The following is a 288,358-nucleotide window of genomic DNA, read 5'->3' as shown; positions in this document are numbered from 1 at the left end:
AAGCTACATTGCCAGGGGATGGAGTAACTGACAAAGACATTATGGCCTTCCAGATGGAAGCAAAACTGACAAAAGTGCTTAGCCGTTTTGCAAGAGACAACATGCAGAGCGGGGCTTTGAAGTACAACATGAACACTGCACATTAGCCATGATCCAGAAGCCACACGGCTTAGTGCAAGAATGAATGATTTGTTGAAGCAACAAAAGAAACTGACTCAGACTATCGCACTCAAAGGAGTGGTTCAAAAACAGCAAACGCCCTTTGAAAAAATGACAAGTGAAAAAACCAGAGGCTTGAAAAGACACTGCTAAGAAAAGAAAGATAAATAAACAAAGCTGCTTGTACAACTGTAAGCGGTATTGGACTGAAAGACTTTACCTTTGAAAAATGGAGTGATGCCAGCAGGGCAACCTAAACCAAGATCATGGGACACTGGAAGCAAGTTGGCGCCTGGCATTTGTGATCGCTTTGGTGAAAAAGAAAAGCATTGTGCGACCTGGGTACTTACTATATGGCTTTGTAAAAGCACAGATCAGTCTGAGGTACCATTGACCAGCTATGATTGCATTGCACAAATGAGTTTGTGATTAGGCAGTTACACCCCGTATGGTTGAGTGTAAATAAGCCCCCAGAAACATGCAGAAAGGTGATAAATAATTGCAGTAGCAATGACAAAGTGTGTAGTTACCTGATGAGACTTTTTGAAGATGGGGGTGGTATTATGGGAAGGGGTGGATAACGCTGATATTGAAGTTTTGATGACATCCTAACATTTCTGTTTGTATTTTGCCTAGACAAAGCACGACATTTTCCAATATCAGAGAGTGAATATGCAGTTTGTGGGTGACACTGATCAAAGAAGGGTCAGACGCATTCTCAGAGAAAGCGAGCCACTGCGACATGCTATTTCAACTTTAACGTGCCCTGCACCGCACTCAATGCTGTAACCTGCGAATAGTGTCCAACAGAGTAATAACTTTTGCTGAACTGGCACGGTGCAGACTTGGCTAATTATCAAGTATTTGATGCTACACATTTAAATGACATGTTTTGCCCTTTCTTGTTTAAAGGACTATGGACAATGAATTGTGGACTGTAACATCAGGCACCACATACAGCTGTGTGACACAGCAATTGAATGCTAACACATTGAAAAATGGTTTTTAAATGCACTGTTGAGATGAATCTGAAAAAACCAAATGGTTTTACTCTTCCAACTGAATGGCTTTAACCAGAGATGTTTTGTTTTTTGAAAAAAAAAAAATATTCTACATTGCACGTAGGCAGGAGAATGATTTATGAACTGTTGGGGCAGCAGAATTATGCAAGCAGGAGTGTAATTAATTTTGAGATAAGATGAGTGCGCACATCAAAGTCACCTGTGCGTAGGTTAAGATTCTTAATTGAAGTAATGCTGCCAAGTGTATGAGCTATAATTTGAAATGGTAATCTTTGAAACACTGGATACTTTTACAGCCAGCTTAAGGCAGGTAAATGAAACCATGACTGACTTGATGTTTGATTTTATGACACAGAGTGTGACACGGTTTTTTGTTAAACCAACCAGTTTCATGTTTTTGTGGGGACAGCTGTCTCCAGCACACTAATGCAAAGAGTCACCTTTTGATTGTAAACATTTGGAATAATTCTTTGGAAAAGCGCTGCAAATGAGTATCCACATGGAATTGCTAGAGTACTGGCCTGGCACATTGTCAGGCATCTTTTGTCACTGAATGGATACCATTTGTTTAATTTGTCTAATGTGATGTTTTTCTGACCAAGAACTGCAGCGAGTGTTCTCGCCAAGATTTAATGAACTATAACTTGACTAAATGAATTTTTTCCATGGTGTGATGAAACAGCCACTGCCGGATAGTAGTATGGTGTTTGTGGCTAAAGTTATTATTGTATATGGTAGATATCCCACTTGAAGAAGGGTATTCTCCAAGTCACAGAAGGTAGACACTGTGAACCTGTTAGATTTTCCAGTAGTAAGACAACATGTAAATTGTAGACTGGTAATGCACACCTTCATTATTACAGTGCTACACTTAGACATAGATTTATCATGAGGCAATGTTTCCTTAGTACTACCAAGCTGCTACAAATGGAGTCCATTTCTATGGCCCATCACTAGAGTGCGCGTAGCTAGGGAGCTAGATTCATTAATTGCAGGAGCTTTATATGCTTGTGACATAGAAACTGTGCACAATAAGCTAGCCACTATGGGTTCTGATGCCAGCTCTGCTATAGAACTTCTGGCCTAGTGGGGCCCATTGATATGCCCAGCACTGCTACAAGTATTGACAGCCAATTGAAGATAACAGAATTTTAGACATGAAGACATTTTTGTCTGCCATAGGGCAGGTCAACAAGACTGCTAAATACACACAATGCATTGTATGGCAAACATTGTTAAATCAGCAGGTGTTGGCTTTTTACTGGGTGGGGGCGACCATCCTCCACACACTGGCACGCAGAGCTACAGTTACCAGCATACATATGGATTGAATTGCTTGCTTTTGATTGCATGAATAACACATGCCATGCTTTGATGTAAATTAGTAGAATTGTTTTTATTTAGACAACCTGGTGCCCATGGGTTCACCTTGTTCACGAAATTAGATGGTTTCTGGTTGGGTTCCACCTACCTGGGGGAAGTGTCTAGTCACACAGCCCATAGTCACGCTTGAATGCCCTGGGATCAGGGGGAGGGTAGGCCCTTAGGGTGAAAGGCTGCCAGGTTTTAGAATTGGTAACCATACATAAATGCAATAGTGCATTGTAGATTAGACTACACTGGATTGCCTTGACATTTTAACTGCATGCTGCTTTTTAACTGACAATCAGTTATACAAAATTGATTTAGGTATTTTTGTGTAGGCCAGGTTTTGGCTAGAGTAAATGTCCATGTTCACTTGGCGTAGGTATTTTTGTGTAGGCCAGGTTCTGGCAAGGGTATATGTCACTGTTCACTTTGTGTACATTTTTGTTTAGGTAGTGTTTTACCTTGCATGCCACGCTAACTAACCGCTAGAAGATAGTTTGCTTAAACCTCTTGCAAAGCCCCAAGGTCTTTATCACTGCACTAAATACTATATTAATAGGTATTAGTCAGCATTTGTCGCACAAACGTTGAATAGGGGTGGAATGTAGTGATACACGAAATTGCAACCTTGCCAATCAGGGCTTTAGATGACAGCATTAGCCGCTGAAAGCCAATAGTGTATTCAAAGTATGTGCTAAAAATGCTGACAGTAGTACAGGCAGGGAGGGCCCCTAGCCATGTAGCTAATAGGTTTTTGGAGTGTTTGGAACATCATGGCACCTATATAGCGCTTAGATAGCCAGTCTTAAGCGCTATAAACACTAAGCTATGAGTGCATGCCTTTTAGAGCTTGCAGATGGGGTTAATACATCCCTGCTTCCCTTAGAATATTCAGCCTCACTAACGTTAGCCCTGGCTCCAAGCTAATCTTCCTTTTCTCTGGGAAGGTACTGATAAGACATTCCTCAGCCAGCGCAGATGGGAACAAGGGAGGGGGTAGGAGCGAGCAGGGAGCATCTCAGAGAGAGCTGGGTTTTTTCCATGAACCAGCCTCACAGAGAAAGTTCTGGAACTATGCGTCATGGTGACTGACAGCAAGAGATTATAAAGTATCCATGCACACATGGGATCAGGGGGAGATCGCCTGTGGACTTGATTCGTGTACAGTCAGGTGCCCGGAATTGGCTCTCACGGTGTCCTCCAGCCTTGTTTTTCTATGAGCGGGGCTTGTTTTACAGCTAGCTTATGAGAAACCCAGGTCTCCCAGGGCTGAGATTAAGGGACGTAAGACTGTGTTTCTCTATGTTTCTCTATATTTCTCTATGTTTCTCTATGTTTATCTAAGTTCCATGTTTCACTATATTTTGCATTGCTCTTTGTTTTATGCTTTGTAATATTCTCTAACTTGAATCCCAAATGTATATGAAATTCACTGCTTAGAATAAATATGCTAAAGCTTTGAGGGTGTCATTTGTCACTTGCATGAGATCACTGCTCAGCACAATAGAACCTGTATTTTGGGCTGAATTGGGTATTTTTGCTCTCAAAGGGCTGGCCCCGAGGAAGATTTTGCCCAATATCAAGACACCTGCCTATTCTATGCAACTGGCCACCAACATGGCTCCAAACTCACTCATCAGACCACTCATCCCGCCCTGCACAAAGGATTCCTCCTACATCCTTCCCCCCCTGGACTCACTATAGGTGAGCCCAACCTTGCCACCACTAAGGTCATCTCAGCTCCAATCTCAGGCGCTCCCCCACTTAAGCCAACACTAGGAGCTCAGGCTCATACTCTCCCTCTACCATTACACTTAAGGAACCAAAGACTAGGAACCTGCTCCCTCATTGTATCCTCTACCATGAACAAGCACCCAGTAAAACCTCCTCAGGCGCTTTCTCCCACAACTACCTCTATGCCGAGAACTTGTGAACTAATCACCGAGCGTCCCAATGTCACAACCAAACCTAAATCTAGTAACAACTCTACTACCCAAATCCAATGTGCACTCATCAATGCAAGGTCCGTGCAAGACCACGCCACAGAAATCCATGACCTCATCAGTGGCCTTGACGTACTAGCCATCACAGAAACTTGGCTAAACGAAGCCTCCGGACCAGCCATATGCCAATCACTACCAGCAGGATACATCCTCGGCCAGGATAGATCTACGCACAAGGGTGGCAGAGGCCGCCCTTATTGTCAAAGAAACTCTCAAGGCCAGACAAATTAAGTCTGACACCTCAGATAACTTTGATGCGCTCAGTGAAAATCTCCTTCTCTCCTGACGACACCATGACGCTACACTTAGTATACCATCCCCAATGCCCCCTTCTGGACTTTCAAGCCAATCTCTTACACCTCGTAGGTAGTAACCTCAAAACCAACACCAGAGCCATTCTCCTAGGAGATTTCAATCTTGGTTTCAAGGATGTGAAAGACAAAAAAGGTAAATCCTTTGCTAAGGCTCTCCTTGATTTGGGCTTTATTCAAAAAGGGGACACCCCAACCCACACCAAAAGACACATACTGGACTGGTTAGTTGATCACAACTGTGGAGTTGACATCAGTTCCAACACCTCATGCTCATGGACTGACCACCATCTTCTGCATTTCCACATGCCTTACAGAATAGCTGCCCAACAAACCCCCTCCCATGCCTGACGCCATGGCTAGACCAAAAAAACTGCTCACCAAAGACAGATTTCTCCCCCTCCTAGAAGCATCAGCATTAGCATTACCACTCTCCAACAACCCCACAGAATTGGTTGAGCTTTACACCACCATTCTTAAAGAATGGGTAGACGCTATTGCCCCAGTAAAGAAAAAGAAAAAAAAGCTAAAAGTATTAAACATGCCAACTCTTGGTACAGCCAGGACCTACTCTACTTAAAAGCACTCAAAAGGCAAGCCCTGAACAAATGGCAATCCTGCCCCTCGGCATCCACACGTGACTGATACATCACAAGTGGCAAGCAATATAAAAACGCCATTGGTGCAGAAAAAGCTGCTGCCTTCAACCTCAGAATTGACAAAGCAAAATGCCAGTCCAAGGAATTGTTTGCCATTTTCAATGAACTGGTGTCCACCCCCCACCCACACGTCTACACATCAGACTGTGAAGTATGAGAAATGGTGTAACGACATCCAACACGCTAGGTTAGACAAAATTAACCTACTCCAGAAGAAAATTAAGGCTAATTTCAACAACCTACCCAAGGCTGTGCCCCCAAAACACATTGGCTCCGAGCCAGATCCATGTGCCCCTCATGACGCAAAACCCCAATACGCTTTGCCTTCAGGCAAGTAACCACACCCGAGGTCTTACTAATTATGAAGCATATAAAACTGTCGCTGTGTAAGGGCGACATCTGCCCAGCAAGCATAATCAAAGACTGACCCGGAGCATTAGCTCCCTTCATTAAAGCCTTTATTAAAGCCTCGTTCACCTCTGGCATGGTACCCTCCTCCCTTAAGGAAGCTTGGCTCAGGCCTCTGCTAAAAAAGCCCACATTGGACCCAGAATCCCCAAACTACTACAGGCCAATCACCACTGTGCCATTACTGCTGAAAATTATAGATAAGGCTGCATATTTACAGATCCAGTCCTACGTGGAAAAGCACAACATCTTGGGGAAAAGGCAATCAGGTTTTTGCCCTCGGCATGGTACAAAGTCAGCTCTGCTATACTTTAAAAAATCAGCTACTAGAAAACATGGACAAAGGCAAGTCTGTGCTTCTTTTGCTCCTCGACTTGTCGGCAGCGTTCGACCTGATTGACCACAAGATTTAGGGAAACACCTTACAGACTCCGCCCATTTCTCCCACGAAGCCACCACTTGGATAACATCCTTTCTGGAGGGCCGAGCCATGAGGGTCTTCTCACACCAGGCATCTGCCACTCCACCCCCCATTGTTTGTGGGGTGTCACAAGGTTCGTGCACTTCCCCTACCCTCTATAATCTTACCACTATTCAATGACCTAGAAGAATTCGGCATAACGTTCACCAATTATGCCGATGATGCACAAGTTCTTCTCCCACTATCTGGTGACTATGAGCAGGAACTCAAATACAATCATTCAGGTGTGGATGGCGGCCAATGGCCTTTGTCTCAATGGGGACAAAACGGAAATCCTACTGGTAGGCCCCAAGGAGACCCTGAACAAACTAGACAGCAAATACAGCAACTTCAGCATAGAGAGCACTGTAATCACAGTCTCTGCTGCAGTACAAACACTGGGAATATACCTGACTCCACCCTGTCTATGGATAGACAAGTTAGTTATATGTCATCATTCGCAGCACTCACAACTAAAATCATCAATGCTATAAAACCCCACCTCTCCTCCAAAAATGGTCTCAATATTGCTAGAGCTACCATAGGCGCAAAATTGGATTACTGTAATGTCCTCCTCCTAGATACGTCCTCCAAAAACATCAACAGATGACAAATCATGCAAAATAATGCTCTCAGAGCTGCTCTCAGTATCCCCAGGATAGAGCATATATCTCACGCTAGATAAAACGCCCACTGGCTCCCCATCAAAGAACGTATAATGTTCAAGGCACTCGCCATCTCACACCGATGTTTATCAGCACCCCCCTACTTAGCAGATCTAATATATCAAGCACAATCCCACAGACATAAACGTGACCTATACTCACACCACCTTACAATCCCCGTCTTTAACAGTGCCAAAGCTGGGGGTGGAGGGGGGGGGGGGGACCGGGCGAGAGGGTTCCAGTTTTGATGTGCTAGCACCAAAATCCCGGAACTCGCTACCACTCAAACTTAGAAAAGAAGCCTCTCTTATGGCTTTCAGAAAGGCGCTGAAAACCAATCTATTCAAGTAGACTGTACTCTCTCTGCTATTCCCCTGTAACCATGGAACACAAATATTGTCTGTGCTGCAATTATGTGAACTTGTACCCAAGATCTGTACCTACGTTAACTTGCACCTAAGTGAATATTCTGTAACAGCGCCACAATGCCTGAGGGCAGTTGTGCGCTTTATAAATGGAAATAAATAAAATAAAAAATAAATAGGCACTGGTGTAACATTCTGGGGAAAGGAGAAGCAAGATTCCACTCCTCCTTTGCACCCTTTCGCTCGGCACAGAAATAAGCCTGTTGTCCTTTAATTTCCCCACTAAGAAATGCCAGGCCTTTCGTCTTGGTATACTGGCTTTATTCTGAGAATAGATGTACATATTGAAACAACTTATATTCTTCTACCCTAACCCTGTCAGAGTGGAATAGTCTCCCTCACTACAGTGCCTAGGCTAAAACTCAACTGGGAGCTATGATGCTGTAGGCAATGTGCTCTGTAAGGGGACTGAAATCACCCTAGAACTCTAAGGTTTGGCTTCCTCTCCGAAAATTGCTTGTGATGGTAGGAGGCAGTGGAGCAACTGTAACAATTCCACTTCCTTACTCACCCTCTCTTTCCGACCGCAACACTACTTCTGTCCTTCTCACTCGTGCCCATCCTACTGCTTTACCTTCCGATCTTCTTCCTTATTCACCAAATGTACCCTCACCTTCTTTCTCATCTTACCTCTCATCAACTGCTCCCCCAATAATTTGAGTTTTCCTTCTCTCTTCAAACATCCGCTCATTCTCCCAATCTTGAAGGAAAATGTCCTTCCCTTCTCTCCCAGTGCTCGCAATCCGGGTGCAATCTTTGACCCTCTTTCTCTACATATTTTTCTACTTCTAAATCCTGTCGCTACACTCTCTTTAGCATCCATTGTGACCGACCCGTTCTTTCTTTCCATGCCACCAAGCTTCTTTCCTGTCTAGTTTTCTCCTGAATTGATTACTGCTTTACTCTTAACCTTGGTCTTCATGCGTATCTTCTCCCCCTTTACTCGGTAACTCTTCTGTTCATCTCCTCTTTTTTCTTTCTTCTCAATCTTCCATCATACCCAATCTACTCTCAATATCTCTTCTCCCCTTCTTTATCATTTCCTCTCTATCGTCTTGAAGTGTATCCATGGTCTTGCTCCTCTTTACCCTTCCTCTCATCTCATTTTATTCTCCTCCATGTACCCTCTGCTCACAGAATCCATTTCTTCTCTCTGTCCTTAACCCCCCCTGGCGTCGTTCTCGCTCCTTTTCCCTTCTTGCCCCCAAGCATTGGAATACGCTTCCCTCTCTATTCGTTCGTCCTCCTCTCTTTGTCTCTTCCAGACCAATCTTATCTTCTATCCGCTCTAACCAACAATTAAACTCTATCCTCTCCCCCCTCTTCTGCTCTGATTTACCTGGATTGTACTTTCACTTTGATTGTACTGTCATAAATTAAATACAAATAATCCAGCAAAACGGGTATATTTAAAGGTCACACGTTCACCCCAGAGGGGCGGGGGGCGTCTTGGCACTGATATGCTGTTAGTTCCCCATCACACTGCTACTCATTGTATTGACCTCTAAAGGATCATCAGCTGAATGAACCTGTGGGTTTAGAACCGTTGGGAATGAGGCCAAACAGAGCCCTTTACTGAATCCATTAGTCCACTGAGCCATAGGCCCAGCTTGTGCTAGTAGTGTGCCACTCTACCTTGCTGCACTAGAATGTAGTCTCTCCTCAGCCTACAGGATGCCATTTGTTTAGTGTTCACATAGGACTAAAGTTGCATCCCAGGAAATGGAATGTTCAAATGCTGGTTCGCCATCAATGGACATTTTAACGCATTGGACTGGAGTCCAGTTTTGGGGGGGGCTGCAGTGGGTAAGTGCATTGTTTGTTTTCTTTTCATACTAGTATTGAGTGTAAAATGCTGGTCAGTTTAAAGGATTGGTTTTGTGGTAATTTCCGACTACAAGTGTCTTTAGCTTGGAGGGCTGTCAAAAGGATGGGAAGTATTGACGCAAAACTAGATGAACATAAAAACAAGTGCAGAAAACTGGGACCAACTTCTAGGCAAAGTTCTGCAATGAAAAAGGGCTTCATTGGGATTCGGTTGAGTGTCTGAACAAGTTTGTAGGCTTTCTGTCTTAGTGTATTTTCAGTGTCTTCTCTTGATCTTTGGTTCCCTTTGAGTTTTCTTTTCCAGGTTTTGAGGCCCCAAGACTTTAGGTCCTGTAGAAGGGCTGACTAAAACTGGTGTAGGCTTAGGAGTGGAAGTTCCATCACGTGGGCTGTTACTGTCTTTCCTCTCTTCTGTCCACGAGTTCTCCACCACCAGTCGTAGTCTGCCTCCTTGATGTTTTGCAGTATGCTTGTGCTCAAACGGAATCCCAATTTCTTTTCCTACCTCCTCCACCACTTGTCCATTCTACTTCTTTGATGCATCGACAGGTCTCATATCTCTACCCGTCCACTTGAACCCCTTTAATGTTGGGCTTCTTCCCTTCTGCAGCCTTTCCACCTCTTCCTTCTCAGTCTACTTTTTCTGAGCCTCAGCCCCCCTCACCCTGTTCGCTGATGTATCAACTTCCTTCCCACACCTCCCTCCTGCCCTTCCTTTCTCTGTTATTGCCTCCCTCTCCCTCCCCTCCTACAGCTCACCAACTCCTTTATCGTTTGTCTTCAGAGAGGCAGGAGGCTTTTACCTTCAGGTGTGCTGCTCCAGGTGCTGCTAATTAGCCTGCTGTAGGCAAAGTGCAGGTCAGTATTTAAGCAGCTGCCTGCAGGAGCATAGGAATCTTGCATCGAATTTGCTCCCAGCTCTTCTTGCATTTCTCCTCACAATTCTGCCGTTTCCTGCTGCTGCCAGAACCAGCTCCTGCTCCTCTTCCAGTGCCCTGTGCTCCCTGCCTGGAGAAGGCAGAGGAGACGGCCCAAGATTAGACTGGGGAGAAAGTTTCTGTGGCCATCTGGGAGGGTGACCCAATAGCTGTTATGTCGGTCAGAAAGCACAGTGAGCCAAACACTCGCTCCCGATATCTGTGTGTAGCCTGCTGTGGCAGGTTCGAATCCCATCAGCTTCAACTCAGCCTTTCATCCTTCCGAGTTGGTTGATAAATTGAGTACCACTCTGTGGGATAATAATGTCTTGTTATTTCAGCACTCCGGGAGCTACGGGTGTGTAGAGCTATATAAGCAATACATTTATTAGTAGTAGTAACTAAGCAGAACTCCCAGAAGCTGCAGCCAGCCACTTTGCCACCTTAAGGGAGGCCCGTTTGCCAGTGGGTAGAGCAGCATCGTCCTTGCCACGAGTGGTAGTGGAGCAGCAGAGCCTTACTGACAGTGAGGGGCACAGTATCCCCTAGAATTGGGCCAGGAGCCAGCCTGCTGCCTGGATTACAAGTGGTGCCATCTCATGATGAAGTGGGGCAAAGAAGCAGGAGGGCGCATATCCTTTGGATGGCTTCATTTAGAGAACACAGAGGGAGGGGTACGTTGGAGGGAGCGGAACAAGCCCAATAGAAAGAGAATCCCAGCACTGTCTTCTTTAACCCATTCATACACTTAGTTTGGACCCATTCCAGAGGGAAAGCCTAGTTATGTTTCAGATGAACTGCTGGTCCCTTTAGGCAAGCATCAAAAACTTAGTGAGTAAGAAAGGTGTGCTGTATGCACGTGGAGAACGCAGGGGCAAGTGACTTTTTGACTGGCTAATACCTTGCAACTTCAACTGTCTCCCACCCAACCTTTGCATGCACAAATAACACGTTTGAACCTTCAAAGTACATTTCATGTGCTCTAATGATCCTCCGCGCTATATGACAAAATATGTCCCTTTTCATTTATTGGAATTGCTAGCTACACAGAATGCTTAGATTATAAGAAAAAAATAATATTTTTAGTTGCCTAAAATAAACATGCTGGGAGTGAGGAATCTACACAATGCTGCCCTACTAGCCTGACCCGGTGCCATAGGAAGGACATTCAGGACCAAGTGCTGCTCCTAGACCAGGTGTGAAAAGGTTAAAGATTCTTTTTTTTGTGTTTATTTGTTAAATAAAACCTCGTACACTTTATTAACAGGTCACAAAATTCATATCATGAAAAGAAATATTAAATACATAATCAACTAATATCCAAAATCTCTAATAACTTTAATTTCTTTCCACAGTTCATATAAGGTAACATTAAAAACTAAGTTATCTCCCATATACACACACACACACACACACACACACACACACGACCAAAATTGGTCAGTGTGAATAAAAAAGCGCAGTGCATGTACCCTGGTCCCTTATGCTTTTTCATATAGAGTAGTCAGTTTATATCAATTAGTAAGCAGCTGGCATGAGGTTTCCATTTCCAATTCACAAAATGTACAGCTACGTTCCCCATAAGGTTTATTTTTCCCAAGCACCACAATTTGCAAAAGTAGGGGGTTGGTTAAACCTTAACAGCATTAGAAAGCATCCAATGTCCTAGTTTTGCACATTTTGTATATATGTACACAGAGTTAACAGGTAAAGCCTGTCTTGAGAATTCTGCATAGCTACGTTTCCTGGAGAGGAAAATCCATCTTTCATTACTTTCCCAAGTAGCAGCCTTACTTTTTATCTCTTTAAATTTGCTGGCAAGTATTTCAGTAGCTTCACACGTACATCCTACATTAATCAGAAAGGTATTTATATTCTTTCTCCATCCTTTCAAAGCTGCTGTACTTACAAAAGTGCCCTGCTGATTTAAGAAATATGAATATAGTTTCGTTCTATCCTGACTCATCAGGATTCTGATATAAAGGTTACATGTTAACATAATTGTCCTAGTAGCTAGGGAGAGAATGCCTAGTTCTCTTTTTATGGCTTTTACTGGGACACACTGCGGCAGGCCTAATCATACGCCATAACCACACAAGTTTTATACAATGCTACCAGGCCCTCAATGGATTGACCACCCGATCCTTTTATAAAAGGTTTTAATTGCTTTAAACTTAGTTGCTACCCGGAGAGAAATTGATTTGGAGAAGGTCTCCTTGTTCATGTTATTAGCAACAAGTATACCAAGTTATACATAACAAAACCTCCTCAATTTTTCCCCTTGTAAGGTCCAGTTGTATCTTTTTATATTTAGTCAATGAGACTTAATCGTCATAATCTTGGTTTTCCCCGATCAAACCATTTTCCAGGGTGAACCTCTCAAGGACCTTTAAACTATTCTGTAAGCCCAATGCAGTTTGGTCATAAATGACTATGGCATCAGCATGTGAAAGGCAAGCCATCAGGCACTGGCAATTCGTGACAGATTGTATTACAATTCTGCAGGTGAAGTCCTAAATCGGCTGAATAGATATTGCAAAAGGTGGAAGCCAAGGTAAAACCTTGTTTTAAACCATGATCCCCATTTAAGTCCCCTTCCTGATTTATTCTGACTATTCACTCTTTAGCAGAAAATAAGAGCTGGTTGTGCAATTTCCCCAACCTCATTTTTCCCCATAAAATGTGACGGTCAACAGTGTCAAAAACTTTCTTTAAATCAATAAAACAAATATAGAGGGTCTAGCTTCGATCACTCAAAGTGCTACGAATAAAATACATTCAAATACATACATTTGTAATAGTAATAAAACTATTTCTAAAACCATATTGTTGGATGCCGATGATATTCTCTTTCTCTAGCCATGCATTAATATATTGGAGGAGTAGCTCATATAAGATCGAATCTGGTATTTGGCCCGTTACCAAGATATTCTGAAAAATAATAAACAAAATGTGGGCCCATATTTGAGAATGAACTTTAAATAGGACGTTCGGCAGGCCGTCTGGACCCGGAGCTCTTGAGGGTTTCCCATCTTTTATATAATTATTTCAATATCCTCGAGTAAACTTTAAAAAAAAAACAGGTTTCATAGGACAAGTCTCTTTCCTTTAAGTTCTCTCTAAAATAAAGAGCTAATATATAGCTCTTCCATCCTTCAGACGATATTGGGTTTATTTCTATCACTACAACATGATTATCATTACATTTATGGAAGGTATACCAAAACTTTTTGGTATATTTCCCCCTCCCCCCCCCCCGACTGCCCACATCGTTTTCCACTGAGCAGAGGCAATAGTAGCTTTTTTCTCATGCTTTCTGGCCTTCCTTTGAAGCATCATAAAACCATCTAAAATCAAATCCTGCATCAACCAGGTTTCTTGTAAAAGAAAGAAAACTGCTTTATACCCTGGGGATTATCCAAAAAGGAACTGTAACCCCTAAAATTCCAGAACCTAATCTGTAACTTCTTTGGGCACCTTAGTCACGCAACCCCCTCCATATTCGAGGAAACCACGGTTTTAAAAAGGCATGTGTTACACCCGCTTGGTTTTTCAGTTGGAGAGAGAGGCACATCATTGCTACTATATCATTAATTGCATGTTCTGGTACAAAATCGTCACTATTAGGATCTTTTAACACACTCTTTACCTAAGGTTTTACCTTTATCTCCTTAATTATCTCAGATCCTAATTGCATAACGTTGTTAGCGTGTGTCATAATTATTTCAGTGATAGGTGCCCAATTAGATTCCCAGCTTTGGCGCGGGATTGCAACATCATGGGTAGTGATCATTTTCAATGAGGCCACTTCATGGAGTAATTCGAATACATTTGAGCGATTTTAAAAACAGGGGCTTGCAGATTTGGTATATAAATCAATTAGTTTTATCTTACATGAGGCAACATTAATTGTTTGAGAAGAGAGATGATCGAGATCCATTACGATGTTCCTCCTCTATCAAAGCAGAATTATCTAGGTCATCAATATCATCCCCATCATATTCACACTCTGGTCTCTTATGCACAATCCCCACCGGCGAGGTAGGCAGCTTATTATCATCATATTCATACTCTGGTCCCTTATGCACAATCCCACCGGCGAGGTAGGCAGCTTATTATCATCACCATCATATTCACACTCTGGTCCCCTATGCACAATCCCCACCGGCGAGGTAGGCAGCTTATTATCATCACCATCATCCCCATCATATTCACACTCTGGTCCCCTATGCACAATCCTCACCGTCGCGGTAGGCATCTTATTATCATCCACATCATCCCCATCATATTCACACTCTGGTCCCTTATGCACAATCCCCACCGTCGAGGTAGGCAGCTTATTATCATCCACATCATCCCCATCATCTTCACACTCTGGTCCCCTATGCACAATCCCCACCGGCGAGGTAGGCAGCTTATTATCATCACCATCATATTCACACTCTGGTCCCCTATGCACAATCCCCACCGGCGAGGTAGGCAGCTTATTATCATCACCATCATATTCACACTCTGGTCCCCTATGCACAATCCCCACCGGCGAGGTAGGCAGCTTATTATCATCCACATCATCCCCATTATCTTCACACTCTGGTCCCTATGCACAATCCCCACCGACGAGGTAGGCAGCTTATTATCATCCACATCATATTCACACTCTGGTCCCCTATGCACAATCCCCACCGACGAGGTAGGCAGCTTATTATCATCCACATCATATTCACACTCTGGTCCCCTATGCACAATCCCCACCGGCGAGGTAGGCAGCTTATTATCATCCCCATCATTCCCATCATATTCACACTCTGGTCCCCTATGCACAATCCCCACCGTCGAGGTAGGCAGCTTATTATCATCACCATCATATTCACACTCTGGTCCCCTATGCACAATCCCCACCGGCGAGGTAGGCAGCTTATTATCATCACCATCATATTCACACTCTGGTCCCCTATGCACAATCCCCACCGTCGAGGTAGGCAGCTTATTATCATCCACATCATCCCCATCATCTTCACACTCTGGTCCCCTATGCACAATCCCCACCGGCGAGGTAGGCAGCTTATTATCATCACCATCATATTCACACTCTGGTCCCCTATGCACAATCCCCACCGGCGAGGTAGGCAGCTTATTATCATCACCATCATCTTCACACTCTGGTCCCCTATGCACAATCCCCACCGGCGAGGTAGGCAGATTATTATCATCACCATCATCCCCATCATCTTCACACTCTGGTCCCCTATGCACAATCCCCACCGACGAGGTAGGCAGCTTATTATCATCACCATCATCATCCCCATCATCTTCACACTCTGGTCCCCTATGCACAATCCCCACCGGTGAGGTAGGCAGCTTATTATCATTACCATCATCCCCATCATATTCATACTCTGGTCCCTTATGCACAATCCCCACCGTCGAGGTAGGCAGCTTATTATCATCACCATCTTCACACTCTGGTCCCCTATGCACAATCCCCACCGGCGAGGTAGGCAGCTTATTATCATCAATATCATCCCCATCATATTCACACTCTGGTCCCCTATGCACAATCCCCACCGGCGAGGTAGGCAGCTTATTATCATCACCATCATATTCACACTCTGGTCCCCTATGCACAATCCCCACCGGCGAGGTAGGCAGCTTATTATCATCACCATCATCTTCACACTCTGGTCCCCTATGCACAATCCCCACCGGCGAGGTAGGCAGCTTATTATCATCCACATCATCCCCATCATCTTCACACTCTGGTCCCCTATGCACAATCCCCACCGGCGAGGTAGGCAGCTTATTATCATCACCATCATATTCACACTCTGGTCCCCTATGCACAATCCCCACCGGCGAGGTAGGCAGCTTATTATCATCCCCATCATATTCACACTCTGGTCCCCTATGCACAATCCCCACCGTCGAGGTAGGCAGCTTATTATCATCCACATCATCCCCATCATCTTCACACTCTGGTCCCCTATGCACAATCCCCACCGGCGAGGTAGGCAGCTTATTATCATCACCATCATATTCACACTCTGGTCCCCTATGCACAATCCCCACCGGCGAGGTAGGCAGCTTATTATCATCACCATCATCTTCACACTCTGGTCCCCTATGCACAATCCCCACCGGCGAGGTAGGCAGCTTATTATCATCACCATCATCCCCATCATCTTCACACTCTGGTCCCCTATGCACAATCTCCACCGACGAGGTAGGCAGCTTATTATCATCACTATCATCTTCACACTCTGGTCCCCTATGCACAATCCCCACCGGCGAGGTAGGCAGCTTATTATCATCACCATCATCCCCATCATCTTCACACTCTGGTCCCCTATGCACAATCTCCACCGACGAGGTAGGCAGCTTATTATCATCCACATCATCTTCACACTCTGGTCCCCTATGCACAATCCCCACCGGCGAGGTAGGCAGCTTATTATCATCAATATCATCCCCATCATATTCACACTCTGGTCCCCTATGCACAATCCCCACCGGCGAGGTAGGCAGCTTATTATCATCACCATCATCCCCATCATATTCACACTCGGGTCCCCTATGCACAATCCCCACCGACGAGGTAGGCAGCTTATTATCATCACCATCATCATCCCCATCATCTTCACACTCTGGTCCCCTATGCACAATCCCCACCGGTGAGGTAGGCAGCTTATTATCATTACCATCATCCCCATCATATTCATACTCTGGTCCCTTATGCACAATCCCCACCGTCGAGGTAGGCAGCTTATTATCATCACCATCTTCACACTCTGGTCCCCTATGCACAATCCCCACCGGCGAGGTAGGCAGCTTATTATCATCCACATCATCTTCACACTCTGGTCCCCTATGCACAATCCCCACCGGCGAGGTAGGCAGCTTATTATCATCCACATCATCCCCATCATATTCACACTCTGGTCCCCTATGCACAATCCCCACCGGCGAGGTAGGCAGCTTATTATCATCACCATCATATTCACACTCTGGTCCCCTATGCACAATCCCCACCGGCGAGGTAGGCAGCTTATTATCATCCACATCATCTTCACACTCTGGTCCCCTATGCACAATCCCCACCGGCGAGGTAGGCAGCTTATTATCATCCCCATCATCTTCACACTCTGGTCCCCTATGCACAATCCCCACCGGCGAGGTAGGCAGCTTATTATCATCACCATCATATTCACACTCTGGTCCCCTATGCACAATCCCCACCGGCGAGGTAGGCAGCTTATTATCATCACCATCATATTCACACTCTGGTCCCCTATGCACAATCCCCACCGGCGAGGTAGGCAGCTTATTATCATCCCCATCATCTTCACACTCTGGTCCCCTATGCACAATCCCCACCGGCAAGGAAGGCAGCTTATTATCATCACCATCATCATATTCACACTCTGGTCCCCTATGCACAATCCCCACCGGCAAGGTAGGCAGCTTATTATCATCACCATCATATTCACACTCTGGTCCCCTATGCACAATCCCCACCGGCGAGATAGGCAGCTTATTATCATCCCCATCATATTCACACTCTGGTCCCCTATGCACAATCCCCACCGACGAGGTAGGCAGCTTATTATCATCACCATCATCATATTCATACTCTGGTCCCTTATGCACAATCCCCACCGGCGAGGTAGGCAGCTTATTATCATCACCATCATATTCACACTCTGGTCCCTATGCACAATCCCCACCGACGAGGTAGGCAGCTTATTATCATCACCATCATATTCATACTCTGGTCCCTTATGCACAATACCCACCGGCGAGGTAGACAGCTTATTATCATCACCATCATCCCCATCATATTCACACTCTGGTCCCCTATGCACAATCCCCACCGGCGAGGTAGGCATCTTATTATCATCACCATCATCGCCATCATATTCACACTCTGGTCCCTTATGCACAATCCCCACCGGCGAGGTAGGCAGCTTATTATCATCACCATCATATTCATACTCTGGTCCCTTATGCACAATCCCCACCGGCGAGGTAGGCAGCTTATTATCATCCACATATCTTCACACTCTGGTCCCCTATGCACAATCCCCACCGGCGAGGTAGGCAGCTTATTATCATCACCATCATCCCCATCATCTTCACACTCTGGTCCCCTATGCACAATCCCCACCGTCGAGGTAGGCAGCTTATTATCATCCCCATCATTCCCATCATATTCATACTCTGGTCCCCTATGCACAATCCCCACCGGCGAGATAGGCAGCTTATTATCATCACCATCATCCCCATCATATTCATCATTCATCATATTCACACTCTGGTCCCTTATGCACAATCCCCACCGTCGAGGTAGGCAGCTTATTATCATCCCCATCATATTCATACTCTGGTCCCCTAGGCACAATCCCCATCGACGAGGTAGGCAGCTTATTATCATCACCATCATCATCCCCATCATATTCACACTCTGGTCCCTTATGCACAATCCCCACCGTCGAGGTAGGCAGCTTATTATCATCCCCATCATTCCCATCATATTCACACTCTGGTCCCCTATGCACAATCCCCACCGGCGAGGTAGTCAGCTTATTATCATCACCATCATATTCTCACTCTGGTCCCCTATGCACAATCCCCACCGGCGAGGTAGGCAGCTTATTATCATCACCATCATATTCATACTCTGGTCCCTTATGCACAATCCCCACCGGCGAGGTAGGCAGCTTATTATCATCCACATCATCCCCATCATATTCACACTCTGGTCCCCTATGCACAATCCCCACCGGCGAGGTAGGCAGCTTATTATCATCACCATCATTCCCATCATATTCATACTCTGGTCCCCTATGCACAATCCCCACTGGCGAGGTAGGCAGCTTATTATCATCACCATCATTCCCATCATATTCCCACTCTGGTCCCCTATGCACAATCCCCACCGGCGAGGTAGGCAGCTTATTATCATCACCATCATCCCCATCATCTTCACACTCTGGCCCCCTATGCACAATCCCCACCGGCGAGGTAGGCAGCTTATTATCATCATCCCCATCATATTCACACTCTGGTCCCCTATGCACAATCCCCACCGGCGAGGTAGGCAGCTTATCATCCACATCATCCCCATCATCTTCACACTCTGGTCCCCTATGCACAATCCCCACCGGCGAGGTAGGCAGCTTATTATCATCACCATCATATTCACACTCTGGTCCCCTATGCACAATCCCCACCGGCGAGGTAGGCAGCTTATTATCATCACCATCATATTCATACTCTGGTCCCCTATGCACAATCCCCACCGTCGAGGTAGGCAGCTTATTATCATCACCATCATCCCCATCATCTTCACACTCTGGTCCCCTATGCACAATCCCCACCGGTGAGGTAGGCAGCTTATTATCATCACCATCATCCCCATCATATTCATACTCTGGTCCCTTATGCACAATCCCCATCGACGAGGTAGGCAGCTTATTATCATCATATTCATACTCTGGTCCCTTATGCACAATCCCCACCGGCGAGGTAGGCAGCTTATTATCATCACCATCATCCCCATCATCTTCACACTCTGGTCCCCTATGCACAATCCCCACCGGTGAGGTAGGCAGCTTATTATCATCACCATCATCCCCATCATATTCATACTCTGGTCCCTTATGCACAATCCCCACCGGCGAGGTAGGCAGCTTATTATCATCACCATCATATTCACACTCTGGTCCCCTATGCACAATCCCCACCGGCGAGGTAGGCAGCTTATTATCATCACCATCATATTCATACTCTGGTCCCCTATGCACAATCCCCACCGTCGAGGTAGGCAGCTTATTATCATCACCATCATCCCCATCATCTTCACACTCTGGTCCCCTATGCACAATCCCCACCGGTGAGGTAGGCAGCTTATTATCATCACCATCATCCCATCATATTCATACTCTGGTCCCTTATGCACAATCCCCACCGGCGAGGTAGGCAGCTTATTATCATCACCATCATATTCACACTCTGGTCCCCTATGCACAATCCCCACCGGCGAGGTAGGCAGCTTATTATCATCACCATCATCTTCACACTCTGGTCCCCTATGCACAATCCCCACCGGCGAGGTAGGCAGCTTATTATCATCACCATCATCCCCATCATATTCACACTCTGGTCCCCTATGCACAATCCCCACCGGGGAGGTAGGCAGCTTATTATCATCACCATCATCCCCATCATCTTCACACTCTGGCCCCCTATGCACAATCCCCACCGGCGAGGTAGGCAGCTTATTATCATCATCCCCATCATATTCACACTCTGGTCCCCTATGCACAATCCCCACCGGCGAGGTAGGCAGCTTATTATCATCCACATCATCCCCATCATCTTCACACTCTGGTCCCCTATGCACAATCCCCACCGGCGAGGTAGGCAGCTTATTATCATCACCATCATATTCACACTCTGGTCCCCTATGCACAATCCCCACCGGCGAGGTAGGCAGCTTATTATCATCACCATCATATTCATACTCTGGTCCCCTATGCACAATCCCCACCGTCGAGGTAGGCAGCTTATTATCATCACCATCATCCCCATCATCTTCACACTCTGGTCCCCTATGCACAATCCCCACCGGTGAGGTAGGCAGCTTATTATCATCACCATCATCCCCATCATATTCATACTCTGGTCCCTTATGCACAATCCCCATCGACGAGGTAGGCAGCTTATTATCATCATATTCATACTCTGGTCCCTTATGCACAATCCCCACCGGCGAGGTAGGCAGCTTATTATCATCACCATCATCCCCATCATCTTCACACTCTGGTACCCTATGCACAATCCCCACCGGTGAGGTAGGCAGCTTATTATCATCACCATCATCCCCATCATATTCATACTCTGGTCCCTTATGCACAATCCCCACCGGCGAGGTAGGCAGCTTATTATCATCACCATCATATTCACACTCTGGTCCCCTATGCACAATCCCCACCGGCGAGGTAGGCAGCTTATTATCATCACCATCATATTCACACTCTGGTCCCCTATGCACAATCCCCACCGGCGAGGTAGGCAGCTTATTATCATCACCATCATATTCATACTCTGGTCCCCTATGCACAATCCCCACCGTCGAGGTAGGCAGCTTATTATCATCACCATCATCCCCATCATCCCCATCATCTTCACACTCTGGTCCCCTATGCACAATCCCCACCGGTGAGGTAGGCAGCTTATTATCATCACCATCATCCCCATCATATTCATACTCTGGTCCCTTATGCACAATCCCCACCGGCGAGGTAGGCAGCTTATTATCATCACCATCATATTCACACTCTGGTCCCCTATGCACAATCCCCACCGGCGAGGTAGGCAGTTTATTATCATCACCATCATATTCACACTCTGGTCCCCTATGCACAATCTCCACCGACGAGGTAGGCAGCTTATTATCATCCACATCATCCCCATCATATTCACACTCTGGTCCCTTATGCACAATCCCCACCGGCGAGGTAGGCAGCTTATTATCATCACCATCATATTCACACTCTGGTCCCCTATGCACAATCCCCACCGGCGAGGTAGGCAGCTTATTATCATCACCATCATCTTCACACTCTGGTCCCCTATGCACAATCCCCATCGACGAGGTAGGCAGCTTATTATCATCCACATCATCTTCACACTCTGGTCCCCTATGCACAATCTCCACCGGCGAGGTAGGCAGCTTATTATCATCACCATCATCCCCATCATATTCACACTCTGGTCCCCTATGCACAATCCCCACCGGCGAGGTAGGCAGCTTATTATCATCACCATCATCTTCACACTCTGGTCCCCTATGCACAATCTCCACCGTCGAGGTAGGCAGCTTATTATCATCCCCATCATATTCACACTCTGGTCCCCTATGCACAATCCCCACCGGCGAGGTAGGCAGCTTATTATCATCCCCATCATATTCACACTCTGGTCCCCTATGCACAATCCCCATCGACGAGGTAGGCAGCTTATTTACAGAGCAGAAAAAAGTATCTTTGATTGACTTTATGCCCAAACTATCATGTTTGAGCGCGCAAGACACATTCTCCAACTGGAGACCAGGAATATATCCCTGCATAGTTTTCTTCCCGTTTACTTGAACCTTCTAATGGATAATATTGAAACCCTTTGCAGTTTCTTGACAGGTCAAGTTCTTGGGGAAGGTTGCTGTCAGAGCTTGTCGGCTACTCCTGTTTTACAAGGGGCCTTCTCCTTGGCAACACAATTCTTTGTTTTTGCTAGGCGCCATCTTATTTACACGCCTATCAAGCTCCCCTGTTCTTTGCGATAGAGTGGCCCCACTGTTGAGATCTTGGTCCTCAGTGTTCTCGATGCATTCATTGTCCTGCGTATTTTGGATGGTAATAGCTGGATTATTATTAATAGTCTGTGCATTGCAGGCTGGCTTCAGTGTGGTCTGCAGCAGGAGTAACATCTCTGCAATCTCATTTAGATCTTGGTTTATAATTTGCTGATCCTCGTACATGGAGTTGCAGAGAAAGAACAAAGCTTTAAGCAAAATCAAGAACTCGGGTTCGATGGTTGGGTCATCCAAAGAGGAAGCATCACTTGAGGAAAAGCGCACATGGCGTTTTGGGTGAAGATGAAAGCGTTGACAGCAATAGCAGTTAGGTTAGGAGATTTTTCTAAATCCGTGGATGGAATAGGGCATGGGTCTTTACATCCTATCGTTTGCTCCGCCATGCTAGTTGCCCGAGTTACACACTGCCTGTAAATTTAAACGTAAATGGAGCAAGGAATTATGGTCAATGGGATATTCCTTGGACTCGCTAGATTCAATACAGATCTTTGGAAGCAGTGTGCTCAGTCAGCCCCTCAGGAATCTTTTTTTTTTGTGGGTTTAAGAAACACTGAACTTACCACGTTCTAAAGCTTCAATTTCATTCATATGAAGGATCGAATCAGCAATGCCCACCAATGCTGCCTTAGATTGCTGGTCTCGGCTAGTGGCGTTTCCCTTCTTTTTTAGCACTCGGCCAGCTGTAAGAACCTATGAGCACGCTGCACAATCCTTTGTGCGAAGAGAAGAGGATCTCTTCCATTTGCTGCCAGCATTATAGTACAAGCCTCGCCATCAACACGGTGGAATTCAGAGGCCTCCCACTGCCCACAGTCACTTCCTATGAAACAGGTGAAAGAACAAAGCATTCAGTGTAATGTAGTAAAAAGCTACACTGCACATGTAGTAAATACACCAAAAGAGTTCCGGGCTGAATAGAATAAGCTTACTTACCAGAGGTTCAAAGGCCATCGGCCAGCAGTCACCTCTAGGTTTATGTAAGAGTATTACACGTTTTATGTGCTTAAATCACCAAAAACTGTTTTCTGAGATAGTCACCGCTCCATTCTCAGAGCCTCAAAGACCACCGGCCCACAGTCAGCTCTATGTATGGAAACCATAACTCTCTTATTTGAAAAAATAGAAAAAGAAAAGAAAGAGGTAGGATCCAGTTTCCCGTCTTACCGGCATGTAATCCCAACTTGTCCATTGTCCATGCCGGTAAGTAATTTCGAAGAAGCCCCCAACTTTCAAGAGGCACAAAAAAAGCAAAAAACACACGAAACACAGCGCTGCACAATGCGCCGCACTGCGGTGTGGACTATTTGTAAAGGTAGGGACTGCCTCCAGCCAGCAATGTATACGTACTAGGGACTGTATACAGGGGATGGCCAAGTTGAACCTAAGCAGGGCCTTCCACCAAAAATAACAAAAACATAGGTCGGGCCTTCTTCCACAAATGTTTCCAACGATGGCTTTCCCAATCTCAGGGTGAGATGTCTGGCTTTAGAGTATCAGCCGTCACTGTTCTTAAGTCCCAGAGTAGTTACCTCACTCCTCACTAAAGAAGTAGCCCTTCTTCTGCCCCTTTGAGTTTAGGTGCTTGCTTACCAGGGCCCATATTCCAAGACTTAGCCAGTCCTTGATGTTATACACGACCCAGGGGGTTATCTTATAGATGGCATGGGGGTCAGTAAGGAGAGAGGTAGAAGGACCAATCCATACTAGCCTTCCTTCCCGACTCTGTTCTCCCCACCTCCTCTCTTACGGATCACTAAACTCCCAGACCCTTGCTGGAACCTCCTTCCACTCGTCAGACCTGCTTAGTGCCTGACGTGGCCCTCTGGAACTAACAACCTCTAGCCGACCAATCTTAACCACTTAATAAAGTCCCAATCTCTTTTCTCTAGTGCTTTCTTTTTTCTTCCATTCCTAGTCAAACCCTGACCCATCTTCTTCACTCTCCTCGTCTGAAGATGTATTGTACTTGGTTTCCTCACTCCTTCCTCCTGCTGATTTATAACTGTGTCCTTATTACCACCTTGGCCTGTTCCCGCCACCTTTTCTCTTGATCTTACAGCAGTCTTCCTATCTGGTCTAAACACCTCTTTCATCCCATTCTCCTGACTGCCCCTCACCTCTACTTCTTTAGTTATTGTTGCCACCTTCCACTCAAGGTTTTACATCCTCCCTCTAGCCTTCTAAAGTTACTCCTTCCTTCAACTATTCCAGGTTGTATTTCTGCCCTCCTCCCCTCTGCGGTTTTATCTTCCTGGCACTTTCCTGGTTTTACTTCTCCCTCTTGTCCTACAATCGCTTTCTACTCCTTTCCTGGTTTTACTCCCTCCCCATTAACTCTCACCACTTTCTTGTCTTCTGTTGAGATCACCTCCTCCTCTCTTTCACCACCACTTCTCCAATTCCTGTGTGCAGCACACGCCAGTCTCCCAAGACTCTGCAGCACCTCTCCTCCAGTAGTCTTCCCTCTCCAGCCTTCTCCAAACTGAAGACACTTGCTCTTGTCAGCCACTAAACTGAACTGGGCTGTCTGGCTTATATAGTTACATGACCCCTTCCCCCGATTGGAACGGGTGATCTGCAGCTGTGAGTGTGAAATCTTAAGAGTCCTGCTGGCCATTTGGAATATTTGTGTGCATGGAGAGGCTGAACATGCTGCTTGTGTGGGGGATAGCCTGCTGTGGAGTAGGAAAGTGTTTTTTTGGGGGTGGGGGCACTCTAGGGGTGTTATGTTCCCCCAGGGGCGTGCCACCAGGCAGGATACTCTGTCACACCTGCACACTTCAAGGCCTTTTAGGAGCACCGCACGGTCCATCACAAAACTATGCTTTGATTAATCCTGGTACCTTGCCGAGGTACTACTTCCATCATGGCAAAATGCTTGTAACCACAACTGGTCTTGTTTTCCAGCTTTCTAGATCAGCAGTCCATCTGATCCACTTACTGACATTGAATATGGACCCCTACTTGTTTAATAACATTCCCTCCCCTAGCTCAAACCAATATCATCTTCCACATATGTTCATTCTGTGCTTCCCTTTCAAAAATCCTGCTTCTCCCTTCCCCCTCACTTTTGACCTTTTCCTCCATAGACGAATTAGTTACCCCAGATCGGGACATAATACACCAATATAGTGGACTAGGTACAGGTGACGACAGACTGCTACTGTGGTGAATGAAGCAGTATAAAAGCTTTATAAAATAGGCTGCATGGCCTCAGGTTCATTCTAAATGAAACCACTGCACTTTGGCCATTGTGTAGCCTGCAGGATGCAATCTTCCAATGGCAAATTGCAATACATCGGTGTTGCATCAGGACTCAGCCAATACGTCTAGTCTTCTATTACGTAAACACAATGAACAGTCAGAGCTGCAGCTTAAATCAATCTTGGATTGACCATTGCTGGTTGCAACGAGGAATAGTATTACACTTATTAAGAACCAAAAGTGAATAGAATGCAGCACTACAATAGATACTGTAATAGCATTCTATCAAGGCTTAATCAGAGACCATCTAGATAGTAGGCCCAGAAAACAAACCAAAAAGTCACAACGAACGAGCTGGAAAATAGGTAAATCCTCAAGGGTGAGCAGAGAGAGACTGCAAAACCTTCCCTTCAAGGCTGGTGGGGGAGTGGGGGTAAGGGGGGAGTTTCCAATTCAAGCCTTGCAACAGCAGAAAGAGATATGGGGAATACGAACCACAACACTAGCTAACCTGAGGAGAAGGACAGTCTCTCCTGGTACAGAACTGGAGGAAAAAAACTATAGGGGATGGGAGGAGTCCATGGACAATAAACAACCAACTTGTTACAACTTTATAGAAAAAAGCCAATTTGAACTTCCAGAATAATATGGGACCAAGGACTCTGCTTCCTCTCAGTCACAGCAAAGGAGAGCACAGAGGCACCTGAAAATGCAGAGATGAGAGCAAAGAAAACCCCAAAGCAAATGAGGGCACAGACACGTGAAAAGGCAGTCATGAAAGCAGAGAAAAGGCAACACAGCCAGGGAGAACAAACAGACCTGGGAGTAAGTCCCCGAGAAGGTACGTCAACAAAGAGAGTAACTAGTTCCTTTATAAGGTCATCAAACTATAAGGTGGCTTACAATAGCCTTTGTATGCATGGTAGGGAGCATTTTATTCCTTATAACAAATGGCCATACATACTCGGTCATCCCCTTTAGTAACAGGTGCTTGCTTAAAGCTGCGCAATACAAAGCGACACGCTTTTATTTTGTACTTTAAAATAATCTTGCTATCTCATGTGCCAAACTACAGCAGTGAATAAAATAAACATACTACCATATACAGTTCTGTATCAGTTAATTGCTCTAAAGAATCAGAAAGGCTTCTTTTATAGGCGTGTAATGGCTTAAATCAAGTCACCCATGCTATAAAATGCCTACATACAAAAAGACATGCGTTTTAAAAAACATTTCAGTTCGAAATTGAGGTGAGCTTGGAGCCATGTAGCTGAGGGATTGAAGAGCCTAATTAGCTTGGTACCAATGTCAACAGGGACCTGTGGCTGGCTCCCCAGGCTCAAACACCTTTGTGAATTTAACTGTGCATTTGAGACAAGTGATAAGTAAACATAAGAACACATCTGTGCTACATTTAAAGCATACGAGGTTATGAATAATGGACAGAATTATATGTTTGCATCTTATGTGGAAGTTAGATTTGCAGAATGCTATGTGCTGGCTCCTCATTCCACAGTGGTAGCTCCTGGTCACTGGTTAATGCAGAATAGCCAGGAGCCAATCCCTGCATTGTTTTTCCATTATTTTTGCAGACATTAAATGAATGACAAATATTAATAACTAATATTAAACATATTTGCAAACATTTGAACCTAGTAAGAGCATATACGCAATATTCAAAATGGCTCTATTCTACAACAACAACTGTTTCAACTACAACCAATTCTAACCACTGCCAAGCTTAAAACCAATTGTGTGCCAGGCATCTTCCTTTTCCATACATTTAACAATTTATAAACACTGGATTATGAACGAATCGATTACAAACATACTGTTGATTCAAGAGGCGAGTACATTCAAGTTTCATGGACATTTATTTTACATATAGATGGTCCATTTCCTTGCCAATTCCTAGGTTAAGGCCCAACATTTCTAAAGGTTCTAGCTGATTCAGTCTAAATAGCATACAAATCCTATTCTACTTATCAGGAAACCTACTTATATAGTTTTGGGTTTGCATAAAAACCTGTGGGATAATTTTGAGAAATTCTTCCACTAGTGCTTTAGTCGCAACCAGTGTTTTATTTCTTACCCAATCCTTAAATTTAGCTTTTCTCCTTACTTTACAAACAAGACAAGTTTTGATGCTGAGACAGTCAACCATTACCCGAATATAATTTGAAAAGAGCTCATGGTTTAATTCTACAATCTGAACTTTTTATATTTATATATTTAAAAAAAACTCATACTTGCTTTAGTAAACAGGGATTTTAAACTTAGCTGAAGACATGCATATTTAAATAAGTGCACAATTTGAGCGCTGTTAGCTGTCTTGCTTGTCCCGCTGAAGCTCTAATAATAACAATAATTTAGCATGTATACAGCGCTACAAACCCTCAGGTATCTGAGCGCTGATTATTACCCACGGTGTGCGGTGCTCACTTATCGACCTCGGAAGGATGAAAGGATGAGTTTGGCCCTGCCGGGATTCAAACCTGTGTCAGTAGGCTCTGCAAGGATACCAAAGCGAGCGTGCTGGGCTATTTGACCGGCTCTACGTGAAGTACACACCTACGCAATTTTGAAAAGCTTGGAAAACCCTGTTTGGACTATAAATAGTACTAGGAGTAAAAGCATTTGATGATTACAATACTAACACCTCTATATATTCTGTAGGACTAACGTCCATCTTGTTTATTTTTTAGTACGATTAGCCACACACCCTAGTTGACCAGGAAGTACTGAAGGCCAGCACAGCGAGTGCACCATTGAGTGCTGTTGGCTGGTTTAGGCAAGTTGTTTTGCTGGCTGCATCCATACCCGTGCTTCGACCTAGCTACGCCCCTCCTTTTACCAGTGTAGGAGTCGCTACATGTATCTGGATCTATTGACCGCAGCTGTGCCGCTGGCCTGCATTACCCCTACCCACCCCCCACTTGTTCTCCAGGCTAGGTTCCAGCGTGAATTTGCCACGTTGCCCCACTGGTTGTTAGTCTGCTCATCCAAGCAGGTCGCACATGTGTAAGCTTCTAACGATGGAAACTATGCCTGCCGTTTCTCTCTCTGACCACCCAGTCGACCCAAGGATACTCCTTGACTGTACTCATCTAAGCAGGCAGCGTAGAACATGTATTCCGAAATCCATGGTAAAACCGGACATAGTTGTAATGGTTTCCTCCATTACATCACGCCAGAATTACGGCGAGAGTGTATCTCCCGAGTTCCAGGAGGTTTGGACTATCGGCGGCAGTGACAGACTAGTGGTTACGGCGCCCGTACCGGAAGCAGTAATCCGCCGAGAAGGTATGGCCCCGCCCTTGAACGGAAGGAGCTACACTTTAAAAGCAGGAAGAACTGACAAGTCGTCGCATTGCTACTCTCTCAGAGATTGCGAAACGCTTCGTAAGTACGCTGTAGGGATATTCTGACTTGTGCTTACTTGTGCTTGTATTGTATTCTTTACAGACTGTGTATACTTATTCGGGAACCTTTTTTCCCTTCTTTTTGTCTCGTTGGATCAGCACGCCTTTCTTTCCTGTAGCGTACCATCCAGCAGTCACTTGGGGTCGGCAGCTTCTTTGTCAGTTCGGTACAACCTATGTTCTTTGCTTGAAGGTAGGCGCCGATACAGTCCTTTGGTCTTCCTTAGTTTCTTCCAAGTCCGGGATAGGAAATAACATAATTATTCATCTTGCTGTTATTTGTTTAGGAAACAAGACTGATTTAGGGAGGTACAACTTCAACTTTCTTATACCGGAACTACCGGTCCCAGAATCCTCTCCAGAATTCTTTTCAAGTTACCCACAAGTTTGAATACTTGTCAGCCTTCGTCCAGCCAGGTTGGGGAATCCTCTTATTTAAGGAATCTATTAGTATCCACCGTGTGTTATTATTTCCACTCTGATAAATCTTTATTATTTGGTGTAGTGTTAAGTACAGTACTTGAAGGCTCTTTGGTCGGGGACCTTATCCTTCTCCACTGAGCGCCCAACAGTTTAGCACTCTTGGTAAGGGTTGAGGATTAGTCCTTTTTCTATTCCCTTTCTGATTTTTCACTTCTTTCTAAAACTAATCTCCCTTGTTTAACACATCTATAGCTGGGCTGTTTTGGAACAATCGATTACCTTCAGATTCCGAGAGGCAAGAGAGAGTCATACGGCACCGGAAAAGGAAGACATTTTATCTACGCTCTCTTGCAGCTCAACCCAGGGTTTTTTCTCCCTCGGGAGGGTTTCCCTGGGACTCATTCCGGGGTTAGCCTTAATTGAGCTGACTGCGCAAGGGGTACCAGGGGGATTCCTTTTATATTTCGAATCCAGACCGGGCTACACTCCTTGGTGTCTTTCCGAGACAGATCTTTGCAAAATAAAGGTAGGAACTACCAGCATATTGTGGGTGTTTAATTGTTGTTGGCCACCAGGGTCCTTTAGGGGCTTCTCACAAATTGGGCTAGTTCCGTAGATTACAATAGTGTCTAAATCGAAGACCACCTACTTCAGTAAACACAGTGCACTGACGCTGGTAGAAGAACAGCTGCAAATAATGAAATAGTAGCCGACTTGAAAGTAGCATAAGGACGTGTGGGCACTGAGCTCTTAACAGGTGTGATCAGCCTCGAAACTGAGCAAAATGTATCATGTATTCTGAATGACGAGATGAATGTAGAGGAAAATAGGAATTAACCAGTTGAAACACCCTGAATACATATAGAAAGAGCACTATAACTTCCACGGTAGCAAACAATGATTGTGAGCTTCTAAATAAGAACGATTTTTGACGTCACCATACATCTGGTAACTAAATACCCGTTTGCGAGAACCCCAATCGGCTAGTGATAGACATTGCTAAGGTGCCTGACAATATAAATAATACAACACTACATGAGACGCACGTGCAAGCTATGATTCATTAGGCTGAATCAGACGTGACATTAATATAAGTTATTTATAATGCGCTTAATACAGAGAGGTTTCTAAGCGTGGACCCGGGGATCGAACCAGTGTTGCTTCGTGTCGTCTTGCTTCCAAGGCGAGTACGTTGCCGCTGAGCTATCCTCCTAGGACGTTGAGAGACACATTGCCAGCAGTAAATGCGCAAACAGCTGATCGCATCACATGAAGCACCCAACTCCAATAATAACTCCCTGCTCGCTATAAAGGACAGAAATGAACCAGTAGAAATCCCTAACATTTATCAAGTGGATCTAAACGATCTTCCCTTCACCTCGATATCTACACATGTAGCATCATCTATCAACAACGAAGAGATAGGGACTGGGTCAAGTGAGGGGGTTAATTCTCCCAACCCCAACGACACATATGTAACTTAAGAGCAGATAATTAAGAAGTGTCGTCAACAGACATTGAAACCGATAGCATGTCATCAACTGAGATGTTCAACATCTTTGAAAATCTGTTGACTATGCTAGTTGAAAAGTGTGAGCAAATGGACATCCAATTGATTTTACTACATAAAAGTATCCATAGAGGGAGGAAAACCTGTAGCGAGCAAGGGATTAACACAATGGTAATTGAATGCCCCCAGGTGGACGAAACGAGAAGTGAAACCTAAAATTCGAATCATTCTGCTAGTATAATACCAACAACAACCCTTAATAACAACCACCCGAAAAAACCTATAGCTCAAGGGATTATGAATAGTAATCTAACGACTAGACACAAGAATGCCTGTGTATTACTAGATACTGATGCTAATTTGTATTACACTGAATGAAGAGCATGAGAATAATAAAAGCAAAACTAAAAATAGCAACGGGAATATGGGAATTAAAAACACACAAAGTACCGTGCAAAAACAGACAACAAAGAAAGGCAAGCGAAAAAGAAGACCTAAAAACAATGCTGAAGCGATACTTAAAGATATAGAATGCCGGTTCATTAGTGAACAGGGTCCTAGTAAAAATGACGATAATCAGAGAGATTTAACTAGCAAAAAGCACCTGGAATCTATTGTTTCCCAAACTGGAACTGTGAACCCGGTGCAAGCTCCAACTAAATGAACTATAAAAGAAGTCTGCTGTGAAAACTTAATTAATAACTGGCCCACAGAGAGTCTTGAAATTAAAGCAATACAACTACAACCTATGTCAACTGCAGACTATGTAACTCCCTTGAATCGCACCCATATTCTGCAGCTGCTCCATTCAGTAGTGGCTCTCAGAGTAATCTGCTCGGAGGACATTAAAATAGTTGACCCGGTAGATTACTCACCTGTATCAAATATCTGGTTCACATCAGATACCACCTTAGAGTACATCATGAAAAATGAAACAGAATAAATTATGCTATAGTTGTAAAATAGTGTCCATTCATTCACAGAAAACAAGGCCGACTATAAATGGGCGACTGATACTTCGCAGTAAGGAGTTGTAGGACCAGTATCCAAACTAGAAGGGAAGACACAAACATGAATAAACAGCTGAAATCTAATATGATGCCCACTAAAAGTGGAAATAAAGAGAAGGCTACTGGTAGTGGTTGCCAGTGGTCTTTATGATCCACATCCTACTGACCTAATTTCCTTTGCTAATGGAATGCGCGAGATCACACTCATTTAACATCAGAGGATGGCCTCGTAGTCTACATTAATCTGTTCTGGATAGTTGCCCTGCAGGAAAGCTGGCGGTTAGAAAATCCTAACATAGATGGCCGCAGCACGATACATCGGGCAGCAATCGAAGGCCCAAAGGCTAAACCCAAGGGAGGACTTTGTATCTCAGCTTGCCATCCGTGGTCTCTGAAAGATTTAGAATGCACCTCGCCAATGCACGACTCACCAGGAGCAGTGGCAACTAATCAGAATGTGAAAACAGTTAAAAATGTACTTAACTCATGTAATGCCAATGTTCCGCTTTTACTCGTGGGTGACTTCAATGCTAACATTGGTAACGGGGAAATGATATTTAAAACATCGCAAGGCTCATCACCTATAAGTCCAAGTTGAGGGACCGTCAAGGACTCGCCTGGGCACAAGTGTTCTTTGCGAATGCGCTTAGTCGATTCAATGGAAACTGTAAAAGTGATGTGATGAAAGTGCTGACGTGAATAAGTGGCAAGAGTGCCTCCACGTTAGATTATATATTTGCCAACACTGCAGCAGTGAGTCTAATAATAGACATGGGAATAGTCATACATGAGGAAAACAACCACATGCCTCTGTCTATCCATTGAATTAGAAAGTCTTGATAGAGACAAGACTGAATTTGATGAAAACTGCTGACATCTTTGTCAATAGCATGAATCGCATCCAGTGGAATCCCAAGTAGCTGGAAAATGGAATAGATTAGTGTCAACCCTAGTGCCGAAATTCATTGATTAACATATAAATGGTGTAATTAGAGTGCAGACAACCATTGTTGATGATTTCTTAGAACTCACGAACGAGATTAAAAGTAGCACTAAAAAACAAAGAGCCTATAAAAGTTGCCATTAATGTTGGGGTATGATAGGCAAAAGGAATATGCGATTCGATAGTAAAATACAGAGTGTTAAACTACGGAACCAAATCTCCTCCAGTGTGAAAACTGCCCATAAAACAGAGCGAATGTAGTAGATCTATTAAAATAGTTTAAAAGGTTGCATCGGAACTGGTTAAAATTCCACCGTATCACATGGAACCAACTAGCACTACACACCTGCAATTATAGGTACTGCTAAAAGGACCCATCCCATACAAAGTGTGCTTGGGTTGAACACATTGGGAAAACCTTAAGTTGTCAATTTCCACAGGATGCGGACCAAGAAATCCAGAAAATAATTTGGGATTGTAAAGCCACGGTTGACGATGTAATACCTATTATTACCAAACTAAAAGCCTCTTGGGCCACTGTTACAGCTTCTATTAGTTGAAATAAGGAAACGCGGCACAATTCCGCCTTCTTGGAGAGCGAGCCACATCGTGCCGGTACACAACAAGGGACGTTGAACCAATCCGGCCCATTACAGGATGTTGGCTATGCTCGACATTCCGACTAAGCTATTTGCAAAAACAATCTTGATCGAGTTTACTGAATGGATTTCCACTAATAAGATTCTTCCCCCAAACCAAATAGGATTTAGAACAAATTCCAAAACTATCCACAACCTATTGATACTGGCATCAGCAGTCGAATACATGAACCAAATAAAAAAAAAGTCTGCTATATATGAAGCGTACATCGACATTAGGGTGGCATTTGACACTGTGCTGTGGAACAGGCTGTGGTCTAAGTTAATGGATTGGGGCATTCCGGGTGGACTTCTAAATATAATCACTCTGCTCTTTCGTGACACTTCTATTAAAATTAGACTGAATGTTGAGGGTAGACTTTCTAAATCTCTTCCGGAGGGCAGAGGTGTTAAACAGGGCTGCATGTTGGCAGCAAACCTGTTTAATTTATATTTAGCCGATCTACCGTAGGCATTTTCAAACTCTGCCACTTGCCCAGTTAAGATAGGTAACCAGTATATCAACTGGTTAAGTTATTGTCATGCCTGCGCCATGGGCGCACACATTGGCGACGATCATGGACTATGTTATTCATTTACCTACAGAATACTCTTGGACAACCCCTATTCACACTTTGGTCCTTAATTCTCATTTGCGTGACTTTGGTGCTTTTTTATTTTACTCAACTAACTACACCAACCACAATGCACCTTGCTACAACTATCAATTCCTGGCCATTCCCATTCGTCAGCATCGGAACCACAATCCCCAGTAGCCCTAGGGATCAGTGCTGCTTCCACCATCTCAGGACCAGAGAGGGAGGAGGCAGATTGTATTCAGGTATGCTGCTCAAAGTGATGCCAATTAGCCTGCCTCAGTACAGGGCAGGTGGTATTTAAGCAGCTGCCTGCAGGAGCTCAGTCTCTTGCATTAAGAGTCCTTCCAGCACCTTTTTGCTTTGAGCCACGATTTGTGTATGCTGTTCCTGCTTTATCCTGCTTTCATCCAGTGCCCTTCCGGGCGCTCTGCATTGCAGCCGATCACAGTCCTCTGCAGCCTTCTACAGTCAGCGGCCCTGCTCCTCTGGGCTCACTCCTTGCTGCCCTGCTCTTCTGGGCTCCTTGCCTTGCAGCCTGCTACACTCCACTGCCAACAGCCCTTGTCCTCTCGGCTCCCTGCCTTGCAGTTTGCTTCACTCCACTGCCTACAGCCCTTATCCTCTGGGCTCCCTGCCTTGCAATCTGCTTCACTCCGCCGCCTACAGCCCTTGTCCTCGGGGCTCCCTGCCTTGCAGTCTGCTTCACTCCGCTGCCTACAGCCCTTGTTCCCTGGACTCCCTGCCTTGCAGCCTGCTTCACTCCGCTGCCTAATGCCCTTGTCCTTTGGGCTCCTTGCCTACAGCCCCTATCCTCTGGGCTCCCTGCCTTGCAGCCCTGCTCCTTTGGGCTCGCTCTTTGCTGTCCTGCTCCTCTGAGCTCTCTGCCTTGCAGCCTACTACAGTCCACAACAGTTTACCTGCACTTTGTGCCATCGGTTATTGCAGGCCCCGTTTCCTGGCTGCAGCTCCCTTGCTTTCTTCCTTGTTTTCAACCCTCTGTTCTTGATCCCTGTCCATTTCAGTTATACTGCTTTTCCTTCATTTCCTTCTGCTAGATTTCTCATCGACTTCCTTTTCCCTGGATATTTCTGTTTGTGTCTTCTCTTGTATCGTATGTAGATCCTTTTGTACAGAGCTTGACTGTTGGTTTCCGACAGGCAACCTCTGCCCCTTCCCTTGTCGCGTTTCAGTGTTACAGACACCCACAGCTGTTGTTCCTAGCCATGAGCATAACGCGTGGGCCTCTGTTATAGCAATCTGTGCAGTAGGCTGGAGTTTCCTAAGGTCCGTGGAACACTCTATCCCATTTCTGCATACACCCCAAGAGGGATTCCAGTTTGTTTGTACCTTTTATTTTCCTGCTACACTTGCCTACTCTTCGTTCTGTTTGAACTTCCCGCTGTGTGTGTGTACATATCTGCCAACCTTACATCACCACAACCACCCAAACCCTACCTGGGTGCCCGGTGCCACTCTTGACATAGTGCCATCCTTGACAGATATGCAGATGACCTATTGCTATTAGATCAAACAGATTGGACTGCAGAACCAATTGGACTGCCTCGATAACTATGCAAAAAACAATGGACTTAAAGTCAACATTTTAAAATCTAAAACCATGTCTTTTCGGGGTAAACATCGTCAGGATGGGCCAAAATACCATTGGAAATATGACTCAACTAGTAGAAGAAGTTAATCAATATAAATATCTTGGGGTAATAGTTGGTGACACTACAACAAAATGCAAGAAAATAATTAATTCAATAAGTGCATTTATTAGTCGTAATGGGTGAATTTCTATACAAACAGTACTGCTGCTGAATACGGCGAAAGTCACTCCAGTTCTCATGTATGGGGTGGAAGTATGGGGCCATAATCTGATCAGTGAAATAGTTTTGAAGCTAAAATGCTAAGAATATTGTTCTGCATGCCTACGAGTCTACCAGCTGAATTCCTACGGTTGGAGTTCAATATTAAGAACATAACAGCAGTATAGATAGCGAAAACTATGGCACGAGAAGCTATTGGTGCTAAACAATGATACTATTATAGTTCGCTATTTGAAAGAATATGCGCTAGAAGCTTTTGCACATTTGGGCACTAGTGCCAAAATATGGAAGACGCATACGTGGTTTAAAGGCAGAGAACAAAAAGGCATCCAATAGTGGTGCAAGTAAACATTGGATTAAGCAGAAAATTAGGATTTTTAGCTATGAAACTGATTCAATTCAATTAGCAACTAATAGAAATAGTGGTCAATTTATATCTTATATTATGTCGCAAGATTCATTGCCAAAGTATGTAATGGCATACCCTAGTAGCTGGTGTAAGGGAGGAAGGGTCTCCCAGGCCCCCCCTTCATTCCTAATAACGCACATGATATGCTCATTCCACGGTTGACAACGCACCTCTGGCCAAGGTGTGAGATTACCATTGAATGACCCATAACTGTGTGTAGCCTATGAGCCGCGAGACTCCATTTTGTGTTAACTGCCAACTCTATTTTCTACTAGGCCGCATGTAAACGCTGAATGCAAGCCTTCACCTCTCCCCTTCCTCCTCCGCGCACAGCCAGCATGACAACCCCCCACCTCCTCCCATCTGCCGTCTCTATGGCTGTCCTGTTCTCACAGAAGCCTGGGCACGAAGTGTAGCAAGCTAGACACTGTATCTCTCCTCTTCCTTTGACATCATTGCCCTGTGTGTGACCGGGCCGGAGCCTGGTCCTGGATAAAACCATCAGTCTACACAAACCTGCCTCTGCACTAGCAGACCCCTTGTAAAGAAATATAGAATCCAACCCCCCTAACCCCACACCTCTTAACAATTGCAAGCCTCTCGCCCCTGTGCCACTCTAGTTCACCACCATACTAATCCCATGTGGCCATATAGTCTTCTTGTACTAATAAAAAGCACCCGCGTTAGATTTAAAGAGATGCTCGATTAATGTGTTTTTGAAATGCTGTTTTAGATAAGGCACCTGGGACAATGTACCCTCACTCTTGGCAGCTCAGGTCAAATGCTTAGATGATTATAGATATAAAGAAATACTGTGCTGCCAGGAACCACAGAGGTCTTTTTGGTTCCTCTTAATTGCTGCAGGGATATCTATGAAATACAGCAACGCGGACATCGCCTGACCCTGCACCCCTCCCAGATGAACGCAGCTGACCCGCGTGCTCCAAGAAGGTTCAAGTCCGGAGCTGACCAATCCTAAAGCAACATCCCTACACAAAACATACTGTCCAGTCCCCTTTGCCCAATGAAAACTACTTACTGTATCCCCTATAGCACACGTCATATGTGATGTGTTTTTGTAATATAATGTGTATTTTCTGTTGTTTGGGCAGAGCGCTCCCGGGGTAGCAGAGTCCTGTGAGTGTCCCATTTTAACTTTAGACTTGTCTTTTACCTCACTCGCAATTGGTCCTGGTCTCATTCCCTACTGGGGTGTGTCCATTAGTGTCTCTTATTTGGTTATTTCACTGTAATTGTGGGGAATGCCAGCTTTCATTTGGTGACCCCGACGCAATAGCGTTCTTTTGTTCCTTTGTCCCCCCGGCCACAGCGGCGAGATCCAGGGCGCCCCGTCAAGGCTGCCCCCCTACGGCAACTGATACCCTTAGAAGTGCACACAATTAGGACAGAAGGTTCCACGGGTCCCGGCTTTGCAAAAACCCGGCCGTACCGCTCGCCGGAGCCGGGTGTGGCCATTGAGTGTAGGGCGGCACCTTGACAGACAGGGTGCGGAGGCTCTCGGATCAATACGGACATGTGAGTATCAATTGCGAGAGATCCTAAAAGAAGGTGGGGGGAAACGGGAAGGGAGCCAAAATAAGGTGTGTTGAGAATATCTGGTGGGGATAGAAGCAGGGATCTTTTCTTTAATGCTCTTTCTTTCGCATATGGCCATTAGGATTTTCTAAGAGGTTAAGAGGTGAACAGTGGTACGGGAACCTAGCTCCGCAAGGGGGTTTAAGGCGGCGCCGCCGTGTAGTACTATCTCGACTAGTACAGGGATTAAATAGTGAAAAAATGAACAAAGTAGGAGTCTTGTATAAGGAGAAGACTTGGAGTAATGTTTTAGAAACACTTTATTTTTCTTCCTTTCTGGTTTTTTAGAGGGTGTTCCAGGAGGGACCAGGACAGGGGTGAAATAAGGGGAAGGGGAATAGGGGCAGGCAGGGTCCATGTTTTAATGTTCATGTATCACGTTTTGTTCAATGTTGCATGATCTATGTTGTATATGTCAGCACATATGTTCATAATTGCAAGAATTGACTGCCTCTGTTTCACTTTTTCACTTTTTTTCTCTCTCTCTCCCTCCCTCTCGTTTCTCTCAAACTGAAGTACAACGGCATAAAAGTGATTACGTACTAAAGTGGTTTTATGAAAATGAACGTAACAAAGTAGAATGAACAGTAAAAATAAAATGGTGTGCGATTAACCCAATTATATCTCACTGTATGTTCAGACATGGCAGAAACGAGGGCCCTCAATGCCAGCGACTCTACAATAGATAATAATTGGAGACATGTTTACAGTACTAGGATGTATTCTTTAGAGTGTGGGCTTTGCTTTTCTGCAATTCTGTTTTTTACACTATTGTTTGGCCTAACACTGTATTGAGCGATTTCTTTTATATCTACTGATATAAAAGAGGGGGGGGGGGAGTAAAACTCATGCAAGAAGGATCCCACTTAGTGTGGGACGGCTTTAAGCTAATATGGGCCCACAATGTTCCTACAAACCTCACTACACTACCCAAGAATAAAACTGTTAGAGCCCCACTGATGAACTACTCAATAACTGACTATCCTGAGGATGAATTTAACGTGTACGTGATAAATGACCCCAACCCTTATGCAATTACTTTGCCATATGATGATCTCTATACAACCACACAAAAGCTACCTCAAGTGGTGATTATGTAAATGAGAAACAGACTCCCGCCCGGCTCATGGTAAAATGGATGGACAACAAAGTGATGGAAGGGGAGCAAGGGTAATAAATGGAATATTCCCAATTGGATACCAGGAATTATTAGAAATCCAAATTGGTCCAGTGGGGAGCAGGAGGCGGAAAAGGTATGATGAATATCACGGCCTAGGTTTAGATACAGTAGAAGATCCACGTCACCCAGACCAGTCCAACAAATGGTACGCAGACATGAGCATAATGGTGAAGGAAGCTAGCAACGAAATCTGCTATGTGTGCTCCTTGATTCCCCATGCCTCAGGGACCCCTAAAGTGTTGTTACCACAGGAAGCACCTATTGCAAAGGCCCAGTGTCCGATTCACCTTGCACTGTGTAGAATTAAAAGCACCTATCAGGCACACACTGTTTCTCTACAATTGCTGCAGAATGAAAATACTTGTTACAACAAGCCACAAGGAGTGATCTGCATCAAGCAACCGTTTTTTTTCGTGGTCCAAGGCACAATGTTTTCTGACAAGTGGCAGGAGGAACAAATAACGTGCAAGGCAGAGGCTTTGCAAGGACTGTCATACGAGAAGCTCCAGTGGATCAAAAACACATGCACTCCAATCTGGTCTCAGCACATCACCAAACTAACGTGTGTAACGGCTCTCGAGAAACCAATCAAGGTGCAACGTACGAACTGTGCTTCCACAGAGAAGGAAAAGTGTCCCAAGGAACAAACAAGAACTGTAGCAAAACGCTCATTATACCAGATAGGAAGAAAGGAACGGCAGCGTTAATGGACACTTACTGGGTATGCGGCAAGCAGGCGTATTTGCACCTTCCGCAGTCATGGAGGGCCACCTGCACTCTGGCAACGCTGCACTCAGCCCGGATGGTGATATCAGAAAGCCACATCCGAGGGGAGAGGGTGCCAGCAAAGATGTCCCATGCACCCTCGTCAATGACCGAAGAACCTCCTGCATATGACGTCTTATCGGAAAAGCAGCTACAAAGCACAGTATTCCAAAAACAGATCAAACTATATCTCTGCAGAATCCTCAGAACTTTTGGCGCAAACACCTAACAAATATAAGTTATTTACTTCAGCAGAAACCTTCTTCGCGTCCCTCGTTCCAAGCATCCAAGCGCGAGCAAATGCGAAAGGGATACAAATAATCTACTGGGAACTTATCCAGCTAGCCAACTACACAGAAGAGCAATTCAATGTCATCAAAGTAGAACTGAGAGCCCTGTGGCTTATAGCCATGCAGAACCCCTACGTCCTGGACCTCCTAACTGCAATGGACGGCAGTTTGTCGAAAAATCGGGAGTGCCTGTTGCACTTTCGTATCTTCTGCTGATGCGGACAATGGAACATTATCACATGTGATAGCAGCAGTACACAATCTTGGAGAAAGAATGAAGGAAGAAGGAGGAGAGCAGTCCAGCACATGGCTCGACAACCTGTTTGAGTGGGTCCCGTCGTGGCTTGGGATGGCCGTGAAGCTGCTGATACCCATCATCGTCTTTTTCTTACTCATTTTTTGTGTGCGCCAATTGGGACTCAGGGACTGTGCAGTCTATTTCCAACAGTGCAATGATGATGGCGACAATGGGCAATGCAGCAGGGTAGTACAGGTAACACATGAAGCCCATAGTAGATTCAGAACCAAAATATATAATGACTGCTATATACAACACTGGATACATTGTAGATCCGCTATGGCACACCACAATTGAAGAGCCCCGTGAATTAGATTGGTATGATGAAGTATGGGTAGATCTGGAAGGGGACGGGGGTTGCCTATACATGACATGTACCCCAGATGAATAGGCACAGAGGGAGTGGGAAGGGGGAGAGAGCCTGAGGGCGGTGTGTCGGGCCTGGATGCCGAGAAAGGGAACCCCGGCTTAGGATGAAGTGGTGGCTGAAGAAAATGAACGGAAACGATTGGGAGAGTTACAGTATTCGTTGCTTAAGTAACGAAAGGGGGGAATGTAAGGGAGGAAGGGTCTCCCAAGCCCCCCTTCATTCCTAATAACGCACATGATATGCTCATTCCACGGTTGACAATGCACCTCTGGCCAAGGTGTGAGGTTACCATTGAATGACCCATAACTGTGTGTGGCCTATGAGCCGCGAGAGTCCATTTTGTGTTTACTACCAACTCCATTTTCTACTAGGCCGCATGTAAACGCTGAATGCAAGCCTGCACCTTTCCCCTTCATTCTCTGTGCACAGCCAGCATGCCAACCCCCCACCTCCTCCCATCTGCCGTCTCCATGGCCGTCCTGTTCTCACAGACGCTTGGGCACAAAGTGTAGCAAGCTAGACACTGTATCTCTCCTCTTCCTTTGACATCATTGCCCTGTGTGTGACCGGGCCAGAACCTGGTCCTGGATAAAACCCATCTGTCTCCACAAACCTGCCTCTGCACTAGCAGACCCCTTCTAAAGTAATATAGACCCCCAAGACTCCTAACCTCACACCTCTTTGATGTAACAATTGCAAGCCTCTTGCCCCTGTGGCACTCTAGTTCACCCCTTATCACTAATCCCACATGGCCATATATTCTTCTTGTACTAACAAAAAGTAAAGCACCCGCATTAGATTCAAAGAGATGCTCGATTAATGTGTTTTTGATATACTGTTAGATAAGGCACCTGGGTCAATGTACCCTCACTCTTGGCGGTTCAGGTCAAATGCTTAGATGATATATATATTGTGTAGTGAGATTTATGTAGAATACTAAAATGCGTGTGGCCAAAAGGGCAAAGAGTTAGATAGAATGAAATACAGCGACGCAGACATCGCCTGACCCTGAACCCCTCCCAGGTGAGCCCAGCCTGCCTGCGTGCTCCAAGAAGTTACAAGTCCAGAGCTGACCAACATCCCTACACAAAACATACTGTACAGTCCCCTTCGCACAATGAACACTACTTACTGTATCCCCTTTAGCACACATCATAGATGACGTGTTGTGTTTTTGTAATATAATGTGCATTTTCTGTTGTTTGGGCAGAGCACTCTCAGAGTAGCAGAGTCCTCTGCGTGCCCCATTTTAACTTTATACAAGGACTTGTCTTTTACCTCACTTGCAATTGGTCCTGGTCTCATTCCCTACTGGGTTGTGTCCATTAGTGACTCCTATTTGATTATTTCACTGTAATTGTGGGGAATGCTAGATTTCACTGTGTAGCCAGACAATACATACTGATGGCATGTAAGAGATGTGCTGTGCTTGACTTGATGGGTGCTCAGTTTAACATAAGGCGGGACTCAGGTTATGTGGCAATAATATAGTTGAAAGTGTTGAGCATCTATTAACTGAATGTGAAAGTTTAAACTGTTTGAGAGCGAAATGGATTCAATTCTATAATAATAAGTGCGACCCAAATGAGACAGCACATTTGTGGATAAAATGGATGGAAGGAAATTACAATTTTATCCACTTCCAAGTGAAATGTTTTATGCAGTGCTTAGTGATATTAGAAGAACTGTCGAGAGACATATTATTCTAAAGTTTTAATATTTTAAATTATTATATGGATTAATTATTTTTAAGCTTAAAGTGCTGCTACAGGTTGTTGATTTAGGCTACCTACTATGTGTCTTTGATTAAATGTAATGCCACATGTAGATTGTTTAGCAATATGTTCATGTAATTATGTTTTATAAAGTATTGATGAAAATATACAAAGCCGACTGGGCTAAAAGTATATTGAATAAATAAATGTAAAGTATTTTTAGGTAAGCATGGAGGCGGTCAGAGATAACCAGCCATCTACAATATCCGACTGGCTTTTGACACCATATAATATTACAAGGTACCATATGTTTGTACGCTTTTATTACAGGCTACAAAAGAAAAATGCCATGCTGCTGATCAAAGAAATTGGTTTTACACGATAGAATTTTGAAAAGCTAGTCACAGTGCTTTATTGGCTTGTTCAAGAAGCGGGGATTGTGATGTCACAACTCAGATGTAATAACTGATTAGCAGGCGAGTAGGACTGATGTCATTTTCTTATTACAGGTGATGTCAGAACCACTCTCAAAAATGAAAACGTACAGTCTTTGAAACTAGCATTGCAGGCAGCCACGTATTATAAATCTAGAACTGTAAACTTTTGCTCAACAGGTTGCTATACGAGTTATAGGCAGGTTCGTTTATCATGTGATTTGTGTAATGGTCACTGCATCTTCATGACATTTTTTTAATTCTTGCCTCCCAATGCTTAGAAAATATACATATGGTGAAGTGCTTAAGTCACTGACTTGGCCCATGCCATGCCCCGTTTCACCACTTAAACTAAGTGAGTGATCCCGACAAATCATTTAATCACACTGTACCTAACATGGCACAACTGGGAGTTCATGGAATTTGCAGCTTTTTCTATTAAAAAAATAAAAATTCAAAAACACGCCTCATCATTTAATGCACTTTAGCGTCGTTCCTGGTAACAAAGCTGACATTTAATCTATTCCTCACCAAGAAGTTACTGTGCTTTGCTAAATGTGTCAGTAACCTCTGATGATGTTAATGCACCATTGCTACCCACTTCTGATGTTCAATGTAAGTGGGAGGAGTGAAGAACGGTGTCAGTCAAACCCAGGACCGAAAGTTCAGATAAAGACTCCAACTCCCAGAATGCACCATGCCTGGGTGTCCCTTGAGATAGGGGCCAGCTGGCCACACTAGGCACGCGGCCCAGCTGATGAGCCCGGCAGAGTCCGCAAACTTCAGGGAAAGTTAGTAGCAGAGGGGAGGGAGAGAGAGAGGCGGAAGCCCACCCTCGGAGGATGAACCGCTCGTGAAGCTGACATGAACCTGCTCGAGACCTTTCTCTGTTCTGAGCGTGAGGGGCGGGGCCACGCGCTGAGGATGCTACTCCAGTTCACCGAGCGCCCCAGACGCCCGGAGAAATAAAAACCAGGGCTCCCTCCCAAAACGGCTCAACCCCTCGTACCTCACACAAACTCCCCCAGCCGCCATTTTCCCGGCTCCACGCGTGTCTGCAAAGGGGACCAATCACAAGCGAGCCGGGAGCCCGCGCAGCGCCACATGACAGGAGCGCTACGGAGGGCAAGGGTCACGTGACCAGGAAGCCTCTGATGACCGCCGCGCTGGGAGCAAGAAGGGGGCGGAGGGATGCGCGCCTACGTCACGTGAGAAGAAAGCGCTTCTGCAGTGCAGGCCCTCTGTATGAACTCTTCCGGCTTCCGCGCATTCCACCGTCACGTGACCAAGGCATCCAAGATGGCGCTGCCCATGCAGGTGAGGTTAATAACAGGATAATATCGTTTAACGAGCACCGCGAGCTGATGCTGCTGCTGCTCCGTAGGTTTATTATATAGTCGGACCCAGGTGTCCGCATCATGTGTTTATGGTGCGCAGCGAGGCCGCTATTTGTACAGGCAGCGTTTTTAAGGCAGTAAGGCGCTCACCCAGAAAGCTTCATGATCTTGCTGAACAAAGGATGCAGCAGCCTGCTGTGCTGTGCCGGTGGGCCCTCCCGTGGGATGTGCGGCTGCTGCTCTCTGCCCACTGCATATTCCAAACGCAGCGTGTGAGGTGCTCTGGAGTCATATACCCTGCGCCCCTCATTCTTTGTGGTGACAGCCTTTCAAGGGGGGCAATTTATACGTGATGACTCATTTAACAAGCCATTGTTTTTACACAGCGTGTGCTTAACATTTCACAGCACAAGTATCAGTTAGCCAACCAAACTGAAGTAGGCCGCGGTACGTAATATGAATGCGGGAAGCAGTTATGTGGTTAAATATATTTATTAGATCAAATGATACAATAATAATAGTATAGTGATATAAGTATATAGGAATGGAGGAGGAAGACAACTGATAACCTCGGGAGCTGGACAGTTATGTTTCAATTGCAGTGCTTCCTTCTAGAACTTTATCAACACCTGAGTTCCAAGTGTTCCAATGCTACCCACCATACAATGATCAGGCATGTCCCATACAGATCAGGCAGCTTCTGTCAGAATGGTAAATACAGCACAAGTATCAGTTAGCCAACCAAACCTATGCATTCTTCAAAGAGAATTAAAATGCCACACAGAAAAAGTTTTAACTATTTTCTTTATTTTCATGTCTCTTTATTTGAAACCTCAAAACGTGTTTTATATATTACTTTTAAGTTATGGCACATCCCTGTGACTGTTAAGTGTAATTTTCTTGCTTAAGTAGTCTAGTGGCTGCTTTGGGGCATGGACTAAATGCATGCCCTCAGCATCAAAGGTCTTTTAATGTTCAAAACTAGCCAGCCACTGCCTAGCTTGCACACCAGTTGGCAACGCAACGTCACTTGACACTTTGATTAGGAAAGTAGAGTTAATTGTGTGTCACCATGCAGTGTTCATTCTGGGTCACCATAGCAAATCAATGCAGTGATGTGTGTACCGCAATGTTTTGTGCGCTGCACAAGCCACCACCCTGTTGGTTAATGGCGTCTGTGTTTTTGTCTGATGTGTCCAAAGTGCACACAAGAGCACACTGGAACGTTTTGTGTATGTGGCTCTGACAAGCATGCCATACTGTGCCCACACTCAAACGCATGAAGCAATCAAAGAGGTTGCCTCAAATTGTACATCTACTAGGCCAAAAGCCCTTTCTGCACTGCCGCACCATGATTTTCACCAGCTGCAGGCCAGCACTAATAAGAGATGCTAATGCCAGCTCTGTTAGATAAAGCATAGGCTTGCTAGTTTTTGCAGAAATAACCCCTGAGGCCTGCGTAATAGCGAGGAGAGGGTGGCCGAGCAACTGTGGACCCTTTGCCATGCATTAGAAGCCGTTTTTCTTTAAAACGCTTCATCAGCTTATTACTGGTAAGGCTAAACTTTGTAAGAGGTACAATCCTTTCTGTGTAGCCTTTCAGTGCATTGTTTATTGGGTCTCTCGTCTACGGTATCCTGTCCTGTCTATAGATATATTTCCCAAATGATGTTTCTGTATTGGGGGCTGGGCATGCTCACACTGAGACCCAGCCCTTCCTCATCTAAAATTCTTCAGCAGCAAGAAGCGAAAGAGCTCTTGTACTGCATTTGATGTTGCAGCCATTTTATACTCTCATCCAAAAACTTAAGCTGTCCAAATGAGTATGTATGTTTTATGGTTTCCAACATTTTAATGTTGGGTTGAGTGTTGTCAACAGTGATGTGAGCACCAAGCCATGCCTCTGTTATGAATTTAGAGATTCACACATTCACTCCTTTTATCACAGCCTTGTTTATCCAATATAGAGATTTCTGTTCACTGTTATTGTCCTGAAAGGCTCTGTGATTTAATGCAAAGCATACAGAAACACCCACTTGTGCTATTTGCCCCCTTTCCCACTCTCATAGAGGTATTTTGAAAGAGTAGAATAAGAGTGTACCAGACTGTCCATCTTGGAATAATCTTCCATCGGAAAATAATTCATATGGTTAGTTTAATATTGACCCTTGCGAAATACAAGTGAGGTGGTATCAACAGAACTGCAACACAGGGCCAGAGGTCTGTGGGCCCTCAGACCCAGGTAGGCTGGTCACACCGCAGTGTGCCAGTATGGACAGTTTGCAACTGCATTCAGGAAATGCCTTCACTCAGAGCAGGTGACAGAAAATCCATTTACTTGGACAACAATAGCTGTGTTTTCACATTAGAGTTCTTCTGTAAAGTAATTGCATTACACTGGAATGAAACCAGCTTCATTTATATAGCAATTATTTATTCATATTGAGGAGGGGTTTTGTCGCACGACACATAGCTGTAGTTTGGGAGTGATGTGTGCCCGGGGGGGTGGGGCATTTTGGTGTTTTGCCCTGGGCACCAAGTTGGCCAGAAACTGCTGTGCTGGTGACTCTCCCCTTGCCTCTCGTTTCCTGCTCTTTGTTGGTCCTTTCTTCAATCTCTTTGGTTCTCTTCGGATCATGCGTGTTTTTATTATATTTTTTTTATTTTTTTTTATTTGTTTGTTTAATTGTATTACAATTTTTACAAAAAGAAAAAGGATTTTTAGCCAATTCCATACGTTCCTTATGTTTTTTCCTTCTTTAAGCTCATTTAATCACGTTTGTTCATTTTTTGTTCATTGTTCGTCGTGTTAATCTAACATCAGAGAGCAGAATAAAAGAGCTACCCCTGTAGCCCATCTTGTGTTTGACCCGCTTGCCATTGCGTTCCACCATGTCTCTGCATTGTAAGAGTCTTTGCTTGCCAACATTTTTGACAGATGTTGTTCTCTTTGTAAATTGGTACCTGGGCAAGCCAATAGCAGATGGCGAGAAGTTTCAATTATGTCATTTCCTGCACAAAACCGACAGTTGTTTGTGGCTGCTTGGTTCCTTCTTGCTTTTACTTCGTTTGTCAGAAGTTGATTTAATCTGGACCTCAGGAATAATCTAATTAGTTTTTTATCTGGAAATTTGGCCAGAAAGTTTCTTACTGTGTTCACTTTTGCAGGGAAGAGTTGGAATGTCTCTGGTTGTCTTGTTCTGCTCTGCCTGATCCAAGGTCGCAATCCAGTCAGTTTCCAGAAATTTTTTTAGTGGCTTTATTGGGGTTCGTAGACAATTCTTGGATTGAGATATTTATGTCTATGAGCATCTGCTTGTTTTTTGTTGCCCATTGTTACTCACCACTCCGAAATAAGCCCAAGATGAGGATGAGTGACCTTGGAGATGATGGTTGTACAAGAATCGATATTCAGCCTTCCATCCCAGCTCCCCTAAGTACAAGACTCGGGCTTCCTCAGAGGGGCTCTTTTCTACAATGTACCTCTTTGCTGTTTCGATTGGGACAGACAGAGGGGTCAATTGAATAAAAGAGCGGGGAGAACACACACCGCCAATACCAATGCTGCAAGGGAATACAAAGATATTAGACAGTGTTGAAAATAAATCAAGTAATCAGAACAGCAGTATTTATAGGAATATACCTAGATAAGTATTGGAGTGGAGCTTCCCCGGGATGAATCTACAAAAATATGAATAAGCACAATGAGTGGAAAATAATTCTAAAGAGACTTCCTAAAGTATCGAACCAATAACAACTAACTTGAATATGGATATTTTGAGGATGGAAAGTAGTCCATACAAGACAGGAGACAACGAAAGGAGAAAATAACAAACAGGAATGTTAGTATAGGGAAATAGCCCCGAACGGCACAAAGGTCGCACTAGTGCCGGGTTGGTGCAGTATCAGCAAAGCGTTTATATGCACTTGAAGATAATTTCACAATATAGTCACTCAATGTCCCAGAATCCAACAAAAGGTGAAGATCCAAACAAGGTTGAGGAGAAAATAAACAGCAGGGATGGAATTGCCAATTATAAGTATGTACCGGAGCGCACACACATCCAGGTAAGGCGTAGAAAAGTTCGAGATGAGTGATAGCAAGTCACCTGCAAGGAAGGTAAGGTGGTTCAATGGAGTACCTCAAGAGACAGCCGGAAGCAGGGTCCAATAACGTTCCCGGGTCAAAAGCCAGGCGAGCACGACAGGAATAAAGGAGGAGGCAAGCCAATCCAGAAGCCAAGCAAGGGTGAGAAAACCAGGTAAGCAGATTTAGGAAATCGTGCGGAGAAGACACGAAGGAGTAAACAGACGTAACCGCTGTAGCTTGCTAATGTTAATTAGCAGCAACGAGCCCCTTGGATGACGGTGGTTTTACAGCCGTATGGGGGGCGTGTCTTGCCGTACGTCTTCCACGTACAGGACGTGTCAGCTGACACAGACTCCGGCGTAGTTTGTACAGGCGCCATGGCAACCTGTATCTGGTCCACAGAGGAGCTTGTAAAGGAGTCGTATTCCGCAAGGAAGCCCGAAGTGTAACACCCATGTGCTCATGACGGCGTTCTTTCCACTTTCCATTTCTGCCTTGATGATTTCCATTATCTTTGTTTTGGGTTCGGTGAGCGTTTTCCCGAAAAGCATCAGTCTTGCCCTTAATGATGGTAAACAGAGTTCTCTCCGGATTAGTGTTGCAGATGTGGTTTTTGTTAGGCCAAGAATCATCCTCCAAAAAAAGCTCTCTATTTTAACCCAAATGTGTTCAGGGAGTTGTGGCAAAGCTCGGTTCCGTATAATAAGCTTGTTGTTGCTTTCGATTTGTAAAAATCCATCACTGGAATTGGAGAGAATCGGCCATATTTGTTATGAATGGCCTTTGCCTGCGATGTTAGCATTTGTACTTTCGAAAAGAGGACTTCCTGGATTGGTTGTTCCAAAGCTCTGGTGCTGAGTGTCACGCCTAGGTATTTAAACACCTCAACTTTTTTCCAGCGCTGTTCCATTCGCAGTCCATCTCTGCTTATTTCCTTTTTTTTTGTTTTCTCCAAAGACTAAGATTTTGGTTTTTCTTTGGTTTATCTCTAGCTTATTTCTCTCCAAGTACTTTGTCAAGTTGTTTATTTGCCTTTGTAGGCTCACCAATGTCATGTCAAGCAAAATAATATCATCAGCATAGATGATTCTAGAGACCTTTACACCGCCAACTGTTGGAGGAAAGGTTCTTAGCTCTTTCTCAGTGTCTCCAAAGTCTGCAATATAAGCGTAAAGCAGGGGCCAATGGGCATCCCTGCTTCACGCCTCTGGCCGTTTTGATCTCCTCGGATAATTCCTGCTTTATTCAGTCTTACTCGCATTGTGGTGCTATGATATAGTGCTTGTATTGACCCTGAAACTGCCTCTGGACAGTTGTTGTTTTCCAGTTTTTTCCATAGCCTTTCTCTACATACTCGGTCAAACGCTTGCACCAGATCTATTAGTGCTAAATAAACGATCGGACCTTTCTGGAGTGTTTTTGCTTTTAGAACACTCACCAGCAAGATGTTTGTTGTGGTCCCCGTGTTTTTTGTGAAACCAGATTGGAAAGGATCGGCCACATCGGCTGCTTTTAGCCATGTCTGAAAAGCGTCCAGAGACCCGACTACCTTGCCTATTACATTCAATAGTGCAATCAGCCGATATTGGGCTGGGTCGTCCCTTGCGCCTCTTTTGAAGAAAGGAATTACTGTGGCTTCTCTTCAAGAGGATGGAATTTCTCTTATGTTACATTGTTTAAAGATTTTGCTCATTAAGTTTGCCCAGGCTTCCAGATTTTTCTTCAGTTCTAAATTGGATAACCCGTCAGGGCCTGGAGCTCTTGAGTTCGACAATTTCTTGATTTTTAATAGGATTGTTTCAAAGTCCTCCGAGATCCCCCCCCCCCCCCCCCCACCCCATTTTACCTTGCTCCGTGTCAGTCTCCTCTTTTCTTGGCACGGGAGATTTATATAGACTGGTAAAGTGTGCGACCCATTTTGCTTCCCCAACAGTGTTCATCAGAACATCGTCTGTTGAGCTATTGGTGTTTCTGATAAGGGACAAGAAAGCTTTTGCATTTTTTCCATGTATGGCTATGAGCATTTCTTCAGCGTCTTTTTGATAGAGAGCATGTTTTCGTTGTCAGCCAGTGTCTGTACTGTATCGTGGCCTGCTTCAGCCTTATTTTGTTTTCCAGCGACAGATTTTTTGGTGATTCTGGTTAGTCGCCGCAGGATTTTTCTTTTCACTACCAGCTGAATGTCCTAGCTATGATGGTGATGTTTCTTTCTTTCAGGATGGTTTCCTATTTTTATTGTGTGGTTTTGAAGGAAAGCAGTGTAGTCTATTGCTTTGTTATCTTCGGTATTTTTATTTTTGCTTGTCGAGTTTTCAAGATACTTGTTTGTTATAGACTGGATTGCTCTCTCGGAAAGCTTTACTCTATTGCCTTGGTTTGCCGGCTCTATTTCATGTTGCATTTTTGCTTTCCTGTCTCTTAAAGGTTCTCCAGCTTGTTTTTAGAATATTGTGGTCGCTGTTGGAATTTCTAATAACTGTAAAGTTTTCTATAAGCCCCAAGATTTCTGTGGACACGTATGTATGGTCTATTGTACTGGTTTGCATGTTACGTTCCCAAGTAGGCATGTTCATGTTCGATCTGTGACGGGTCCAATGGAGATTGTGGAGATCTTTTCCCGCCATCAGTTGTTCTAGCAATTTGCCACTTTCCAGGATAGGAGCAGTTCTTGCAAGATGCTTTTTTGGTCTCCTATGTCTGCACTGATTGCGTTGAAATCCAGTGACAATAATGTGATCCAAATCGAAGTTTGCAGCGGCTTCGTCTGGAGTATCAGTTAGTGTGGTTAGATATTCTTTATTTTGATGGCCTCCGGGTTCCAATATGTGTTTATTAGGAAGCTAATTTCCTTGGCCATGGGTTCTTCCATATTCTTTCTTCTGTTCCATGACAGTACTGCGGCTTGGATAAATGGCGAAAGTGATATCTGTGCACGAATTTTAATGTCAACTCCCGAACGAACTGCAATTAATAGGCCTGCCATTGGCCGGCCTGTCAGGCCTTTTAATGCTGGAGTTGACATTGTGACGTAGCCATCCAAAAGGGGCCTTGACATGAGCCACGTTTCCTGAAGACAGATAATATCATTTGAGCCCAAATCCGCTTCATTCGGGATTGTCAGATGGCTAAATCCTCTTGTATTCCAAGATATAATTTGAATGGCTGCGAGGGTTCCCTGTTCAGCTATACTTAAAGGCATGGTCTAGTAAAATAATTTTATTGTCCCTACGGGTCGGCCATGTTTTTTTAAGCCTAAGTGGCTCGATTTTAGAAAACTTTCCTATGGACCTTACCCGAGTTTTCGTCCATTAAACGCACGCGAAAACAAGCACCAGGGAGCTGCCATTTTCTGATAATCCTATCTTTTCCCCCATCGCCCTGGCTGACCTGCTTTTGCGGCACTAAATCAATTTCCCCCGCCCCTGAGCCTGTCATCAGCAGACTCGTACCGCCCATTTCCCAACGCCAAAGCACGTCTCGTGTCAACATTCGCTGCACTTCAGCTAATGACGTGTCACCATGGAAATGGCAGGACGCCTCTTTCCTCAATAAGTATAAACGGACCGTTTCACAACACACAGCAGCAGATTTTCGATTCCATTCCTCTCTCTGTGTTACTTTGAGTATTCTGTGACTCATTTCAGTGCTCTGGTCAGCTACCTTCAACGCTTGTAGCCCGTGTGAACACCTGTACCATCTCGGTAAATTATTTTACTCTGTTTACCACACAATGCCTACAATAATGCCCTACATGTACGAGCCAGAGTATACCGAGGAGGAACTACTGGAAAGGGAAGCACGCGAAAACGATGGGGATTCGGACGGCAGTTGGCAGGACGAATCAACAGATGAAGAGCCTGGGCCTAGTCGAATGGACGGCGTCTCCACCTGGTGCACATGCAATCGGTGCGAGCTAATGCCAACTGAGGACGAGAACTGCTGCTGCCGAGAAAACTCGGGATGCCTGGCCTACATTTCAGAAGGCGAGCCACGACCGCAATGCATCACCGAGCTGCCAGACTTCAGGGCAGCCTGCCTCACACGGGCCGTGTTGAGAATAATGATGGTGCTTATGCACGAACTTCGCGCAACTGTTCGTCCTCGTAATCCGAGTAACGAGTAAGTATACTCTGCTTGTCATGCCACTCCTATTTCATGTTCTTCTACTATATCCAAAATTACATCTACATATCATTGTAACGCATGTAAGTCGTTCAATAGTGTGCATTGTCTAGATAGCATTTGTCCGTGCAGAATGCCATTAGTTACAAGAATTGTCATTGACAACAAACGTTTATTAAACTTATCTTGGTCATTTAAAAACAGTTTGTTTCATTCCTTTTCACAGGTGTTACAGGCTGGTGGCCTATCGTTCCTTTACATCAGGGGTGCACAACTGATTTTGACAGAGGGCCGAAAGTACCTTACATGAGGGCTATAGTGGGCCGAAAAGTAAATGTGGGCGGGGCGGTAGGCAGGGCGTGGCAGGAGGCTTTTTAAACCCCCAAGTTGTACTAAACACATGGAAAAATAATGTTTTTGAGGGGTAACGATTTTTATTTGCATTTCAAACTTACATTTTGTACTACACATTTTCCATTTTTATAATTTATTTCTATTTAGTTATTGTATCTCGCCTGTTTAATCAACTTATATATATTTTATTGACCCTAGAGTGGACATGCCTTTATTTTGGACTGCTACAGTTTGCTATTTGGGTTGCCCAAGAGGAGTATGGCCTTCGTTGAGTCAGGTTTCCTCAAAAAGCCAAAGATGACCATCTCCTAACTGTGCCTGTTTTAGCTTTATTATTGGGTTCACTCTTGGAGTGCAACACTATGCCCCATGGCCCCCTCACCCCCAACCAAACACTATGCCCCATGTCCCCCTCACCCCCAACCAAACATACTCCCCAACTCAGCACACACTCAAGCATGCACCCATACAGACCCAAACCCCCAACTCAGCACACACACTCGAGCATGCACCCATACAGACCCGAACCCCCCCAACCCCCCAACTCAGCACACACACAAACATGCACCCATACAGACCCGAACCCCACCAACTCCAAACCCCCCACCCTCCAACTCAGCACACACACTCAAGAATTGCACCCATACAGACCCGAACCCCCACCCCCAACTCAGCACACACACACATGCACCCATACAGACTCGAACCCCCACCCCCCCAACTCAGCACACACACATGCACCCATACAGACCCGAACCCCCACCCCCAACTCAGCACACACACAAACATGCACCCATAAAGACCCAAACCCCCCACCCCCCCACTTCCAAACCCCCCAACTCAGCACACATACTCTCAAGCATGCACCCATACAGACCCGAACCCCCCACCCCCCCAACTCAGCACACACACAAACATGCACCCATACAGACCCGAACCCCCACCCCCCAACTCAGCACACAAAAAACATTCAAATCAAAACTTTCATACACATTCGACAACCCCCCCCACCCCCGCATCTCAACATACACACAATACATTCAAATCAAAACTTTCATACACATTCGACAACCCCCCCACCCCCGCATCTCAACATACACACAATACATTCAAATACAAACATTCATACACATCCGACACACCCCTGCCACCCCCGCATCTCAACATACACACAAAATACATGCAAATACAAACATTCATACACATCCGACACACCCCCCCACCCCCGCATCTCAACATACACACAAAATACATTCATATACAAACATTCATACACATCCGACACACACCCCGACCCCCGCATCTCAACATACACACACAAACATAAAGCAAAGCAAACCCGACACACAAACAGAGCACTTACCTGAGACGTGCTGGAAGGCAGGTAAGCTGGAACGCTGGAATCGTACTACGGCTGACGTGGTCCAAGGCTGAAATGCCTTCCGGCATCAAGCCTTATGGACCACGCCAGCCGTAGTGCTGGCCCTCCATTGGTGCAGCACACACGCATTACGTGGCTCGTAGGAGCGACATGGTGCGTGTGTGTGCTGAGCCAATGAGGGCCAGTGTTTTGTCCGGCCCAGAAGACAAAAAAAAGCCTTTCCTAATGGAGGGCGGCCCGCGGCCGCCCTCCATTAGGAAAGTCTTTGTGCCTCGCGGGCCGGACAAAAGAGCATGGCGGGCCGCAACTGGCCCGCAGGCCGTATGTTGTGCACCCATGCTTTACATGGTGGCTCCACGGGAGGCTTGGACACCGCGTTCGAAGAGTGATACCCGCCTGTGCCGTTCGTGCCATTAGAGAAACGTTCCCGAGTGACAGCGGTCAGTACAGGGGATTTTCTCTCGCTGTGCTGCAACCTGACCTGTATAATCTTTAAAGTCTTGTATTTTTGTGTCATGAAAATAAGATACAAAATAAAACACCACATATATTTTAACAACGTTTGTTTCGATTTTTTAAATGAATCAAGTGTGTCTCCATTCAAGGATGGACGTCAGACATCTGTGCTCCAAATGGGTGAAGGTCTGGTCGCTGTGAAGCAGGGTGGTCACTATCTATCTAAGCTAACATAACATATTCTCGATAATGCATGCACTAAATAACACTTGTTCAAAGTCTTTCAGTAGGTTATGTCTCTATAAAAGTCACACATTTGTACTAACAATTACCATTGGATTATACAGGCCTTAGGGTCTTGACCACTATAATACACCGGTTGAAGTGTGGGTCTGTGCTCACAAGAATCTCTGGTATGTGGCATTTGTTATTGATAAGCAACGATATACTATCATTGATATAAAGGCGGTTCGCGCCGGTGGATGCGCGCTGGCATGGGGGGCTGTGACGGGCGCAAACGGCCAAGGTGCCAAACTACATGTACACTTCAAAAGGTGTCCCACGCCAAGGGGCCATTGGTCACATGGCATCCTCAGACCCCGTGTCTCCATGCAGGCCTCCCCTTCAAGCAGGCCGCCCCCCTAATACCACAACATACATACGTCATTCATTCACAAACACACCCCAGTTTCTAATACTTTAAAAACCACTCGATATGTCTCATGAGAACATCTTTGTGCTTTGCAAGTCAACTCCTGAACGTGCTACCTGGGAACCACTGAGATCTATGCAAATCTGCTCGTCGTTGTGCTATCCGTGAACTTCTGTGACCGCTTCGAGCATACCCATCAGTGTGCTACCTGTGGCCATCCACCTATTCTCCCGCAACATACTGCTCTGCTTGCTGAATCCAACTGTTTGTTGGTCAAGGTAAGGCCATGTATCCTGGTCATATTTCGCAGATTTTTAAATTTCTATCTATTTGCGAGTAGAGTACCCAATAGTGCTATGTTCATTGGTCTCATTGCTATTGACTTGAATTTCCATTGCTATGCTATCAATAGATCTATTTATTTTCATCTGTGTCAATTGTCATCGAATTGCATCCTTCGGGGGTCCGTCTATGATGTAAGAATGTTTCCTTCTCGTGCAATACAGAACATCCAAGGGATGAGTCACATGTTCAGATTTTAGTCACATCATTTATACATTTCTGCAACTTATGCAAATACTAAGCCGCACATAATGAACTGGTATAGTTCCTGCGACCAAAACAAACCTTGCATTGATCATTGTATGATTCATTTACTTTTGTATCAAATCTTTATTCTTGAAGATTGTATAATAGTGTCGATATTTACTTTTCAGATTTATCAACAATGCCTGCCTGTTCGATTAGCGGTTGCCCTTCGAAGACGCATGCGAAATCTGAAGGCACTACAATGCATGTATTCCCGAAAACTGTTGATCGAATAAGAGAATGGGTCAGACATTGCGGATATCCACTGGATGAGCTGGAAAGTAGAGTCCAACAAGTCTTACAGGACAAGAGGGGTGATCGATACCGCATCTGCAGCCGGCACTTTTCCTTGGACATCTTGGGTAACAAAGAAGAATAAACGGCGAACGACACGGAAATTGCTCAAACGCTATTCCCACTCTATTCGTCCACATTCCGCCACCGGTGAGTCAAGTGTCCGGATTTAGCTTTAGGCCTTGCGGTAGTGTGTAGGTATCCGAACGGATTAATTGATATTGTAGGTGTTCTATCCCTTGTAATAATTTCAATATTGATATGATTGTATAGTTTTTTGAATGACATTTACCAATATATTCTTTTTTCGATTTCATTACCCACAAACGCAATGTGTATATATATGGGAACAGGGAACTGTGCTGTATTGAGCATTTTACAAGTATTCTGTCACCTTACATGGCTATTTTTGATATTGGCATTTCATTATCAATCATTAATTTACCTTTACAACTTCTTGACTATCCCTTGAATCTGAAGCAAGAACATTCTACATCCTTGACGTGGTCGCAGTTATCAACCACTTCTAGCGCGTATCAGGTAATCTTACTAGGCTAATCCGCTACAGATCTATTTTATGCATGTCAAGTAATAGTTTTATTCTATTGTGTAATCATTTTACCGAATGTTTGGTTAGTGCTTTCCAATTGATATACACCTTAGTTATCGTCCACTGTGTTTGTTTTCGGTTATAATTAGTGTTATCCATACTAATGCAAGTACTGTGTTTCAGGGAGATTCTGAAGCGTCCGCTACATCTACAACATTTCTAGATGTTCTTCAACAGCAGGAGGTATGGATACTGACCGCTCCATCGAGCATCATCATCAGAGCTGGAATTCTTGTCGTTTGATTGTTCTACACAATGTTTCATTCGTGGTTAGCCGTTGATATGTACCTGTGCTGTCGACCCCAGGTGTGTGTTATGTTTTCACTATTGTAATCCTCACTAATGCAAGTGCTATGTTTCAGGCAGTTATTGGAGCGTCAACCCCTGCACTTGATGCAGAGCCTGACATTCAAGTAATTCCAGGGGAAGTGGAAGCGGGACCATGCATATACGAATCGGCGCAACAGCTTTCGGAAGTGTGCACTACATTTGTAACATCCATAGATATTCTTTAGCAGCATGAGGTATGGATAATGACGGCTCCATCATGCGTGATCATATAGCGTGATTCCATTTGCTATACTTTCTTCCCTATTAACGCAAGTGCTGTGTTTCAGGGAGACGACGAAGCTTCCACCACAATCACAACATCTCATTTAGATGATGCAGATGTAAAGGAATCGTTGAAATAAGTCGATGAAATGTGATCATATTTGAATTTTCCTTGATTCTTTTGGACAATGCATCATTTGTGGTTATCTCTTTATATGTACCTTTGCCGTCGACCCCAAGTGTGTGTTGTGTTTCCAATATTGAAACCATACTAATGCAAGTACTGTGTTTCAGGGAGATGCGGATGACTCCTCTCCAATACAACCATTCATGGCAGTCCATGCAGAGCCAGAGGTATGGATACTGACAGTTCCATCGAAATAGATCATCACTGGTCGAATACTTGTCCTTTGATTGTTGCACACAATGTTTAAATCGTGTTTGGCTATTGAGATGTACCTGTGTGTTCGTCCTCACGTGTGTTTTATGCTAACAATATTTTGATACATAGTAATGAAAGTACTATGTTTCAGGGAGACGATGGAGCCTCATTCCGTGCTGTCTATGCGGATACCGAAAATATAGTCGTTGCAGCGCAAGAGGAAGGGAGGACATGCGGAAACGAATCGGAGCTACAGCGTGCAGATGTTGAAGGTCGAGTCAAAAAAGTTGCAAAGAAAAAAAAACAAAAAAAGGTTAGTTACAAACAGTTCATAACTTTAAAAAAATGTTTGTGCTGGGGACTATTTGTTTTTTTCCAGTCACTTCTACTACACTCCATCTTGTGTTTAAACTGAACATCCCTTTTCCAATCTCTCCTCCAGTTACCCGTGGGTGTCAGAACTATACACACACAGACAGTGAAGCGAATGAGAGATGTGGCTTGCCAGACCGTGTACACCATGGAGGAACTATTAATTGAGGCGAGGCGTGTTCAGGCTCGAGATGCTCATGTCCAATGGCCAGAACATGAATTAACTGTGTTTGGAGACTACAGCAAAGTTGCATTGGACCATAGCTACAGTGCGACCGCACCACCACAAGAAGATGTTATTGAATGTATTGAAGATAGCTCTGAAGTAGTTGCAGATCAATTTACACAATCTACACCCGCCAAAAATTTGCCACCAAAAAACCTGTCGACATTGTTGTGTTCTCCCATCAATGTTGAAGTAATAGATGTCGAAATGACAGAGAATGAACCAGCCGCAGCATCCATAGACGCATCAGAACTTGATATCAGCGATATTACTTTCCAATGTGTTGCAATCTCCACAACGTCACAGGCCGAAACAACGTTGATGCAGGATGACAGTCTAATGAAAGAGAGCAAATACATTGTATTCGACAGTTGTTTGATGGAAATTCTAAGTATGCTGAAATGTGTGCATTCCATTAGAGGGAAAGTATGTGGGAAGCCATTGATTAATGTGACTCGTCAAATAAAAGGCAGTAACATCAAAATGAATGCCGCCTGTAGATTAAATCATAGGTCCTCATGGTCTGCACAACCGATGCTGGGGAAACTGCCAGCAGGCAATCTACTGTGTGCAGCTGCATCACTTTTTAGTGGCTCCAGTTTTAGAAAGTTAGAGGCTTTCTTTCAGTTTGTGGGACTCCATTTAATTTCTAAAGCGCTGTACTACATATACCAACGTGATTATCTGTTTCCGGCCATTAGTGATGCTTGGAAAATTGAGCAATTGTCTCTAGCAAGTACATTCGAAGGCAAACGATTCAGGCTAGCCGGCGATGGACAGTGTGACAGCCCTGGATTTTCTGCCAAGTACTGCACCTACCACTTTCAGGACATGGATAGTAAGAAAATTGTGAGTTCGGTGGTCGTGCAGGTAACACAATGTACATCGTCAGTGGCCATGGAGAAACTAGGATTTATAAAATCAGTGGAATATCTACAATCAAGGGGAATGCACATCGACCTCATAGCCACGGATAGACACGTTTCAATTGCCAAGACAATGAGAGAGCAGTTCCCACATATTAAACATCAATTTGACGTATGGCATCTTGCTAAATCAATCAATAAGAAAATCTCGGCTGCAGGGAAAAAAAAGGTTTTGAAAGTATTTTGCAGTGGTCACATTCTATCACCAACCATCTTTGGTGGAGCTCAAAAACTTGTGAGGGGTCAGTGGAAATACTACTTGAAAAATGGCGGTCACTGATGCACCACTGTACCAACGTTCACCGCTGGACAGCAAATTAACATTTCCACCAATGTGAACATGGCCCTTTGTCCCCAGAGGAGGTTCGGAAGAAGAAGTGGTTGATCCCATCTTCACCGACACACAAAGCCATTGAGAAGATTGTTTTCGACAAAACTCTATCAAGAGATTTGAGAGGACTGACGGAATTCTGTCACACAGGAGATTTGGAGGTGTTCCACAATATGTGCCCTAAAGTACAGGCCAAAGCGCTTGCATTTTAGCTTTTGGGGCATGAAACATCGCACTCTACTAGCGGTCTTGGCCCATAACAGCAATGTCGGACGTGAACAATCATCTAGGACTAGGGGTAAAGTAAGGATGCCTCACTACACTAAGGTGTTTTCAAAACGAAGCAATGGGTGATCAAACCAGTCTATGATGAAATGCAGTTCGACTTTGTGAAAGGCCTTATTGTTGCTGTGTTAGAGAAGCACAGATATGGAATTTTGGACGTTTCTGTGCAGAGCAGTGATCCATTGCCACCGAACATTGTGACTGTGCCATGCCCACCCGAAGCACAGCTGGTTGTGAAGTACAAATCCCGGTTTAAATAATTGCAATACGATTGTCTTTTTGTAAATAAATGTTATTGTACAGTGTACCTGTAAACCTAACCCCTACCTTCACCACCATGGGTGGCGAACAAGCTGGGTGTCATCTTTGAATTCTCTCTATTCACCTCACATATGTGTATGTATATATTTTTCTCATGTCTCATCTCATGTAAATGTAAATGCTGCGCACTGTTAACGGAGGGGAGGCTTGCGTATTGCAAATAATAAAACAAACTATAAATCTCACTTTTAACTCAACTCCTGTGGTACTTTATACTTTCCCTGATCTTCCGCAAAAAATTAAATGTCTCAATTTGTGCTGCAAAGCTCGCAGACAACGGGGACAAAATTGGGGCACTTAGAACGCGCCAGCCAAGCGGGCCGTGGCATTTGGGAGAGAAGCCAGTTCGCATTTGCACATTGAGGCGCACTACATAGACGGATTCTAAACTTGAAGTTCTCACAGATGCCTATACTACGTGATGTTGCAAATAAAGAATGCGAAGGACAGCGCCCAGATGAGGCCCACAAGTCGCACTGGAAGTATAAGGGTCTTTTGTTTTTTGACCTTGAGACAGGGACCATGCCGAAAGAACTACATTTGAAGGGAGTGCGCAATAACGTAAGAAAATTCAGAAACTAGACCGAGTTTCATTTTAGTTCAGTATACGAAAAATCGTTGTCAAGAGCACGGTCCGTTTTACAGACTGCATTACGAAGAGACACAATGGAAATTTCAAATATAATGTAAGTAAATCTTTACACGCTTTTATACCGGAATGAAGATTTAATGAATGGATGCATGAATAAATGAATGACTGAAGAGCTAGGAAAAGCAAGTAAAACCTGTTCGTAGTGGACACATGGGCATGCAGGTCCACTGGTCTCACCGATCTCGGTCCTTGGCCCAGCCACTTTTCCCTGCACTGCCTACCTGCACTATGGGACTGTCTCTGTATCCTTCAGCCACTTCTCCCGGCATTTACCTTGCACTTGCCACCAGCTGGCCCTATTATTTAATTTGTATTCAACTAACCATGTACAGCCCTTCCCCATGCACGATCAGAAAGACACCTGGCCTAGTAGGATCGTTGTCTGTCTGCCCTTGTTCCCCACCTGCCTCGTCACGCCTAGAAACACTTGAGTATAGGCGCGTTACAAATGCCATATCATATCATTACTCGCGCATGTAGACTAACTGTCGTTTATCATTGTGTGTTTGCCTCGATTTATCTCTTTACTTTTCGCATTGATTTTAGAGACGAACGTACTCCATTGAACTATCCTTGCAAGCAAATAGTTTCTGATCGGCCGTAATAAATAAAATGAGTAATATTAATGAAGTTCGGCTAGCGAGACTAATTATAATTTTTTTGTTTTCATAACAGGTATTTGATCCCATTCTGCCACTGCCATCTGTTTGAGACACCGGCGGATGGATTCTTCAGCAGACACCTGCAGCTTCGTGTCAACAACTGGAGCACGATCACCATATTATGGGACGATCGCCAAGGGCCCACATGCCCTTACGCTGTACTAGTGGCTAGAAGCAACATATCAACCTTTAGGCTGGACTAGTGCCTAGTTGATGGAACAGCCTTGCGGTTCACCGTGCTTCCAAAGTGATTCTTTTTACGAAAATGAACACCCTGTGTACCATAAAGGAATCGCGCGTGACTCAAGATGAAACGGAACAGTTATTGCGGATACAGATAAAAGAAAATAAATGGCTTTCGGAGTTCATATGGCAATTGCTGAATATTCTCTAAACATTGAATGTTAAATAAATGTACTTTACCAAATGTACCGTGTTGCTGTTTCATTTTAAAGTACAGTTTCATATTCCGAATTGTGGCGCGCTGTGTTGTGAGTTGATCTGTGTTGGTTTCCGGGTTCTGTGTGGAGTCGCGCAGAAGACGACTGGGCGCGTTTGCCTACGCAGCACAGTAACGTCACAGAGAGAGGCGGGGAATATGAATGTTTTGATAATGTCAGGCTCAGGGGCGGGGGAATTGATTTAGTGCCGCAAAAGCAGGCCAGCCAGGGCGATTGGGGGGAAAAGATAGGATTATCAGAAAATGGCAGCTCTCTGGTGCTTGTTTTCGCGTGCATTTAATTGACGAAAACTCGGGTAAGGTCCATAGGAAAGTTTTCTAAAATTGAGCCACTTAGGCTTAAAAAAACATGGCCGACCCGTAGGGAAAATAAACATTTTTACTAGACCATGCCTTTAACGCACCCTCCTCCGAGGTTTTCTGATGGCTAGTTGCCTGCATTATTTCTTGTTTGGGGTGCAGTCCATGTCCATTTCTCTGGATCAATCTTTTTTGAAAGGTGCCTGTTTTCCCTTTCCCTTGCTGCCTCGCTTTCCTTGTATTTCTTAATTGAAAGCCTCCTTTTTCTGATCTTGACGGCCCTACTGGGGCTAGCCTTCTTTCTTTTTTTCCTTCACTCCTTGTCCTCTCAAGTGGTGATTCCGAGCGATTTCCGCTGAGCAGATGTAAGTTCTTCCTCCTTTTTTTAATTGATTTTGAATAATTTTTGATTTGATATGAAGATATGAGCAATCTCGTCTGCCTGTTTGGCAAGGTTCGACTATCCAAATATCCTCGTTTTTCAGTTGGCGAAGGTTTGGAACTTGTTGGAATAAGTCCATAATTGTCCTTCTATTCAGAGTCAGCCTATCATCTGATGTATTTTTTTTTTTGTTTTATTTTATTTTTTTATTTTTATATTTTTTTTTTTCGCTGCAACTTGAAGATGCATTTGCTCTGAATTTTTTTCGACGTTTCAACTTTAGGACTGTGACCCCTTTTTTGCCCATCTCTTTGTTTTTTAGGTGAACTGCTTCTCTCTTTAATAGTTCGCCCTTTGCTTCTTGCTCTCTCATCACAAGTGAAGTCGCCTGGGGATCTTCTTGATATTTTCCTTGTCTCCCTTGTCAGTCTTTTTGCGGCCGGTGTGAATTTTCGATCCCTGATTATATTTTTGGCTGTTTTTTTAATTTCTTTTGGTGGTCTTGGAAATGGGGCCGCCACCTTTTGTGGACTTCTAATCTCTTGAGGGCTTTTTACTTTATTTGGTTGCTTCGCCTCCTTTTCAGATGGGGCCGGTTCGATTATAAAAACTTTCTTGTTTGGTTCTTCATGTGCAAAAGTTTTTTCATTGGGGTTTGCTTTCCTTTTCAGTTCTGGAGTTTGATTTTGTTCAAATTCGGCCTCTGGGACTGTATACGTACTTAAATTCAACAGGTCCATTATGGAAGATGAAGAATCATCCACCGTGACCGCTGAATGGTTTTCATCATCTTTACGTTTCAGGTCATTTTGGCTGTGGCTTTCAGATTTGTCATTATTTTTTTTTAGTTGTTGACTCTTTTTTCCTGTGTCCTTGATCTCGTGATGTTTTTTGCAAATGTGCCCGGTCCTTTTGCCATTTGGTTCGACTAAAGATGCCGTAGGAAAATGGATTCTGCGTGTTTATTGTTTTATTTTTTGTCTGATCTTCTAGAGTTTCTTTTGTTATTTTGTCGACCAAGTCTTCTCCCCTCGAGATACATCCATTTCCTTTTCTTGTTTTTATGATAATTTTGTTTTTGATCTCCATCTTGGCGGGGCATTTTTGGTGTTTTTTTTTAATCCAGGCGTGCTTGCTATTTGGGAGGCTGAGTTTTTCATATTTCCTTCCAAGCTTTCCGGTATCGTGCTCAAATTAGTTGTTGGGACTTGTGGGCTAGTCAGGTTTGTTTGCGTTGCAGCTTCGTTATGATCCTTGGTTGCCTTTCCTGATGCATTCTGCGGAAAATTCTGTAGTGGTGTTCCATTTCCAGGTTCTGCATGATTTTGTTTTAAAATTTCAGTAGTACCCCACCCTTTGCCATAATGTAGCCCTCGAGGAAATGCATCTTGGTGTGCATCAAAGCAATCATCGTTGTTTGGTCTTTTAATGTATCGTTGATGCTTTCATACAGTTTGCTGAAAGGCGCCAGTGCAATTGTAACTGTGGCCATTATGTTAAGAAGATCTGATTTTATTTCCCCGGGGTATCTTTTAGTTGAGAGGAGTCGCTTAGTCCACATTGCTTCCTTTGAGGCGAGTAGAGATCTTCTTGTCTGTGCAAGGCTTGTTGCATATTTCTCCCCGCTGGTTTTTGACTTGAAGGAGTAGTTTGCGGGACATCTGTTTTCTCTTTAGTCCCGGGTACTTTTTCCCTTGCCTCAGCTTGGGGTCCTCTTTCCCCAGTTATTGTTGCCACATCTCTGGCTCCTACATGATCATTAATTCCCGCGATGTCCTACGGTTCTTGCCTTGTCGGTAGATTCCGAGGTGTTTTCAGTTCTTTTTGCACATCAATGACATCTGCCGCTTTTCCCTGTTTTTCATTTGAAGATGTAAAAGTTCGATTTGTAGAATTTGGATGGGCCGAAAGCTTTGGATTTTGTCCAAAGTGCCATCTTATCAGTGTTGATGTTGGATGCAGTTGGAAAACCTTTCTTGATTCTATTGCTGATTTTGTAGCTGAGATGTCCTGCTGATTTTGATTGTTTTCGACTGACAGGATTCGCTGATAGTGTATTGACGCTCTCCAGCATATCGCTATCCGAAATATCATTGGGCGTTTTGTTTGACTCTGATATTTTCTTCTTAAATAATTTCTCCATCATATCATGATTTGATGGTTTTGATGCAATGTTTTTCCTTGTGCCGCTTTTTCTAAAGTTCCTGTTGTTTGACAGAAGTATCCGGGCCGTCTCCATCTTCTTTGTTCCGTCAATGTGGTTTTCTAGATCTTTCCTTGCCTTGGACTTAGACTGGGTTTCGTTCCATTTTCTTTTTGCTGGCGAAGTCTATTCATCTTCGCTATCCAAAATTGAGGTGCCATGTGAATCCTCGCTGTGTTTTGCTATCTCAGTTGCTTGAGGCTGAATTTCTTTCTCTCTTCTCTCTTTATTCGCCGGGGGGCTCATTATATTCAATGATAGTACGGGCCTTACTTCTGGTTTTTGTTTCTCTTCTCGTGGAGGTGCTTTATATATGTTGTTGATGAATCTGACACTTCTTGCTCCTCAATACTTAGGTTCGTGTTGTCTGTGCAGTGCGAGTTGTTTGTAGGTCGTCTGCCAGACTTATCTATCGGGCGATACCTCAAATCCTCCACATCATTATTTGGGTGTACATCGATCCATACATTTTTTCAATTTGGGGTGGGCTTTTCAGGGCTTTATGGCAGTCCGGGAGGGATGGCGCTTCAGGAATATCTTGGTCAGAGACTATAGGCATGTTGGTGTCTAACATTGGGGTAGGACTTCCTGCTGTGACGGTTTCACTGGATTTCCCCTCATTCAGAAAGAAGGTACCCCCAGCCTTCTCCTTGGGATGGGCCTGGGTTGGCCCCATCATTGAGGGTCTATCTTCTCCCTCCTCTCCTTTCTCTTTCCCCAATATCCATGGCCCCCGGCTATCTACGCCTATATTCTCCAGATCTGATGATTTCTCAGTTGATGTTTTTGGAGTGCCACCGATGTCCCTGGCCGTAGCCACGGGTAGGGAGTTATCTGATGATTCTTTTCCCTCTGCATTCACTGCAGGGCTAGGGCTGCCTTTCATGCCAACTGACTGCTTCCTTCCTTTCAAGCCGGTCGATTCATGCTCTTGATTTATCAGGGCGGGCACAGGCTCTCCGTCTTCCAACTCGGATGCTGGTGACTCGGGGGGGGGGGGGGGGGCTTAAGCAATTTGTTTGGGTCGTCGGGTGCAATCAATGTTTTTTTCGACTCCAAGGTGCAATTCTGTCTCTCTTCCGTTTCTTTCTGTCTGCATTCTTGTATCGGAGCACTGTATTTGGATATTGTCCATTTGTCTTTTTCTTTATTGCCTTCCTCGCATCATGCACATTCCTTCTGCACCTTCGTTTCTTTCACTCCACTTTCTGCTTCTTAATTTCTTCTCCTTTGTTCTTATGTTTTTCTTCCAATGCGGAGGTAGCCTTGTATTTGCTAGCCCGTTCCTCATCTAGAACGGGTAAACTCCTTTGATGCTGTTCGGGGTCATCCCCTGTGCTGCTATAATTTTACTCACTTGACAATCCAGTCCTCTTCTGTACACTGCTTGTATTATTCCTTTTACCTGTCCAATTCCTTGGGGGTGATATTATGTGGGCTTCTTTTGTCTCATGTCATTCTTCCACAGGTACTGCTTTAATTTCTTCAGAGGAAAACTCCAATGTTCGTCACTATGGTCTTTGGCGTTCTTCTCTCCTGAATACCTCCTCGAAACAGGTTATAGCAGAGCTCGTCGTTCTCTCTGCCATGAAATAAACCTCTAACCATTTGGACGCGTAGTCCACTATGACTGTAGCATACTTTTGCTTAGCTGGGAGGTGTTCCCTTGCTCCTATGAAGTTTACACCTACTTGGCCCCACTTTTCTTTGGACCATTCTACTGTTCCCAACAGTGGTACTCTTGTCACCATTCGCTTGTGTCCTTTCTAGCAAAAGGTGCAGTTCTCTTGGTTTCTGGGTCCATTTAAGGCGATCAACATTATTCACTTATCCTTCTTTTGGTGAGCATCATCTCTGTGTGTGCTTCATGACCCAGCCATATTATCTTACCCTTGAGGCTGGTGGAATATATCGACAGTTTCCTCTCATTAGTACTCTTTTGTGCTAGTGTAGTTCTGTTTGCAGCTTCCATTAACTCTGCATTTCTGGTACTGGCATTCTTTCTCCTAACCACTTTTTCAGAGTTTACTGCAATGCTTTCAATGTGTTTTCAGCTTTTCCTGATTCATTGTACCATTCTTCCAAAATTATTTGATTTTCCTCATTCTCCAGGATGTTATGTTATAGTTTTTCACACTCCAGGGGGTGTAGCGCAACCAACACCAAAAGGCAACCTGGCGCTATAGCTGACAACCAAGTATCATGAGAAAAAAAGTACAGAATTAAAACAGTAAAGTTTTAAGAGGCTTCCTAAATTGAAGACGGCCAGATACCACATGCATGGTAGCGGGAAGAGTATTCCCGAGAAGGGCAGCTTTGACCGAAACGGAGCAGCCTCCCATCCTAGCAAGACGAACCCTAAGGGCAGCCAAAAGAAAGCGGATCGTAGACTGCGGACAGGAGCATAAGGTTAACATTTTGGCTGCAAGTAATTTGGGCCGATTAGATTCAGAGTGTGGAATGGAAGTATATAAACTGTTGACATCCATGGTGAACAGAATCAAGTTGTCCTGTTTGTAAAAATGTTAAGAAGTGAGTCGTATCTTTGAGATAGGTTGTTGTAGCTTGTACCAGTGGCTGAAGTGCTGTGTCGAGATATATAGCAAGAGGTTGAAAAATGCTTTGCGTCCCAGCCACAATAGGGCGAAATGGTGGATCCTGGAGATTTTTTTGGGTATCTTTGGCAAACCGTAAAACACCGGGGTTATAGGATATTTCTGTATCAGGAATTCAGCTGTTTTTTCTGATATCCAATCCATTGTTAGTGCTTTATCCACAGTAGTTTTGATGATGTTTGTAATCCCAAGAATTGGATCACTATCTACACAACGAAACGCGTTGGGCATATCAAGATGCAAATAAAAAGCAAAAATAGTTTTTTATAAACGCAAACTCTCTATTGAACTCTTTATTGAAATTGTACTCACATGAGATTTCAAGTGATCATAATTACTTGATCTCCATTAGGCCATCTCTGGCCTTTCAGAAAGTGTGCAGGGGACGTAGCTATCCTCAATGGATTCCTCTCTTGTTCTCTATTTAATTTAAGCCAGTTTTCGCTCATTCAACAGCCCACGGCCGAAAAGCAGTTTCGCAGCTGAGTGGCATGGGCTGGATGAAGGAGATCCAGCCTAACCAAGATCTGCGTATCATCAGCGTACGAGTAGCATCTAAAGCTGTGGGCGCGGATGAGAGCGATCAGAGGCTGAATGTAAATATTAAAAGGAATAGAAGGCCGAGCCCTGCAGGACACCACACATCAGAGCCGAGACCACAGAAAGGAAAGGTTGGAGCAAAAGGAGCTGTGAATGGTCAGACAAAGAGTGAAACCAGGCGAGGATCAGACTTGAGATGCCCGCAGCCGCTAACCGACGAATCAGGGTGGAGTGGTCGATGGTATCAAAAGCGGCTGACAGATCTAACAGGATCAGAGCCTCTACTCCACCCCGATCAGCAATGAGCGTAAGAACGTCAAGCACTGAGACCAAAATGGTCTCTGTACCCTCGCCAGGTCTGAAGCCTGACTGGAAAGCATCAAGCAAAGATGTAGACTCGCAGAACCTCACCAACAGTGGAAACACCAAAGATTCAAGTAGCTTCATACTAAAGGGCAGGAAAGAGATGGGGCAAAAATTAGCAAGGACTAGAGGGTCGAGAGCCGGCTTCTTCAAAAGAGGGATCACTGTTGCACATGAGGAATGATCCCCGTGGAGTAGGAGGGATTCACTGCAGGTGTCGAGTGGGGCAGAATCTGGGGGAGAATATCCTTCACCACTGACAGCGAAAGAGCATCTGCAGGAGAAGCTAATTTCATGCTAGTGACGGCGGTGATGACAACAATGTCTGTAAAAGATGAGAAGATTCCCACAAAGCAGCGGAAGAGGGCATAGTCCCCGAAAAGGCAGCAGCGAGAGAGACAGACCTGCTGACCAAAAGATTACAATCCATTGAGATAAGACCCAGAAGTTTGTCAATCTTGCAGATAAAAAATGTACCCAAAGAATCACAGCGATCTTGAACTGCAGGAGTAGTATCATCAACATGTTCTCTAGCCGACAGAGTGCAAACCACCTTTAAAAAGCTCTTTAGGCTGTGTGATCGAATTTTCAATTTGGAGGGTGAAATATGTTTGTTTAGCTTGCTTAAGGGCCAAATGGTATAGAGAAGTAATAGCACAGAAAGCAGTCCGATCATTAACTGAGTAGGAGGAACGCCATTTGCGTTCTGCTTGCCTATGTTTAAGGCAGAAAGCCTTTTAAGTCCTCATTAAACCAGGGTTGTGAGGGCCGCCTACAAGCTTCAATCTCCCACAGTGGAGCAAGTAAATCAGCCGTAGTGGTGAATACTTTATCAAAATCAACAGAGGCTAGAACACTGCAACTGGTATTAATAAGTGCGGCAATCATAGAGGTATCAACCGCCCGCCAATTACGCTTCTTGACTCTAGGTTTATCAAGAGCCTAGTGGATGGACGCAACCACACATTATTCTTTCAGATACGTTCCTTCCTCCTCCTTTGTTAGTGGTAATCTCGATAGACAGTCTGCTTGGCTATTTTCCCACCCGGGTATGTGCTCTATCTGAATGTTCTACTCTTGCATTTTCGACGCTAGTCTTTCTAGCCTTGGTGTCTGATTTCCTGTTCTGCTGGGTTACAATATATTCACCAGCGGCTTGTGGTCTGTGTGTTATTTAAACATCCTTCCCCGTAGATATGTCCAGAAATGGTTTACCACCCACGTGCAGGCTAGCATATGTTTTTCTATCACAGAATAATGTTGCTTCGTATTCGTCAGCGCTTTTGATGTAAATGCTGCCGTGTATATCTCCCGTTTGTGCCTGTTGCATCAGGGATGGTCCTATCCCATATTCACTTGCACCTATGGCTGTGATGTTTCCATTTCTTCGGTCAAATGGCTTACATTTTGGTTCTTCTTTGATATCATGCTTTATATCATTGAATGACGATCTGCATCGATATGTCCACTCGTATTTCTCTCCTTTTCTCAGTGGCTTCCTCAACTCTTACATTTTGTTGGAGAAATCTTTGCGTAATATCCACCATCCCCATGAAGGACTTTAACTGTTTGTTTGTCTGGCGTTCTGGGGCTTGTGCGATCGCTTGCACTAGGCTCTCCTTCAGTTCATACCTGCTCTGCGACTGTGTATCCCAGAAAATCGCATTTATTTTTGTGCAGCGCAGGATCATGCTCCTTTTTTCGTGTTTAAGTTGTCCTGAAAGAACTTTACGTTCACTATGCCCTGCAACATTTCAGTCATTATTCTTTGGAAAACCCATGCCACTGAGCGGAAGCCAAAGGGCATGCATTTGTACTGATACATGCCATACGGAGTTACGAACGCTGTTGGGTGTCTTAATATTGGGTATAGTTTGACCTGTTGTTGCGTGCTAGTTATGGCCAACTTTGAAAATAAGGCAGATCCTTGCAAGGACTGCATCATCTTAGATATATTTGGCAACTGGACGTTGTCGCTCACCACATCCTGATTCAGCGCTCTTAAGTTATTACCACCGGAATAAGCTATCTTTCTAGTATGTACTGCTCATCTGCGTTAGTTACCACTACTACTTGTTCTTTGGCATTCAGATCTAGCTAGATGTCAGAGTCGGCTTAATGCGGCCGTGCCAGGAGTGCCTCTACTACAGACGTGAGATCTACCCTTGTTCTGTCTTTCTATCTTTGAAGTGTGTATCTGTCTTGAACTATCCTAATAATATCTTTATTTCTTTGCCTCCGTAGGCCCCTGGTTTTCGATCTGGATGCCTTTAGTGCCGGTACTTGCTTTTTCCATCTCTGTTCATACTGTTCCTCAGAAATTATTATGCAGTCCGATCCTAAGTAAGCCATCATCCTTATGTACTTGCCTCCTACTCGCTCATCACAGTGCGGTTTTTCTTTCTTCCCCTTTTTCTCAACAGCGTGGATGCTCAGTATTTTGACTGGTTTAGGTTTGTGTTCTTCAGAGTCATCACTTTCGCTCCTTTCTCTTTCCACTTCTTTCATGGCTTTCTTTCCTGAACATTCTTGCAAATTGGGTTATCCTTTTGTGCACTTTATTCCTTTGCGCGGGACATTCTTTGTCGTGCATTGCATGTCTGCGCATAACACATTTGGAGCAGTCCCTAGGATTTCTGGGTTCTTCTGCATTCTGTTCTTTTCAGTGTTCTCCACTCTTCTTTACCTGTTGCTCTTCTGTTTTACTTCGTTGATTTGCATGATCTTTCACAGCGCTTTGTTTTTGTTCCTATTGTTTATGCAGCATGCTTTCTCTCGCGCTGTGTGCTATGTTTAGGTTTTTGTAGCATTGTTTTTTTGCATTGCAACATTGTTTCTTGTATTTTGAACTCCTGCATCCCACCACCAATGAATCTCTCAGCATGATTTCTAATGTGTCTCCAAAGTGTCAATCTGTCACTGACTCTGCGCCGTTATCAACTGGTACATTCACTCCTTGCTTCCTTTCATAGCAGTGCAACTTGTACCTCAGTTAGTTTCCTCTGTTCTCAAACCTCTTCTTCAATCTTATAAGGGCTCTCTATATTCGATGGATCACTTTCTTTTTCTACAGGGAGTGTCTGCAATATGCTCTGCTCTTCTACTCCCAAAGCATTAGTCAATATGGCTGCCTTTCTTTTTTCAATCAGTTATTGGAGCCCTGATGCCTCCATATATACGTTAAAGTTCTGTAACTATTGTTGCCAGGCTATAGTTGGCCTACCTGGATTTTGCACGTAACCCTGGTGTTTCTACATGCTGAGCCATTTACTTTATCCTTGCATCTTCTTTATACTTCTTTCCTTCCTTAATTTTTCTCTGCTCCTCTGACTCTTGAATTCTTCTCTTCCTGCGTATGTGGGCTGCTCCTTTCTTTTCTTCGTCTGCATCCCATCCTCCTCGCCACTGTAGGAGCCCTTCTCAATGACACATGATCACTCTGAATGAATTATCAATTGACCTCTTAATTTAAGATATGCTGCCTCATGTAAGATCTGTTCATGAAATAATGCTTTTATATATATCTATATCCTTATGCGCAGGCATGCGCTTCCCAGCAGCCGCATGTGGGGCATACCTTTCCGTGCTCCGTTTTGCAGGCTTTATATTCCCAGCACGTCACACCAACTCCCGGTGTGATGGCGTTGGCATGCAGTTGATGAGGGGGTGAGGTGGGCCGTATCACTCTGAAGACTTGTGGCATTTGGTAATTGGAACCATGTGCTGTTACTCGTGTCTCCACTGCAAAGTACTTCTGTCGGGCAGGTGCCAGCACAGGCTGTGTGGAATGCTGGAGTCAGTTTGACACGTTTTCGGCTGGATGGTCACGGTGTGGTGGAAAGGGTGCAGTTTGTTTTCCTCATTGCCAGATGTCTGGACCACAGTGCAAAGTAGATTCACTGGCACACGGAATTGATCTTTACTCCCTATGCTCAATAAACCACGGGTCAGAAGGCTTCCTCTCTGGATCAGTTTGATTCTAGGGAAGCAACATCCCTTTTCTCATGTTCTTGCACAGCCCTAAAACATGGTTTCTGCTGGTCCCATGTTGGGTCATTTCACCTACACTCCCTCCTCAGTGATGCTTGGGGACACAAAAGGCAGTTCCAGCCAGCGTGCAAGTTGTGGTTACACGCATCTTGACAAGAGTCTACTTTTAGAGCGAGAACTCCGCCCCTCTGGGTTGTCCCATTTACAAATAAGTCTTTGGAGCCGAGCACACCATCGGCCTCCTGCTGGGCTGCAAATACTTGTCATCCCTACACTTGTTTTTAGCCACATTTATGTGCTCCTTTCGACCCTAAAGCCAATGCCTTACACTGCCCACAACTGGCAGCCCAATGTAGAAGGGTAACTCCAGAATCCAATATGAAAAAACAGCCCCAAGGAGAGTGAATACGCTTTGTCGGAACAAGCGAGTTTCATGCACACAGCGGTAAAGGGTTAGTCGGCTTTATGAAGCTGAACATGAACAGTTCCTTGCCACGCTCAAAACATGTACAGATTGTATACACATAATTGCATGATTTACATAATTACTCATTCTAACCCTATACATGCAATCTAATTATCCCTTACATTCTCTAATCCTAGGGTCTCCAACCAGTAGATTGTGTGCGTCTGGTAGCTCCCCCGAGGCTTCCCAGTAGCTCCTCATAACACACACCAAAATGAGCATGATTTGTTTATTTTGGTGTCTGAATACCCTGGGCATCTTCTTCGGCCCCTTCCCTCTCGTCTCCCTGCAAAGCAAACAGTTAAAAGCCATGTGCACAGTGACAGCGTTTGGGCCACATCTGAGCGTGAGGAAAACAAATGTACTATTGTAAAGGGTGCATTGACTGTGTCCCTCCTTACCTGCTGCTCTCTGGCCGGCCTCTCTTGGCCCTCTTCCTGCTCTCACCTGCAAGGCTAAAATCTTTGCTGTCATCTTCGACTCCACACTCGCCTTCTCTCCTCACATCTCTGACGTCTCAAAGAAGTCACATTACCAGCTGCACCTCTTGAGAGGTATTCTCCCTTTGCTCACATTCCCCCAGAAGCTCACTGTCTCCAGAGCTCTGGTTCTCTCTAGGCTGGACTATTGCAACAGCCTTTTTCTAAATCTGCCCGCTTTTACTCTCCGCCCTCTGCAACTTATCCAGAACAGGACTGCGAGACTTGTCCTTCGCCTCAAGCTCAGGGATTGTATCTCTCCAGGACTGGAATCTCTGCACTGGCACCCAGTGTTTGTTTGTTTATTATTTGTATTGCACACCAGACCCGAGGGTATCAGGGCGCATTGCATAAGACAGCTTGCTTGGTTACAGAGAGTACATTTGCAAGTTATGTTTACATGAAACGGGTATACAATCTGGGGTAAGATGATGTTGCATAGTCGGGATACAGATAAAATGCTATATACAATTATGGTAAACATTAATACAGAAAGTACATTTGCAAATGTACATTTACATAATCCAAAGTATACCATCTGGGATACGATGGTGTTGCATAGTCAGGGTACAGAAAAAATACTATGTACAATTATGGTAACACATTATTATGTACAAGGGTAAAGCAGGAGGTAGAATGGAGTCATATGCCAGATTACTGGTCCGAGTCTTTGAGCCAGCTTATGAGGTTCTGCCGGAATTGTGGGTAGGATTGATCTTCTCGCAGAGGAGGGGCTAAGGAGTTCCACAGTGTCCGCGAGGATTAAGTTCAAAACACTCTGCATTGTCCACAAGGCCTTCTCGGGCCTCTGTTACACTTCAGACTTCCCCGCCGGCATCCTTGCTGAGTACAACTTCTTTACAGGCTCCACTATGGTCCAGGTACAAGCTACCATGGCGTCTGTACAAACGTCGATGCACTCCAGGTCACCTGACACGCCTTGTACGTGGAAGACGTACAGCAAGCCACGCCCCTCTTACGACTATAAAACCACCGTCTTCCAAGGGGCTCGTTGCTGCTAATTAGCGTTACCAGCTACACGCGGTTTCATCCGTTTCCTCTTCGTGTCTCCCTACACGAATCCTTATCTGAACTCCTGGTTTTGACCTTTTGCCTGAATTTTGGATTGCTTCGTCTCCTCCCTTGTTCTTGTTGTGATCGTCTGGTTGTTGGACTCGGAACGCTACTGGATACGCCTCTCTTCTGTGTCTTGCGGTTCTTCCCTGGTTACCGCTCTGCACATCAATTTTGCTGTTTACATCCAGATCATCTCAACAGCTATTCAACTATACTCGTGTACTCAGGTACATATCTCTTGTCTTCCATGGACATTGTTTTCTGTTTGATTCTGGGACATTGAGTGACTTTCCTGTGAGATTGCTCTTCAGTGCATATGAACGTTTTCCTGAACTGCACCAACCTGACCCTAGTGCGTCCCTCGTGCCGTTCGGGGTTACTTACCTATGCTAACTTCCCTGTTTATTTTCTCCTGTCGTCGTCTTTAGAATCTTGAACTCCTCTTACAATCCTGGACTCCTCTTACTCCATTTATCTTTACTCAGGTCAGTTGTTAACAATTCTATAGCTAAAGTGGGAAACGATACTGATTTAGATTTATTCCACTCATTTGTGTTATTCTTTGTAGATTATCCCGGGGAAACGCAATTCCACTCCAATATCCATATAGGTAGTTGTCCAATCATGTTTAACTGCTCTAATCACTTGTTTTACATCAACACATCAACACTGTCTAATATCTTGGTATACCTTTGCAGCATTGGTATTGGCTGTGTGTGTTCTCCCCGCTCTTTTATTCAATTGACATCTCTGTCTGTTCTAACTGAAACAGCAGAGAGGTACATTGTGGAAAAGAGCCCCTCTTTGAGGAAGCCTGAGTCTTGTACTCAGGGGAGCTGGGATGGAAGGCTGAACTCGGAATTCTATACTACCAACATCTCCAAGGTCATGTTCTCTGCATCTTCGACCTATTCGGAGTGGTGAGTAACACCTCTATACCTTCAACTCTCTCTTCCTAAATATCTTCCTTCTCGAGCTCTTAGCTCATCCGCCTCCAACTCCCTCAGGGTTAGTCGCTTCTCCAAGCAACGAGTTGGTGGTAGAGCTCTTTCCTCGGCTGGTGCCTCCTTCTGGAAAAGCCTCCCTCAAACTTGAGGAGAACCATCTCTGGTTCCGAAAGCACCTCAAGCTTCTGCCTTTTCTCCTCTCCTCTGCTGACATCCTAGCTGTAACTGGAACTGCACTGGCTACCTGGACACCCTCTAATCTCTGGTCCAGGTCCTCCCACGCCAGCGTTTAACACCTGCACTGCCCTCCTGGCAAACCCCACTCTTGGGGACTATTTCTGTATCCCTACAGTCCCCCCCCCCCCCAGCTCGTGACACCTGTTGTCCGCACTTATCCGTGCACTTGCCACATGCTGGCAGTTACTGACTATTGTTATCATCTTTGCCATGTACTGCGCTGTCCCTTCCTCCTTCCCACGCACTTGAGCGATCTGAATGACACCTCGCCTATTAGGATCGTTGTCCGTCCTCCCTTTGTTTCCCCTCCCTTGCCTCCTTGCGCCTTGAAACACTTATGTATAGGTGCGTTATAAATGCCATATCATATCATAAAAGATTTTAAAAACTGTCCTGAATTTGTGGGCCAAGTTCGGTGAAAACACAATGACAAGGAGGCTATCTGCACCATGAGCCAATGTGATTGCCTATCTCTGCGAGTCTGCGTTTTTCAGGCATGAACTTCCTGAAATCCAACCTTTTGATCCCATGTGGGAATTCACGACAGGAGCCGGTATTGATGCTAGACAACACTTTATTCAAGGAACTACCAATGTTCAATAGTTGAGAAACCACAGGCTTTTGCATAGTTACTTCACTGTGGGGCTTTTAAAGTCTGGGGCAAATACTCCTTGGGAGGCTTCTCCTACTCACTCGAGCCCAGATAGGCCCACCAGTCGCTTCCACTCTCCTCTCCTTCTCCCTGCAATGAGCAACAAAATTATCATTAGTCCAGTCCCTTTATCCTCTGTCATAGGCTTGTAAAAGGGCCAATCTGGGACCAGTCCTCTTCCCCCCCCCCCCCCCACCCTTTGATTGGCTGATAGCCTGGGAGCCCTGCCCCTAGAAAAAAAGAGCTGCTATCCCCCTTCCTGTTCCCTTTGTCCTGTTGCTCATAATGGGACCACCCACCAAGCCCCCAGTCTCCATGTGGCTGATGCGGTCCTCGTGTGCACCACAGCGTTTGAGTCTCATGCAGGCCCCACCCCCAGCGTATGGCGTCTTGGTGTGGTTCCCTCGGCTGAATCGCTGCGCAGTATGTCCGGGGCCCGTTGGCCGTGCAGGTGAGGAGAGCTGCCTGGGGCTTATGGTGGTGGGTTGCTGGGTTACATTCCCCCCTCTGACGTCGGTCGGGCGGGCCGTGCATGGTGCTTGGGTTCCTGGGGCCGGCTGCCGACCAAAGTCGGAGGGTAAGAGGTCTGCTTGTGATCTATAGATCACTGAGCCTGTCCAGCTCTGCCGCAGCATCGGCGAACCGGACCAACCTGAGAGCGGCCGGCGTTGCGACAGTGCAGGTGGTTCAGGTGGCGGTGTCTGAAAAAGTGTCTTTGGCACCCGCCGGCACACCAACGCTTCTACCGCAGCACCCTGTTCTTCCCCCCCCGACCCTGCACTAACAGTGTCTCCGGTGCCCTTCCACAACCCCATTCCCACATACCCCCACCACGGATCCAGGCCGGTCGGGCTGGTTCGAGCACCTGGACAGGTAGTCCACCACCAACTGAAACCGAAGGGCTGGAGGGATAAGAACCAACGTAACACCCGCTGGTTGGTGTCCTTGTACCTGGCTAGCCACTGTAAAGGGGCGTGATCGGTATACAGTGTGAACCGCCTCCACAGCAAATAGTAACGCAAGGAGTTAACTGCCCACTTAATTGCCAAGCACTCCTTTTCAATAGTCGAGTACACAACCTCATGCGGCAGGAGTTTCTGGCTTACAAAACATACAGGCTGCAGGACGCCCTCGTATTCCTGCGACAGGACAACACCCAACCCCTGGCCTGAGGCATCAGTTTGCAAGTAGAAATGTTTCAGGAAATCGGGACATTTTAACACCGGATGCGATGAGATGATGTGTTTCAGTCCTTCGATGGCCTGTAGTGCAGCGAAGTTGCCAAATAGGTCATTCTTCAGAGCATCGGTCAAAGGGGCAGCCAGTGTTGAGAAGTTAGGAATGAAGCATCTATAATACCCAATAACCCCCAAGAATGCCCTTATTTGCTTCCTGGTGGTGGGAACAGGTATGGTTTGTATTGCCTCGATTTTGGATACCTGGGGTCTAATAACAGACCCCACCCCCCGGGCCCCTAGATTGTTTTTTTTTTTTTTTTAATTTATTTTTTTATTTTTTAGGATTGATATGTAGGCCACCATGGGTTAAGGTCCGAACCACTTCTTGGAGATGGACCAGATGCTCTCTCCACAAGGCACTATACACCACAATATCATCCAGGTATGCAGCCGCGTAGTTGTCGTGTGGTTGTAGAAGAATGTCCATCAATTTCTGAAAGGTGGCCAGGCCCCAATGTAACCAGAAGGGCAATACCTTGTATTGGAAGAGCCCCTGAGGTGTTGAGAAGGCGATTTTCCCTTTCTGATTTTCGTAGTGGGATCAGCCAGTACCCATTGGTGAGGTCTAAAGAGCTAAGGTAACAGGCAGAACCTAGCCTTTCTAGAAGTTCATCCATCCTAGGCATGGGATAGGCTTTCTATTGTGAAATCGCATTGAGCTGTCTGTAATCCATACAAAACCGGATTCATCAGTCTGTTTCGCTCACAAGTACGATTGGTGAGCACCAAGCGCTAGTCGATGGTTCTATAATGTCCAACCAGACCATTTCTGCTACTTCCTTCTTTATGACCTGTCTTTGGGCCTCTGGGATCCTGTACGGTCGGAGTCTGACCGTTTGTCTGGGTAGGGTCTCAGTCCATTGCTCTATAACCTTTCTATATGGGTTTTGAGTGTTTCCTGGATCTCGTTCTTTATTAGGTCCGTCAGGGTTGTACCCCACTGTACCCTTTCTATGTGGCTGTGTGGCGCCGTCGCCTGGGAGGGTTCCTCCTTTATCCCATAAGAGGCCATGACGGCTCCAGGGGTGGGTTCCGTCCATTGTTTTAGGAGGTTTATGTGATCTACTTTATCAAAAGAAGTCCGGTTGCGTTGATGTTTCCGATAGTTTACTGGTCCCAGGACGTCTTTCACCACATAGGGTCCTCTCCACCGGGCCAATAGTTTATTGTTTCTGGTGGGTAACAAGACTATTACCTGTTCTCCCTGGTTGAAACTTCCTTAAACAGCTCCCTTTGTTATACGGTCTCTCTTGGTTGTCTTGTGCGTTCCCTAGATTGGCTCCGGCCATTGTTCGCAGGGTGGTTAGGTGTTCCCTTAGTTCTTCAGCATATTCCGTTAAGGAGATTTCTTGATTGTTTTCCCAGTCTTCTTTGACCAGATCCAGAATCGTTTGGGGCTGTCTGCCAAATAATACCTCAAAAGGTGAGAACCCAGTGGGGGATTGGGGCGTATCTCTCAGCACCATCAGAATTAAAGGTACTGCTCGGTCCCAGTCTCTTCCTTCAGGTCCCGTCACCCTCCTTGGCATTTTCTTTATGGTCTTGTCATACCTTTCCACCAATCCATCCATCTGGGGATGGTAGGCCGAGGTGCTTAATTGTTTTATCTGTAATCTTTCACAGACCTGTCGCATGATGGTTGACCTAAAGTTTGTTCCTTGATCAGTAAGGATTTCAGTAGGCAGGCTTACCCGTGCAAAGAAGGGGATTAGCTGATTGCATATTTGTTTTGCTGACATCCCCTTTAGGGGAAAGGCCTTGGGGTACCTAGTGGCATAATCAAACGATAACCAACAAGTACTTGTACCCCCTACTTGCCCGGTTTAGTGGTCCTACCAGATCCATACCGATGCGCTGGAAGGGTATGGTAATCAAAGGCATGCGTTGTAACAGAGCCTTAGCCGATTTCTCTCTGCTTGTCAGCTGACGGGCTTCGCATTCCTTGCAAAATTTGGCCACGTCTCCATAAATTCCTGGCCAATAGAATTTCTTTGAGATGTTTTGTTGAGTTTTCAGGGAGGCCATATGGCCCCCGCATGGGTAGTTGTGGGCCAGTTGGAAGATAATCAGGCGATGGGGTTTGGGTAGAAGCCCTTGGTCCCCTGCTGTATGTGTGCTGCCCCCTCCTGGTCGCCCATTGTATGTGTGCCCCCCCCGGTCGCCTGCTGTATGTCTGCCATAACAGCCCCTGATTGGATGATGTCTTGGTTTTACTGGGCACTCGGAGCCGGCAGGCTTGGCCGGCCCTCCCCAAAGGCCTGATCCTAAGGCCCTGTCTACCCCTGTCCACCACGGTACGCTGCTCTGTCGCCCCCCCACAGCCCCTGTGCTTGCCTGCTGTATGTGTGCTCCCCCCTGTCTCCCCAGTCGCCCGCTGTATGTGTGCCCCCCCCCCTGGTTGCCCGCTGTGTGTGTGCTCCCCTCCCCAGCTCCCCCCTGGTTGCCCGCTGTATGTGTGCTCCTCCCCCCCCCATCCCCTCCTGGTTGCCCGCTGTATGTGTGCTGCCCCCTCCTGGTCACCCGCTGTATGTGTGCTCCACCCCTGCCCCCCCCCTGGTCGCCTGCTGTATGTGTGCCCCCCCCCCCAGGTTGCCCGCTGTATGTGTGCTTCCCACCCCCCCTGGGGTCCCCCACTGTATGTGTGCTGCCTCCTCCTGGTCGCCCAATTTATGTGCGCCCACCCTGGTCGCCGCTGTATGTGTGCTCCCACCCAGCCCCCCCCGGTCACCCCCTGTATGTGTGGCCCCCCGGTCGCCCGCTGTATGTGTGACCCCCTATGTCACCTGCTATATGTGTTCCCCCCCCCTTGCCCCTGCCTGGTCGCCCGCTGTGTTTGCCCCCCCCCAGTCGGCCGCTGTGTGAGTGCTCTGACCCAGCCCCCACTGGTCGCCCGCTGTATGTGTGCCCCCCCTATATCACCTTCTGTATGTGTGCCCTCCCAGCCCCTGCCTGGTCGCACGCTATGTGTGCCCCCAGACCCCCACTGGTCGCCCGCTGTATGTCTGCCCCCCATATCACCTGCTGTATGTGTGCCCCCCCCCAGCCCCTGCCTGGTCGCACGCTATGTGTGCCCCCCAGGACCCCCTGGTCGCCCGCTGTATGTGTGCTCCTCCTGATGGCCTGCTGTGTGTGTGCGCGCCCCCCCTTCTAGTCACCCGCTGTGTGTGCGCCCCCCAGACCCCCGCTGTATGTGTGCCTCCCCCCTGATGGCCCGCTGTGTGTGTGTGTACGCCCCCCCCTCTCTGGTCGCCCGCTGTGTGTGTGTGTGCCCCCCTCCAAGCCCCCCTTTGGTCGCCTAAGGGTCAGCTACCCTCTTGCCCATGCCACCTACCTCTGACTAAAAAGTATCATATGCTACTGCTGCCCGTAGCCAGGGGCTGACGAGCATATTTTACACCTACCCCGTCCTACCTGTTGTCGCCACCATTCAAGACGAGGTTTGGCTCCCCTGTTCTACGCCACCCTTTTTTTTAAAGATTTTTTTTTTTTTACCCTGTGCATGACCTGTTGTTACCACCCCTCAAGATGGGGTAAGCTCTCATCTCTTATTCCTCCGACTTTGACCGAACGCATTAGCTGTTGTGCACCCTTCAAGTGGGGTTAGCTCTTGTACTCTGTGCCACCGATTTTGACCAAATGCATTACCTGTTGTTACCACCTTTCAAGATGGGGTTGGCTCTCCAGTTTTATGCCACTGATTTTGACCATATGCACTTATCTAACCAAGCAAGTATTCTTAACAGCGCCACGATTCCCGAGGGCAGTTTGTGCGCTTTACAAATGTAAATAAATCCAAGAGTTTGGGAAATATTCTGGTCTCCGCTTGAACAGTAGTAAGTCAGAAATATTTCCGTTAACAGACAATACGAGTGGTCTGTGATGGTTGCCCCAACAGCTTTAGGAGTTGAGATGGCACGCTCAGCAAATCTGGTACGGTTCCTCAATTATGACACATTGGTCAGTGAAGTGTTTGCTAAACTAGAAAGATGGAGGCAGCTCCCTGTCTCACTAATGGGTCGTGTGGCGCTAGTGAAGATGATCACCTTACCCAAACTATCTCTTTAGCACTATACTGCTATGGCCGGATAGAACTGCGGCACTCTCCACGTTCGTGTGGAAAGGACAGGTAAGGGCCAGCTGGAAGCGTCTCGCAATGCTGTATGAACAGGGTGGACTAGCAGCCCCGGATTATGAATTGTACTACGTGGCAGTGCAGGCATATTATGCGATACACTGGACTGAGGGTGGGCTACACACTTCCTGTGTGGATTTAGAAAGACAAGGGAGGAGCAAGGCTATAATATTGCACAGTGTGCCTATGGGAAGGCGGGGGGAATGGTAACCAACTAGACCCAGTGCTAGCCACACAGCAGGCATGGTCAAGCGTAGTTCAGCATCCAAAAAATACTATAATGTACATGTCAATCTGGGAAGCGCCATATCTAGACCCATCCAGGGACGCAACCATGGCAGCACATTGGCGAGGAGCAGGCATAATGAATCTCAGTGATCTATACCGGAATAGCGCGTTTGTGTCCTGGGATGATATTAAGATGCATGTGGGGGTAAGCCCCACTGCAGAGACTCCAGTGCTATAAACTCTGCTCAGCGGTGGCGTCGGTTTGGGATGGGTTTCCCCAAGAACCGCCCTCAGACCAAACTTGAACTATGTAATTTCCCCAAGTACATTGAAAAAAAAACTGCTTCAGTGATATATAAGTTGGCATTGTCGCCGAAGAAGGTGCTAATACCAGACATTGTGGGAGAGGGACCTAGGTATCACTTTTACGGAAGCACACTGGCTGCAACTATGCAGGCTAACGAAACTGGTCAGGAGAAACCTGAGCGGTACGAAAGTGCTTGCGTGCCAGCACTGAGCAGAGTCTGGCTGCTTAGCATCCTGAAAGAGTGAAGAAACGGGAGCCAGACTGCGACGCACATCGTCTCACTCTTCAATGCGAGAACTGAAGCAGGATGCGCTGCATTCCAGAAGTGAAAAGATTATAAGAAATTATAAGAATGCTCCCACTCGTCCTAGTACAAAAAAAAGGAACAGCATGGGGTCTGGCATGGATTCACATGCTCATGAATATTCCCTGCCGTCAGGTTGGGAATCCTCGATAAGGAAAAATATCAGTATCAGTTTCGTTTCTGATCTGTCTTTCTTAGTAGTAACCAATCACTGGTCTCTGGGTCATACTGCCCCAGCCAATGACTGCCCTCTCCCTAAGCCCCGCCGCTGGCAGCCATCCTCAGATTTTTACTGCACGCTCAAGTGTTGGGAGTCCTCGTGCTACAGCTCTCGAGCTTTTACTGCGTTTTGCGCTTTTTCAAAGAGATTTATCTAATTGTTTGGTTTAATCGAGCCTCAAGCTCCACCATTTCTACTTCCGATCAACAGGGACCCGTTTCAGATTTCTCTACGCCCCTCAAGGGTGAAGTTTTCGTCAAGTTACGCTTCTTGGAGGATTCCAGAATTTTCTGAGGCCTACCTCGTGGACGAGAAGAACATGGCCCAGGAGAAGGGAAGCTCGACTCCCGGCAAGCTGTTCAGGATCTGCCCGGGATGCAACCTACAAAATGTGTTCAAGGAGGACGAGCATTCGAAATACCTTTACTGCCTCCACGAGGACAAAACGCACGTGGAGAAGGACTGTGCGTTTTGCTTTAAAATGTCGGATCGGACGATGAGGGATCGCCGGACCTGTCTCTCCAACTGGCTGGAAGGCAAGAGCCCAGCAGGTGAGGAGGAGAAGAAGAAGTCCGAGCGGTCTTCTAAGTCCTGTGAGGGCGCCCCGGTGATGGGGGCCCAACAGAAGGCAAAGCACTGCGAGTCCGCGGGCACCGGGAGCGCTGAACGGTCGGGCTCTTCGGATGCCAGGCAGGGCGTACCTTCACCGACGCCATCAACCGCGAGCCAACGCTCTGGCTCAGGGAAGAGAAAATCTGAGAACCCAGCTAAGCTTCTGGAGAGGCCCCGGTCGATCTCGGAGGAACCGGCTGAGGGGGAGCAAGGTGGCGACCCTCCCCCTAAGGTGAAGGCCTCAAGCGTGCCCAAGGTGGTGAAGGCCTTGATTCACCCGGCTATGGCCTCTATCGAAGGAGTCGCTGTGGCCCTGGCGAAGCCTGTGGAGGCCATCCCAGTGGAGGCGACCTCGGGGCCCAGAGTTTCCCTGCCTCTGTGGAGGGAATCCTCTTTTAGGCCCATCGAGAAGACGCCCGTGAAGACCCCGGTGGAAAAAGAGGGGGGGAGGGGGGCGGTGGCCATCGCGGACACAACCTCCGAGGAGGAACTGGCTGAGAATTTGGGAGAGGCCCAGCCCCACGGGAGGAATCCCGAGGAGCGGGACGGTGAGAGCGAGGGTGAGGGTGGCAACGACGACTAGGTTCCCGTGGAGGATCAACTGTCACTCCCGGCACGCCCGTCGCAACCCAAGCCTCAGGACAACTTGCTGGCCATTTTGACGGCAATCCAAGCCTTATGCATGGAGATAAGGACGAGACTGCCCCTGCCCCCGACGGACGACCCAGCTGTACCGGGTCCGTTGGTGAAGCCCTCCGAACAAAAGGAGGAGAATTCATCCAGTGCCCCTTTAGCCCTCACGGCCCTCTCAGCCTTTGTTACCTTCCTCGATCCCGATGGACGACATGGGAACGGAAACGGCCATGACGGATGACGACGGCGGTGACGACGGGACAGGCCTCCCGTCTCCGATTCCTCGGGCATCCCCGCCCGACGAGATTGGCTCCTTCCACGCCATGATTGCCAGGGCATCCAAGCTTTTTCAACTCCGCCCTGAGAAGGAAGGCTTCCTCTACCGAGGCCAAAACAAAGACTGTCCTTGTGGTGCCGTTGCTGGATGACATCTGGGACGAGAGACTTGTCCTCCTCAAGAACCCATCCACGACACCTGCCAAGAGGGACAGGTACGAAAAGAAGTACCGGGTCCCCGACGCCGCCTCGTTGTGCCTTTTTAGGGCGCAGCCGACCCCAGATTCGGTCGTCTCAGTGGCAGCCAAGAAGAAAGGGGGGGGCATCGGCTTTATCCTCAACTTCCCCACCAGACGGTGAGGGAAAGAAGCTGGACGCCATGGGACGACGAGTCATCTCGTCGGTGCCGACGACGATTAAGGCGGCTAATGCCCTAGCGATTGTGGCCCGCTACGACAGGAAATTGTGGTACAAGATCACCCCCCTGTTGGATTTCCTCCCGGACGACAAGAGGGCAGAGGCCCTGGCGATCTTACAGGAGGTTGAGGTGGCGTCGGACCACGCCATAACTGTGGCCACGGACATTGCCTACACCTGTTTCCACCAGTTGGGCAACGCTGTTTACCTTCGACGGCGGGGGTGGCTCAAGGTGACGGATTTCCGCCAGGACGTGCAAGCCAAGGTTTTGGACATGCCCTTCGATGGGAACAATCTGTTTGGAAAGACTGTGGATGAGTCGCTGCAGGCCATCAAGACCGACATGGAGACGGCTCGGGCCTTGGGAGTTCTGCAGCAGCGGCGGCCGCCCTTTCGGAATACCAGACACAAGCAAGGTGCCTCCAAAGGATTCGGCAGCGTCTCCTCGACCTACAGTCGGGCAGCCCGTTCCTCGTCACAAGAAGCCTACAGGGGACGAGGCAAGTCTGGGCGATCTCGCAGTCGGCGGCAAGGCTGCTTCCAAGCAAGACTGAACCGGCCGTCGCGTCGGGCCCCCACCGAAGCACCCCGGTGGGAGGCCGGCTGACCAGGTCCGTCAGCATGTGGAAGTCCATCTCCACCGACCGTTGGGTGCTGGATGCCCTGGCCCACGGGCACACTCTGGAATTTCTAAAGAAGTGCCCCCGAATTCCTCCCGTGGCCAGGAAGAAAAACCACGTCCCTCAACTACAGAGGTAAGGGCGATGCACAAGAAAGGAGCCATCGAGCTCGTCCCAAAGAGGCTCCAGGGCTCCGGAGTATACTCAAGATACTTCCTCGTCGGAAAGAAGACAGGAGGTTGGCGTCCCATCCTGGACTTGCATCGGCTAAACAAATAAATCAAGGCACAGAAGTTCCGGATGGTCACCCTCCAGCACGTGCTGGGCCTGCTGGAGGAGGGTGACTTCCTATCGTTGTTGGATTTGGAGGATGCGTACTTTCACATCCCCATCCTAAAAGGACACCGAAAGTTTCTTGGGTTCGTAGTCCAAGGGCGGCACTACCAGTTCAAGGCCCTCCCATTTGGATTGAAGTCGGCACCTAGGGTGTTCACCAAGTGTCTAGCACCAGTGGCGGCGCGGCTGCGCCTGCAGGGGATCCACGTCTACCCCTACTTGGACGACTGGCTCCTCCGAGCAGGGACAAGGGAATTCGCCGTAGGACACACCGCAAAGGCCGTCCGGCTGCTCACCGACCTGGGATTCTCCATGAACTTCCCCAAATCCCACCTGGTTCCTTCGCAGGTCACGCTGTTTCTGGGAGCCAAGCTTGATGCAGTAACGCAGTTGGCCTCGCCATCGGAGGAAAGAACGCAGGCCATCCTGGGCAAGGTACGGCGTCTGCTGGCCACGGATGTGGCCAGAGTGAGGTCCATCAAGTCCCTTCTGGGGATGATGTCCTCTTGCATCTATCTGGTGCGCCTGTGCAGGCTTCGGATGCGCCCTCTGCAGGAGTTCCTCGACGCCCGTTGGACGTAAGCGACAGACCGCTTCGAGGACAAGATCTTGCTCAACAAAGCATTCCGCCATGTAATTCGATGGTGGGGCACCCGCACGCATCTCACCGCGGGCACGGATTTTCAGACTCCAGCATACCAGGTGACAGTGACGACGGATGCCTCCCTGGAGGGGTGGGGAGCGCACACCGGAGATCTTCACGCGAGAGGACTGTGTCTCCCGGAGGAGAGACCGCTCCACATCAACATACTGGAGCTCCGAGCAGTGTTCTGGGCCCTCAAGTCATTCCTCCCATTCCTCAAGGGCAAGGTGGTGAGGATCTTCACCGACAACACCACCACGATGTTCTACATCCAGAAGCAGGGAGGAACCAGATCCCCAGCCCTGTCCAAGGAAGCCCAGGATCAATGGCACTGGGCCGTTGCCCAGGGGATCAGGGGATGTTTCTGGTACCTTTTCATCTGGCAGGGATAAAAAACACCATCGCCGACTCTCAGCAGGGAGCTGTGCTCGTGCCATGAATGGAAAGTACGCCGGGATCAAGTGGATCATCTCTTCCGGCGATGGGGCAAACCCCAAATCGACCTGTTCGCGACGGCGGCGAACTCCAAGTGCCAGAGGTTCACCAGCAGGTTCCCCCAGCCGAGGAGCATGGGCGATGCTTTCTCGTTCCCCTGGGACGGCCTGTTCCTGTATGCGTTCCCGCCGTTGCCGTTGCTAATCAGGCTCCTCTGCCAACTCAAGAGGTCCCGGTGCAGAATGATCCTCGTCGCACTGAGGTGGCAGAGACAGATATGGTTCCCGGACCTTCTGGACTTGTCGACGGACACAGATCTTCTCTCCAGAGAAGGAGGCGCCATTCTTCATCACCACCCGGAGTCGCTGAACTTGCAGGCCTGGCTCCTGCAGCACTAGAGTTTGGAAAGTACGATATCCTGGCTGACTGCAGAGAGGTTCTTGCAAAGGCCAGGGCGTCCTCATCTCTCAAGTGCTACGGACACAAGTGGAAGAGGTTCTCTGTCTGGTGCTGTGCGCAGAAGATCAACCCTCTACGGATTACAGCCCCTCAAGTGCTAATGTACTTACTGTCGCTGGCCAAAGCTGAACTAGCGCACGCTTCCATCAAGATACATCTGGCTGCGATTTCCCGATACACCAGAACTGCAGGACGGTCGTCCTTGTGGTCTCATCGCCTGGTGAAAGAGTTTATGAAAGGACTGTTCCGTTCGTTCCCGCCGGTGAAGGCTCCAGCCCCGGCGTGGGAGCTCAACGTGGTGCTGACCAGTCTCATGGGCCCGCCATTCGAGCCCTTGCATTCGGCTCCGTTGAAGTTCCTGTCATGGAAGACAGCGTTCCTGTGGCCATCACCTCTGCACGACGCGTGGGAGAGATTCAGGCCCTTTCCTGCAAGCCTCCATACTTGACTTTCTATGAGATGAGGGTGGTGCTGAGGATGCACCCCTCCATGTCCAAGGTGCCGTCGGACTTCCATCTCAACAAGCCCTTGGTGTTACCAGTCTTTTTCCCGTCGCCGGCCGAGGAGGACTTTGCACTCGCTGGATGTAGCTAGAGCGCTGAAGTTCTACGTGGACCGAACGAAGAGTTTTCGGAAGACATCACAGCTGTTTGTGAACTTTGGACCTGTGAACCAAGGGAAGGCTCTCTCGAAGGCTTCCATTTCCAGATGGCTCTCCAGCTGCATCATGCACTGTCATCGGTTGGCAAACCGACCATTGCCCGGCCGTCCGAGAGCCCATTCGACCAGAGCGATCGCTGCTACCACGGCGTTCTTGTCTGGTGTGCCCCTGCTGGACATCTGCAAGGCTGCTACGTCGAGGTAGACGCACATCTTCTCGAGATCCTACTGCGTCGACCGGGGTTCCAGGGAGGAGTCCAGAGTCGGCCAGCCAGTGCTGCGCAACCTGTTGGCTTAAGGTGAGCCTGGTGAGGAGGTAAGAGATGCTTAATGTTGAGTTTTATGTAATGCTTAATGTTGAGCCTTGCCACCTCCCGTGGTTGTGCATGTGTGTACTGCTATGTATTCTTATATTCATGAGCATGTGAATCCATGCCAGACCCCATGCTGGAGAAGGAACAAGTTACTTACCTGTAACTGTTGTTCTCCAGCATGGGTCTGGCATGGATTCACATGCAAACCCTCCCTCCTACCCCTCTGCGGCTCTTCACTTGGTCATACTGCCACTTTACGTGCTACCAAATCTGTGGATGGCTGCCAGGGGCGGGGCTTAGGGAGAGGGCAGTCATTGGCTGGGGGCAGTATGACCCAGAGACCAGTGATTGGTTACTACTAAGAAAGACAGATCAGAAACTAAACTGATACTGATTTTTTTTCCTTACCGAGGATTCCCAGCCTGACGGGGAATATTCATGAGCATGTGATTCCATACCAGACCCATACTGGAGAACAACAGTTACAGGTAAGTAACTTGCTCCATAGTACTAAAAGCAAGGAGGTAAATAAAAGGTTGTATGGGAATACTCATTCTCGTCCCAGTGTAGAGAATCTGACTCCAACGTCAAGAACCAATGACGCCGGTAAGAATCTAGCAAAAACCCTACTAACCCAATTCTAAAACCTCAAGTTCTACATACACTTCTAAAACGCTAAACAACACGACCACCTCCCTGCACAGCAATCCGCACGCACTGCACTGCACCACACCACACTTCAACGACAAAACAAACACATAGCCCTGCACAACAGCACACAGGAATCTACTGTGCCGCAAATCGCACCAAGCTCAGCGAACGGTGCAAACCGAACTGAAGCTGTCAACAGGACATTACAACTCTTGCTCTACCTACTCCCGCTACACCCTACTAACCCATCACTACTAACCCACCCCACACTCTTACCTTTCAGATCCGCCAGAGCACGACTTCGGTGGTGATGGTGCACGGCACAAATTATCTTTAACGTTAACATTAGTGGAGTAATCGTACTCGTCCCAGTAACAAAGAAGAGTATAGCAAATTGATGTTCAGTAGAGTGAATGAGAATCATTATAATAGCGTTCAGACTCGTCTCAGTGATGGAGAGGAAGACCACATAAGAATAACCAGAAGAGGAAATCTTCACGTTTACGTCCAGAGGAAAGCATCACAGGAAAGACGTGGGAATCCCTAGCAACCTTTTCCTAATAGACCAGGTTATAAGGGAAAACGAGCAAGAAGCTGAGAGTTGTACTACAAGAGGCAAGAAAGGCAAGCCCTCAAACAAACTGTATGAATTAACAAAAGCAGTCACCAGACACTATTGGGGAAAATATATTGAACTGGAGTGTACAAGAACTGAAAACACCAGCAGAAGGGAGTCATTCTCCTGGGCCTTACTCATAGTGGTAGTCAGATAAGGTTTGTTTTGGACAGTGGACTGATTACATTGGACTTTCATTGACTGGCGAGCGCCCTAGTTCGTTTTGTTAGGTAGGGACGCCTCGTAGCGTAGGGGGAGAGAGAGACTGTTATTTTAATAAACCATTCAGTGTATTGAGTCTGCGTCCTTCTGTCCCGCCATAGTACATTACTTATTTTTAATTTCTTTTTCTGGATTTAGATATCATGTGTGACGGATCATTCACAGAGATGTGTTCGTTTCTTCTGGTGGCAATGTAATATGTATTTAAGGTTTAATGCGTGTTCTGTAGAGTCCTCCCTGATGAAGGAACTTCGGGTCCGAAATGCATCGGCCACGTTTCATCGGTCACTGAAATATGGATGGTGAACAATAAGAAGACATGATCATAAATAACACTTCACATGTTAGTAGTGCAATAATGTTTTGAAGAATCAGTTTAAATATTACCAGCATATGCTGTTTATGTATAAGGTGCGCTGAGGAATCCTTCCTCTGTCTTTTTCTCAGTTTGACTTTTCACATTGTGCAAGTGTGGTTACTAGTATTCACCATTGAAAAATCTATGCGGTTTTGACAAGTCAATTAATGTTTTCATATTGACTAGAAGGTGGTGCCTACCTTTTCTCCCTATTATAATTGGTGGCCCTTGGCCAGCTCCTGGTGCCTACCCTTCACCCTCCACCTCACTGCTCGGTCACCTGCTCCTGCCACTTCCCTCCCACGACCTGTGCCCGCCCACTAGCCCAACTCCTGGCCCCTTCCTACCACTATCCCCCTGTCTCATTCCTGACCTCTTTGCTCCTTGCCCCATTCCGCCTGTCCCACTTCCCAGTACTGTGTCCTGTGAGGAACCTGAGGGCATCCTCACTTTTCTCCCCGATATCCTCTGCTCGGGTGGCCAGGGAAAGGCCATTGCTTTTGTATCCTGACCCTGGGGGTGGATATGCAAGGGAGGATTACCAACTGAGTGAAGGAGATCTAGGGAGTGGAGAGAGGATGTCCTTGGGCGAGAAGCTGTATCCCCCATTCCCTTTTCACAATGAACCTTCAGTCCCCGAAGCCTCTATAGGGTACTGTCAAATCCCCTCCCCTTTTCTTCCATCCAAAATGACTCTTGGAAATAAAATCACTATAGAGGGACAGGGAAGAGATGAACTAGGATGACATCTCCTTATATGGGTAGGTTAAACCTATGTCAGCCTCCCCTTGGTAATACAGAGAAATGTCAGAGCCATAACAAAACAGGGAAGAAACAATTGGGAATTGGGCCCTATTCCATTCAGAGTCTCCCTCTTTCTTTCTTTGTCTCTTTTCTCTTTTTTTATTATTATTAAAATGTTTTAGTTTACATTGAAAGTTTTCATTTTATATTTATCATACATTTACTGAATCCTTTTTCAAAATGTACACTATACTTTTCTGGTCAAAAAAAATATTTAAAATGTTGCAGAATTGATGATCTTAGTCCAAGATTTGATGACAATAAAAATAATTTTTTTTGTCCTGTCCCAAGAGTATCTGGGCCAATTTCGCTTCAGGGTTAAGCGTTTCATTACTAATATTGAAAAAGGTCCTACACAGGGCTCTTTCTTCTTGTAATCCCGGCCATATCATAATTAAATGGTGTATGATCTCAGTGGTTGCTTCATTTTTGCAAAGCGTACAATATTGAAGTTTGGGTTCTTGTTTAGTTATTGCCAATCTAGCTCTTGTAGGAAAGCTATTAAGCCGAAGTTTCTAAGCCGAAGTTTCATAAATGGTGACCCGATTGGTTTATCTGGAAAGATCCTCAGATATGAAGGGAGTTGATTAACTGGTCTTACATCCATTTCACATGTTAAGTTCTCTTGATATCTTGCTTTCTCTTTCATTACGCAGAATGTTTCTCTTTGCATTTTGTGGTCGATTGGTCAGCATTTCTGCTGTTGGATCCTCTTGTGCAAGTATTTGTGTCATCTGTTCGTTCCATTTAATCAGAGCTTTCGCACATATAGGATTGGATTTTAACCTCAATATATCAATTGCTGGGATCTTTTCTTCAGAGATTATCTTGCAATACAGATCCAATTTCTTCCAGGTTACTATTGACGTCAAGGATTGAATGGCTAGCTCAAAACCTATTCTTGCAGTAGGAAATGATAATGGCAAATTCATACTTTTCCTCAAAAAATAGTTTGGGCCAGATGTCCCAGGGAGTTTTTTCAGTGATTCGCTTCCATACACTATTGCTGGAATCACTTTACTCCTGCCATCATTCTTATCACTTTACTCCTGTAAAAGGTTACAATGGGGGTAAAGGAGAACTTATCGTATTTTTCGTGCATGGCATAACCTTGTCTGGCGAGGGAGTGAATTTTCTTTTGAAGCTGATGTACCCATTCTTTTTCATCAATTGTTTTTTATCATAATCCCCAGATATTTGAAGGTCGATACTACAGTAAGTGGAAGTCCATTGATGTTAAATGTTGGAATCTTATTTTTTTATTGTTTTTTGTTCTGGGCATGATTTTTGTATTGGAGGTATTTATTTTTAGCTAATTTTTGTCCATAAATGTTCCCATCGCATCCAATGTTGTAAACCTTGTGGTGTTTTATCAAGCCGTATGATCTCGTCTGCAAACATCATCGGCGGCAGTGGTGTAGAATTTAATCTGGGGTGGGGGGCAGGCAACATCATTTCCTGTTCCAACTCTGCAGTGAACAAAGCGTTGCAGCCAATGGACCACCTTGCTTGAGTCTGTTTCATGTCTCGATGAAAGCTGTTTGCACGCCCTCTTTAGTCAACCTTATGCGTATTTTAGTACATGAATAGAGTATTTTAATAGGTTGTAGTATGTGTGACGGGCATTTCCATTTTTCCAGTTTGTTCCACAATAGTTGTCGATTTATCGTGTCGAAAGCTAAATGAAGATCGACAAAAGGCATCCAAACTGTTATCTTTTTAGAGATGGCTTCTTGTTTTTTTTTTTTTTGAAAAGCATATTTTATTGGCATTTTTTGGTTATTACATCATGCATTATGTTCATCAATTATCACCTCAAAAACATTTTAACAATAACCCTTATCCCCCCACCCTCAGCCATGGATCGAGCACTGGGCACTGGTATATAGTTTGTCCGTTGAGCTCACGGAAAACATTCCAAGGCACAGTCTGTCAATTCCTTGCACACTGGTGTCTTGGGCTCGGCTTTTTGCGGCCCCTGTAGAATGATTATCTATCTAGTGCCTCATATCTTTGGGGCGTCATCCCTGGTGTTCATTGATGTCTGAGTAGGCCCACGGACGTGCTTTTGTTTCTTCAGGCCAGGCGCTCGAACTTCTCGAAAAAGGGGAGCCAGAGTTCTTCAATGTTAGATCTAGATTCATCAAGGAGGTGTGTCAAAAACCCCATGTCATAAATGGGCCGGACCTTGGTGACCCAGTCTTTTTCCCCTGGCATGTGTGGGCTCTTCCACTTTTGGGCTAGACAGCACCTAGCCACCATCTGCATGACTTGTAGCATGTGGCCGTGGGTTTCCTTGGGGTCGTCCCCTACATCAATCCCAAAGAGGAGAAGCCAGGGGCACAGGGACCTACACACTCCATCGACTCCTTTAATCCAGGATAGAAACTCTCCCCAGTATGTCTGCACCATGGGGCATTTCCACCACATGTGTATGTAGTCACCTTTTACTTTACAGCATTTCCAACAGTGCGGGTCATATCCCGCTCTCATCCTGGCGGTCCCCTTGGGGTGGGGGGGCACCTATGCAATACCTTTAGGGCCTGATGTCAGTATTGAAGCGAAGTTGTTGATCGGTGGGCTCGGATGCACATTTTAGACCATCTCTTGTTGTCAATTGCCCCTCCCAGGTCCCTTTCCCTTTGTGCCCGGGCTGGTGGGAGTTCCCCAGGGGCCGAGAGCAAGAGGAGTTTATAGAGGCGAGATATGACCCCCCTGGAGCCCCGGGTGGAGATTAGCAGTTTCTCAATCTGTCAGGTCTCTCCTGAGAGTGTTGCCCCATGAAGGTTCGGTGAAGACTCCCTTGAGGAACTGTGATAATTTGCCCAACCCCAGGGCCTCCTCCAGGTCTATTAGAGGCATGAAGGATCACTCCACCCCCAGCTGGCCTGCCCTGATAAGACCTGCCTCGTACCACTTTGGAATGCGGCTGGTTCGGCTACTTTGTCTATAAATGGGGGGGCCCAAATGCAGCTCAGCGGGGAGGGCCAGGTGGTGAGCCATCTATAGTAGCCTCCTTCCCTCCAGATCGACCATAAGACCCCCAGCACCGGGTGGTGTAGGACCCGTCTTGGAATACGTGATCTTGGGACCCATAACTATTCATCCAGCATGACCGGGGCCAGTACCTTGTTGTCGATTGCCACCCACTGATTTTCTGTCCCATGGTTGAAGTGATCTGTCAGGACTCCCAACTGGACAGCCTTGTAGTATGTTCCAAGGTCTGGGAACCCCACCCCTCCGTCCTCCTTGGGCCTCGTTAGAACATCGTATGAAATCCTGTGCTTCTTGCCCACCCAGAGGAATCTCAAAAGGGTACGTTTTGTTGCCGTTAGGAAGGTCTTGGGCCCCTGGACAGGAAGCATCTGAAACAGGAATAGGAATATAGGGAGGACCACCATTTTAATCAGGTTGAGACGTGCCATCCATGAGAACCCCAAACCTGCCCACCTCTCTATATCCCTCTTGACTTCTGTCCAGAGTGGGGTAAAATTATTGGGGAAGAAGTCTGCAGGGTCACCTGTGACCTGGACTCCCAAGTACCGGAACCCGTCCCTCTGGAGTCGGAAGGGGAGCTCTCCCACGTACTCTCTCTGTGTCTGGTAAATGTCCCCCTATGAATGCCACCGACTTCCCCAGGTTAACCCTGAATCCCGAGAGATCTCCGTAGCGCGCTAAGCCCTCCAACAAGTGGGGAACCGTCTGGGATGGTCCAGTGATATAGAGGAGGGCATCATCAGCAAATATGCTCATTTTACAGTGGGAGTCACCTATCCGTACTCCGTTGATTGCTTCATCATTTCGGACAGAGATCGCCCAAGGCTCCATAACCAATGCGTATATTAGGGGGGGGGATAGTGGGCAGCCTTGTCTCGTTCCTCTCCCTAGGAGAAAAGCCTTTGATTCTGTCCCGTTTGCAACCACCTTGGGTGAGGGAGAGGAATATAATGCCGACATCCATCCCAGCCATCTCCGTCCCATCCCCACCGCTGAGAACCTCCCCCAGGTATCCCCAACTAACCCTGTCGAAGGCATTCTCTGTGTCAAGTGCCAGCAGCAGAGCCCCTTCACCACGGACCATCCTTGAATTTAGTACATGGAGGGTTTTGCGCATGCTGTCGGAGCCTTGCCTGTTGAGGATGAATCCCGCCTGATCTGGGTGGACCAGGCGGGGGAGGCAGCTCTCTAGTCGGGTTGCTAGAATTCTGGCAAAAATCTTAGCATCTAGGTTCCGGAAGGAAATGGGCCTGTACGATCCGCAGTCTGCCAGGTCTCTGCCCGGTTTGGGTATTACAGCGATGAGGGCCTGCAGGAAGGTGGATGGGTTTGTGTCTTGGTTTCTAATTTGGTTGAACAGTTTAGCTAGGGGCTTCGCTAGGATGGCTTGGCACGGTTTGTAGAAATCTGCCGTATAACCATCTCCTTTCCCACTTTTAGCCTCTTAATGGCGCCTTTCACCTCTTCCACTGATATATTCCCCTCCAGCTCCTGTAATTCCTGCTCGGTCAGTCGTGGTAGTGGGTGTTCTGCTAAGTATGCCTGGATCTCCTCCACTGATTTTGCCCCCCCCCCCCTGTTTTGTATAGAGTTCCCTGTAAAAGTCAGCCAAACATTCTACTATTTGTTCCTTCTTGTTGCACACATTGTCCCCTCTGTCCCTAGTAGGTCCCACCCGCCTCTCCATTCTGCATCCCCTGGCTCTGTGCGCAAGTAGAGTCCCCACTCTGTTCCCCCCCCCTTTCATAATATCTTTGTCGCGTGTATCTCAATTTCTTAACCAACTCCCCTATGCGGACTGTAAGGCAATGCCCGTCTCTTCTCTTGCATCTCTACCAGGAGGCTTTCCCTATCTTTCCCATTGAAGCCGAGCCTTGCGCGCAGGGCCTTTAATTCTTCTCGAATCTTGTTTTCAATGAGCCCTCTCTCGCTTGCGCCTGGAGCCCTCGGCTATCAGGAGACCCCAGAAGGTGTCCTTTGCCACTTCCCACACCATCACCATGTCGGATTCCCCATTAACGTTTGTCTCAATGTAGGCTATCATCTAATTCATTAGGAAATCTGGTTCTCTCAGGAGTGTTTCATTACAGCGCCATCGGGAGGATCTCGGGGACAGGGGCAACGACCAGTTTGCCACCAAGAATTTATGGTCGGACCATGTTATTGCTTCCACCTTGGGGAGCGTAGACACCCTTCCTCCGAGGTTAAGAGCAGGTCAATTCTCGTATAGGTGAAGTGTGGGGGAGAGAAGAAAGTGTATCCCCCTGAGCCTGGCCACGCCATGCGCCACACGTCTGCCCAATAGTGTTTCCTTAGAAGGGTCTGTAGAGCTAGATTGTCTTTGGTGAAACCTCTTGACCCCGCTCCTCTTGCCGTCCACCAATCCAGTTTGGGGTCCATTATGAGGTTGAAGTCACCTCCTAATATCATGGCCCCCTCTGCCCATTCGTCCATTACCCCGAAGATCTGGGTCAGGAACTGTATCTGGCCTTAATTGGGCGCATATAAGGTGGCCAGAGTGATGCATTCGCCCTCACAGGTGCCCTTGATCCCCAGGAATCGCCCCCGAAAGCCCCTCTTGATTTCTATGCTTGTGAGGTGGAATGTCTTGTTCAGAAGAATGCCTACCCCTTCCTTCTTTGAACTTCTGTGGGATGCCCAGAAGTTGCTGCCAATTTCCTTTCCTTTAATCAGCAACTCTTTCCCCTGTTTATAGTGGGTTTCCTGTAGGAAGAGTACCATTAGCTGTTTGTGGAACATGTTGCTAGTCAATGATCTTTGTTTTGAGAGTTTAAGCCCTTGACATTGAGTGTGCCTATCCTGCCTTCAACCATTGTCGTCTTTGTGCGCCTTCATTTGGTTCCGATATAAGGCCCGTTGTGAAGCCAGGAACCCTGGCTCGATCTGGCTGACCCCCTTTCCCTTGACCCCTGTGAGTGCCTTCCCGCACCCCATTCTTTGGTCGTAATCCCCCCCCCCACCCTGTCCCGTCCCCTCCCCGTCCCTTGTTACCTCCCCTCCTTTTTCCCCCCATTTTAAGGCGTTCGTCTACATCCTCCAACACTTGTCAGGGTTAGTCAACGAACCACCAAGGACTCTACCCCAGCCCCGGGTAGTTCAATGATCGGGGTTCCCATCTCTATCACCATGTCTAGGATGATCCCGTTCTACCCTTGGCACAGGTGCACAAAGCAGGATCTCTCATTTACGTCCCTCTCCCTCCGCTTATGTTATTGAACTTGCGCCCTGGGCGTGGGCCCATGAACAATTTGGTTACCAATTAATGAACAACAACTAGTCCCGTAACCTTGGAAGCTGAACATGGCGTCAACGTGGCATGCGGCCATAGTGCCTGGGGGCCCTGGCCCTCATTACCTTTGGTGCCCCCATATAGCATTGTCGTTAAGAAAGAGACCTTGCCCATTTCTTAAGTAATATCAGAGTCACTTCAGATGTCCCTCGGAGGCCGTTGAAGGGTGTCTCGTTTTTTTAAAATTGCGGGCCCCTTTCACCTTTACTTTACTGCTGAGTTTGTCCGGTCTGCTAGGACCCCCTGGTGGGTCCCGAGCGTCTCCTTCTTGGCCACCTGAATAGCCGGTCCGGTGACCGACCAGGTCCTCCGTGACCCGTTGGAGGTCCTCCTCGGACACCAGGTGGTGCCTCTCCTCCATCCACTCCAATGCCAAGTAGAAGGGGTGGCCCCAACGGTATCTGACACCTTTTCCTCTGGAGCCATCTGGTGAGATTGCCACACTTTTTCCTCATCAGCAGTATGAGGGCTGACGGGTCCTGAAAGATGGCCACCTTGGAGTCCCCATATTGTATGTTTCCGAGACTCTTAGCCTTTTCCAAGATCTTGGCTTTGTCCTTGTAGTAATGCAGCCGAGCCAACACTGAGCGAGGGCCCCTGCCACCCCCTCCAGCGCAGTGGACTCTGTCCAATTTAATCTCCCCACCAGCATCCGCCCCCAAGACAATCCGTATAATGTCATGCACCTTGCCCTCCAAGCCTTGTGGGCTTTCGCCGTCGGATTCTACCAGGCCAAAATGCGTAAATTATTTCTCCTCTCCCTGTTTTCCATGTCGTCCACCTTGAACCGTAATTCCTCCTCGCAACATTGCACCTCTTCGAACCTTGCCTCCATTTGAGTTTCCAGGAGCACTGTGGAGAGCTGTTTTCAACTCCCTCCATGCGGTCCTCCAGGGTAGTCCCTCGTTATGAGGTCTGCAAGCTTGCCGCCCATATCTGTTCATATCCTGCAGATTTCCTCTAGGATCATCTGGATATTGTTTTGGATGGCACCCAGGTCGGGGGGTGGTGTGGATGGTCCCCCGGCAGTCATGTCTCCCTCGCTGGCGCGAAATTGGTGCTTTGTGAGGGCCTCCTTCCAACTCATGGGGTTCTTGCTCAGGTCAAATATAGCAACTGCCCCGTGTATGGCATGCAGCAGCGAGGACCATGTGTCTAAACTCGTGGCTATCAGTGGTGTTGCGATGAGGCCAGCGGGAGGGATGCTATGGTTGCTGGCTCCAGGGGCGAATTGGGTCAGTGAGAGACAGGCGAGTACCCCTGAGGCGGCAGTCTTTGGGTCCACAGATGGGGCTCCCGGGCCCTATGCAGGTCCGGTGAGACAGTGGGTAGGAGAGTTGGCCTGCCCGGAGATGGGAGGACCCTTGGGCAGTGGTCTCTGGGTTCAGTACAAGGTGGGAGAGAGCGCCCTCCACAATGTTCCTCAGGGCAAGGGTGTCCCCTATCCGAGTGGCGCTCCCCCAGGGGCCCAGCCCAAAGGGGTTGGTTTTACAGATCTTGGCCTGTCAGGCCCCTCACCTGTAGCGTGGGTCCATGTGTGCCCCCCAGCCAGCTGTGTTAGGCGCACGCTCCTAATGTTGATCCTTTGTGCCTGTGGGCTCCCAGGGATTCCCCCCCCTGGCGCAGGGTGAGCAGTGGGGGCGTGTCTGTCCCCCTGCGGCTCCAGCCCCTCAGCAGCTTGACTCCCGAGGCCGCAAGCCGGGAGGTTTCACTTCACCCCCGGCTCGCACAGCACTCGCCTGTAGAGGGAGCAGGACTTCCACTGGGCCCGGGCTGCCCTGCAGCACTCCCGAAGGGCTCCGGTCTGCGGTGCTCCATGAGTGTCCTGGTCCACTGGCCCGGGCCGTCCCAGGGCGCTCCGAAAGTGTTCCTCTGCTTTCTCCCTCCCCAGGATGGCCACTTTTCGTGGCCCGCTGTGGTTTTCTCAGTTTCCCTCTCTCCGGCCAGTCAGCGGCCTTGATGGTTCCTTCAGGCGTGCAGCTCGCGGTTGTGGGGGAGGTGCACCGAAGACTCCCGGCGATGTATCTTGGCTTAGGGGCCTCCGACAAACTTCTGGTTTGGACCCTTCAGGGGGCCACAAGTTCCCATGGCACTATTTAGCTTCCATGTGTGGGGTGGAACCTTTCCTCTGCATTAACTCTGCCGATTTCCCGTGGCTGGGTATGGAGCTAACGGCTCAGGTGGCCATCTTGCCTGCGCTCCCTGGTGGCCTCCATGGCTTCTTGTTTGATAAGATTCAGGAGTAGAAGGTTTATGTTTGTCCCTACGTTGTGGACAGTCCGTCTCTTGGCAAATCGATTTTCTGCAATGGCCCAAGCAGATAGATCCTGCAGCAATATTGTAGCTAATATTTTCCCGAACAGGTTTCTATTTCTCTTTCCCTCTGACACACCAACTGTCCCACATTTTTAAGACTGGGACGAGGAAGAGGCAACTGGGAGTTATGCACACTTGCAGTCATTCACACCACTTTGATACTGAAACAAGGAAGAGGACTATGGAGTACCATTATAATAGGCAGGCATGTCCCAATAATCAAACTATTCTAATGCACCTGTAGCCTCTCAATTGGTTGCAGATGCAAGTCCTTTGCCTGACCATAATTTAGACCGGCAGGAGTGAGAGAGAAACACGCCTGCGAAGAAGGACACAGCAACCAGACTTGGAGCAGGCTGGTGAGGGGGCCATTGAAAAGGAGGCTGAACATTGCAGAGGGACAAGAGAGGCACGGGGACCTGAGCGAGCCACTAGAGAGTTGCGACCCATGCAGTCCACTGTACCGTGGGTCCGGAGCTGTGGCACACAGAAGACTCCAGTGAGCCGCAGTTCGCTCAAGCAAGGTTTAAAGGAGGCGAGCGCTGCTCGCTGGAGCGCCTAACAAGCACAGGGGGAGCGAGAGGGAGCCGGAGAAGAGAACGAAGACACCCAGAGGAGCGGCCAGACACCAGCGAGTGAAAGAAAGGGAACAATCTTACTGGGGCGCTCCAGGGGCTGGAAACCAAATGGAGGAATATTGAATACTGAACAAGCTGCCCGAAATAGAGAAAAGATAGGAAAGTATATGGAAATACCGCACAAGTGAAAAGAAAGTAATGTGCATTTATGAACTCATTGAAAACAAGCAATGAGCATTGATGGACAATGTGAAAGCAAGAACAAAGTGAAAGCCAGTAATGAGCACTTAAAGTGAAAAGCAAGTGATGAGCACTAATGGACAAGTTGAAAGCAAGGTGGTAGAAAGGAAGAAACACCAGAGTGAGTCGTGTGACAGTCAGTGTGGCATAACCAAGAGACTGCCATGGAGGAATGGAAGTGAATGTGGTCTAATGACACAGGTTCAAAGAGGGAACCTGAGTTGGCAAGGAGAGCCAAGAGCATCACAAAGTGCCAAGGGTTATTGGTTGCGTGACCTGTAATGGGTGATTGTGTGGTCCGAAAACTGTGCCTAGACTGAGTAACCCTTACTTTGGAGAACATAGAAAAGTCAAGATACAGAAGCTGTCTTGTTTAAAAGGTGTTGAAGCGATTGAGGAAAGGAGTGTTGGAAAACCTGGAAGGTTACAAAGATGAGTTGGAAACCTTATTGAAAGCAGAGAGATTTGAATTGATTGTGGTTTTTAAGCTGGAAGAGCTGCCTTCTTGGGGAAGGGCACCCCGAGACTTTCTGAACTCTGTTGTCCTTGGGGAAGGGAATGCCAAGGTCTTCTAGAGTTGTTTTGAACTTGGGCAAGGGAACCCCCAAGGCCTTTTTGGAACTGTTTGAACTTGGGGAAGGGGAAGCTGAACAGTAAGCCAGGATCTGTAAGAGGCTCAGAACTTTGTTAGAACACTGTTTCTTTTGATGCCGACATACCTACACATTGTATATCTTTTGTTGTGAGGGCAAGTATAGGTTTTGGACACAGACTTTTGAGTTAAACTTAATGACACACGGCCTAATTCACAGAAGCGTTTTATAATGGCAAAACCCCATTGGAAAACACTCTGTGAATCAGGGCCCTAGAGTGTCCTTAGTTTCTTTAGGTAGGGAAATTCCACCTTAGCATAGGCAAAGTTAGGTCTTAATCAATCCTGACATCTAAGAAAAATAAACCATTGCTGTAGAAAAGTGAATCTGTTGTCTGTCTCTTACTTCATGATGCCTTCCCAGTCCTTTCCTGCACCCCCACTAGCGTATCTCGTGTCTTCTCCCAAAAGCCCCCTGACGACTTCTGGTGGCTTTTGGGAGAAGCCACCATCATAGCTTCATGATCTGGAAGTAACTGCTGCTTCTGGTGCTGTCTGCCACCCGTGCATGTCAGTGCAATGCAAGCTGCTTTATTGTCATGCCAATTCACACAAGGGAATGCATGGAGTACAAAATGTGCACTTGCCGCTAGTTTTCGGCTAGATGTATGTATATAATTGATGCAGTGTGTGCATTTCTTTATGGCTAGCTAGTAGTTTCCCCCCTGGGGTATGTGTTGCATTAATAGAGCACAGTGCCTGCCATTTGGGCAATCCTTTGGTGCTGGCATCTGACTGACATGCATTGAATGTTGCTGGTAGCCATCTGTGTACGATTTGGGGTCTTTATTCTGAAATGTGTGAGTAGTGTGCTGAAGGCCCTGGATGTGTATGGTCTAGCATGGAGATGCTGAGAGTGTGGAGCGTATTTCCGGTTACATGATCCTCTCCTTCTTCAGTTGCAATACCTGGATGTGTATGGTTTAGCATGGAGCCTGCTCCATGGAGATGCTGAGAGTGTGCAGCGCATTTCTGGTAACTGGAGTATCTCCTGCTTGAGTTGCAATACTTGGATGTGTATGGTCTAGCATTGAGCCTGCTCCATGGAGATGCAGAAAGTTTAGATGGCATTTCTGGTTACAGCAGCATCTCCTGCTTGAGTTGCAATACTTGGAAACGTCCAGTACTCTGTCCTAAGCTGATTGCAGGACCTGTGAAGGGCAGCGGCTGCCAACCTGTAAATGCTGCATAACTTTGTAGATTTACATGTGACGTGTGTTCGTTCAGTTTGTGCCACAGGAAGCCTATGTTTCTGAACAATGTATGCAGTGTCCTTTCAGTTCATGAAATTCTGCTGAACACTGTGTCCCCAATACTGCAGACACTTCAGTTACATGCATTGCGTTTCATTTTTACATGTTTTTCCCATTTTCTGTTTTTATCATGAATAGCAATCTTGCCTTTTCTAAGCTTGCCCTGTTTTTGTTGCAGGAATGACTGTGCTGTGTTTGAGGTTGACTGCTACAGTGTTTCGCTCTGAAGTAACATTCCACTGGCGGGCACAGCAAGCGGAAGAGAACTTCTTCAGGCAGAATGCTGAATAAACCGGTGCTCTTGGAGTCGCTTATTGTGTTTGCGGTCATTCTCTGTGTACATGGCGTGGTCTGGAACCGCCTCTCCTGGTGTGTTGTGGCGCTGGCCGTTCAGGCATTTTATGTCCAGCACAAATGGGACCGTCTCCTGCAGTCCGGTGGGGCTGTCTTTCAGTTCCGTGGCTCGGCCAACAGTGGCCTCCTGCCAGCTAGTGTGGTTATTCCTTTGCTGGGTATTGTGATGAGCGAGCGGTGCAAGGCTGCAGGAAATGTTCCCTTTGAACGCTTTGGTGTTATTGTGGCCGCCACTGGCATGACTCTGGCTTTCTTCCTGTCCGTCATTGCACTGGGAATCACCAAGCCAGTGCCACGGAACACCTGCATCATCTCCGGCATTGCCGGCAGCGCCATCCTCTACACCATGAAGCATTCTCTGGTGGTCTCTGAAGTGATAGAAATTTTGGAAGTGCTTCTGATCTTCGTCTACCTCAGCATGATCCTGCTCTACCTGCTGCCCCGCTGCTTCACCCCCGGGGAGGCCCTGCTCGTCCTGGGAGGGATCAGCTTTGTTCTCAACCATCTCATTAAACGTTCCTTGAATACAGTGGACAGCAAAGGGGATCCAGTGGATTATCTCCTCCTCGTGATGGTGGTCGGCATGGTCCTCCTTGGAATTCTCTTCGCTGCCCTCTTTTTCTTCATGGACTCTAGCACCTGGACCTCTTCCTTGTTTTTCCACACAATGACTGCAGTCTTGGCACTGGGCGTCCTTCTTCCCTGGCTCCAGTACCTGACCTGGAAGAACCCCCTCCTCTGGCTGGTGGGGTTCCTAATTCAGACTCCGACCAGGCTCGGCCTGCTCCTTTACTGGTGCCTGCTAGCTGCAGCTGCCTGCGGTGTTGTTTTCTACCAAAACTCAAAGCGGTCCTCAGAGTGCAAAAAGCATCGGGTCTCGACCGTTACCAGGAAATATTTTCACTTCATTGTAGTCGCAACCTACGTCCCTGGCCTGATCGTGGACAAGCAGCTTCTGTTTGTGGCGTCTGTCTTGTGCATGGCAGTGTTTGTTTTCCTGGAGTACATTAGGTACTTCCGTATCCGGCCGCTGGGCCAGAGCATACGGCACCTGCTTGCACTCTTCCTGGATGAGCGAGACAGTGGGCCATTGATCCTCACTCACATCTACCTCCTTCTAGGCATGTCCCTCTCCATCTGGCTGTCTCCTAGGCGCTGTGCCCCTAAGGGATCCATGTCTGGCGCTGGCGCTTTAACCCCTTATTGTGGGGTGCTGGCAGTGGGCGTGGGCGACACCCTGGCCTCCATCTGCGGCAGCACTATGGGGGAAATCAAATGGCCCGGCACCAAGAAGACCTTTGAAGGGACAATGATGTCAATTTTTGGACAGGTCATTGCTGTGGCACTAATCCTGATCTTTGACAGCGGCGTGACCCTGAACGCTCACTACGCCTGGATCGTGGGGTCCATTACCCTGGTTTCTCTTTTGGAAGCGTTCACCCTCCAGATCGACAACCTCCTCCTGCCGCTTTATCTCCAAATACTGTTCATGGCCTGAAGCTGCGTCGTTCCAGATCTGCTCTGTTTCTTATTGGGGAGCTGTGGCAGGCGCATGAGTGATCCAAAAATCCACTGGAGTTGTCATTTAAACCCATTTGTTTTACAGCAAAGACATAATGCACACACACAATGCATTTTAGCATCTTTAAAAATAAAATGATTTTTGCTTTTTCAACAAAAACAATAGTCTTTTTCTAGAGCCAGACTCTCCGGAGCCTACTCTTCCGGGTCTTCAAGGGGTGCAAGAACGTCTCCAGATGAAGGAGAAAGTGATTGAGATTCTTCATATTTCCAAGATGTCTTTTGTATTCTTTTTTTATTCCTTTATAACCTAGAGACCAAATCAACTTTGTGTCACATCAAGTTGACAAAAAAAGAGTGATCTTCTGCTGGTACGTGGAATTGTGTTAATTGTTACATGCAGCGTTACAAAGACGATTAAAAATGGTGACATAAACTGTGTGCAGAGCTCCTTCGTGTCTACGCGGCATTACCTGGCGGAAGGAATCGCTGATGCCGTGATATCAAGTCCCCTCCTGCCCACCCTGGCAAGGGGCAGCGGCTTGTCTGCCATGCATGGGGAAGAGGAGAATTCGCTCTCACCAAATGGGAAGGCTAAGGGGTAGGTGCCATTTCCCATTACGGTACTAGGCCGGTTTGGCTTGTCGGTCATAGCAGCCTCTTCCTGTGCAGAGACTGGTCAGGTGGCGTTTCTTGGCCATGGTTGACAACGACCGGCCATGGTCAAGCATTATGGTCATTGCATGGTCTGCACTAGTTGGTAATGGGCTGGCCAGGGTGCATGCCTATGGCCTGACCCTGAAAGACCTATACCAATCTGAATGATACTAAATGCCTGATTCTAAAATGGCTGCCCACTGAGACTAAACGGAGTACATCCAAATGCCCATTATCTAGATCTGCCTCAATTTGCCACAAATGGGGAGTTTATCATGTCTCACCATACAGTCAATGGGGAACTCCTCTTTGGTATCACTCCGATAAGAAATGATGCTCCTAATGGAGATCCTAGCACACTATCACCAACCCTATCACCCACCTACAAGTGCTTTCTTTGACACAATGCATGTGTGCACCATCAAGTGAACCACCAAACTAATATTTGATGCACTAATCATTAGGCATTTGGGGTGCTTTACCTAATCCATACTAGAGTTGCCAACTGACTGTTATTTGTCGCCTATGGTATTCGACTAGGTGGACTAAAGGAATAATGGGCCTTAGGCAGGATAACTAGCTAAACGGCTGCTTTTCCCATGTTTTGTTCGGTTTCTTCTCCTTCTTGTTTTCCTGTCCCCAAACTAGGAACCTGGTATGTAAATGTCATTTCACACTGGTCCAGTTGACGTTACAATGTTTGAATAACAGTCTTTGGATATCTAATAATTGTACAGACCTATCTGTTGATCACACTCATATCTGATGCTAATTGCAGTAGCAAGCGCGATTAACTATTATGGGGACATGCACAGATCCTAACTTGGGTGGCAATGCACTGTCATTGCACATCCCATCCAGGGGACATGCACAGATCCTAACTCGGGTGGTAATGCATTGTCGCCTGCACATCCCATCCAGGGGACATGCACAGATCCTAACTCGGGTGGTAATGCATTGTCGCCTGCACATCCCATCCAGGGGACATGCACAGATCCTAACTTGGGTGTCAATACACTGTCATTGCACATCCCATCCAGGGGACATGCACAGATCCTAACTTGGGTGTCAATACACTGTCATCTGCACATCCCATCCAGGGGACATGCACAGATCCTAACTCGGGTGGTAATGCACTGTCATTGCACATCCCATCCAGGGGACATGCACAGATCCTAACTTGGGTGGTAATGCATCGTCGCCTACACATCCCATCCAGGGGACATGCACAGATCCTAACTTGGGTGTCAATACACTGTCATCTGCACATCCCATCCAGGGGACATGCACAGATCCTAACTTGGGTGGCAATGCACTGTCATTGCACATCCCATCCAGGGGACATGCACAGATCCTAACTTGGGTGGCAATACACTGGTCATCTGCACATCCCATCCAGGGGACATGCACAGATCCTAACTTGGGTGGCAATGCACTGTCATTGCACATCCCATCCAGGGGACATGCACAGATCCTAACTTGGGTGGCAATGCACTGTCATTGCACATCCCATCCAGGGGACATGCACAGATCCTAACTTGGGTGGCAATGCACTGTCATTGCACATCCCATCCAGGGGACATGCACAGATCCTAACTTGGGTGGCAATGCACTGTCATTGCACATCCCATCCAGGGGACATGCACAGATCCTAACTTGGGTGGCAATACACTGGTCATCTGCACATCCCATCCAGGGGACATGCACAGATCCTAACTTGGGTGGCAATGCATGGTCGCCTGCACATCCCATCCAGGGGACATGCACAGATCCTAACTTGGGTGGCAATGCACTGTCATTGCACATCCCATCCAGGGGACATGCACAGATCCTAACTTGGGTGGCAATGCACTGTCATTGCACATCGGGACATGCACAGATCCTAACTTGGGTGGCAATGCACTGTCATTGCACATCCCATCCAGGGGACATGCACAGATCCTAATTTGGGTGGCAATGCACTGTCATTGCACATCCCATCCAGGGGACATGCACAGATCCTAACTTGGGTGGCAATGCACTGTCATTGCACATCCCATCCAGGGGACATGCACAGATCCTAACTTGGGTGGCAATGCACTGTCATTGCACATCCCATCCAGGGGACATGCACAGATCCTAACTCGGGTGTCAATACACTGTCATCTGCACATCCCATCCAGGGGACATGCACAGATCCTAACTCGGGTGTCAATACACTGTCATCTGCACATCCCATCCAGGGGACATGCACAGATCCTAACTCGGGTGTCAATACACTGTCATCTGCACATCCCATCCAGGGGACATGCACAGATCCTAACTCGGGTGTCAATACACTGTCATCTGCACATCCCATCCAGGGGACATGCACAGATCCTAACTCGGGTGTCAATACACTGTCATCTGCACATCCCATCCAGGGGACATGCACAGATCCTAACTCGGGTGTCAATACACTGTCATCTGCACATCCCATCCAGGGGACATGCACAGATCCTAACTCGGGTGGCAATGCACTGTCATTGCACATCCCATCCAGGGGACATGCACAGATCCTAACTTGGGTGGCAATACACTGGTCATCTGCACATCCCATCCAGGGGACATGCACAGATCCTAACTTGGGTGGCAATACACTGTCAATGCACATCCCATCCAGGGGACATGCACAGATCCTAACTTGGGTGGTAATGCATCGTCGCCTGCACATCCCATCCAGGGGACATGCACAGATCCTAACTTGGGTGGCAATGCACTGTCATTGCACATCCCATCCAGGGGACATGCACAGATCCTAACTTGGGTGGCAATGCACTGTCATTGCACATCCCATCCAGGGGACATGCACAGATCCTAACTTGGGTGGCACATCCCATCCAGGGGACATGCACAGATCCTAACTTGGGTGGCAATGCACTGTCATTGCACATCCCATCCAGGGGACATGCACAGATCCTAACTTGGGTGGCAATGCACTGTCATTGCACATCCCATCCAGGGGACATGCACAGATCCTAACTTGGGTGGCAATGCACTGTCATTGCACATCCCATCCAGGGGACATGCACAGATCCTAACTTGGGTGGCAATGCACTGTCATTGCACATCCCATCCAGGGGACATGCACAGATCCTAACTTGGGTGGCAATGCACTGTCATTGCACATCCCATCCAGGGGACATGCACAGATCCTAACTTGGGTGGCAATGCACTGTCATTGCACATCCCATCCAGGGGACATGCACAGATCTTAACTCGGGTGGTAATGCATTGTCGCCTGCACATCCCATCCAGGGGACATGCACAGATCCTAACTTGGGTGGCAATACACTGGTCATTGCACATCCCATCCAGGGGACATGCACAGATCCTAACTTGGGTGGCAATGCATCGTCGCCTGCACATCCCATCCAGGGGACATGCACAGATCCTAACTTGGGTGTCAATACACTGGTCATTGCACATTCCATCCAGACGACATGCACAGATCCTAACTTGGGTGTCAATACACTGTCATTGCACATTTCATCCAGACAACATGCACAGATCCTAACTCGGGTGGCAATGCACTGTCATTGCACATCCCATCCAGGGGACATGCACAGATCCTAACTTGGGTGGCAATACACTGTCATTGCAAAATTCCATCCAGACAACATGCACAGATCCTAACTTGGGTGTCAATACACTGTCATTGCACATCCCATCGAGGGGACATGCACAGATCCTAACTTGGGTGTCAATACACTGTCATCTGCACATCCCATCCAGGGGACATGCACAGATCCTAACTTGGGTGGCAATGCACTGTCATTGCACATCCCATCCAGGGGACATGCACAGATCCTAACTCGGGTGGTAATGCATTGTCGCCTGCACATCCCATCCAGGGGACATGCACAGATCCTAACTTGGGTGGCAATGCACTGTCATTGCACATCCCATCCAGGGGACATGCACAGATCCTAACTTGGGTGGCAATGCACTGTCATTGCACATCCCATCCAGGGGACATGCACAGATCCTAACTCGGGTGGTAATGCATTGTCGCCTGCACATCCCATCCAGGGGACATGCACAGATCCTAACTTGGGTGGCAATGCACTGTCATTGCACATCCCATCCAGGGGACATGCACAGATCCTAACTTGGGTGGCAATGCATCGTCGCCTGCACATCCCATCCAGGGGACATGCACAGATCCTAACTCGGGTGGCAAAGCACTGTCATTGCACATCCCATCCAGGGGACATGCACAGATCCTAACTTGGGTGTCAATACACTGTCATCTGCACATCCCATCCAGGGGACATGCACAGATCCTAACTTGGGTGGCAATGCACTGTCATTGCACATCCCATCCAGGGGACATGCACAGATCCTAACTTGGGTGGCAATGCACTGTCATTGCACATCCCATCCAGGGGACATGCACAGATCCTAACTCGGGTGGTAATGCATTGTCGCCTGCACATCCCATCCAGGGGACATGCACAGATCCTAACTTGGGTGGCAATGCACTGTCATTGCACATCCCATCCAGGGGACATGCACAGATCCTAACTTGGGTGGCAATGCACTGTCATTGCACATCCCATCCAGAGGACATGCACAGATCCTAACTTGGGTGGCAATGCATCGTATCCTGCACATCCCATCCAGGGGACATGCACAGATCCTAACTCAGGCGGCAATGCATCGTCGACTGCACATCCCATCCAGGGGACATGCACAGATCCTAACACGGGTGGTAATGCATCGTCGCCTGCACATCCCATCCAGGGGACATGCACAGATCCTAACACGGGTGGTAATGCATCGTCGCCTGCACATCCCATCCAGGGGACATGCACAGATCCTAACTTGGGTGGTAATGCATCGTCGCCTGCACATCCCATCCAGGGGACATGCACAGATCCTAACTTGGGTGGCAATGCACTGTCATTGCACATCCCATCCAGGGGACATGCACAGATCCTAACTTGGGTGGTAATGCACTGTCATTGCACATCCCATCCAGGGGACATGCACAGATCCTAACTCGGGTGGTAATGCATTGTCGCCTGCACATCCCATCCAGGGGACATGCACAGATCCTAACTCGGGCGGCAATGCACTGTCATTGCACATCCCATCCAGGGGACATGCACAGATCCTAACTCGGGCGGCAATGCACTGTCATTGCACATCCCATCCAGGGGACATGCACAGATCCTAACTCGGGCGGCAATGCACTGTCATTGCACATCCCATCCAGGGGACATGCACAGATCCTAACTCCGGCGGCAATGCACTGTCATTGCACATCCCATCCAGGGGACATGCACAGATCCTAACTCGGGCGGCAATGCACTGTCATTGCACATCCCATCCAGGGAAATGCACAGATCCTAACTCGGGTGTCAATGCACTTTCATTGCACATCCCATCCAGGGGACATGCACAGATCCTAACTTGGGTGGCAATGCACTGTCATTGCACATCCCATCCAGGGGACATGCACAGATCCTAACTTGGGTGGCAATGCACTGTCATTGCACATCCCATCCAGGGGACATGCACAGATCCTAACCCGGGTGGTAATGCATTGTCGCCTGCACATCCCATCCAGGGGACATGCACAGATCCTAACTTGGGTGGCAATGCACTGTCATTGCACATCCCATCCAGGGGACATGCACAGATCCTAACTTGGGTGGCAATGCACTGTCATTGCACATCCCATCCAGGGGACATGCACAGATCCTAACTTGGGTGGCAATGCACTGTCATTGCACATCCCATCCAGGGGACATGCACAGATCCTAACTTGGGTGGCAATGCATCGTCGCCTGCACATCCCATCCAGGGGACATGCACAGATCCTAACTCGGGCGGCAATGCATTGTCGCCTGCACATCCCATCCAGGGGACATGCACAGATCCTAACACGGGTGGTAATGCATCGTCGCCTGCACATCCCATCCAGGGGACATGCACAGATCCTAACACGGGTGGTAATGCATCGTCGCCTGCACATCCCATCCAGGGGGCATGCACAGATCCTAACTTGGGTGGTAATGCATCGTCGCCTGCACATCCCATCCAGGGGACATGCACAGATCCTAACACGGGTGGTAATGCATCGTCGCCTGCACATCCCATCCAGGGGACATGCACAGATCCTAACTCGGGCGGCAATACACTGTCACTGCACATCCCATCCAGGGGACATGCACAGATCCTAACTTGGGTGGCAATGCATCGTCGCCTGCACATCCCATCCAGGGGACATGCACAGATCCTAACTCGGGTGGCAATGCACTGTCATTGCACATCCCATCCAGGGGACATGCACAGATCCTAACTTGGGTGGCAATGCACTGTCATTGCACATCCCATCCAGGGGACATGCACAGATCCTAACTTGGGTGGCAATGCACTGTCATTGCACATCCCATCCAGGGGACATGCACAGATCCTAACTTGGGTGGCAATGCACTGTCATTGCACATCCCATCCAGGGGACATGCACAGATCCTAACTTGGGTGGCAATGCATCGTCGCCTGCACATCCCATCCAGGGGACGTGCACAGATCCTAACTTGGGTGGCAATGCACTGTCATTGCACATCCCATCCAGGGGACATGCACAGATCCTAACTTGGGTGGCAATGCACTGTCATTGCACATCCCATCCAGGGGACATGCACATATCCTAACTTGGGTGGCAATGCACTGTCATTGCACATCCCATCCAGGGGACATGCACAGATCCTAACTCGGGTGGTAATGCATTGTCGCCTGCACATCCCATCCAGGGGACATGCACAGATCCTAACTCGGGTGGCAATGCACTGTCATTGCACATCCCATCCAGGGGACATGCACAGATCCTAACTTGGGTGGCAATGCACTATCATTGCACATCCCATCCAGGGGACATGCACAGATCCTAACTTGGGTGGCAATGCACTATCATTGCACATCCCATCCAGGGGACATGCACAGATCCTAACTTGGGTGGCAATGCACTATCATTGCACATCCCATCCAGGGGACATGCACAGATCCTAACTTGGGTGGCAATGCATCGTCGCCTGCACATCCCATCCAGGGGACATGCACAGATCCTAACTCGGGCGGCAATGCATCGTCGCCTGCACATCCCATCCAGGGGACATGCACAGATCCTAACACGGGTGGTAATGCATCGTCGCCTGCACATCCCATCCAGGGGTCCTAATGCACAGATCCTAACTCGGGTGGTAATGCATCGTCGCCTGCACATCCCATCCAGGGGACATGCACAGATCCTAACACGGGTGGTAATGCATCGTCGCCTGCACATCCCATCCAGGGGACATGCACAGATCCTAACTTGGGTGGTAATGCATCATCGCCTGCACATCCCATCCAGGGGACATGCACAGATCCTAACTTGGGTGGCAATGCACTGTCATTGCACATCCCATCCAGGGGACATGCACAGATCCTAACTTGGGTGGCAATGCATCGTCGCCTGCACATCCCATCCAGGGGCCATGCACAGATCCTAACTCGGGTGGTAATGCACTGTCATTCCACATCCCATCCAGGGGCCATGCACAGATCCTAACTCGGGTGGTAATGCACTGTCATTGCACATCCCATCCAGGGGACATGCACAGATCCTAACTTGGGTGGCAATGCATCGTCGCCTGCACATCCCATCCAGGGGACATGCACAGATCCTAACTTGGGTGGCAATGCACTGTCATTGCACATCCCATCCAGGGGACATGCACAGATCCTAACTCGGGTGGCAATGCACTGTCATTGCACATCCCATCCAGGGGACATGCACAGATCCTAACTTGGGTGGCAATGCATCGTCGCCTGCACATCCCATCCAGGGGACATGCACAGATCCTAACTCGGGCAGCAATGCATCGTCGCCTGCACATCCCATCCAGGGGACATGCACAGATCCTAACACGGGTGGTAATGCATCGTCGCCTGCACATCCCATCCAGGGGACATGCACAGATCCTAACACGGGTGGTAATGCATCGTCGCCTGCACATCCCATCCAGGGGACATGCACAGATCCTAACTTGGGTGGTAATGCATCGTCGCCTGCACATCCCATCCAGGGGACATGCACAGATCCTAACTTGGGTGGCAATGCACTGTCATTGCACATCCCATCCAGGGGACATGCACAGATCCTAACTTGGGTGGCAATGCATCGTCGCCTGCACATCCCATCCAGGGGACATGCACAGATCCTAACTTGGGTGGTAATGCATCGTCGCCTGCACATTCCATCCAGGGGACATGCACAGATCCTAACTTGGGTGGCAATGCACTGTCATTCCACATCCCATCCAGGGGCCATGCACAGATCCTAACTTGGGTGGTAATGCATCGTCGCCTGCACATCCCATCCAGGGGACATGCACAGATCCTAACTTGGGTGGCAATGCACTGTCATTGCACATCCCATCCAGGGGACATGCACAGATCCTAACTCGGGTGGCAATGCACTGTCATTGCACATCCCATCCAGGGGACATGCACAGATCCTAACTTGGGTGGCAATGCACTGTCATTGCACATCCCATCCAGGGGACATGCACAGATCCTAACTTGGGTGGCAATGCATCGTCGCCTGCACATCCCATCCAGGGGACATGCACAGATCCTAACTCGGGCGGCAATGCATCGTCGCCTGCACATCCCATCCAGGGGACATGCACAGATCCTAACTTGGGTGGTAATGCATCGTCGCCTGCACATCCCATCCAGGGGACATGCACAGATCCTAACTCGGCCGGCAATGCACTGTCATTGCACATCCCATCCAGGGGACATGCACAGATCCTAACTCGGGCGGCAATGCACTGTCATTGCACATCCCATCCAGGGGACATGCACAGATCCTAACTTGGGTGGTAATGCATCGTCGCCTGCACATCCCATCCAGGGGACATGCACAGATCCTAACTTGGGTGGCAATGCACTGTCATTGCACATCCCATCCAGGGGCCATGCACAGATCCTAACTTGGGTGGCAATACACTGGTCATTGCACATCCCATCCAGGGGACATGCACAGATCCTAACTCGGGTGGTAATGCATCGTCGCCTGCACATCCCATCCAGGGGACATGCACAGATCCTAACTTGGGTGGTAATGCATCGTCGCCTGCACATCCCATCCAGGGGACATGCACAGATCCTAACTTGGGTGGCAATGCACTGTCATTGCACATCCCATCCAGGGGACATGCACAGATCCTAACTTGGGTGGCAATGCATCGTCGCCTGCACATCCCATCCAGGGGACATGCACAGATCCTAACTCAGGCGGCAATGCATAGTCGCCTGCACATCCCATCCAGGGGACATGCACAGATCCTAACACGGGTGCTAATGCATCGTCGCCTGCACATCCCATCCAGGGGACATGCACAGATCCTAACTCGGGTGGTAATGCATCGTCGCCTGCACATCCCATCCAGGGGACATGCACAGATCCTAACTTGGGTGGTAATGCATCGTCGCCTGCACATCCCATCCAGGGGACATGCACAGATCCTAACTCGGGCGGCAATACACTGTCATTGCACATCCCATCCAGGGGACATGCACAGATCCTAACTCGGGCGGCAATGCACTGTCATTGCACATCCCATCCAGGGGACATGCACAGATCCTAACTCGGGCGGCAATGCACTGTCATTGCACATCCCATCCAGGGGACATGCACAGATCCTAACTTGGGTGGCAATGCACTGTCATTGCACATCCCATCCAGGGGCCATGCACAGATCCTAACTTGGGTGGCAATACACTGGTCATTGCACATCCCATCCAGGGGACATGCACAGACCCTAACTCGGGCGGCAATGCATCGTCGCCTGCACATCCCATCCAGGGGACATGCACAGATCCTAACTTGGGTGGTAATGCATCGTCACCTGCACATCCCATCCAGGGGACATGCACAGATCCTAACTTGGGTGGCAATGCACTGTCATTGCACATCCCATCCAGGGGACATGCACAGATCCTAACTTGGGTGTCAATACACTGTCATCTGCACATCCCATCCAGGGGACATGCACAGATCCTAACTTGGGTGGCAATACACTGTCATTGCACATCCCATCCAGGGGACATGCACAGATCCTAACTCGGGTGGCAATGCACTGTCATTGCACATCCCATCCAGGGGACATGCACAGATCCTAACTCGGGCGGCAATGCACTGTCATTGCACATCCCATCCAGGGGACATGCACAGATCCTAACTTGGGTGGCAATGCATCATCGCCTGCACATCCCATCCAGGGGACATGCACAGATCCTAACTTGGGTGGCAATGCATCGTCGCCTGCACATCCCATCCAGGGGACATGCACAGATCCTAACTTGGGTGGCAATGCACTGTCATTGCACATCCCATCCAAGGGACATGCACAGATCCTAACTTGGGTGGCAATGCACTGTCATTGCACATCCCATCCAGGGGACATGCACAGATCCTAACTTGAGTGGCAATGCACTGTCATTGCACATCCCATCCAGGGGACATGCACAGATACTAACTCGGGCGGCAATGCATTGTCGCCTGCACATCCCATCCAGGGGACATGCACAGATCCTAACTCGGGCGGCAATGCATCGTCGCCTGCACATCCCATCCAGGGGACATGCACAGATCCTAACTGGGGTGGTAATGCATCGTTGCCTGCACATCCCATCCAGGGGACATGCACAGATCCTAACTTGGGTGGCAATGCACTGTCATTGCACATCCCATCCAGGGGACATGCACAGATCCTAACTTGGGTGATAATGCATCGTCGCCTGCGCATCCCATCCAGGGGACATGCACAGATCCTAACTTGGGTGGCAATGCACTGTCATTGCACATCCCATCCAGGGGACATGCACAGATCCTAACTTGGGTGGCAATGCATCATCGCCTGCACATCCCATCCAGGGGACATGCACAGATCCTAACTTGGGTGGCAATGCATCGTCGCCTGCACATCCCATCCAGGGGACATGCACAGATCCTAACTTGGGTGGCAATGCACTGTCATTGCACATCCCATCCAAGGGACATGCACAGATCCTAACTTGGGTGGCAATGCACTGTCATTGCACATCCCATCCAGGGGACATGCACAGATCCTAACTTGAGTGGCAATGCACTGTCATTGCACATCCCATCCAGGGGACATGCACAGATACTAACTCGGGCGGCAATGCATTGTTGCCTGCACATCCCATCCAGGGGACATGCACAGATCCTAACTCGGGCGGCAATGCATCGTCGCCTGCACATCCCATCCAGGGGACATGCACAGATCCTAACTGGGGTGGTAATGCATCGTTGCCTGCACATCCCATCCAGGGGACATGCACAGATCCTAACTTGGGTGGCAATGCACTGTCATTGCACATCCCATCCAGGGGACATGCACAGATCCTAACTTGGGTGATAATGCATCGTCGCCTGCGCATCCCATCCAGGGGACATGCACAGATCCTAACTTGGGTGGCAATGCACTGTCATTGCACATCCCATCCAGGGGACATGCACAGATCCTAACTTGGGTGGCAATGCACTGTCATTGCACATCCCATCCAGGGGACATGCACAGATCCTAACACGGGTGGTAATGCATCGTCGCCTGCACATCCCATCCAGGGGACATGCACAGATCCTAACTTGGGTGGCAATGCATCGTCGTCTGCACATCCCATCCAGGGGACATGCACAGATCCTAACTTGGGTGGTAATGCATCGTCGCCTGCACATCCCATCCAGGGGACATGCACAGATCCTAACTGGGGTGGTAATGCATCGTCGCCTGCACATCCCATCCAGGGGACATGCACAGATCCTAACTTGGGTGGTAATGCATCGTTGCCTGCACATCCCATCCAGGGGACATGCACAGATCCTAACTTGGGTGGCAATGCATCGTCGCCTGCACATCCCATCCAGGGGACATGCACAGATCCTAACTTGGGTGGCAATGCATCGTCGCCTGCACATCCCATCCAGGGGACATGCACAGATCCTAACTTGGGTGGCAATGCACTGTCATTGCACATCCCATCCAGGGGACATGCACAGATCCTAACTTGGGTGGCAATGCACTGTCATTGCACATCCCATCCAGGGGACATGCACAGATCCTAACACGGGTGGTAATGCATCGTTGCCTGCACATCCCATCCAGGGGAAATGCACAGATCCTAACTTGGGTGGCAATGCATCGTCGTCTGCACATCCCATCCAGGGGACATGCACAGATCCTAACTTGGGTGGTAATGCATCGTCGTCTGCACATCCCATCCAGGGGACATGCACAGATCCTAACACGGGTGGTAATGCATCGTCGCCTGCACATCCCATCCAGGGGACATGCACAGATCCTAACACGGGTGGTAATGCATCGTCGCCTGCACATCCCATCCAGGGGACATGCACAGATCCTAACTTGGGTGGTAATGCATCGTCGCCTGCACATCCCATCCAGGGGACATGCACAGATCCTAACTCGGGTGGCAATACACTGGTCATTACACATCCCATCCAGGGGACATGCACAGATCCTAACTTGGGTGGTAATGCATCGTCGCCTGCACATCCCATCCAGGGGACATGCACAGATCCTAACTTGGGTGGTAATGCATCGTCGCCTGCACATCCCATCCAGGGGACATGCACAGATCCTAACTCGGGCGGCAATGCATCAGCTTTCGCGGGTCCTTCGTGACATGAGCGATATATAGTTTAAATAATGTAGGGGCTGATGCGCACGTCAGTGGAAGGCCCATCCTAGTTTCGTAGCTTTTGGAATACCCCCGTTGTTGTCTTGCCATATTCTGACAGATGTTTCTTTATACAATCACATTTAATAATACTTGTGGGATCCCCACTTATTTAAGTTCTACCATAAAAGGTTGCGTGCCACCTCCTCATGCAGCAGAATAATCCAGGAAGGCTACATCGAATGGTGGGGGGCCCCAGGGGCACCCACACTTTTGGTCTTTCGTATCCGCACTATTCTCTATAGTGGAGGATCCACTGCAAAGGCCTGCCTGAACGTGGGAACAGAGTTGTTTTTCTTTTGCCCATTGCTTTAATTCATAGAAGAAACCCTACTGGGGGCACCTATCAAAGCCAGAAGGCGATCGCTAGTAGGATGTTTCTTTTGCCCTTTTTAAAAACCAGGATTTCTTCCATGGAGGTGGAATACTATCCCTTTCTGAAGTCTTTAAGAGCTCGCTTAGGAGCTTTGGCCATGTTCTCACAGGTTCCTTAAGTGCTATATTTGCTAACCCACCCATGCCAGCAGCCCTAGATGGGTTCATTTTCTTAACGTTGGACTGTTTTATTCCAGGAATAAATATGCTGCTTATTTGACTCCTTGTAATAAATGATTTCTATTCTTGATCTATTCCTTTCTAACATCCTCTGGTCACTTCTCTCCATTCATAGGATTTATTCCTGGATTCTCCGGGTCCCTTCTTACATCTGTTCACTAAATACTATAACTTACTTGTTCCATTAGTCTTTTATTTTTTACAATTCCTACCATACCTTGCCAGCGTTCCCATAATATATCACTGCTCTTTATGCTTGTTTTTGATTACATTCTTGCTTAGAATTGAGGGCATTCCTTATCGCCCAACCATTTTGCTAATCTTTCATATACTGCTGTATCATTCGGCGTAGTTTTTTTTTTAATTTATTTTTTAATACCACTTCGGAGTCAAAAACGTGTCCATGTCAATTCCCTCAGAATACCATGCAATGTGGTCAGAGTGTGTCCCCCCAAGGTCGAGTTTTCAGGGGAGTCCGTGGTAATAATATCCAAGTCCTTAATGCAATTCTCTGGAATTTGCAGTTTAATCATCGTAATATTTTCTCAACCCTCATCTAATGCGTGTACCCACAGCATTGAATCCTATTTAGTCATTTTGGGGGGGGCTCTCCCGCGCAGGGTGGTAGTATTGCCTAGTCACTGCATTTCAACAGCATAATCTGTAGTTGCTAAAACATTTTAAAAATTGGACTATTAGCAAAAATATAGACTATAGTACTCTATGTTCTCTACCTCGGTATAGTTCCTGTTATATCCCCCCGGAATCTTCCATTCAACATATACAGTGCCTTTACCATGGGTATTGCTTATGGGCTGTGTATTCAACATATACAGTGCCCTTACCATGGGTAATGCTTATAGGCTGTGTAGGTCTCCTACCTACTTCCCAGGATCTCCCATTCAACATAAACAGTGCCCTTAGCCATGGGTATTGCTTATGGGCTGTGTATTCAACATATACAGTGCCTTTACCATGGTTATTGCTTATAGGCTGTGTAGGTCTCCTACCTACTTCCCGGGATCTTGCATTCAACATATACAGTGCCCTTACCATGGGTATTGCTTATGGGCTGTGTATTCTCCTACCTACTTCCTGGGATCTTGCATTCAACATATACAGTGCCCTTACCATGGGTATTGCTTATGGGCTGTGTATTCTCCTACCTACTTCCCGGGATCTTGCATTCAACATATACAGTGCCCTTACCATGGGTATTGCTTATGGGCTGTGTATTCAACATATACAGTGCCGTTACCATGGGTATTGCTTATAGGCTGTGTATTCTCCTACCTACTTCCCGGGATCTTGCATTCAACATATACAGTGCCCTTACCATGGGTATTGCTTATGGGCTGTGTATTCAACATATACAGTGCCGTTACCATGGGTATTGCTTATAGGCTGTGTATTCTCCTATCTACTTCCCGGGATCTTGCATTCAACATATACAGTGCCCTTACCATGGGTATTGCTTATGGGCTGTGTATTCAACATATACAGTGCCGTTACCATGGGTATTGCTTATAGGCTGTGTATTCTCCTACCTACTTCCCGGGATCTTGCATTCAACATATACAGTGCCCTTACCATGGGTATTGCTTATGGGCTGTGTAGGTCTCCTACCTACTTCCCGGGATCTTCCATTCAACATATACAGTGCCCTTACCATGGGTATTGCTTATGGGCTGTGTATTCTCCTACCTACTTCCCGGGATCTTCCATTCAGGTGGCTAGTGAAGGGTGATCCCTTTTGAATCCTGCCCCTGGGGGTGGGCACGCAAGGGAGGATTACCTGAGTGGAGAGGCTAGGGAATAGGGAGGGGAGTGCCTAAAGGCCAGACATGGTATTCCCAATTGGACATCAGCACACTCTCCCTCAGCATTTACAACATGTACTGGGACGAGGAAGAGGCAACCAAGAGAGCGATTACCCGTGTGAAAAGTGCTGGGAAGAAGATGATGAATGGAGAGGCCTACATTGTACCTCTAACATGTCCCCTTAAGAGAGTCCAACAGGGCCTGGCACTTGCAACTAAACATACACACCTGACTTTGTGTCCATGGAGCCGGATTGGGGAAAGGTGTGGCTGATTGGCTGTATTCAGGCCAGTGCTCGTTGCCGAGGGAGAGAGAAAAAACGCACAAAAACAAATGCCCTGCGTTCTTGAAAGTCTCTGAGACTGCCCCAGTGTTGACCAAAGAAGGAGTATAAAGCCTCTTGATAGAGGGTGGGAAAAGGGGGAGTTACACTGACCGTGAAGAAGGAGCGAAAGGCTGTTGCAACCTCACCAGAAGGAACTGTGCTATGAGAGGTGCCTCCTGACAAGGTGAACATTTGGTGTTTTGTGTTTGTGAACTTTTTGAGACAAGGGGTAAGGGAACCTGAGAGGGCCAAAGGAAAACTACGAGAGACATTGTTGAAAAAAAAGAGGCCTAGACTTAGGGAAGGGAACACTGAGAGGCCTAAAAGGAACTGTGACTTTCTCTTTTGGAACTGTAGGGGTCTGTGCTTGGGGAAGGGAACCCCTAGAGACACATACACATTAACTGCATTCTCCTGCTACAAGAGCCCTACCTGGAAGATCCTAAGGACATCCCTTTTGCGTTGAACTATTTTTCGACTGGCAGAACTAAACCGGACGGTAAGGCTACCTGAAGCCAGCCTTGGTTTGCATTTCTTTTTGATCGACCATTTTTCTTTAAGAAGACATAACTTCACATTTGTTTTAGGAGGAGGGAGGGCAAGCATAGGTTTCACCGCTCCTGTTCAATCTGCATATGTGGCCTCTAATTGATATACTGAGACGTGAGGTGGGATACCAATCCTACGCCGATGGCACCCAGAGTTTTGTGAAGCTGAACAATTTTAAGGACTTGCCGGGCAGTGCTTGGAAGAAGTTTAAAACTGGATGTCTCTGAAGTGGCTCCAACTTAATCCTACCAAAACAGAGGTGGTTTTATTTCAACAAAAACATTTTATTTTTTGGACAAGGACCACCCACTCCCATGTTTTTTGGCCTCTAGTCTGAATTTTGCTTCAAAGATAAAAAAAAATGTTGGTTTATCTGGCAAGACAATTTGGGAATGCGAAAACCAGGTAGGAGCAAAGCTTCAGTCAGTCTTGCGTGTATTGCGGCTTTGCCTGCCTTACATTCCCTCTGAAGACCATGCCTCCATTGTTGGGGGCCTTTCTCAATTTGCATCTGAATTATGGTAATTTTTTTTTTTTGTTTTTTTATCCGGCATCCCGCGTTGACACCTGAAATGGTTCCAAAGAGCACAAGACGTGGCGGTCGGATTGATTTATGAAGCCTGGAATCGGCACCTACTTCTGCTATGCATCGTTCCCTCCATTGGCTGTCCGTAGGCGATGGAATTGATTTTAATATCCTCTGCCCGATATACAAATGTTTGAATATCTTGACCCCATTCTATTTGGCTGAAACACTATTACGATATCAACCGCCTCATTCATTGCCCTCAGCAGTTTAACTATTGCTAGCTGTTCTGCCCTTCAGATGCGTTTTTTGCAGGGACAGACGATTTGTGGTTTACGGACCCAAACGTTGGACTAGTCTTCCAGAGGTGCTCAGGAAGAAGGAACCCTTTATCCAGTTCCGCAAATCTTAGAAATGTTTCTCCTTACTAAACGATGCTCGACTGTCAATGGCCGGATTATTTCTCTATCTGCGCTTAGATGCAGTTCACTCTACTCAGCCTGCGCGTTACAAATAATTCAATGAATCAAGTTGCTGGTTAACAAGGCATACATAGTCTGCTGCTCCCACAATGTTCCCAAAGCGCCCAGCACACCATTTACTTGCCAATCATCACTCGCCAATAGCTGTTGACGAGCGCATATTCTCAGTGCTGTTTAACGTACCACTCTTAGATCAACTGCATGAAGGCAATGGTAATGATATTTATATAGTACTTTTGCCAAAGCACTTTAAATAGAACACATATACATTTAACGTCACCCAACTGAAGTTGGTACTCCTTTATCGACTTAAGAAAGATGAAAGGCTCAGTTGGCCTTACTGGGATTCAATCCTACGACCTGCCGATCGCGCACAGATCGCAGCAGCGAGTGCTCAATTGCAAATGCCTGATCAAATTTTACACGACTAGATCTGTTGTTTTAATGGTGAGTTAATGCTCCATCTGTGTGATTGTTACATCTCTAGATTTGTTTGCATCTCACCTTGATTAATCGTTAAAACTTGGTTTTGTATCGCTCGATCTACCGTCCAATTGTTGGCTTAATTGCACTCGGGTTGGATTACCTGTGGCATCATTAAACTAGATTTATTTGAGCACTGTTAATATTTCTCACCAGTGCTGGGAAGGAGAGAGGGTCTTCCCACCCCCCCTAGGCGATAGCAAATGAGGAATAAACGCTAAGAGTAAATTAAGGGAGCAGGGAGTGCACACAAAGGGGTGTGTGCAATCACCTTGCTGACAGTAGATGCGGGTGTGAACGCCATCTTGGCAAGCAGAAACCATCTTAGAAGTTAGACCCAAGCGTGGGAAACAGTATTTTGTGCGCTAGTATTAGGCCCCTCGCATGAGCGAGAACACCACCACCCCCCCCCCACCTTGTCAAAGTCTGAGAGATCCACAACCTCCACCATTCTTCAGAAAGTTACAGGCCCCTGTGCCCTGGGAAGAATGTGCCCTGCAAGGTCACGAGACGGAGCAGAGTGGCTCTTGTCAGTACCATCTCTGGAAGCCGATAGCAAGACCCTCCTGCCCCAACGATCCCCAGATGAGAAATAAAGCTTTCTCATGCTTTCATCCCATGAACCTGCATGCCACAGCATCACCCAAACCCAGACCACCGGCCATAAAACGTTTACACCCCTCGATAGATGACTAAGATCAGAAGGCAAGGCTATCTCACCTTCAGGAATGGGTCACATGATTTGTGCAGCAAGGTGCATGGTGGCATCCAAATTATAGCCCAGATCTAAGGTGGAGGACCTTGGGGGTTACTGATCTGTCTGGGAGCAAGTGAAGTGTGTGAGTTAGTGTGACCTCGACTCTCCTCCGAGCCCATCCTTGTATCTTCCAGGTGCATTGTTACAATCATAAGAATAATATTGTGTCAGAGTAGCTAATTGTTAGGTCAGCTCACCACGGATGATGAGCCCAGCAGCTCCCTCATGAAAAAAGATGGACAAATGAAGACGGACCAATGGCCTGGCATCCCATATGAATCAGGCTCTACATCTATAGATCTCCAATCCGTATTGTAGAATTGTGCTATATATGATTACCTCATTGGTGACACTGTTTGCTTATTATATACATGCCCACAGACCTCAGAACATTCTGCGTCAGCGGGGTTCTTTACGGATGCATCCCAGAACACGGTTACCCCACACTGACACTTGTACAGAGGAAACAGGAAATGATATCCGCCTCAGAGACACACAATTGAAAAAAGAGGGAAGAGCATAAACTGATCTCAAAAAGAAGAGCAAAACCAAAAGAATTTACAATGAATGAGGTCCTTGTCAAAGAGAGAAAACAGACTCCTGGTATGTAGCCACTCCACTAATAGGGACTGACCAGAAAGGAACCATGATCACAGCACAATCGTATCTGCAATAAATCATCAGAAATGCCTCGGACTTCAAACATCTGAGAAGGCCAAGAGATGGAATGAATACAGCAGGTGAAAATGGCCAAGAACTCGAAGCACCTGAACTCTGAGGCCCAGGACGAACCTGACAGTGTAAGGAAGGGGTGGTATCAAACAGTGAAGACAGACGCATGTGATCAAAGATCAAGGGTGTTTATTGAACTTTAAATGGGTTGGTTAAACACCCATCTAATCCTAACTCTAAAGACGAGAGCAAGCTACGACCATCACATAATAACGCAGTCCTAGTGGCGTCTCTGTCAAAATAAAAAAGGGCCTATACTAATAAACCTATTGCCAATCCTTACTTCTAATAACAAAGGGTGTGGAAAACAATTTTATGCAAAAAGAAAAGTGTTAAACAAATATGTCAGGGTAGTTGACCAGTTGGCTTCCCTTCCCCACGTTTTCAGCACGGGACAAGGCGGCACTTTCGAGCTCCGCACACACTCTGGCTTCTCGGCCACAAGGATGCAGTTCCAAACACAAATATCAGGGCCTTCTGCTCCAAAGTCTCTTTGTAATCCAAATTCTCTTATTACAGAGGGCCTGATGCAGCAAAACATCAAGGTTCCTTTCTTCTTAGGAGTTCCGCATTCACAAGTTCTCGGGTGATTCACTATTCACCATGGGTCCCCGTCTGCTGGGCTCAGGCCCTCCTTTTATTACCACAATGTTTACACTTGATCTCCCGCGATCGTGCTTGGACCATGTAATCTCTCTTTCTACGTTTCCTCTTGAAATCCAAATCGAAGACTTTCGATGATGTGATGGGTTTTGCTTTAACGGTCGCAGGACCACTTCGATTTACTTCACACAATGTTCTTAGCACTCTTCTACTTTCGTTTCTTTAACTTCTTGGTGGGATACCTTACGGAGACCTTTGATTGGGCACATTCGCGGTGCCGGACCACTCTGTCAACGGTATCGTATCTTTCCTTCTCAAGTTCAAACATTCATCAGCAGTTTAGCTTTACTTGCGTCTTTCATCACACGCGTTTAACAATGTTAATTCCAGCACTCATTATACAATGTTGCCACTTGCAACCTTGACTTCAACACAGACAGGTCTTGCATCGGTCTCCCCAGCTCGCCGGCTGTATTGATCTCTCTGGCACTGCTTTGTTCTTGGAGTCAAGAACGATACCACGCCGGCTGCTGCTGCCCCTCCCCGCCTTGGTCAGTTGCGCAGGAGGGCCTATGGTCCCTCTGACACACAGTGCAGGAATTTTCAGCCTGGTTTCCTGGCCTTATGCTTTCACCGTCAAAGGTTTATTGAAAGAAATGGTTCTTTGCTGAAAAGGTCAAGGGTATTTCCCTCCTTGTGAACCTTTGTTGTTTGGCCATCTTTCTCCCCTCATTCAGCTGCTGACTCGAAACTGCTGTTCCTTCGTGTACATTGCCTCACTCAAAGTGTGCTCATGTGCTCTGACTTTTAGCCGTGTGGGGAAGTTTAATGGAAGTCGTGTGTGGGTAATTGCCTGACCTCACCTGACCATTGTAGTGGGACATGTCAGGTATACTACGCAGGTGTTAGTCTGATTTCTCCCAGAGTGGGCTGTCTGTGTGCAAGTGTAGGAAGGGGGGGTGGGGGGGTAGAGTTCCCACGTATCCAACCTGGTAGGATGGGGTAAAGATATTGCAGGGGGAGGAGAAATACTGTGTCCCACCATGTGGTATCCCACTCCCCGAAGACCCCTTACCTGCACCTCCACTGCCAGGGGTGTGGGGGGTGGCTCGAGTGAGAAAAATAAAAAATAAACACACACTAGCGGGTGAAATGCCTGGTTTCTAACAGGAAGAGGTGATGGGGATGATCGGAACAGGGAGACCGTTTGGAACTACCACAGAGACTGATAGAAGAAATGGAAACATTAAGACATCAGATAATGAGGGAGACTGCGTTATGCCTATAAGGGAAGCGAGATATGGGACTTGACACGATCATGTGGAGGCGGGGGACTGCGAGAGAGAAAGTGGAAAAAGCAGAAGTAGCACCTCACTGATCCTTTGTGTTTGTTATTAGGTGTGTACCTTCTATTCCATACACAACACTATGTACAGATATAATCCCAGTGCACCTTACAGCAGGCAAGGCCGGTGCTGCACCTCAAGAAACACGCAAATGTTAATAGTTCCTGAAAATATATATTCATGCTGGATATAGCTGTCCCTTCCTCGTCAAGTATCGAAGAAAGATACAGTTGACCAAAACAGTGCATCCTGGATATTGGAGTCCCAGAGTTCTCAGGCACTGGAGAAAATCAATTGTTCTTTTTTTTTTTTGTGCAAAATATTTTTTATTGACATTTTGACACATAAGCAAGAGATTACGAAACAAAAAATTGTTCAATATAGGTACAATGCGATGTCGAAATCGCTTTTTAACAAACAAGAACCCCCCCCAAATGAGAGGGGGTGTTAGGCAGAATGATATGCAGTACCCTTTGAGAACACCCCACACAATTAAGACTACAAGTGACAGTACAAATTCACCTTTGGTACAAGCCTGTACTACACAGTTAAAGTGGTAACGATGGTTGAGCAGCCAGACTTATCTCAAGAGTAAGTGAGCATTATCAGATAGTTACACAAATGACAGCAATTACTGTGATTCCGGCAAACACTGACTCAAGGCTTTCAAGTAAAAGAATATACATTTATTTCAATCTTCAGTTGTATAACATTACACTATTATAAGCAGTCTAAAAATCACACTCTTAATACACCACACCACATCCCTTAAATTCCAGACAATGTAAACTCACAAATTAAGTGGGAGTCAATGGCACTCCAGCAATTTAAAAGGGGGAGGGAGGAGACAAAGTTATTAGAAATTAAATCAAATCAACAGGTAAGTACTCAGGGCAATTGAATAAGAGGAGGAACTACAGTGATAGAATCAGGTAGAAAAGGCTTAAGGCCAAAGTCAATGGGTCAAAAGTCTTTTGCTCAAAATCACAAAGTTCAGGGTCGTTCGCGGTAAAGTTTGTGGCACGGTTTCCAGACGAGGTTGGTTGATAGAAAAGTTAGTTCAAAGAGATGAGAAGAACAAGCCCTCGGATTGGGGAAAGATTTCACACACTTTCACTGCGGTTGAACGAAACGATCAACCGGATTTGCACAGTACCTTAAAACAGAGAGGAATCTAGCTGAGGCGGACGTTCATGGTAGCTCCTGCAGGCTCACGGTTCCTGAAGCGACTGTCGGACTGACAAGAAGTAGGAAGACTGGAGGGTCCTGCACTACCCAGGGAAGAAAACAGCAGCAGAACAAAGCAGCGAATAAAAGGTGCGCTCCTTAAAACCCAAGCAGGGTCTGACCTTCCTGGCTATCCAGCCCACTTTAGCTCTGTACAGTGAATTCAACCAGAGATGGGGTCCTGGCTTGCAGTTTGGGTGAACTGGTTGGTCCCACCAGCTCAAGGGAAGAAGTTTCCTGGAGGATCTTCTCTGTCGTTGGATTCTGAAGATTCGGACCTGCGGCAGGGCTTCACCGGGCGGTTCAGTCGTTGTAGGGGTCCTCTTCTGCCAGCTCTTCGTTGGTTCTTTTGTTCCAGTGGTGACTCTGCCTTTCCAGTCCCAGAGACCTGCTTTTTATGCAGTTTTCCCCAATTCACACAGCCTGGCTGTCAATTACACAGCAGGGTGGCTGTCCTGGCGAGGACGGTCCCCTCAGCCAATCAAACAGGAGTGCGAAATGAGTTACCAAGGGAACCCATGGCAGGGGTCTGAAGATCCCTCCCTCACATCCTGCCTACCTAGACTTTCAGGCGTCTTAAGGAGGGCAAAACCCGAGAAAGACTAACAAAAAGAAATGGCAAATAAACCCAGCCGGAGCCAAAATAAAATGCATTTGGTCAAGCAGGTTTATGTTCGAGGCTAATATAATAGCCTGAAACAGTACCATGGTTATGTAAGATAAACGCGGTAGAAAAGTTAGGGTAGTTGCCACTGCCACCAGCCAAGTCTTGATGTAAAGGGAGCGAAACAATGCTCCAAGAGAGACAGAAAAAAAAGGGATAAGAGTTAACCCCTTCCAATACTCCATGTAAGATGGGGTGTACTGGGTCAGTGGTTTAAAGTGACTAAAATAAAGTTAATGGCAACTTTACCTTTTCTGGGGGACAGTAGTCAGCCCCAGAAAAATTGAGTAGGGTGGAAGTCTCAAAGACAACCCTGTGTCACTGCACTGAAGGTGCTGTGTAACACACATGAAAATATGATGCCATGGAGTAGGTGAGGCTCCAGTGCTCAAGATCACACACAAAGTGAAAACGCACACAGCAAAACACATGTAAGAGTGAGAAAAAGGCTCACACTCTTACCAGGTGGAAAAAAAAATCCTAGAAATCCAGCAAAGCTGCTGAGGGACTCATTAGGTAAGGGAAATCAGCCATTTGAGAATTCTCCCTAACGGGGACGGGGGGGGGGGGGATTCACAATTGAGTCTGCAATATGTACATTTTACTAAGCGGAGTGCAGACGTCACCCTCCAAGTCAAACACAACTCCACACAGAGTAAAGCATGACGTTGTAGATTGCTGTGGCCACCCTGTTCACCTCACTCCAAAGACGCGTCCTGAAGAACATATGTTCCCTCTCCCTAACAAAGTTCATAAAGGGGGCCCAGATGAGAGCGGAAACTGGTTCCACACCCGGGCCCACCAGTATGCCATACATGGCCCCTCAGTGGCCTGCCAGAACATTGCGCAGTTTATTCTCGCTGCCATAAGCAGGTGAGTTAGGAACTTTGCTCTTTTAGCCAGCACACCCTTTTGTCCTTCCGGGGTTAATGAATTGAGTACCATTAAATTAGGCAATAACACCTGATAGCACAGTGCTTAGGTAAGGATCCGGCCTGAAGCGCTACATCTTGTGCCCCTTTTATTCACTTCCTACAAATATTTGGGGCTTTTAAGCAGCTTCCTGGCAGCGTTGAGCTCTACACAAAATGCACATGATGGCAAACGTTTTTCCAAGGTGGGAAGCATGGAGCACAGGGGAGTTGCTAGGTCTGGAAAAGACCCGGGGCTACGCTGATGTCGGAACTGTTGGGACTCGGGGCTAGCTAGTCTTTTGGCTGTAGCTCCGGAGATTCTATCCGGGGCTACAACCAAAAGATCAGGGGCTATAGACCCTTTAGCCCCCCCCTAGCGACGCCCCTGATGGAGCATGCGAAATGTGTGCAGCCGGGTTGAAACTATTGGAGCGCACTGTCTGTCCAGAGGTATGGGGACAATGTACACATATGTTGTGTAAAGTGGCAAAAGGGGTAGGGAGGGTGCACACACGTGTGTGTGTGGGGTAGGGAGGGTGCACACACGTGTGTGTGTGTGGGGTAGGGAGGGTGCACACACGTGTGTGTGTGTGTGTGTGTGTGTGTGTGTGTGTGTGTGTGGTGCTCGTTTTGTTTATGGTAGGGAATGATGCACACAATGTGAGCAGCAGGGCGGCATGTGTGGTGCACACAAGGCATCTGCATAGCTAGAGAGGTAGGTCTGTTGCATAATGTCTGTATAGAATGATGGGTATGGTGCAGGTACAATGTGGCAGGTATTGTATATATTTGGTGTCTGCATAAATGTAGGTATATGGCCAGTAAGATAGCTCAGCGGGTTTCACACAAGCTGCTGAAATCTGTGTAGGATCTGCAGGTCGCAAGCTGGAATCCCTGCAAGGCCAACTCAGTCTTTCATCCTTCTGAGATGGATCGATGATACCAACGTCGGTTGGGTGATAGTAACTGCATGTAAATGATCTGTGTGCAGCGCTTTGGCAGAAGCGCTATATAAATAAATATTATTTTTGTATTGTGAGCAGAATGGGGCCTTTTGATTTTTGCATCGTGGTAGTTATGATGCACACGCGGCGAGTGTACTAATATCAGTATGGTGCACTTTGTGTACATAGAGTAGTAGTAGTTGGGTATCAGGCACACAAAGGGGTAGATATGGTTCGGACTTAGATTGCAGAGCAGCTGAAGTGTTGCACATAATGTGTGCAGAGAGCTCAGTATGTTGCATGCACGATGCTGCTTGCAGAGCAGTTGGTGTGCTGCCCACATAGCGTATGTACAGACTGGTTGGTGTGGTGCACACTGTGTGTGGGGAATCGTAGGTATGGGGCACATGATGATTGTCCAGAGATCTCTATGTACCAATCACATAGGTTCCAGCAGAGGCGAGCGCTGTTTGCAATAACGAGTAGGAATCATGCACAAGGTGTTTGTAGAGCAGTGGGTATAATGCATACATGGTTTGTGCTGTGAAACGGGTATGTGCACCCGATGTAGATGGCGCAGATACAACAGCGTGTGTAGAACTGTAGTTGTGGTGCACAAAAGGTGTGTGTAAATCAGTTATGTTGGACCAGTGTGCGCAGAGCGATAAGCTTTATAAATGTGTGAAAAGCAGTTGGTATGGTGCACGCTCAATGTGTGGAGAGTCGTAAATATGGCATGCACATGGTGCGTGCAGATTGTATGGTTGTGTAGTGCCCACACAGAGTGTGTACATGGCAGAAAATAAAGAACAAGTGCCGGAACTAAGTACCAGTGAATTGAGCAACAGTAATGTCATTTATTTGTAAGGCTTCATGCCTTATGTTGGTTTGAATATGTGTTAGTTTGTGTCTGTAGCAGAGTCCCCAAGGTGTCCTCTGTCCCTAGCCCATATTTTATGCGTCAGGGTAGTGTACATCCCCGTTTGTGGAGCCCTTGGGACTCCATTAGCATTTTTAGCAGATTTACTGTGAGAGGAAGGTAAATCCTCCCCTTTACCTCCAGTGTGGTAATGTGGCTCTAATGCAATTACTGCTACTTTACAGTCGTACTTGTAGTGAGGCCCCATGTACTGGTTTAAAGATCCTGGGCCTGGCTCATAAAGTGGCAGCCTGTTATCTCACTGAAGAGCTACCTTTCTGTCACAGGTGGCATAGTCACACCAAACCACCAAGAGAGTTCAAGGGGGCTTAATGTAGCTTGGGCAGGGTGGTGGGGGGCTTTAGATCCTCACTCTCTCTCAGCCTGCGGTGGCATCCTTAACCTGTGTTGGTAACTATAGCCAGGTAACGCACTGGCTAGATCTTCCTTCTCCAAGGATGGGCTCCCTAAAGGCAGGCTATCTTATCTCCCTCAGGGAACCAGGTCTTGGTATTCTAAAGGGGGCTGGGATAGTGCCTTTTACTTACTCCGTGGGGTGCAGGGTGGTTCTTTCAACAAGGGTTTGATTAACGCCTATCTAATACTAAATCTACAGATGGGAGCAAGCAATGACCATCAAATAATAATAATGCAGTCCTGGTGGAGTCTCGTCAAAATAAAAGGGCCTATACAAATAAAATGATTGCCAACCCTTATTTCTAAATACAAATAGTGTGGGGTAGTGTTCATGAAAAGAAAGAAGTGTTCACAACATGATATGTCAGGATGTTCAGGCCGTTGTCCTGTGCTGAAAGCATGGGGAACGGAGGCCAGGGTGGTTCACTCGAGCATAGCGCACTCTCTGGCTTCTTTAGCACGAGGGTACAGTTCAATCATTAACATCAGGGCCTTCGGTGCCCAAGTCTCTTTGCCCATCAACATCTCTTCATGCAGAGGGCCTGATACGATTAAAGAAACGCAAAGTTATTTTCTTCCTTCAAAGTTTTACTAGTACTCAATTCAGGTGATTCACTATTTACCCCTGATCCGCGCCCCCTCAGCTGGGCTCAGATCCCTTTAATACAATGATCATCACTTTGGATCCCCCTCTTCCGGGCTCAGATCCTCTTTCACAATGTTTGTAGGATATTCTCTCTTGGGTGACGCACGTTTCACCCCGGATCCACCCCCCCCCCCCACTCATCCGGGCTCCGATCCCCTTCAGCCAGATTTGGACCAATTTCAATTAGCATCAACTATCGAAGACCTTCGAATGTGCATGGGGTTTGGCTTGACCCGGTGCAGGACCACTTTGATTACACAATTCCTTTTTACATTTGCTGCCTTTCAGTTGGATACCTAACAGAGACCTTTGAATGAGCACCCATGTGGTGCCAGACCACTCTGTTTACAGTATCTATCTTGGCTTCAAAAGTTCAGTCACTCATCTGCTGTTTAATTATATTTGCGCCTCTTGTCACATACGCTTCACGCACTGTTTTCTTCAGTTTTCTCTATACAATGTTGCCGCTTGCAACCTTGGCTTCAACACACACTGGTCTGGTATCTATCAGTCTCACCGGCTGTGCTGACTTTACTGGTGCTGCTTTGTTGTAGGAGCCAAGGGCAGTACCACAGCGGCAAACTATCCCCCCCACCTTGGCTATCGAAGCAGGAGAGCCCCGGGTTCCTCCTATACACAATACATGTTTCTTCTGCTTTGATTCCGGGTCTTAGGTTTCTTATTCTCAAAGGATCATGAAAGTAACGGTCTTCCTCTGAAAAGGTCAAGGGCACTTCCCTCCTTGCAACCCTCTTCGGTCTTGCCGTCTTTCTCCTTGTATTAAACTGCCATTTTAGAACTTCTGCTTCCTCGTGTGCTTTGCCTTGTGTAGAGTGTGCTTTCGTGCTCTGCCTTTTATCGGTGTGGGGGAAGTGTGATGGAAGTCAGGTGTGTGTAAAGAGCGGTAATTGCCAGACCCTGCCCGACCATTGTATTGGGACATGTCAGGTATACGGCTCGGGTGTTAGTCTATTTTCTCTCACAGTGAGCTGTCTGTGAGAGTGTTTGTTTCGGAAAGGGGGGGGTTGAGTTCCTAGGTATCCTACCTGGTAGGATGGGGGAAAAGGTGTTACAGGGAATGGGATACTGCATTGTGACCCACTCCCTGAAGACCCCCCTCACCCTGGTGATCCTCCCGCACTGATCCACCCCCAGCAACTAGATCCACAAGCGATGGCTGTGTCCTGGATGTCAGATCCCCAGAGACACCTTCAGGTTTCTCACATCACTTATGAACTTAATCACTGACCTGCAGATATACACTATGCTATCAAACCAGGAATTGCCTCACTTGCTAACCCTCATGAACTATAGCAAGAAACACCCTGGCACTTATTTGTTGCTAATCACAACTATCCAGGTATATCCAAGTAGACATACCTACCAAGGATCCAATTTAAGAAATTGTCGACCGAGGATAGTGCTAGCAGCTATGCAATAAGAGCATGAGTTTTGGGACTGATTTCCCCCCCCCACCTCAACCCCCCAGTATCCACGACACCAAACAATGTGACCCACCAAGATGCAAGAAGATTCACACCCTCGATAGGGACTGGAAGCTGAACAGAAACGAGGTCCCCCTGGAAAACACACCACTATGCTAACTCTTGCCTCTGCACCAACAAACAATTAGAATGCAGCTACACCCCTCAAATAATTTGGCCTAGCTGCACACATACTTGCACACCGCCACCTTCATCTCAACAGCCTTTAGAACGCAGCTATACCCATCAAATGCGGCCCAGCTGCACCCAACGTCACCCACCAGCGCCGGCAAAATGAAGGTACCATTTCCATTGGTCTTACTACACACATTCTACTGCCCTTACACAGCCACCGCACCACAGCTAATGTTAGTATGCAGCTACAAATCACCTACTGCACACTGGCTGCATACATAGAGTTCACCCATGCACGTTGTACCACACTACTCTCTCCACTGACCTGGACTGCGGTCCCCGAGGACGTTCAACACACATCGCTTTGGAATCATAACCATGGTAAAAGGCGCTATACAAATGCCAAATAACACAACATTAAGAGGGGCCATCAGCAGTTGAGGGGTGCACTGGTATAAGCCGATTTATAGCTTGGAGAAGGAGATGCCAGGGAAGAGGAACACCCGTGCAAACTGGATCCCAAAACAGAACAAGAGTTGAGACTTAGTCACTGGCAAACCTGCTCTGTGGCGTTGGTCAGGGGGTTGGCACAGAGGGTTTGATGAATGTGGAAGGCTTCTAGGCATTGTTAAGGGCTCATGGATAAAAACAAACTACAAAGGAGGCATGGGGGCTTCTGGGGCATGAAATACTGTGTGGCTCCGAAGGGCTCTGGGGTGTTTAGACATGTGGGTTCAAAAGCCTAAGGTGGCGGGGGTGAGCACAGCCTTCTCTGGGAGACACTATGAAGATTACAAGAGATTCTGGGCACAAACACCTAAAAGACACTGCTCTTGCCCAGACAGACGCAGGCTCCAGGCAGCAGCACACGTGGACATGGCATCTGTGCCAAGAAGGGCAAGGGCCAAAGAACCCCTAGCGAAGCGGGTAGCTGCCCAGGGTGCCAGTGCTTTGAAGAAGAACGATCAGCTGTTCCCGACCTCCCAGCAATCTGAGGCTAATGTCTGAACTCGGACTCATTTTCCATGTCAAGGCACAGAAAATAGCTGTCTTAACAGGGGTCCATAAATCATATTTTAAACACATCTATTTTGTTAAATGCTCTATCAGCAGAGCAGTTAAAATGGGACGCTGTTAGTGGTAGATGGCTGTAGACGCAAGAATGGGTGACTGCTGTCTATGGCAGGTCCCTTGAGAAGTGTGAATGTTGAGTAATTAGATGTGGAAGGGTGTGTGAGTGGTCTTTTATTATTATTATTATTTTTTATTTGATGCAGTGATGTCATTTGTGTACATTCCAAGTCAGGTGGGAAAATATGTGAACGACTGAAGGAAAAATCATTGTTTTCTGATACTTAAATCGAATTCAAACATCAGGACAACTCCGAGAGTGCATTAATTAGCTTAATGGAAACTTGGAACTGGACGAAATAGTCATGGTGACATGGAACAGTCTGGGCACCATGTGCTGTGCGACTTGGAACCGTCTGGCCACCATGTGCTGGGAGCGGCGACATGGACCAGTCTGGCCACCCTGTGCTGTGAGATGCGACATGGAACGGTCTGGCCACCTTGTGCTGTGAGCTGCGACATGGAACAGTCTGGCCACCCTGTGCTGAGAGCGGCAACATGAAACAGTCTGGCCACCCTGTGCTGTGAGCGGTTACATGGAACAGTCTGTCCCCCCTGTGCTGAGAAGTGGGACATGGAACAGTCTGGCCACCCTGTGCTGTGAGCTGCACATGGAACAGTCTGGCCCCCCTGTGCTGTGAGCTGCGACATGGAACAGTCTGGCCACCTTGTGCTGCGAGCTGCGACATGGAACAGGCTGGCCACCCTGTGCTGCGAGCGGCGACATGGAACAGTCTGGCCCACCTGTGCTGTGAGCTGCGACATGGAACAGTCTGGCCACCCTGTGCTCTGACCTGTGACATGGAACAGTCTGGCCCACCCTGTGCTGCGAGCGGCGACATGGAACATTCTGGCCACCCTGTGCTGTGACCTGCGACATGGAACAATCTGGCCACCCTGTGCTCTGACCTGTGACATGGAACAGTCTGGCCCACCCTGTGCTGCGAGCGGCGACATGGAACATTCTGGCCACCCTGTGCTGTGACCTGCGACATGGAACAATCTGGCCACCCTGTGCTGTGAGCTGCGACATGGAACAGTCTGGCCACCCTGTGCTGCGAGCTGCGACATGGAACAGTCTGGCCCACCTGTGCTGTGAGCTGCGACATGGAACAGTCTGGCCACCCTGTGCTGTGAGCTGCAACATGGAACAGTCTGGCCACCCTGTGCTGTGAGCTGCAACATGGAACAGTCTGGCCACCCTGTGCAGTGAGCGGTGACGTGGAACAGTCTGGCCACCCTGTGTAGTGAGCGGTGACATGGAACAGTCTGGCCCCCCCGTGCTGTGAGCTGCGACATGGAATAGTCTGGCCCACCTGTGCTGTGAGCTGCAACATGGAAAAGTCTGGCCACCCTGTGCTCTGACTTGCGACATGGAACAGTCTGGCCACCCTGTGCTTTGAGCTGCGACATGGAAGAGTCTGGCCACCCTGTGCTGTGAGCTGCGACATGGAAGAGTCTGGCCACCCTGTGCTGCGAGCTGCGACATGGAACAGGCTGGCCACCCTGTGCTGCGAGCGGCGACATGACAGGCTGGCCACCCTGTGCTGAGAGCTGTGGCATGAACAGTCTGGCCACCCTGTGCTGTGAACGGCAACATGGAACAGTCTGGCCACCCCGTGCTGCGAGCTGTGACATGGAACAGTCTGGCCTCTCTGTGCGGAGAGCTGTGACGTGAACAGTCTGACCACCTAGTGCTGTGAGCTGCAACATGGAACAGTCTGGCCACCCTGTGCTGTGAACGGCGACATGGAACAGTCTGGCCACCCTGTGCTGTGAACGGCGACATGGAACAGTCTGGCCACCCTGGGCTGAGAGCTGTGACATGGAACAGTTTGGCCACCCTGTGCTGATAACTGTGACAGGAACAGTCTGGCCACCCTGTGCTGTGAACGGCGACATGGAACAGTCTGGCCACCCTGTGCTGAGAGCTGTGACATGGAAAAGTCCTGGCCACCCCGTGCTGCAAGCAGCGACATGGAACAGTCTGGCCGCCCTGTGCTGTGAGCGGCGACATGGAACAGTCTGGCTGTTAGGGAGAATTCTCATTCTATGGCTAATTTCCCTCACCTAGTGAGTCCCCCAGCAGCTTTTCTGGACTTTTGGAGTTTATTTACTTCACTTGGTAAGAGTGTGCCTCTTTTTCCTACTCTTACCTGTGTTTTGTCATGTGCATTTCTACTTGTTGTGTGATCTTGGACTCTGGAGCACACCACTCCATGAGCCCAACTTGTTGTATGTGTCACCTTCAGTGCAGTAACACAGGGTTGTCTTTGAGACTTCCCACCGACTCCATTTCTGGTGCTGACTACAGTCCCCCAGAAAAGGGTAAAGTTGCGTTTACTTTACTTAGTCAAATAACCACAGATCCATTACACCCCATTTTACATGGAGTACGGGAAAGGGTTAATCCTTAGCCCTTTTTATCTGTACCTCCTAGAGCATTGTTTTGCTCTTTTAGCATTTAGACTTGGCTGGTGGAAGTGGTACCTACCCTAACTTTTCTACCGCAATTATACTATATAAACGTGGTATTGTTTTAGGCTATTATATTAGCCTTGAACATAAACCCGCTTGACCAAATACTCTTTTGGCTCCGGTCGGGTTTATTCGCCATTTCTTTTTGTTAAAGTCCTTCTTGTGTTTTACTTTGCGCGGCAAACCAGGTTTGCCTCCTTTGTTCACTGTTTTGTGGCAGGCTTCTGCCAAGAAGCCCTCCTCTGGGCGCCTGGGTTCTAGGTAGGCTGAATGTGAGAGAGGGGTGTAGTCACCCCCTGCACAGGGTATCCTAGGAAACCCGAGTCGCACTTTGCCATGATTGGCTGAGGTGGTTGTCCGGGCTGGACAAACCCCCCCCCCCCGCTGCGTGATTGACAGCCAGGCTGTGTGAATGGGGGATTTTTGCATAAAAGGCAGGACTCTTGGGCTGGAAGTCAGTCGCCACTGGAACGGCAAGGAACCGTAGAGAAGAAGAGAAGAAGACGACTGCTGCAACTACCCCGTCCCGGTGAAGCCCTGCTGCAGTCCTGAGCTATCTACCCTTCAACGACCAGAGAAGATCCAGTCCGGAGTCCTCTTCCCTTAAGCTTGGTGGGGTCAACCAGCTCATCTTCCACAGCCAGAGGATCCTCTTTGTGGCCGAAATCGTTGCACACTGCTGTAGTGGTCCGGATAGCCATCTGAAGAGCCTCTCCTGTTTTAAAGGAGCGCACCTTTTATTCGCCGTCGCAGCTGATGGCTTCATCCCTGTGTGGTGCAGACCCCTCCAGACGTCCTCCTTCTCGTCTCCACGACCTAAGCTCCAGGAACCGTGGGTCTGCAGGAAACTACCAGGAACAACTGCCGTGGCACCAGCTTCTTCTTTGAATAAGGTACTGTGTTCTGCATCGAGGAACTAGAGTGAATCCCTTTTCTCCTCATCCAAGGCTTGCCCTTGTCTTCCCTCCTTCTTATAACTTTTGCTTCCTCTGTTGACAATATCCCAGTACTCCTGGCAACGTTGAATCTTGAACTGCCTGACTGTGTGATCCTCGATAACAGGAACCTGGTTCCACTTGACACTGGCTCCGGCCTATTGACTTTTGTATTTCTGTCAGCGAGTGTTCTCTGATTCTGTCTGCCTTGACAAAAGTATTGCCTATGATTTTTGCCCCCAACTCTCTCTGGTTAGCCCAGGTGCTAAGGGTGTTTTGCCCTGGTAACCTTTCTTGCCGCGGATACGCGTTTCTTTAATACGACCGAGCTGTCAAAATGTGATTGCATATGTGTTCCCGGTAACGTCTTTTGTTTCACAACACCGGTCCGCCAAAACATAAGGTACTTACCTTGAGCTATTCTGTGCCAAGAGAATTGGTTGTTTGTAGTGTATTTTATGTGTGGTTTTGAATTTATAGAAATGTTGTGTTTTACAGAGGGTCAAAAAAATAAATGTACTTATATTTTTTACCTGAAACCTTCAGTCAGTGTTTGCTTGAGTCACAGTAATTGTGGTCCCTTTGTGTAATCTCGGCTACTACTCATATACTCTTGAGATAAGCCTGGCTGCTCCGCTACTGCTACCACTTTAACAGTGTAGTACAGGCTTGTACCAAAGGTGAACTTGTATTACCACTTGTAGTCTTAATTGTGTGTAGTGGTCCCTAAGGGCACTGCACAGGATTCTGCCCAACACTGGCCACCCTGTGAGCTGCGACATGGAACAGTTTGGCCACCCTGTGCTGTGAGCTGCGACATGGCCCAATCTGGCCACCCTGGGCTGAGAGCTGTGACATGGAACAGTCTGGCCACCCTGTGCTGAGAGGTGTGACATGGAACAGTCTGGCCACCCTGTGCTGTGCGCTGCAACATGGAACAGTCTGGCCACCCTGTGCTGTGCGCTGCAACATGGAACAGTCTGGCCACCCTGTGCTGTGAGCTGTGACATGGAACAGTCTGGCCACCCTGTGCTGAGAACTGTGACATGGCACAGTCTGGCCAGTGTGACGAATCTGGGCTATTTGTCCCTTCTTCCCAGGGGCGAGCCAACCCCTTTGAGGTTAGGGAGATGAGGCTGCTTCATACAACTCTCCCTCAGGGTTTGGTGAAACGGGACCTCCCTGGGAGTGACTCCCTCGAAGGGGACAAGGACTCCCATTCCTATCCGGAACTGCCAATAAGAAATAGATTGACTGCCTACATGTCAATAGAATCGACTGGTGTTATTTCAGTTGATCCAAATGCAAAACACACTAACCTTAGTTCCCTAATGTTGGCTCAGGGTAGTGCAGGAATCTTCATGAACTCAGCAGCTAAAAGAAAACAAAAACACCCCTTTTTTTTTTAGTACGTGCAGCAAGAATAAAGAGACTAGGGACCTTGAATGTGAGAAGAATCCTACTTAGTGGTGAGCCTCTGACGTGAGAATGTTCTGAAGGGGTGGAGCCGCGCTCCACTGCAGAGCTAGCAGTAGCATGGAGGAACAGAGAGCAGATAGAGAGATGCCGGCATTGGAAAGGGCGAGACAGAAGGAAGACTCTCACCTGGTGGCGTGACCATGCTGCAGCCATGGTGGGCCTGGGGTCTGCGAACCAACGCCAAGACCAGCAGGCACCGGAGGAACAAAGCTTCTGCTCTCAGGGTAAGGACCAGTGAGGGTGCCGCATTAGGCAAGATGGAAGAAGCAAATCCTTACAAGACGGTGATGGAAAGGAGAGGGGCGAACGGCCACGTCCCGGAGTGACTCCACTGCACTGGTGCACACCCGACGACAATACAGGTCCCAGGGTTGCCCAGGGTGGATGGAGGCAGTGCGATATGACAAGGGGGGTTACGGGAGCCTAGAATTCTGAATGAAGATTGGCAGAGGGCAGAGATACAACCACAAAAGTGAAACAACCCAGAAAGCCTGAGGGTCTGGAGAACCCTAGAGAATTAAGTGCCATTTTTAACCTGTGAGAAGAAGGGATCCTGGAGGGTTCAATCAGTCTAGTGGAAAGGAAACAACCAAGCTGGTGGAAAAGGACCACAGGAATCAAATACCTTGAGACATTTAATTTGTATAAAGATTTACAACTTTTCTTGAAGAGTGTAAAGAGGGAGCTGAAAAGTTTTCTTTGTGAATTATGGGGAACACTGCTTTGAACTGTGACCAATACCCCGACCTGGATCCAAGGAACATTGACCGGAGGAAGCCTGTACTAGGAGACCATTGTTCTGGTTGATTTTTATGTTGGTTTTTCCAGTAGAAGGGCCAGATCGTAAATAGGTTTTTGGATTGAGGACTCATTTGTGGTTTGATGTACGGCGAACACCGTGAGTTTAGTTCATAGGCAGTGAAATCCCTCTTATCAATATGGACAAATGGGCATTCTTTCATTTTAAAGACCCAGGAAAATGCAGTCTTCAAGTCTTGACTCCTTCCTCTGGTATGTAACATCTCCCTCTGCTGTGCACCTCAACATGGAACCGTCTGGCCTCCCTGTGCTGTGAGCTGCAACATGGAACTGTCTAGCCACCATATGTTGTGAGCTGCAACCTGGAACTGTCTAGCCACCCTAGGTTGTGAGCTGCACCATGGGACTGTCTGGCGCCTCTGTGCTGTGCACTGCAACATGGTACCGTCTGGCCTCCCTGTACTGTGTGCTGCAACATTGAGCTGTCTAGCCACCCTATGTTGTGAACTGCAACATGGAACTGTCTGGCCTCCCTGTACTGTGTGCTGCAACATGGAACTGTCTGGCCACCCTATGCTGTGAGCTGCAACATGGAACCGTCTGGCCTCCCTGTGCTGTGAGCTGCAACATGGAACTGTCTAGCCACCCTATGCTGTGAGCTGCATCATGGAAACACCTGGCCTCCCTGTGCTGTGAGCTGCAACATGGAACTGTCTAGCCACCATATGTTGTGAGCTGCAACCTGGAACTGTCTAGCCACCCTAGGTTGTGAGCTGCAACATGGGACTGTCTGGCGCCTCTGTGCTGTGCACTGCAACATGGTACCGTCTGGCCTCCCTGTAATGTGTGCTGCAACATTGAGCTGTCTAGCCACCCTATGTTGTGAACTGCAACATGGAAATGTCTGGCCTCCCTGTACTGTGTGCTGCAACATGGAACTGTCTGGCCACCCTATGCTGTGAGCTGCAACATGGAACTGTCTGGCCTCCCTATGCTGTGAGCTGCAACATGGAACCGTCTAGCCACCCTATGCTGTGAGCTGCAACATGGAACCGCCTGGCCTCCCTGTGCTGTGAGCTGCAACATGGAACCGCCTGGCCTCCCTGTGCTGTGAGCTGCAACATGGAACCGTCTGGCCTCCCTGTGCTGTGAGCTGTAACATGGCTGTGAGGTGCAACATGGAACCGTCTGGCCACCCTATGCTGTGAGCTGCAACATGGAACTGTCTGGGCACCTTGTGCTGTGAGCTGCGACATGTGCAAAGAATATTTTTGTACAACTGGAAAAAAAGTTCTATTTTTGCCCCTTGTTTTTGGTTGCTCTTCTTCAAGTTGTAGTCAAAGGAGAAAGATGCGAGTGATGAATTGGGCAATGCAGGGTTTCATTTGTAAAGGTATAAGTGCCGGGCTTCAAATATTTTCTAACGCGCCCGTGACATGGCAGGATGTGCAGCTCTCCGCCCACTGTTGCCATCACCCACGTCTGCTCCTGCTGCGAAGGAGCTAGTGCTTTTCTTCCTTCCCAAGCTTCCCAAGCGTTTTAGAATTTGGCAAGACTTCTGTTAACTGTTTTCTAAGCCCTACAAGAGTCCAGGGGGGAGGAGAGTCACTAAATGAAGATAGGATTTAAATATAAGGTGCAAATAAATATTTAGCTGAATATATTTGTAAAACTGTTAAATTGTAGTTAGCTTTTCTCAAATCACAGTGAATGCAGCCTGTGCTAAAATAAGACTACAGGCATTGTGTCACCGAGGCTAAGGCTGGCAGAGATCATGAGGTAACTCAGCAGCTGTTGGTTGTCTGTCAAAAGCCCATGTATTCAAAATGGAGAATAAAAGATTCAATGCACGACAGTGGGTACTAGTGCACACAACGGTGTGTTCTGCAGGCTATTGGACTGAAGCTGCAGATTCCCATGGCCTGCCCACACTGAAGAGTACAATGTAGAGAAACCTGCAGCAGAGTGATGAGCATTGGCGAGTTGCGAGAGAGAGAGAGAGAGAGGGGAGGGTGGGGGGACATTGATCCCCCTGGGAGTGGGTCTGTGGCTTTCACATCTACGAAAGCGGAGCAGCGACGGGACAGGTGCAATGTTGGGTAATGCATCTGCAACATTGCAGCTCTCCCTGTGTGGGGGAAAGGAAAGGAAAGAAGGAACTGGGTGGGTGTGCTGCACAATAGGGGGAATGGCTCCCATGGAAGCCAGGTTGATAACAAGTTTGTGTAGACACATACGGCACAGCAGTGATTGGCGCATGAAAGCCAGTGCCACATTTTGAACTTTAATATGTCCACTTTGCAATGAACAGAGAGCTACATCAGAGGCATTACTAAGAGCAGGTCAGCATCGAGCGAAGAGCAAGAAGCAACAATGGGCAGAGTCTGGTGGATGTGGTAGAGCACAACCCACCTGCTGAGCAATACTGGGGGATTAGAACAAGTTGGGGACATCTGGGAAGGCATTCAGCAGAGTCCATACTACCTAACCAACCGCAGTGTACAGCAATCTGTGGTCTTCTCCCTCCCACGATGGCCAATAACGGAGCGATAGCCGAGAGCGGGGAACCCACACAGGGGAAAGTGGACTCACCCACAGGGGCTACAGCCGCATAAGCACACAAGAGGGTTCAAGTGCCTCAACGAAAGGATGGTGTCAAAAACCAGGCCCCCAAGATAAATTCAGCAAGTACACAGAGAGAAGCCTGGAGGGCCACCTGACAAGGTGAAGGAGAGGGAGGATGGCGCAACATCGTACAGCACAGAATGCCAAGTAAATCAAAAGGGGGCAGAGGCAAACAGACCAGCATCAAGTCTTTCGCCAGGAAGTCTGACAAGAGCCAACCCACTCCATTGAATGCAATCATGGCCTCGTCTAGCGCCATACAGCAGGGGGAGGGCAAGGGCCCAATATTGGAACCTATAGTGGCCCTGAAGGCATCTCTGGAAAGAAAGCTGAACACATCATCCCCATTGGTTGCCGGCAGGCGAAGCTGGCCCACTCCCTCCAAGGCCCACGGGAGGAAAGGCCAGCTCCTGTTTTGTGCCTGTTCGGTGCCGTGACTGCCGTCTGCCAGACCCCCTGGCCCACTTCATATAAGGTACTCTTGCACCCTTGACTACTAAACCCTGACCCTGGGACTGCACTAAACTACCACAGTAGTCCAAATTTTGCACAATGGATTTATGTGTGACCACGTTTTTCCCTATATGAACTATTGCTCCAGCCTATGCAGCCCGACAGCTATGACCATGCCCCTACACTGAACCACCTGCATTGCCAGAACTGCATTTAGCCTATCTGTGATTGCATTGCCAGAACTGCATTTAGCCTATCTATGATTGCATTGCCAGAACTGCATTTAGCCTATCTGTGATTGCATTGCCAGAACTGCATTTAGCCTATCTATGATTGCATTGCCAGAACTGCATTTAGCCTATCTATGATTGCATTGCCAGAACTGCATTTAGCCTATCTATGATTGCATTATTATATTGACAATACGCCATTTGACCTAGGTTGTGCCCTGCGTTGCACCCTATGGTCGCCAGCAAACAACATCTGTCCTATGCTGAGCCCTGTGTTGTACCCTATGGTCGCTAATAGACCACACCTGACCTTTGCTGAGCCCTGTGTTGCACCCTATGGTCGCCAGCAAACAACATCTGTCCTATGCTGAGCCCTGTGTTGTACCCTATGGTCGCTAGTAGGCCACATCTAACCTTTGCTGAGCCCTGTGTTGCACCCTTTGGTCGCTAGTAGACCTCATCTGACCTTTGCTGAGCCCTGTGTTGCACCCTATGGTCGCTAGTAGACCATATCTAACCTTTGCTGAGCCCTGTGCTGTGCCCTATGGTCGCCGCTAGACCTCACCTGACCTTTGCTGAGCCCTGTGTTGTACCCTGTGGACGCCACTAGACCACATCTGACCTTTGCTGAGCCCTATGTTGCACCCTATGGTCGCTAGTAGACCACATCTGACCTTTGCTGAGCCCTGTGTTGTACCCTATGGTCGCCATTAGACCGCATTCTCCTGCCTCTGGAACTGGAAGAATGCTATACCTAGCATTAGTCCTCTGTATCATGGTTACAGTTACACAGGTTGTCCCTAGCAGTCAAGATCACATCGTTCAGTCACCAACACCTACCTCAAACCTTAGCCAACACACTATTAACGCTATGCAACCTAATCTTTCCACATTCTGCAAGGCCCAAGAAACAACACTTTATGCCTCCCTACCCTGTACCACTTCCAACAGAAACAACAGACTCCGTGCAAGACTAGCCAAACTACATGAACCACTCAGAAGAGCCCTTCCGGCCTCCAACCTCAAAACCAACTACAAACCCAACCCACGATTGCCCAGCCACTCTAAATGGCCTACTCAAACAACTTCCTTGAATGTGAACACCCTCCAGCTTAATAATCTCCAACCCAAAGCCTGCCCCACCGTAGACAAACCCATCCGAGTTAACAAAACTCCCAAGGACCCTCCTCTCAAGGGAGCGCTCCTTAATGCTAGATCACTAGTCGCTCACGCTACGGATATCGCCGATTTAATCACGGAAGGGAACCTGGATTATCTTGCAATTACGGAAACTTGGCTCCATAATGCAGCAGGACCTGCCCTTATGCTAGCTGTCCCTGACGGCTACACCATAATCAGACAAGACCGTGATAATGCACGAGGTGGCGGCATTGCGATTATTTCTAAAACGGCTCTTGGTCTGGGATTAGCCCCTACCCAGCCTCTACAATCATGCGAAACCCTCACTGCCAAAATGCAGATAAATAAATTGCAATCCATTACCATACACCTTATATACAGACCACCCGGCCCTCTTGGTACCTTCGAGGAAGACTTGCATAATATAATTATGAACAACCTGAAACCTACCACGCAACTACTTATATTAGGTGACTTCAACCTAGGATTCAACGACCAAATGGACAAAAATGCCACAGAAATAGCTAATACGATCAAAGCACTAGGCCTTACCCAAAAAGTCACTACACCCACCCACCTTAAAGGGAGAATATTGGACTGGGTAGTGGACCTTAACTGCTCTGCCACCATCACCTGCATCCTGCCTTTAGCATGGACAGACCATTCTCTGATCACCTTTCTCTTATCCACTATCAGACCCACTCCACTGGCTCGACCACGAGTGCCACCATGCCCAACCAGAAGCAATAAAAGTATCACGGTAGAAAAAAATCATCCCTGCCATACTGCCTACTCTTAACGCACTGCCCGATAATCTCGACCCCAGCAGCCGAGTTCAGGAATTTAACAACATTATGCTCACCACATTGGATAAAATTGCTCCCATCAAACTCAGACCGAGCAAACCCATATCCCACCTAAACAAGTGGTTCACCCCACAACTCAAAGACCTTCGTACCTTAAAGAACAAAAGCGAAACAAATTGGAGACTATGCCCCTCTAGCGAGAATAAAGCAAATTAACTGCACTTTCCTAACACTACAAAAAGGAAATCTGCCAAGCAAAATGCGACTCCTACGACGAGCGTATTGCTAATTCAAACTCAAGCATGAAAGAACTCTTCTGTATACTCAAAAAACTAGAGTCCCCTATAGCTATCCCGGATGTCTGCACCAAGGACAAATCCTGGTGTACAGATATACAACAAGCCTTAGCACAAAAAATTGATACACTTCAGAATAAAATTCAACTAAAAAAGAAGGCTCTAAACCTACAGCACTCGCCTAACACTCTCCTGCCCAACGAGCCACCACCGGTACACAATGCCACATTCCACTTCTCTAAAATGTCCATCCTAGAGGTAGAAAAAAATTATCCTATCTTTGAAGCCTTCAAACTGTAAAGGTGATATCTGCCCTGCACAGCTAATAAAAGACGCTGCTAGAGAACTCTCCCCATTTATAACCAAATTGATAAAGGCCTCATTTGCTACAGGTACCATACCTGCCAACCTCAAGCAATCATGGGTCCTACCACTCCACAAGAAACAGACACTTGATCTCCTCATTCCTACAAACTACCGGCTTATTACCACGGTCCCATTTTTACTAAAAATACTGGATAAGGCCGCCTACACTCAAATTCAGAAGCATCTAGAATTGCACAAACTCCTGGGCAGCAGACAATCTGGTTTCCGTCCACTGCACGGAACTGAGACTGCCCTAATTGACCTTAAGTCCCAGATAGACGAGTTGAGAGACAAAGGAAGGACAGTACTCCTGCTTCTACTCGACCTCTCCGCTGCATTCGACCTGGTCAACCACAAGGTCCTATGTTGGCACCTTGACTCTGCAGCTCACTTCTCCACGGACGCTGTCAAGTGGATCGTGTCCTTCTTGAGTGAGAGGACCATGAGAGTCTTCTCCCCCTCAGCATCAGCCGATCCTACACCTATCCTATGTGGTGTTCCCCAAGGATCTTGCGTCTCGCCAAACCTCTACAACATCTTCACTAAGCCACTGTTCGACGATCTGGACCAGCTGGGTATCACCTACACTAACTATGCAGATGATACTCAGATTCTCCTACCACTTTCTGGGGATTACGGTACGGACATGGGCCTAGTGAACAAAGTTCACCTTATCATCCAAGCATGGATGGCCACACACGGTCTATGCTTGAACGATGATAAGACTGAACTAATAATATTGGGCTCGCAGGCCAATATAAAAAAAACTAGGTCAAGAATACTCATCTTTCAATATTGACGGCAATACTATTAAAGTCTCCAAGGAAGTAAAAACGTTGGCATTCTACCTGGACTCCACACTATCCTTTGACAAGCAGGTCAAATCCCTTACCTCGGCCACGGCTTACACATGCAAACTTCTCAGAGCCGGTAAACCGTTCCTCTCCGACAATAGCTGTCTGATCCTGGCTAGAGCTCTTATACGCTCTAGAATCGACTATTGCAATGCCCTCTACATTGGGGCTAACAAATCCACCATTCACAAGCTCCAAACGCTACAGAATAATGCCTTAAGAGCAGCCCTTGGCATAAATAAGACAACCCACATTTCTGCCTTGAGACGTCAACACAAATGGCTCTCCACATCCAATAATATTCTTCTAAAAACACTCTCTTTGACACACAAAGCATTGAACAATGCGGCCCCTAGCTACCTTATAGACAAACTTCAGAGAAGAACTTCTCTCAGACCAACTAGAAGTGGGAACACCAACTGCCTAAATATCCCCAACTACAAACTTACTACCATCGGAGGTAATGGCTTCACCGTTAAGGCAGCCAAAAGCTGGAATTCACTGCCCCAGGAATTGAGAGCTGACCAATCATATCTACTCTTCAGGAAAAACCTATAAAACACATCACTGCCACTAATCCTTAGCTTCCCACCACCCTCTCCCTGAGGACACTATCATGTAATTAAGAAACAGTATATCCTGTTATATTCTTTCTGTATGTAAATACTGCAGCCCATGTATATGCAACCACACAAGCTCTACATCCTCAGTGCAGGTACCTTTACCTCAGTCCTATTGTTCATATTGTATATATCCTGTAATCTTGCAAAAAAATTTCATTTTGCTATATGTAAATTCTGTAACCTGTGTATACGTAACCATGTAAGCCTTGCATTTCCTTGTTGTTGCGCCGTTTTACTTACAAGTCTGGTGTGCTTAACAAATGAACAAACAAACATCCATAGCGGCCCTGAAGGCGTCCCTGGAAATCAAGATGGGACACAGTTATGGCAAGACGTGAGGTCCCTGGCAGACCGAGTGGGTACGGCGGAACAACAGGTGCAGCAAAACAGCACCAACATTGCAACCACCCAGGCCCAGATGTCAGACGTGCTCTGACGGGTGAAGATCCTGGAACAGAGGGCAGAGGACGCAGAATGGAGGGCCCGAAGGAATAATATCAGGACCCCACGAATTATGTCAAGAATCTCTTGCTGCAGTAAATTGGGGTAGGGATATTGTCCCATGGTTTCGCGGTGGAGAGGGCCCATAGGGCCCTGACCAGGAGGCCCCAACCGGGAGCCCCCCTTCCCCCCTGCGATCAATGATCACAAGAATGATGAGCTTCAAAGAACGAGAACAATTATTTACATTTTCAAGAGAAGGGGTGGGGGGGTAATAACTAGGAACTCCCCCAGAATAACGATCTACCCGGACTATACAATCCTGGTCCAAAGACAACGTGCACGCTATGGCCCTACCAAGGAACGCCTCAAAGCAACAGGTCTGCATTACATGCTGCTGTACCCAGCAAAACTGAAGGTGATAAGAGAGGGCAGATTTGCACTTTTTTAAATTTATTTATTGTACAATAGCCAAAATTTGACTTTTAACACATTTCGACATACAGTAGACCAAAATAAAACAAATAAAAATCATCCAACACTTTACATGCTCTAAATAACACAAAAAAACAGTACATACATCATTAAAAAATCAAAAGAGAATAAGATGAAAGAAAAAAAAAAGGAAAAGGGATTCAAATCAGCACTAACAATTCAATCTGTTACTAACTCTAATATCCTTAGACATCTTCCCACCACAATTGATAGAGCCATCTCATTACCAGAAGATAATCTTGCCCAAAAATCATCGGTATTAAGATGGGACTCGTCATGAACAAATCTACTAAAATGTCTTGCCCTGATACTCCAGGTCCCAAGACAATTAGATAATAAATGCTTAATAGTCTGGACTTCGCTACTAGGGCACCTGTCAGAAATTGATATAATCCCCCCCTTCCTTATCTCTAGTAGCTAGTAATTCTAGAGTGGGGAGTAGGTTTAAGCGAAATCTCAAAAAAAAGATCTAAACCAAGAATTAGGGGACTTCTTTAAATAAGCCGGCACGAATGATAAGCGTTTATCCAGCACTGTCAAAGAGGCTAATCTTTTGGTTTTTCGCATATCATCAATCGTGTCTATCCAATCACCCAATTTCATTTTTTCTTTCACTTTTAATGGGTTCTGCAGAAGCAACTCAACATGACAGTCACGGCCAGACAATAGTTCTAAACGTTTTTGGCCAAATCTATACACAAAATCATTGTTCCCATGTTGTAGCTCTATAGCTGTTTCCTCAAAAAGGGAATTCTTTGGAGGGTCTAGGATTAATCATTAGAGAGTCAACCACTTCCATTCTAGCCATGATCTGAGTGACGAAAGACCAAGTTCATAGCGCAAGCAAACAATGGGAACACAGTCTGGCAGACCCAAAGTACGTTTCCAAATCCTAGATTCTATTACATCCCAATCTATCTCCAAAGCTACAGCGTTATAGTCTAAACCGTATAAAATTATGGGAACTACCCTCCCTATATAGAATCTTAAAAGGGGAAGGATTGAACATTTGCCAAAAGTTGGAATTGATTTTTTTCATCTGAGCACCTAGTTTCACTAATTTTAGATCAATAGATGACAACAGGCTATTCTTTGTTGGAAAAGATCTTCATACAGCTCCCAGATAAGTTAATTCTGAGACAACCTCTACCGGAGACTGATCCAACTTCCAGGCAAAATTCTTCACTATTTTATTTGGTCTCTTGAATAGAAGAATCTTGGATTTTGAGGGATTTATATTTAATTTATTGCTCCTGGCATAGTATTCTAGCGTGGACAACAGACATTGCAGCCCCACTTGCGAATAATCCAGGACTACTACGTCATCTGCATACGCTAACCAATTTATTTTTGCATTGCCAATAGATGGAGACATTAAACCAATATCATGCAGCCAGTTAGCTAGATCCGCCATAAAAAGGATTAAAAGCAGGGGGGGCTAATAAACTTCCTTGTTGAACCCCTCTAGTTATCCTAATTGGATTAGAAAGCAAGCCCGATCTGCCAAGTCTGACCCGCATGTAATTATTAGAGGGCAGCTCTCTCAGAATGGAAAGTAGACCAGGAGGAATTCCCCAGGCATCAAGTTTTCCCCACAGTAAATTCCTATCAACCATATCAAATGCCTGGGATAGGTCAATCCAGGCTCCAAAAATGGCAGGGCCACCCTTGATAAATGACTTTGCAGCAAGGCAGTTCAAAACAAGCCTATTCAATGAGATAGATAAGCCCTTTCTAAAACCAGATTGCTGCTTAGGGATAATTCCCTTTGTTTTTGCCCAGGCTTCAAATTAATGATGCCCGAAAAGATTTTACTATCGGCATCTAGCAAAGAAATAGGGCGATAATTAGAAGCCAGTGACCTATCACCCTTCTTGTAGATAGGTATAACTATGGATTGTTTCCAAGAGTATGGAATTCTCTTCTGGGTAATGATGTTATCAAAAAGTAACTTTAGAACCTTCGCCCAGGTAACTGGGTCCAATTTCAGAATCGAGTTACTCAAACCATTCGGACCAGACGCTCTTGAGGCTGGAGATTTCTTCATTAGCAATTCAAGGTCCAGGACATAAAATTCAAGACACCAGTTGGATATTGTATCCACAACTAAGCACACTGGAACCTCAGAGTCATAAACCTTGGCAAAATGGTCAAACCACACCCCCTCCTGGATGACAGAATCCTGTTTCTGGTGATGGGTTACCTCATTCATTCCCACCATTGACCAAATGTTTCGAGAATTCCTAAGAGATAGAGCACAGAGCATTCTCTCTGCATCCTGCAGAAGCACCAGATGCCTATAGGCACGAAGCCAATTCCTATAGTTATTTTTTAGCTTTGCTACTCCCTCCCCATAGGCTTTCAAACATAAAGCTGATCTCTTTAGAATAGATCTGACGCCTCAATTCAATCTTTTGGGCTATAATTTGATCGTTGAAGGAATGCTTATAGATCTTGTGGGGTTTGTGCATGGGAAGCACCACCGGAGCCAAATCGGACAGAAAATTAAAAGAAAAACAGGAGTACAGGACTCAGACAATTGCTGGACAGATAAATAACTCCCCCTGTTTTTCAGCTCCTTGTTCAGCAGTTGTCCCCCTTTGGGAAACTTTCTGATGGCATTATTAATAAAGAGCTCTTGACCATAGCGAGGGGCCACTAAAGCACAATCATAAGATGAGGCTACCTTCAGCATAGCATGGTCATCATTGTTCCCATCATTGTTCTAAAAGATATTTCTTGAGGCAAAAAGGTAATCAATCGTAGAGAAAGAGGAACCTCTATGCCAGGAAGGGGAGTTCAGAATATCCCCCCAGATGTTTCCATTCAGCATGAAGAGATTCCAATCCTGCATGAACTCTACCCATATTTTGCCATTACTGGACTTCTGTTTGAAATTTCCGACCTTGGGTCCAGTGTAGAAATACATTGGGAGTTGAGATCCCCGGCAATAAGAATATCATCCGCCGGGAATCGCAAGGAACAATCAACTAAACCATCAGAAAGGGCATGCAGAAACTCAGATAATGAAAGGACACCAGGGTTCCAATACAAATCTACCACTATCCAACTTGAACATTCTATAGGACCTCTTCTTGAAAGTCTCACTAAGGATCCTCTGGATACCGCTTGAGATAATAACAGAGGATTTAAAGACTTCCTTACTAGAAGCCACCAAAATACCCCCCATTGGTCTACCAACCCCTGAGTCCAAGGCCAACTGCTGAAGAATAGAGTACCCATCTATACCCACCAGACAAGTTAGCCAAGTTTCTTGGAAAAACATTAGATCAAATGTTTTAAAAATGTCTGATCTTCTGGGCTCCTCATAAAAGGAGGCATAACCTCTAGTATTCCATGATAGCACATTAACCTTAATCGACCCTAGAGCTTCGTTGGGTCATACCCATCTTAAGAAAAACTTGTGAGATTACTTCGGGGAACATATCCCACACATTCGGTTGAATAAGTGCGGGAACATCCTTAGTTATTGCTCCCCAAGCATGATCTTGATTAGCTGCCTGGCAAGAAAGCGCAGAAACGTGTACCGGACAAGTCAGAGAAATCTTCAAACCCCTTTGATCCCAAGCCACCACCTCTCCCATAATTAAATCTAGACCAAGTTTTGACTTCAGTACTATTGCCGCCGTATTCGTATCAGAACCAAGTGGAAAACTCACTGCCTCAATGTCTGCTGATGTAAAATACTTCAAGGCTGGAATTGACTTCTTTTCCAAAAGAATTGCAGATCGATTTAAAGGAGAGTCATTACGTGCAGATGTAGAGTGTCTTGACAAAAAAACTCTCAGTTCTGGATTCTGCTTATACGATTTATCTATCCTCTGGCCTCCTAATGGGATATTTCCATTCCCTATCGGAAGTCCTGTACCAGTAGGAACTCCAGTTCCGATAACTGGAAGCAATCCTTTCTGCAGATCTTGTAAATAACCATCAGACCTGTGACGAACAGATCTGTCAGGCGGACATTTAGTTACAACAGCAGTATTTACTTGAGGATTTTCAATACTAGAAGTCACGCCCTTGGTCCAGGGACCTAGGGCCACCCTCTCGATTTTCACCAAAGGGTTGGGCGGTGTCTCTTTCTGTTTTGCCAATAATAAGATAGGTGCAATTTTCTTTGGTTGCTCTATAGGTTCGGTCTAACTTCCCACAGTTAATTTACCACTAGGCACTTAAATTTTGGCCATTACCTGGACTTTTTGGGCTTTCGATTTAGGAATTTTCTTCCCCTTTTTAGAATCTGAGGGCACCGAAACCTTTTCCTTTTGAGATTTTTCAAGGTTCTTTAAATCGTCTTTTAACTTTCGCAGATGTTGATTAGTTTCTGAAGCAATCTGCTTTTTTTTCCGTTTGCGCTGTTTATTTAGTGGAGAGATGATTTCAGCAGCTACTATCGCCCTTCTTTTTCTTTTCCTTTTAGACTTTCCATTCAGTTTCTTGCTCCGAGGAGCTACCAAATCCGAATCAGAAGAAGAGATGTTAATTGGAGGACCCACGTCCGAGACGATAGATTGAGGTTCAATGTCCGCCATCACAGCTAATCTCAAGAACTCCTCCATCACAGATGCTGAGAGAGGAGTATGATCTAGAGTAGCCTCAGATAGAATAGGGGCAAGAGATCCTGGAGGTCCTTCCTGTGTCTGGTGATCATGACGTTCTGCTTTTTCTAGTAGAATCACAGACACCTTTTTTAAATCCCTACATAATTCAGTCAAATGATCCATTTTACGGGATTTGTCCTTTACTTATTTATGAAGTTCACTCAGGAACCCTCCCAATGAGTCATTAATTGCTGATTTTAAAGCCACCATGGTTATTTCGTTTAATTCCAAGTCCTTTGTGATCTCTAGTAGTATGCCCCTTGCTGGTAAACCTCAGTTTTCAAATTTTTGAAAACCTTAACCAAAGAGGATAATACAAAATTTAGAGCCGTTATGGTTGGTGGCACGAGTTCCTCAGGGGTGTTCTGAGCATAGTCAGCAGGCCTCTCTTGTTCAGATGATACATTTTGTGGATCATATGGCGTCCCTGGGCACCTTTCTTCATCAGGTCTCAGTGCCACCCCCACAAAGGGAGCCGAAACCACCGCTTCCAGCTCCAACATGTCATCTCTAGGCTCACCAAAATCATCACAGGGATAAGCCACAGGAGCCTCTGGTTGAACTGAGCCCACCCCTGGAGCTGACAAAGGAGGCATAGTATTAGTCAAAAATGGCTCACTGGTAGAAACTAGATGGTTTGAAATCACATTCTTCATAGTGGTAGTCCTCGGGGTAAAGTCAAGATTACCTTGGAAGAGGGCACGGATGGGATGGTTTAAAGGCATTGACTCGCCCCCATCTGCCTCAACCGCGGTGATAAATCCTGAAAACCCGATCCTGTTGGTGACTGGTTATCTGAAGGATAGACACTAGGGGGTGGAAGAAAAATGCCCCCTCCTGATTTATATGGTTTGGACAAAGACGCTCTATCCCTTTCCTTCTCTTTACGCACAGGCTTCTTGCCCATTTCCACCGGGGCAAAATTTGCAATGATCCACGGGCTTCTGAAGGTAGAGCCGCACTACGAAGGTCATACATTCCCCCCTTTTGTATTAAAATAATTGATTTAGACAGGAAATCACACTTGTGATTTAAGGAAATCACACTTCCTTAAACTTAGGTCAAAGGCAAAAATGCCAGCAGTCCCTAAGTCAAGAAAAAAAAGATAAAAACACACAAAAGGCAAAAAATGGTGTAGTAAAAAAAAGGGAGAAATGACCGGAGTGCTTTATTTGTTTTCACGTAGCAATATCTCGGGTCAAAGGTGCTGTCAGCTGTCAGCGCTCAGCCCTCAGGACCTACTCAAGGATAGTAGCTCAAAACCTTCACAGCCTTATTTGAATCGTGCCAATACAGGAACTACAAGAAAATAATACACCAAGCGTGCAGAATACAACGGGCGGCCGACGAGCCTCATCCCCGCACACTTACCCACTCCAACTCCCGTCAGGGCCGAGGATTCCAAGAAGCCCCGGGAGCAGGGGGCGGAAAACGGCAAGCCAGTCCGAGGATGATTAATCAGGAGTGGATTGGAAGGAGCCTCTGCCACACTCCTCCAATCCACCGCTTTCACCCCCGCTTCCCCCACAGAGCTCAACGAAGCTCCGCTGGGCTGGGCTGGACTGCGCAGCACTGCACTACGCGCAGGGCACAAAGCTCCGACACACCCCGACTCCGGCGTAGCAGCTCCCCGCTTGGGTCGGGACGGGTCTGTAAAGCCGAAACAGGAAGAGGAACGTGGAATCAGAGGAAAGGACCTGGACGCAACAGTTCCCCCCTGCTCACAGCCTCGTAGCCTCGTAACTCATAACAGACTGTCAAGCCACACTGATCAGACGCACTCAGCCGCTTTCGACAGTCTCCTACCTTCCTTGCCTGAAGTTGTAATAATTCTGTTAAACCAAAGAAAAGTGGCACTAATAGAATTACTGACCACTGCATTTCTTCGAGACAACAGAAGAAGCCCAAGCATGGATGGACCAACAGGGTATCCCGCAAGGGAGACCCAGAAATGCCAATAATGATGGAAATGTACCCAGGGGACACCAGGAGTGAGTCTACAATGGAAAAGATGGTTCCAACATCACAGATATTACGCAAGCCAGATGGAATACAATCAAAGGAGCAACAAGTTTCGGTATTGCGGCAGAGTGGAAGGACACGCAACCCCAAGACTTTGTTTAGTTAGGATGTCAGTTTTAAGGCCTCAAGCTGCAGCGGGCCATTCCCACCTGGGTGGGCGGAGCAGGAGATGCAGTGGAGCCCGAGCAGGGGGAGGGTGGCTGGGTGTTTGTTTAATAGTTGTAGTAAGACAGTTGTTTGGTTTGTTGGTGAAAGGCACGAATAGTGGAGGAAGCAGTATACGAAGAAGTACAAGGCACGACGCGGGTGGTGATGGAATTGATATGTATCAAAAGAAGCAAGCCCGGGAAAACATCCCCAGTCTATTGTCCATCATGGCAATGAAGAGCACTACGCAAGCTGACCCGCAGAAGGACATGAAAGGGGCTGACTTACAGGGCATACCACTAAAACAGGGCATACCACTAAAATGGTTCTGGACTAAGTGACCGTAGCAACCTGGAACGTCAGAGGACTCCATGCTTATGTCAAGAGACTCCGAGTATATGCCTGGCTGAACAGGATGAAGGTCAAAATAGCTTTGCTACAAGAAACTCATTTAACGCCCGAGAAGCAATCCAAAGTGGCTAAGAAATGGGGAGGCCAAATGTACAGTGCGACATACCCCAATTATGCAGGGGTGGCCTGATATGGGTAGCCCCAGGAGTCCCATTTCAATTGATAAAACAAGATGGAGACCCGGAGGGCAGATTTGTGATAGCGCATGGAATGCTGGAGAACAAAGAATTATGCTTGATAAACACATGTGCTCCAAATCATGACGCAACTGAGTTCTTCAAGAAAATTGCACCTAAACTGGCCCGATACAGAGAGGCAACATTTATCTGGGCAGGCGACTAACTTCACCATGGACCCGCTTCTGGATAGATCGTTGACAAGTACAGGAAACCAGCTCTGCCAGAAAAGGCCCTATAAACGATCCTGAATCAACTGCATCTAGCGGACGTCTGAAGGAAGGTACATGGACAGGGGAGAGGGTATACACACTATAGCGCCTCCCCATGCGACATTCACACACATAATTACTTATTCACGGGCAGTGAATCTCTGTGGAAATTCACGAGGATACATATTAAGGCGTGGACACTATCAGACCATGCACCGTTGCTAGAGACATGGGCATGTACTTAGGAAGGCCCCTATACCAACGTGGTGGCTGAGGGCGGAGGCGTTGAAGGAGGGTGAGTTCCAGGAACACGATGCAAGACGCGATAGAAGATTACTTCGAACACAATGTGGGAAGTTTAGAGCACAACGGTATGATCTGGGATGCCTTTAACTTGGCGATAAGGGGGGCAGCGATAGAGAAAACAGGGGGACTAAGAGGAAGCACCCTGGCGGATCTGGGGGAGGTGGAAAGGGAGATAGAATTGTCCGAACACCAAGCGGGTATAACTGAGGAGGAACCCGGAGAACTCATGGAGTTCAGAATGAGATGTCAAAAACTGGGAGAGACTGGGGGGGGTTGGATTACGGGAGGTACATATAGAGATTGCATGCAGAGGGGGACAAACCCGGCTGGCTTTTGGCTTGGCTCACCAAGCAGGAAGGCAGGAGAGACCCTATAAACGCCATAAGAGATGAAGCAGGGAAGGAGGTCAGGACCCAAGAGGGCATTAATATATTCTCACAATTCTGTGAGAAATTGTATCCTCCCAATCCTGCGGTGGAAATGGGCGATATGGCTGAGATTAGACTACCAAAGATAGAGGAAGAGCAGGTTCAGATACTTGAAGCTCCACTCACGGTGGAAGAACTGGAGACTGTGATGTCTGAGCTCTCATCGGGCAAAGACCCGGAACCCAATGGGCTCCCAGGCGAGTTCTACAACGAATACAAGAGCACATTAGCACCAAGACTGTTGAAAACATATCAAGAGGCATATGAGAAGGGGCAGTTGCCTGATAGTATGTCAGAATCAGTAATTATACCCATCCTCAAACCAGGGAAGCCACCACTAGAATGTGCCGCCTACTGGCCGATCTCCCTCATTAATGAGGACTCCAAATTTCTTACGGCGGTGCTAGCCAACCGGCCTAAGAGGGTGATACCCATGCTAATCCACACCGCCCAAACGGGATATGTCCCGGGCAGGAACACGACGTGGAATCTGCGTAGACTCCACCATGTGGTAGACCAGACAAACAATACACGGGGCGAATGCGCTATAGCGTCACTGGACGCAGTTAAAACCTTTGACTCTGTGAATTGGGAGCGGCTGCTGAAAGTCTTTATCCACTTTGGGATAGGGGAGGGGTTCCTCCGCTGGGTTGGGTTGCTATATAAAAATCCCAGAGCGAGAGTCAAAATTGGGAGACCTATCACGGAGGTATGGAGTATTTATAGAGGCACGAAGCAGGGATGCACAGTGTCACCGATATTGTATATACTGGCCCTCGAGCCGTTGGCGGTCTTCCTGAGGGCGGAATATGGGGACACGGGGATAGATGTAGATGGGATTATACATCAAACATTGTTATACGCAGACTAAATGCTCCTCTTTGTGGCGAACCCACGGGTGCACTTGCCATGCTTATTGTAAGCAATAGATGCGTACACCAGACTCTCAGGAATAGCCATCAACAAAAACAAGTCCTTGCTGTTCCCCCTGGCCGATCTGAGATGGGTCCCCTCGGGCTAATTGTCACACCTGGGACTCACATGTGCACCAAAATCTTTCAATTTTCTGGGGATAGAGGTGCACCACGATACTAAGGACACACAAAAATACAACACACTGGTAGCCCTCGATAAGACACAGAAGGCATTGACCTTCTGGAAGACACTTCCGCTGGGGATGATTGGGAGAGCGGCCCTGCTGAAAATTACGATATTGCCACTCATGTTAAACTACCTCACAAACATCCCACACACCATACCTAAGGCGTTCTTTACACAAATGCACAAAATGGCACAAGAATTCCTGTGGGTTTGAGGAGGAACAGGATTGCCTTAAACACTTTGCAAAGGGACTATGAAGCAGGAGGCATCAGATTGCCGGACTTTGAACGATATTATTTTGCAGGGCAACTGCAATTTGCGGTTAGGTGCCTAGGGGATGAAACATCAATAGACTCACTACTCTTCCAGCTGGCGCTGAAGCAATACTATCTGAGGGAATTGTTATGGATCGACAAGCCCAGGACCAGGACCCTACACAACCTGGTCAAACTGGGCCTTACCTTGTGGAACAAAGCATGGAAACTCCAGGGCGAGGAGAACCCCTGCTCTGCACAGATCCCCCTCACAAGGTTTGCGGGTGTAGACACAGGGACCCTCATAATATACCGATCTCAGTGGGAAGCCATAGGGATAGCCCAGATAGGGGATCTAAGGAAAGAAGGACAATGGGTGGAACTCCGGAACTTGATGGAAGAGCACCATATACACAGTAGTCAGTTCATTTTATACAACCGCATGATCCAGCCATTTAAGAAAAGATTGCCGGAACTGCCGGACTATGAGGATTCGGAGGGGACGCTGGACACGTGGTACGATGTATCAGAAGGAGGACACACAGTCTCTAGACTGTACGAACGATTGCTGAAATCTAACAATGATCGGGAGCTGCAAACAAGATACCGATGGGAAAAGGAGCTCCAGAGGCCCTTCAGCGACCAGGAATGGTCCAGAGTCTTATGATACCCGTAGAAAGTGTCCAGGAATGCAAGATTCAGGCAAGCACAGCTATACCTCATGCATAGAGCATATCTCACACCCAGGAAGATGACTGATGAAGATCAGGGAGCTCCGGGGATGTCCACGCTGCGCCGAGTAGGAAGCCGACATGCTGCCCATGTTCTGGACCTGCCCAGTGATAAAGATCTTTTGGGAGGGGATCAAAGAAATGGTGGAGGAAGGAGGAATTCACATGCAAGCATGGTCCCCTGAGTCGTACCTATTGGGCCTCTTCCCTAGAGGAGACAAGCACAGAACACACCTGGCCAAGATGAAAGACCTGGTGTGCATTTTGGTAAAAAGACGGATAGCAATGGCATGGAACTCCAGCTCAGTACCGGACATAGGCTCATGGTGGACAGATCTCAAGAAATGGTGGGTGGCGGAGACAGTAGTGTGGACTAGGGCGGGAGAGAGGGAGAGCGGGCATAAAATACTTGCATGGAACTCTCTGATACAGGGCTTATTTGGACATATTGATGTGAGCAGTGCAAACTGACCCGGAGGAGCGGAAGAGCATCAAATGGAAACCGCCAAAGAGGAGAGTGCCCCCGACAGAGAAGTAAAGGGGATATGGATCTGATATTGGATTGGAGAGGACTGAAGGCTATCAACCAGGGCAGCATGCCATGGAATTGTGCCACGAGAAATGATGATGCAAGGCCGAATCCACGAAGAAGTGCCAGAGTGATTGTTATGTTTTGTTGGTTGTTGTTTTGGTTAATTGTGTTAAAGCAATAAAGAGTTAAAAAAAAAAAGTTTAATCAAAATAATCAATGCACGACATACAGAGTACTATGGAAACAAGTTTTCCTAGGAGAATTACTGGACCATAGAAAATATAAGAATGTTGAGTGAACTTTTGAGAGTATGGGGGAAGGTGTGTTTATATATAACTGTTTATAATGTAGAAAATGATGCTAAACAAGAACTACAATGTATTTTTGCATAGGCTAGCATTATGTTAAGTAGCCTGTCCCAAACGGAACCCCGGCCATGCAAGAAGGGTGACTGCAGAATCCCAGTAGTTTTGAATGAGCTATGCCAGTATCCAGTGACCAAGTTGAAGAGTATATAAAGGCGCCTGCTTGCCATCAGTCGGCAGGAGCCAGCCACGGAAGACGGAATGCTGTTCGGGGTGGGGGGGCAGAGGCCCCTGGCACCCCATTCGCATCTTTGTGCAGATTAAAGTTGGTTATCCTTGCAAGAGGAAGACTTGTGGCCTTAATTCCCTAGAGGGGTGCATTTACCCTGGTGTGAGCGTGATTAGGGGTCCCTGTGTTTAAGGGGTACGCCTGTAAATTGGGCTACCTTTCACTCCCCATTCTGTCAACATATATGGGGTTCCCACTGTATTGTTGTGGTTGACGGATGTACTCACTACGGCACAAGTGTGATTTGCAAATACCAATCAACATACACATAAAATAACATACTTGTTGTGTCTTGACGTGACACATGTTTAAGTGTGTCTCTAAACCCAATCATCATTGCCATTTTGCTCTGATTCTATAGGTGTTTATTATTTGACTGGCAGTTGCAGTGATAAAGCTGCCAAAACACCACATCCTAATCAAACTGTGTCTGAGACAATAAGTGCCGGGGCTCAGAAATAAGTGCCAGGGCTGAGCCCTGGCAAACACTCCCAGTAATTAAGTACTATGGCAATGGCAAGGGTAGAGGAGTGACTGGGCATTAGCGGCCATTAATGTTCGGCACAGGTGTCAGAGCGGAATTTCTGGCCTGTTGATGCACGTGCATTGAGAACCCAATGTGTTGCAACATATTCACCATCCAAAGAAACGTGTGTTGTTTCCACACTGTGGGCTTTGCTAAGTATCTTGGTTACGTTTCACACGGCTTCTGCTAATGATTCTGACGCACGTTAATAAATTACATCTGTTAAAAATGTATAACAGTCTTCAATGGCACGAAAGGTCATGGCTTTGGTTATCGTAAACCTAGGTTATGCATGATCTGGGCGAGTGCCGTTTGTTTACACATAGTACATATACATGAGACCATGAAAGTGAGTTTTTCAACATTGTTGTCCATTTTGCAGTGCCTATGGATTGCTTCTAAGCACATTGAGGATAATTACATTTGTCAGCTTTTATGATTTATGTAATGTTGGGGTTGCCATGTGGGGTCCATTCTGGTGCTTGGCCCTGATGCCCTTGTGTCTAGAAACCATGCTGTGGCTGTTCCCCAGGGAAGCTGGTGCCCCCCCCCCCCCCAGTGTATCGGAGCACGTGTGCGAGAGATAAGAGACTGTCTCCAGAGGGGACAGCGAGGAGGCGATTCACAGGAGAGGAGAGGAGGGAAGGGGAGAGGGGGAGGTGGGACGGGGTATGAAGAGTCACGCCATCCATGGCATATTGCACAACTCTGGTATGAGTGAGGCCCAGTCCCTGCCCGCATCCTTTCTCCCGGGCGCGCCCCTCCATCTTCTGCTTCTATGCAGTGCTTTGAAGCGGCAATCAGTGCTCCACGAGCAAACTTGATATCTGCTCCGTCTTCCCTTCCATGTGGCCTCTAATGCAGGTCCTTCTCAGCACATTGAAGCAGTCTTAGGAGAGCACAAGCGCTATAAAAGCAACAGCAGTGCCATACCCAACCTGACTAGTCCACACAGACCACGGAGAATCCCAACCCAGGACTGCATGCTCAACCCGACAAGTCCACACAGACCATGAAAACCCCTAGCCCAGGATTTCATACTCAAGTTCACACAGACCATGGAGAATCCAGTCCACACAGACCATGAAGAATCCTCACCCAGCACTGCATACTCAACCTGACAAGTCCACACAGACCATGGAGAATCCTAACCCAGGACTGCATACTCAACCTGACAAGTGCACACAGACCACGGAGAACCCTAACCCAGGACTGCATACTCAACCTGACAAGTCCACACAGACCATGGAGAACCCTAACCCAGGACTACATACTCAACCTGACAAGTCCACACAGACCACGGAGAACCCTAACCCAGGACAGTATACTCAACCCGACAAGTCCACACAGACCACAAAGAACCCTAACCCAGGACTGCATACTCAACCTGACAAGTCCACACAGACCATGGAGAACCCTAACCCAGGACTACATACTCAACCTGACAAGTCCACACAGACCATGGAGAACCCTAACCCAGGACTGCATACTCATCCTGACAAGTCCACACAGACCACAGAGAACCCTAACCCAGGACTGCATACTCAACCTGACAAGTCCACACAGACCATGGAGAACCCTAACCCAGGACAGTATACTCAACCCGACAAGTCCACACAGACCACAAAGAACCCTAACCCAGGACTGCATACTCAACCTGACAAGTCCACACAGACCATGGAGAACCCTAACCCAGGACTACATACTCAACCTGACAAGTCCACACAGACCATGGAGAACCCTAACCCAGGACTGCATACTCATCCTGACAAGTCCACACAGACCACAGAGAACCCTAACCCAGGACTGCATACTCAACCTGACAAGTCCACACAGACCACGAAGAAGCCTTACCCAGGACTGCATACTCAACCTGACAAGTCCACACAGACCATGGAGAACCCTAACCCAGGACTACATACTCAACCTGACAAGTCTACACAGACCATGGAGAACCCTAACCCAGGACTGCATACTCATCCTGACAAGTCCACACAGACCACAGAGAACCCTAACCCAGGACTGCATACTCATCCTGACAAGTCCACACAGACCACAGAGAACCCTAACCCAGGACTGCATACTCCAACCTGACAAGTCCACACAGACCATGGAGAACCCTAACCCAGGACTACATACTCAACCTGACAAGTCCACACAGACCATGAAAACCCATAACCCAGGATTTCATACTCAACCTGACAAGTCCACACAGACCATGGAGAATCCTAACCCAGGACTGCATACTCAACCTGACAAGTCCACACAGACCATGAAGAATCCATACCCAGCCCAAGAGGATGGAGTGATGAGGCTCAAGCCTCCTGTGAAAGCAGCCCCACTGTGACAAGTCCACACAGACCACGAAGAACCCCAACCCAGGACTGCATACTCAACCCGACAAGTCCACACAGACCATGAAGAATCCATACCCAACCCAAGAGGATGGAGTGATGAGGCTCAAGCCTCCTGTGAAAGCAGCCCCACTGTGACAAGTCCACACAGACCATGAAGAACCCCAACCCAGGACTGCATACTCAACCCGACAAGTCCACACAGACCATGAAGAATCCATACCCAGCCCAAGAGGATGGAGTGATGAGGCTCAAGCCTCCTGTGAAAGCAGCCCCACTGTGACATCTCCTCACAGACCATGAAGAACCCCAACCCGAGAGGATGGAGTAACGGTGCTCAAGCCTCGGTATACAATAATCGCCACTGATGGAGACACTCTGTCACAAGAAATAATCTTGACTCTGGGATTGGGGGTTGGGGCATGGAAATTCAGAGGGCTATGGGGAAGATGAGCATCTTTGGAGGCTTCTGAAGGGGGGAGGGGGTGGGGATGCGGGTGGGGGCTCCACATTATGCGCAGTCAGACAGCAGCCTGGTCCTGGTTGGGATACTTCGGGTGCACACACTTTCCTTATCTTTTGGGGAGCCGTAGCAAGCTGTCAGGTGTGGAGGGCAGAGTGCCCTTGTGGCATTGAGGGTCCCAGAGGCTCCAGTGACCAAGGAGAACCCCAGGGGCTTGTGGAACGCCTCCCGGGGAGGCAAAGAAGCTTAGAGATGGCTTGGAGTAGAAGCACAGGGGTTCAGAAAGCTTTGGGGGCTGCATGGGGCTCCAAGCGGTGTAGAAGGGGGTAAACGCTGAACAGGCTTCCAGGCGGTTGCAGGAGGACAGCCCGAGTCACATTCCGCAGACAAGAAGATGCAATTCAGTCTTCATCAGGAGGTGGCGCTGGCGTCAGGCATACAGCGAGGGGAAGGGCAGGTCAGGCGTGGGCTGCAACCTTGGAAGAAAAAGAAACATCTATTAAGGGAAAAAAAGGAGGTAGATCCTCTCCCCCACCCTGACCCTCGCCTCCGGCCCCCCAGTAGCCCTTTCTTACAGAAGTGAGCAAGCCAATGAAACCTGCAGGAGCAGCGCTGGGGGGAGCCTGCAAGAACTCCTGTTCAGGGTGTGGGGTGACCTTCCTAAACCTGGGTAGAGGCTGCCCTGGACACCCCAGAAGTAGCTGTGGTTGAGTAATCAAGGCCAACATGCAGTAGGGGAGCGGGGTGCCAAGAATACAAGGGGACAGGATACAAGAATGTGCACTGAAGGCATCATGCGTCAGACACGGACAACAGGTTCAGGTTCCATAACAAAGTGTTATTAACTCAAAAAGGCAGGCTGGAGTAATGCCTAACTTGCCTTCTGCTAAGGTGGCTTTTCCCTACCTAAAGAAAACTAATGATAGTCTGCACCAGGAAGTCCAAAGTAAAACATCTATCTGTGTCCTAAACCTATACACAACTAACTGCATTCAATGTGTAGGGATGTCAGCATCAAAAAGGAACTGTGCAAGTAAAGTTCAGCGCTTCGTCTAACTCTTTGGCTTGTAATCAGTGTCCCCTTCCAACAGTTCAAAGTAGTTCATCAAGCAGAGGGGTTCCCTTCCCCAAGAGTTCAAATCTTCCAGCTTTTGAAACAACACTTGACTTCAATATTGCAATATGGTCTTTGCACAACACAATCTTCTAGAGGTGTTTTCAGTGGCTTTTCCATTCAGGGGGTACCCGGTCTAGGCGCAGCTGTCAGACCACACGGTCCACCCATTACAGATCACGTAACCGGTACCCTTCCTTGACTGCTTCTCCTTGGACTCCAGTCCACTGCTTCTCCTCAGCAATGGCATTTGCCTCAGTCAAATGTATCGCACACTCTCTGACAATGTATTGTGGCTTGTTTAAACACTTTGTGCTTGTTACACTTCCTTATGTTTCCTTGCCTCTTGCCAATGCTTGCTTCCTTGCGATGTACACTTCCTTGAACTTGCTTGGCTGTGGCCAGTAGTATATCTCTCATGTTTTGCATTCAACTCTTTGTGCTCTCTTGGCTTTGCTAGCACTTCTTTCATTTAGTGCAGTTCATTATTCCCATGCAGTCACAATTTTCCTTTCAGTTAAGTTCATACTCCATCTCTCACTCCTTTCAGGGTGCCAGAGTGTTTTCAACTTGTTCTCAATTTGTTCGATATTCATGATACCTTTACTTCACTTTAATTGGCTTTCAATTCATTCAGGATTCAAAATACGTTTCCTCTGCTTTCATTGCGTTCAGTATTTAAAATACGTTGCATTCACTTTATTTCTGTAACCGCCTGCCACCCCGGTGTTCCCCCTTTCTGGTTTCACTCACTGGTCGGTCTGACGACTCCTCGCTAGTCCTTCTGTCACCACCGGTTCCTGGTTCGTTGTGCGGTCGCTTGTGTCTTCTCACGACTGGTCTTCTTTTGGCTCGAGCACACCCAGCAATGCTTCCATGGTGAAGCAGGTTACATACAACCGCAAATTAACAAGGGGGTCCTGGGAGTCTCTCTGCCAGACATTAGTCCTGGTTACGAGAGACTTACCCAGAGTCTTTAGCTCACTATCTTTCACAGAGAAGAAATATCCCAAACATATCAGTCTTTGTCCTACCCTGAGGCAGTCCAGCACCGAAATGCTAGGCAATTCTCCTCTGAACAAGAGTACCAACAGCATCCCCAGACACGTGTTTCGGTTTGGTTGGACCTCATCAGTAGGGAGGAGCTGTGCCTCTCTAAGAATAGTGAGCAAGGGGTCCACGTCTGGATTCCCCTAGTAACTTAGGGTGAGACCCAAAGTTACTTAAATATGCAAATTGACAAGGGGGGGGGGGGTCCTGGGAGTCTCTCTGCCAGACATTAGTCCTGGTTACGAGAGACTTACCCAGAGTCTTTAGCTCACTACCTTTCACAGAGAAGAAATATCCCAAACATATCAGACTTTGTCCTGTCCTGGGGCAGTCCAGCACCGAAATGCTAGGCAATTCTCCTCTGAACAAGAGTACCAACAGCATCCCCAGACAGGTGTTTCGGTCTGGTTGGACCTCATCAGTAGGGGGGAGCTGTGCCTCTCTAAGAATAGTGAGCAAGGGGTCCATGTCTGGATTCCCCTAGTAACTTAGGGTGAGACCCAAAGTTACTTAAATATGCAAATTGGCAAAGGGGGTCCTGGGAGTCTTCTCTGTGAAAGATAGTGAGCTAAAGACTGGGTAAGTCTCTCGTAACCAGGACTAATGTCTGGCAGAGAGACTCCCAGAACCCCCCTTGTCAATTTGCATATTTAAGTAACTTTGGGTCTCACCCTAAATTACTAGGGGAATCCAGACGTGGACCCCTTGCTCACTATTCTTAGAGAGGCACAGATCCACCCTACTGATGGGGTCCAACCAGACCGAAACACGTGTCTGGGGATGCTGTTGGTACTCTTGTTCAGAGGAGAATTGCCTAGCATTTCGGTGCTGGACTGCCCCAGGGCAGGACAAAGACTGATATGTTTGGGATATTTCTTCTCTGTGAAAGATAGTGAGCTAAAGACTCTGGGTAAGTCTCTCGTAACCAGGACTAATGTCTGGCGGAGAGACTCCCAGGACCCCCCTAGTCAATTTGCATATTTAAGTAACTTTGGGTCTCACCCTAAGTTATTAGGGGAATCCAGATGTGGACCCCTTGCTCACTATTCTTAGAGAGGCACAGCTCCTCCCTACTGATGAGGTCCAACCAGACCGAAACACGTGTCTGGGGATGCTGTTGGTACTCTTGTTCAGAGGAGAATTGCCTAGCATTTCGATGCTGGACTGCCCCAGGGCAGGACAAAGACTGATATGTTTGGGATATTTCTTCTCTGTGAAAGATAGTAAGCTAAAGACTCTGGGTAAGTCTCTCGTAACCAGGACTAATGTCTGGCAGAGAGACTCCCAGGACCCCCCTTGTCAATTTGCATATTTAAGTAACTTTGGGTCTCACCCTAACTTACTAGGGGAATCGAGACGTGGACCCCTTGCTCACTATTCTTAGAGAGGCACAGCTCCTCCCTACTGATGAGGTCCAACCAGACCGAAACACGTGTCTGGGGATGCTGTTGGTACTCTTGTTCAGAGGAGAATTGCCTAGCATTTCGGTGCTGGACTGCCCCAGGGCAGGACAAAGACTGATATGTTTGGGATATTTCTTCTCTGTGAAAGATAGTGAGCTAAAGACTCTGGGTAAGTATCTCGTAACAAGGACTAATGTCTGGCAGAGAGACTCCCAGGACCCCCCTTGTCAATTTACATACGACCGCAACCTTTGGTCCTGCCGGCCTCCATCTCACAGCTACCAGCTACCAGCTTCCAGCTTCTTCTGTTACCGCTTCCTACTGCATACACTCTGCACTGCTTTGCAGGCTTCCATCGCTGCTCCTGCCATGCCGCCACACCAGAGAGGTCTCCCTGCACACAGCTGACTGTGCTCACGCAGCTTACCTCATTTGTTTTGCGCTTCCAGCTTTTGAAGCTACCGCCTTCAGTTTAATTACAAAAAGGACTAGACCGCTCAACAGCAAAACGGTAGTCCTGCCGTGATCTTGTTGTCCTCCTCCTCATCCCAGTACTTGGTTGGGGCTGACAATTGGTTGTTTTCATAAAATGAAGATGTGTTGGTCTAGTTGTCCTCTTCTTCGTTCATTTTGGGGAATATTTGAGTGAATCATAGTGACTGGGCTGACAAAAGCCTATGAAGGCTTGAGGGATGGAGGGTTCATGGTGAAAAAGAAATGGCCATGTCTCACCTAAGGATGTCCTCTTCCCCACTCCCCAAGTCTCCTCTACCCAGGTGATCCTCCCTCACGTATCCACCCCCAGGGTCAGGATCCGAAAGTGATGGCCTTTCCCTGGCCACCCGAGCAGAGGATACTGGGGGAAAAGAAGTGAGGATGGCCTAAGTTACACATAGCAATATCTGAGTATATGCTTGCATTTGTATTTGCATTTATTTGTATGTATTAAGCACTGTACAAATCATCAATTCACAGAACAATGAAATGAGCACAAGGAATTTCACCAAAGTTAAAGGAGATGAGCTTTAAGAGCAGCCCGAAAAAGTTGAAAGAAGAAATAGAATGAAGAGAAAGTGGAAGCGTGTTCCAATGTAACAGAGCAAGTAAAGAAAAAGAACGAAAATGGGACTGAGCACAGCTCGTGCGAGGAGCAGTTAAAAGAAAAAGATTGAAATCAAAGAGAAGGAGAATAGAAAGAGACAAGTGCAGAAAGATGAGCTGGAGAAAGACCATACAAAGCTTTGAAAACCAAACAAAGAAAATTCAATTTAAGACGAGAATGAAAAGCCATCCCAGTGCCGATGAAATCGAATGACGAGACGCAAGAGGACAAAGCAGACAAACAGAAGCGTTGATTTAAGAGGAGGACAAAGCAGACAAACAGAAGCGTTGATTTAAGAGGAGGACAAAGCAGACAAACAGAAGCGTTGATTTAAGAGGAGGACAAAGCAGACAAACAGAAGCGTTGATTTAAGAGGAGGACAAAGCAGACAAACAGAAGCGTTGATTTAAGAGGAGGACAAAGCAGACAAACGGAAGCTTTGATTTAAGAGGAGGACAAAGCAGACAAACAGAAGCGTTGATTTAAGAGGAGCAAGACGAGAAACAAGAAAAACAAAGATAACAAAAGAACCGTAAAAGAGCAGAGAAAAGAGCAGAGGAGAAATAAGTAGATTAGCAGCATTACAAGTAAGAAAGGGTCTAGCCTTCCGTATATTATAAACATGGGTTTGACAAGAACGTGAAAGTAAAGAAATATGAAAAGAAAAAGTGAAGAATCAATTTGGAGACCCAATTTACTGGCAGAAGATGAAATGGGAAGCAAGGAAGGGGGAAAGGCAATATAGCGCAGAGGAATCGTAGAGGCAGGAAAGAACAGAACCTCTGCCTCAAAGGAATTAAGAACAACATAATCATCAGACATCCAGGTTCCAATTGTCTTGAAATTGGGAGCGGCGTTGTGGTCTCATGGGGACCTCTGCAGCCGGAGCCACCAAGCACTCTTCGCCCTTTGCAACTCATCCAGAACAGGAATGTGAGACTTGTCCTTGGCCTCAAGCCCAGGGACTGCATCTCTCCAGGACTGAAATCTCTCCACTGGCTCCCAGTGGCTGCAAGGATCAAGTTCAAGACCCTATGCATCATCCACAAGGCTGTCTGGGGCCTGGGACCTCTCTACATCCAACGCTCTCTTCCTAAGCATCTTCATTCTCGAGCCCTGTGCTCATCCAACCCCCAACTCTCTAAGGGTCAGACGGTTCTCCAGACAGGGAGTGGGGGATAGATGTCTGTCCTCGGCTGTGGCCTCCCTCTGGAACAGCCTCCCTGCCTCTCCCAAACTTGAGCAGGACCACCTCCGGTTCCAGAAGCAACTCAAGACCTTCCTTTTCACTTCTGCATTCTCTCTCTTCCCTGCTGATGCTCCAGTCTGCTGTACTAACTGGTTCCCTGGCCTCCCACTGAACCTCACGGGCACCAGTCTCCTGCACTACCTGTGACAGTAGCTCCTTGCACTGCCTCCGGGCCTCCCACCCACTTAGGGACTGCATCTGCACTTACTGAGCCACCGCCCTGGCCTGAGATAAGTTCCTTTTGATGTTTTCATGAATGCAGAGTCCATGTGATGCCAACAGGGTAGCTTGGTTGCGTTAGCGGGCCACGCCTGAGTCGTACAGCGTCATCACTGTTAGACCTGTGAAGTAACAGGCATTTCTGTGGTATTTAGTACAGCGCACACTTGTATTAGTACAGTAGCATGTTCCTACAGAGACTTCTGGTGAAGCAGATGAGACTTGTATCCATTGCTTCTTTCTTTCCTCATTTGTTGCTCTCCCTGTATATTGCACATCATGCTATGTGTGGGCCAGTGCCCACGTCCATCCATGTATATGTTGCTATGTGTACACAGGGGCCATGCTGTAAGGACAGGCATGTACAATGGGGCCATTCCGTAGTGACAGGCGTGTACACAGGGGCCATGCCATAGGGACAGGTGCGTACACTGGGGCCATTCCGTAGTGACAGGCGTGTACACAGGGGCCATGCCATAGGGACAGGTGCGTACACTGGGGCCATTCCATAAGGACAGGCACGTACACTGGGGCCATGTCATAGGGACAGGCGCATGCACTGAGGCTATGCCATGGGGACAGCTGCATACACTGGGGCCATGCCACAGTGACAGGTACGTATACTGGGGCCATGCCATGGGGACAGGCGCATACACTGGGGTCATGCCATGGGGACAGGCGCATACACTGGGGCCATGCCACAGTGACAGGTGCGTACACTGGGGCCATGCCACAGTGACAGGTGCGTACACTGGGGCCATGCCACAGTGACAGGTGCGTACACTGGGGCCATGCCATGGGGACAGCTGCATACACTGGGGCCATGCCATACGGACAGGCACGTACACTGGGGTCATGCCATAAGGACAGGCGCGTACACTGGTGCCATGCCATAGGGACAGGTGCGTGTACTGGGGCCATGTCATAGTGACAGTTGCATACACTGGGGTCATGCCATAATGACAGGCGCGTACACTAGGGCCATGTGCGTACACTGGGGCTATGCCACAGTGACAGGCATGTTCACTGGGGCCATGCCATGGGGTCAGGTGCGTACACTGGGGTCATGCCATGGGGACAGGTGCGTGCACTGGGGCCATGCCATAGGCACAGGTGTGTACACTGGGGCCATGCATAGTGACAGGCGCGTATACTGGGGCAATGCCATGGGAAAAGGTGCATACACTGGGGCCATGCCATAGTGACCGTTGCATACACTTGGGTCATGCCATAGTGACAGGCGCATACACTAGGGCCATGTGCATACACTGGGGCCATGCCACAATGAGGGATGCGTACACTGGGGCCATGCCATGGGGACAGGTGCGTACACTGGGGCCATGCCACAGTGACAGGTGCGTACACTCGGGCCATGCCATAGGGACAGGCGCATACACTAAGGTCATGCCATAGGGACAGGTGCACACTGGGGTTGTTAGACAGAATCACATGCAGTACCCTTTGGGAACACTACATGCAATTAAGACTACAAGTGTTGGTACAATTTCACCTTTGGTACAAGCCTGTACTACACATTAATGTGGTAGCAGTGGCTGAGCAGCCAGACTTATCTCAAGAGTTGAGTGAGCAGTAGAACAAGTTACACATAGGACCAACAAATACAGTGATTCAAACAAACACTTTACTCAAGGTTTCTTGGTAAAAGAATATACACTTATTTACACAGTTAGTTTGAAAACATTACACTAGCAAGAGCAGCTCAGTATCACACACTAATAAACTACAAATGCACAACCAATAAGTACTGAACAAGTTCTGCTCCCCTGAAGTGGGAGCAAAATGGCACTTCAGATACTTTAAAAGGGGTAAAAAGACAAGGTTATAAGAATCAACAGCACAAATACTTTTATAGGCAGGGCAAAGGGTTTCAGTAAACTACAACCAGCAATTCAGTTCATAGACCTGGGCCAAAGTCAATGGTTCATAGTCTTTGTATAGGATAGCACAGTTCTGGTAGTAAACGGTTAAGTCTTTGCCACGGATCTTAGGAGATTTTGGCTAGACGAAAAGTTTGACGAATGTTTAGGGAAGGACAAGCCTTCGAAGTCAGAAAGTTTCACAATCTTTCACCGTCACCAAAAAGATTTCCGGACTGTGTTTGCACAGTACCTTTTAAAGTGAAGAAGCGCTGTAGCTGAGGCAGCTGTTCCTAGCAGTTCGAGCAGATCTTGCTGTTCCTGAGCTTCAGTCGTGGGGACAAGAAGGAAGACCTTGGGAAGTTCCTGCACTACCCAGGGATAAAGCCACAAGCTTGGCAAAACGTCGGTTTAAGGTGTGAGTGCCTTAAAGACCACAAACTGGTATCCTTCCCACTGGCTATCTGGTTTTCCACAGCACACTGCAGAAAATTCGACCAGGAGGGGACGGTGTCCAGGCGGCTTATGAGTTGGTTGTTCCCACCAAACTCAAGGGAAGAAGTTAACTTTGAAGGGCTTCTCTGTCGATGGAGTTTCAGGCAATTCGGACCTGCAGCAGGGCTTCACCGTTCGTCCAGGAGTTGCAGCAGTTCTCTTCCTTCAGCTCGTCTTCGGTTCTTTCATTCCAGTAGTCGACTCTGCTTTCCAAGTCCCAGAGACCTGCTTTTAAACAGTTTTCCCCCATTCATTCCAGCCTGGCACAGCAGGGTGGCTGTCCTTGCCAGACAGCCAGCCGGCCAATCACGCCAGAGTGCATTCAGGTCTCCCAGGAGACTAAGCACAGGGAGTTTCGGGCACCTCCCTCACATCCTGTCCACCCCAGACACTCAGGCGCCAGAGGAGGGCTTCAGCACTGAAGCCCGCCAAAGGCCAACTGACAAAGGGACCAAACCTCGTTTGGCGCGCAGAGACAAACACAAGAAGAACCTTTCCTAAAGAAATGGTGTGACAAGTTGACCAGAGTCTGTTTTTACAGATAGGTCTTGGGCGCCATATTGAAAAACATGGCTGACCCGATTTTTAGCTACCGTTGTTCGCGGTCGGGAAAAATCATGGTAGTTTGATCTAAACCACTGCCACCAGCCATTTAAAGTATGAAAGGGTAACAGTTGACTGTTACATGAGTGTTTCGACTCAAGGGATGCTAGTCAACCCCTCTAGCACTCTATAGGAAGATAGGGTGTGCTAGGTCAGTAAATTTAAAGAGACTAGTAAAGTCAATTTAACTTTACATTCTCTGGGAGGCAGTAGTCGGTCCCAGAGAAGATATTTAATCCTTGGGAAGTCTGAAATACATCCCTGTGCCACTGCACTGAAGCTGCTGTATGACACACAGAAAAAGATGATGCCTATGGAGTTGTTTTAAAACTCCATAACCAAAGAACACAAAAGTAAAACGCACAAAAAATACATGGAAGAGTGGGAAAAAAAGGCTCACACTCTTCCCAGGTAAAAACTCAAATCCTAGAAATCCAGCAAAGTTGCTTGGGGTCTCAAAAGGTAAGGGAAATTAGCACATTCTTGAGAATTCTCCCTAACAGGGGTCATGCCATAGGGACAGGCGCATACACTGGGGCCATGCCATAGTGGCAGGCATGTACACTGAGGCCATGCCATAGGGATCGGTGCATACACTGGAGCCATGTCACAGTGACGAGAGCATACACTGGGGCCATGTCATGGGCACAGGTGCACACACGGGGGCCATGTCATAGGGACAGGTGGGTACACTGGGGCCATGCAATAGGGACAGACGCATGCACTGGGGCTATGCCATAGGGACAGGTGCATACACTGGGGCCATGCCATGAGGACAGGTGCATACACTGGGGCCATGCCATGAGGACAGGTGTGTAAACTGAGGCCAGGCCATAGGGACAGACGCATGCACTGGGGCTATGCCATAAGGACAGGCGCATACACTGGGGCCATGCCATAGGAACGGGTGCGTACACTGGGGCCATGCCATAGGGACGGGTGCGTACACTGGGGCCATGCCATAGGGACAGGTGCATACACTGGGTCATGCCATGGGGACAGGCGCATACACTGGGGTCATGCCATGGGGACAGGCGTGTACACTGGGCCATGCCATAAGGACAGGCACGTACACTGGGGTCATGCCATAAGGACAGGCGCGTACACTGGGGCCATGCCATAAAGACAGGCGCATACACTAAGGCCATGCCATAGTGACAGGATATACACTGGGGTCATGCCATAGGGACAGGTGCATACACTGGGGCCATGCCATAGGTACCGTTGCATACACTGGGGCCATGCCATGGGGACAGGTGCATACACTGGGGCCATGCCACAGTGACAGACACATACACTGGGGCCATGCCATGGGGACAGCTGCATACACTGGGGCCAAGCCACAGTGGCAGACGCATACACTGGGGCCATGCCATAGGGACAGGTGTGTAAACTGGGGCCATGCCATAGGGACAGGTGCATACACTGGGGCCATGCCATAGTGACCGGTGCATACACTGGGGCCATGCCATGGGGGCAGGTGCATACACTGGGGCCATGCCACTGACAGGCGCGTACACTGGGGCCATGCCATGGGGACAGGCACGTACACTGGGGCCATGCCATGGGGACCGGCGTGTACACTAGGCCCATGCCACGGGGATAGGCACGTACAGTGGGGGCCATGCCACGGGAACAGGCACATACACTGGGGGCCATGCCACGGGGACAGGCACGAACACTGGGGGCCATGGCATAGGGAAAGGTGCATACACCGGGGCCATGCCACAGGGAGAGGCGTGTACACTCCGGGGCCATGCCATGGGGACAGGTGCATACACTGGGGCCATGCCACAGGGAGAGGCGCGTACACTGGGGCCATGCCACGGGGAGAGGTGCGTACACCGTGGCCATGCCATGGGGACAGGTGCGTACACTGGGGCCATACCATGGGGACAGGCCCGTACACTGGGGCCATGCCATGCGGACAGGCCCGTACACTGGGGCCATGCCATGCGGACAGGCACGTACACTAGGCCCATGCCACGGGGAAAGGTGCGTACATTGGGGCCATGCCACAGGGACAGGCGCGTACACTGGGGGCCATGCCAAAGGGACAGGCGCATACACTGGGGCCATGCCACAGGGAGAGGCGCGTACACTGGGAGGCATGCCATGGGACAGGCACGTACGGTGGGGTCCATGCCAGGGGGACAGGCGCGTACACTGAGGGCCATGCCATGGGGATAGGCATGTACACTGGGGACATGGCACAAGCACAGGCGCGTACACTGGGGCCATGCCATGGGGACAAGTGCGTACACTGGGGCCATATCATGGGGACAGGTGCATACACTGGGCCATGTCATGGGGAAAGGCGCGTACACTGGGACCATGCAATAGGGATAGGTGCGTACACTGGGACCATGCCATAGGGACAAGCGCATACACTGGGGTCATGCCATAGGGACAGGTGCGTACACTGGGGCCATGCCATGGGGACAGAGGCATACACTGGGGCCATGCCATGGGGACAGCTGCGTACACTGGGGCCATGCCATGGGGACAGGCGCATACGCTCGGGCCATGCCATAGGGACAGGCGCGTACACTGGGGGCCATGCCACGGGGACAGGTGCATACACTGGGGCCATGCCACAGGGAGAGGCGCGTACACTGGGAGGCATGCCATGGGACAGGCACGTACTGTGGGGTCCATGCCAGGGGGACAGGCGCGTGCACGGGGCCATGCCATGGGGACAGGCTCGTACACTGAGGGCCATGCCATGGGGATAGGCATGTACACTGGGGACATGGCACAAGCACAGGCGCGTACACTGGGGTCATGCCATGGGGACAAGCGCGTACACTGGGGCCATATCATGGGGACAGGCGCATACACTGGGGCCATGTCATGGGGAAAGGCGCGTACACTGGGACCATGCAATAGGGATAGGTGCGTACACTGGGACCATGCCATAGGGACAAGCGCATACACTGGGGTCATGCCATAGGGACAGGTGCGTACACTGGGGCCATGCCATGGGGACAGCTGCGTACACTAGGGCCATGCCATGGGGACAGGCACATACGCTCGGGCCATGCCATAGGGACAGGTGCATGGGGGCTATGCCATAGGGACAGGCGCATACACTGGGGCCTTGCAATGGGGACAGGCGCGTACACTGGTGCCAAGTCATGGGGAGAGGCGCGTACACTGGGGCCATGCCATGGGGTCAGGTGTGTACACTGGGGACAGGTGCGTACACTTGGGCCATGCCATAGGGACAAGTGCGTACACTGGGGCCATGCAATAGGGATAGGCGTGTACACTTGGGCCATGTCATGGGGACAGGCGCATACACTGGGGTCATGCCATAGGGACAGGTGTGTACACTGGGGCCGTGCCATGGGGACAGGCGCGTTTCCATGGGGCTGTGCCATGGGGACAGGCGCGTACACTGGGGCCGTGCCATGGGGACAAGCGCATGCACTGGGGCCATGCCATAGAGACAGGCGCATACACTGGGGGCCATGCCATAGGGACAGGCGCATACACTTGGGCCTTGCCATGGGGACAGGCACGTACACTGGTTGCATGCCATAAGGACAGGCACATACACTGGGGCCATGCCATAGGGATAGGCACGTACACTGGGGCCATGCCATGGGGACAGGTGCGTAAACTGGGACCATGCCATGGGGACAGGTGCATACACTGGGGCCATGCCACAAGGACAGGTGCATACACTGGGGCCATGCCATAGGGATAGGCACGTACACTGGGGCCATGCCATAGGGACAGGCGCATACACTTGGGCCTTGCCATGGGGACAGGCACGTACACTGGTTGCATGCCATAAGGACAGGCACATACACTGGGGCCATGCCATAGGGATAGGCACGTACACTGGGGCCATGCCATGGGGACAGGTGCGTAAACTGGGACCATGCCATGGGGACAGGTGCATACACTGGGGCCATGCCACAAGGACAGGTGCATACACTGGGGCCATGGCACAAGGACAGGTGCGTACAGTCGGACCATGCCATAGGGACAGGTGCGTACACAGGGCCATGTCATGGGGACAAGCGCATACACTGGGGCCATGCCATAGGGACAGGTGCGTGCACTGGGGGCCATGCCATAGGGACAGGCGCATACACTGGGGCCATGCCATGGGGACAGGCGCATACACTGGTGCCATGCCATAGGCGCGTACACTGGGGCCATGTCATAGGGACAAGTGCGTACACTGAGGCCATGCCACAAGGACAGGTGCGTACACTGGGTCCATGCCATAGGGACAGGCGTGTACACTGGGGCCATGCCATGGGGACAGGCGCGTACACTGCGGCCATGCCATGGGGACAGGTGCGTACACTGGGCCCATGCCATGGGGACAGGTGTGTACACTGGGGCCATGCCATGGGGACAAGCGCGTACACTGGGGCCATGTCATGGGGAAAGGCGCGTACACTGGGACCATGCAATAGGGATAGGTGCGTACACTGGGACCATGCCATAGGGACAAGCGCATACACTGGGGTCATGCCATAGGGACAGGTGCGTACACTGGGGCCATGCCATGGGGACAGAGGCATACACTGGGGCCATGCCATGGGGACAGCTGCGTACACTGGGGCCATGCCATGGGGACAGGCGCATACGCTCGGGCCATGCCATAGGGACAGGCGCGTACACTGGGGGCCATGCCACGGGGACAGGTGCATACACTGGGGCCATGCCACAGGGAGAGGCGCGTACACTGGGAGGCATGCCATGGGACAGGCACGTACTGTGGGGTCCATGCCAGGGGGACAGGCGCATGCACGGGGCCATGCCATGGGGACAGGCTCGTACACTGAGGGCCATGCCATGGGGATAGGCATGTACACTGGGGACATGGCACAAGCACAGGCGCGTACACTGGGGTCATGCCATGGGGACAAGCGCGTACACTGGGGCCATATCATGGGGACAGGCGCATACACTGGGGCCATGTCATGGGGAAAGGCGCGTACACTGGGACCATGCAATAGGGATAGGTGCGTACACTGGGACCATGCCATAGGGACAAGCGCATACACTGGGGTCATGCCATAGGGACAGGTGCGTACACTGGGGCCATGCCATGGGGACAGCTGCGTACACTAGGGTCATGCCATGGGGACAGGCACATACGCTCGGGCCATGCCATAGGGACAGGTGCATGGGGGCTATGCCATAGGGACAGGCGCATACACTGGGGCCTTGCAATGGGGACAGGCGCGTACACTGGTGCCAAGTCATGGGGAGAGGCGCGTACACTGGGGCCATGCCATGGGGTCAGGTGTGTACACTGGGGACAGGTGCGTACACTTGGGCCATGCCATAGGGACAAGTGCGTACACTGGGGCCATGCAATAGGGATAGGCGTGTACACTTGGGCCATGTCATGGGGACAGGCGCATACACTGGGGTCATGCCATAGGGACAGGTGTGTACACTGGGGCCGTGCCATGGGGACAGGCGCGTTTCCATGGGGCTGTGCCATGGGGACAGGCGCGTACACTGGGGCCGTGCCATGGGGACAAGCGCATGCACTGGGGCCATGCCATAGAGACAGGCGCATACACTGGGGGCCATGCCATAGGGACAGGCGCATACACTTGGGCCTTGCCATGGGGACAGGCACGTACACTGGTTGCATGCCATAAGGACAGGCACATACACTGGGGCCATGCCATAGGGATAGGCACGTACACTGGGGCCATGCCATGGGGACAGGTGCGTAAACTGGGACCATGCCATGGGGACAGGTGCATACACTGGGGCCATGCCACAAGGACAGGTGCATACACTGGGGCCATGGCACAAGGACAGGTGCGTACACTCGGACCATGCCATAGGGACAGGTGCGTACACAGGGCCATGTCATGGGGACAAGCGCATACACTGGGGCCATGCCATAGGGACAGGTGCGTGCACTGGGGGCCATGCCATAGGGACAGGCGCATACACTGGGGCCATGCCATGGGGACAGGCGCATACACTGGTGCCATGCCATAGGCGCGTACACTGGGGCCATGTCATAGGGACAAGTGCGTACACTGAGGCCATGCCACAAGGACAGGTGCGTACACTGGGTCCATGCCATAGGGACAGGCGTGTACACTGGGGCCATGCCATGGGGACAGGCGCGTACACTGCGGCCATGCCATGGGGACAGGTGCGTACACTGGGGCCATGCCAGGGGGACATGCATGTACACTCGGGCCATGCCATGGGGACAGGCGCATACACTGGGCCCATGCCATGGGGACAGGTGTGTACACTGGGGCCATGCCATGGGGACAGACGCATACACTGGGGCCATGCCATAGTGCCACTAAGGCCATGCCATGGGGACAGGCGCGTACACTGGGGCCATGCCATGGGGACAGGTGCATACACTGGGGCCATGCCATGGGGACAGGCATGTACACTGGTGCAAAGGGCAAGATGGGCAGGCATTCAGTGTCTCCGCACAGTGCTCACCAGTTCTCCGGGCTCCAGCACGTATCCTGCGATTCCATCACGTGGAAGGTGTAGACGTGGCGGGATGCGTCCGAGCTGTTCATCTCACTCTTGTGGACGGCCTCTCCATGGATGATCACCAGACCCCCTGTGCAGAGTGGAGAATAAGGACACTGGTGTTAGAGCACATTAAAGCTGTGTTGTGTACACGCTAGAGTACAAGGAAAGCTGGCTACACACATGAGAGGACACAGGGGCCAGACTTCCTAGTGCTTACAAATGGTGATAAGCCAGGCATTACGCATGGTGGAGCGCACACACGCAGCCTAGTCATGTGCAGCCCGAGGTGCATGCCACCTTATCAGAATGCACATGATATGTGAGGCGTGTTAGGCAGAATCCTGTGCAGTGCCCTTACACAAGATTAAGTCTACAAGTGATAATACAATTTCACCTTTGGTACAAGCCTGTACTACACTGTTAAAGTGGTAGCAGTAGCAGAGCAGCCAGGCTTATCTCAAGAGCAAATGAGCAGTAGTAGAGATTACACAAAGGACCACAATTACTGTGACTCAAGCAAACACTGACTCAATGTTTTTGGTTAAAAAGTAAAAGTACATTTATTTTAAACCATCTGTTCACAAAACACTTCACTTCTATTAAATTAAATTCACACTTCAAATACACTGCACACAACAAATTCTCCTCAAGGTAATTACCTTGGGATTTGACAGACCGGTGTTAGGAAACAAAAGGCATTACCGGGAATACATATGCGATCACTTTTTGACAGTAATGACAGTTCGGTCCTACTAAAGATACACGTACCCGCAGGAAGAAATGTTACCGGAGTTAAAACACACTTAGCACCTGAGTTAACACAAAAGAGTTGGGGACAAAAATCATAGGCAATACTTTTGTCAAGGCAGACATAATCAGAGAACACTTTCTGACAAGAAGATAAAAGTCAATAGGCCTGCGCCAGTGTCCAGTGGAACCGGGTTCCTGTTGTCGAGGATCACACAGTCAGTTAGTTCATGATTCAAGGTTGCCAGGAGTACTTGGATATTGTCAACAGAGGAAGTAAAAGTTATAAGAGGGAAGGAAGACAAGGGCAAGCCTTGGATGAGGAGAAAAGGGTTCACCCTAGTTCCTCGAAGCTGGACACAGTACCTTATTCTTTGAAGAAGCTGGTGCCACGGCAGTTGTTCCTGGTAGTTTCCTGCAGACTCACGGTTCCTGGAGCTTCAGTCATGGGGAAAACGAGGAGGATGCCTGGAGTGATCTGCACTACCCAGGGATGAGGCCAGCAGCAGCGACGGTGAATAAAAGGTGCGCTCCTTTAAAACAGGAGAGGCTCTACAGATGGCTATCCGGACCGCTACAGCAGTGTGCAGCGATTTCGACCACAAAGAGGATCCTCTGGCTGTGGAAGGTGAGCTGGTTGATCCCACCAGGCTCAAGGGAAGAAGACTCCGGACTGGATCTTCTCTTGTCGTTGAAGGGTAGATAGCTCAGGACTGCAACAGGGCTCCACCGGGACTCGGTAGTTGCAGCAGCAGTCTTCTTCTCCGCTTCTCTTCGGTTCCTTGCAGTTCCAGTGGCGACTCTGACTTCCAGCCCAAGAGTGCTGCCTTTTATGTGAAAATCCCCCATTCACACAGCCTGGCTGTCAATCACACAGTGGGGGGTTGTCCGGCCCGGACAACCACCCCAGCCAATCACAACCAAGTGTGTCTTGGGTTTCGATGCCCTGTGCAGGGGGTGACTACACCCCTCCCTCACATACAGCTCACCTAGACACTCAGGTGCCAAGAGGAGGGCTTCTTTGAAGAAGCCCTCCAAAAGACGGTGAACAAAGAAGGCAAACCTGGTTTTCCGCGCAAAGTAAAACACAAGAAGGACTTTAACAAAAAGAAATGGCGAATAAACCCGACCGGAGCCAAAAGAAAGAGTATTTGGTCAAGCGGGTTTATGTTCAAGGCTAATATGATAGCTTGGAACAGTACCACGTTTATATAGTATAATCATGGTAGAAAGGTTAGGGTAGATACCACTGCCACCAGCCAAGTCTAAATGTTAAAAGAGCAAAACAAAGCTCAGAGAGGCACAGACAAAAAGGGATAGGAATTACCCCTTTCCAGTACTCCATGTAAGATAGGGTGTACTGGGTCTGGAATTTAAATGACTACATAAAGTAAATGGGGACTTTACCTGCTTCTGGAGGACAGTAGTCAGTCCCAGAAAAATGGAGTCAGTGGGAAGTCTAAAAGACAACCCTGTGTCACTTCACTGAAGGTGCTGTGTAACGCACCAAAACGTGGGGCTCATGGAGTGGTGTGCTCCAGAGCCCAAGATCACACAAACAGTAGAAATACACATGGCAAAACACATGTAAGAGTAGGAAAAAGGCTCACACTTTTACCAAGTGGAAGAAATAAACTCCAGAAATCCAGCAAAGCTGCTGGGGGACTCACTAGGTAAGGGAAATCAGCCATAGAATGAGAATTCTCCCTAACAAGGCCCCCTAGCGCCAGCCTGACTCTTACTATTGCATGTACACATAGTTCTACACACTTGTGCATGCTTGACTTCGAAAGCTCATTTTCATTCCATGTTTATCAGAGAGGGGTGCAGCTTAAAAATCACGTTAAAAGGCTGGACATGCTGTCAGGCCGCACTATAGTCACGTTTATTTGACGGGTAGAGGTGATACTGTGGTCTGTGTTTGCTCACATGTGCGATTTCGGAATATCTAGCTTTTTGATTAGAATTTTTTTACATTTTTTTTTCATTTTTATGATATGTTTGGATCACCAAACCTTTCATTTGGGTTGGTTGCATTTTGTTTTTTTTGTTTTTTGGGGTTTGTGTTTATTATTTTGGTGTCATAATAGCTATCCAGAATTTAATGATTGTGAAGATGAATGGCTTGTCGTGGCCACAAACAATTTGGGACCATCTGTCGTTGGTATCCATCTGGTTTTCTGCAATTCTAAAACAATCTCTGAAGAGCCCTCTATTCTCGGTCAGGGCTGAGCATACCATCACTATATGAATAGTGTTTCCGACGTGTTTTCTTGTTTACAGAATAGACAAATTTTATTCATTATTTTGGCCTGTTTGGTTATAAAAAGATAGTCTTTTGTTGGGAGAATGTTCAGACGAAATTGTAAGTACAGGTCTGGATCTTTTGGTCGGGAAAACGTACTAAGTACTCTGGGAGTTCGTTAAGTGCTCTTATTTCAGTTTCACATCTCAGAGACCGCTTGTTTTGTGATTGTTGCGCTATTGTTCTTATCCAGTCATTTCGTTGAATGTGCCGTTTCGCGTATTGGGGTCTTTGTATTAGCATTTCCTTTGGGATTTCTTCTATTTGCATCAGATTCTCGACCTGGGTTTTCCAGTGGTTGAGTGCTGTTATATTCACGGCATGGTGTTTTTCCCAGAGGATCTCAATTGCTGGAATTTGTTCATCGGAAATTATTTTTCTATACAAGTCCATCTGCTTCCAGACAATCATTGATTGGAGGGACTGTAAAGCTAATTCAAAACAAATTCTCGGCATTGGAAAGTTTTTGGGCAATGCTAGAGTTTTTCTCCAAAAAATCGCCTCGTATGATTGCCAGTTGATGTGCTGTTGATATATTAGAGTTTCTCCCACATCGGTAAAAATTGGGACAACTTTTTGTCTGAATAGGGCGATGCTTGGTTTTACTGAGAATTTGCCAAATTTCACATGGAAGAATCTCCCTTGACGTGCCAGGGATTGAGCCTTTGATTTCAAATGCTCTTTCCATTCATCTTCATTCGCTGATGGATTTAACATGGCGCCTAGATATTTCATGGTTTTGACCAATTCCATTGGTTTGCCTCCCAAGTTGGCTCTTGGGATTCTACCTTTTCTTATTTTTTGGTTTGTGAGGGTCATGAGTTTTGATTTGAAGCTGTTGATTTGTAGTTTGTTCTCTTCCATTTAGGTTTGTAGTTTGTCTAAGCTGATTTGGAGGCCTGTCATCGTTTTGTCTAACAAGATGATATCGTCAGCATAGATCAACGTTTGAATCGGTTCTGCGTTTATCTTTGGGGGATTCGTCGCAGAGGATAGAATCTGTTCTACAAAGTCCGAAGTATACATATTGTATAAAGTGGCTGGCAAAGGACATCCTTTTTTTTAGTCCTTTCCAGGTGGTGATTGGGGTTGACAGTATCCCGTCTTTCATTAGTCTAACTCTAATAGTAGTGTTCGAATAGAGTTGCTTAATAGGTTCGAGGATGTCTTCAGGGCATTTCCATGAGGTAAGTTTTGCCCACAATTTCTGACGGTTTACGGTGTCGAACGCTAACTTTAGATCGATGAATGCAGCCTATACTTGATATTTCTTTACGCTTGCTTCATGCTTTATCATGTTTAAAAGAATCAGATTGATGTTTGTTCCCACCTTTTGGATGAAACCAGTTTGTCGTGTTGTCTGCCTACCATTTGCGGTTGCCCATGTATTGAGTTTTTTCAAGAGGAAAGAGGCAAACAACTTGCCTAGCGGGTCCAAAATGGCGATCGGTCGGTAGTTAGCAGGATGTTTCCTGTCGCCCTGTTTGAAAATTGGAATGAGTGTCGCGACTCTCCAGGTGGAGGGAATTTGTTTAGTTTGTTCAATTAACAATAGCAATTGTAGAATAAAGGTGGCCCACTCTTCTGGCATTGCTTTTAGTTCTGCTTTTGACAATCTGTCAGGACCAGGGGCTCGTGATGTTTTCAGTAGGATGATACTTTGACTGATATCTTCGAGTTCCCAGTTTAGATTCCACAAGACTTCCATGTTTAATCTTTGAGTGATCAGTATCAGCGACCTCTGTTTGTAGAGTTCTGTAAAGTGCTGTACACAAACCTGTTCTTCCACCTCTTGAATCATCATGTTTGATGAACTTTTATTTCTTGGAATTCCTTGTTTTGGTTGTTGTTCGCCTAGAGCAATATGTTACTTTTCGCAGCCTTCACTTTGAGTGGTGCCTGTGCAAGGGTTCGAGGGTTCTGTACATTGCCTATGTGAGGGTTTGAGGGTTCTATGGGATGCTTGTGCGAGGGTTCTGTATGGTGCTTGTGTGAGGGTTCTGTATGGTGCCTGTGTGAGGGTTCAAGGGTTCTGTACAGTGCCTATGTGAGGGTTCGAGGGTTCTGTATGGTGCCTGTGTAAGGGTTCGAGGGTTCTATGTGGTGCTTGTGCGAGGGTTTGAGGGTTCTGTACAGTGCCTATGTGAGGGTTTGAGGGTTCTCTACGGTGCCTGTGTGGGGGTTCTGTACAGTGCCTGTGTGAGGGTTCTGTACGGTGTCTGTGTGAGGGTTTGAGGGTTCTATCTGGTGCTTGTGCAAGGGTTCAAGGTTTCTGTATGGTGCCTGTGTGAGGGTTCGAGGGTTCTGTACGGTACCTGTGTGAGGGTTCTGTACAGTGCCTATGTGAGGGTTTGAGGGTTCTGTATGGTGCCTGTGTGAGGGTTCAAGGGTTTTGTACAGTGCCTATGTGAGGGTTCTATGTGGTGCTTGTGCGAGGTTTCGAGGGTTCTATGTGGTGCTTGTGCGAGGGTTTGAGGGTTCTGTACAGTGCCTGTGTGAGGGTTTGAGGGTTCTGTACAGTGCCTATGTGAGGGTTCGAGGGTTCTATGTGGTGCTTGTGCGAGGGTTCTGTAAGTTGCCTGTGTGAGGGTTTGAGGGTTCTATGTGGTGCTTGTGCAAGGGTTCTGTGCGGTGCCTGGGTGAGGGTTCCAGGGTTCTATGTGATGCCTGGGTGAGTGTTCCAGGGTTCTGTACGGTGCCTGTGTGAGGGTTCAAGGGTTCTGTACGGTGCCTGTGTGAGGGGGTTGAGGGTTCTGTACGGCAGATATTGATAATATTGATGATCAATCGCAGATTGAGGAGCGCAACTCAGACAGCGCCTCCACCTTTTACAGACAAGAATCTCCCACAATTACGGGTACCTGAAAAAAGCTTGCACACCTGGGATCTCGTGCAACCAACAGGAGACCAGGTCTTTCACACCACCAGATGTAGGCCACAAGGTAGATGTGGTAAATGACACCCTATCCCGTGAAGTGAACGATCCAACCAGACGCTGAAAGTGAAAGGTCCTGATGAAGATGTCATACGCAAGAAGGTCATAGAAACCGGTCGACCACCCGATTTGACGATATCCCCAAATTAGTATGGGATACATGATATAATCAACACCACTGCACTGGAGAATACACCTTCTCCCCTCTTCGATACCTCATTAACCCTTTTTTGAACAAGTGTACTATGCGATATCTGAGTTTGTGACATAACTCCCCTTTTTAGACAAGTGGGACTTTTCCCACAACACTCAAAGAAAAAAATGATTTTAAGCAACAGGTTTTTAGAAGTACATCGTTGGCACACTTCTTTGGAAGGTCAATAAAGCAATACAAGGCCCAGGTGACTTATGGAAAGAGTTCCTCCTGGAAATGCTAACGGGACTAACCTTTTCCATATCTGTTTGGGAAGCTGAACAATAACTGAAGTAGACATACATTGTAGATGCAGGGACAGTTCCTTCTGCCTTTCCCTTTTACATAGGCGATCCACCACGCGCTGACTAGGGACCGGCACCCGACACTAGGGACAGGGTATTCTTCCATCTAGGCTAATGGTAGCTCACACATTCAGTGTTCTTAATAAATTAGTTTAAAATGCTGTTAACCTTAAAATAAGTGTTCTTGTGTGTTAAAAATGCTTACCTTAACTAACACGTAAGGCCAATTATTCTCCATGATCAGAAACCCTCATTGTTTTTGTGTTGGATGCTATTTACACCTATGGTGGGTCCCTGCCCGTGGTTGGCAGTCCTGGTTTCCTTTTATCGGGTACTGCAATGAGGAACAGTGGCTTGGATGCTATTTGAACCTGTGGAGGGTCCCTGCCCCTGGGTGGCAGTCCTGGTTTCCTTTTATCGGGTACTGCAATGAGGAACAGTGGCTTGGATGCTATTTGAACCTCTGGAGGGTCCCTGCCCCTGGGTGGCAGTCCTGGTTTCCTTTTATCGGGTACTGCAATGAGGAACAGTGGCATGGATGCCATTTACACCTGTGGTGGATCCCTGCCCGGGGTGGCAGACCTGGTTTCATCGGGTACTGCAATGAGGAACAGTGGCTTGGATGCTATTTGAACCTGTTGTGGGTCCCTGCCCCCGGTTGGCAGTCCTGGTTTCCTTTTATCAGGTACTGAAATGAAGAACAGAGGCTTGGATGCTATTTGAACCTGTTGTGGGTCCCTGCCCCCGGTTGGCAGTCCTGGTTTCCTTTTATCAGGTACTGAAATCAAGAACAGAGGCTTGGATGCTATTTGAACCTGTGGTGGGTCCTCCTTTTATCGGGTACTGCAATGAGGAACAGTGGCTTGGATGATACTTGAACCTGTGGTGGGTCCCCGCCCCTGGTTGGCAGTCCTGGTTTCCTTTTACCGGGTACTGCAATGAAGAACAGTGGCTTGGATGCTATTTGAACCTGTTGTGGGTCCCTGCCCCCGGTTGGCAGTCCTGGTTTCCTTTTATCAGGTACTGAAATGAAGAACAGAGGCTTGGATGCTATTTGAACCTGTTGTGGGTCCCTGCCCCCGGTTGGCAGTCCTGGTTTCCTTTTATCAGGTACTGAAATCAAGAACAGAGGCTTGGATGCTATTTGAACCTGTGGTGGATCCCTGCCCCGGGTGGCAGTCCTGGTTTCTTTTTATCGGGTACTGCAATGAGGAACAGTGGCTAGGATGAACCTGTGAAGGGTCCCTGCCCCTGGGTGGCAGTCCTGGTTTCCTTTGATCGGGTACTGCAATGAGGAACAGTGGCTAGGATGAACCTGTGAAGGGTCCATGCCCCTGGGTGGCAGTCCTGGTTTCCTTTGATCGGGTACTGCAGTGAGGAACAGTGGCATGGATGCCATTTACACCTGTGGTGGATCCCTGCCCCGGGTGGCAGTCCTGGTTTCTTTTTATCAGGTACTGCAATGAGGAACAGTGGCTTGGATGAACCTGTGGAGGGTCCCTGCCCCTGGGTGGCAGTCCTGGTTTCCTTTGATCGGGTACTGCAATGAGGAACAGTGGCATGGATGCCATTTACACCTGTGGTGGATGCCTGCTCCGGGTTGGCAGACCTGGTTTGATCGGGTACTGCAATGAGGAACAGTGGCTTGGATGCCATTTACACCTGTGGTGGGTCCCTGTCCCTGGGTGGCAGTCCTGTTTTCTTTTTTTCGGGTACTGCAATGAAGAACAGTGGCTTGGATGCTATTTGAACCTGTGCTGGGTCCCCGCACCTGGTTGGCAGTCCTGGTTTACCTTTATCGGGTACTGCAATGAAGAACAGTGGCTTGGATGATATTTGAACCTGTGGTGGGTCCCTGCCCCTGGTTGGCAGACCTGGTTTCATCGGGTACTGCAATGAAGAACAGTGGCTTGGATGCTATTTGTACCTGTGGTGGGTCCCTGCCCCGGGTTGGCAGACCTGATTTCCTTTTAATCGGGTACTGCAATGAAGAACAGTGGCTTGAATGCTATTTGAACCTGTGGTGGGTCCCTGCCCCTGGTTGGCAGTCCTGGTTTCCTTCTCCCAGACACTGGCTTGGATGCTCCTACAGGCTGCGGTTAGTAGACCTGGTTCCCTTTTCTTTCAGGTCTCTTAGTCCCAAACACAGACCTGGTTTACATGCCTGCTAAGTTCTGTATTCATTACTCTCACAGTTCTCTTTACAGTCTCTTGATCTCAAATGCAGACATGGTTTACTCTCCTGCCAAGGACTGCAGTCGCCGTTCTTATTCTCACAGTTCTCTTCACCGTCTCCTCTCTTATTTGACAGCCCTCGGGCATCTTCCCTCCAAGTACTGTCGTGAGGAAGATTGGGTATTCTCGATACTTGGTATGAACTTTTCTTGTAAGGGTCCCAGACCCTATTCCCCTTTTTACAGTATCGCAATAGGGTTTCTCTTAGTGTGCCGTAGGGGTTATGCTCTTTCCCCCACTTTTGATACACTGTTGGTTTCAGAGTTTCCTCTACCCTCTGGGGACCCCCAACCATAGGCTTGGCCACCCAAATACCTTTAGGGTCTTTGCTGCAGCCCTCTGGTAGGTTGCAGGCTTCACTGGACCTTTCACTGCTTCGCTGGGGCTCTGGTGCTCTTCTTGGCTTGCTGCAGTGCCTCCACTGCTTCTGACCGTGCTCGGCATCCTTCCACGAGTCGGGCCGCGTCATCCTGCAGTGTTGTGCTGCAGGTGCTTTCCACAGCCAATCTCTCGGTTCGTTCAGCGTGTCCGGTGGAGACCGCCACTTCAGAGTCTCTGTGCCTGGGTCTGCTCCTGCTGCTTTCCTCACAGAGCACTGGTCCCTTTTGCGGTTCCTCTCTGGAGGATCTGACATTCTGGTGAGTCCGACATTCGTTTTTATGTGGGTATCCAGTAAGGTCTGTGACTGATGACTAGACCGTTCAGATAGGTCCATCTGACTGATCCCTGGGGATCCACGCCTCTTCCTCATCACAGTTTCTTGACTTGGATCTTCATGATAGTCATCCCTGTTCTTCCTCGTCTCAGTCCTTTCTACTTCTTGCATACTCTAGAAGTATATCAGATCTTTTTATCCATCTATGTTTTTGTATTGCGCCACTAACCCACAGGCCCCAGGGCGCTCACAAGAGGGTAACATACAAGACAATGAAAACGAGCCAGCAGAAAAAAGATAAGAAAAGGAAAAAGGACAATCCTTCAACAAGCCAGAAAGTAACAAATGATGTTATAAAGAGCAGGCGTGTGTAAAGGGTGGATGCCAGAAACATCGAGATCTGTTAGCCATGTCCCACATCAAAACAAGAACGTTTTCAGACATTTCCTAAAGAGAGCTATTGAGCCACTGTCAGCAAGATGTTTAGCCAGTGAATTCCATAGAGAGGGGGCCCAAAGGTTAAAGCTGGCGCCACCAATTTTCTTCAATGACGAACAAGGTTGTGCCAAAGAGATGATGTCATTGGAACGCAAGGAACACCCAATAGATTTCTTTTTTAGCCTGGAGATGAGATAGGAAAGGGCTTCGACGTGGAGGCATTTAAACACAGTGGCTAAGCCCTTGTGGAATGGGGAGCCAGTGTAGACTCCTTCTGGCTTCTGAAACATGTGCATTGCGTTTAATTCCCCTCACAGCACGTACAGTACCATTCTGAATAACTTGTAATGCTTTTATATTTGCCTGTGAGGTGCCAACTAAAAGGCTATCACTGTAATCTAACCTGCTGCGATCATGGCAACATTTTCTTTAGACAGAAAAGGCCGGATCTGCCAGAGTAGCTGTGTAAAATAGCAGCAGAGGATTTTAGATGGCTGACCTGTCAATTAAACGACAATTGGGGATCAAAGAAAACTCCCACGGTCTTAACAGTCGTAGAGACAGGGATGATCTGTTGGGCAATCATAAAATTCCCATAACTGGCATCGAGATTTTTGAGTCTTTGTTGAGTGCCTAGAATAAGCAACTCCGTTTTGGCGTTGTTAAAGGCTAAAGAGGTCGAAGCCATCCAATTCTGGATTTGAGTGAAGATGTGATTAATACGCTCCAAATAATTTGTGTACACGCCTGATAGCCTAATGACAATCTGTGTGTTGTCGGAATAATTAGCGAAATATATGCCCATGATGGAGAGGAGGTCACAAAGGAGTCTTAAGTAAATATTGAAAAGAAGTGGCGAAAGACAAGACACCTGGGGCACACCACACATGAGAGGTGAGCTACTGGAGCAAGCATTGTCCCTGGTGACCTTCATGTTCCTAGGGCACAAGAATGATCTAAACCAGGCTGTTGCCTCTGTGGAACATCTACCTACTCTAGACAGTCTACAGAAGTGGCGAAAGACAAGACACCTGGGGCACACCACACATGAGAGGTGAGCTACTGGAGCAAGCATTGTCCCTGGTGACCTTCATGTTCCTAGGGCACAAGAATGATCTAAACCAGGCTGTTGCCTCTGTGGAACATCTACCTACTCTAGACAGTCTACAGAAGTGGCGAAAGACAAGACACCTGGGGCACACCACACATGAGAGGTGAGCTACTGGAGCAAGCATTGTCCCTGGTGACCTTCATGTTCCTAGGGCACAAGAATGATCTAAACCAGGCTGTTGCCTCTGTGGAACATCTACCTACTCTAGACAGTCTATCGTCAGAAGTTGATGATCGACAAGCTCGAATGTGGCGGATAGATCTGATAACAGCAATAGTGCCGTACTGCCCTCATCTATAATACCTGCAGTATGAGACTTTAGATTTGGGCGAAATCCGGATTGCTTAGACGCTAGAATGTCCCGGTTCTCCACAAAAGCCTAGTGCTGCAAGTAGGCTATTTTATCCAAAATGTTTAGGGTAAAAGGGACCTTGGTTATTGGTCAGTAGTTTCCAGCCTCTGCTGGATCTAAGTTGTCCTTTTTCAGCAGAGGCATGACCCACGTCACCCATACTTTCTGGAATATATGACTCTTGAAAAGACCGTTTTATGAGTCTAGTTACCCACGGAGCCAGAGTCTTGAAACAGAGATGCTGGGAAGGTATCCCCTTCACAGGAGGCGGGTTTAAGGTTACAAACCACTTCCACTAGCTCATCTATGGAAACTGTTTTAAAAGTTAAAACAGGGAGATCAGCTGCCAAGTCAGCCTCATTAGTGATAGGGATCACATGAGAGGGTTGCAGCTTTACTTGGGCATTAATATTTATGTCTAAGTGTTTTGTTAATGAAACTATCATGGATGTGTGGGCACCAGATGTTATCTGCAGGTGCAGAGGAAGTGCTGGTACACCCTTTAAGTTCCTGGAGAATTGAGAACAGCTCCTTAGGCCGAGATTTGGCTTGTGAAATCTGCTGATTAAGGGGAGTTTCTTTGGTCTTGCAAATAAGAGTTTTGAATCTTTTGACCGCAAGTTTGTAAGATGTATGGTTTGATTCTGAAGGATATTTGTGCCATACATGTTATAATCTGCGCTTATGTGCATGAGCATCAATAAACTCAGGTGTAAACGGAGTGTTATGAGTGGAGGATTTTCTTTGTGTATGAGGGTTTCTGTGGAGCTAGTGTCTCAAACGCATGATCTACAGCTGAGCTGGTACCAGAGATGACGTCTCTTCAAGAGAAGGTAATAAAGGAAGGACCAAGGCATGAAAAGCTTTGTGGGTTACCTCCCGCACATTTCTTGAAAGGTGGGATATAGGAGACTGCTGGTTTCCAAGAGCTGTATACTTATGATTAATCTCAAAAGAGACCAAATGATGGTCAGACCAAATGCAATGATCAACCATAGTATTCGTAATCAGGAGATTTCTGGACAGGACCCAGGACGCAGTCCAAGGTGTTACCTGCTGTGTGGGCGGGGACCTTAACTTGTTCATGGAGATCTACAGTATGCAGAGATTCCATAAGAGATATGGCCACACCATCCCTAGGGTCATTAGCCCAGAAATCTCCCTGGATAAGAGTGGGAGAATGTAACTTGCATGAATTACCACAGAATGCTAGTAGCTGATAGGAGGGTGGGGGTGGAGAGTGAGGGGGCGAAGGAGAGGTCTAGATCTTATGCAAATACCGCTTTCTCCAATGACGGTCGTCACTGGTCACATAGGTGGATTCCCCTTGCATGAGATCAACCCGCTGAGTAACACCCCCAGCGGGACCATCGGGTAGGGGCCTAACCGCCCTGGCCTCGTAGGAAGGGGCTCCCCTTATGGAAGCAGTGACCACATCCTGGGATTCGTTACCTAGACCCCAACTGGTAAGGGGCCGGGGGTTCCAGAGTAGCAGCCACATGCGCTTCAGCCCAGGCTGGCCACAGGACACTGGGCATTTCCCATCTGGTTAAGACCCGGAATGGGTTCCTTGTGGTAATTACAGTCACCAACCCAACCGCAGACCTCAGAAGGCTCTTGAGGTAATATGAACGTAAAGCCCTGCTTAAGTTACAGATGATCCATCCATGCTGTGATGTGTCTATGTGTGTGTCATGCACATCAAGGTAAATGGGGTTGTATGTATTTCTTGTAATGAACAGATGTGTACCTTTTTTGACTGGTGCTGCTACATACAGGTTTTCTGGGTAGTTTGGCTCTGGGCCCACAAACGTTGTCCTTGGATGAGACCCCTCAGGCATGCGAACCATTCGCCGTGTGAGGCCATCTGTGGGACATAAGGTGCAGGCAAATTAGAGAACATAGCAGAACCAGAGGTCATGGTCAAGGGTGCAAAGGATATCAAGATGATGCTGTGCTTAGAGGAGAGCTTTCAGTAGGAGAATAGTGGGAGATATATGGAAAGAAATAGGTAACATGGAAGGAGAGAAGGAGGACAAGTCAGAGGAAGCCATGAGACAACTCTATTAGCAGAGGTACAGGTGGTGTTGTGGGTGTACTCACCGGTGTGGGACCCGGGGACGAACCACAAGCAGCTGTTGTGTACTGTGGCATCCTCCAGAGCAATCCAGAACCCAATAACCCTGCCCAGCGGCTCCGTGTAAAGGAACGAGGCATCCTGGTGAGGGGTCACTAGAAACACAAGGTGTATTATTGTGAAATCATTGTAAAATACAAGCCTAGCACCGCAACAGTGAGCCTGTGAGAAAGCACTGTCTGGCATAAGCGTTGCATATTACAATTCAACATGTGAGAAAGCACTATCTGGCATAAGCTTTGCATATTAGCATTCAACATGTGAGAAAACACTGTCTGGCATACGCTTTGCATATTAGCATTCAACATGTGAGAAAGCACTATCTGGAATAAGCTTTGCATGCTAGCATTCAACATGTGAGAAAGCACTGTCTGGCATAGGCTTTGCATGCTAGCATACAACATGTGAGAAAACATGTGTGGTATAGGCTCCGCATGCTAGCATACAACATGTGAGAAAGCACTGCCTGGCATAAGCTTTGCATGCTAGCATTCAACATGTGAGAAAGCACTGTCTGGCATAGGCTTTGCATGCTAGCATACAAAAATGGAGGAAGCATGTGTGGTATAGGCTTTGCATGGTAGCATACAACATGCGAGAAAGCACTGCCTGAAATAAGCTTTGCATGCTAGCATTCCACATGTGAGAAAGCACTGTCTGGCATAAGCGTTGCATGCTAGCATACAACATGCGAGAAAGCATGTCTGGCATAAGCTAGCATTCAACATGTGAGAAAGCACTGTCTGGCATAAAAGCACTGTCTGGCATAAACTTTGCATGCTAAGCTTTGCATGCTAGAATACAACATGTGAGAAAGTAGTGTGTGGCATAGGGTTTGCATGATAACATTGAACATGTGAGAAAGTACTGTGGCACAGGCTTTGCATATTAGCATTCAACATGTGAGAAAGCATGTGTGGTATAGGTGTTGCATGATAACTTTTAACATGTGACAAAGCACAATGTGACAGAGGCTTTTCATGCAAACAATGATTATGTGAGAAAGCACTGTGTGGCATTGGCATCGCATGCCAACATTCAACGTGTGAGAAAGCACTGTGTGGAAAAATCCAGCTGTGGCATGGCCTGTCCGATGTGGACCAAGTGGTCCCTAAAGCACGCAGAGACCGCCGCAGCAACAGCTCGTTGGAGCTGCACTAAGCAAAGAGGAGTAAAACAGGAATACGCGCAGAGCGCGCGCAGAACCAACAGCGACATGTGACCCAGAGAAGAACTGGTAGCACTCCCCGGTGAAGATACAAGTAACGGGAGTTGCGGAAAAACAGCCAGGTGGGGTCAAGGGAGACTAGAGAGTCAAGTATTCATCTGAGGGATCTCCCTCGTCACAGAAGTGATACCCAGAGAACCCACTGTATTGATCTCCATCATGACAGTACTTATAACCAGAGAAGCAAGAGTCAAGTATTCCTCTGGGGTGATCTCCCTCGTCACTGAAGTGATAACTGCAGAAACAAGAGTCGAGTCTTCCTCAGGAGTGATCTCCCTTATCACAGTAGTGAAACCAAGAAGTATTCCTCGGGAGCGATCCCCCTCGTCACAGTAGTGAAACCCAGAGAACCAAGAGTCAAGTATTCTTCGGGAGTGATCTCCCTCATCCTAGTGGTGATATTCAAGGAAATGAGAGTCACAATGGTCAAAGGGGTAGTCCCCCGAATTACAGGAATAGTATGCAAAGTAAAATGTGTGACAGGAGTGAACTCCTTTGTCACGGTGGTGATATGAAAAACCCTAAATCCTAAAACCCTAAATCTGAAGAGGGCCTCTGGAGTGAACTCCCTCGTCACAGTAGTGATTCCCAGAGAACCAAGAGTCAAGTATTCATCGGGAGCGATCTCCCTCGTCACAGTAGTGAAACCCAGAGAATCAAGAAGGAAGTATTCCTCTGGAGTTATCTCCCTCGTCACAGTAGTGATTCCCAGAGAACCAAGAGTCAAGGTTCCCTCAGGAGTGATCTCCCTCATTACAGTAGTGAAACACAGAGAATCAAGAGGCAAGTATTCTTCGGGAGTGATCTCCCTCATTCTAATGGTGATATTCAAGGAAACGACAGTCACTACGGTTCAACAAATACCAATAGCGTGCCCCCCCCTATTTGGAATACCGCCTAATCCGCAGTTCCCCTGCGCTTCTTTTAGCAGATCCAATGTGCTCCCTTTACCAATGTAACAGTTTAGTTTCCCAAGTCTAATGCAAACCGCTCAAGACGCCTTCGCTGCATGTACCTGCCCAAAATCCCTAAGATATGTGTACCAGTTAAAATGTCTTTGATGTATGTAACCTACGCCGGATTAAGTTTTCCAAGACGGATGGTAATCACCCAATAAGCCGATGATATATGTAACATGTAACTGTTCAAGATGCCTATGATGTATGTAACCTACGCCATGACACCTAACGGTTTGGGCGTGTAATCAAATACAATAAATAAATAACAAATAAAAAGGGGTAGTCCCCCGAATTACAGGAGTAGTATGCAAAGTAAAATGTTTGTCAGGAGTGAACTCCCTCGTCACAGTAGGAAACCCAACATATTTGAAAGTTACCAAAAGGACCAAGAACTGTCGGGGAGCAATCTCCCCAATAGTCAGGATATAAAGAGTCCTGACACAATGCCCGCATTAAGAGGACGCGTTGATAACGCCTTAACTCTGTTGTTTGCAAATCCTTGGAAGGAAGTACAGAGACCTTTAAAGAATTGCACAAAGGACTATCCAGGAACAGTCCAAAACTCTTCCGGTGGAAGGGAGTCATTCTACTGGTCTAAGAGTATTTGGTAAATTAGACCCTATCGCAAGAGACTGCTGTTCCGTCGGCCGAAGACTGGATTGTTTCACCGGGAGAAGGGAGCCATTCTCCTGGTGACTTTGATAAGAAGTTCATTGAGGCCTTTTTGGTTTGTTTCTTAGTGGTAGGGCTAGAGTAGTTGGTTTGGACAGAAGATGGTATATGGTTTTTGATTGCCATCCTGACGAGCACCCGAGTTATTCTGTGTTGAGGTAGGGAAGGCACCTCTAGAAATAGGGAAAGGCAGGTTCTTTTCTTTATTTGAATAAATGTAGAGCCAAAATGATATTGCAGCGTCAGCCGCCTTACTCCATCGTGTCACAAAGGACAGGAGCACTCTGTGCCACAGAAGGTAAAGTGATTTAGTACACCTTGGGGGTCAGTCTTCAAGCGCAGATGCTCGCAATCTTGTGCAGGGCTCGACATTTCAGGAAGCTATCGAGATCCTGCTCGTAGCTATAACAGTCTGCTAACACCGACAGCTAGCAGTAGCTACCTTTGGCTCCCGGGGCCAACCAGTGCCATCCAAGCATACCAATGTGACATTAACTCTGCATGTCTGGGAATGTGTATGAAGGAGCATTGGTAAACATTTAGAAGGCTTAGAAAAGCAAGCAAGTTATGGTTTGCATCCCATTTGAAAGTTCGATTTGAGGCACACAGTGTCGTAGTTCGTCGTTCCCCAGAGGTAGCTCCTCCTTACTGGACAGAAGGCCACCCTCCTTCCACAACAATCTCTGGCAACGCCAACAGCTTTGTCTTTACTATATGCAGACGGGTTGCCCTCTACTGGTATATTTTTAACATTACAACTGTAGTTGAAAATCTTCCAAATGCAATGAAAAACAGGTTATTTCTTTTGTTTACCTTTTTCTACCACCATTCACACTACATAACCTATGACACTGGTACAGCTTTTGGCTTTATCAATGTGTGTTATTATTTACTGGGCAGTGCCTCTGAGTTGGCTGCAGTGAATGTTCAAGTGTGAAAACTGTCCATGTCGCCGATAGAAATGAGTGTACTGATCTTATGCCTGGCAAGAACCATGAGTCTAACTGGAGACTATTGACATATGACAGATGCGACATGGCCCAGCAGAGCAACCGTCTGACCCCCAAGGTAAGTACTTTAAATCCAGCTTCTGTGCAGGGATGCTGGGTTCCTTTAGAATCAAGCGGCTGAACGCACACTGGGTGGAAGCCGCTTAACAGCTGCAATTAACCCATTATCCACTAGAACCACAATTTCTACCTGCAAAAGCAGGTTTATGAGAGAATAATTTAGATGACACAGAGGTGGTGCCGCCAGAAACCTGCGTTATGCCCATTAAGCGTGTTTTGTATCCACAGGTGGCTGGCGCCAGTTCAATGTGCCATATCTAAAACGCATAAGGGAGCAGTTCTGGGTGCTTAGAGTCTCTCTGCGGTGCAGGGTGCTTACAGTGTGTCTGCGGTTCAGGATGTTTACAGTCTGTCTGCGGTTCAGGGTGCTTAGAGTGTGTCTGTGGTTCAGGATGTTTACAGTCTGTCTGCGGTTCAGGTTGCTTACAGTCTGTCTGCGGTTCAGGATGTTTACAGTCTGTCTGCGGTTCAGGATGCTTAGAGTCTGTCTGCGGTTCAGGGTGCTTAGAGTGTGTCTGCGGTTCAGGATGTTTACAGTCTGTCTGCGGTTCAGGGTGCTTAGAGTGTGTCTGCGGTTCAGGATGTTTACAGTCTGTCTGCGGTTCAGGATGTTTAGTCTGTCTGCGGTTCAGGGTGCTTAGAGTGCGTCTGTGGTTCAGGGTGCTTAGAGTGCGTCTGTGGTTCAGGGTGCTTAGGGTGTGTCTGCGGTTCAGGGTGCTTAGGGAGTGTCTGCGGTTCGGGGTGCTTACAGTGTGTCTGCAGTTCAGGATGTTTACAGTCTGTCTGCTGTTCAGGGTGCTTAGAGTCTGTCTGCGGTTCAGGGTGCTTAGAGTCTGTCTGCGGTTCAGGTTGCTTACAGTGTGTCTGCGGTTCAGGATGTTTACAGTCTGTCTGCGGTTCAGGGTGCTTAGAGTGCGTCTGTGGTTCAGGGTGCTTAGAGTGCGTCTGTGGTTCGGGGTGCTTAGGGAGTGTGCGGTTCAGGGTGCTTAGGGAGTGTCTGCGGTTCGGGGTGCTTACAGTGTGTCTGCAGTTCGGGATGTTTACAGTCTGTCTGCGGTTCAGGGTGCTTAGAGTCTGTCTGCGGTTCAGGGTGCTTAGAGTGTCTATGGTTCAGGTTGCTTACAGTCTGTCTGCGGTTCAGGGGGCTTAGAGTCTGTCTGCGGTTCAGGGGGCTTAGAGTGTGTCTGCGGTTCAGGGTGCTTAGAGTGTGTCTGTGGTTCAGGGTGCTTAGGGAGTGTCTGTGGTTCAGGGTGCTTAGGGAGTGTCTGCGGTTCAGGGTGCTTAGAGTGTGTCTGTGGTTCAGGGTGCTTAGAGTGTGTCTGTGGTTCAGGGTGCTTAGAGAGTGTCTGTGGTTCAGGGTGCTTAGGGAGTGTATGCGGTTCAGGGTGCTTAGGGAGTGTCTGTGGTTCAGGGTGCTTAGAGCCTGTCTGTGGTTCAGGGTGCTTAGAGCCTGTCTATGGTTCAGGGTGCTTAGAGTGTGTCTGCGGTTCAGGGTGCTTAGAGTGTGTCTGCGGTTCAGGGTGCTTAGGGAGTGTCTGCGGTTCAGGGTGCTTAGAGTGTGTCTGTGGTTCAGGGTGCTTAGAGTGTGTCTGTGGTTCAGGGTGCTTAGAGAGTGTCTGTGGTTCAGGGTGCTTAGGGAGTGTCTATGGTTCAGGGTGCTTAGAGTGTGTCTGCGGTTCAGGGTGCTTAGAGAGTGTCTGTGGTTCAGGGTGCTTAGAGTGTGTCTGTGGTTCAGGGTGCTTAGAGAGTGTCTGTGGTTCAGGGTGCTTAGGGAGTGTCTATGGTTCAGGGTGCTTAGAGTGTGTCTGCGGTTCAGGGTGCTTAGAGAGTGTCTGTGGTTCAGGGTGCTTAGAGTCTCTCTGCGGTTCAGGGTGCTTAGAGTGTGTCTGCGGTTCAGGGTGTTTAGAGTGTGTCTGTGGTTCAGGGTGCTTAGAGTGTGTCTGCGGTTCAGGGTGCTTACAGAGTGTCTGCGGTTCAGGATGTTTAGAGTGTGTCTGCGGTTCAGGGTGCTTAGAGTCTGTCTGCGGTTCAGGGTGCTTAGAGTGTGTCTGTGGTTCAGGGTGCTTAGAGTGTGTCTGTGGTTCAGGGTGCTTAGAGTGTGTCTGCGGTTCAGGTTGTTTACAGTGTGTCTGCGGTTCAGGTTGTTTACAGTGTGTCTGCGGTTCAGGATGTTTAGAGAGTGTCTGCGGTTCAGGGTGCTTAGAGAGTGTCTGCGGTTCAGGGTGCTTAGGGAGTGTCTGCGGTTCAGGGTGCTTAGAGTGTTTCTGCGGTTCAGGGTGCTTAGAGAGTGCCTGCGGTTCAGGGTGCTTAGAGTGTGTCTGCGGTTCAGGGTGCTTAGAGAGTGTCTGCGGGAGAGTGTCTGCGGTTCAGGGTGCTTAGAGAGTGAGTGTGTGTGTGTGTGTGTCTCTGCAGTTCAGGGTGCTTAGAGTGGGTCTGTAGTTCAGCGTGCTTAGAGGGTGCCTGCGGTTCAGGGTGCTTAGAGGGTGTCTGTGGTTCAGGGTAAATGGTGATGCCAGCTCCTAAACATTACGGTGCTCGAGGCCCAGAATGCTACAAGCAAAATACGTTATTCCCCCTCATTCCCCCCTTTTGGACTTTGGGACACACCAGTCATTCAGTATCCAAGGTCATGGTCAATGAACTACGATCACAGCAGGATTGCAGGACAACGTTCCAGGAGGAAGCTTCCGGCTGCACTCAGCAAGTGCTTACCTTCTCCACCGAAGCCTGGCTGCTGCAAGACACAAAGGGAGGCAGAGATGAGCTGGGCCTCAGAGACAGGAGCTCAAGGTATAGAGGAGAAGGAGGAAGGGATGAGCTGGGCCTCAGAGACAGGAGCTCAAGGTATACAGGAGGAGGAGGCAGAGATGAGCTGGGCCTCAGAGACAGGAGCTCCAGGTATACAGGAGAAGGAGGAAGGGATGGGGTGGGCCTCGGAGGGGGAGCTCAGGGTATACAGGAGAAGGAGGAAGGGATGGGGTGGGCCTCAGAGACAGGAGCTCAGGGTATACAGGCGAGGGGCCAGGGGTGAGCGGGGCCTCAGAGACAAGAGCTCAGGGTATACAGGAGAGGGAGGCAGAGATGAGCTGGGCCTCAGAGACAGGAGCTCCAGGGTATACAGGAGGAGGAGGCAGAGATGAGCTGGGCCTCAGAGACAGGAGCTCCAGGTATACAGGAGAGGGAGGCAGGGATGAGCTGGGCCTCAGAGACAGGAGCTCAGGGTATACAGGAGGAGGAGGAAGGGATGAGCTGGGCCTCAGAGACAGGAGCTCAAGGTATACAGGAGGAGGAGGCAGAGATGAGCTGGGCCTCAGAGACAGGAGCTCCAGGGTATACAGGAGGAGGAGGCAGAGAGGAGCTGGGCCTCAGAGACAGGCCCTCCAGGTATACAGGAGAGGGAGGCAGGGGTGAGCTGGGCCTCAGAGACAGGAGCTCAGGGTATACAGGAGAAAGAGGAAGGGATGAGCTGGGCTTCCGAGCCAGAAGCTCAAGGTATACAGGAGGAGGAGGCAGAGATGAGCTGGGCCTCAGAGATAGGAGCTCAGGGTATACAGGAGAAGGAGGAAGGGATGAGCTGGGCCTCCGAGACAGGAGCTCAAAGTATACAGGAGGAGGAGGGAGGGATGAGCTGGGCCGGAGAGCGGGAGCTCAGGGTATACAGGAGAAGGAGGCAGGGATGAGCTGGGCCTCAGAGACAGGAGCTCAGGGTATACAGGAGAGGGAGGCAGGGATAAGCTGGGCTTCAGAGACAGGAGCTCAGGGTATACAGGAGAGGGGCCAGGGGTGAGCTGGGCCTCAGAGACGCGAGCTCAGGGTATACAGAAGAAGGAGGAAGGGATGAGCTGGGCCTCAGACACAGGAGCTCCGGGTATACAGGAGAAGGAGGAAGGGATGGGGTGGGCCTCAGAGGGGGATCTCAGGGTATACAGGAGGAGGAAGGGATGGGGTGGGCCTCAGAGACAGGAGCTCAGGGTATACAGGTGAGGGGCCAGGGGTGAGCTGGGCCTCAGAGACAAGAGCTCAGGGTATACAGGAGAGGGAGGCAGAGATGAGCTGGGCCTCAGAGACAGGAGCTCAGGGTATACAGGCGAGGGGCCAGGGGTGAGCTGGGCCACAGAGACACAAGCTCAGGGTATACAGGAGAGGGAAGCAGGGGTGAGCTGGCCCTGAGAGGGGGAGCTCAGGGTATACAGGAGAGGCAGGGATGAGCTGGGACTCAGAGACAGGAGCTCAGGGTATACACGAGAAGGAGGAAGGGATGAGTTGGGCCTGAGAGGGGGAGCTCAGGGTATACAGAAGAAGGAGGCACGGATGAGATGGGCTTCACCGACAGGAGCTCGGTGTACAGGAGAAGGAGGCAGGGATGAGCTGTGCCTCAGAGACAGGTTTCAGGGTATACAGGAGACAGGAGCTCAGGGTATATAGGAGAGGGAGGCAGGGATGAGCTGGGCCTCAGAGGGGGAGCTCAGGGTATAGAGGAGGCAGGAGCTCAGGGTATACAGGAGAGGGAGGCAGGGATAGGCTGGGCCTGAGAGGGGAGCTCAGGGTATATAGGAGAGGGAGGCAGGGATGAGCTGGGCCTCAGAGGGGGAGCTCAGGGTATAGAGGAGACAGGAGCTCGGTATACAGGAGAGGGAGGCAGGGATAGGCTGGGCCTGAGAGGGGAGCTCAGGGTATACAGGAGAGGGAGGCAGGGATGAGCTGGGCCTCAGAGACGGGAGCACGGGGTATGCAGGAGAGGGAGGCAGGGATGAGCTGGGCCTCAGAGACAGCAGCTCAGGGTATACAGGAGGAGGAGGAAGGGATGAGCTGGGCCTGAGAGGGGAGCTCAGGGTATACGGGAGAGGGAGGCAGGGATGAGCTGGGCCTCAGAGACAGGAGAGGGAGGCAGAGATGAGCTGGGCCTCAGAGACAGGGGCTCAGGGTATACAGGAGAGGGAGGCAGGGTTGAGCTGGGCCTCAGAGACAGGAGCTCAGGGTATACAGGAGAGGGAGGCAGGGGTGAGCTGGGCCTGAGAGGGGGAGCTCAGGGTATAGAGGAGAGGGGGCAGGGATGAGATGGGCCTGAGAGGGGTGAGCTCAGGGTATACAGGAGAAGGAGGCAAGGATGGGATGGGCCTCAGGGGAGTACAGAGGAGAGGGAGGCAGGGATGAGCTGGGCCTCACAGACAGGAGCTCGGGGTATACAGAAGAGGGAGGCACTGATGAGCTAGACCTTAGAGGGAGAGCTCAGGTCATACAGGAGAGGGATGCAGGGATGAGCTGGGCCTAAGAGGTGGGAGCTCAGAGTTTACAGGAGAGGGAGACAGGGATGTTCTTGGCCTGAGAGGGGGGGCACAGGGTATTCAGGAGGGGGAGACAGGGATGAGCTGTGCCTCAGTGGGGGAGCACAAGGTAGACAGGAGAGGGAGGCAAGGATGATCTGAGCCTCAGTGGGGGAGCTCCGGGATGGCAGACACCGTATACAGGAGAGGGAGGAATGGATCAGCTGGGATTCAGAGGGGGGGAGCTCAGGGTATACAGGAGAGGGAGGCAGGGATGAGCTGGGCCTGAGAGGGGGGAGCTCAGGGTATACATGGGAGGGAGGCAGGGAGGGCCTTGATGGGGGGAGCTCAGGGTATACAGGAGAGGGAGGCAGGGATGAGCTGGGCCTCAGAGACAGGCGCTCAGGTTATACAGGAGAAGGAGGAAGGGATGAGCTGGGCCTGAGAGGGGGGGGGGCTCAGGGTATACAGGAGAGGGAGGCAGGGATGAGCTGGGTCTCAGCAGGGGGGTAGCTTGAGGTATACAGGAGAGGGAGGCAGGGATGAGCTGGACCTGAGAGGGGAGCTGAGGATATACAGGAGAAGGAGGAAGGGATGAGCTGGGCCTCAGAGGGGGAGCTCAGGGTTTATAGGAGAGGGATTCAGGGATGAGCTGGGCCTGAGAGGGGGAGCTCAGGAAAGGGAGGCAGGGATGATCTGAGCCTGAGAGGGGGGGGCTCAGAGTGTACAGGAGAGGGAGGCAGGGATGAGCTGGGTCTGAGACAGGGAGCCCAGTGTACACAGGAGAGAAAGCCTGGGATGAGCTGGGCCTAAGTGGAGGGAGCCCAGGGTATACAGAAGATGGAGGTAAGGATGAGTTGGGCCTAAGAGGGGGGAGCACAGGGTGGCGGACATGCTATACAGGAGAGGGAGTCAGTGATGAGCTGGGCCTGAGAGGGGGGAGCTCAGGGTATACAGGAGAGGGAGGCAGGGATGAGCTGGGCTTCAGCGGGGGAGCTAAGGGTATAGAGGAGAGGAGGCAGGGATGAGCTGGGCCTGAGAGGAGAGGAGCTCAGGGTATACAGGAGAGGGAGGCAAGGATGAGCTTGGCCTCTGAGGGGAGTATACAGGAGGGGGAGGCAGGGATGAACTGGGCCTCAGCGGGGGAGCTCAGCGTATGCAGGAGAGGGGGCAGGGATGAGCTGGCCTTAGAGGTGGGAGCTCAGGGTATACATGAGAGGCAGGCAGGGATAAGTTGGGCTGCAGAAGGGGGTGCACAGGGTATACAGGAGAGGGTGGCAAGGATGAGATGGGCCCAGGGGAGTACAGCGGAGAGGGAGGCAGGGATGAGCTGGGCCTCGGAGGCGGGAGCACAGGGTATACAGGAGAGGAAGGCAGGGATGAGCTGGGCCTTACAGACAGGAGCTCGGGGTATACAGGAGAGGCAGGCGAGGATGAGCTGGGCCTCAGTGGGGGGGAGCTCAGGGTGGCAGACAGGGTATACAGGAGATGGTGGCAATGATGAGCTGGGCCTGAGAGGTGGGAGGTCAGGGTATACAGGAGAGCGAGGCAGGGATAAGCTGGGCTGCAGCAGGGGGAGCACAGGGTATACAGGAGAGGGGGGCAAGGATGAGCTGGGCCTCAGAGGTGGGAGCTCAGGGTATACATGAGAGGCAGGCAGGGATAAGCTGGGCCGCAGCAGGGGGAGCTCAGGGTATACAGGAGAAGGAGGCAAGGATGAGCTGGCCCTCAGAGGGGGGTACACAGGAGAGGGAGGCAGGGGTGAGCTGGGCCTCAGAGGTGGGAGCTTAGGGTTTACAGCAGAGTGAGCCAGGGATGAGCTGGGCCTCAGAGGTGGGAGCTGAGGGTATACAGGAGAGGGAGGCAGGGATGAGCTGGGCCTCAGTAGGGGGGAGCTTGGGGTATACAGGAGAGGGAGGCAGGGATGAGCTGGGTTTCAGAGACAGAAGCTCAGGGTATGCAGGAGAAGGAGGAAGGGATGAGCTGGGCCTCAGAGGGGGAGCTCAGGGTATACAGGAGAGGGAGGCAGGGATGAGCTGGGCCTGGGAGGGGGAGCCCAGTGTAGACAGGAGAGGGAGGCAAGGATGAGCTGGGCCTCAGGGGAATAAAGAGGAGGGGGAAGATGGGATGAGCTGTGCCTCAGAGGGGGGAACACAGGCTATACAGGAAAGAGAGGCGAGGATGAGCTGGGATTCAGAAGTGGGAGCACAGGGTATACAGGAGAGGGAGGAAGTGATGACCTAGGCCTGAGAGGGGGAGCTCAGGGTATACAGAAGAGGGAGGTATGGGTGAGCTGGGCTTCAGAGGTGGGGGCTCAGGGTATACAGAAGAGGAAGGAAGGCATAAGATGGGCCTCAGAGGGGGATCACAGAGTATACAGGAGAGGGAGGCAGGGATGAGCTGGGCCTCAGAGGGGGGTACACATGAGAGGGAGGCAGGGATGAGCTGGGCCTCAGAGGTGGGAGCTGAGGGTATACAGGAGAGGGAGGCAGGGATGAGCTGGGCCTCAGTAGGGGGGAGCTTGGGGTATACAGGAGGGGGAGGCAGGGATGAGCTGGGCCTCAGAGACAGGAGCTCAGGGTATACAGGAGAGGGAGGCAGGGATAAGCTGGGCCTCAGAGACAGGAGCTCAGGGTATACAGGCGAGGGGCCAGGGGTGAGCTGGGCCTCAGAGACGCGAGCTCAGGGTATACAGAAGAAGGAGGAAGGGATGAGCTGGGCCTCAGACACAGGAGCTCCGGGTATACAGGAGAAGGAGGAAGGGATGGGGTGGGCCTCAGAGACAGGAGCTCAGGGTATACAGGCGAGGGGCCAGGGGTGAGCTGGGCCTCAGAGACAAGAGCTCAGGGTATACAGGAGAGGGAAGCAGGGGTGAGCTGGCCCTGAGAGGGGGAGCTCAGGGTATACAGGAGAGGCAGGGATGAGCTGGGCCTCAGAGACAGGAGCTCAGGGTATACACGAGAAGGAGGAAGGGATGAGCTGGGCCTGAGAGGGGGATCTCAGGGTATACAGAAGAAGGAGGCACGGATGAGATGGGCTTCACCGACAGGAGCTCGGTGTACAGGAGAAGGAGGCAGGGATGAGCTGTGCCTCAGAGACAGGTTTCAGGGTATACAGGAGACAGGAGCTCAGGGTATATAGGAGAGGGAGGCAGGGATGAGCTGGGCCTCAGAGGGGGAGCTCAGGGTATAGAGGAGGCAGGAGCTCAGGGTATACAGGAGAGGGAGGCAGGGATAGGCTGGGCCTGAGAGGGGAGCTCAGGGTATATAGGAGAGGGAGGCAGGGATGAGCTGGGCCTCAGAGGGGGAGCTCAGGGTATAGAGGAGACAGGAGCTCGGTATACAGGAGAGGGAGGCAGGGATAGGCTGGGCCTGAGAGGGGAGCTCAGGGTATACAGGAGAGGGAGGCAGGAATGAGCTGGGCCTCAGAGACAGCAGCTCAGGGTATACAGGAGGAGGAGGAAGGGATGAGCTGGGCCTGAGAGGGGAGCTCAGGGTATACGGGAGAGTGAGGCAGGGATGAGCTGGGCCTCAGAGACAGGAGCTCAGGGTATACAGGAGAGGGAGGCAGAGATGAGCTGGGCCTCAGAGACAGGAGCTCAGGGTATACAGGAGAGGGAGGCAGGGTTGAGCTGGGCCTCAGAGACAGGAGCTCAGGGTACACAGGAGAGGGAGGCAGGGGTGAGCTGGGCCTGAGAGGGGGAGCTCAGGGTATAGAGGAGAGGGGGCAGGGATGAGATGGGCCTGAGAGGGGTGAGCTCAGGGTATACAGGAGAAGGAGGCAAGGATGAGATGGGCCTCAGGGGAGTACAGAGGAGAGGGAGGCAGGGATGAGCTGGGCCTCACAGACAGGAGCTCGGGGTATACAGAAGAGGGAGGCACTGATGAGCTAGACCTGAGAGGGAGAGCGCAGGTCATACAGGAGAGGGATGCAGGGATGAGCTGGGCCTAAGAGGTGGGAGCTCAGAGTTTACAGGAGAGGGAGACAGGGATGTTCTTGGCCTGAGAGGGGCACAGGGTATTCAGGAGGGGGAGACAGGGATGAGCTGTGCCTCAGTGGGGGAGCACAAGGTAGACAGGAGAGGGAGGCAAGGATGATCTGAGCCTCAGTGGGGGAGCTCCGGGATGGCAGACACCGTATACAGGAGAGGGAGGAATGGATCAGCTGGGATTCAGATGGGGGGGAGCTCAGGGTATACAGGAGAGGGAGGCAGGGATGAGCTGGGCCTGAGAGGGGGGAGCTCAGGGTATACATGGGAGGGAGGCAGGGATGAGCTGGGCCTGAGAGGGGAGAGCTCAGGGTATACAGGAGAGGGTGGCAGGGATGAGCTGGGCCTGAGAGGGGGGAGCTCAGGTTATACAGGAGAGGGAGGTAGGGATGAGCTGGGCCTCAGCGGGGGAGCCCAGGGTATACAGGAGATGGAGGAAGGGATAAGCTGGTATTCAGAGGGGGAGCTCATGTTTTACAGGAGAGGGAGGCAGGGGTGAGTTGGGCCTGAGAGGAGGGAGCTCAGGGTATACATGTGAGGTGGCAGGGATGAGTTGGGCTTCAGCGATGGGAGCACAGGGTAAACAGGAGAGGGAGGTAGCGATGTCCTAGGCCTGAAAGGGGGGAGCTCAGGATATACAGAAGAGGGAGACATGGGTGAGCTGGGCCTCAGAGGGAGGAATCACAGAGTATACAGGAGAGGGAGGCAGGCATGAGCTGGGCCTCAGAGGTGGGAGCTCAGAGTATACAGGAGAGGCAGGCAGGGAGGGCCTTGATGGGGGGAGCTCAGGGTATACAGGAGAGGGAGGCAGGGATGAGCTGGGCCTCAGAGACAGGCGCTCAGGTTATACAGGAGAAGGAGGAAGGGATGAGCTGGGCCTGAGAGGGGGGGGGGGCTCAGGGTATACAGGAGAGGGAGGCAGGGATGAGCTGGGTCTCAGCAGGGGGGTAGCTTGAGGTATACAGGAGAGGGAGGCAGGGATGAGCTGGACCTGAGAGGGGAGCTGAGGATATACAGGAGAAGGAGGAAGGGATGAGCTGGGCCTCAGAGGGGGAGCTCAGGGTTTATAGGAGAGGGATTCAGGGATGAGCTGGGCCTGAGAGGGAGAGCTCAGGAAAGGGAGGCAGGGATGATCTGAGCCTGAGAGGGGGGGGCTCAGAGTGTACAGGAGAGGGAGGCAGGGATGAGCTGGGTCTGAGACAGGGAGCCCAGTGTACACAGGAGAGAAAGCCTGGGATGAGCTGGGCCTAAGTGGAGGGAGCCCAGGGTATACAGAAGATGGAGGTAAGGATGAGTTGGGCCTAAGAGGGGGGAGCACAGGGTGGCGGACATGCTATACAGGAGAGGGAGTCAGGGATGAGCTGGGCCTGAGAGGGGGGAGCTCAGGGTATACAGGAGAGGGAGGCAGGGATGAGCTGGGCTTCAGCGGGGGAGCTAAGGGTATAGAGGAGAGGAGGCAGGGATGAGCTGGGCCTGAGAGGAGAGGAGCTCAGGGTATACAGGAGAGGGAGGCAAGGATGAGCTTGGCCTCTGAGGGGAGTATACAGGAGGGGGAGGCAGGGATGAACTGGGCCTCAGCGGGGGAGCTCAGCGTATGCAGGAGAGGGGGCAGGGATGAGCTGGCCTTAGAGGTGGGAGCTCAGGGTATACATGAGAGTCAGGCAGGGATAAGTTGGGCTGCAGAAGGGGGAGCACAGGGTATACAGGAGAGGGTGGCAAGGATGAGATGGGCCCAGGGGAGTACAGAGGAGAGGGAGGCAGGGATGAGCTGGGCCTCGGAGGCGGGAGCACAGGGTATACAGGAGAGGAAGGCAGGGATGAGCTGGGCCTTACAGACAGGAGCTCGGGGTATACAGGAGAGGCAGGCGAGGATGAGCTGGGCCTCAGTGGGTGGGAGCTCGGGGTGGCAGACAGGGTGTACAGGAGATGGTGGCAATGATGAGCTGGGCCTGAGAGGTGGGAGGTCAGGGTATACAGGAGAGCGAGGCAGGGATAAGCTGGGCTGCAGCAGGGGGAGCACAGGGTATACAGGAGAGGGGGGCAAGGATGAGCTGGGCCTCAGAGGTGGGAGCTCAGGGTATACATGAGAGGCAGGCAGGGATAAGCTGGGCCGCAGCAGGGGGAGCTCAGGGTATACAGGAGAAGGAGGCAAGGATAAGCTGGCCCTCAGAGGGGGGTACACAGGAGAGGGAGGCAGGGGTGAGCTGGGCCTCAGAGGTGGGAGCTTAGGGTTTACAGCAGAGTGAGCCAGGGATGAGCTGGGCCTCAGAGGTGGGAGCTGAGGGTATACAGGAGAGGGAGGCAGGGATGAGCTGGGCCTCAGTAGGGGGGAGCTTGGGGTATACAGGAGAGGGAGGCAGGGATGAGCTGGGTTTCAGAGACAGAAGCTCAGGGTATGCAGGAGAAGGAGGAAGGGATGAGCTGGGCCTCAGAGGGGGAGCTCAGGGTATACAGGAGAGGGAGGCAGGGATGAGCTGGGCCTGGGAGGGGGAGCCCAGTGTAGACAGGAGAGGGAGGCAAGGATGAGCTGGGCCTCAGGGGAATAAAGAGGAGGGGGAAGATGGGATGAGCTGTGCCTCAGAGGGGGGAACACAGGCTATACAGGAAAGAGAGGCGAGGATGAGCTGGGATTCAGAAGTGGGAGCACAGGGTATACAGGAGAGGGAGGAAGTGATGACCTAGGCCTGAGAGGGGGAGCTCAGGGTATACAGAAGAGGGAGGTATGGGTGAGCTGGGCTTCAGAGGTGGGGGCTCAGGGTATACAGAAGAGGAAGGAAGGCATAAGATGGGCCTCAGAGGGGGATCACAGAGTATACAGGAGAGGGAGGCAGGGATGAGCTGGGCCTCAGAGGGGGGTACACAGGAGAGGGAGGCAGGGATGAGCTGGGCCTCAGAGGTGGGAGCTGAGGGTATACAGGAGAGGGAGGCAGGGATGAGCTGGGCCTCAGTAGGGGGGAGCTTGGGGTATACAGGAGGGGGAGGCAAGGATGAGCTGGGCCTCAGAGACAGGAGCTCAGGGTATACAGGAGAGGGAGGCAGGGATAAGCTGGGCCTCAGAGACAGGAGCTCAGGGTATACAGGCGAGGGGCCAGGGGTGAGCTGGGCCTCAGAGACGCGAGCTCAGGGTATACAGAAGAAGGAGGAAGGGATGAGCTGGGCCTCAGACACAGGAGCTCCGGGTATACAGGAGAAGGAGGAAGGGATGGGGTGGGCCTCAGAGACAGGAGCTCAGGGTATACAGGCGAGGGGCCAGGGGTGAGCTGGGCCTCAGAGACAAGAGCTCAGGGTATACAGGAGAGGGAAGCAGGGGTGAGCTGGCCCTGAGAGGGGGAGCTCAGGGTATACAGGAGAGGCAGGGATGAGCTGGGCCTCAGAGACAGGAGCTCAGGGTATACACGAGAAGGAGGAAGGGATGAGCTGGGCCTGAGAGGGGGAGCTCAGGGTATACAGAAGAAGGAGGCACGGATGAGATGGGCTTCACCGACAGGAGCTCGGTGTACAGGAGAAGGAGGCAGGGATGAGCTGTGCCTCAGAGACAGGTTTCAGGGTATACAGGAGACAGGAGCTCAGGGTATATAGGAGAGGGAGGCAGGGATGAGCTGGGCCTCAGAGGGGGAGCTCAGGGTATAGAGGAGGCAGGAGCTCAGGGTATACAGGAGAGGGAGGCAGGGATAGGCTGGGCCTGAGAGGGGAGCTCAGGGTATATAGGAGAGGGAGGCAGGGATGAGCTGGGCCTCAGAGGGGGAGCTCAGGGTATAGAGGAGACAGGAGCTCGGTATACAGGAGAGGGAGGCAGGGATAGGCTGGGCCTGAGAGGGGAGCTCAGGGTATACAGGAGAGGGAGGCAGGGATGAGCTGGGCCTCAGAGACAGCAGCTCAGGGTATACAGGAGGAGGAGGAAGGGATGAGCTGGGCCTGAGAGGGGAGCTCAGGGTATACGGGAGAGGGAGGCAGAGATGAGCTGGGCCTCAGAGACAGGAGCTCAGGGTATACAGGAGAGGGAGGCAGAGATGAGCTGGGCCTCAGAGACAGGAGCTCAGGGTATACAGGAGAGGGAGGCAGGGTTGAGCTGGGCCTCAGAGACAGGAGCTCAGGGTACACAGGAGAGGGAGGCAGGGGTGAGCTGGGCCTGAGAGGGGGAGCTCAGGGTATAGAGGAGAGGGGGCAGGGATGAGATAGGCCTGAGAGGGGTGAGCTCAGGGTATACAGGAGAAGGAGGCAAGGATGAGATGGGCCTCAGGGGAGTACAGAGGAGAGGGAGGCAGGGATGAGCTGGGCCTCACAGACAGGAGCTCGGGGTATACAGAAGAGGGAGGCACTGATGAGCTAGACCTGAGAGGGAGAGCTCAGGTCATACAGGAGAGGGATGCAGGGATGAGCTGGGCCTAAGAGGTGGGAGCTCAGAGTTTACAGGAGAGGGAGACAGGGAAGTTCTTGGCCTGAGAGGGGCACAGGGTATTCAGGAGGGGGAGACAGGGATGAGCTGTGCCTCAGTGGGGGAGCACAAGGTAGACAGGAGAGGGAGGCAAGGATGATCTGAGCCTCAGTGGGGGAGCTCCGGGATGGCAGACACTGTATACAGGAGAGGGAGGAATGGATCAGCTGGGATTCAGATGGGGGGGAGCTCAGGGTATACAGGAGAGGGAGGCAGGGATGAGCTGGGCCTGAGAGGGGGGAGCTCAGGGTATACAGGAGAGGGAGGCAGGGATGAGCTGGGCCTGAGAGGGGGGAGCTCAGGGTATACATGGGAGGGAGGCAGGGATGAGCTGGGCCTGAGAGGGGGGAGCTCAGGGTATACAGGAGAGGGTGGCAGGGATGAACTGGGCCTGAGAGGGGAGAGCTCAGGTTATACAGGAGAGGGAGGTAGGGATGAGCTGGGCCTCAGCGGGGGAGCCCAGGGTATACAGGAGATGGAGGAAGGGATAAGCTGGTATTCAGAGGGGGAGCTCATGTTTTACAGGAGAGGGAGGCAGGGGTGAGCTGCGCCTCAGAGGGGGGAGCTCAGGGTATACATGTGAGGTGGCAGGGATGAGTTGGGCTTCAGCGATGGGAGCACAGGGTAAACAGGAGAGGGAGGTAGCGATGTCCTAGGCCTGAAAGGGGGGAGCTCAGGATATACAGAAGAGGGAGACATGGGTGAGCTGGGCCTCAGAGGGAGGAATCACAGAGTATACAGGAGAGGGAGGCAGGGATGAGCTGGGCCTCAGAGAGGGGTACACAGGAGAGGGAGGCAGGCATGAGCTGGGCCTCAGAGGTGGGAGCTCAGAGTATACAGGAGAGGCAGGCAGGGAGGGCCTTGGTGGGGGGAGCTCAGGGTATACAGGAGAGGGAGGCAGGGATGAGCTGGGCCTCAGAGACAGGCGCTCAGGTTATACAGGAGAAGGAGGAAGGGATGAGTTGGGCCTGAGAGGGGGGGCTCAGGGTATACAGGAGAGGGAGGCAGGGATGAGCTGGGTCTCAGCAGGGGGGTAGCTTGAGGTATACAGGAGAGGGAGGCAGGGATGAGCTGGACCTGAGAGGGGAGATGAGGATATACAGGAGAAGGAGGAAGGGATGAGCTGGGCCTCAGAGGGGGAGCTCAGGGTTTATAGGAGAGGGATTCAGGGATGAGCTGGGCCTGAGAGGGGGAGCTCAGGAAAGGGAGGCAGGGATGATCTGGGCCTGAGAGGGGGGGCTCAGAGTATACAGGAGAGGGAGGCAGGGATGAGCTGGGTCTGAGACAGGGAGCCCAGTGTACACAGGAGAGAAAGCCTGGGATGAGCTGCGCCTAAGTGGAGGGAGCCCAGGGTATACAGAAGATGGAGGTAAGGATGAGCTGGGCCTAAGAGGGGGGAGCACAGGGTGGCGGACATGCTATACAGGAGAGGGAGTCAGGGATGAGCTGGGCCTGAGAGGGGGGAGCTCAGGGTATACAGGAGAGGGAGGCAGGGATGAGCTGGGCTTCAGCGGGGGAGCTAAGGGTATAGAGGAGAGGAGGCGGGTATGAGCTGGGCCTGAGAGGGGGGAGCTCAGGGTATACAGGAGAGGGAGGCAAGGATGAGCTTGGCCTCTGAGGGGAGTATACAGGAGGGGGAGGCAGGGATGAACTGGGCCTCAGCAGGGGAGCTCAGCCTATGCAGGAGAGGGGGCAGGGATGAGCTGGCCTTAGAGGTGGGAGCTCAGGGTATACATGAGAGGCAGGCAGGGATAAGTTGGGCTGCAGAAGGGGGAGCACAGGGTATACAGGAGAGGGTGGCAAGGATGAGATGGGCCTCAGGGGAGTACAGAGGAGAGGGAGGCAGGGATGAGCTGGGCCTCGGAGGCGGGAGCACAGGGTATACAGGAGAGGAAGGCAGGGATGAGCTGGGCCTTACAGACAGGAGCTCGGGGTATACAGGAGAGGCAGGTGAGGATGAGCTGGGCCTCAGTGGGGGGGAGCTCAGGGTGGCAGACAGGGTATACAGGAGATGGTGGCAATGATGAGCTGGGCCTGAGAGGTGGGAGGTCAGGGTATACAGGAGAGCGAGGCAGGGATAAGCTGGGCTGCAGCAGGGGGAGCACAGGGTATACAGGAGAGGGGGGCAAGGATGAGCTGGGCCTCAGAGGTGGGAGCTCAGGGTATACATGAGAGGCAGGCAGGGATAAGCTGGGCCGCAGCAGGGGGAGCTCAGGGTATACAGGAGAAGGAGGCAAGGATGAGCTGGCCCTCAGAGGGGGGGTACACAGGAGAGGGAGGCAGGGGTGAGCTGGGCCTCGGAGGTGGGAGCTTAGGGTTTACAGCAGAGTGAGCCAGGGATGAGCTGGGCCTCAGAGGTGGGAGCTGAGGGTATACAGGAGAGGGAGGCAGGGATGAGCTGGGCCTCAGTAGGGGGGAGCTTGGGGTATACAGGAGAGGGAGGCAGGGATGAGCTGGATTTCAGAGACAGAAGCTCAGGGTATGCAGGAGAAGGAGGAAGGGATGAGCTGGGCCTCAGAGGGGGAGTTCAGGGTATACAGGAGAGGGAGGCAGGGATGAGCTGGGCCTGGGAGGGGGAGCCCAGTGTAGACAGGAGAGGGAGTCAAGGATGAGCTGGGCCTCAGGGGAATAAAGAGGAGGGGGAAGATGGGATGAGCTGAGCCTCAGAGGGGGGAACACAGGCTATACAGGAAAGAGAGGCGAGGATGAGCTGGGATTCAGAAGTGGGAGCACAGGGTATACAGGAGAGGGAGGAAGGCATAAACTGGACCTCAGAGGGGGATCACAGAGTATACAGGAGAGGGAGGCAGGGATGAGCTGGGCCTCAGAGGGGGGTACACAGGAGAGGGAGGCAGGGATGAGCTGGGCCTCAGAGGTGGGAGCTGAGGGTATACAGGAGAGGGAGGCAGGGATGAGCTGGGCCTCAGTAGGGGGGAGCTTGGGGTATACAGGAGGGGGAGGCAGGGATGAGCTGGGTTTCAGAGACAGGAGCTCAGGGTATACAGGAGAAGGAGGAAGGGATGAGCTGGGCCTCAGAGGGGGAGCTCAGGGTTTACAGGAGAGGGAGGCAGGGATGAGCTGAGCCTGAGAGGGGGGAGTTCAGGACATACAGGCAGGGATTAGCTGGGTCTCAGACGGGGAGCCCAGTGTACACAGGAGAGAAAGCCTGGGATGAGTTGGGACTAGGAGGAGGGAGCTCAGGGTATACAGGAGAGGGAGTCAGGGATGAGCTGGGCCTCGAAGGCGGGAGCACAGGGTATACAGGAGAGGGAGGCAGGGATGAGCTGGGCCTGAGAGGGAAGTGCTCAGGGTATACAGGAGAGGGAGGCAGGGATGAGCTGGGCCTCAGCGGGGGGAGCTCGGGGTATACAGGAGATGGAGGAAGGGATAAGCCAGTATGCAGAGGGGGAGCTCAGGGTTTACGGGAGAGGGAGGCAGGGATGAGCTGGGGCTTGGAGGTGGGAGCACAGGGTATACAGGAGAGGGAGGCAGGGATGAGCTGGGCCTGAGAGGGGGGAACTCAGGGTATACATGAGAGGTGGCAGGGATGAGTTGGGCTTCAGCAGTGGGAGCTCAGGGTATACAGGAGAGGGAGGCAGGGAGGACCTAGGCCTGAGAGGGGGGAGCTAGGGTATACAGAAGAGGGAGGCATGGGTGAGCTGGGCTTCAGAGGCGGGGGCTCAGGGTATACAGGAGAGGAAGGAAGACATATGCTGGGCCTCAGAGGGGGGAATCACAGAGTATACAGGAGAGGGAGGCAGGGATGAGGTGGGCTTCAGAGAGGGGTACACAGGAGAGGGAGGCAGGGATGAGCTGGGCCTCAGAGGTGGGAGCATAGGGTATACAGGAGAGGGAGGCAGGGGTGAGCTGGGCCTCAGTGGGTGAAGCTAAGGATATAGAGGAGAGCGGGCATGGATGAGCTGGGCCTGAGAGGGGGGAGCTCAGGGTATACAGGAGGGGGAGGCAGGGATGAACTGGGCCTCAGCGGGGGAGCTCGGGTATGCAGCAGAGGGGCAGGGATGAGCTGGCCTCAGAGGTGGGAGCTCAGGGTATACATGAGAGGCAGGCAGGGATAGGTTGGGCTGCAGCAGGGGGAGCACAGGGTATACAGGAGAGGGTGGCAAGGATGAGATGGGCCTGAGGGGAGTACAGAGGAGAGGGAGGCAGGGATGAGCTGGGCCTCACAGACAGGAGCTCGGGGTATACAGAAGAGGGAGGCACTGATGAGCTAGACCTGAGAGGGAGAGCGCAGGTCATACAGGAGAGGGATGCAGGGATGAGCTGGGCCTAAGAGGTGGGAGCTCAGAGTTTACAGGAGAGGGAGACAGGGATGTTCTCGGCCTGAGAGGGGGGGGCACAGGGTATTCAGGAGGGGAGACAGGGATGAACTGTGCCTTAGTGGGGGAGCACAAGGTAGACAGGAGAGGGAGGCAAGGATGATCTGAGCCTCAGTGGGGGAGCTCCGGGATGGCAGACACCGTATACAGGAGAGGGAGGAATGGATCAGCTGGGATTCAGAGGGGGGAGCCCAGGGTATACAGGAGAGGGAGGCAGGGATGAGCTGGGCCTGAGAGGGAGGAGCTCAGGGTATACAGGAGAGGGAGGCAGGGATGAGCTGGGCCTGAGAGGGGGGAGCTCAGGGTATACAGGAGAGGGAGGCAGGGATGAGCTGGGCCTGAGAGGGGGGAGCTCAGGGTATATGGGAGATGGAGGAAGGGATAAGCTGGTATTCAGAGGGGGAGCTCAGGGTTTACGGGAGAGGGAGGCAGGGATGAGCTGGGGCTTGGAGGTGGGAGCACAGGGTATACAGGAGAAGGAGGCAGGGATGAGCTGGGCCTCAGCGAGGGGAGCTCAGGGTTTACAGGAGAGGGAGGCAAGGATGAGCTTGGCCTCAGCGGGGGGAGCTCAGGGTACACATAACAGGGGGCAGTGATGAGCTGGGCCTCAGGGTATACATGAGAGGCAGGCAGGGATAAGCTGGGCCGCAGCAGGGAGAGCTCAGGGTATACAGGAGAGGGAGGCAGGGATGAGCTGGGCCTGAGAGGGGGAGCCCAGTGTACACAGGAGAGGGAGGCATGGATGAGCTGTGCCTTAGAGGGGGGAACACAGGGTATACAGGAAAGGGAGGCAAGGATGAGCTGAGATTCAGAGAGGGATCTCAGGGATTACAGGAGAAGGAGGAAGGGATGAGCTGGCCTGAGAGGGGTGAGCTCAGTGTGTACAGGAGAGGGAGGCAGGGATGAGCTGGGCCTGGGAGGGGGGCACAGGGTATTCAGGAGAGGGAGACAGGGATGAGCTGTGCCTCAGCGGGGGAGCTCAGGGTACACAGGAGAGGGAGGAAGGGATAAGCTGGTATTCAGAGGTGGAGCTCATGGTTTACAGGACAGGGAGGCAGGAATGAGCTGGGGCTCGGAGGTGGGAGCACAGGGCATATGGGAGAGGGGGCAGGGATGTACTGGGCCTTAGCGGGGGGAGCTCAAGGTATACAGGAGAGGGGGAAGGGATCAGCTGGGCCTGAGAAGGGGGAGCTCAGGGTATACAGGGAAGGGAGGCAGGGATGAGCTGGGCCTCAGTAGGGGGCAGCTCAGGGTACACAGAACAGGGGGCAAAGGATGAGCTGGGCCTCAGTACGGGGGAGCTCAGGTTACACAGAACAGGGGGCAAAGGATGAGCTGGGCCTGAGAGGGGGAGCTCAGGGTATACAGGAGAGGGGGCAGGGATGGGCTGGGCCTCAGCGGGGGAGCTCAGGGTATACAGGAGAGGGGGTCAGGGATGAGCTGGGCCTCAGAGGTGGGAGTTCAGGGTATACATGAGAGACAGGCAGGGATAAACTGGGCCGCAGCAGGGGGAACTCAGATTACAGAAGAGGGAGGCAGGGATGAGCTGGGCCTCAGAGGGGTGAGCTCAGTGTTTACAGAAGAGGGAGGCAGGGATGAGCTGGGCCTGAGAAGCGGGGCACAGGGTATTCAGGAGTGGGAGACAAGGATGAGCTGGGCCTCAGCGGGAAAGCTCCGGGTGGTGGACACCGTATACAGGAGAAGGAGGAAGGGATGAGCTGGGCCTGAGAGGGGGGAGCTCAGGGTATACAGAAGAGGGAGGCATGGGTGAGCTGGGCTTCAGAGGCGGGGTCTCAGGATATACAGGAGAGGAAGGAAGGCATACGCTGGGCCTCAGAGGGGGGTACACAGCAGAGGGAGGCAGGGATGAGCAGGGCTTTAGAGGGGAGCTCAGGGTATAGAGGAGAGGGAGGAAGGGATGAGCTGGGCCTCAGTATAGGGGGGATCGGCGTATACAGGAGAGGGAGGTAGGGATGAGCTGTGCCTCAAGGTGGGAGCTCAGGGTATACAGGAGAGGGAGGCATGAGTGAGCTGGGCCTCTGAGGTAGGAGGTCTGGGTGAGGGATGGGGAATATAGGAGGGGGAAAACAGGTGTGTACAGGATCTATGGGAGAAGTATAGATACCTTGAAGATGTACATGCTCTGGACGATCACCGGCTCCTCAAGTCCCAAACCTCGAGCCACCTCCTGCAGCAAAAGCAAATGCAGACAGTGGAGTGTTATAGCAGCACAGGTATCCAGCAGGGCAGCGTCCATTTTACAGGCCTGAGTTTGGAACTGAGCTACAGATTAGATACAAATCTGCATGGGATCCCTGTTCCTGTACAAATCACCCTTTTCCTTATATATGCACTTGTCTCCGTTACCCCTAAGACCACCCTCTTTGGTGTGTGTTCCATCCCCCATGACGCCTGTGATCATTGCTCCTGGGTCCTCTTCCTCTAGAAGGCCTACCACATGCCCCCTTTCAACGTTGTCCTCATGGTTCCTGTAGCCATTGCTCTTCTGTTTCTCCCCATTGCTCTTGGGCCCCTCCGCATTTACTAACCACCACCTCTTCTCCTCTGGCACTACCCTGCGTCCTGGCATTCCCCCCTCCACTCCTGGTGTCCTCCCCTTCATCAGTGTCCCTGTGGTTTCTGTAGTCTTTGCTCCTAGACACTCCTTGCTCCTGAAGCCCTATCATGTGCTGCCAGGGGCCACCCTTTGTTTCCCCCACTCTCACTCTTGATAGAAGCACCCCACCATCAATGGCACGCACCTGAACTTTGGGGGAGTGAGTCACTTGCTTGAAGATGGGCTCATAGGCGTGTAAAGCTGAGGAGGAAAGAAGGCCTTGTTAACAGCGAGCACAAGTCTCAGGGACGCAGACAACATCAGCTTCTAGGAAAAGGCGCACTCTGGGTGTGCATCAACCCACAGGTTTCTATCTCACACTGTCCCACCCACCCCAGCTTGAATACATGACCACCAAAGCACTCTGTGTCCTTGTGGGTTCCCATGACAACAGGGAATCAGTGAATCCCAATAGTACTCCCTGAGGTCATGTGAGAAAACAGGGCTCCTTTCTTGGGTATGGGTTCTCAGCTATGGGAACTCCACAGAGTGGGTGAAACACACACAAGCGATCGTTCCCATGATGGTGAACCCCCGGACTGGATTAGTCAACTGCTCCTCCCAGTCCCCCTCTGGTTTTTCAGTTGTAAAAGAGGCAAGTATTTCAATTATGACTGGATCACCCAAATCTAACATGGTTAGAACTGTTTCGGGAAGCATCCAAATACACCTTGGCTTATAAGAATGCACCAAGTGCACTTTGCGTGTCTACGAACTGCATGTACAAAAGGATATCAGACAGCGAACATAGACCTATGGCCTTTGGTATAGTTACTGAGCTGTGTAGCGGTCTCAAGGCTTTTCAAGGCAATTCGTTTGCAAACATTGATTAGCAGAGTTTGCTAATTAAAATATTTTTGATTAGCAAACAAACCTATTTGATTAGCAATGTTGTGCTAATACTTTTAATGTCACGGGAAGTTATTTATACCCAAAACATAAAATGAACAACATTTATGTGTACCATTTAAGACAAAACAGAGACGAGTCTGTAAAATGTAAGGGTTTGCTGCATGCATGAACACTAGTTTGCAATTATTTGAGAAAGAAAGAACTTTTCTAGCCTACCTTGCCCATACAGCTCTTTGGCATTTTTGAGAACAGAGGAGATGATTACTGCTGCACTCCCTCTCTCCATTAGCCCAAATGAACTTGCAATGAACAAAAACAACAGAATGGAGAGACCCCTTAGGGAAGAGACTGTTTTCATTGAACAGGGTAATTTAAATAGCTAGCTTTTCTACATGGGTGTCAATTTAATTAGCACACCTACAGAATTGCATAGCAAATTGCTATGCGACACTGCTTATTTTAGGCCTTGTTTTTTTATTTTATTTTATTTATATACAGGAGGAACAATGCTCCTTTGGTCACAAAAGAGCATGCAATAGATAAGAAATCAGATTTGACGGGAAGCAGAGAGCTTCTTACAATTGGGCGAGTTTAAGTGATATTCTGACCAGGTTGTGGAGAGGAGTAAGTTGAACAGCCACCGGGGATAATACATGGGTGGACTTACATAGATTAAGGACAATCATCAATAGAACAGTGCAGGCAGGTGGTACGGCCAGCTGTGTTAGGGATGTGACCATGATGGGTGAAGTGCTAGAGTGGAGGCAAAGAAAGTGAGGGACGGATGCAGGTTACTGGCAAGGGAAAAATGTTAGCTAGAAGGCAGATGAAAGGTAGGTTAAGAGGGCAACTCAGAGTTGAGGAGGTAGGCTTTTAGTTTGGTTTTGAGCAAATTGGTGCAGACTATTGCTCAGATGTGCGAGGGAAGAGAATTCCATGCACATGGAACAAAACGAGAGAAAGAGTGGAAGCTAGAGGAAGCACAGGAAGGGCGACGAGCCACAAGGGTAGTCGAGGAGGCAGAACGGAGTTTACAGGAAGGCTTGTACAGTTGGATAGAGAGGAACAGATATAGGGGTTCCTTACCGTGGATAGATTTGTGAACCAAGAGAAGACGGTCCTGTTTTACACTGTCAGCCACCCAGCCTGGTGATGGTACGAGGAAGTAGGTGTGAAATGAGGGAGTTCAAAGAGTCCTGGTAGCAAAGTTAATGATCTTGTCAAGAGGACAGAAAGTATAGTTGGGAAGGCCAGAGAGGATGCTGGCACAGTAGTCCAGTTTAGAGAAGACAAGAGTGGTTAAGAAATGCTTGGCAGTGATGAAGGGAAGAAGGTGCCTGATTTTCCTAATATTTAGGATGTTGAGGCGAGCTGCCATTGTAGCTTTGGAGGTGAAAGAAGAGAAGGTGTCAGACGGGTCATAGGTGACACCTAGGTTTCTAGCTAAAGAAGAGTAGGAGAGTGTCAGGTGGGAACCGTATAGGCAGAGTAAGAGATGAGAGAGAGCTTTTGTTAGGGAAGAAGAGCACCTCTGTTTCGGTAGAGTTTAACAGCAAAGCCATCTAACATTTAATGGCAGAGACACATTTGGAAATTCTGATAGAGAGATCAGAGGAGAGTTCAGGAAAAGAGAAGAAGATGTGGGTGTCCTCCGCGAAGAGTTGGTACAAGAGCCCAAAGGAGGAGATTAGTACCCCAAGATCAGAGGTGTACAGTGTAAGGAGGAGAGGACAAAAGACAGAGACCTGTGGAACACCAACAGTTAGATGAGTGAGTTGAGAGGTGTTGTTGTTCCAGGAGACAGAGAATGGGTGAGGTGGCAGGTAGGATTCATTCCAGGCAAGGGCTAAAAAAAACGAATCCCAAGAAAAGAGAGTATTAAGTAGATCAGAGTGATCGACAGTGTCAAAGGCAGTGGAGAGGTCTAGGAAAATTAGGATAGAGGATAGGTTAGAGTGCTTTGCAGAGGCAATGAAGTTAGAGACATGCATGAGAGCAGTTTCCGTCTAGTGACAGGATCGGAAACCTGCTTATCGGGTGTCTCAAAGGTTGTGGATGTCATAGAAATGTGTAGGACGGTTGTACACAACCCTTTCAAGCACTTTATATGCGGAAGGAGAGACACAGGGCGAAGGTTAGCCGGTAAGTACGGGTCAGTCCCTTGCTATTTTGGGAGAGGGGTGAGCATGGCCATTTTCAAAATAGAAAAAAAAGCAAGTAGAGTCGAAGGACAGGTTGAATAGTTCAGCAAGTTAGAGGCCATTAAAGGGGCATTAAGCTTGACTAGCTGAGGAGCAAGAGGGTCTGATGGGGCACAAGAGGGGTTAGCCTTCATCAGTAGAGATAGCATTTCTTCAGTATTAGTGTGACTAAAGTGGGAGATGGTGCCAGAGGATGATGATAGAGTAGGCAGAATGTAAAAAGCAGGAGGAGGGAGTGTGAGGAAGGTCAGGACAGAGTCTCTAATTTTGGTAATTTTTGCAGCAAAGTATTCAGTTAGGTCATTAGCTGTGAGAGTGGAGTTGATAGTCAGGAGTGAGGAGTGAGTTTAGAGTGCCCTGTAGCCGGCGAGGATGGTTGGAGTGAGAGTCAATGAGTGTTAGGTGGAATTCCCTTTTCTCTCTATCAAGAGTGGACTTGAGAGAGTTCAGGGCAGAGAGGTAGAGTTGCAGGTCCTCATGTGAGTGGGTACGCCTCCATTTGTGCAGCAGCCGATGCAGGTCTGTGCGGAGAGAGCGTATGAGTGAGGTGACCCACGGTTGAGGATGCTGAGACCTAGGGCTGAAAGTAAGCCGTGGCAAGTGGTAGGAGAATATAGTAGGGATTGGAAGCTGGAGAAGGCAGTGTTGCAAGAGACATCAGGTGTGAAGGAGGAGAGTGAGAACAGTATGGCAGAGAGAAAGGGGGGGAATGGCAGAAGGTTTCAATCTCCTTTTATTAATAGGTGAGGCAAGTGCTGAGGAGAGGTCACAGGGTGGAAAGGAGATGGTGGTGGAAAAAATGGCATGATCAGATAAGGATGGTGTAACAGTAGTATCAGTGGCTGTGAGAGCGATGGCAATGAATACGAGATCTAAAGAGTTACCCCCGGTTTGGGTAGGTAGTTTATAGATAGAGTGGAGAGTGTGGTCACTAAGAAAAGACTGAAGTTCAGATGTATGAGAAGGTGACCTGAACTCAAACGCAAGTCACAAAGGATCTGACAAGTGATGGGTCATGGCTGAGTTTGTAGAAAGGCTGCCTGGCCAGTCTGGAATCAGTTGTTTGCTCCTGCAAGCCTGTAAGATGTCTGCCAGTCCAGAGGATTCCCAACAGATACCAAATCTAGGCTGCCAGTTCCTTCTGGTGGCTGTACACCTGCAAGAAACCTGAAAACGCCAATGTAGGTTTCCCTAGAGCTTCCTGTCCAGTGTCCTTTCCTGTGTCCAAGCACTTCCTGTCCCATGTCCAAGCACTTCCTGTCCCATGTCCAAGCACTTCCTGTCCAATGTCTCATTTGTTTGCAACAAACACACACTTCCTTTGATTTACTCTTGCACATGCCATTATGAATCTATTTTCCCGATTTTAGAAGATGTCTTACTTGATGAAGGAGGGTCTCCCAGTTGAAAGTGTTAAAGCGCCATGAATCCTTTACGGAATGTGTGAGACCAATATTTACAGTTGATGCCAAAAAGAATAGGAAAAATACAACAAAGCTGAATCCCTGGTATGATAAAGATTGTAGGAGGGCCAAAGAAAACTTGATCTTGAACGTGAAAAATGCAATAGACACGGGAAGGGAGACAATAACAACGGGCAGCACTAGGTAGAAAAGTTTGCTGAAAGAAAAAAAAGAGGAGTATTGTAAAGATACATGGAAATCCTTCATTGATACTAGTAAAAATCAAAGAAGATTATGGAGTCTCATAGGGACGGGAACTAATGAGGGCCAAAATCAAATTCCGTACAATATCCCAGAGTCAGCCTGGCATCTGCATTTCTCATCATCAATGTATGAAGAATCCAGAGTCTTTTTGGACAAAAGTCAAACTGGCATGGATATCAACATGGGAGACCCCCTTATGTTCTCACTTGGTGAAGTCATTGCTGCACTTAACAGCCAAAAGGCTGAGAAAGCGCCAGGACCAGATAAGGTGCCAGTGGATTTCTATAAAGCTGAACCTCTGATCTGGGCACCGTATCTCACAAAGCTCTTTAATGCCGTCCGGGCAGCAAACCTTGTCCCACAATCATGGGCACAGGCCGAAATTGTGACATTACAGTAAAAGGGCCGGAAGGAAGATCCCGGGAATTACCGCTCAATATCGCTGCTGAATGCGGGAGGGAAAATATTTGCGAAGGCATTGTTGACCCACCTGGAGTCTTGGATGGAAGGAGATAATGTTCTACATCAAATACAGGCTGGTTTTCCGGCCAAATATTACTACTATTGATCAATGCCTCTGGTCGGGTCTTATATGTGACAAGTATGTAACCTTAAGAAAGATGACATTATATGTCACATTTGTGGACTTAAAAATGGTCTTTGAGCAGGTACCAAGGGCACTATTGTGGAATACTTTGAGAGATATGGGGATCCTGCTAGCCCTTCCTAGGGAAATACAGAGTCTTGATAGCAGCCGTGGTAAGATGGAGTGTTGACGGCAGGGTTACAAAAACAATACCTATTCAAGTGGGAGTATGCCAAGAATGCTAACTGGCCCCAAAACTCTTTTGTCTTTTTATTAATGGTATAATTTCTAAATTGGTACTCCTTCCCGGTGATGCACCAACTTTGGCTGTTGGCAGCCTGTCCGATTCTGATGTTTGCAGACAATGCGGTTTTATTGTCTCTGACTCCACGCAGCCTGGGAAACCAGCTGCTGGCATTTGAAGACTTCTGCGTCTACAATGGGCTGTCCATCAATGTAAAAAAACATAAGAGAATGATTTTTAGGAAAAACAGAACCAAGGGGCTTAATGAAATTAGCTTAAAATTGAAAGGGGAGCCTATCGAACAAGTTAAAGAATATGATTATTTGGGAGTTCGTTTTACAGAAAAATGTAATTGGTCTCCCTAAGTCACTAAAGCAAATATTACACTTAAGAGATATGGTGGAGCAATTGCAAAGTTTGCTCAGAACTATGGCAATGGGGCTGTTAAAGTATCTCTAGAAGCCTATTCTGCACCTGCCAGACAAGCGGCTTTATACAGTGCGGAAATTGTGGGGAGGAATGAACTGTGACAGATTAAATTACTGAAAGACTTTTGGATCTCCCCATTAGTACCCCTATCATTCAGGTTTTTGCAGAGGTCAATACACATAGAATTGGGTTCCTGTGTGGATCAAAACCTCTCCTTTTTTGGGCAAGGGTGTGGTCTTCCCCAGGATTTGCTGTATATTGATCTGCGATCCAAGACATCCTCTCACAGGAGGGAGGTTGCTCGCTCCTGTGGCTCGCATTTTTGAAAGAGGTTTTATTTTCACTTGGCTTCTGTGACTATTGGCAAAACCCCCAATTCATCGATAGTGGCGCTAAATCAAGGATCAAAAAGGCCATGAAGTATAATGAAGTGAGTGTATTCCTCATTGATATTTTAAGACGTGAGAGGGGAAGAAGGTATTGGGAGTGCAAGCAGACCTTTGGATATGAAACCTATTTGGATATCGTTTCGCCAAAACTTTCTAGGGCCTTATAGCTCAAGCTTCGATTTGGAACATTACCGTTAGCTGAATTATTGCACAGATGGAACCGTAATCTTCCTAACAAATGTCCTATGTACCAAAACAAGATCGAAAATACAATGCACTTTTTGTTATTTTGGCCATTATACTGGAATATTAGGAAGAGATGATCTTAAGCCATTATTTAGGCATAGATCAATTATAACTGCAAAATATGCCCTAGCACTGTGTATTAAATCAAGGGAGGAACTGGCAGTAAATTATCTAAAGAGCGCTTGGAGGCCACATCCTGTTTCATGGCCTAAGACTATTGGGTACTTAAATTGGGAGTCCAACATACGTACTCGATTTTGCTAGATCTGAGAAAATTAATGATCAGACTCACTTTCTTGTATCTAAATAATGCTCAAAAACTGTTTTGTACTTTGAAGATGACTTATGATGTTTTATTCCTGGCTTCTTAATATAATATTTTTATATTTGCTGATTTTAGGCTGCAGCCATGAGATCTGAAGCTTGAAGTTATCCGCTCTGAGAATTTATGTGTATACATTTATAAATATGAATATTTTATGACTTTATTGAAATGCCATGTGTAATTCCCTATGAAGATGCACTTAGGTTTTTTTTCTCTACTAGTTAAGATTCTTAAATATATCTGTGTTGTTGCTTTTATGATTCTTGGATCGAAATAAAGCACAATTGACAGACTGAGTGACATCAAGGAAATCAGAAACACTAAAGATGGCGATGCCAGTCAGCAGACGTTGGTGTTGCACTGTAGAAACAGCGGGCACCAAGAAAAGCAGTGATTTTCTCTTCCACTCACCGTGTCCAACTTTGTTCAGGGCTTTCTCCTTTGGTACCAGGAACTCTCCTGATTTAAAACAAAACAAAAAGATATATTATGTTACGCTGCTCCCTCTGGAAGCAGTCCACAAGTTAGGGGACCTCCTGATACATTGCTACCTCTGGAAGCAGTCCATAAGCTGGAGTACCTTCTGATATACTGCTACCTCTGGAAGCAGTCCACAAGCTAGAGGACTTTCTGATACGCTGCTACCTCTGGAAGCAGTCCACAAGCTAGAGGACTTTCTGATACACTGCTACCTCTGGAAGCAGTCCACAAGCTAGAGGACTTTCTGATACACTGCTACCTCTGGAAGCAGTCCATAAGCTAGAGGACCTTCTGATACGCTGATCCATCTGGAGGCAGTCCACAAGCTAGAGGACTTTCTGATACGCTGCTACCTCTGGAAGCAGTCCACAAGCTAGAGGACTTTTATGATACACTGCTACCTCTGGAAGCAGTCCATAAGCTAGAGGACCTTCTGATACGCTGATCCATTTGGAGGCAGTCCACAAGCTAGAGGACTTTCTGATACGCTGCTACCTCTGGAAGCAGTCCACAAGCTAGAGGACTTTCTGATACACTGCTACCTCTGGAAGCAGTCCATAAGCTAGAGGACCTTCTGATACGCTGATCCATCTGGAGGCAGTCCACAAGCTAGAGGACTTTCTGATACGCTGCTCCCTCTGGAAGCAGTCCACAAGCTAGAGGACTTTCTGATACGCTGCTACATCTGAAAAGTTGTACGCCTGGGGTAAAGTCAGTGGCATGTTAGATGGCCTCTGCAAATTCAGCAGGTCAATATCAGGTTGGATCAATGTTCTAGTGAGGTAATGGAGATTTGTATAGCACAGTGCTGCCAATTTGATGGACTCTTGTTGCTTTGGGACCTACATGAAAAAGCACAAGGTTTGGTTAGGAGCAGAGGTAGCAGAGCAAGACTGGTTTGCTCTTGTGTTGATGTGTGAAAAGTCAAACAAAAGGTGACAAAGTAAAGAGTACCCATTGCACACTTAAAAGGCAGGTATGTGTAAAAAAGGGAATAACAATAAAGCCTGTGATACTGAATGGACAGACCTGTGGTAAGAAAGAGCCCACCACACAGTGAAGGGATGGACCTGTGCAAAAAGGCAAGAACCCATCATATGGTGAAGTGACACACGTGCAAAAAAGAATCCACCTGGCAGTGGGGTAAAAGGTGTGTGCACAAAAACAACAAACCAGGGAGTGGAGGAACGGGTGTGTGCAAAACAAGAATGCACTGTACAGAAAGTGCCCGTGGTGTGCAGAATGAAAGATCCCAGTGCACAGCACAGGGTAATCAAAGAAGCTGTATAGCTCATGCATTACACAGTGAGGCGGCACCCTGGAGGGCATCGCCCACTGCACAGGATCAAACACGGGCATAGTTTTGGGGTGTAGTTTACTGCTGAATCCAGTGCATGCTTGACTTAAAGAGTTGTACAGTCTTCTCCTTTACTGCAGAGGCCTCGGAAATATGAATTCAACACAATCCCATTGATGAACAGCCAATGGGTCCCAAGCTCTCCCACTATTTCATTTTAAATAAGGTTTACCGTTTTCATCAAAAACTCCTTTTTCAAAGAAGAATCGGATCTTGTCGCCACTGGTCATGAAATAGTCTGAACTGCCCTGCAGGTGAAAAATAGAAAAAGGAGAGCACATTATGACAAAAATAAAAAATAAACCACAGTGAACTGAAGTAGGAGAGCGGTACCACGTTATCCCTTCTGAGCAAAAGTCAAAAAGCCATCAGTGCAAGCTCTGCCGGAAAATGTGGTATAACTTCAGAATGCTGACCACAGGAGAATCCCGGAAAAGCAGCCTTCTATGCCATAGGGAAGACACCATCACAACTAATGCAGCCTTAAAAAGGCGAGGACAATGATTCATCCTAACAAAATAATACAGACCCTTCCACAAAAGTATACACCCGCCAATCCAACCACCCAAACAAGATACCCATCAACAAGACCGTATAGACCATCAAAGAAAGTACACCTGCCAATCCAACCACCCAAACAAGAGACCCATCAACAAGATCATATAGACCATCAAAGAAAGTACACCCGCCAATCCAACCGCCCAAACAAGATACCCATCAACAAGACCGTATAGACCATCAAAGAAAGTACACACGCCAATCCAGCCGCCCAAATAAGATACCCATCAACAAGACCGTATAGACCATCAAAGAAAGTACACCTGCCAATCCAACCGCCCAAACAAGATACCCATCAACAAGACCGTATAGACCATCAAAGAAAGTACGCACGCCAATCCAACCGCCCAAACAAGATACCCATCAACAAGACCGTATAGATCAAAGAAAGTACACCTGCCAATCCAACCGCCCAAACAAAAGACCCATCAACAAGATCGTATAGACCATCAAAGAAAGTACACCCGCCAATCCAACCGCCCAAACAAGATACCCATCAACAAGACCGTATAGACCATCAAAGAAAGTACACACGCCAATCCAGCCGCCCAAACAAGATACCCATCAACAAGACCGTATAGACCATCAAAGAAAGTACACCTGCCAATCCAACTGCCCAACCAAGATACCCATCAACAAGACCGTATAGACCATCAAAGAAAGTACACCTGCCAATCCAACCGGCCAAACAAGATACCCATCAACAAGACCGTATAGACCATCAAAGAAAGTACACACGCCAATCCAACCGCCCAAACAAGAGACCCATCAACAAGATTGTATAGACCATCAAAGAAAGTACACCCGCCAATCCAACCGCCCAAACAAGATACCCATCAACAAGACCGTATAGACCATCAAAGAAAGTACACCTGCCAATCCAACCGCCCAAACAAGATACCCATCAACAAGACCGTATAGACCATCAAAGAAAGTACACACGCCAATCCAACCGCCCAAACAAGAGACCCATCAACAAGATCGTATAGACCATCAAAGAAAGTACACCCGCCAATCCAACCGCCCAAACAAGATACCCATCAACAAGACCGTATAGACCATCAAAGAAAGTACACACGCCAATCCAGCCGCCCAAACAAGAGACCCATCAACAAGACCGTATAGACCATCAAAGAAAGTACACACGCCAATCCAACCGCCCAAACAAGAGACCCATCAACAAGATTGTATAGACCATCAAAGAAAGTACACCCGCCAATCCAACCGCCCAAACAAGATACCCATCAACAAGACTGTATAGACCATCAAAGAAAGTACACCTGCCAATCCAACCGCCCAAACAAGATACCCATCAACAAGACCGTATAGACCATCAAAGAAAGTACACCTGCCAATCCAACCGGCCAAACAAGATACCCATCAACAAGACCGTATAGACCATCAAAGAAAGTACACACGCCAATCCAGCCGCCCAAACAAGATACCCATCAACAAGATTGTACAGACCATCAAAGAAAGTACCCCCGCCAATCCAACCGCCCAAACAAGATACCCATCAACAAGACCGTATAGACCATCAAAGAAAGTACACAAGCCAATCCAACCGCCCAAACAAGAGACCCATCAACAAGACCGTATAGACCATCAAAGAAAGTACAACCTCATCAACAAGACAATGAAGCCTCTTCAATAGCAACATTCCAACAAAAAGAGTAAACACCAGTAAAAAAGAGAGTAGAGACCCCAATACAAGCACCCAAACAAGAGATCCATCAACAAGAGAGTATAGACCCATCAACCTAGTCATCCACAAAAGAGCACAGGCTCATCAAAAAGAAGATGAACCCATCAACAAGAGAGTACAGACCTATCAATACAACCACCAAAACAGAATAAAGACCCATCAACTAGAGTCTAGACCCACCAAATAAAACACCCAAGAAACCTATCAACACAGCTATCAACAAGACAAAATAGACCATCAGTAGAAGGAAAACTATTCAGCATCAACACTCCAAACAAAAGAGTACAGGCTCATCAATAAGAGTACATGCATACCAAAACAACCACCCAAACAAGAGACACTTCTACACAACTATCAACAAGACAGTACAGACTCATCAACAAGAGTACAGGCACGCCAAAACAACCAACCAAACAAGAGACACTTCTACACAACTATCAACAAGAGGTATGGACCCATCAACAAGAGTAAAGGCACGCCAAAACGACCACCCAAACAAGAGACATTTACCCAACCATCAACAAGAAGTATGGACCCATCAAAAAGAGTACATGCCTACCAAAACAACCACCCAAACAAGAGACACATCTACACAACTATCCACAAGACAGCAAGGACTCATAAACAAGAGTACAGGCACACCAAAACAGCCACCCAAACGAGACACATCTACACAACCATCAACAAGAAAGTATGGGCCCATCAGCAAGAGTACAGGCACACCAAAACAACCACCAAACAAGAGACACGTCTACACAACCATCAACAAGAAAATATGAACCCATCAACAAGAGGACAGTTGCACCAAAACAACCACCCAAACAAGAGACACGTCTACACAACCATCAACAAGACAGTACAGACTCATCAGCAAGTACAGGCACACCAAAACTCCCACCAAAATAAGAGACACATCCACACAATCATCAACAAGACAGTACTGACACATCAACAAGAGTGTAGGCACACCAAAACAACCACCCAAACAAGAGACACATCTACACAACCCTCCACAAGAAAGTATGGACCCATCAACAAGAGTACAGGCACAGCAAAACAACCACCCAAACAAGAGACACGTCTACACAACCACCAACAAGATAATATGAACCCATCAACAAGAGGACAGTTGCACCAAAACAACCACCCAAACAAGAGACACGTCTACACAACCATCAACAAAACAGTACAGACTTATCAGCAAGTACAGGCACACCAAAACACCCACCAAAACAAGAGACACATCCACACAATCCTCAACAAGACAGTACTGACTCATCAACAAGAGTGTAGGCACACCAAACCAACCACCCAAATAAGAGACACGTCTATGCAACCCTCCACAAGAAAGTATGGACCCATCAGCAAGAGAATAAAGAGCACCAACTATCAACAATCCAACAAAAGGGCACAAAAAGAGCAGACTCATCAACAAGACAGTATGGACTCATAAAGAAGAAGGTATGACCCCCATCAACAAGAGACTAAAGAGCCCTCAACATTAACATTACAACAATAGATTGCAGACCCATCAACGATGGAGTATATAACTATTAATGCAACCATCAACAAGAGGATAAAGATCCATCACCATTGCTATCCCCAAAAAAGAGCAGAGGTGCACCAACAAGAGTCTAGACCCACATACAAAACACCCAAACAAGAGGCCTGTCTCCACAACCATCAACAAGACAGAATGGACCTATAAATAAGAAAGTATGACCCATCAACAAGAGAATAAAGAGGCCTCAACATTAACATTACAACAATAGATTGCAGAACCATCAAAAAGAGATTAGAGACCCACCAATGCAAACAAAGGTAATCGAGACCCATCAACATCACCATGCCAATAAGAGTACAGACCCATACATAACATATTATGGACGTATCAATGCAACCATCAACAAGAGAATAAAAGATCCATCGTCACTGCTATCCTAACAAAACCGACAAGTGTATAGACCCACCAAATCAACCATCCAAACAAGTGATCCATCTACACAGCCAGCAAAAAGACAGTTGTGACAAGGCCAGTCTACAGGCCTTGTTAAGTGGGATAGAGATCCATCTCAGCTGAGGGTGGGGAGCCTTCCAGGGGAAAAACCTGAGCCAGCCCTACACGTGAGGGGGAAAAGCAGCAGCTCTAAAGAGTTTAGTTTACACCCCTTCTCTACGTGCCTATATGTTGTTAAGCAGTAAACCTGTCTCACACCATGCCTCAACCCAAGATCCCAAGATGCTCACCAGTCTCTTTCTATCTTTTGTAAAGCAGATGAGCAGCATAGTGCCGAACAGCAGTCAATGCCCCATTTCAGCGGCACAGCCACAGAGACTGAGAAACCCGTGAGCAAAAGAAACCCTCCAAGATATTGTGACTCTACTGTCAGGCGTTGGCAGCAGGAAGAGCCTGGGAAAGAGACAGCGGGTTACAGAACTAACAGGAGCATGCGCCAATTAGAAGCTCACTTTGGCACCCAGGCGGATATGCCACCCGATACCTGTGTTCAATCCTAGACCACCAGGGCCATGAAAGAGAGGCCATACCACCTCCAGGGACTAGATTATGACCACCATGGAAAGACTGCCCCAGGCTGAGACACAGAGCTGTCGGACCCGCCATGGTCGAACCACAGTCTTTCCACGTGGAGCAAGTGGACTTGGCTTAACCCCTTTTTAATGCCTTTTTAGAATACAACACCTTTAGGGCGGGTCTTAGCCCCCTTGTAAAGACTTCCCCTTGCACATAATCCTTCCAGGAGGAGACGATATATCAGAATTGTGTAGGGCAAGCTGCCCATCAGAGTCTATGGAGTGAACATTAAGCAGGGGACAGGGAATGGGAAGTGTGGTTTGTCCAGGTGAGGTCAGCGGAGAAGGAGGAAGACCAAGAGACCAATAGAAGAAAAGAAGAAGCGGTGGAGTGTGGAGGCTACTGTTTGAAAAGGTGAGGCATTGGTTTACTGAGTGTAAGGGTACTGCAGATTTTGTGTATGTGTTTGTGTGGTGATTGAGTAGAGTGAGTTAGTGTAAAGACTGAATGTGAAGCATGGTTACAAAGTGAAAAGAGGTGTTTGGGTAGTAGTGTTTGGAGAGCTAAGTATAAGTAGGAGAGTCGTGGTGATACGAGGAGAGTAGAAGTGGTGGGAAGAAAGTAGTAGTGGTGCGGAAGAGGGAGCAATGGATGAGGGAGTAGTGGTGTGGAAGAGAGAGTAATGAAAGAGGGAGTAGTTGTGTGGAAGGAGGAGAGTAGTGGAAGGAGGAGAGTAGTAGATGTGGGAGAGTAGAAGTGGTAGGAGGAAAGAAGCAGTGGTATGGAAGAGGGAGTAATGGATGAGGGGGTAGTGGTGTGGAAGAGAGTAATGGATGAGGGAGTAGTTGATTGGAGGAGGGAGGAGTGGTGGGAGGGAAGGAGTGGTGGGAGGAGAGTAGTTGAGGTGGGAGGAGAGTAATAGTGGAAGACGGATAGTGTATGGAGGAGGAGTGTAGAAGAGGGAGTAGTGGTGTGTAAGAGAGTAATGGATGAGGGAGTAGTTGTTTGGAAGAGGGAGTAGTGGTGGGAGGGAAGTAGTGGTGGGAGGAGAGTAGTCGAGGTGGGAGGATAGTAATAGTGGTGTGGAAGAGGGATAGTGTATGGAGAAGTGTAGGAGAGGGAGGAGTTGTGACATTGAAGGGTGGAGGCAAGAACTAGGAGTGACGCAGATAGCAAATCTGCAATATTTTGACCTGATCCTACACATCTATGAAACCTGAGCCTTTAGTTCACAGGTGAGATATTCCTTTATTCATTTTTATTAGGGGATGTAATAAATGGGAACCCCAGATTTACAAGGTTATCAACCACTTCTAACTCTTCCAGCTCCAATTTCCAGGGAAATGAGGATTGCCTGTGCGATGTACATATATGTGAAGCACCTTAGTCTTAGAAGAGGCGATATGCACAGAGGTGGCGGGCCCACCCTGTGGGGAACGGCCCGCCACCCAAGTGAAGGGCCAGAGCGAAGCTGAACCGTGTTTCAAAGCGCCACAAGGTTAAATGGGATGGGGACAAGGGAAAATAACAATGGCAAAACAGTAAAATACAGTCATGGTACTACTAGCCCTTGTGGCATTCAGCCATGCAAGCGCATTGAAGAGAAGTGCAGGAGATAGGGAGAGAGAGGGGGGACCAGAGGAGTGGGCAAGTGCTGGTGGAGGGCCCGGGAGGGAAGTGCTAAGGAGAGCCAGGGAGGAGAACCTCGGGCTAAGTGCAAGTGCAGGCGACTCCCGTGGTTCGGATGCAGAGCCCTCAAGCAAGGCCCAAAGGGCAGTGCAGTCAGGGGGTGCTGATATACACTGGGAAGAAGGGCCTAAAATCCTGTGAGATACATGAGGATTAGGCCATCAGTCACAGTGGCAGTGGGGTGATTAGCAGGGAAAGGAAAGAGGTAGAGAGCAGAAGAGTTTTCAGCAGTTTCCGGAACTTGAGGAGGTCTGGCTCAAATCTAAGAGGGGCTGGAAGACTGTTCCAGAGGGAGGTACCAGCCAAGGAGAGACCCCTGCCCCCCAATCTCTGCGTAGAGAAGCGTTTACAGTCAAAGAGTTGGAGTGAGAGGAGCGTAGGGCTAGAGCAGTAGAATATTTAGGAAGAGAAAGTTGGAGGTGGCATGGTCTCAGGCCCCAGAAGGCCTTGTGGATGATGCAAAGGGTCTTGAATTTGATCCTTGCAGCCCCCGGGAGCCAGTGGAGAGATTGTAGGGCTGGAGAGATATGGCCCCTGGGTTGAAGGAAAGGATACGTCTTTCTGCCCTATTCTGGATTAGCTGGAGGGGCATATGGAGGAACAAGGGACATTGAGAAAGAGGTTTTTGCAGTAGTCCAGCCTGGAGAGGACCAGAGCTCTGGAGACATTGAGTTTCTGGGGGAAGGCGACGAAAGGAAGAATGCCTCTGAGGAGGTGGAGCTGGAATTGAGACTTCTTAGTAAGGTCCATGATGTGAGGGATGAAAGAGAGAGAGGAATCGAAGATGACCCCATGGATTTTGGCCTCACCAGATGGTGGGGGTAGAGGGTCCAAAGAGGGTGGCCAGTGGGTAGGAGGGAAAGAGGGCGCAGGTGTCAGAAGGATCTCTGTTTTACTGGGATTAAGGCAGGGATCGTTAGCTGCACACCATGCCTGAATGGTGGACAGGCAGTCAGGGATCAGAGAGGAGGAGGAGGAGGAGGTAGTAGAGGGAGGTTTGAAGGAAAGCTGTATGTCATTGGCATAACACTGGAAATGGGGAGAGGAGGACGAAATCAGGTGAGCGAGAGGGGCAAGATAGATGTTGATAGGATAGAGCCCTAGGGGACACCGCAGGTAAAGAGTTAGGTGGTGGAGGAGAAAGGGCCCAGTTGCAATTGGAAGGGGCAATTAGTGAGAAAAGAGGTCAGCCAATCTAGTGCCCCGTCAGTGATGCCGAGGTTGTCAGGGCGTCGTTTTATGAGGATGGAATGGTTGACCATATCAAAAGCAGAAGAGAGATCAAGGAGAATGAGAACAGCGGGAGAGTTGGAATGGAGATTTGCAAGCATGTTTGCACCAGTGTTCAGGAGAGCAGTTTCCATGCCTCTGGATGCCCGGAATCCAGATTGATGGTCATAAAGGCAACCAACAAGATCAGTGTGGAGGGTTAGTTGGGGAAGGACCAACTTCTCCAAGAGTTTATCCAGAAAGGGGGTAGTCGAAATAAGGCAATAGTTAGCCGGGCAGGAGGAGTCAGCAGACAGCTTTTCTAAGAAAGGGTGCACAAGGGAGTGGTTGAGGGATAGAGGGAAAGAACCAGCTTCAAAGGAGTGGTTACAGAAGTCAGCAAGAGCTGGGGTGAGAGAGGAGTTGTTGCCCTTAATGGTTCTGGAGGAGCAGGGGGCATCTTTTTGGAGGCCTTCATAGAGCGGACCACTTTAGAACTTTAGAGACCTCATCCGGTGCTATGGGCAGGAGGGAGGAGAGTGAAGGGGGTGGAGGAGAGGAACCAAAGGAGGCAGGGTGTAGGTGTGACAGTGGAGATGGTGGTGGAGGAGAGTGAGGACAGGATGTCCAGAGTTTTTGAAGTGAAGTGGGAGGCCAAGCGGTGCAGAGAGCCTGGGAGGGGAGGAGAGAGGTGGAGACTGCAGCTGGACTGGCGAGTTCCTTGCAGATTTTGAAAAGTTTGGCTGTGTTATTAGTGGCTCCGGAGATGCAGGCTTGGATGTGGGCATGCTTCTTGCAACGGATAGAGAAGCGGTATGGCCTTTGGAGCAGGCGCAGGACAGTTTATCAGAGTGTAGGCCCAAGGTCTGCCACTTCCATTCAGAAACTCTGCACTTGCGTTTCAGAGAAGCTAGATTAGAGTTGTACCAGTTGTTGTTCTTAGAGGCAGGTCTTGGCCGGATCCTCATGGCAGGGGCAAGGATGTCAAGGGTGTTAGGGATGGAGAGCTGCAGGTTAGCAAAGAGAGTCGGAGGAAGAATAAGTGAAAGGGGTGCCGGGGATGAAGTTGTAGGCAAACACAGCAACTGATACTTGCTTCATTGGTCAGATGACAGTGAAGGAGGCTGGCAGAGCCAGGGGTGGCACGGATAAAGGGTCAAGAGCCCCCAGACAGGAAGAAAGGAGAGAGTGGTCCGCCCAGGAGAGGGGGGTGGTGACAGGATTGGAGATAGGGATGTCACCAGAAATTAGGGCATCCAGAGTGTGACCGGCAGAGTGGGTCAGACCGGAAGGGAGAATAGAGAAGGAGAGGAGTCACAGAGGACACATAACTGAGAGTCGGTTGAATCAAGGGAGTCGAGGTGGATGTTGAAATCTCCAAGGAGTAGGAGTTTGGACGAAGAGATTGAGAGGGAGGAGGCAAGGTCGGCCCATTCAGAGAGATGGGGCCAGGAAGTATGACTCGCCAGCCCTTTGCCTTTTGGGCAGCATACATCTACCAGAATGCATCAGCTGGTTTAACCCAAAACCCGGAATGCAACATGAAAGTAGTTTGGTCCAAAACTGCAACAGTAAAACCAATGAATGAATGCCATGGCCGTTTGTGGGTTTAAACATGGGAGTTATGCTATGAACAAAGTCTATGAATGAGTGCATACAGTGGTACTGGGTAGCAGGCAGGTCGATTCCTAACAGTATCTCCCTAGCAAGAGAGCCCCCATTAGCCATCCTTACAAATAGACTAGATTGATCATGAGGGCCCATAATAAGTCATAGAAGGCTGCCTGGAATCCCCCATTTATGAAGCGTGGACCAAAGGTGTCCCCCATTCAGCAGGCAGATTTCAGGTGAAATGATGCCAAATAGATGTTGCTAGTCCCCGCCCCACCCTTTCATGCAGAATCCTGCAGAAATGTCAAGATTAATCCGTTGAGGTTTTCACTGGGTCCCCTTCTAAACCCGGTGTGCAGCTTTTTTAATCTTTCAGACTCTCATGCCCAATCCTGTAGATGACACAGAAAGGCAGAGGCAGAAATCTTGCTAGCCGCGTCAAGGATTGAGATCGGGCGGTCATTTTTTGGTACGGTTTTAGATCTCCGTTTGTGAATTGGTATTACATGCGCCATCCTCCAAGTGGAGGGGTATCGACCCATTGTTACAATCTCCTTAAATAGAAAAGATAGGGTAATCGCCGATACACACGCATCACCCTTAAATAACCGATTACTCAATTTATTGGGGTGTGGGGCACACAAATTGCTTGATCAAACAATTAGATTAGAAAGTAGGGGGTACCAATCAGTAGCACTAACGTGGGGCTACGGACACCTGAATTAGGGACGGATCCCTAGTAAAATGAGAGAGGAGGAGGGACAGCCCTAGTTCCCACAATGCTAAATAAAAACCCATAGACTGCTCTGGTGACTCAGTGTTTTCTGTGTCATCTGTAACATGTGGTGTTAGTAGTGGGATGGCCAAACCACACTAGAGTTCGGCCCTTTGACAGCCAAAATGTTACAGGTGAAGAGAGCACTGTTGAGCTTCCCACAAGGCTAACTCCCGAAGCTGTAGGTTACGACATGTATGGGAATGAAGAATTGACCATTGCCCCCACAGCCAAGGCCATAGTCCAGAATAGTGTGCAGGTGGAACATATGTCTGGATTAACGCACAAATATGTCTTGGATGTTAGAGATTACAATTGGGTAGTGAAAGTAATTCGATTTAACTTCAGTAATACCGCCCACCTGATATGACCTGGCCAAGCCATTGCTCAGCTAATCTATGAGAAGATCAAGAGCCCAATGAGTCTGGAAGTGGAAACACTAGACTTGGGAGACTGGGGTAATGCTGGCTTCGCTGAGATGACAGAGAGGCAAGAGGGAAGAGCCCAGTCGGTAGAGAGCCCAGGACCAGCATCTGTTAAATTTGCCAAAACCCAGAGGACGGATCCGCTATTGGAACAGTCTAGAATTGCCGTAGTGTCCAAAACTGAGTTTTCCCCTGGAAGGTGGGGAGCCTTCCAGGGGGAAAACCTGAGCCAGCCCTACTCTTGAGAAAGAAGGAGGCAGCTGTGAGGAGCCCAGATTCCATACTTCTCTAAGTGCCGGTATGTTGTTTAGCAGTACACCTGTGTCTCACACCATGCCTATACCCCAAGATGCTCACCAGTATCTTTCTATATTTTGTAGAGCCTGTTAAGCAGACGAGCAGCAGAGCTCTGACTCCCATCTACTGTCCCATGTTAGTGACAGAGCCAAAGAGACTCAGACACCCGAGGGTGTAAAAAACCTTCAAAATGCCATGAATCCAGTGTCTGATGGTGGCAGCAGGCAGGGCCTGGGAAAAGAGAGTGGGAAAGCACCATCAACATGAGCATGTGCCAATTAGAAGTTCACTTTGATACCCAAGTGTGTGATCCACCAGAGGCTTGTGTTCAATCCTGGACAATCAGACATGAGGGAGGGCCAGACAGATGCCCTCCAGAAACCACAATTACCAGGGAGAAGAACCAACATGGATACCCACACATAGGGCCTCATCACGAGTTGGGCTGTAGCCCTTAAATGCGGTGGTAACAGTATTACAGCCACATTTAAGGGCTGGCCCTATCACGAGTTGGGCGCTAAATGGACTGTTTTACCTCCAGCCTTTCTCTGGAGGTGAAAATCCCCTGTTTTCGGCTGTATTACCGCCGGCTGTATTAGCCCGCATAATTAGCGCTGAAAATACCCCATTGAATCCAATGGACCCAATTGGGAATGGGGATTTACCGTTAACACCCAACTCGTGATCCAGCGGTAATACAGCCGGACCGGTCGGTGCTAGGGCTATTAGGGCTATTACAGTCGGCGGTATTACAGCCGGGAATACAGCCCAACTCGTGATGAGGCCCATAGACTGGAGCACTGAGTTGGCAGACCTGCCATGGTCGAACCGCAGTGGCGCCTCGGAAGGCATCATTAAGTAAGACAGACAATAGACTTAAAGTTCAAACAAATGATATGTATTAACTTAAATGTCAGGATGTTGAAGGCATAATTTGCCCTATATTGAGGTGGGATTTCCCTGCCTGAACAAAGCTAAGGAACGTCTGAGTCAAAGAGTTCAATTTAAAGGTCTGTCTGGCTCTACAACCTATTCTTGCCCTCACAACTAACCCTAAACAACATGTGGGGATGTTACTAACAAAATAAACAGTGCTCAACTCAAAGTCCGAGCTTCTTCCAGCTCTCGGCTTTCTTTCAGCTCCCCTTCCCCAAGTGCAAGAAAGTTCCATAAAAAGTCTCAAGATCACCTTTCTCACATTCAAGGCAACACAGTCCCAAACAATCCTTGGGGTTCCCGTCCCCAAGTTCCAAGCAACACAGTTCAGAAAGCAAACGGGTCTTGAGGCTTTGACCTCAAGACAACACATGCAGTTCCTCAAGACCTCAACTCTACCAAGTTTATTTCAGTCTTTTTCAAAAGTGTACCATAACTCGAGGTCAACCTGACCCTTCTTCTGGTTTTACTTCACCAGTTTATTCATAACGCTTCTCCTTAGTTTTTTTCACAACTCAATCAGGGCTCCCTGGACTAGGCGCAGTTGTCAGACCACACGGTCCAACCATCACAGGTTGCGCAACTAAGAACCCTAGGTCCTGGTCCACACAGGTTCTTCAGCCCCTGCTCCTGTGGACCAAGTTAGCTTGGCTTAATTCCTCTTTGTTGGCCTCTTGGCTTTATGTGCAAGTTGACACTTCTTTGGCTTGAATTCACTCATAAAAGTTCACCTTTGTGGGGTTTTATTCACATCCCACCTTCTGTGGCACTCGTTTACACTTATGCCCTTATCCGTAGTTTATTTTTGACATGGGGAATTTGATTGTCTCCTTTTTCATTGCAATTAGTATTCAATATATTTATCTTCAAGGTTTCATTCAGTTTGGTATTCAACATGCCTCTCAAGTTAATTTCACCTTGTCATTCAGTTCTGTGTTTAAACTACATTCATCAGGGTTAATTATAAGTTTCCATGCAGTTCGGTATTCAATAGGCATTTGTTCAACTTGTTTTCAAAGACCATAACTTATTCCCGGTCTGTTTGGATTGCCCTGGTGCCCAAGTGCTCACCCTGGCGCTCACCAGTTCTTCGCACTCCCTCCGAGGGCCCCTGCAGCGTCTTCTCTGTTCGTGAGGCCGGCGGTCCGTTTGGTGCAAGCCCTGCTCGCCTGCCGGGCATTCTTCTCTGTACGCCGGCACTTGGACAGTTTTCTCTCCGGACGCGGACAGCGTCCTCTCTCTACTTTACTCACCCGCAGCTCCTGCTGATCTCACACTCTGCTGGAGACTCCCACACCTGTGGCCACAGCACTGCCCACTTGTCTTGGGCCCCACAAGTTCCCTGGGGTGTCTGCCAGCATCCTAGCTCCTGCTCTTGTCCCACCACGGCTGCCTCCACACATAAAGGGGTCCTCTGCTGGCCTCGCCAGCAAGCAGGCCTCGCTGTTTCACCCTGTTCTGTTCTCTGACCCTCATTTTACAAACCTGCAACCCCTTAACTGGTTGCAGGTGTTGACCCTTACTTAGTTTTTCCTGACTATAATTAAAGGGACAAGCCTGACTCTCACCACACTCTGCAGGCATCTTCTTCGTCCCAGTACCAGAGTGGTAAAATAAAGGTGTAGTGTTCATTACTCTGTCTCCTCTTCTTCGTCCCAGTACTTTCTAATGTCAAATGTGGGGAAATGAGAGGAGCGGTCTTGCAGTAGCCCATAAACATCAGGGGAGGGTTTGGTTGTTCCTTAATAGGGAAGGGGGGATACCATGTCTCACCTCTGGGTACCCCACTCCCAATCTCTGAGGTCCTTCCACCCAGGTGATCTTCCCTTACTTCTCCACCCCCAGGGTTGGGATCCAAGAGTGGTGACCTTATCTTGGCCACCTGAGAAAAGGATCCAGGGGGTTTAGGAGTGAGAATACCTTCAGGTTTCTCACACTCCGCACAGGGAATGTGGGTGTGTCTTAGCCCCCTACTTAATTCTTTTTCGAATGCAACACCTTGAGGCCAGAGCTTAGCTCCCCTATATAGACTTCCCCTTGCACATACACCTTCCAGGAGGAGAAGATAGAGAATTAAGTGAAAATATAGTTTTTTATTAATCGAAAGAAAAAAAGATCAATTTGGAAAGACAGATTAAAATCTACAATTCGGTCTTCCTAAATCGATCATTAAAAACCCATTTACCCACCTCCCTAGCCCATAATCAAACCCCTTCTCCACTTCTCTCCCGTACACCCAGCACTTACCTTGCTTCATCCGACTTTGCCTTCCTCTGTGCGCCACCATTTTAGGAAAGACAGCTGCTCCATGTGGCGCACACAAGTGCACGCAGAGGCTGAAAAGGCAGTCGGGCGAGGGACGTTGTGGAAGTAAGGGGTTTATGTTGGTGTGTGCATGTGTGTGTACATGTACGTGAGGGAGAGGTGGGTGAATGTTTGTAGTGGGAATCGGAGAGGGCAGGAGTGCTAGTTAAAATGTATTGGATGGTGTTGATGTATGAAGGGAAAGTGTGGTGTCGGGCGAGTGGGGGGAAGGGGCATGAAATGAACTAAAAAAATGACCAGTACAGGAGAGGATGAGGGTTGGGCCCAAAATGTGATATATCTGTATTTTGGGGGTGACACCATAACAACCAATATACATATATCAGTCTTTTTGGTGTTCGGCCGTCAAAATGTCGAAATATCACATAGAACCGAAGATAGATCAGGATTGCCTAGGACAAACGGCCCATCAGAGATGAGGGAGTGAAATGTAAGCAGGGAGCAGGGAACAGGAAATGTGGGTCAGAGGAGAAGGAGGAAGCAGTGGAGTGTGGAGGCTAACATTTGAAAAGGTGATGCATTGGTTTAGTGAGTGTAAGGGTACTGACGTTTGAGTGTGCGTGTTTGTGTAGGATTGAGTAGAGTAGGTTAGTGTAAGGAGTGAATGTGAATCGTATGGTTATAGTGAAAGGAGGGCATATACATAGGAGTAGTGGTTGGAGGGTGGGGTATCAGGGGAGAGTACACATGTAGTGGTGGGAAGAGAGTAGTAGAGGTGGGAGGAAAGTAATAGAGATAGGATAAAGAGTAGTTAGTAGAGGTGTGAAGTAGGGAGGTGTGGTCTGGAGGATGAGTGTAGTAGATGGAGGGGGATAGTGAAGTGGAGGGAGAGGAATGGTGAGAAGGCTGGAGGTGAGAAGTAGGAGGAGTGAAGCATAAGAGGGATAGAGAATTGATGGGAGGAGAAAAAAGAGGGACGCAGGAGTGAGAGTTGAGAGGGAAAGGTGTACTTGAGCAGGAGTGAACCAGCTTAAGTCCAACTGAGCAGGAGTAAGGCATAATCCCACCCTCATTAGTAGAGAAAGATAAAAAGCCCCTCAGGGGGTTTAGATAGCCTGCTATTAGATAGTGGGGTAACTGATGGGTAGTGCTAACATGAGGCTACGCATGCCTGGGTTAGGGAAGGATCCCAAGGGAGATGGGAGAGAGAGGGATAAAGAGAGAGGGAGAGAGAGAGAGGGAGAGAGAGAGAGGGAGAACGAGGGAGAGGGAGAGGGGGAGAGAGAGAGAGGGATGGCGATGGAGCCCACAAAGCTAATTAAAAGCCCTTGGACTTTTCTTGTGACTCAGTGTTTTCTGTGCCACAGTATAGACTGGTAAACAAGATAGTATGTCCCCCTCAATATCAACATTCCAACACACGAATGCAGACGAAACGACTGGCGAGTATAGACCCCTCCATACGCATCAACATTGTTAATCCAACAAAAGAGCACAGACCCCATCAACATTGGTATAGACCCACCAAGACAAGCATCCAAAAGACAGTATATGACCATCAACACCTTTATTTATACATGTTGTTGGGTTGGTGGGATGCCTAAATGGCCCTAACTCTAAAGGAGTGGTTCCCTGAACTGCTGCTTCTAAGGGCCGTCGATGTCCGTAAATCCAAAACCAAAGTCTGTCTGTGTCTTAACCTATGCTTTCCCTCACTCTAAGACAAAATGTGTTCAGGGATCTTCTTAAAGAAAAAATGGTGGTTAAAAAAGGAAATGTAAACCACGGCTGGTTTCAGGTAGTCTTACCAACAGGTGTAGTTCTGCCAGTTCAAAATAGCTCAACTCAAAAGGAGCTGCCCTTGGAACGTTCCACGCAAGGCTCTTGCCAGAAGTAAATAGAGTTCACAATGTCTCTGGGTGTCTTGGGGTTCCCTTCCCCAAGCTTCGATCCTTCCAGTTCCAAACATAAAAAAGACACAGTTCCTGTTGGGCCTCTCAGGGTTCCCTTCCCCAAGGTTTAGGCCTCTCTTCACAAAGTTCAACAGTGTCTTTTGTGGGCCTCTCGGGGTCCCTTCCCCAAGCTTAGGCCTTTCTTCTTCAAGTTCAACAATGGGCCTTTTTATAGTTATAGTTATGCCGGTCCGGTAACAACAGTGCCAGTAAGCTACCGAGTTCTGCGAGTGGGTGCCTTTCAGCCCGCCAGGAACCGCACCCGCTCGCAGACCTTGACGGTAGCACCGGCACCATTGGTGAATGGTGCCGGTGCTACCGTCCTCCCCATTCAGTCCAATGGGACTCAAATGGGAATGGGGAGTAATATTTTCTGGCGCTCGGCAATGGGGATTACCAGGACCGCCGGGGCATTGCCGGGCGCAAGAAAAAAATCACTGCAGAAGCAGCCGTGCCATTTTTACGAGCATGGATACCGCCAGACTCATAATGAGGCCTAATGTCTTTTGTGGGCCTCTCAGGATTCCCTTCCCCAAGCCTAGGCCCCTCTGCTTTCACACAAAGGTTCATCTTGTCAAGATGCACAGTTTTAACAAACAGTTCTTTCCATGGGGCAGTGTAAGAGACTTTCGAAAACGCTGGGCTTTGGCTCCTCCCCTGCGTGACTACTCTGACTCCTGACCCCTCTCTTTGTACTCTGTTTCTTCATTTTGGGCACCTTTCCCTCTTGTGTTCTTTTTCACTCTGGCTTTCTTTCTCTTTCACCTTCTTTCACCTTTCTTTCCTTCTATGGTGCACACCTGCACCCTGCCCCCTTCTTTGCTGTGCTTCTTTCAGACTCCTCTTGACTTTATCGTGCCCCTGGCACCTTATGCTCTTTGGTCATGCACCATAGCACCTTCCTTTCTTTGTATCGCGCCTCTTGCACTTTCCCTTTTCAACCTGCAGGTCATTCATACATTATTTCGCCTGCTTTCAGGTTACTCGCAGGCTTTTCTTTACTTTCTCTCACTTTCTCAATTTGTCCGATTGTTTACACTCTTCTTTCCCGTTTTGGGCCGCTCGCACCCTTCCTGTGCTTTCTTGTACTCGTTTTCAATCTTTCACTTATTTTCAATCTGTTGGGTCGCTCACACCCTTCTTTCCTGTTTTCAGTCACTCGCACCCTTGGTTTGCTTTCTTTCACTTGTTTTCAATCTGTCAGTTATTTTCAATCTGCCTGGTCGCTCGCCCCCATTCTTTGTATCGTGCCTCTTGCATGTTCCCTTTTCAACTTGCATGTCTTTCCCTTTTCCTGCTTCGGGGTTGCTTGCACCCTCACTTTACTGTCTTTCGCTTCACGCACCTTGAGCACTCTGCTATTTCCTTGCTTTCCGCTTACGGCTTTACTTCCTGCTTTCAAGTCGCCACTCACGCTCCATCCATCCTCACGCGCCTGGGTTCCTCTCATTCACCTAGCGAGGCTCACCCAGACAGCGGGGCACTGGCGAGCAGCTCCCCGGGATACGGGGCTTGAGGTCAGGGTCTCACCACCTGCCCCTCAGACACCACTGGGACCGACACAAGTCCCAGGGGAACGAGCACTGGCCTGGACACAGCTAATAAGCAGCACCTCACCTTCCTCCGGCTTCACAGAGAGACAGCTCCTTTGCCACGCTGCAACCCCTCTGGTACACCAGGCCAGCGTCTCAGCGTCCCGTTCTCCTCTGGTTCTCCCAGGCTTCTCGTGTTGCTGCCTTCACGTTGCAACCAGCAATCCCAGCTCTCTCTGCTTTACTTTCAAAATCTGGCTTGGGACTGAGAAGGATCCCCTTCTGGAATCAGCCACGCAGCCTCCCTTCTGCTTCTCACTGCACTGTTGAATGCCCCACCTTTTATACACCTGTGGCCTGTTAAGGGGCTTCAGGTGTGAATCCTCGCTTGCCTGGGCTTCATTGGGCCATTTCATAGGGCATGCCTGACCCTTAGGACCCCATCTCTCCTGGTCAATATTGAAGTGATGTTTAATAGAGAGCAGGTGTGTAGGATTGCTACAAAGTCCCTGACCTTGCCGGACTATTAACGGGACAGCCTAATGGTGGGTTGCAGTAGGCCTCTCCCAGCGCAGTTGTGTTCCAATGGGTAACTCCCAGTGGCATCTTCCTCATCCCAGTACATGTTGGAAATGGGGAGGGGGAACGGGATGAAGTTGGAAATACCCCACAAAGGCTGAAGGAGAGCTTGATGAACAACTGGGAAAGGGGGAATACCATGTTTTAATTTGACCTCTTCTTAATTCAGAGGGACAGGGATTGCAATAATACATTGTGTGGCCTTTTGGCTTGGTAAGTACCCCAGGGAAATCCATGTTGGTCTGTTGGGTTAACACTCCCATAGTAGAATGAGCCCTGGGGCTACATGAGTGACAACACTTGTGTATAGGCGCGTTACAAATGCCATATCATATCATATCAATAACCTACAAAGATGGAAGGTAGGTGTTCCCTATGGGGCTTTAGGCACTGCTTCTCGCCAGATGGCATCCTCTCTCCACGCCCCTGCGACCCTCCACTCAGATGAGCCTCCCTCACTGGTCTGCCCCCACTTGTCTGGTCACCTGCGAAGAGGATCCCCGGGTAATAAGTGGTCCTTAGGATGTTATAGACCCTTTAACTTCAGGGGAGGAAGGATAGCTCAGGGGCAACGCATTTGGCTTGGAAGCAAGAAAACGCAGCGCAACACAGGTTCGGATCCAGGTCCGTGCTTGGAAACCACCCCTGGTATTAAGCGCATTGCAAATGAACAATTATAATTATAATCATTACACCAAAGAAGTATATGCCTATCGGGACGATTCACAGATTTTCGTCGCTTCTCCCAAGAGGGGAGCACTTCCCTATGAGCCTAGAGAGGTGAGCCTCCTACCAAGTAGTCCCCACTAGGAGTGGTAAAAGCAAAAGGTGGGAGGACCTCATAGGGAGAGACTCACCTCATGAGGAAAAGGACTCCCGTCCTGTGCAAGATCTCCATAAACCCTTGTTCCCAGAAGGCATAGCTCTATTGACTCCTTCTCCCTCCCAACCTGAAACTACTACTGTGTGTTATTGTCAAGTCTCTACTATCTCATCTGCAAGACCAGGTAGGACTGAGAAGAAGGCGAACCAAGGAAACATACAGAACAACAGTAGACAGGATTACCAAGGAACTGTGATGAGGTGGCCAATAGGAGGCATGAAGATAACACCAGAGGCATTGATGACAAACACTGAGTGATCTCCCTCATCACTGTAGTGCAGAGGTCTTCAAACTGTGGGGCGCGCCTGCCTCCTAGGGGGGGTGCCAGAGCCCAGCTTGAAATGTAAAAAAAAAAAAACTTTTTTTTTTTTTTTTAGATTGGAGGAAATTGGAGGGGGCAGCTCACATGGTCAGGCTGGACCATAAAACTGTCTTCGGCACCAATGAAAACATGGCCAGCAGTTGCAAATGGATATTCAGTCCTTTAGTCACAGACTGTTTGAATAGTACCCAAGTGGTTGTTTTTTTATTCAAATGTAAACAAATTGTGATATTTAAAGAATATTTATTCAGCAACAATGGTCAAAACTGACTCCTCAAACTGGCCCACATTGGCCAAAAAAAGTGGCCCATTTTGATTGGCCGCATTTTGCATTTTTGGTACAGTCATCGCCCTACAGGCCAGTCCAAGCCTGCCGACTCATCCCTAACGGGTGAGGGGGCATTCACCCACTGGCCACCTCAGCCATTATGGAGGAGCCAGCCCAGTGAACACTGAGCACTCCCTCAGCTGCTTTTTCCAGCTGAGGGAGTGCTCCTGGGCTGGCTGAACTGTCAAAGGGAAACACTGTTTGCCTTTGACAGTTCATTTCCCCAGCCGCACATGATCACTGAGCCATGCAACGTTGGGTGTTTTGCTTCGCCAGCCTTGCATAGCTCATTGGAAATGCTGGCTGGGGCACTGCATGTATGTGCGAGGGGGTGCTCCTGCGCCTCCTCGCGCATATGGGCAGAGCAACCTGGAGCGGGGCATTTTAGCAACCATGCGCAGGCCCCTGCAGAAGGTAAATTCATGGCGATTTATTTTTTATTTAAATGTGTATGGATGTGTGTATGCTTGTGTTATGGGACTGTGGTGGGAGCAGGATGGGCGTCAGAACTGGGATAGTGGTGGGAGTATGATGGGGGAGAGCCCAGGGTCTGTACTGGGAGTAGGGTGAGGTGACGGCACGCAAAGGTTCATAGCGATTTCTACATACTGTCCATCCAGCACTTTTAGGGGGGCCCGGCCTGCCCAAACTTGGCTCAGGGGGGGCCTCCGAGCCAAAAAAGTTTTAAGACCACTGCTGTAGAGATACCCAGAGAATCAAGAGTCAAGTATTCCTCAGGAGTAATCTCCCTTGTCACAGTAGTGATACGCAGAGAGCAAAGAGTCTGATATTTCTCGGGAGTAATCTCTCTCCTCCCAGTGGTGATATAGAATGACACAAGAGTCAAGAAACGGGTGGTCTACCTGATTACAAGAGTAGCTTGCAAAGTAAAGAGTGCAAAAGGAATTAACCCACTTGTCGCAGTAGGAAACCCAACAAATGTGAAAGATACAAAAAGGACCAAGAACTGCCAGGGAGCAATCTCCCTAATAGTCAGGATATAAAAAGTCCTGACAAAATGCCAACAATAAGAAGAAGAGTGGATAAAGCCTGAACTGTTGTTTGCAAATCCTTGGGAGGAAGTACAGAGACTTCCAAAGACTTGTGAAAAGGACTATCCAGGAACAGTCTCCAGATCTCTTCCAGAAAAACCAGGAGAAGGGAGTCATTCTCCTGGTCTAGGTATATTTGGTAAGTCAGACCCTATTGCAAGACACTGCTGTTAAGTCAGCTTAAGACTGGATCGTTTCACCGGGGAAGGGAGCCATTCCTCTAAGAGCTTTGATAAGAAGTTCACGGAATCCGTTTTGGTTTGTTTCTTAATGGTAGGGATAGAGTAGGTGGTTTGGACAGAGGACGGTATATAGTTTTTTGACTTGCATCCTGACGACCACCAGAGTTATTGGGCCTCATTACAAGTTTGCTGGTCCGGAAATAAGGGTGCCGGTAAGTTCACCAGCACCCTTGTTTCCGGATCTGCTAACTCTGAGTCTGCCTGCCGTGGCCGCTGTGCCAACGGGTCTAACCCTGCCGGACACAGCGGCCACGATAGGCAGACTGGTCACAGAAGCATCAGCACCGTTGCTAACGGTGCTGGTGCTTCCGTGTCCCCACTCTCCCATAGAGTCCGATAGGACTCTATGGGAATGGGGACTTATAATTTGCTGGCGCCCGACTTTCCGGGCCTTCGGACTCGTAATGAGCCAGTGGCACCGGAAGTCAGGCGCCGGTAAAATATTATGGGTCCGGCGGCAACTTGCCAGTAGCACCGGCAGGGTTACCGTTGGACCCGTATGAGGCCCATTCTGTGTTGAGGGAGGGAAAACCCCTCTAGAAATAGGGAGAGGCAGTTTTATTTTCTTTATCTGAATAAAGGTCTATAGCCAAAATCATACCACCTAATCAGCCTCATTACTCCATCATGCCACACCATCTTCAAGAAAGTATAGATCCTTCAGCACAATCCTCAAGAGAATAAAGACCCATCAACATCACCATTCCAACAAAAGAACCCAGGCCCATCAACAACACCATCAGGATAATCAAGATCTATGAACAGTGCCACCCCAACAAAAGACTACTCGCCCATGAAGAAGAGTTTGGGCCCAGCATAGTCCCATCAGCGCAGTCTACATGATAAATATAAACCTATTACCACAGACGTCCGCAAGAGATAAAAAACCTTTCAACATCATCATCATCATCCCAACAAAAGAGTACAGACCCATCAACAAGGGAGTATAACTCAGCAATTCACAAGAGCCTGGACCCTTCAACATCACCAACCCAACAAAGGAGTACAGACTCATCAACAATATAGTATAGTACAACCATCAAGAGAATCAATATACATCAACATTGCCATCCCGACACAAAAGTACAGACCACGAGCTACCACCTAAACAAGAGACTCATCAACACTATAAACAATAGAGCTCTGACCCATGAACAGTGGCATCAACAAATTTATATATCTGTGAATGCAGACATCAACAAGGGAGTACAGACCCATTAACACATTGACCCACAAGAGAGTAGAGACCCATGAACAAGAGTACAGACCCACCAATACAAACAACCAGTCAAGACACCCATCAACAAGTGTATAGATCCATCAGCGCAACTATTAACACGCTGCTGTAGACACATCGGGGCAGCCATCAACAAGTTCCTATAACCATGAGTGCAGTCATCAATATCAGTATATACCCGTCAATACAGCCATCAACAAGAGAGTAAAGATCAATCAAAAAGAGAGCACAGACCATCAAACATAATAGCCCAAAAAGGGGCCCAGCAGCACAACCATTAAAACACATAAGTCTACAAACCTATTGACACAGCCACCCAAGCCAACAACCAATCACTATAACCATGCCAACAGGAAGTATGGACCAATCAATACAAGCCTCGTGTTTACAAGCCCATGTACACATGCATCAACAAGAGAGTATATAGACCTACAAACACAACCACCATAAAAATGGAAAATAGACCTATTAGCATAACCATCAACAAGAATAGAGACAAACAACACCATCCAAAAATGAGAATATAGATTAATCATAGCAATCATGAGAGAATTGTAAGAGTGCAGAAGTATACTCAGGAAACAAAGGTGGCATGCTTGTTGGTATCACATGCATTACTTACCGTAATAGCATTTCTGATGACTGTATCTGCTTAGATTCACATGCTGTGCATATGGTCTGACATCTAGTGGTAATTGCAGAGTATTGCATCTTGTCTTTTGAGGACTGAAAGGGGACGTCGACATGGGCATGCCTGTAACACTATCGTGACGTGTAGTGTGCCCAAAATCCCTCACGTGTCGAGGTTCCTCCGATTGTATTTTTTCTGCCGTGAGAGCGCCTTATGACTATCGTAAGTGAGTACAGAGAGAGAAGTAGTAAGATGTCTATGTTCCTTCCATCCGAGCGGGGAGGCAGGGAGGGCGCATGTGAATCTAAGCAGATACAGTAATCAGAAATGCTTTTACGGTAAGTAATGCATGTCTTCTGATGTTTGTTAATCTGCTTAGAATCACATGCTGTGCATAGACTAGCGGGCAGTACCCGGAGTTGGAGGTGGGTTGTGAGAAGGAACAGTAGAGAAAAGATGTCTTAGTACTGCTTGTCCCACCTGAGAATCAGATCTAGAATGAGTGTCTAGGCAAGAGTGCTTTGTAAAGGTGTGAACAGAACTCCAGGTTGCCGCTTTGCAAATAGATTTGAGGGGAACATTTGCAATGAATGCTATGGAAGCCCCCGTGCCTCAAGTAGAGTGTGCTCTAGGCTTGAAGGGCAGTTCTCTCTTGGCAACAGTGTAGCAGTGTGTGATGCAGTTGACAATCCATTTAAAGATGGCTGATTTAGAGACATGGGGCCTCATTACGAGTTGGGCGCAAAGGGATAATGGGCACCGGTAAGGACACCGGTGCCGGTAATCCCTTTGCGCCCTATTCCGAGTTCCCTTAGCGGGTCCCTTCCTTAACGCCTGGTTTTACCAGGCGTTATGGACGGGACCCGTTAAGGGACTTTAAAGCTAATAACGGTACCGCAATTTGCGGTACCGTTATTAGCGCCTTCCCATTGAACCCTGTGGGGGCTCAAATGGGAATGGGAAATGGCTTTTTCAATGGGGACTTACCGGTCCCGCAAAGGTCGGAATAGACCGGTAAGTCCCCATTGAACCAGGGCGGACTCGGTACCGGTATTGGAGGTAGTCATGGCGCAAATAGCGCCATGATTACCTCCAAACTCGGAATGAGGCCCATGGTCCCCTTCCCTACCAGCCGCCACTGAAATGAAAAACTGGTTTGTTTTCCTTAATTATTTAGTTCTTTCCACATAGTACATGACTGCCCTGCACACATCCAGTGTGTGTAGGCTTCTTTCTGCCATGTTAGTGGGGTTCTGGAAGAATGTGGGTAGTTCTATTGATTGGTTCACATGGAACTTTGAAATGAATTTGGGCGCAAACCGTGGGTGAGTGCGCAGAACCACCTTGTCTCTGAATTGTGACAAATGGGTCTAGAACTGAAAGGGCTTGTAGTTCACTCACTCTCCTTATTGAAGTGACTGCAATTAAAGTGAGTGCTTTAAGGCTAGCCTTATACATAGGTTCAAAGGGAGATCCCATTAGTCTAGTTAATACCACATTTAGGTCCCATCCAGGAGCTGGGTTTGAGATAGGGGGATGAATTCTTTTAACCCCTTCCATGAAAGCTTTAATTACTGGGATCTTCCACCACAACACTTTTCTCTGGGACGTGGTATAGGCTGAAAGTGCAGCTAAGTGGACCTTCAGGGAATTAGAAACCAGAATCAAGTCAGGTATAGTACAATACGAGTAGGTGAGCAGTCTATGGAATTGACGCCCTTGGAATTGCAGCAGATGGCAAAGCACTTCCATTTGCTGGAGTAGCAATGTCGGGTGTTAGGTTTTCTTGCTTCCCTAAATATGTCCATGCATCTCTGAGGAAGTTAGAGGTGCCCCAACTCTGTGGGCCTTATTATGAGGTTGGAGGTAAGGGGTTACCGGCACCGGTAAGGGTGCCGGTGCCGGTAACCCCTTACCTCCGTATTCCGAGGTCCCTTAGCGGGTCCTGCTATGGGCGCCTGGTTTTACCAGGAGCCCTTAGTGGGAGCCGCTAAGGGACCAGGGAGCTAATAACGGGCCCGCTATGAGCGGGCCCGTTATCAGATCCATCCCCATTATCATTGAGCCCTATGGGGGCTCGAATGGGAATGGGGAATGGTTCTCGGAAGGGGGACTTACTGGGTCCTCCAAGGTTGGAATGACCCGGTAAGTCCCTATTTCGAGAACCCGGACCCAGAATGCGGTAAGGGGGTAGCCATGGTGCTACTAGCACCATGGCTACCTCCTACCTCGTAATGAGGCCCTTTGACTTCACGAGCCAGGCCGCTAAGTTGAATGTTTGCGGGTATGGATGGAGTGTTTTCCCCCTTGTTCCGTGATAGCATGTTGTATGGGCAAGGTAGTTTCTTCGGAGGGGAGATCGAGATCTCCATCAGATGGGAGAACAAGGGATGGCAGGCCCACATTGGCGCCACCAATATCATTGTGACTGGTTCCTGGTGCATCTTGTGCACTATCTTGTCAAGCAGGGGAGTCAGAGGGGGGAGCGTAAACAAATTTCCCTGACCATGTTATCCAAAGACTGTTCCCCTTGGAGCGGTTCTGAGGGTACCCGTAGGCGTAATCTGGGCATTGTGAGTTCTCAAGAGTTGCGAACAAGTCGATCTCTGGGAAGCCCCATTCTGTGAAGACGTTGGAGATGATGTCCTGGTGTAGTCGCCATTCGTACACTGTGGGTAGCCGGAAGACTCTGCTGAGCACATCCGCAAGATTGAGTTCCGCTGGAACATGTGGAGACATGAGGAACATCTTGTGTCTGATAGCCCACTGCTATATGTTCTGTGACAGTTTGGATCACACTGCAGAGGGAGTGCCCCCTTGCTTGTTCAGGTAATACATGGCCGTGTTACTGTCCATGAGGACTAGTACTGTCTTCCCTTGCAACTGTGTCTGAAAGGCCTTCAGGGCTTTGAACACTGCTTACAGCTCCAACAGATTTATGTGGTTGGATACAACTGCTGAGGACCAAACTCTGTGTGCTGTCTGCTGAAAGAGGTTAGCCCTCCACCCCATGAGAGATGCGTCCGTATTGAGAATGGCTTCTACTGCAGGGGTGGTGAAGGTGGTGAAGGTCTTCCCCTTCAAGAGGTTTTCCCTCGACCACCACTGCAGAGAGTGAACGAGGGCTGCCGAGACAACCACTAGATCGTCCCATTGTCCGCTGGCCTGACACCATTGGCTGTTGAGCCACTCTTGCATGGGGCGCATGCACAAACATGCGTGTGGGACTAAGTAAATGCCGACGGCCATCATCCCTAACAGTCGCATGGCTTTCCGTACCGTCACCTCTCGACTGGCTAATACTGAGGGATCTGAAACAGCAAGTTTTGAACCTTTTCATTGGCGGGGAAGACAAGGCAGTCTTCTGTCCGAATCAGAGCCCCCAGAAATTGTTTGGCTTGGCTGGGGTCCAGGCTGGACTTCCTCACATTTATTGAGAATGCCAGACTGAAGAGTAGATCTATCATCTTCTGGGTGTTTGAAAGGCATGTTCCGTACGAGTCCCCTGTTATGAGCCAGTCAATGAGGTAAGAATAAACTAGAATGGACTGCCTGCGCAGGTGAGCTGCCACTACTGCCAGCCCCTTTGTAAATACCCTTGGGTCTGAGGCAATGCCGAAGGGAAGGACCTTGAAGTGATAGTGTTTGTCCTCTATCAGGAAACTTAGGTATTTTCTGTGCGCTGGCAACATTGAAATATGAAAGTATGCCTCTTTCATGTCCAATGTTGTCATGTAATTCCCCTGCGTTAGCAGAGGGATAACCTCTTGCAGCGTTATCATATGAAACTTTTGTGGTTTGACAAATTTGTTCACTGGGTGCAAGTCTAGCACAGGGCGCATGGTAAGATCCTTTTTGAGTAAAGGGAAGTACAATGAATAAATACCCTCCTTTACCTGTAGAAAGGGGACGACTTTGATTGCGCCCTTTTCCTGCAGGTTCTCAACCTCTTGCAGTAGGATCTTCAGATGTCCTGATGACAAACGTCTGGACTTTGGTGGTTGGTATCGAGGTGGCCGGCTGAAGTCGATACAGTAACTGTGGGTGACGGTCCTGAGCTCCCACTGGTCTGTGGTAATTCCCTCCCATGCATGGAACAATGAAGTTATCCGTCCCCCGTCCGGGGAGGTATGGGAGGGGACCCGGATCTGCGAGTCATTTCTGATTGGAGGCCGGGAAGCCTCTAGGGGTGGTGCGTCTACCCCTTCCTTTGCCACAGCTCTGTCCTCTAGGCAGATACTGGTTTGAGGCAGCTGACCCCTGTCCTGAGGACCATGTGTTAGCCGTTCCGTACTGGTTGTGTGGGGAACGTGGGTAAGATTGTCTGTGAAAGGAGCGGCGAGAGCTCCCACCTCGCTGATGAAAAGGCCTTTGAGTGATCTGGTTTAATGATTTCAAAGGCGCAACTTCTTTCTTCGCCGTCTCGAACGCCTCCTCTACAGCTTTACCAAACAGGTTAGATTCTTCCACCGGTTTGTTGATGAGGGATGCCCGAGTCTCTGGCTTGAACCCTGAATTTTTTAGCCATGCGTGCCTCTTCAAAAGGGTACCTTGGTCCAGAGTTCTCCCTGCTGCCTCTGCACCATCTAGGGTGTTCTTAAGGATATTATGATTCACCTGCGTTCCCATGACACAACCGACAAGAGGCGTGACCGTGTCGGTTCAGGGACCTCTTGCAGGCCTTCCTGAAGCAGATTCCACGGAACGTCGCTGTAGCTGGCCAACAGTGTAGTATTGTTGGCAATTCTGGTGGAATGGGCTGCTGCAGTAGTGACACGCTTCGCCAGGGCATACAATTTCTTGCAGTTCTTGCCCAGTGGTGCCTCACCCGTGGACAAGGGTACCCCTGCTCTTTTCCTAGTTCTAGTCACCAAAAGGGAATCTGGGGTGGCATGTCCCCGAATGTAGAGAGGGTCTGTATGATATGATATGATATTTTATTTGTATAGCGCTCATACACAGATGTTAGAGCGCAGCAAGGGAGGGGAACAAGGGAGAACACAACAACGATCTTAGTAGGCCCAGTGACATTGAGAACGGGCAAGTGCATGGGATATAGGTGAGGGGCGGAAACATTTCCCGACCCGTGGGTTCACAGCTCTTGTTTGCGATGTCGTCGGCAAAGAAGGGGCGATATGCTGTTTAATGGAGTTCAATAGAGATATAGCCTGACTTGCAGACGGTTTACCCTTCAGAATATCCTCCACGTAGTTGGTGTCCTCCACTGCTTCTTGGGTGGCAATCTGAAAAGGCTCTGCAGCTTTCTTCAGAATGGCATTAAATGCCATCTGGTCATCTATGGGAGATGCCTGTCTAATGGGAGGAGATGCAGGAGGATCTATGCACAATGTGTCTGGATCAGGGGTGTTGGTCGGTGACAGGTATGGTGCGTTATCACTGGCTACTCACCCCCCCTAATCTGGGGCCTGGTCAATAGGGTCCTCAAAGGGATCATCCTCCTGTAAATAAGGGTCCTGAGGAACCTCTTCTGGTTCTGCCAGGTCAAACAACTCCTCATGAAGAGGACAGGAGGTCCTATGAAAATTTAGAGACAGTGTGGGAAAAGGACCTCTTCACTAGGCCTCTTAGGCGTGGCAAACCTTTCTGAAAAGTCCATGAATTTTGAAAGTCTATTATACACCCCTCAAACCTATCTCTGGTCCATAAGAATGAGATAGAGGGTTCTGGTGGGGGAAGGGCTCCTCTATGGGATCTGTGTGCTTAGACCGTCGACATTTATCTGAGAGAGTCTTAGCCAGGGGCCTTCAGAATAGTCTTCCTGCCTCTCAAGGTGTGTGTACATGTCTTTCGACCTGTCCTTGGGCCTATTAGCCGCCCAAACTATCTTTGCGATGCTCTCGCGGATGTTTGGCTGGTCTGGGAGGGGTTACGGCTGTTCTAGCGGCTTGGCTATAGTTTTTGACAATGACGGAACTTTCTGCGTCGGCGCGCTCTTAAGAGGCATCTCAACGCCCTTATGAAGTTTGGTGGTGACGCCTTCGTCAGTGGAGTTCCCGGACGCATGCCGCTTAGGCGGTTGCGGGGAAGGCTGCCGACCCTGTGGATCGGTGGGTTCGGTAGAAGAAATCGGCGTACCCATTGGCGTCTTCGACCATCCCGACAAATCCGTCGAGGCGGTTCAGGGGGTTGTGTGTTTACCTTTGTGACTAATGTGTGCGTCCCTGACGCCGGGATGTACACTCCTCATAGCAGAACCGTTGGTCTGCCTGCCGGGGATGGACGGCTCGGAGCGTGGCCACTCCGAAGATAGGTCAATGGCATTCATGTCAGAGCCACAGCTGTCGCACAATTCCTCGTCACTCTCGGCGCCAGTGACGGCGGCGGGAGAGCTAACTATGGTCTGCATCATGGCGTAGGCCACCAACTGTTTAACTCGCCTGTCTTTGATCGTTTTAGGACGCAAGAGCTGGTAAGACCGACAGGACGCCTTGTGGTGATCAAGGGAGACACTTATTGCACCTCTGGTGCATGTCCTTCCAGGGGTAATTGCCTTTACAAGAAGGGCACAATTTAAAAGTTGTCCTATCCATAGCCCAAGTTTATAGCGACAGCAGAACCAGAAGGGAAAAGAGAGGGGAGAAGGAAATACATTATTGAAAAGAAATAGAGCCTCAGACCTCACTCTCCCTACTGTGTATGCCTGGCCGGGGGGCCAAGGCCATGCAGTCGACAGCATCAACTGGACCATCAGCCGTCGAAGTCTGGAGTTGTCTTCCACATTCTTTGGCGGTGGCAGTTATGTAGTCGACGAGGAAGGGGACTAGTATATAAAAGCTTAGAGGGTTTTCCCGACCTCAAAGAAAATGAGTGAAATTGTCAGGAAGTCTGAAACTAAAAAGTCTGTCACGGTCATGTCCAAAAAGCCTGATTCTTTCCCTAACACTAATAATCTAAAGTAATTGTGCAAGGATGATCTCCTTTATCCTCTTAGGCAAATGTGACTGCACAATTTGCAGGGATAGATTTCTCAACTTCACAATTCTTTATGTTATCAACTTGATACAGTTCCTTGTAAAATCTAGGTTTCCTTTGACCAATTCCATGGTCCTTGACCCTTTCAATCCCTCACATGGGTGCAGTCCCATTCACAATATAGCTTGATTCAATCTCCTGCCAAGCTAGTGTGCTCTTGTGGACTGTCTCTCTTTCATGTGGGTCCCAGACCCTTTTATTCGTCCTTATTTTAGGCGCTTGCCTTCCACATGGGTGCGAGTCCCATACTCAAGTTGTTATCATATACCTTCGGTTCACTCTTCTGCCAAACATATGACTCCTCTCTCTTGCTTGATCTTTTGGTATTGTATGTGCTTGGTTCACTCTCCTGCCAAACACCCGATTCTGCTATCTTGGTTACTCTCGGCTTCTCATATGGATGCAGGTCCCAGACTCGCAATGTCCCTTCAGGGTAGCATACCCTCCTTTTCCAAAGCTTGTATTCACACCCTTGCTTCCCCAGACCTCCAATGCCCCCAATGTCTCCTGGAAAACCAGCGTACCTGTTCCCTGCTTCTCAATAGGTTCCGGTATTTCTTCAGCCACTACATTGTTACTCAAGGCTCCAGCAGCTTGTCGTGAATGGCAGGGTCTGCAGGCGTCTCTCACTGTCCGGTGGAGCATCCTTCCTCGCCGGCGGTACGCCAGACCTGGGATGCCCAGAGGTATGTCTCGGAAGCAGCCAGTGAAGTCCTTCCAGTTTGGACCACGTTCAAGCGTTCCTTTCCCTCGCTTTGCGGCTCCCCTTGTGGCTTTTCTCTGCCCACCCAGTGCACGGCTCCCGCAGTTCCTCCTCCTTGTATCGTTCTCTCTCTTTCTCCCAGCTGAGTTCCTTTTGAACTCCCATGCTGGCTTGCTGTATTCGTTCAGGCAAATGACATCTCGTGAGAAGCTAGACCGCTCACGAGATGATCCTCAGACTCTCAATGATGACCTTCTTCATAGTCCTCACTTTCAACTCAGATGCATGATTCGCTTGTAGTTTAGGCTCGTCAAGTACATTAAAGTGGCTGACCTGGCAACAGAGCACGTTTGCTCTACCAACAGAGGGGGAAGGAGGATTTGTATTTGAGAAGGGATAGAAATGCCACGGTGGGGGAATACCACGTTCCTGCAGAATAGTCATCCCCAATGCCATAGGGGGCTTCCCTCCCCAGGTGATCCTCCCACAGTGCACCACACACATGGGGACTATTGTACTGTCGATGCACTGCCTTGTCCCCATGGGAAAGGTCGCCCCCTAGGGGAGGAGGGACGACATCCTCAGATTTGTCAGACAATACTTTGCCAACACGCGCATGGACAAGTGAGAGGACAACCATCAACACACCCATCCCAACAAGACAGCATAGAACAAGAGCACATGCCAATTAAATATCCATCACAACAAGACAGCAAAGACCTAAGCAAGCATACATACAGGTCAACGCAAACACCCTACCAAAAGAGAGGAGAGGCCCATAAACCAATCATCCACAAGGGAATTTAAACCTATCAACATGAGACTACACACCCAGCCGTCCTAGAGAGAGTGCAAACCTGTCACCATACCAAACAGCAAGAGAGACAGATAAACATAACCATCAACAAGACAGAATAAAGAGATTAATGCAACCATCGACAAGAGAGGCAAGAGGTTATGCAGCCGTGTGGGAGTTGGGGGCTCCCACATTGGGCCGGAGGCAGATTACCAAATCCACCACCCGACTTCCCGTGCCGCCGGGACTTATAATGTCCGGTGGCACCAGGAAGTCAGGCGGCGGATTCGGTAATATATAACATCGCCTTGATGCCCAAGGGTTTAGCACGTTATATAAATGGAAAAATAAATAAATAAATAAAGCTTGGTCAACAAAAAACATCTTAACATGAGAGTACAGACCCATCAACAAAAACATCTGACACTAGAGTATAGACCCATCACATCAACACAGCAATCTGAACGAGAGTATATACCCATCAGAGTGCCCATCAACAAGAGAATATCCCGTGGTCTTCAACCTGTGGCTCTCCAGGGGTTTGGGACTAGAGCCAATGAGATTTGCAGTCCGAAACATCTGGAGAACCAACGGTTCGAGAGCCCTTGTAGACCCATCCAAACAACCATGAACACAAGAGACCCATCATCAGCACATCCTTAAACAAGACAGAACAGCCCCATCTATGCTCCCTTGAACAAGAGAACAGTGAGCCATCACCACAACCATGCCAACAGGAGAGTAAAGATCAATCAAAACAGGGGTACATATTTCAAGAAGACAGCCATAGTCGCTCACCACCTCAATTCTACATATGCATACAGCACACCAATTCTTACTCACATAGAGTCAATTATCACTAGTCGATGGCTAGTAGCGAGTGCACATTTTGAGCCTGAATCAACACATTCATCAACAAGTGATTAGGAACCCATCAACAATAGAGTATAAAACTGACCAGTCATGGACGAAGTGGTCAACAATCCCAGGTCCTACTGAGGGAGAGGATTGCGGTCTGTCCCTGTGATCGCCTCGTTTCCTGTGTTGTGTGAGCAAATACCTGCATTGCTATAGTGCTCTCTACTTTGATAGAAGCCAGACTTACTGTGATAGGCCCATCCTGACCCGCATCTTCCCACCACTGATAGGAGAGCTGGAAGGAATAAGAAGGGAGACTTGACAATGCTTAGCCCTGACCAATACACGTCACCGACCACCTCAGTGTTCTCTCCTGTAATGCACAGTGTATCTCGATGTGGCTGTAACTTATGCCAAGGACAGGTCAACACTCAGGGGCCTTCTTGGTGTTCAAGTCCCTCATCACAACCACTCAGCTTGTACCTGAGACTGGAGCTGCTCCTTCTCCTGTGTGGAGAACTCTGTCTGGCAGTGAAGGGGTACGTCCATCTGGTGCACAATCTCCTGCATTGCTTCCATCATAGCATCACACTCCTCTGGAGAGAAGATCCCTTCCAGGACCAAAAAGCCATCTTCATGGAACTGCAAAATGAGCAAAAAAACTTCAGAGGATGCAGGTGTTCACAGGTTGGAAAATCTACAGTATCTCAAATTAAGAAAAGTGTGTATGTTTAGTACAGCGGGTGGGTATTCAAGAAGCACTTAAAGAATATCTCAACTCACAAAAATGGAACTGCTCCTAGATCATGCATGCTAACCTAGCAGCACTTCACTGCTCAGACATACAGCCCAGCACTGCTGCTAGCACACATGTATAGCCTGTCCCTCTGTCTTCTCACACTTGCAAGGTCCATGACAGCTGCCCGATCACACCTACAGCTCTAGCACTGCTGTTAGCTCACTCCTGCTGACCCTAAGCTGCTTGCAACTCGGAAACGTAGCACAAGCCCATTACTGCTCTCGGCTGACAGGGACTGCCCAGGTACTACTGCTATCACACACATGCACCCACAGGACTGCAGCAAGCTCAGAGTAATAGCCTAGTCAATGATATAATTTCAAAAATCATGGTCGCCTCCTAGCCACCCGCACGAAAATGGATCGCACACACCGCTTCCCAGGTCTGTAGAAACCTCAACAGTGATAAAAAAAAGTCTTGACATTTTCTTGGACACTAGGCTCACAGTACAACCACAAGTGTTAAGAAAGTAGGTTTTCAACAATATCACTCCACTCACCGCCTTCATGCCCCACTCCTGCCAGGACACCTTTGGCAACCACAACATGGACACAGAGATATGCATCGGTAATGGGACTCCGCACCCCCAGGTGGTCCACGTTCCAACATGAAGGACGTTCCCCAATCCAACATGGCCACCACACAAGCCTACACATAGTAAGCATGACGTGTTCTGGCTGTTCCTTACTAACAGAAACAGAAGAAAATGTGAGCAGCTCAGCAGCATCTCGCAACTGATCTGGACTCCGAGATCATGCTTGTACCCCGTTCAAGACTCTGTATAGGTAATTCCTACCCCCCTAATTCTCACTGTTTATCCACATTCTTGTTTGTTCCTCATTCTAGTCCAAGAAACCCATCTTATGCTCTTGACCTGCTGTTTTATCACTCTGCAGCTCCTGACCGATTCGATTGTTATCAGGAGCGGAATTACATAAGTCGCTCCTGCCAGGAAGAGCGGGCCACTCCTACACCCTGTTCTATATTTTACAGGAGGTGGGCTCGCTTCTTATAATAGTTGTGACATATCCTCCAGATTCCCGAGAGGCATCTTTCTAGAACCTCGCTGGCATAACAGATGACATACATGCCAACCCTCCCGATTTAGGCGGGAGAGTCCCCATTTTCCGGTGAAAAATATTGCTATTTTTCACTAACTCCCGCCTGAAATAGCTGTAGCCCCAATTCATTCATATGGGGAAATGTTTGTCTGCCGATTTCCCTGTGGAAATCTCCCTTCCAGGTGTGTCTGAATGTTGGCATGCATGAGATGATGAGACGCTCACATTATCCCTCTTGAATCATGGAATTAACTTGAAACACTTGTGTATAGGCGCGTTATAAATGCCATATCATATCATAACTACGGCCCTTCGTAGGTTACACAAGCAAGTAAATGCTTCTCGACAAGAGAGCGCCCTTTTGTATCAAACCATGACTGGTTTACAGGGAAAGGTAGAAAAGCTGTCCGGGAAGGTTGCTGGTATTGGTCACCCTTGGTACCATCAGTGGGGCTCGGGCCGGTACTTCCAATCCACCCACAGGACATTCTGAGGTCTGCTCAATGCTTACACCAGCTACCTTATCTGCACCAGTATACAGACCAAGCATCCCTTCTCCGCCCATGCCTAATAAATACGATGGCAATCCAAGAGAATTATAAGCATTCTGCACTCAATGTCACATTCATTACCTCAATAGTCCTACCCTTTATGTTACAGATCAAGCCAAGATTGCCTTAATTCTCTTGAATTTAGAAAAGACTGCACTATCGTGGGCCACCCCGTATGTAGAAAGCAACAACCTTATCCTATTCAAATTTGATAACTTTTATTCAGCCTTCCATGCTATGTTTGACCGGCAATACACTTCCCAAACAATCAGGAACTATTTAGTCAACATTTGTCAGGGAAATAAGGATTTGCTCACTTACATAGCTCATTTTCCTTGTCTTGCCGCACAAGACATGCAACTTATTTTTGAGGATGAAGGGAGGATTTAAAAGACGCTCTCAGTCAAGTTGTCCTTCCACCCGAGACACTGGCAGAATACATCTCTTTAGTGGTTTCACTGGACCAAAGAATGGGGGAACAAAGAGGTGAAATAAGAAATTACGACTACAGACAAGCCGTTATCTGGTTAGAACCAGACATCCATCCCTGTGTTTCAGAAGTAGAAGCCATGCTATACAGTGGCAGTGCCAGAGCACCCTTGTCCTTAGATGAGAAAGACTGTAGACGACGGATGAATCTCTGTTTCTACTCCAGGGATTCTGGCCATCCCATTCGGTTTTGTCCTAAGAGAATTCCGCTGCCGAAGGGAAATGAAACAGCTTGTTGGTAAATGGGAAGGAATTAACAAGCTCCCCAAGACTCCTTCCCTGTAACATTTCCCCAGTGGTACCCGCTCAAACACCCCACCTCTACATTCCGGTTAGCTTACAAATGAAGAGGTCACCATGCCCCAGGACCCAGGCTCTCATAGACAGCGGTGCAACAGGCAATTAGATTGACCTAATGTTTGCCAAGACAGCCAAGATACTGCTAATGTCTAAAAAGGTACCACAATCTGTGCTAAATTTCAGGCCCTAAAGCCTAACACACAACTGTTTCCTGTCTGACCTGTGAGCTGTATCATAAGGAAGATATATATGTGTTGCTGCTAGTGCAGCCCCCCATTTTCTGGTCGTTCTTGGCATCCCATGGATCACTAGCCATAACCCGCAAATAGACTGGATTACAGGAAAGATTACTTTAAAAAAAACCTTCCGCCTCAAGACACCCCCACTGATCTCCAGTTGGGGGAAACCAACAGGAAACCTTAGACCAAGTGTGTACTGCAAGGTAGGGCTTTGGATGGGACCTTTATCCCAGGGAACATACCTTTGGAGTATGGGGACTTTACATGGGTTTTTGATACAGTAGAAGTAGGTAAGCTTCCTCTGCACCGTCCTTACGATTGTCGGATAGACTTTGTACCCAGAGCACAAATGGCTTATTGCAGAACCTATGCTTTGCGCCACTCTACTTCTCCCGCTGGAGCCCCAATATTCTTTATACCAAAAAAGGAGGTCTCTGAATTGATGCCTTGTGTAGACTACAGGCAAATGAATGATATCACCATCAAGAAAAGATACCCTCTTCCACTAATCCAAGTACTCAAAGACCAAGCGTGGAACAGTAGCATCTACACAAAATTGGATCTCAAAGGTGCATACCATTTGGTGAGAATATTCCGTGGGACAAGTGGAAAACTGCATTCCGCACCAGGTTTGGACAGTACAGGTATTTAGCAATGGCATTCGGCTTGTGTAATACCCCTGGCAGCCTTCCAGCATTTCTTAAACGACCTGTTGAAGGACGTCTTAGATGTTGCATAGCCATCTACCTTGATGACATCCTCATCTATTCCACCACTTTTTCGGAACACATGGGACATGAACATAAAGTGCCTAAAAGACTCCAACAGCATTGGCTATATGCCAACCTATCCAGATGCAACTTTCATCAAGAAAGGATAGCTGGAGGCAGCTATGGCCGAAATCAAAACATCACTGGACCTGAAAATTGGAGCAGTACAAGAGGATGTTAACCTATTGAGGCAAGATGTAAAGAAAATAGCGGAACGCACGGGAGAACTGGAGAAGGAAGCAAAATCCAACATAGCTGCCTGCACGTCACACGCCTCAGAGATCCACATACTGCGGCAACAAGTGTGCAACTTGGAAAACAGAGCAGAGGAAGCGGAGAGACAGGCCCAGAGAAACAACATACGCATCGTGGGGCTACCGGAAGGCGAAGAACGACCGAACCCCACCGATTACTTGGAGACCATGTTACTGCAAGAAATAGAGGGAGGGATACTCACCCAGGGTTTGCGGTGGAGAGAGCGCATAGAGCCCTGACGAGGAAACCCCTCCCCCCCAACCCCCCCTGCCAAGACTCATAATTGCCAAAATCCTGAACTACTGAGACAGGGAGAAGATCCTGGAATTCTTCCGGAAAGGGGGTACAATACAAAGGGCATCCGCATCTATAACGGCATACCCAGACTATACTCTTCTAGTGCAGAGAAGGAGACTGAATTATGGGGCAGTGAAGAAGAGGTTGCGAGAGGCGGACTTTAAGTACATGTTGATGTACCCAGCAAAATTGAAAGTGTTTCACAGAAACAGGGGCCTTTTTTTGATACCCCGGAGGAAGCGACGGAGTGGCTAGATGGGCAGAAATGCCCGTCGGGGACAGACACACAGAAGGAGGACGGCACAGAGAAGTGAGGCGGCGGCTCTAGAGGCTGAGGTGCTGTATAACTATGACATTGGACTGGAATATAAGATAGAGCAAGTGTAAACCGGGAGAAGAATCAGGTTTCAGTAGAAGAATGTGGGCGCACATAATATAATCAGGCATGATTGCGGGAGATACAACGGACCCACTCTCACACCCCAGTAGTTAGTTTAGATAGGTTACCGATAGTGTGGTAACCTCCTTCTGAGTTCCTAGTACCGGCCAGCCGAGATAGGACTAAATGCGGGATCGCCTGAGATCCAGGGACGGAGCTGGGCAACAGTTGGGGACGGGGAGGGCGGGGGGCGGGAGGAGAGTTGGGGGATTTGCAGTGTTAGTTGTTGGGAAACGAGCTTACACACAGGACAATGGAGGGGACTGGATATGGTCGAAATATCAGGGACCTTAAGATAATTACCTGTAATGTCAGGGGGCTCAACGGTTACCTGAAGAGGAACATGATTATGATGTACTTAAGAAGGCAGAAAATAGATATAGCCCTAATACAGGAAACACATCTCACGAAAGAGAAAGAAGAGGTGATACAGAGGAAATGGAAGGGGACCATCATAGGTGCAACGTACTCGGCTTATGCCAGAGGGGTGATCACTTGGGTAGCACCGCATGTCCCCTTTCCAACTGCTACAGACCACTATAGATGCGGACGGGAGGATGGTGGCAATAGGCGGCTGGTAGAAAATAAAGAAATATACATTATCAATACATATGCCCCGAATCAGGACACAGTGGCTTACTTCAAGACCCTATACAGTAAAATTAGCCCGTACCTGGGGGGGAGGGCAGTGATATGGAGAGGCGACTTTAACTGTACATTAGACCCAAGGGTAGACAGGTCAGACGGGAAATCAGACAAACCCACCCCCGCTGCCAAACCCTAAAGACCCTGTTAACAGACATCCGGCTAGACGATATGTGGAGGGGTTACATCACCCACCCAATAGACAGTATTCGCATTACTCTGCCACACAAGACTTGGCGGAAATAGTGCGATCAGAGTACAAGGTGAGGGTCCTCTCGGACCACTCGCCACTGGTCTTAACATGGCAATATCTGCCTCCGAGAGCTAGGATCCCAACGTGGCGACTCAAAGCTGAAGCATTGAAAGACACAGTATTCAGGGAGGACCTGAGAGAGGAAATTATAGAATACTCTGGAAAGAACAATGGGAGTGTTGAATCGGCCGGCACTCTATGGGAAGCATTTAAGGTGGTGATGAGAGGATCAGCTATAGCCAAATCCAAAGGGCTGTGCAGGGAGGCATACTAAGGGAACTGCAGAAGGCAGAGGCGAAACTGGAGACAGTTTTGGGAAAAGGAGGTAACTCCTGGGAGGATGCTGAAACCATAGGCCAACTGCAGCAGGAATGTGTAGGGAGAGATTGTGCAATCTAAACAATAAGAAATACATAGAGATGCAACACGCGGGTGGAGAAAAACCGGGGAGATTGCTAGCATGGTTTTATAAAAGTGAGACCCCCAGACCAACGATCAGAGCAGTAGTGGGGGAGAGTGGGCAAATACTGGATACCCAAGAGGGCGTGAACGGAGAGTTCCTTGAATTCTATAAACGATTGTACGTGGAAGAAGGATGGAGCGACAGTAGGGAGATAATGGACACACTGGAGGATATTGGCTTGCCAAAAATAAGCGCTGAAGAGCAAGAGGACCTAGATGCCCCAATTACATTGGAAGAATAAGAAGCAGTGGTGGAGCAACTACCCACCAGCAAGACCCCGGGAGCGGATGGACTCCCCAGTGAGTTTACAAAATGTATAGGAATGACATGCTCCCTCCACTGCTTGCGATGTTAAATGAGGCATTTGAAACAGGGACGTTACCAGAATCCCTGAGAAAAGCGATCATTATCCCACTTCCTAAACCCAATAAGCCAAACACGGACTGCGGGTCGTATAGACCACTGTCGATGCTGAACCAAGACACAAGATACTGATGGCGGTGTTAGCAAATAGAATGAGACGAGTCATAAGCAGATTAATACACCCTGATCAGTCCGGATACGTCCCGTGCAGAAGCATATCAGACAACCTCAGACGACTTCACCGGGTCATAGAACACACAGAAGGAGACTCGAGCGAGATTGCAATTATATCATTAGATGCAGTGAAGGCCTTTGACTCCATCAATTGGCCTTGGCTGATGGCAGTTCTGAGAAAATATGGGATGGGTCACGGGTACCTTAAGTGGGTGAAATTACTGTATAGTGCACTGCTAGCCAGAGTTAAGACGGGAGCAATCATTTCTGCGAGGTGGCAACCCAGTAGGGGTACCAGACAAGGATGCCCTTGGTCTCCGATGCTGTACATTCTAGCATTGGAACCCCTGGCGATATACTTGAGACACCAATATGAGGTAGTCGGGATCTACACAAAAGGGGGACCGCACTTAATTTCATTATATGCAGATGACATGTTACTATACTTGAGATACACAGAGGAAAACCTCCAATACATTCTAGAAGTAATGGAGCGATTTGCGTTGCTCTCTGGCATCGCAGTTAATCCCAAGTAATTGTGTATATTTCCCCTAGGGAGCTATGTAGGGGTCCCACACGAACAACTGCCAGTCTTACAAATACCATGGGAGACCAGCACTTTAAGATACCTGGGGATTGACATTTATCACACGCTAGAAGCAGAATATAAACACAACACTGAGAAAGCAGTAGTGAACCTTGAAAATAGCATGAGGTTCTGGACTAAGCTCCCCTTGGCCATGATGGGAAGGGGGTGCTGTTGAAGATGGTTGTATTGCCTAGACTACTACATTTTTTTGGGAACATACCATACATGATACCAAAGCGCTTCTTTGTCAAACTCCAGAGCATATGCAGGGGCTTTATTTGGCATGGAACTAGGAACAGAATTGCCCTATGGAAGTTTCAGAACACGTATGATAAAGAGGGTATAAAACTGCCTAATTTTGAGATCTATTACTTGGCCAGTCAACTGCAATACGTGGCCAAATGGTTAACGGAAGACTCGACCTCAGAGTCCAGACTGTTGAGATCGGAGTGTGCCCCGTTTTTTCTGAAAGAAGTGATATGGCTGCCCAAACCTGAATTAAAAGGGCACCCAGCGATATTGGAATTGGGATGGAAGATATGGCGCAAAGCTTGTCAGGTCATAGAGAACCCAACCCTGTGCTCTCCGCAAGTGCCGCCAGTGGCCTTGACCGGACGAAACGTGCAACTGAGGAAGACGATTCGTAGGCAATGGGAACCGGTGGGGATCGCAACAGTGGGAGACATATGGCAGGAGGGGGAGGTAAAGGAATTCGGGGTGTTGGCAGAAGAAATGGGGCTACACGTAGGGCAGTATATTACTTCTACTAGAATGGTATGGCGGATCAGAGAGACATGGTCTGACATAATACTGGAAGATCAACCTGACGCGGCCATAGAAACGATATATGATATAGCAGACGGAGGGCATGAGATTTCTCGAATCTATTAGCTATTGATGTCCAGGGTGGGAAAGGAAGTGGCCCAATTAAGACAACATTGGGAAGAAGTAGTCGGGGAACCCATGAGTGACGGGCTATGGGAACGGGCTCAAGGGTACGATAAAAAAGTGTCTAGGAACGCGAGGCTACAACAAATACAGCTATATGTAACCCACGGGGCATACATGACCCCCCCCAGAGGATAGCTCGGTTTAAGAACGCCAAACGACAAACATACCCCGAATGCGGGGAAGAAAACGCAGAGATGGCACACATGTTTTGGGCATGTCCAGAAATTGAGAAGTTCTGGGGAGAAGTAGCCCACCGACTAAATGAGAAGGGGATCAAGATAAATGTTGAATCAGTGTGGGCATGCATGGTAGGGGGTTCTCTAGACCGCGCCAACTGAAACATATGAGCAAGCTTAAGGACTTGACATATATACTTGCCAAGTGCAGAATTGCCATAGGGTGGAAGGCATGCAACAGACCGATGGTAGAAGTCTGGTGGAATGACCTTCAGAAATGGACCGAAGCCGAAACGGCAGTGTGGCATGAAGCGGGTAGCAGGAGAGGGGAGGAGGAAGCAGAAACCCTGACGGCCTGGAAACACTTAGTGGCCACATTGTATGGTTCCACCGAGGACTGCTTAAGCGACCAGGAATCTGTTGAGAATAAGGAAGGGGAGGTTCCCCCGGAAGAAGGAGAAGCAGAATGCGAAGTGGAGTAGGCTCGAGTTGGGGGGAGGGCAATGGGTAAGCGGCAGATACTTAACGATATGTACAAGATGCTAAAGTATTATGATAAGTACTGCTGGTTTTGTTGAATGTTGATTGTTTGTTGTAAAAACCAATAAAATTGATTTAAAAAAAAATATCCTGTATCGTAAGAATTGGGGAAGTGAATCCTGCATTGTAAGAGTTGAATGAGAAAGATACGATTGACAAGATTGGCAAGAGTGAACCTTGAAGAGGGATACCGATAAAAGTCACGAAGTACAGTGTGTTGGCAGGAGTGAAACTGACCGAGGGATGTCCACAGTGAACTGTTTAGCAAAAGTTAGCAGAGGGATGCTAACAAAAAGTGGCGAGGCCTGAAGTCCCTATGGATAGTGTGTTGACAGGAGTGAACCCGACCTAGGGAGGCCGAGAAAAAGGGGCAAAGCCTGAAGAACTGTTTAAAAAGACATTAAGATTTGTGAATGCAAGGAGTATTGTGAGACCAGGGGAAGTGGATTGCCCCCCTTGGCATTTGGATCCGAGCCCTGTAGAGGGAGATCCCAAAAGAAAGGCCTGCGCTCGATCGAGGGAAGCCTAGGGGTCCGAGCCCGAAAGACAGAGACCCAGGGGTGGAAAGTCATCACCCAAAAGTCAATTTGGGAAGGAGCTTGTTTGTTTTGTTGTTCTGCTGCCTGCCGCCCACTGCCAGAAGAGCCACCATCAAAGAGCGCAGGACGAAGGAAGATCAAGAGAGCAGCAAGGATCTTGAGACAGCCATTGCTAGGTTGTCTTGCAAGTAAGGTCTTTACAGTTTTTTTTAATACAGTGCACTGTATACACTGTATATATTTTTAAAGACATTTTATATTTTTAAAGAACTCTTTTTATATTTATGTGTTTTATCAGTAGCGCAGCTGCTTAGGAGTAACTTAAGTTGTATATAGTGTCTTGTGCTCTGCCCCTTTTGTAAAAAACTCACAAAATCCTGCTGAGGTACCGGAAAAGTATATAAGAAAGCTTTTAACAACTAAAGAACTGTACACCAACACTCCTTTTATCCGCCTTTCCTTTTGTGCTCGAGTTACTCTAACCTTGTGTTTCCTCCTTGGGACTATTTGGGGAACCAACCTGCCCTGACCTCTTGATCTTCCCTACCCTTAGCTTCTTCCTATCAAAGTACACCAGGGTGATCTTGAACCCAGGAGAGCGGGGTTTGGAGACAAATAAGAGGCGGGTCAAGTTTTAAGTGAAGGGTTAAGCTGTATATTGTGTGCCTGCCTACACCTGTCTCCCTAGAAGTTCACCCCGCTACATTTCTTGGAGGCACTGCTGAGATCACCTTTGGTGTGCCTATACCCTCCCTATCCTACCTACTCACCCTATACCTAACTTTTTACATCCCTGGGGTAGTGTATAGTTTGAAAAAAAATGAAACTTACGCTAGCAATCCGTTTTTTGGTGCAGGTTTTGGATAGGGATTTATATATATATTATTATAATCACTGTGTTTTTTGATTTTACAGGGATTTGCCACCTTATTTGACAGGCGAGTACCATCCTCATAGATCGGCTTCTAGGAGCCAGCTGGGCTGAAGGTGAGGGGGTTAATCCTGACCATTGCTTTATCAGAGGTGATGTCCCTTGGAGCACATCTCTACACCAGATGCTCAGGATGACTGAGTCCCTAGAGACCCTCACTGGCCAGGTTAAATGCCTGGGTAAAGCCCCTGGCCCAGCAGGAACCAGTATCCTGGTCTGCTATGGGGCTAATGAAGTTGATCCTGAGACATTGCCCTTTACCATCCATGGTGGAGACCCTGTAGTGTCATGTCATATCCTCTCTGGGCATTGACCACCTCAACAGGGTTGCAGGCTTGCGCACCAGTCAGACCACCTATGCTTAGCCCAAATCCTGCCTTGCCGAGCGCTGCGCAGCATCATCCTGCAGCTCCCAGTGTAGATGCTATCATGGCTGCGCCCGTAAGCACCCCTATCCTACCAGGGCCTAGAGCATGTGCCAGTGCTACACCAGAGGATAGAGGCGCCAAACTGATCACTTCCTCCGTGGAGGATGCTTTCAAGGACATGTTACACAAGGCCATCGTGACACCATCTGAGCATGGCCCCTATGTCTGCCTTAGACCCTTCTCTGGGGAGAAACCAACCCTGAGGGGTTAAGAAGAATACCAACTTTGGGCAGACCAGACCACCAACCTCTGCTACACGAAACCAGATGATAGACGATTGGAGAGCTACAGACCGGGAGAAGAGGCACTGCATAATTGAGAGTCTGCACGGTCCCGCATTGAAAGTCCTGCAGGCACTCCATGGCATGCATCCAGACCCCACAGCAAAAGACGTCATGTAAACGCTGGATGGAGTGTTTGGAGCCAGTGAGTCCAGGACAGAGCTGACGAAGTATTATGCCACCCGCCTCTAACAGGGTGAGCGTCTCGCCATATATCAGGCCAGGACCAAGCTGATTCTTCAGCTGGCTTTGCAACGGAAGGGGATTGAGCTGAAAAAGCCTGAACCTGGTCAGGCTGCAACAGGTCATGTGTATGGCCATATCTCTGCCACTGTTACTTCTGCAGCTACAACTCTTGAGAATGGACCCAGAGACCACCACACTTTGATGAACTGGTCCGAGAGGTGCGTACTCTGGAGGGTGAGATGGAGGACGCAGTGTGCAATTTACCAAGTCAACTGGTGTCTCCATATGCTGCCCAGGAGTATGACTTGCGACAAACCATCCAGGTGATGCAGCTTCCGCATGTGCATGCCAAGCCACTGCCTGAAATGACATCCAGGCCCCCAGAGAACGGCAGAGGCATCCCGAGAGAGAGAATACCAGCTCTTTTGGCGCACTCAAAAGCCATGGCAGCCTCAAATGAATCCACAGCATATTGCACCGCTCGAGCCTTGGCAGTTCTGCCACAGGTGTGGACAGGAGGGCCACACATTCCCTATGTGTATGAACCCACCAGATTACAACCAAGTCGCAGCAAGGTTCCAGGCCTTGAATAGTCCAACACACGCGATGGTGGGAAACGCCAGCGAGGACCAGGAACGGAGCATCTGAATCCGCAATACGACTATGGTCCAACCTAGTAGAGGTGACAACAAGTCTGCACCACCAGACGGGCCCAAGGCTGCAGTGAACCACCGGCTGGCCAGTCATCTGGGTACCAGCATCCACCCAGACCAGCTAGTCCACCCGATAGGAAGATCCCCTGTAGTCAAACTACCAGCAAGCACAGCTCCCGAACAGCATGGGCAATACCTGATAGGCTCGTAGGGCCACCAGCCACTGTGACAATCGCCATTGCTGGTCGACAGGCACAAGCGCTTCTCACAGGTGACTATCGTTTATGAGTCGTTCTACAGAAAACACCTGGCACATATCCCATTGGAGACCTTGACTGGGCTGAACCTTCTCGGCGTGGGAGACAACCCTTGCAAATATCTGGTTTACATACACATCAGACTGCAGCTGCCACACGATGTAGCTGGAGTCAGTGCTCCTAGCGACACCCTGGCTCTGGTCTGAAGCAGTCAGAGTGAAGATCCTGCAACACTGGTGGTGATTGGAACCAATTCCTCGATGTTGGATGCACCGGCGGCATTATGTCAGGAGATGGCTGGACCACGGTATGCCAGCACGTTGTCTCTGCACCCCATGTGCCAACTACCATACTTGCAGAGAGAAATCCAGTCCAGAGCTCCACCTGATGGACCCATTGGAGATGTTCGCACCACCCGGTTCGGGCAGATCACAATCCCGGCACACGCCACTGTGATGGTGCCTGGAGAAGTGCGACTCAGCGGGGAGCAATGGCCAAGACATCTGGTGTTGGAGGCACCAGAACATGGAGAGCTCCCAGGGGGTTTGCTGGTACAGTGGACCCTGGTGACAATGAATGGAATGGACCTGAAGACCATCAAGGTACCGATCTGACCAATAGGACCATCCGTGTACCAGGATGAGCATCATCGCACAGTTCTACCTGACCGCATCTGTAGCTCCAGCGAGTGCCGCCACTAGCTCATCCGAGACTACGCTGGATCGGAAGACCTTGGACTTTGGAAACTCTCCGGTCTCAGAGAGGGACAAGGACCACCTGAGGGAGCATCTCGCCCAGCACACTGAGGCATTCTCCACAAGCCTCTGGGACATTGGCAAGGCCCATGGAGTGGAACATCGGATCCAGGTGTCTGATGACACTCCCTTCAGGGAGCAGTCCCGACGCCTGGCCCCAGGAGACTTGGAAGATGTACGCCGCCATCTGGATGATTTTCTGCAGGCAGGGATTATCCAGGAGTCCAGGAGCCCCTATACTTCTCCCATTGTCGTCGCCCGGAAGACAAATGGGGATGTCCGGATGTGCATCGACTACAGCCGACTCAACACCCTCACTATTCTGGACCAATACACCATGCCCCAGACGGACAAAGCACTGGACTGCCTGATGCATCCTGCGGATCGTGTGAAGACCGCTTTCATCTGTCCCTTCTGTTTTTACGAGTTAGTCAGCATGCCTCAGGGGATCTCCGGTGCGCCAGTGACTTTCCAATACCTTATGGATAAGACTGTCGGCGACATGAACCTCCTGGCGGCAGTGGTGTACCTAGATGACATTGTGTTTGGGAGGACCCTGGAGCAACACAACAGGAGGCTCATGAAGGTGCTGGATCGTGGGGGCAAGGACTAAAGGTCAGTTTAGACAAGTGCCAGTTTTGTTAGACAAGTTTTAAGTACATCAGGTACATCGTCTCCACGGATGGCACTGCTGTGGATCCGGCAAAGATGGATGCCCTCCTCACCTGGCCAAAACCTCAAACCCTCAAGGAGTTGCAGAGTTTCCTGGGATTCTGTAATTACTACAGGAGGTACGCCAACATCGCCCGACCACTTGTGGACCTCACCAAAGGGTTCCCACCTATCCAGAGTAGTGTGAAGAACACTGCCAACTCTGTGAAACCATTAATATCCACAGGAGCCCTTTGGTGAGCGTTGGACTGACCAATGGCAGCAGGCCTTCGAGGAGCTCAAGCAGACCCTCACCATAGCACCAGTCCTGGACTACGCGAATCCGCAGTTACCTTACATCCTGCATCTGGACAAGAGTTTGGAGGGATTGGGAGCTGTTCTCTACCAGGAGACCAACGGAGCACCAAGACCGGCTGCTTTAGCCAGCCGAGGACTGCATGCAGCGGAGAGGAATTACCCAGTCCACAAGTTGGAATTCTTGGCAATGAAGTGGGCCATTACAGAGAAGTTCCAGGATTACCTCTATGCGCCACCTTCATGTTGAGGAAGGACAACAACCCCCTTACATATGAGTTAAAGTCGGCCAAGCTGGATGCTGCCGGACACTGTTGACTCGCCACACTGTCCACAGACAACTTCAGTCGACAGTATAGACCTGGGTGCACTTACATCGATGCTGATGCCCTCTCTCAGAGGCCTCATACTCAGCCAGATGATCAGCTGGACCCACTACGTGGAAGGAGTTGTCTTCAGCAGACGTCAGCACTATCTGCCAGGCTACAAGTCAGCAGGAGCCAGACAGAGCCAGGAGCATGGATTGCTTGTGATCGTCAGCTGAGGCGGTACCCTGCCGTCTACTGCAATATCACTAATCTGGTGGAATCTGAGCTACAGCGTCTGACCTGTGATGAGATCTGTAGTTCACAGTTAGCGGATCCTGGTATCACTTTGTTCCTGAAAGCCAAGACCACAGGAGCGGATGTGTCCAGAGATGTCTTTCATGACCCAGAGCAGGCTGCAACGCTGAAGGAGTGGAAGACGCTCGTGCAGAAGGGTGGAATCCTGTGCAAGGAAAGCGAAGTTGGAGACCGGCTACTATATCGCCTGGTTTTGCCACAGAGATTACGCTGAGCTGTACTGTATGCACTCCACGACCAGCATGGACATCTTGGCAGTGACAGAACCTTCGAGTTGGTCCGCTCACAGTTTTACTGGCCCGGACCAGCAGCAGATGGGGAGTATTACTGCCAGCACTGCGCCAGGTGTGTCACCAGGAAGACTGCAGCTTGTCCTGCAGCCTATCTTCACCATCTGCAGAGTTCCGGGCCCATGGACCTTGTCGGGATCGACTTCCTGAAACTGGAGATGGAGAGACGACGAGTGCAGAACATCCTGGTGGTGAGAGACCACTTCACTCGGTACGCCCAGGTGTTTCCCACCAAAGATCAGCGTGCCATCACCGTTGCCCGTGCGTTGTGGGAAAAATACTTTGTGCACTATGGCTGGCCAGCTAGAATTCATTCCAACCAGGGACCAGACTTTGAATCGACACTCATCAAGCAGATGCTGGAGCTGGTTGGCATAAAGGAGACCCGTACAAATGCATACCACCCTCAGGAGGATGCCCAACTGGAGAGGTATAATTGTACCCTCTTGGCCACACTGGGCACCCTGAGACCAGAGTACAAGAACAGATGGAGTCAGCATGTGGCCAACCTGACCTATGCGTACAACTGTACGAAGAATTATGCCACCGGGTTTACACCATATTTCTTTATATTACTCTGCCTTACTTAGGGTGAAACCCCAGGTTTTACAATGTTACAAAGGAGTAGGGAAGCCCCTCTACTGAGAATGAACATGGGTCAAATACGGTTCCATGTGTTAAAATCGCAGCAAAAATGGCAGTGAACACAACATATCACTGCAAAATTGCAGTGGTTTCGATGCTGCAATCCATGTAAAGGATGCGGGGGGACACCCCTGCAACCCCTGCTCCCCTTAAATGGTGTAATGGGGTACACCTTTAATGGGCCAAACGATTTTTTTTTTTTACAGGCGATATGTTTGCCACGATTTTATCATTGCATACCTCAAATACCCCGTTCTATCGCATTTCTTCCATTCAGGAAGGTTTACAACCACGTTTTGTGAAGGGTGCAGTGAGCTACCGGATCCCAGAAGCTAGGAGGACAATTATTGAGCCCTCAGGGAGTCCTTGGTCCTCCTCCATTGTCCTAGTAGCCAGACCAGACACGTCTTGGAGATGTTGCATAGACTTTAGAAAGCCAAATTCCATCTCTGCCTTTGACAACTACCCTATGCCTCGAGCTGACGAGTGTATCGAGAAGCTAGGGTCGTCAAGGTATATCTCCACGTTAGACGTAACCAAAGGCTATTGGCAGGTCCCCCTAAATCCCACTGAAAGGGGATAAAACAGCCCTTTTCACCCCTCAAGGACACTTCCAATTCAAGGTACTACCTTTGGGGTTGCAAAGTGCTTCTGCCACATGCCAACGTTTGATGGACAAGATCCTAAGACCTTATTCTCGCATCTCCAGAGCGTATTTGGATGGCAACATTATCCATAGTAAAACCTTGCCCCAACACGTGCACCATCTATATGTGATCGCAGGAGTCCTCTGGAGAGCAGGTTTAACAGCCAACCCAAATAAATGCCATCTGGCCCAGTGTGCTGTAAATTATCTATGTTATTCTGTGGGAAACTGACTGATTAGACTCCAGACAGAAAAGGTCAACGTGGTAAAAGCAACCCCCATAACAAAGACCAAAGGACAACTTTGTGCTTTCCTTGGATTGACTGGCTACTATGAACGGTTCATACCCACCTTGGCCGCCAATCTTACTGACCAGCTCAAGAATTCACATCCACAAAAGCTTGTCTGGGTGAGTGAAGACCAACAACGTTTTGAAGGCCTCAAACAAATCCTATGCCAAGAGCTGGTTGTAAAAATACCTGATTTCAACCGTAAATGTATCCTGCAGACAAACACTTCTGAGGTCGGAATAGGAACCGTATCATAAGAACAGGATGGCTTAGAACATCCAGTCCTATATAGCAGCCAGAAAGGATTCCCCAGAGAACCCTGCTGCTATCAGACTGTAAATGATCAGCTTCCCTCATTAGCGGCCCTCTTCCTGCTAACTGTCTGTAACTCACTGTGTTGTGTGAGGAACCGGAGGGCATCCTCCAATCTACTGCTCTTGGCTCCTCTTCTCAGGTGGTCAGGGAAAGGCCATTGCTTTTGGATGGTGACCCTGGGGGTGGAGATGCAAGGGAGGATCACCTGGGTGGAGAGACCTTGCGGAATGGGGAGAGGATGTCTGCAGGTTAGACATGGTATCACCTTTCCCTGTATCAGCCCTACCCTCCCCTGACCGTCGGAGGGTATTGTAAGTCAGTTTTCCTTTCCTACACACCTACTGTCCCACATTCACATACCTTTACAACTGGGACGAGAAAGAGGCAACTATGAGTAATGCACACTTCTAGTCAGTTTCACCACTATGGTACCAAGACGTGGAAGAAGACTATGGAAGGTCAGGCAAAGGACTTGCACCTGCGACCAACTGAAGGGCCACAGGTGCATAAAATGATACATAGAGGAAGGAGAAGGGGGAACCTGCCTGGTGAGAAGGTGACAGCTGCGAGGCGAGGAGCAGGGCCGGTGGAGAGGACGCTGTGTGTTGCCAGGGGGTGAGAGGCGCTGTGACCCAAACGTGCTGTGAGAGGACCAGAGCCCCAGCAGTTACCTGAGCCGCGTGTTCCCAACTGGAGCTAGGGAACACAGACGACTCCTAACTGCCACGGACTGTTGCAGCAAGGTTTCCCGTTAGCAAGCATTGATCGCTGGAGCTCCCAACACTTACCCGGGAAGAAAGTAGAAGTCGAAGAAGACTGCAGAGACGCCCGGAAGAGCAGCCGAGTATCGATGAGTGTGAGTGAGGGAACACTCATATCGAGGCACTCCAGGGGAGGGAATTGCACATTTGCAAGTAGCAATTCTGCTAAAGCGCCTAACAGTGGGATTTGAAACCCTAACAGAATATTTATTGAATACTGAACAAACTGCAAGTTACCTTTTGGAATGTACGAAGATTTATTGAATACCGAATTGAAGAGAAAGATAATGAAATCAGGTGAAAATACTGCACGAGTGAAAAGCAAATGATGTACAGTTGTGAACACAGTGAAAACCCGTTCTGAAGCATTTCATGAACAACGTGAATAAGCCCTATTGAAAAGTAGAAAAGCAAGTGTGAAAGGCAAGTTGATCAACTTTATTTACTTATTTAATTCACTTATAAAGCCCACAGCAACCCATAGGTATCGAGACGCTGTTACAGGTTCAGTTAGTTACTTGCAGACAGATGAATGTACAATGGTGCGTCGAGGCAGTTCAAACACTCAAAGCATACAGAGCATAGAGTACCCATAGGAGGGGCGTCAGGATCAGGCAAACAACCAAGTATTCAGGGCTCTCTGGAATACCCAGTATGAGGGTTCGGCTCTCAAGGTGGGAGGAAGAGACTTCCACTGTTTGGCAGCAGTGGATGGGAAGCTTATTCAGAATGATTTGAAGTGCTTTCATATGTTTTGGGAAGAGGTGCCAGCAAATAGGACATTGCAGTAGTCAAGCCTTGAGCCAATGACAGCCCATGCAGTGGTTAAGCAGCTGTCTGCGGGTAGAAATAGTCTAGTGCCATTTTTTTATGTAGTCTTGTAGGCAGCGGAATTAACATTGGGAAAAGCCAAGTGTAAAAAGGATTTCTACCACAGGGTGTTAGAGTGACTTGAATACAAGTTGTGACAAAGTCAAGAGACTGCCATTGTGAAAGCTACAATGAATGTGAATTACTGACACAGGTCGAGGGAGAAAACCTGTGCTGGCCAAAGAAAAACCAACAGCATCACAAAGTGCCAAGGCTTATCGGCTGCGTGACCTGTAATGGTGGACCGTGTGGGCCGACAACTGCGCCCAGACCATGTAGCTCCACTCGAGAAAGAACCAAGGAAAGCCACAGAGTTCACAGAAACCGCAGGGTTCCCTTCCCCAAGTGTAACACGGTTCAGAAAGTCTTGGGGTTCACTTCCCCAATCAGGAAGTGTTAGGCAGAATCACATGCAGTACCATTTGGGAACACTACACACAATTACGACTACAAGTGTAAGTACAAGTTCACCTTTGGCACAAGCCTGTACTACAGGGTAAAGTGGTAGCAGTGGCTGAGCAGCCAGACTTATCTCAAGAGTTGAGTGAGCAGTACAAGAGGTTACACAAAGGGGCAACAATCACAGTGGTTCAAACAAACACTTACTCAAGGTTTCTTGGTATAAAAAATATACATTTATTCACACAGTCATTTGGAAAACATTCCACTAGCAAGAGCAGCTCAATATCACACTCTAGTACACTACAATACACAACCAATCAGTTTCAGAACAAGTTCATCTCCCCAGAAGTGGGAGCAAAATGGCACTTCAGTTACTTTAGAAAGGGGTAAAAACACAAGGTTATAAGAATCAAAAGCACAAATAGTTTCAGAGGTATCACTACAACCAGCAATTCAATTCAATAGGCCTGGGCCAAAGTCAATGAATGATAGGATAGCACAGTTCTGGTAGTAAACGGTTAAGTCTTTGCCACAGTTTTTTAGAAGTAGTTGGTCAGACGAAAAGTTAGATGTTGGTTTAGGGAAGGACAAGCCTTCGAAGTTGGGAAAGTTTCACAAACTTTCACCGTGGCAGAAAGGATTTCCTGACCTTGTTTGCACAGTACCTTTAAAATGAAGAAGAGCTCTAGTTGAGGTAGTTGTTCCTGGCAGTTCCTGCCGATCTCGCTATTCCTGAGCTTCAGTCGTGGGGACAAGAAGGACGATGTCGGGAGGTTCCTGCACTGACCAGGGAAGAGGCCACAAGCTTGGCAAAACGTCGGTTTAAGGTGTGAGTGCCTTAAAGACCACAAACTGGTATCCTTCCCACTGACTATCCAGTTTTCAACAGCACTCTGAAGATAATTCGACCAGTATGGGGACAGTGTCCAGGCGGCTTATGAGTTAGTTGTTCCCACCAAACTCAAGGGAAGAAGTTAACCTGTTGATGGAGTTTCAGGCAATTCGGACCTGCAGCAGGGCTTCGTCGGTGGACCAGGAGTTGCAGCAGTCGTCTTCCTTCAGCTCGTCTTTGGTTCTTTCGTTCCAGTGGTCGACTCTGCTTTCCAAGTCCCAGAGGCCTGCTTTTAAACAGTTTTCCCCCATTTATTCCAGCCTGGCTGTCACTCACACAGCAGGGGGTTCTCCTTGCCGGACAGCCAGTCAGCCATTCACGCCAGAGCGCATTCAGGTCTCCTAGGAGACTAAGCACAAGGAGTTTCAGGCACCTCCCTCACATCCTGTTCACCCCAGACACTCAGGCGCCAGAGGAGGGCTTCAGCACTGAAGCTTGCCAAAGGCCAATGAACAAAGGGACCAAACCTGGTTTGGTGTGCAGTGTTAAACACAAGAAGGACCTTTTCTAAAAGAAACGGCGAAAAAAGTCGACCAGGGTCTGTTTTTACAGCTAGGTCTTGGGCGCCATATTGAAAAACATGGCTGACCTGATTTTTAGCTAACGGTCTTCGCGGTTGGGAAAAATCATGGTAGTTTGTTTAAAACCACTGCCACCAGCCATTTCAAGTAGAAAGGGGTAACATTTCACAGTTACATGAGTGTTTAGACTCAGGGGAAGCTAGGCAACCCCTCCAGCACTCTATAGTAAGATGGTGTGTGCTGGGTCTGTACATTTTAAAAAGACTCGTAAAGTCAAATTAACTTTACATGCTCTGGGAGACAGTAGTCAGTCCCAGAGAAGGTTTGAACCCTTGGGGAGTCTGAAAGACACCCCTGTGTCACTGCACTGAAGGTGCTGTGTGACACACAAGAAAAAGATGATGCCTATGGAGTGGTTTTAAAACTCCATAACCAAAGAACACAAAAGTAAAACACACATCAAAATACATGAAAGAGTGGGGAAAAAAGGCTCACACTCTTTACAGGTAAAAATTAAAATCCTAGAAATCCGGCACAGTTGCTGGGGGTCTCAAAAGGTAAGGGAAATGAGCACATTCTTGAGAATTCTCCCCAACACTGCTGCACCTCACCTGCCGCCGCCCCAGCACTCCTGCCACCAACACACCTACCACAACCACAAACCTGCCACCAGCTCACATATAAAGCTCAGGCCTGGTGCACAGCACTGCTGCACCTCACCTGCCGCCCCAGCATCACTGCCACCAACACACCTACCACAGCCACAAACCTGCCACCAGCTCACATATAAAGCTCAGGCCTGGTGCACAGCACTGCTGCACCTCACCTGCCGCCCCAGCATCACTGCCACCAACACACCTACCACAGCCACAAACCTGCCACCAGCTCACATATAAAGCTCAGGCCTGGTGCACAGCATTGCTGCACCTCACCTGCCGCCCCAGCATCACTGCCACCAACACACCTACCACAGCCACAACCCTGCCACCAGCTCACATATAAAGCTCAGGCCTGGTGCACAGCATTGCTGCACCTCACCTGCCGCCCCAGCATCACTGCCACCAACACACCTACCACAGCCACAACCCTGCCACCAGCTCACATATAAAGCTCAGGCCTGGTGCACAGCATTGCTGCACCTCACCTGCCGCCCCAGCATCACTGCCACCAACACACCTACCACAGCCACAAACCTGCCACCAGCTCACATATAAAGCTCAGGCTTGGTGCACAGCACTGCTGCACCTCACCTGCCGCCCCAGCATTGCTGCCACCAACACACCTACCACAGCCACAAACCTGCCACCAGCTCACATATAAAGCCCAGGCCTGGTGCACAGCATTGCTGCACCTCACCTGCCGCCCCAGCACTGCTGCCACCAACACAACTACCACAGCCACAACCCTGCCACCAGCTCACATATAAAGCTCAGGCCTGGTGCACAGCATTGCTGCACCTCACCTGCCGCCCCAGCACTGCTGCCACCAACACAACTACCACAGCCACAAACCTGCCACCAGCTCACATATAAAGCTCAGGCCTGGTGCACAGCACTGCTGCACCTCACCTGCCGCCCCAGCATCACTGCCACCAACACACCTACCACAGCCACAAACCTGCCACCAGCTCACATATAAAGCTCAGGCCTGGTGCACAGCACTGCTGCACCTCACCTGCCGCCCCAGCATCACTGCCACCAACACACCTACCACAGCCACAAACCTGCCACCAGCTCACATATAAAGCTCAGGCCTGGTGCACAGCATTGCTGCACCTCACCTGCCGCCCCAGCATCACTGCCACCAACACACCTACCACAGCCACAAACCTGCCACCAGCTCACATATAAAGCTCAGGCCTGGTGCACAGCACTGCTGCACCTCACCTGCCGCCCCAGCATCACTGCCACCAACACACCTACCACAGCCACAAACCTGCCACCAGCTCACATATAAAGCTCAGGCCTGGTGCACAGCATTGCTGCACCTCACCTGCCGCCCCAGCATCACTGCCACCAACACACCTACCACAGCCACAAACCTGCCACCAGCTCACATATAAAGCTCAGGCTTGGTGCACAGCACTGCTGCACCTCACCTGCCGCCCCAGCATCACTGCCACCAACACACCTACCACAGCCACAAACCTGCCACCAGCTCACATATAAAGCTCAGGCCTGGTGCACAGCATTGCTGCACCTCACCTGCCGCCCCAGCACTGCTGCCACCAACACAACTACCACAGCCACAACCCTGCCACCAGCTCACATATAAAGCTCAGGCCTGGTGCACAGCATTGCTGCACCTCACCTGCCGCCCCAGCACTGCTGCCACCAACACAACTACCACAGCCACAAACCTGCCACCAGCTCACATATAAAGCTCAGGCCTGGTGCACAGCACTGCTGCACCTCACCTGCCGCCCCAGCATCACTGCCACCAACACACCTACCACAGCCACAAACCTGCCACCAGCTCACATATAAAGCTCAGGCCTGGTGCACAGCACTGCTGCACCTCACCTGCCGCCCCAGCATCACTGCCACCAACACACCTACCACAGCCACAAACCTGCCACCAGCTCACATATAAAGCTCAGGCCTGGTGCACAGCATTGCTGCACCTCACCTGCCGCCCCAGCATCACTGCCACCAACACACCTACCACAGCCACAAACCTGCCACCAGCTCACATATAAAGCTCAGGCCTGGTGCACAGCACTGCTGCACCTCACCTGCCGCCCCAGCATCACTGCCACCAACACACCTACCACAGCCACAAACCTGCCACCAGCTCACATATAAAGCTCAGGCCTGGTGCACAGCACTGCTGCACCTCACCTGCCGCCCCAGCATCACTGCCACCAACACACCTACCACAGCCACAAACCTGCCACCAGCTCACATATAAAGCTCAGGCCTGGTGCACAGCATTGCTGCACCTCACCTGCCGCCCCAGCACTGCTGCCACCAACACAACTACCACAGCCACAACTCTGCCGGCAGCTCACATATAAAGCTCGGGCCGGGTCCACAGCACTGCTGCACCTCACCTGCCGCCCCAGCACTGCTGCCACCAACACAACTACCACAGCCACAACCCTACCGGCAGCTCGCAAATAAAGCTTGGGCCGGGTCCACAGCACTGCTGCACCTCACCTGCCACCCCAGCACCACTGCCAGCAACACACTTGCCACAACCACAACCCTGCCGCCAGTTCACATGTACAGCTCATACCTGGTGCACAGACCTGGTGCACAGCACTGCTGCACCTCACCTGCCACCCCAGCACCGCTGCCACCAACACACCTGCCGCCACAACAACCACAACCCTGCTGCCAGCTCGCATACAAAGCTCAGGCATGGTGCACAGCACTGCTTCACCTCACCTACCTGCCACCCAAGCATCGCTGCCACCAACACACCTACCGCAGCCACAAACCTGCCGCCAGCTCACATATTAAGCTTGGGCCGGGTCCACAGCACTGCTGCACCTCACCTGTCGCCCCAGCACCACTGCCAGCAACACACTTGCCACAACCACAACCCCGCCGCCAGCTCACATGTACAGCTCAGACCTGGTGCACAGCACTGCTGCACCTCACCTGCCGCCCCAGCACCGCTGCCACCGACACATCAACCAGAACAACCACAACCCTGCTGCCAGCTCGCATACAAAGCTCAGGCATGGTGCACAGCACTGCTTCACCTCACCTGCCACCCAGGCATCGCTGCCACCAACACACCTACCACAGCCACAAACCCCGCCGCCAGCTCACATGTACAGCTCAGGCATGGTGCACAGCACTGCTGCACCTCACCTGCCACCCAAGCATCGCTGCCACCAACACACCTACCAGAAACACAACCCCGCCGCCAGCTCACATGTACAGCTCAGTACTGGTGCACAGCACTGCTGCACCTCACCTGCCACTCAAGCATCGCTGCCACCAACACACCTACCACAGCCACAAACCCCGCCGCCAGCTCACATATAAAGCTCAGGCCTGGTGCACAGCACTGCTGCACCTCACCTGCCACCAACACATCTACCACAGACACAACCCCGCCGCCAGCTCACATGTACAGCTCAGCTCACATGCTGCACCTCACCTGCCGCCCCAGCATCACTGCCACCAACACACCTACCACAGCCACAACCCTGCCACCAGCTCACATATAAAGCTCAGGCCTGGTGCACAGCATTGCTGCACCTCACCTGCCGCCCCAGCATCACTGCCACCAACACACCTGCCACAGCCACAAACCTGCCACCAGCTCACATATAAAGCTCAGGCTTGGTGCACAGCACTGCTGCACCTCACCTGCCGCCCCAGCATCACTGCCACCAACACACCTACCACAGCCACAAACCTGCCACCAGCTCACATATAAAGCTCAGGCCTGGTGCACAGCATTGCTGCACCTCACCTGCCGCCCCAGCACTGCTGCCACCAACACAACTACCACAGCCACAACCCTGCCACCAGCTCACATATAAAGCTCAGGCCTGGTGCACAGCATTGCTGCACCTCACCTGCCGCCCCAGCACTGCTGCCACCAACACAACTACCACAGCCACAAACCTGCCACCAGCTCACATATAAAGCTCAGGCCTGGTGCACAGCACTGCTGCACCTCACCTGCCGCCCCAGCATCACTGCCACCAACACACCTACCACAGCCACAAACCTGCCACCAGCTCACATATAAAGCTCAGGCCTGGTGCACAGCACTGCTGCACCTCACCTGCCGCCCCAGCATCACTGCCACCAACACACCTACCACAGCCACAAACCTGCCACCAGCTCACATATAAAGCTCAGGCCTGGTGCACAGCATTGCTGCACCTCACCTGCCGCCCCAGCATCACTGCCACCAACACACCTACCACAGCCACAAACCTGCCACCAGCTCACATATAAAGCTCAGGCCTGGTGCACAGCACTGCTGCACCTCACCTGCCGCCCCAGCATCACTGCCACCAACACACCTACCACAGCCACAAACCTGCCACCAGCTCACATATAAAGCTCAGGCCTGGTGCACAGCACTGCTGCACCTCACCTGCCGCCCCAGCATCACTGCCACCAACACACCTACCACAGCCACAAACCTGCCACCAGCTCACATATAAAGCTCAGGCCTGGTGCACAGCATTGCTGCACCTCACCTGCCGCCCCAGCACTGCTGCCACCAACACAACTACCACAGCCACAACTCTGCCGGCAGCTCACATATAAAGCTCGGGCCGGGTCCACAGCACTGCTGCACCTCACCTGCCGCCCCAGCACTGCTGCCACCAACACAACTACCACAGCCACAACCCTACCGGCAGCTCGCAAATAAAGCTTGGGCCGGGTCCACAGCACTGCTGCACCTCACCTGCCGCCCCAGCACCACTGCCAGCAACACACTTGCCACAACCACAACCCTGCCGCCAGTTCACATGTACAGCTCATACCTGGTGCACAGACCTGGTGCACAGCACTGCTGCACCTCACCTGCCACCCCAGCACCGCTGCCACCAACACACCTGCCGCCACAACAACCACAACCCTGCTGCCAGCTCGCATACAAAGCTCAGGCATGGTGCACAGCACTGCTTCACCTCACCTACCTGCCACCCAAGCATCGCTGCCACCAACACACCTACCGCAGCCACAAACCTGCCGCCAGCTCACATATTAAGCTTGGGCCGGGTCCACAGCACTGCTGCACCTCACCTGTCGCCCCAGCACCACTGCCAGCAACACACTTGCCACAACCACAACCCCGCCGCCAGCTCACATGTACAGCTCAGACCTGGTGCACAGCACTGCTGCACCTCACCTGCCGCCCCAGCACCGCTGCCACCGACACATCAACCAGAACAACCACAACCCTGCTGCCAGCTCGCATACAAAGCTCAGGCATGGTGCACAGCACTGCTTCACCTCACCTGCCACCCAAGCATCGCTGCCACCAACACACCTACCACAGCCACAAACCCCGCCGCCAGCTCACATGTACAGCTCAGGCATGGTGCACAGCACTGCTTCACCTCACCTGCCACCCAAGCATCGCTGCCACCAACACACCTACCACAGCCACAAACCCCGCCGCCAGCTCACATATAAAGCTCAGGCCTGGTGCACAGCACTGCTGCACCTCACCTGCCACCAACACATCTACCACAGACACAACCCCGCCGCCAGCTCACATGTACAGCTCAGGCCTGGTGCACAGCACTGCTGCACCTCACCTGCCACCCAAGCATCGCTGCCACCAACACACCTGCCACAACCACAACCCTGCCGCCAGCTCACATATAAAGCTCAGTCCTCACCACCCACCCCACCGACACCTCAAACCTGAGTATCCAAACGTACAGCCTCAGCGTTGCTCAACCATCAGACGTAGAGGACCTTCTCTGTTAAACCCTCAGAGCTAGAACCCCTGCATGGTCGAACCCTAAGACCAAGACCCCTTGCACTGTTGAACCCTCAGAGCTAGAATGCCTACATTATTGAACCCTCAAAGACCCCTTGCACCGTTGAACCCTCAGAGCTAGAGTGCTTACATTGTCAAACCATCGGACCAAGATCCCTTGCACTGTTGAACCCTCAGAGCTAGAGTGCCTACACTGTCGAACCCTCAGACCAAGAGCCCCAGGACTGGTGTACCCTCAGACCAAGAGCTCTTGCACAGCTGTACCCTCAGACCAAGAGTCCCTGCACTGCTGTACCCTCAGACCAAGAGCCCCAGCACTGCAGTACCCTCAGATCGAGAGCCCCTGCACGGCTGTACCCTCAGACCGAGAGCCCCAGCAGTGCTGTAACCTCAGATCGAGAGCCCCTGCACTGCTGTACCCTCAGACCGAGAGCCCCAGCACTGCTGTACCCTCAGATCGAGAGCCCTTGCACTGCAGGTACCCTCAGACCAAGAGCTCTTGCACTGTTGTATCCCTAGACTGAGTCTCCAGCACTGTTGTAGCCTCAGACCAAGAGCTCCTGCACTGCAGTACCCTCAGATCGAGAGCCCCTGCCCTGTTGTTCCCTCAGACTAAGAGCCCCTGCACTGCAGTACCCTCAGACCAAGAGCCCCTGCACTGCTGTACCCTCAGACCGAGATCCCCAGCACTGCTGTACCCTCAGATCGAGAGCCCCAGCAGTGCTGTAACCTCAGATCGAGAGCCCCTGCACTGCTGTACCCTCAGACCAAGAGCCCCTGCACTGTTGTACCCTCAGACCAAAAAGCCTGCACTGCAGTACCCTCAGATCGAGAGCCCCTGCACTGTTGTTCCCTCAGACTAAGAGCCCCTGCACTGCAGTACCCTCAGACCAAGAGCACCTGCACTGCTGTACCCTCAGACCGAGATCCCCAGCACTGCTGTACCCTCAGATCGAGAGCCCCTGCACTGCTGTACCCTCAGATCGAGAGCCCCAGCAGTGCTGTAACCTCAGATCGAGAGCCCTTGCACTGCGGTACCCTCAGACCAAGAGCCCCTGCACTGTTGTACCCTCAGACCAAAAAGCCTGCACTGCAGTACCCTCAGATCGAGAGCCCCTGCACTGTTGTTCCCTCAGACTAAGAGCCCCTGCACTGCATACCCTCAGACCGAGAGCCCCTGCACTGTTGTACCCTCAGTCCAAGAGCCCCAGCACTGCAGTACCCTCAGATCGAGAGCCCCAGCACTGCAGTACCCTCAGATCGAGAGCCCCAGCACTGCTGTACCCTCAGATCGAGAGCCCTTGCACTGCAGGTACCCTCAGACCAAGAGCTCTTGCACTGTTGTATCCCTAGACTGAGTCTCCAGCACTGTTGTAGCCTCAGACCAAGAGCTCCTGCACTGCAGTACCCTCAGATCGAGAGCCCCTGCCCTGTTGTTCCCTCAGACTAAGAGCCCCTGCACTGCAGTACCCTCAGACCAAGAGCCCCTGCACTGCTGTACCCTCAGACCGAGATCCCCAGCACTGCTGTACCCTCAGATCGAGAGCCCCAAGAGTGCTGTAACCTCAGATCGAGAGCCCCTGCACTGCTGTACCCTCAGACCAAGAGCCCCTGCACTGTTGTACCCTCAGACCAAAAAGCCTGCACTGCAGTACCCTCAGATCGAGAGCCCCTGCACTGTTGTTCCCTCAGACTAAGAGCCCCTGCACTGCAGTACCCTCAGACCAAGAGCACCTGCACTGCTGTACCCTCAGACCGAGATCCCCAGCACTGCTGTACCCTCAGATCGAGAGCCCCTGCACTGCTGTACCCTCAGATCGAGAGCCCCAGCAGTGCTGTAACCTCAGATCGAGAGCCCTTGCACTGCGGTACCCTCAGACCAAGAGCCCCTGCACTGTTGTACCCTCAGACCAAAAAGCCTGCACTGCAGTACCCTCAGATCGAGAGCCCCTGCACTGTTGTTCCCTCAGACTAAGAGCCCCTGCACTGCATACCCTCAGACCGAGAGCCCCTGCACTGTTGTACCCTCAGTCCAAGAGCCCCAGCACTGCAGTACCCTCAGATCGAGAGCCCCAGCACTGCAGTACCCTCAGATCGAGAGCCCCAGCAGTGCTGTAACCTCAGATCGAGAGCCCTTGCACTGCTGTGCCCTCAGACCGAGAGCCCCTGCACAGTTGAACCCTCGGAAGTAGTCAGACCTACAAGTCCAGTACTGTTGAGCCGGTGAGCCCTAATGCCCACAGCCTCATCGCTAAACACTCAGAGTTCGCCTGTGCCCAGCGCTGAGGCCAATATGACCCTGTAACCCCTCCGTGGGTCCGCGCCGGCCCCGGCCTTACCTTCCGTATCTGAGCCTCTGTGACGGGCGCCATTTGATGACTGCAGCTTCTGGGCGCTTGCTCCAGAAAACGACAAAGAAATGAAAAGGAGACGCGGTGAGGGGCGGGTGGGGGTGGCTGTGGGGTAGGGGGGAGACCAACACCCGCCGGGAGGAAGCACTCACTGCAGCAGAGGGGCCAAGGTGGGAGAACCGGAAGGACAGGCCAGGAAAGGCGGGGACGGGAGGCCCATGGGACGCTCTGGAGGGGCCCGAGGCAGGAGGCACAGAAGCAGCCCCCCCTCTGCGGCCCGCGAGATAACAGCTCAGGAGGGCATTAGTACAGATTAGTGGCCCGGCAACGCCCACCCGCCGCAGCTTGCCAGGCGCGATATGCGGAGGGTCGCGTTCCAGCTCTTCGGGTTCAAGGTGCATTGTGTGATTATATGGCGGGGGAGTCGCCCTGTGAGGACCGGGGCAGAATCACACGGACAGGCCATCCCCGCGGGGCTGGGGCAGAACCACACGGACAGGCCATCCCCGCGGGGCTGGGGCAGAATCACACGGACAGGCCAGGGGGCGGTGGGGCAGAATCACACGGACAGGACAGTGGGGCTGGGGCAGAACCACACGGACAGGCCATCCCCGCGGGGCTGGGGCAGAACCACACGGACAGGCCATCCCCGCGGGGCTGGGGCAGAATCACACGGACAGGCCAGGGGGCGGTGGGGCAGAATCACACGGACAGGACAGTGGGGCTGGGGCAGAACCACACGGACAGGCCATCCCCGCGGGGCTGGGGCAGAACCACACGGACAGGCCATCCCCGCGGGGCTGGGGCAGAATCACACGGACAGGCCAGGGGGCGGTGGGGCAGAATCACACGGACAGGACAGTGGGGCTGGGGCAGAACCACACGGACAGGCCATCCCCGCGGGGCTGGGGCAGAACCACACGGACAGGCCATCCCCGCGGGGCTGGGGCAGAATCACACGGACAGGCCAGGGGGCGCTGGGGCAGAATCACACGGACAGGACATCCCCGCGGGGCTGGGGCAGAACCACACGGACAGGCCATCCCCGCGGGGCTGGGGCAGAATCACACGGACAGGCCAGGGGGCGGTGGGGCAGAATCACACGGACAGGACAGTGGGGCTGGGGCAGAACCACACGGACAGGCCATCCCCGCGGGGCTGGGGCAGAACCACACGGACAGGCCATCCCCGCGGGGCTGGGGCAGAATCACACGGACAGGCCAGGGGGCGCTGGGGCAGAATCACACGGACAGGTCAGGGGGGGGCTGGGGCAG

At 49.0% G+C, this 288,358-nt stretch overlaps 3 protein-coding genes across 7 annotated transcripts in view; 1 reads left to right on the top strand and 2 right to left on the bottom strand.

The window, feature by feature from the left end:
* NUP188 (nucleoporin 188) overlaps positions 1-44,382 on the bottom strand; it is a 1,828,090-nt gene extending 1,783,708 nt beyond the window's left edge. For 2 of the 4 annotated variants that reach the window (XM_069609201.1, XM_069609204.1), the window contains exon 1: positions 44,239-44,359. In XM_069609201.1, the coding sequence (XP_069465302.1) occupies positions 44,239-44,264 (26 nt within the window). In that variant the 5' untranslated portion in view covers positions 44,265-44,359. Of the gene's footprint in view, positions 1-44,238 lie in introns of all 4 variants that reach the window. The other 2 variants (XM_069609202.1, XM_069609203.1) reach the window with 2 other exon arrangements.
* Positions 44,369-104,675, top strand: DOLK (dolichol kinase). Its single transcript, XM_069609205.1, has 2 exons — positions 44,369-44,546; positions 102,543-104,675. Exon 2 carries the CDS (start codon positions 102,645-102,647, stop codon positions 104,214-104,216), a length of 1,572 nt encoding a protein of 523 aa, XP_069465306.1. The 5' UTR covers positions 44,369-44,546; positions 102,543-102,644; the 3' UTR covers positions 104,217-104,675.
* Positions 104,676-148,278: 43,603 nt separating this feature from the next.
* PHYHD1 (phytanoyl-CoA dioxygenase domain containing 1) lies at positions 148,279-287,355 on the bottom strand. Of its 2 annotated transcripts, XM_069609199.1 has the most exons (11): positions 287,073-287,355; positions 258,180-258,338; positions 225,758-225,833; positions 224,160-224,207; positions 216,955-217,010; positions 216,318-216,380; positions 198,881-198,902; positions 192,206-192,334; positions 191,853-191,969; positions 178,788-178,914; positions 148,279-163,692 (listed from the first exon to the last, which is right to left on the bottom strand). In XM_069609199.1, exons 1-11 carry the CDS (start codon positions 287,103-287,105, stop codon positions 163,647-163,649), a joined length of 876 nt encoding a protein of 291 aa, XP_069465300.1. In that variant the 5' UTR covers positions 287,106-287,355; the 3' UTR covers positions 148,279-163,646. The 2 variants fall into 2 exon arrangements, with proteins under 2 accessions (XP_069465300.1, XP_069465301.1); XM_069609200.1 differs by lacking the exon at positions 148,279-163,692 and having other exon boundaries at positions 178,784-178,914.
* Between the last annotated feature and the right edge of the window lie 1,003 nt (positions 287,356-288,358).

The sequence above is a fragment of the Ambystoma mexicanum genome, chromosome 8, assembly GCF_040938575.1.
Source record: "Ambystoma mexicanum isolate Mex_15411 chromosome 8, UKY_AmexF1_1, whole genome shotgun sequence".
NCBI classification, from domain to species: domain Eukaryota; kingdom Metazoa; phylum Chordata; class Amphibia; order Caudata; family Ambystomatidae; genus Ambystoma; species Ambystoma mexicanum.
Note: the sequence above shows the minus strand (reverse complement) of the source record. Positions and strands in the feature narration are given on the sequence as shown.

Excerpts from the sequence above, each read along its gene's own strand:
- DOLK (XM_069609205.1), top strand. The coding sequence starts at position 102,645 with ATGCTGAATAAACCGGTGCTCTTGGAGTCGCTTATTGTGTTTGCGGTC.
- PHYHD1 (XM_069609199.1), bottom strand. The coding sequence starts at position 287,105 with ATGGCGCCCGTCACAGAGGCTCAGATACGGAAG. Across the intron at positions 258,339-287,072 it reads CAGAGGCTCAGATACGGAAG|TTCCATGAAGATGGCTTTTT; the intron begins GTAAGGCCGGGG and ends CTCATTTTGCAG. Across the intron at positions 198,903-216,317 it reads AGAGCATGTACATCTTCAAG|CAGCCAGGCTTCGGTGGAGA; the intron begins GTATCTATACTT and ends TGTGTCTTGCAG.